The sequence below is a fragment of the Eucyclogobius newberryi genome, unplaced genomic scaffold, assembly GCF_026437365.1.
Source record: "Eucyclogobius newberryi isolate DKJ021-1_F unplaced genomic scaffold, fEucNew1.0.hap1 SCAF_15, whole genome shotgun sequence".
NCBI classification, from domain to species: Eukaryota; Metazoa; Chordata; class Actinopteri; order Gobiiformes; family Gobiidae; genus Eucyclogobius; species Eucyclogobius newberryi.
The window spans coordinates 25,035,952-25,324,309 of NW_027315779.1; the positions used below are offsets into that span (position 1 = coordinate 25,035,952).

General features: G+C 40.5%; 3 protein-coding genes and 1 long non-coding RNA gene across 7 annotated transcripts; 3 read left to right on the forward strand and 1 right to left on the reverse strand.

Moving 5' to 3' along the window:
- The first annotated feature begins 76,419 nt into the window (after positions 1-76,419).
- On the forward strand, positions 76,420-79,312 carry msantd2 (Myb/SANT DNA binding domain containing 2). Its single transcript, XM_072446895.1, has 4 exons — positions 76,420-76,871; positions 77,667-77,922; positions 78,018-78,081; positions 78,293-79,312. The coding sequence occupies exons 1-4, from the start codon at positions 76,437-76,439 to the stop codon at positions 79,164-79,166; spliced, it is 1,629 nt and encodes a 542-aa protein (XP_072302996.1). The 5' UTR covers positions 76,420-76,436; the 3' UTR covers positions 79,167-79,312.
- Positions 79,313-86,494: 7,182 nt separating this feature from the next.
- Positions 86,495-165,775, forward strand: esama (endothelial cell adhesion molecule a). Its single transcript, XM_072446896.1, has 7 exons — positions 86,495-86,570; positions 154,189-154,346; positions 158,786-158,987; positions 159,486-159,641; positions 160,864-160,986; positions 161,070-161,202; positions 162,611-165,775. The coding sequence occupies exons 1-7, from the start codon at positions 86,504-86,506 to the stop codon at positions 163,140-163,142; spliced, it is 1,371 nt and encodes a 456-aa protein (XP_072302997.1). The 5' UTR covers positions 86,495-86,503; the 3' UTR covers positions 163,143-165,775.
- Positions 165,776-168,388: 2,613 nt separating this feature from the next.
- Positions 168,389-169,513, forward strand: LOC140361182 (uncharacterized). 2 transcript variants are annotated; one of them, XR_011926956.1, is made up of 3 exons: positions 168,395-168,622; positions 169,179-169,274; positions 169,419-169,513. It is a non-coding gene; the product is annotated as an uncharacterized lncRNA (long non-coding RNA). The 2 variants fall into 2 exon arrangements; XR_011926957.1 differs by lacking the exon at positions 169,179-169,274 and having other exon boundaries at positions 168,389-168,622.
- A 2-nt stretch (positions 169,514-169,515) lies between these two features.
- Positions 169,516-195,846, reverse strand: fez1 (fasciculation and elongation protein zeta 1 (zygin I)). 3 transcript variants are annotated; one of them, XM_072446897.1, is made up of 11 exons: positions 195,665-195,846; positions 190,071-190,412; positions 184,606-184,693; positions 178,738-178,824; positions 177,613-177,769; positions 174,852-175,162; positions 171,154-171,234; positions 170,838-170,913; positions 170,677-170,742; positions 170,390-170,460; positions 169,516-169,785 (listed from the first exon to the last, which is right to left on the reverse strand). In XM_072446897.1, the coding sequence occupies exons 2-10, from the start codon at positions 190,379-190,381 to the stop codon at positions 170,405-170,407; spliced, it is 1,233 nt and encodes a 410-aa protein (XP_072302998.1). In that variant the 5' UTR covers positions 190,382-190,412; positions 195,665-195,846; the 3' UTR covers positions 169,516-169,785; positions 170,390-170,404. The 3 variants fall into 3 exon arrangements, with proteins under 3 accessions (XP_072302998.1, XP_072302999.1, XP_072303000.1); XM_072446898.1 differs by lacking the exon at positions 195,665-195,846 and adding an exon at positions 195,502-195,516; XM_072446899.1 differs by lacking the exon at positions 170,390-170,460.
- Positions 195,847-288,358: the final 92,512 nt, after the last annotated feature.

A 288,358-nucleotide genomic window follows, 5' to 3' on the forward strand; every position in this document is an offset into this window, starting at 1 on the left:
CAAACAAGCTAAAAGTTACAACTTCACCTGCTGCAAGAAACATAACAACTACATAAAAACACTTGGTATGTGTCACGTGCCTGATGCTGCTGGAGCTGCTCTTTGGTCCTGACATTTACTTTCATGAGCTGCACCCTCAGAATGTAAAGCTCTGTGGAGGAGGAGGAGGAGGAGGAGGAGAGGAGGAGAGGAGGAGGAGGAGGAGAGGAGGAGGAGGAGAGGAGGAGAGGAGAGGAGGAGGAGGAGGAGGAGGAGAGGAGGAGGAAGAGGAGAGGGGGAGAGAAGGAGGAAGAGGAGGGGGAGGAGAGGAGGAGGAGAGGGGGAGAGGAGGAGGAGAGGAGGAGGAGGAGATGAGGAGGAGGAGAGGAGGAGAGGAGGAGAGGAGGAGGAGGAGGAGGAGAGGAGGAGGAGGAGGAGGAGAGGAGGAGGAGGAGAGGAGGAGGAGAGGAGGAGAGGAGGAGGAGGAGGAGAGGAGGAGGAAGAGGAGAGGGGGAGAGGAGGAGGAAGAGGAGGAGGAGGAGAGGAGGAGGAAGAGGAGAGGAGGAGGAGGAGAGGAGGAGGAGAGGAGGAGGAGGGGAGGAGGAGGAGGAGAGGAGGAGGAGGAGGAGAGGAGGAGGAGGAGAGGAGGAGGAGGAGAGGAGGAGGAGGAGAGGAGGAGGAGGAGGAGGAGGAGAGGAGGAGGAGAGGAGGAGAGGAGGAGAGGAGAGGAGGAGGAGGAGGAGGAGAGGAGGAGGAAGAGGAGAGGGGGAGAGGAGGAGGAGGAGAGGAGGAGGAGGAGAGGAGGAGGAGGAGGAGAGGAGGAGGAGGAGGAGGAGGAGGAGAGGAGGAGGAGAGGAGGAGAGGAGGAGAGGAGAGGAGGAGGAGGAGGAGGAGAGGAGGAGGAAGAGGAGAGGGGGAGAGGAGGAGGAAGAGGAGGGGGAGGAGAGAAGGAGGAGAGGGGGAGAGGAGGAGAGGAGGAGGAGAGGAGGAGGAAGAGGAGGAGAGGAGGAGGAGGAGGAGAGGAGGAGGAGGAGGAGGAGGAGGAGGGGAGGAGAGGAGGAGGAGGAGAGGAGGAGGAGAGGGAGAGGAGGAGGAGAGGAGGAGGAAGAGGAGAGGGGGAGAGGAGGAGGAAGAGGAGGGGGGGAGAGGAGGAGGAGAGGGGGAGAGGAGGAGAGGAGGAGGAGGAGGAGGAGAGGAGGAGAGGGGGGGAAGAGGAGAGGAGGAGGAGGAGGAGGAGAGGAGGAGAGGAGGAGGAGAGGAGGAGGAAGAGGAGAGGGGGAGGGGGAGAGGAGGAGAGGGGGAGAGGAGAAGAGGGGGAGAGGAGGAGGAGGAGAGGCGGAGGAGAGGGGGAGGAGAAGGAGGAGGAGGAAGAGGAGAGGGGGAGAGGAGGAGAGGAGGAGGTGGAGGAGGAGGAGAGGAGGAGGAGGAGAGGCGGGAGAGGGGGAGAGGAGGAGGAGAGAAGAGGAGAGGGAGAACGAAGGAGATGAGTGAGAAAGAAAGAGATTGAGAGAAAGACCAAGAGGAGAGAGAAGTGAGCGCGAAAGAAAGAAGAAAAAAAAAAGATTGAGAGACAGAGACACAAAGTGAAGAGGAGAGGAAGGGAATGAGAGAATGAAAGAGACGACAAGAGGAGGAGGAGGAGAAGAGAGGGAGAATGAAGGAGAGGAGTGAGAAAGAAAGAGATTGAGAGAGAGACCAATAGGAGAGAGGAGAAGTGAGCCAGAAAGAAAGAAAGAAAGTGCGGGATGGAGAGACAGAGACACAAAGAGAGAGCGAGGGAGAGTGAGAGTGAATGAGAGGAGTGAGAAACAAAGAAAGATCGAAAGAAAGAGTGAGAGAAAGACTGAGAGGAGAGAAGAGAAGTGGTTGAGAAAGAAAGAAAGAAAGAAAGAAAGCGCGAGATGGAGAGACAGACACACAAAGAGAAGGAGAGAGAGTAGGGAAAGAGGGAATGAAAGAGAGGAGGAGAGTGAGAGAAAGAGTGAGAAACAAATACAGATAGAAAGAAAGAGTGGGAGAAAGAGGGAAGGGGGCAAAGAGAAAGAGAGGTGCGGTTTGGAGTGAAGCCACAGTTCTCTCCCTCTGGCGCCCCCGTGTGGGCGGGACAGGTCTGTTCTGATGGAAACACTGACAAACCTTTGTTCCACACTGTATCCTGTGTTTTTGAGGTCATAAATATTAACACACGCTGCATATTAATAAATCAGAGCACAAAAAGCACTGATAATGGAGAACAAAGCCAGCTGTACTGAGCAACAATCAGAGCCACTTTATATTCATACATGCAACTGTGGATTTTTCATTTTTGAGAGTCTTTTTTATGTTTCCAAATTCATTTATATCCAAACCCAGCAGCAGGGGGCAGCGGCGAGCCAAATCCAGTCTTGCAAAGTGGAATTTCTCATTTTAACGGTTTCTCAATTTACGTTTCTTCAAAATCTAATCTAATACAAATCAAATCTAATGTGATCTAATGTCTGTGGTGGTATTGCTTTGCCTGGAATGTTGCACAGTTTTGCATTAAACGTATATATATATCTCCATGGTGACAAGCAGGTGACGCCACCAGGCCACGTCACAGCTCTTCATCCTCATCAGAGCTTAATTTTGGACATTTAGACACAGAACATTTCCCAGTGAGTCCACATAAAAGCACTGACCTCAAGTACCTCAGGTCGCACTGACCCCAAATGTGACATGGATCTGAATATTATTATATCTCTTTCATTTGTGGAACAGAATCAGAGTTGAATTTGATCTTTAACAGTTGCTTCAGACTGACGCAGATAACAAAGATCTGAGCTTCAAAGTAGGATGTCCAGATTATTAGCTTAATCCATAATCGTGATTATTTAAGTCACAATATAATCATCAAGACGGAAAAATTATAATTGTGACATTTTTAGAAGATTTGTTTTTAATTTTATTGAATTCATTTTATAAAAAAGTGACCATTTTTGAATTAAATTAAGTATTTCTTAGTTGTATAATGTGATGATTTTGTCCTAATGATTAAGTCCTTTCTGTTAACACTTTCCTCATGAAGCAGGTTTCCTCATGAAGCAGGTTTCCTCATGAAGCAGGTTTCCTCATGAAGCAGGTTTCCTCATGAAGCAGGTTTCCTCATGAAGCAGGTTTCCTCATGAAGCAGGTTTCCTCATGAAGCAGGTTTCCTCATGAAGCAGGTTTCCTCATGAAGCAGGTTTCCTCATGAAGCAGGTTTCCTCATGAAGCAGGTTTCCTCATGAAGCAGGTTTCCTCATGAAGCAGGTTTCCTCATGAAGCAGGTTTCCTCATAAAGCAGGTTTCCTCATAAAGCAGGTTTCCTCATGAAGCAGGTTTCCTCATAAAGCAGGTTTCCTCATAAAGCAGGTTTCCTCATGAAGCAGGTTTCCTCATGAAGCAGGTTTCCTCATGAAGCAGGTTTCCTCATGAAGCAGGTTTCCTCATGAAGCAGGTTTCCTCATGAAGCAGGTTTCCTCATGAAGCAGGTTTCCTCATGAAGCAGGTTTCCTCATGAAGCAGGTTTCCTCATGAAGCAGGTTTCCTCATGAAGCAGGTTTCCTCATGAAGCAGGTTTCCTCATGAAGCAGGTTTCTTCATGAAGCAGGTTTCCTCATAAAGCAGGTTTCCTCATAAAGCAGGTTTCCTCATGAAGCAGGTTTCCTCTTGAAGCAGGTTTCCTCATGAAGCAGGTTTCCTCATGAAGCAGGTTTCCTCATGAAGCAGGTTTCCTCATGAAGCAGGTTTCCTCATAAAGCAGGTTTCCTCATGAAGCAGGTTTCCTCTTGAAGCAGGTTTCCTCATAAAGCAGGTTTCCTCATGAAGCAGGTTTCCTCATGAAGCAGGTTTCCTCATGAAGCAGGTTTCCTCATGAAGCAGGTTTCCTCATGAAGCAGGTTTCCTCATGAAGCAGGTTTCCTCATGAAGCAGGTTTCCTCATGAAGCAGGTTTCCCCATAAAGCAGGTTTCCCCATGAAGCAGGTTTCCTCATGAAGCAGGTTTCCTCATAAAGCAGGTTTCCCCATGAAGCAGGTTTCCTCATGAAGCAGGTTTCCTCATGAAGCAGGTTTCCTCATGAAGCAGGTTTCCTCATGAAGCAGGTTTCCTCATAAAGCAGGTTTCCTCATGAAGCAGGTTTCCTCATGAAGCAGGTTTCCTCATGAAGCAGGTTTCCTCATAAAGCAGGTTTCCTCATGTAGCAGGTTTCCTCATAAAGCAGGTTTCCTCATGAAGCAGGTTTCCTCATGAAGCAGGTTTCCTCATGAAGCAGGTTTCCTCATAAAGCAGGTTTCCTCATGAAGCAGGTTTCCTCATAAAGCAGGTTTCCTCATGAAGCAGGTTTCCTCATGTAGCAGGTTTCCTCATAAAGCAGGTTTCCTCATACAGCAGGTTTCCTCATGAAGCAGGTTTCCTCATGAAGCAGGTTTCCTCATGAAGCAGGTTTCCTCATGAAGCAGGTTTCCTCATGAAGCAGGTTTCCTCATGAAGCAGGTTTCCTCATGAAGCAGGTTTCCTCATAAAGCAGGTTTCCTCATGAAGCAGGTTTCCTCATGAAGCAGGTTTCCTCATGAAGCAGGTTTCCTCATGAAGCAGGTTTCCTCATGAAGCAGGTTTCCTCATGAAGCAGGTTTCCTCATGAAGCAGGTTTCCTCATGAAGCAGGTTTCCTCATAAAGCAGGTTTCCTCATGAAGCAGGTTTCCTCTTGAAGCAGGTTTCCTCATGAAGCAGGTTTCCTCATGAAGCAGGTTTCCTCATGAAGCAGGTTTCCTCATGAAGCAGGTTTCCTCATAAAGCAGGTTTCCTCATGAAGCAGGTTTCCTCTTGAAGCAGGTTTCCTCATAAAGCAGGTTTCCTCATAAAGCAGGTTTCCTCATGAAGCAGGTTTCCTCATGAAGCAGGTTTCCTCATGAAGCAGGTTTCCCCATAAAGCAGGTTTCCCCATGAAGCAGGTTTCCTCATGAAGCAGGTTTCCTCATAAAGCAGGTTTCCCCATGAAGCAGGTTTCCTCATGAAGCAGGTTTCCTCATGAAGCAGGTTTCCTCATGAAGCAGGTTTCCTCATGAAGCAGGTTTCCTCATAAAGCAGGTTTCCTCATGAAGCAGGTTTCCTCATGAAGCAGGTTTCCTCATGAAGCAGGTTTCCTCATAAAGCAGGTTTCCTCATGTAGCAGGTTTCCTCATGAAGCAGGTTTCCTCATGAAGCAGGTTTCCTCATGAAGCAGGTTTCCTCATAAAGCAGGTTTCCTCATGAAGCAGGTTTCCTCTTGAAGCAGGTTTCCTCATAAAGCAGGTTTCCTCATGAAGCAGGTTTCCTCATGAAGCAGGTTTCCTCATGAAGCAGGTTTCCTCATGAAGCAGGTTTCCTCATGAAGCAGGTTTCCTCATGTAGCAGGTTTCCTCATAAAGCAGGTTTCCTCATGAAGCAGGTTTCCTCATGAAGCAGGTTTCCTCATGAAGCAGGTTTCCTCATGAAGCAGGTTTCCTCATGAAGCAGGTTTCCTCATGAAGCAGGTTTCCTCATGAAGCAGGTTTCCTCATAAAGCAGGTTTCCTCATACAGCAGGTTTCCTCATGAAGCAGGTTTCCTCATAAAGCAGGTTTCCTCATAAAGCAGGTTTCCTCATACAGCAGGTTTCCTCATGAAGCAGGTTTCCTCATGAAGCAGGTTTCCTCATGAAGCAGGTTTCCTCATGAAGCAGGTTTCCTCATACAGCAGGTTTCCTCATGAAGCAGGTTTCCTCATAAAGCAGGTTTCCTCATGAAGCAGGTTTCCTCATGAAGCAGGTTTCCTCATGAAGCAGGTTTCCTCATGAAGCAGGTTTCCTCATGAAGCAGGTTTCCTCATGAAGCAGGTTTCCTCATAAAGCAGGTTTCCTCATACAGCAGGTTTCCTCATGAAGCAGGTTTCCTCATAAAGCAGGTTTCCTCATGAAGCAGGTTTCCTCATGTAGCAGGTTTCCTCATAAAGCAGGTTTCCTCATACAGCAGGTTTCCTCATAAAGCAGGTTTCCTCATGAAGCAGGTTTCCTCATGAAGCAGGTTTCCTCATGAAGCAGGTTTCCTCATAAAGCAGGTTTCCTCATGAAGCAGGTTTCCTCATAAAGCAGGTTTCCTCATGAAGCAGGTTTCCTCATGTAGCAGGTTTCCTCATAAAGCAGGTTTCCTCATACAGCAGGTTTCCTCATGAAGCAGGTTTCCTCATGAAGCAGGTTTCCCCATGAAGCAGGTTTCCTCATGAAGCAGGTTTCCTCATGAAGCAGGTTTCCTCATGAAGCAGGTTTCCTCATAAAGCAGGTTTCCTCATGAAGCAGGTTTCCTCATGTAGCAGGTTTCCTCATAAAGCAGGTTTCCTCATACAGCAGGTTTCCTCATGAAGCAGGTTTCCTCATAAAGCAGGTTTCCTCATACAGCAGGTTTCCTCATGAAGCAGGTTTCCTCATAAAGCAGGTTTCCTCATAAAGCAGGTTTCCTCATACAGCAGGTTTCCTCATGAAGCAGGTTTCCTCATGAAGCAGGTTTCCTCATGAAGCAGGTTTCCTCATGAAGCAGGTTTCCTCATGAAGCAGGTTTCCTCATGAAGCAGGTTTCCTCATGAAGCAGGTTTCCTCATGAAGCAGGTTTCCTCATAAAGCAGGTTTCCTCATACAGCAGGTTTCCTCATGAAGCAGGTTTCCTCATAAAGCAGGTTTCCTCATAAAGCAGGTTTCCTCATACAGCAGGTTTCCTCATGAAGCAGGTTTCCTCATGAAGCAGGTTTCCTCATGAAGCAGGTTTCCTCATGAAGCAGGTTTCCTCATACAGCAGGTTTCCTCATGAAGCAGGTTTCCTCATGAAGCAGGTTTCCTCATGAAGCAGGTTTCCTCATGAAGCAGGTTTCCTCATGAAGCAGGTTTCCTCATGAAGCAGGTTTCCTCATGAAGCAGGTTTCCTCATGAAGCAGGTTTCCTCATAAAGCAGGTTTCCTCATACAGCAGGTTTCCTCATGAAGCAGGTTTCCTCATAAAGCAGGTTTCCTCATAAAGCAGGTTTCCTCATACAGCAGGTTTCCTCATGAAGCAGGTTTCCTCATGAAGCAGGTTTCCTCATGAAGCAGGTTTCCTCATGAAGCAGGTTTCCTCATACAGCAGGTTTCCTCATAAAGCAGGTTTCCTCATGAAGCAGGTTTCCTCATAAAGCAGGTTTCCTCATAAAGCAGGTTTCCTCATAAAGCAGGTTTCCTCATGAAGCAGGTTTCCTCATGAAGCAGGTTTCCTCATGAAGCAGGTTTCCTCATAAAGCAGGTTTCCTCATAAAGCAGGTTTCCTCATGAAGCAGGTTTCCTCATAAAGCAGGTTTCCTCATAAAGCAGGTTTCCTCATACAGCAGGTTTCCTCATGAAGCAGGTTTCCTCATAAAGCAGGTTTCCTCATACAGCAGGTTTCCTCATGAAGCAGGTTTCCTCATGAAGCAGGTTTCCTCATAAAGCAGGTTTCCTCATAAAGCAGGTTTCCTCATACAGCAGGTTTCCTCATAAAGCAGGTTTCCTCATGAAGCAGGTTTCCTCATAAAGCAGGTCACATATTGAGGAGCAGTAATGTGTGAAGAAAACTCAAAAAGGAAAGAGAATGTAGGATGTCACTGTTGTCTTGGTCATGACGTTAATAATTGTGAATAATTGTTCAATTTCAATGTTTATTCTCACAATAATCGTTACACTAACATTTGAAATGGTGACATTCACACTCTAGAGATGAAATGCTTCATTTTGTCATTGAAAAATCCAGAAATGTTATAGAATAAACACAAAAAACACAACAGCAGTGAAAAGCACAATTAAAGTGAAGTTAGTATTTTGGGAAAGAAGCTGTGCCAAAGTATAAAATATCATCCTATTTGAGGTGTGTATTTTTAAACATGTTCTGACAAATGAGGCTCGCTCACAGCATCTCATGGCTGTAGTTACAGTACAGTTCAGTATGTGAGTACTGCTGTTAGTACTGCTGTTCTGTAGTACTTCCACACGGGGGCAGTATACATGGCATGCTCTGAAAAGTTTAGGATCTGATGATGAGCGTGTACTCATAAATATATATATTACATTTGACAAACTTTTACACTGCTTCACTCTTCATAATAATTATAAATAATAATAAAATTAGGACTGGATAATTTTTTACAAATTTTGAAAAGCAATATATGGAAACAAAGAATATTCCAATAAAATATATAATATTTAAAGCACTTAATGCCACTGACACTACAACTTTAAAGCAGGATAATCACAGAAAACTATTAAAAAAAGAAAAAGAGAGAAAAGTGCTGTAATTAATAAATGGCACATTAGAATATTGAAAAAGGATATTGGAAATGATTAGACACTCAAATGTTAGACAAAAATGAAACATTAAAACAGGACAACAACACAACAACTGTGGAAAAAAAACACAAATAAAGAGCTGGACCAGGGAGAACATAAGGTAAGTAAAGGAATAAAAGAAGAAAAATCATATAACGTTCAGAATAATCATCCTATTTTTTATTTCCTTTTAATCTGTCTATTTTCAATTTGAGTCCAGAGGTTATTTTAAAGCAGGACAATTTTCTGATTTTGTGTTTCCTAAAAAAAGCATAATTCATTGGACACCTAAGCTGTACCGTATCTGACAGCTGTCCATCATAATCATGTGTCTGTGTTTATGATAAGAGGCTGACATCATCGCTCTGAGTCACACTGGGGCCTCCTCATGTCAGGCTTTTGTCTCCTGAAGGTGACACTGACCCCAGCGGTTACTAAAGGCCCGCTGATGATGTCATAGGGGGCTGTGATGTCACCGTGTCAAATCCTTATAAGGTCATCACATCCTGAGCTTATGGTGTCTGGACTCTGGAACAAAACCAGGGTTTAAAGGAGGGACAAAGAGGAGAAAAGATGCAGAAATATGTTGTGTTTGAACAAAATTAATACTGAAATGTCTTGAAATGGTCAAATAATTAGCTTTAAATTAAATAAATAAATGAATAAAATGTACTGAGAAATAAATGCAACAACACTTTTCAAACAACTACAGTTTAATATATTAATAATTGCAGCTTTACAGATGTGTGTTTTGGAATGATTTAAAATCAAATTATGTATTTTTTTGTTGGAAATCAATATCATGTATCATTATTTAAGTTTACATATCAAACAAAAGACAATTACTCATGTCAGCTACGGCTGCAAGATCTTTTAAATAACCATAAGTTGACGTAACACATCTTTGTTCGTGCTTTACTAAGGCAGAAATAAGTTTTATTATAAATTGTTACCAATATGTCAATGAAGTGGAAAATCAGGAATTGTTTATCATTATTTTTGACCTTTTGATGTAATAATGTCGCTGCCTTTCTATATTTGATATTGTATATTTGAGTCTGTATAGTCTGGGGTTTTGCCTGATTATTTAACACATTTGCTGAACATCAGATATTTGTCAAGTAAGATCTCAGGACATTCTTATTTTAAATTCTCATCAAAACAATATTGAGTTAGGGAGTAAAAGGCTCAGCCCTGCCTATGGAACACAATAAAATGATTGTGTTCCTTTAAATTAACCCAAAGCACTGGTTAGACTGGACCCACAGAACCAGGGCGCTTGCTTTGTTTTAATATTTGTATTTGCTTTGTGTATTTGTAGGTATTTGCTCATTTTATTGATTGTTTTATTGGATGTTTTATTTAAATTTGTTCGGGATATCATGTGTTTGTTTGTTTCATTTGTAGTTTGATTTGTTCTCATTTAGTTTCCCCACTATAAATAAATGACGAATAAAAAGTAATAATACAATTGTCCAGTTAATAATTACAATTACCAACATATGATTACAATGAGTTTAGTTATTCTGTTAGCTTCTAAAATTAAAACTATTGTTGTTTAAATATTTGTATAACTTGTAATATTTATTAAACTGTTTGTAAAAGTAACAAGGTACATGTATAAATCACAATTTTCACTTTTTATTTCTGAATTCAGAATTGAGGGCGTCAAACAGGGAAAAAGAACAAAAACAAAACAAGATTGAGAGTCTGTCCTAATTGGCTCGTTGCAGCTGCTCAAATGATCTCACCGTTTGACTCATTTCTCTGACTGATATTGATTTATTGCTCTGGATTCACAGCTTAAACCCAAAATACGATAAAAGTGACGCATCCGAGCATCTGTACTGAGCTCGCTAACCCACATTATGAACTGTGAAGTGGGCCAGCGCTGCCTCTGCAACAGTTCAACACACTGATCACAATAAATAAGTGATGAGGCTGACAAAACCACAGGGAGATGGAGCGATGAGCCTCCTGACGACACGGACACAACTCACGGCAGCAAAAGGCCAAAGGAGGCGCCAAAGGGACACAAAGGGACACAAAGGGACACAAAGGGACACAAAGGGACACAAAGGGACACAAAGGGACACAAAGGGACACAGTGACACTATAAGGAAAACACAGAGTTATCTAATGAAAGTATCTGTAAGTCATTTAACAAGCAACTACTACGTCTTAATCAGGATTTTCAGTAAGTGCATGTGCCAGTTATTTTAAGATAAGATAAGATAATCCTTTATTGTCCACACATGGGGAAATTGCATTGTTGCAACGCAGGTAGATACAGAGGAAAAGAACAGATAACTTATAGGAAGTTTAAAAAACACTCTCAATAGAAGAACTCTAATAAACAAAAACTCTTATAAACAAAAACTCCCATTTCCCAACAAGGGATGGAGGGGAAAAATAAAGAAAGAAAGATAAAAAATAGAATAAAAATGAAATATAAAGATAAAAATAAAATAAAATAAGAAAACAGCTAGCGTAAGACAAGATAATACTACTACAACTAATAATAATAATAATAATAATAATAATAATGGAAAAATAAACACTCTATTCTCATCAGTTATATGCACATGAATATGACACCATTGCGTGTGAGCACGACAGTAATTGCACATGAATATGACGGTATTGCACTTGGTTATTTTTATTTTATTCACATTATCAGAAAAGTTTGTTCAAATGAAGTTCAGTTAAAGGTGGGGCTAAAAACGAATTTGATGTACACAGAAATTGTTATTTGACACATTAAAATATATGAGAACAACATGTCGATTTCATGTTTAGAATGTGTTTCTTGCGTGAACATTGTGCCTGAGGTTTGGATGGAATTCTGAGGCTGCAGCAGAAAGTCCACACTAGTCCTTAAGTAGGGCACTGTTTAGGGGTCACGCCATTTTTAGTTCTGTCCGAATATCCAGCAAATGAAAAAGTACTGCAATAAAAATAACAAAGCATCTTGAAAAGTAGTGTCCAGCTCTGGCCACTGGCTGCGTGACGGAAGCACAATGGCCACCATGAAGGGACCTGTCGCCGTTGAAGACGTGAACGTCACTTTCGAGGACCAGCAAAAGGTCAATATAGACCACGAGGCAGCGGACAGTGACACGTCTTCAACTGGACACAACACGAGTGAGTGAAAACAGAAGAGAATCACAATTAGACATGGGTTTATTGCCATTGTCAGTGAACAGAATTCACAAACTGGGAACTTGCTTTGGAATCAAGATGCAACATACAACAATGAATAATAATAGTAGCAAAATATATCAAAAAGGGCATGCATACAATTTACAAATGAAATAAAATAGACTTGTTTTGAATATATACTATTTACAGTTGGTCAGAATAGTCAAATATAGCAGTGCAGTGAATGTTTACTGGTTAGAATAACTGGGGGGGGCTGTGACTTTCCTGAAGTCCACGATCATCTCCACTGTCTTCTGAGCGTTGAACTCCATGATGTTTCTCATGTTCATGAGCTGTTTAGACAAAGCACTGTTGGCCTGTGAAAATATACCACTCTTTAATAAAGCCTTACGCTGTAAAGTTGCCAGCGTTGGCCGCCACCCTTCAGACATCAAAACGTCTGTCTGTTGTTTAAAGGTGGTATCGACGTTTTTTTTCAGCAAATTTTTTATCATATTTCCTCGTGGCGTGGATAAATCATTTGTCCTGCCACGTATCAATCATAAAACGCACCTACCGCTCACCTGCAGCCGCGTCAGGCTCGTCCCCACGTTTCCGCGTGCCTAAGCGCATGGATCTATCATAATATAGTTCCCTCAGTGTACGGGGCAAAATGAAGATGGAGAAAGACAGTTCGAGCTGACGCAGAAGTGGACAGAAATCTACAGGAGACGAGCGATGCGATGCGCTCCGTCACGCTAATAAACAAACGCACGTGTGTGTTGTATCAGTCCGCACGGGGGAGTGCGCATGCGCACTTCAGCCTGCGTTCTCAAATCGCCGAAAAATCGTCCATACCGCCTTTAATATTCTGTCATATGTGCAATTACTGTGAAATTCATGTGCAATCTATGTGCTGTCGTGACACATTCATGTGCAATTACTGTCGTGATCACATGCAATGTTATTTATTTATTTATTTATTTATTTGTCTATGGGAGTTTTATTTATTTATAGGAGATCTTCTACTGAAAGTGTTTTTCAGACTTCCTATAAGTGATCTGTTCTTCTGTATCTACCTCTGTATCTACCTGCGTTGCACCAATGAAATTTCCCCATGTGGGACAATAAAGGAATATCTTATGAGATCCACGTTAAATCAAGCTTTTGTTCATTATTAGTATTATTTGTCCACAAATATGTGCACATCTGACAGATTTGTCCAATAATTATGACAGAGATATTTTTCTATCGAAGTTTTGCCGACTTTTTTACCCAGACGCCAGAGGAGAAAGTAGTGTCCGCTCCGTGATCTGTGTAGTCTACTAAGGAGTGCAGGACTATGTAGTGAATGAGGGGTTAGGAACTAGGAAGGACATTTGAGTCTTCCTAGTGTGATGTCATCAATATATTTCAGTCGTTTTGATTAAAGTGTAAAACTATCATTTACATTTACAAGAGGTATTATTCCACCAAATAAACTCTAAATTAGAAAATCATCAAGTGACGCCACAAAGCCAAATTACAAGTCAGGTCTGTGGAGAGACGACTCCACATACAGACATAATGTGAGTTTATCAAGGGTCTTTCCTTAGCAATGACACAAGATGCCAAAAAAAACATCAAACAAGATTCCATGTTTGATGTTTTTTTTCTTTATTTTGTTCTCTCAACATCTTGATTCTTCTGGTCAATATACGAAACAAACAAAAATGACAAGCATCCCATTGTTCATTGTTTTATGTTGCACCGTATCACCAAAGCAAGTTCCTTTGTTTGTGGATTATGTTCATTGGCAATAAACCTTTTCTGATTCTGACTCTGATTCATTAAAATTGATCATTGCATACGAGAATATATAATAGATAAGAGAAAATGATCAACTATTTCCTTATCATAACTGCATGTTCTATGGTTAACACAGTTTCTCATGGCTATCAAAACACGATTTCACTGAATGAAGAAGATGTTCAAACTTTGCCCACGTTTCCTGCTGCGTGATGACGGCTGTGAAACGGTTGTTCAGAGATGTTTGTCCAAGCTGGCTGAACACATGCTTCAGTTAGTTATGGACATGCGGAATTATTGTGGAGCTGAATTTTGCGCTTTATGGGATCACAGTGAAGTCTGTGCACAGAAGAAGGAGTTTGTCATGGAGACGTATCACGCTGCTGTAATAAGTGTGTCCGATGCCTACAGTGCGTGCATAACTTATGGGAGCGCTCATGAGCTGATGTGCTGACCTCGTACACTGGCTGTGATTAAAAAGGGCTTTATAGATAATAAGATGTACAAGTGCAGGAAAAAGCAGAGTGTTCTTCAAAGATTTGATTAAACTTGACAGATTTGTGAAGCAAATTAGCACTATAAAGCGATGATGACAAAAATATGGATTTGTTTTTATTCCTAAAAAACTATCATTGAGAAAATGTTTTGACGAATCCAATGGAAAGATCCTGTATCTAAATGTCTTAAATTAAGTTTGAGTGTTTGAAGGATTAAGAGTGTGTACAATTTTTCACAAAATGTTCAGGTTTATCTGGAAATAAAAAATAAAAACGCACTTTATTGCAAAAAACGTTTCTAATAGTGACTTCACCCAACCTCCACATCATTATTATGTTCATCAAATTAATATTGAAAGCCATTTTAATCTCTTTTGATCAGAATTTTAAAATAAATTGAAAAATATGATGAATTTGAAAAAAAGAAAATTGTTTGCTTTCTTGTTTGATTTTGTTTTTTTCGCTACACGACCAAGATTTGGTTTAGATTTCATAATATGATATGGTACAAATAAAGTACTATTACACCAGTTATATATCGTACCTTGGGCTCAAAGTAACAAAAGACAGAGACTATATAAAAGAAAAATGACGGATACTTCAATTACTGGCACCTTTGCATTCAATCGTCTCCATTATGGCTCAAGATGACCAGTGTCACGTTGCAGCTATTTTGGTGTCCCCTCTAATCACTGCAGACCGGGGCCTGATTGCATGTTCAGAGTGACATAAGTGCGTGTGGGGGCCGAGGTGTCAGGGGCCCCCGCTGTGGGCGAAACCGAGCCCCTGATTAGCGCTAATGAAGACCAACAGCAAGTCGGAGCAGCGAGCGCGTGGTTGTGGGCGTCTATTACAGCCGCCGCGATAAGCCGCTAACTCTAATGAAGCTAATTGCATGTGAAATGTGTGCAAACATATGAAATCACCCGGCCGGCCCACTTGTAGCACCGTGTTTTCTGTTCAGAGAGTACGAATTTTGCACATATCTTGTTTTAAATTATGATATACATGTCTGACCTTCAATCCAGCTTTTGGAACTTTAAATTATGTCTCCTACATTTAAAACTCGCTTCAAAACTCACATTTAAAACAGACTGGCTTTTGTTCTTGTGTTGTATCAAGAGCAAAGTGTTAATTATTTGAGTGTATTTACGTAAACATTGGTGTTTTCTTTGTATTTTATCATTCTTTTACATAGTACACTTTTTATCATTATTAAAATTGCTGATAATAATCTGTGAAACACTTAGTGAGATCTAGTCATTTACATAAACTGGTTATGTTTTGTTCCAAGAATTCGAATATTTTGTTTGTTTTATCATTTTAATATATTACAAGGAGTTTAAATGTGGCTCATTAAGTCAGTCGGACTAACGATTATAAAAAAATGACTTCAGAAAGAATACTATCATGTGGTTTAAAGATGCACTGTGTAACTTTTCTTTGGGGCGTCCGCCACCTTGTCACACTCTTGTCTTGATGGAGATTTCATTGCTTTGCCTAGAATCTTCCAGAGTTTGGCATTCAACGTATTTATCTCCAATTATTCAATTACAAATGTTTTAATTGTGAAAAATACCTTCTTAGCCTAAACCTACAGGGGTAAAAACACGGTTTAAGTCTAGTTTGCAATGACAAAGTGAATCCACAAGTCACCACACACAAAACATCTGCATCTACTTCAAATCAGATATTTCTATTGTCTTCATCTCAATTTTAGACTTTTGAATGTTTTGTCACATTTACATTTCAAGTGCCTCATTTGAAAGTCAGCTCCACATCTGACCTCCGACCTCTGCTGCGTCTAACCCTCTCTCTCCAACTGTAACCGCCGTCCACACTCTTTCCCAGTCATTATTGCCCCGAACCTTCCCAGTCGGTTTCCATGGTAACCCGGGCCGCCCAACCACGTATCGCCGCGCTCTCGACCCGTGTAGCTCTCAGCCGGGGAAATCAGCTTAATAAATAGCTTTATGGTAATCAGAGCGCCGAACGGCAAGTTGAGCTGCCAATCTTCATACAGTTATTAAAGTGTCTGCAAATGTCAGTCTGGCTGTGGTCACCCGGTGGTCCTCACCCGGTGGTCCTCACCCGCTCCCCCTTTACTCGCACGGGCTCTTCTGTTCCTGTGTCATGATCCTCACCCTTGGGTTACGTTCAGGTTACTTTCTACAACCAGCTGCGTGTATCAAGACTACAAAGATATGACACCAATAGTTTTGAACTGGATGTTGGAGTTTTCATAACTGTATCATTCAAATTCACTATATTGACTTATCATTCAATAACTGATGGATTGGACAATATGTTTTGGGTGTGAATATTTATCATGTGTATGTTTTCTTTGCCTTTGACAGTAAACTTCAAGTCAGCTGGATTTTTTGTAGCATATTCACATTTGAGTTGTAGAGGGTGAAATAATTAACATTTACAACTCGTTTATGATACAAAATGAGAGTTTCATTCAGCTTCATTCATTAAAAATTTAAGTTAATGAAAGTAGTTTTAATATTATTGTTCATTGTGATATTCTATTCAGGAATGTATCACACTACAAATGTAGTCTCAAGTTTGTCAAATAAAATAAAACTAGTGCATAAGAAATCTGCTATTAAATCTTAGTTAATAGACAACAGCTTAAAAGAGCCAGTTTTAAAGTGTTAAAGTGTCAAATCAGGACTTTTGCAAACATTTAAATTAGAACCACATATAATGCACTGTGTTTGAAAAAGTAATACAATACATTAAAACAATATCTACATTGCTATTCAATCAATAAAATGAATGCTTTGTTCAATAATGAGTGTTTGTAACTTGCATCTCTTCATCCCTTTCATTGATCGTGCATTAAATTAACCCATTCTTCATGTATAATGCATAGGTGTTAAAGGTATCTTATCTTTGCCGTCTCATTATTGATTAATAACATAACTTTATTATTTTTCTCTCATAGCACACTTCCATGGCCTTCATTTTTCATTCTTCATTCTTTCTGGGACAGGAGTTATTCTGTTTTATGATATTTGATCAGATTTATTAGATTTGGCAGCCTTGTTACTTGGAAGCCGTGGGTAATATAATGGAGCCTAGGATCCTGCTGACCCCCGAGTCCAAGGGAGACGCAGTGTTTTCAATTTTTTCAGATTTCAGTTTTTTCAGGGTGAAGAAAAGTGAAATTGGAACTGTGGTCGTTCTGTGCCAGATGTGAGAGGGCAAAGGTCATGCGGTTGCTGGATTTTTGCCGCATGTTTTGATGAGATTATAACGCTCTAGAATACAAGAGAAAAATGAACAATGCATGGGACTAGTCTTTGCCATCCCATAATCAAGCACAAACACAAAAACTGAAAAGATATCTATTTTAGCCAGTGGTATTGTGCATCTGCAATGGACATTATAATTACCATGATATTAGCTAAACTGTTTATATGCAAAGTGTACAAGAAAGCACAAAGTTATGGTTTTAGGAAGCTAACTTTGGCTAACAGAAATGAAATGAAGATCCAGGTGCTATCAAATCCACGACAACCGTTTCAAGATATCCAGTGGTGGAAGACTCACTTTTGTTTCTAAAAGTACAGATACAGGAGAAGGAAGTAGCCATTTTACAGTTCAAAAGTCAAAGTATTTCAGGCCGATTTTGAGAACTATTAAAGCGTGTGAAAGTATGAATCTGAAAAACAATTACAGAAATTGTTCAACAGAACCAACTGAATTTATTTCCTAATTTATTTGTTTTTATTTGCATATTTTCTCTTGTACTTAAACAAAACTATGGACATGCAAAAAATAAGCCCTCCCTCTCAAACGTAGTGAAGTCAAATTAAAAAAGATACACTGTAAAATGCACTCAAGTAAAGTAAAGCTATACCTAAAAATGTCCTTAAGTAGAATATTTTTGTAGTTTTCCACTAGTGATGTGTATTTCTTTACAAGCTTTAAGTTTAGCTGCCAGTGACTTGAATGAATGCTGCTGGGGTAATGTAGCTATCAGAAACCATTTGCTGGTTGCCAAAAGGTTGAAAATGAAAACATGCCATGTTATGAACAGCTTGTTATGTGCCTGTGACTATAATGAAACAGTGTTACATTTGATTTGAACCCTGGTGCACTCTGGGAAATAGAGTTGTTTGCCTCGTGGATCTTCCGCCGGTGTAATCTGTCTGCCTCAAATTGGACTCGTCATGGCTTCCGCTTCTTCAAGGAATTGTCTGTGCGCTCTCAATCCGCCGTGTTGCCCAAAAGTGCAGCTGCTCCCATCGCGCCTGATACTTTCTTAATCGATGTGTTCACTGACCCGTCGGATAAAACACACCTCATCCCAACTCGACTTGGGTAAAACGATCCCTTTATCTCTGTCTCATCCTTCAATAGCAACTTTTTGCCCTGGCTGCATGTTCACTAAGACTTTCTCAGCTGTTTTGAGCTTGTCTGGCAATCCATCATCTCGAATAGTCTGTGACAAACTCTCAAGCTATTTTTCAGCTCCGCCTAAAGCTTAAGTGGCTTTGCTGAGGTCAGAGAGGGCGCTTTCTCCTGACAGCGGACCAGGATCATCGAAAACCTGATTAGACCAATCAATGAGCAGCATCACAAGCCTATTTAGTTTTGACTCACTAAATGAACCTGTCTGTTACTCTGGAGACAACAAATAAACATGGCTGCGGGGAATCGATGCTGGTGAGAAAGTGGGATAAATCACTAGTAGCTGTTACAAAAAGTATATATCCTACACAACGCAACAAAGCCTGCTGGGCATGTAATCAAAGGATTTTAGGTACTTATATATTTACTTGCAAGGGTGTTTTTGTGTGTGTGTTTTCTGTTGTAGTTTGGAAAAAAGCAAGAATAGACTGAACTGAAACTATTGATCCACTACTACAGGATCAATACAGCATAATCCATTACACAAAAGACTTTGGCACTGTACACCATTTTCTGCCATTATAACATTTCATTTAATACTAAAAGCTTGTACACAATAACTGCACATCTGTTGGTCTGATTTCAATTGTAATGTACCTGGGTAATGCTTTAAAATAAGGTTTCTTAGTAAACTATTTATTAAGGCATTAATAAGCACTAGTAAGATAAGATAAGATAAGATAAGATAAGCCTTTATTTGTCCACACAATGGGGGTTTATAAATGTTACTAAGTCTTTAATCAAACCATGTGTGTTATTAAACCATGAATGAGAATGAATATGATGCTTGTTAAACTATTTTTAATAACCAAGTGATGAATAGTAGCAAATGCCATATAATTGCCTATAAACAAATACCTAGTGCTTATTAACACCTATAAATATGTTTCATCCTTTTTCCTATCAAAAATACCTGCAAAGGTTTAAATAAACTCAAACATGAATCAAACAGATTGCATAAATATTCACCATCTTAAATAGGACTGATTCTTTATATTGAATATTGTTTCACTTTTAAATCATTATTAAAATGACATATTTTTGCTCATATGGCGTTGTTTTTATGACTAAAATTGGAGTTTGATCACTCTTTGCCAGTCATCTTCCATGCTCTATAGAATGTGGCTTGGTTCGTTTCCAGACAAAAGGCCCCTGCACGGTGACTCCAGTCTGACTTACGAGGCCCATAACGAGGGGGCCTGATGTTTCGGGGGGGTTTGTGCCATGTTCTGACTCACCTGCCCCTGTTTACGGACGCATTACAAGCACAGAGAATGAGTAAGACCGGACCATCTGCTCCCCTTGTTGGCTCGCTCCGGCCCAATCCGTCCTGCTCAGGTGTGGGCCTGTTTATTCCAGTTCATATCACAACAATAGCGCCCGGCCCCCATCAATAAACCCCCACTTCAATCATACTGTACGTGCCACTGACCATCTGTCCCGAGCCGGCCCACACCGCACACTGGAGACCGCTTAACTCACCCTGGCAACGACCCGCACTGTAGATTAGTTTGTTTTAAAAGCTCATTAATTTTAAAGCCTTTGCAATCACCATTAACTAGAGTTCGCGTTAAATTAAATGGCCTTGTTTTCACATGTAATTAATGCAGCAGATTTACAGAACTTTAATTAGCATTTGTATAAACAGAAACGTCTTTGACGAACAGTGGATGGATTTCAGCTTTCGGCAGAAGGATGGATTAAAATGTCAAAATTTGAATATTTTGAAAAGGGAACTTGAAAACATATTTCAAAAATGTGTTTTGTTATGTGGAGACGGAAAGGGTAAAAAATATTCTACAAAATCTGGCAAAATGTTTTGAAGGGTAAAACAGAAATAGAGAGACGCTTTATCTTGTATTCTTATTCTTTATTTTATTATTTTTTAATATCAATCAATTGTATAATTATTTTTTATAGCATGGATTTTATGCACAATAAATGCACTTTTTGCTAAATTGCACAATAGCTTAGTCTTAATTGAAGAGTCAAACATGCCAAAAGTGAAATTTACAGCATGCAACTTTATTTCAGACATCATTTTTCAATAAATTGTATAAAGAAGGACAACAATCTGGTAAATGTAGTTTCTAATGTCCAAAATGTAGCTGTTTATTTGTGTTTTTATTGTTTTATTCTGTGTTTTGTGAAGCACTTTGTGACCTCTGTCTGTGAAAGGTGCTATATAAATAAAATTTACTTACTTACTTACTTACTTACTTTATTTAATAACCCAACAGTGAATACATTGTAGGACTGTGAATGTTTTGAAACTCAGCAACATTTTAACTCCATTGATTCGTTGTCGCATACTTCATAACTGGCTCATATATATTCAAGCTACAACCACTGAATAGTATTACAAAAATGCATACGTAAGCATTCACATATATCCAGCGCAACATAATAAATCACTATCGGCATGCAGCGTCACACTTATCCTCGCTGGATATTGAGACGTGCCCCAAATCCTCGCGCACAAATCATACTATGCATAAATCTTATCATTCTTTGATTTTTTTTTTTTTACAGTACAAGTACGGTAGTAGTCTTGATAAAACGTAGCATCTCATTTGCTTCAGTGATAGTCTGATTACCAGACCGGGATAAAAACATGGAGGATGAGGTGATGATCAAGTGGGCTTGCAAAATAATCAGGCTTCCTCCTTCAAATCATTTCCAAGAGCAAAAACTCTTCTGTTTTGTAGCTTTATGGAGAACAGGAGTTAAGCCCATATGATGACTGTTATGCTTATGCTATTCACAGTCATGCGTATCTACTTACTGCAGGGACGTCTGCAATTTTAGGACTCAAGATGTAATTGTCAGCCTTGGTGATGCAATGTCAAATAGGTTTTAAAATGTGTATTTTATTGTGGAAAAAAACAACCACATGGCAACACATTTGTCATACTTAAACAGCTGATTGACGTTTTTTCGCCTGTACGCATTTCGTAGATTGACTTTGACGCGTAGACGGAATGCCCTATGTTATGATTGTTCAGCCGCAATTGAAAGCTTGAATTGATTTATACTGTTTAACGACAGTCGTGCAACACTCCAGATGTTCTGTGAAATGTAATTGTCTGATGGCGATGGCGAAAGTCGAAGGAGAAAAGTGCGACGTAAACAGATTTTGAAGTTGGATTGTAATAATGACACAAGGCTTTCTACAAAACATGAGACTAGAAACATTTGAGCAATATAACACCATACTTGTGTGGGATTAAAAAAAATTAAGTTTTTCAATACATTTTCATTTCTTTTATTATTTCACTGCAAAACCTGAAATAAAGTTGTCCATAAATGCTAAAAACACATACCGTCTTTTCAGGAGTATAAGTCGCACCAGCCAAAAAATGCATAATAGAGAAGAAAAGTCTCACTGGAGTATGAAAAGTGTGAAAATAACAAATAATTTCACATATAAGTCGCTCCGTATAGTATATTAGTATAATATAAGTATAAGTCGCACCCTGGCCAAAACTAAAAAAAGGTGCGACTTATTTTAGCTTCAAATTGTCTTTGAAGCTAAAACTTTCAACCAAGGGCAGTTCAAGTTACCTTAAAAACTACTCAAATCATGATTAATATTTTAAATCAAGCCATTTGAAGTGTTTCTTTGTACAGCGTAGCACCTCGTGGCCCTCGGCACCTCAAACTAAAGATTGAACACGGGCAGACAACAGAGAGCACAGATCCCATAAGTGATGACACTGATTGGAATAACAAAGGCGCGGGGCAGCTGTGGCGAACAAAGGAAGCGTGTCCTGTGTGCGGCTCAATAAACCAAGCGGCCTCCTCCACAGTGAAGATGTTAGAGCGGAGTCACACGTGGGTTCAAGGGCCACAACCTCTCTGGGTGACCCCCGAGTCATCAGCACACTTAACCCCTCATCTGGGTTGACCTCCCGCTTGTACGCACGCTTCCTGGATGAACAGCGGCGGATGGAGGCTTAATATACTCCGGTGACAGTTGTTGAGAAAGGAAAGTGTAGATAATTTATGGTTGAATTGATTCAGTTGAAAGAAAAAGTAGGCGGCAAATTGTGCGTGTTTGCAGTGTGCGTTCAAGCAGAAACTATTCTATTGATCTGACGGATTTAAACGGCTGCGGTGTCATTAACGCATTAACAGACTGGCGTAAATGCGTAAACAAACACTGTCTTGAAGAATTTATTTAGATCCATGATGAAGTCAACACTAGTAAAAAGGATAACAACTAGCAAAAAAAAAGAATTAGCAACTAAACAGGCTAATAACTGCTAATAATCATGGATCAGTTGTTGGCAGCTTGTTAAAAAAATATTAAAATATCAGATGATGAATTTACGGTTAATAATGCACTGCTGAAAAGTGCCTGGCTAAAGTTGAACAGCACGTACAGATGACATTAGCTTCAAAGAAAACAAACGCCACTTGAACTAATATTGATTGCCCTACTTTTAGAAGTGCTCAATGTCTGTTTAATTGGCTGTTTTTGCTAGTTAGCATGTTTAGCGCTGCTTCTTTATCCAGGGTGAAGCTTTTTCTGGAAAACGAATGTGCTCGTTCTGTGAAGCAATGACTGACAAAGATAAGATAAGATAATAAGATAAGATAATCCTTTATTGTCCACACATGGGGAAATTCCATTGTTGCAACGCAGGTAGATACAGAGGAAAAGGACAGACAACATATAGGAAGTTTAAAAAACACTCTTAATAGAAGAACTCTTATAAACAAAAACTCTTATAAACAAAAACTCCTATAGACAAAACCTCTCATTTCTTAATAAGGAATGGAGGGGAAAAATAAATAAAGTTAAAAATAAATAAAGAAAAAGAAAAGAAAAACAGTTAGAGTAAGACAAGATAATACTAATAATAATGGTAAAATAAACACTCTATTTTCATCAGTTATATGCACAACATATGAACACATATGCACATTCATCAGTTATATGCACAAAGGAGTCTCTAGTGTCTATGTGTAGAGAATATATATTTTTCACATTTGAAAAATATAACAAAAGGGACCAGAGCAGCAGAGCGTTGAATGTTGAAAACCGGAATGGAGATGTCAGAAGATTTACAAAGCATAAAATAGGATAATGCAATTTTAACTTCCCCCAAATTCTTTTTATACACTGCCCAGGGCTCCATTACCATAATATGCTATCATTTCATTAACGCCAACAGCCGACAAAATGCCAATAAATTGAGCACACCATACAATAATGCCACGTTATCCCCCTTGATCCTTCATGTCATTCGTAAATGCATTACACTAATCCTTGTCTTCTGGTTACCTCTAAATCTAGTCTGGGATATTATGTTCAAACCTTAAGAAATCCTACCTATTATAGAGAGAGATGTCCAATCTTACATTAGCATATGCACAAGTCTGTACTGCTTACAAACTAGAGTCATCTGCCCTTCTCCTTGTCTGTCTCATGCCTGCATCCCCCTTGGTGGTCCTCTACGCCGCAGATGCCATCTCATTTCCATTCCCTGCTTGGTCATGTACATAATTCTGCATACTGTCTCAGGGGTAAGTAGCAACGGTAAAATGTCACAGCATTGAGTTGTAAATAGTAGTGATAAAGCCGCAAAATCAGTTTTGGAGAAAACTTGTATCAACTATCAGCCACTAATTACAAGGTAGCTATAACAGGAAAGGCCTCCAGTGTAAAAATCGAACCAATAATTAGAAGCCTGGTTCACTATTTGCCAAAAAGGGATCAGGCAAAAGATGAAAGAAAAATCATTGGTTAACAATTCAAGGTTTTTAGCTTTATACAATAAAATTATACACCATCACCAGAAGACCCTGTATAAAACATTTTCAATTCAATGTATTTTTGTAATGCCCAAAATCACAACAGGTGAAAAACAGATTAAACAAACAATTTTGAATGAAAGCCAGCAGGGAGCGGTGAACAACCTTCAATATGATGAAGCCATTCTGGCTTTTTTTGTCAGCCATTTGTTGGTATGTGTCACTCTGCAATATGCTCTGAAAGTCATACAGCCTATAATGAAAACAGCTGCATTAATAGAAATGGTGTTAATCTGCATAATTTTAATGATTGCAAACAACTTGGATTGCTGGCTGACAGAGTGGGACGTACTGTGAATGTGAGTGTGAGTTGCACTCCTCCAAATAGGTACTCGTGATCATACGCGATGGGCTTAGTTAGTACAGAGAGAAACTTTCCCTATGGTGACAATAAAGTATGCCCATTGCTTCCGAACACAGCCTTTCATACCCGGCTGAATATTGTAATAGACTAACTCTTTCCTCAAACCAACTAATTCCAAATCTCTCAAACGTCAGTCTTTGAATGTGGCCGCCCAATACTGCATCTGATTGGACATTTAAAGCTTAATTTGGACTCCACTCTTATCTATGCTGATGGCTCAACTGGATAGGTTCTCAAAAATTCACGGAGATGATGTGACAGTAATTGGGCACCTCGCTATGCCATTCACAAACCCGACTCGCAACACACAGCGACGAGGGTTTCTCTTGTTTTAATGGAAAAGATGGGAGGACAGATGGAGGGATAAGGTGAAGGACCATCGGAGAGGAATATGCATGAACTCCAAGCTGCTCATTAAGATTCCGTCGACTACACAAATGCACCACAGTCACTCCCTTTTATTTATTCAGCGTATGCAACAATGGTGTTTGTGCCAATACAGCCAGGTTGAATTGAAAATTGAAATGAGACAGATAGTGGGAGAGTGTGAATGCAGTGAGATCAGAATGGATGATGCGTGGCGGAGCACAGGTGTGAGGAGTGTGTGATGTCATCTTTGGGTGACCAATTTGAGTATAGGAGGACTTATTTTGCATTCATTTGTACACCTTTTGCTGTTGTATTTTGAGCTCGTGATAGGAATGTATTTGTGTCCACAGTATTTCAATTCCTAAGCGCATACTTCCACTAGCGTCTGTTCATTATTTTGACGTAATTGCTTCAGCGGTGAGGTGCAACAGGTCATGCTGCACTGTGACATCAATTGGCGAAAAAGACTGGTTCCTTATTATCTTGACTCTTTTGGTGGGAGGACATAAGTGACTTATTCACGGTTGCTCTCATCTCTCAAATTGTTGCAGCACAATGATTGCAATAAAGTGCTAAAGCAAAATGATTGGTCTTACGTGGTCAATCTTGTCACTCATTGTTTATTTTACACAATGTATGCTTTGCCAAAACATGAATTATAAATATGTTGTTCGGAAAAGAGTATTCGGAGGGACAAAAACTGCACCGTGAATGCAGCTCCTGCCATAATAACTCTGCAGTTTACCAGGGGAGGCATTTGTAGCCACGCTTCACTTTTACCGCTTCTATGATAATGGGCTGCTTTATTATTCTGCACCATGTTGTGCTCAAAGTTGACAGTTTTAGTGTCAGCTTATGTTTATTCACATTTCAAATGAAGTCCACAGAAAGGCGGCTCTTTAAGTTCCTCTTCCTTTTAGTAGTGTTGGAAAAAGAGTGTAGTTATGTAGGGTTGGGAAATTGAAGTGAACAGAATTCCCCTTTGCATGCAAACAAAAACTGTAACCATAACGTTTGGAACTAGTAGTACACAATTTAAACAGGAACATATGTTTGGTACTCGAGAACCTGAATAAAACTTGTAATGTCAACCAAACAAGTGTCCCACCTACCCAACAATGATTATTTGTTCTCTTAGCTCTCAACATAATATTACCTTGTGAAAACACCTGCACATGGCAATATTTAAACCTGGAGAGACTCAATATTAAAATTTACATTAAATAAAACCTGAAAGAAAAATGAACAGGTGTTGATGGGCTGGGGGAGGGCTGTGCGAGTGGTGATTGGCTGCTGTTGAGCCTCATAACAGCAGGGCGGTGAAGGTGGGCTGCACAGGTGCGACAGCAGAATAATAGTTTCCAGGCTGAAACTATGCTTTAGCTTCATGTCCAGTAGTATGTCCATCATGTTTTACTCTTAGATAAAAAATTACAGTGCACCCCCCGCACTGGCAGCTTTAATCCCATCAGTGATGCCTGAACACTAGATCATTCTCATTGGAGATCCTCCCATGCATTTTGGAACACTTTTGGACAGATGGCTTTCTTTGACACCGGCTCCAGGCTCTGGAATGATGTCTCCCACTTATGTCCATTTTAAAAAAGGCATCCATACTTTTTGGGGGCTGCAGGATATACTTGTAGTCATTGACTAACTTGAGCAGACAATGTGGTCGTCTTGCCCAAGGACATAATGTGCTGAGGTGAGGTTCAAACTGCTGACCCTCCATTTAACCCATTGTGTCACTGTCTGTGCAGTTTTTATACAGCTGTTAAAATTCATTATGAGCCAGTACATTCAGATCTACTGAATACCATGTGACTTGTAATTGGCAAACTGGTTGGAGGTCTTGACCTTCCTCCTATCAAAATAATGGCTTCATGTTGGCAGAATGCCATGCATCGGTGTGGGGGGTTCAAATCTGTAGCACATCCAGCATAGTGTTCGTGGCCAGACGCCGCTGTGCCCACCCCAGTCATCACACATTCCCTTTCTAGCCTACAACAAAGTCCCATCCGCAGCCTCACTGCCAGCTCTTCGCTAGCTAAAGGTCACTGCTAATGATGTGGCGTCCTGCTGCAGCTTTGACAGGAGGCACAGGGTCCAGAGGTGAGCCACTGTTTGTGTCTGTGACTTTGAATTAGTGTGCATTTGTCTGACTATATTTTACAGCGTGTGTCGAGAATGTGAACTGAGAATTACGGTGCTAGCTTGTGGCAGTAGCAGAGGTGGAGTCAAACTTAGGTGAGAGACAACTGGTGGTTTCCGATTCTGAGCCTGGCTGTCAGCATGAATTATGATTTGTTCCTCTAATGCTCTCTAGACATGTATTAATAATGTATTGGAGAGGTTCGGTGATGTGCGGTGAATAAATGTTGAATTTAGCAGTTGGAGGCAAACTATACTGCCTCAAAACTCTTAACAAAATCCACTATTAAACCTTGTTGCAAATGTTTTAAGGTTGTTTTATTACTTCTGGCAGGCAATGAAATTAACTTTAGTTGGTATGGGTCATTTAAAATAGTGTGCACCAACTATTACTCTAAAACAAAGTCTTAAATACAAGAATTACACTTAACTCATTTAGGAAAATTAAAAAAAAAAAAAAAACTTAAAATTTGATGTAAAACGTCAACTTGCGCAACATACAAGATCTATCCAAAATATTTTAATTTAAACTAAATCAGGAGTGTCAAACTCATTTTGGGCCGCGGGGCAAATTTCGACGCTCAGGCTGGGTCATGGGCAGAACATTACGTAAAAAATAAAACAATAAAGAATATACAAAATAAATAGCTTTATATATCCTGGTAATGGTTCTATGTGGACACTGATGCACACATCTGCAGCAGGTGAGTCCATATGCATGCATCAGCAGCAGGAACAAGAACATGGACTTTTGATATAATTTCTGATATGACATGTTAATATCACAAACATGTTTCTGCTCAAACTCAAAATGAGCTCACTATTTTCATAGTTTAAGCTGATCGTAGTGACAAATTATTCATGTAGTGACACAAATGAGTGCATTGTGTTTGTGTCCACAGTCACATTAGTGTGGACACAGTCACGTTCAGACTTTATTACACTCTGACCTGTGTTTTTACCTGTGGCTCCTGATCTGTCCAGGTTTGTAGAGGATGTTTTCCTCATAGAGCACTCATCACAGAAGATTTTTTTCTTGTTGTTAGCTCCACATTAGCGCCACTTTTAGCACAGCTCTAACATCCACAAAACCGTCTCCTTTCTTTCTCCCACATGTTTCCCAAAACCAAACGTCTCTTTCCCTGCTCAAACCTCTGCTCAAGTCTGTAAAGTGCACTTCTCAGCTTTCGGCACTTGCACCTGCAGCACACACAGCAGCCGCAGAGCAGCGCGAGTGGCGGCCGCTGCAAAATATTGTGGGACGTGAAGTTCTAGTGATAAAAACGCTATATATCTATCGGAAATTATTAAATATAAATTAGAAATGTACGACGGGCCGGATTAAAACAGCTGGGGGGCCAGATTTGGCCCGCGGGGCACCAGTTTAACACCTGTGATCTAAATCCAGAAATATATACTTGCCAACTAGTGAATAGAACCCACAACCTCCTTGCTGCAGGCATGAGCACCATCTTATATGAGATTAATCCAGTCCCAGCTATAAAATCCGGAACTATCGTCCCCCTCCTCTTTCCCCAGGACTCCAAAAAGTCTGTGAATATTTATGCAGAACATGCACTCAATCCAGAATCTTGCTTTTCATACTTTTGTTCTCCACCAGAGTTTAACCACCTCGGCTTTTAGCTCCCGTAACTCATCCATAAAGTCTATGCTGCTCCTCCTCAGCAAAGTGTGTGCCTCCGTCTCCTCCCGCCTTCATCTCAAGTAAATAGGCTTCTACTCTTTTAAATTGGGATGTTTTGTTTCCTGCTCTGACCTTATCTCTCAATGACATCATGTCACATTGCATTTCACATAACACAAGGGCCACCTGTTGTAAAGTTATGTCCTCCTCCCGTCTGTCCTATGCGGGCTCGGAGGGGTCCGGCTGTGTGAAGCAGAGTCTGTTTTTCGCTGAGGTTATAATCCTTCAGTTTTGTTTGTTTAGCTGCCGTACCATTACCTCTCTTGCCTTTTCCGTGTTTACTCATCTCCCTCAGCGTTTTGCCCCTAGGTTTGTGGGTAAAAAGAAGATTTTAAAGGCAAATAAAGGCAGCAGGGCGTAATAGTACGACTAGTCAGTCTGCTCCATACGTTGAAGTCTGTTTTTAAATCAGGTAGACCTACAGTGCCTTTAAATGAAATATGCTAATGGTACTTTTCATAGCTTTTGCACAAACTGTCTCTTCAAAACAAGTGAACATTACAATGTCTCACATTTTTCTCACACTTTTGACTCAATTCATCTTTTATTTTTCTCACAACTTTCTAGACATTTTGCCCAGGCGACTTTACCTTCAGAGTGACAGCACCATTAGCACCTGCCAGAGCATCTCTCTTAACAACGATCACACGTTGCCTGGTAAAGCAAGTTTAACCCTCTTCTCTGAGCTCCAGCACGATGGCTGCTTTACTTCCCTTATTTGAATTCACCATGATGTGCTTGGCTTTCGACACATCCACTGGATTTGCATTTTGAGATATTTAGCAATAATTAGCAGGGAGATATGCACATAGACACTGGGTATAATGACTTCTCTGGCTGATTTATGGCAAAAAGAGCAAAGGGGAGGCCCACTTGACCTGGAGAAGGGACAAATGACTGCATTAGCACCCATAAATTACATTCAAACAAAAAAAAAACATCTGCTTGGATGAGAAATTAAAGATGTATAAAATCATAGAGCACCACTCAACACAGATATGGAATGATCATTATGTTATATTATGGTCATTTCACTGGGTCGGCTTGGATTTAGAAATCATTTTTGGCAGAGTTATGCTCTGATATGCCAAATGCTTTTTGGATTTAATTATATTTTTAGTAAATGTAAAGCTCTTGTCCAGTCTCAAGCGTGACAGTCTTTGCTATAACAAGCAATCAGAGGGATTTTTTAGAAAAATTACTACAAAAATGAACTGTATTGTATTTACTTACAATCCGCTCAACGATGACAGATAATATTGAGAAGAGAAGAATGAGTGAATCTGACTTGCTCTTATGGATGTGAGAACAAGTGCATTTTCTGTCTTTGCATCTGCCTCTGGCGTGTTAGCTTTGCCATTAACTGCCCAATGTTCCGAGTGTACCCCTCGAGCCAAACAGAAAGAGGAATTGAATAACCCATTCCGTTGTAACATTACCATTGTGACATTAACATCAAAATTAAAAACCGTAGAGTTTTAATTTGTCAATTATCTGTCTCTCCAAAAATCTGCCAAATAACACAACCAATTCTACTCTCAAGGTAAATGAGTAGCGGGGATGTAAAAAACATTTGAGTATTCTTCCAGAGGAGTGACATGGCACATATTTGGAAAAGCAAGATTCCAAGTACTGATATTGAACCAAATTGTATGTACTTCTTATATTACTTATAACTCAAAAACAAAAGACAATCTTGTTTACTTATCTAATCAAGCCGATAGCTTTGCATTCGAATGTTGCTCCTGGCCCATCTGCCAGTTCAAATCACGCTAGAATCCGCATCATTCTCAGCTGCACAACTCTTTGTAGAAACTGTCGATAGATGCGATCGGGGAGGTGTGATAGCCAAGGAAGATCTACTCAGTGCACAAGAAATAGATAAACTTGCCAGTCCCCAGCAGTCCACTATGCCACAGTGTTTGAGTGAATTGTCCATTATTTCCAAAATTGGTTATCGGGCTGCATTGATTTTTCCATTGAGCCTCCTTGTGTGCTCCCTTTTCGACCAGTGCTTGCTGTCCTCCCACTGCCTTGCTATCGAGCTTCTCGCCTGGATAGCCACACTTTGACCATCGAGCCCCCCACTGATGAATCAGCACATGACAGCTCCACCAAATACATCTTTATTATGGATAAAAATATATGTCAATTCACATGACAACGGAGATTTACCATAGGCTTTTGGTTACGGAAACAAACCATCGATTGTGCGCTGTTTGGGAATACATATCAGCTTTAGGAGACTGTGTGTGACCAGATCTATATCCTAAAAGAGAAAGTGACTGCTCTGTGCTTAGAGGCAATAGATGACTGATTAGGACGACTATTAGCTTGGATCCCCAATTGCCTTCCACAAAGTTGATTTAAAGTAAAGATTGTGGGTTTGTCAGACGAATCTGCTGGAGCGATGACAACAGAATATGAAAGCAAATACGCAAGCGGCACGTCTGTCTATCAGTCGGGGCGCACATTCCTCACAATAGATTCATTGTTCCCTGTCGCCTTTACATTTACTTTCCCATCGCCCACTATAGATCTGAGATTCAGCCAGTATGCTCCATCTACACTCCATTAGTGTGTGAGATAGAGACACTATACAAACTTCATTGAAAGTACTGGCAGGAATAAGGCAGGGAGGGGGGCTTAGGGAACAAATCGGCCCTGTCCACTTCAAAGGCAACGCCTGCACCCCCCATCGGTGACAATACAAGCCAATTACCAGCGCACACTCCCACTGAACGCAGCATGCAGACATTGGAGAGCAAAAGCCCTCGGACCATGGATTGACCGGCGGTTGACTGACCCATGCTGAGGAAGCAGCTGGGTGCTTTACAACCGAAGCTAAAATGGAAAATGTGGAAGATACAGTACAAAACAGTTTGGGGAAATGAAAGTTTTCTTTCTAAATCTATTATTAATGAGACACTTGAATGGAAGAATATGCTGCTACGTCAAAGCCAGCAGCCTTAAGAAAAAAATATTGAAGGCATTTAACATGTTTGAAAAATACATCCAGTTTTCAAGATTTTGTACCATTATAAATTAATTAATTCAAACGTTTTTTTTTCTTTACGATGGACGAATCATCACATCTATAGCTTGCAGATTTGTTTCGTCTTTTATGTTGGTAACTTTTTCTTACAACAGCTATGGGTTTCAAAGGGATGAAAAATCAGTCCAGTTGCTATAGCAATTAACCATTCAAAACTAAATTATATATATATTTTGAATCGGAAGCTGAAAATCCATCAATAGAACCAAGAAATTGGAAAATATTATATTCTTAAGCCGAAAATCCTTGTACTGTTTGCAGGATATATGGTGAGATGTACAGTAAGTTAACATGTATAAATTCATGTGCCCATAAAGGACAAATAGTTTTAAGGTTTTTAGATATTGATTAATATTGGGCAAACTCATTGAGTCAGGATCATGTGCCTATAAACAAATTCTACAATCTAGTCAATTTGTGATTTTTTTTTTTTACAAACAAACAATAAACATGCAAACTAACTGAAAAGCTTCCTATAGAATCCATTACAACCGCCCATTTGTATGCTGTGACATGTGGACAAAACCAGCAGCTCATTACTGGACCTATCAAGATGATATGTGGTCGTATCACTGCCTTCTACGTGTGCGCAGACATGTACTTGAACACACCACGACTATACACGAAGCCTACAGCCTGCCATTAGAGACAAGCATGCGTGTAATGCTTCTCATTACACTGTCTTTATACCAAGCAAGGAATATATTACTCGAATTTTGAAAGTTATTAAGTTGCCAATCGAGTTTTTTTGCCCATTGCCTAAAGTTAAAGGCAGGGTCCTGACATAGAGTGTAAGAGAGTGAGTGGACTGTGTGATGCACGCATCAGAACAATACATTAGGTTATAGTGTCCCTCTGACAGAGTTGGCACACAAGGGTCCAATTGATTAACCTCATTCGTGTTCTAAATTCTGAAAAGATTCAGTGAACATCCAAAGCAAAGGCCTGCATGTAACTTAAATTTGAATAACTTATTTAATTCATAATAGTTTGATATAGAAAACGTTAGCTTGGTCACTTGGTCAATTACTTTATTATTAAGTTAAGGTTATTGAAATGCATTTTATCACATTATTCTAAAATAATTTGGATGCATTACAAGTTTGGAATTACTTTTAAATACGATTTAACTTGTACTTACAAGTTTTTCTAACTGTAGAAGATGAAATGGAGTTAACAAGACAAATTTCTGTCAGAAATAAATGTTGTTAAAAGCTTAAGTAGTTAATTATTTTGTTGACAGTTGAAAAAGTAATGCATTTTTCATCTCACAGCTTTCCCTGACTCCATAGATGCTTCCAATCAGCATCACCAAGCACTAAATCCTTGTCTTTGAAAGTAGAAGAAAACATTCTCATTCACCACTTTGCCAATGAATGAGACCCAAATGGAAAAATAAAATAGAATACAGGTATAGTCTTACTGTTGTTGAAGCTTGAGCTGAAGTTTCCCCATTCGAGTAGCGTGGCGTTAAAAGAAGGCAGTGATCCGTTGTAGTAAGGGTCAGAACCGTTGTTGGGATTCCTGATGGTGTCTGTGAATAAGTTCATCTGCAGAAGCGTCTTGAGTAGATAACGCAGCATCTTGGCCACGTAAAGGGACCAAAACTCTCCCTTGAAACTCTTTCCAAAAAGTCCAAATCTTCTTCAAATAGTGGAACAAAAATGTTCTCAAACCTAACCAAACTTGTCCAAAAATTCAAATCAGATATGGGTTGCAATCCTCTGGGGGGCTCCCTGCTGCGTGTCCTCCCCTTCTGTCCTCGTCTCCTGTTTTCTTTTGTTCTTGATCGCTCACATAACTTCACTCAGTGGGTTCAGATGGCACGCACGGTAGAACCACGCTGTCGCTGCTATGGAAAAATCCAGCGGTATGGTGATGCTTGGATTCTGTGCCTCCTCCCTCCTCTAGCTCCTCCTGTGCCCCTCCCTCCCCTCTTCCTGCTCTGCGATGGGGTCCCGGGGGTCCGTAGTAGAGGGAAAGAGAGAAAGTGAGCAGGTGCTGTGGGCAATAAATGTTTAATTATTGGATTAATAGTCATCCCTAGAGGCGTGGAATTCAGGTGATGTGTAAAGGAGCCTGAGAGGATTTAACTACGATTGTCACTACGGTTTAAGACTGACTGGACTTGATTCTAAGCAGGAGTCAACAGGGAAAGCAAACGGACGTTGATGGATTCCTATTTATTGATATGTTACAGTGGATTTGATTGTTTGTTGAGCTAATTACTGCTTTCATATTTGACATTTTAGTTTCAAGTCTTTCATCGCTCAGAGTTTTGTTTTTGCTCTTTGAAAATTCTGATTGAAATTTACGTATTGTTTGTGGTAAAGTTATGCATTTATGAAATTGTGGTTGAGGTTCTTCTTTAGCCTGTTATAGCTGAAGAGTTTGCATGTTCGTCCTCAGTCTGGATGGGTTTATTACACAAGCTCCACAGTCAATACTCTTAAAATAGTCCTGACCAAACCTAGCTCAAGAGCTGAAGCTTTGGGCCTCTGATCGCTGAACTGTGGTTGCACTGAAGGACGGATCAAATGCAGAGGATGAATTTTCCCAGACATTAAATAAAGTATATCTTATTCTTTACCAACTGCAGATGAGCCATGGATTCCCAAACACAAAGAAGACAATTTTAGCATGTAATAATATCGCAATGTATCTTGATAGCAAAAATAATAAACACATAATTTATCACTGATACAATAACTATGATATAAATAATGTGACTAAAGTGTTACATACAAATAAAGTGACTAAAGTGTTACATACAAATAATGTGACTAAAGTGTTACATACAAATAATGTGACTAAATTGTTACATACAAATAATGTACTAAAGTGTTACATACAAATAAAGTGACTAAAGTGTTACATACAAATAATGTACTAACGTGTTACATACAAATAATGTACTTAAGTGTTACATACAAATAATGTACTAAAGTGTTACATACAAATAATGTACTAACGTGTTACATACAAATAATGTACTTAAGTGTTACATACAAATAATGTACTTAAGTGTTACATACAAATAATGTACTAAAGTGTTACATACAAATAATGTGACTAAAGTGTTACATACAAATAATGTACTAACGTGTTACATACAAATAATGTACTTAAGTGTTACATACAAATAATGTGACTAAAGTGTTACATACAAATAATGTACTAACGTGTTACATACAAATAATGTACTTAAGTGTTACATACAAATAATGTACTAAAGTGTTACATACAAATAATGTGACTAAAGTGTTACATACAAATAATGTACTAACGTGTTACATACAAATAATGTACTTAAGTGTTACATACAAATAATGTGACTAAAGTGTTACATACAAATAATGTACTAACGTGTTACATACAAATAATGTACTTAAGTGTTACATACAAATAATGTACTAAAGTGTTACATACAAATAATGTGACTAAAGTGTTACATACAAATAATGTACTAACGTGTTACATACAAATAATGTACTTAAGTGTTACATACAAATAATGTACTAAAGTGTTACATACAAATAATGTGACTAAAGTGTTACATACAAATAATGTACTAACGTGTTACATACAAATAATGTGACTAAAGTGTTACATACAAATAAAGTGACTAAAGTGTTACATACAAATAATGTGACTAAAGTGTTACATACAAATAATGTGACTAAAGTGTTACATACAAATAACGTGACTAAAGTTTTACATACAAATAATGTGACTAAAGTGTTACATACAAATAACGTGACTAAAGTGTTACATACAAATAATGTGACTAAAGTGTTACATACAAATAAAGTGACTAAAGTGTTACATACAAATAAAGTGACTAAAGTGTTACATACAAATAATGTACTAAAGTGTTACATACAAATAATGTGACTAAAGTGTTACATACAAATAACGTGACTAAAGTGTTACATACAAATAATGTGACTAAAGTGTTACATACAAATAATGTACTAAAGTGTTACATACAAATAATGTGACTAAAGTGTTACATACAAATAACGTGACTAAAGTGTTACATACAAATAACGTGACTAAAGTGTTACATACAAATAACGTGACTAAAGTGTTACATACAAATAAAGTGACTAAAGTGTTACATACAAATAATGTACTAAATTGTTACATACAAATAATGTACTAAAGTGTTACATACAAATAATGTACTAAAGTGTTACACACAAATAAAGTGACTAAAGTGTTACATACAAATAAAGTGACTAAAGTGTTACATACAAATAATGTACTAAAGTGTTACATACAAATAAAGTGACTTAAGTGTTACATACAAATAATGTGACTAAAGTGTTACATACAAATAACGTGACTAAAGTGTTACATACAAATAACGTGACTAAAGTGTTACATACAAATAACGTGACTAAAGTGTTACATACAAATAAAGTGACTAAAGTGTTACATACAAATAATGTACTAAATTGTTACATACAAATAATGTACTAAAGTGTTACATACAAATAATGTACTAAAGTGTTACACACAAATAAAGTGACTAAAGTGTTACATACAAATAATGTACTAAAGTGTTACACACAAATAAAGTGACTAAAGTGTTACATACAAATAAAGTGACTAAAGTGTTACATACAAATAATGTACTAAAGTGTTACATACAAATAAAGTGACTTAAGTGTTACATACAAATAATGTGACTAACGTGTTACATACAAATAATGTGACTAAAGTGTTACATACAAATAATGTGACTAAAGTGTTACATACAAATAATGTGACTAAAGTGTTACATACAAATAACGTGACTAAAGTGTTACATACAAATAAAGTGACTAAAGTGTTACATACAAATAATGTGACTAACGTGTTACATACAAATAATGTGACTAAAGTGTTACATACAAATAATGTGACTAAAGTGTTACATACAAATAAAGTGACTAAAGTGTTACATACAAATAATGTGACTAAAGTGTTACATACAAATAATGTGACTAAAGTGTTGCATACAAATAATGTACTAAAGTGTTACATACAAATAATGTGACTAAAGTGTTACATACAAATAATGTGACTAAAGTGTCACATACAAATAATGTGACTAAAGTGTTACATACAAATAATGTACTAAAGTGTTACATACAAATAATGTGACTAAAGTGTTACATACAAATAATGTGACTAAAGTGTTACATACAAATAATGTGACTAAAGTGTTACATACAAATAATGTACTAAAGTGTTACATACAAATAATGTGACTAAAGTGTTACATACAAATAATGTACTAAAGTGTTACATACAAATAAAGTGACTAAAGTGTTACATACAAATAAAGTGACTAAAGTGTTACATACAAATAAAGTGACTAAAGTGTTACATACAAATAATGTGACTAAAGTGTTACATACAAATAATGTACTAAAGTGTTACATACAAATAATGTGACTAAAGTGTTACATACAAATAATGTGACTAAAGTGTTACATACAAATAATGTACTAAAGTGTTACATACAAATAAAGTGACTAAAGTGTTACATACAAATAAAGTGACTAAAGTGTTACATACAAATAAAGTGACTAAAGTGTCACATACAAATAATGTACTAACGTGTTACATACAAATAAAGTGACTAAAGTGTTACATACAAATAAAGTGACTAAAGTGTTACATACAAATAAAGTGACTAAAGTGTTACATACAAATAATGTACTAACGTGTTACATACAAATAATGTACTAAAGTGTTACATACAAATAATGTGACTAAAGTGTTACATACAAATAATGTACTAACGTGTTACATACAAATAATGTACTTAAGTGTTACATACAAATAATGTACTAAAGTGTTACATACAAATATGTGACTAAAGTGTTACATACAAATAATGTACTAAAGTGTTACATACAAATAATGTACTAACGTGTTACATACAAATAATGTACTTAAGTGTTACATACAAATAATGTACTTAAGTGTTACATACAAATAATGTACTAAAGTGTTACATACAAATAATGTGACTAAAGTGTTACATACAAATAATGTACTAACGTGTTACATACAAATAATGTACTTAAGTGTTACATACAAATAATGTACTAAAGTGTTACATACAAATAATGTACTAACGTGTTACATACAAATAATGTACTTAAGTGTTACATACAAATAATGTACTAAAGTGTTACATACAAATAATGTGACTAAAGTGTTACATACAAATAATGTACTAACGTGTTACATACAAATAATGTACTTAAGTGTTACATACAAATAATGTACTAAAGTGTTACATACAAATAATGTGACTAAAGTGTTACATACAAATAGTGTACTAACGTGTTACATACAAATAATGTACTTAAGTGTTACATACAAATAATGTACTAAAGTGTTACATACAAATAATGTGACTAAAGTGTTACATTCAAATGAAAACACTGACATTTTTAAATCGGTCACAGCCCATAAAGGCAGACTGTTTTTTAATAACCTTCAGATCAGCTGTATTGTGCCGGGTGGGCTCAGTTATTGTGCCCATTGTCCGCTTGCATAAATATGTGTGCCGGTGCATATGGCCGAACAGAATGTGCTCAGATGCCTTCAATCATGCCCAAGCATCTTATACTCGTCCCGCTCGCGCCACATATCATCAGCGACGCCCATGTGTTTGGGTAATGCTGTGGTCGCATGTGGCTTTGGGGTGTCCCGCTGACAGCCGCAGTGTGACTCCCATTAACTGTGCCCGTCCCCCATGTGGACCCTGTCCTCCTGCTCCATCATGGAGACAAAGGGAGCCATCGCCAAGACAAAGTTGCCGTGACGACCCCCAAACCGAGCACTATTCTTTAGGTCTTTTCCGGTCCCTCCTTGTTTGAAAGGTGTTCTATTCATGGGCGTTTGGTGCCAGTGACATACCGACATATAATGGTTTTATGGAAACTGAAGGCAATAAACTAAAATATTATTCTCAGGGATTAAAATGAGTAGTATCTGTTATTTGGACCAGCTTCTCCTTAAATGTGTTATTATTATTAACACATAACACACACATCCAACATTCAAAGGATGTAGGGTGTTTCGGGAACATTTAAGTATGAATATTTCTATTTTCTACACTGTTATGATGTTTATGTTGTAATTATAACCAATATTTCAGAACAGTGCTGCCCGATGGTCGAGTGGTTAGTGTGGCAGCACATATGCCAGGCTCCAGCCGGCCGTAGTGTTGAGTTTAAATCCCGGCTTTGACAATTTACCGCATGTCCTCCCTTCTCTCATCCCCATTTCATGCAGCTGTCCTGTCCAATTAAGCCAATGGGCCAAACATTCTTGAAAACATGAAATAAATAAATACTAGTGTGTTATTCGTAAGAAATGGTGCAGGGTGATGTGGCCTAGTTTCCTTAATGCTCTTCTCACTGAGTTAAACCACAGGCATTAATAAGCTTTGAAGTTTTTACAGCAGAGTCTGACGCCAGGCTCCAGCCTGTTTGCTTGTCTACAAAACTAGTTAATTTTCTTTTATAAACTTTGATGTTATTGAGGCAAGTCAACATGAATCATGCACAGCATATAGAAGAGAATTATAAAACTTCTATAAAAGATTCTATCAATCATTAATGATTAATGTGTTCATTTTATCTTTCCCTTTCCATGTGACTGATGAACCGCCTGCAACATGGCTTATGAGTCAATCTGTTCTAAATAAATAGGAATAAATGTATTTTTTCAACATGACACTAGCAGACAGACATAAAGAGGGACTTTGTTTAAAGGTTCAACATGTATCTTTTCTGGTGGAAGGAACGCTATCTGCTCCATGGAGATTTCTTCGTCTGCAACGTAATACAGTATGGCATTAAACTGATCTATTCATTGAGACAAGCAGGTGACACCACAGAACACAGTTTTGTTATTGAATAAATACAAGATCGAAGCGTTTAATGCCACACTGTGTAACACTACAGGTAAAGCAATAACATTTCCATGGAGAGATACTGTATACCAGTTTATTATAGAGATGATTAACTAAGCAACATTAAACCTATAAGAAACACAAGGAGTGTTTTTGATGATGTTATGGTAAAATGCTAAAAAAATGCTGCCTGTCTACTTGAACATGTAATCATCAGCGGAGGACTTTGTAGCTTACAGTGCTCATGAGCCTGTACTTAGTGAGATAGATGAGCACTGACAGCCAGGGAGAGGTGTGGGAGTCATCTTATCTCGTTCTACCACTTTCACAAGAACATAGTCCAAAGTGGCTCTGAAAAGGTGCCAAGATGTTACAAGCATGATAGACAAAGCGCCTCGTTCGAGATGACATGACTTACAGTGAACACTACTGAGGCACAAATGTAGGTTATCTATCCGCAATCCATCCCATTCCTCCTCTCCTCCTCTGCACCTCCACGGCCCGGACTGTGGAGGGGTGATTAACAGTCTCGACAACACTCTCCAAACTCGCCCCAATTCAAGTCAGGGTTCACCGCGTGGGAACAGCTGATGGGACTGTGAGGATCCAATCGACAGGCCGACCCACAAAACTCAACTGAAGAGAGTGGTTAGAGGAGTAAGTCATGTTGCTGAGGTACTTGTGGTCCATCAGCCTCCAGGTAATAGGTAAATTAATGCAATAAAAGTTGAAAAGTATAAAAAAGAATCCTGTTTGTTATCATGTTCAAGCTTGTTGTTTATGTAGGACAAATGTGATAAAAAAACATTATTGTTTAATCATGAAATGTATTCATATATACATTGTATGACTACAATTGGCCCAAATTGCACATGAGACGTATACATCTGAAAAAGGACAGAGCCAGGTTTAAATGTATTGTTAGTTTTGTTGAGTTATATTAGATTTGATATGAAAATTAAGCATACAGATGTAGCTCAGGTTTAGAATTAGACATCAAAATATACTTCTGTTTGATCAAAATCTTGTTATGTACAAGATGAGGTTTGGTTCATGTAGGTGCTACTCTTAGGGTGCCAACTTGTCCACGCCCGATCTCGTCTGATCTCGAATGCTAAGCAGGGATGGGCCTGGTTAGTACTTGGATGGGAGAGCGCTGGAATGGATGGTGGGTTAGGGTCGTCTGCCTCCAGTGTCCATGTATGCTGCGTGAGAACGCAGGATGACGTATGGAAATTACCTAAAATATGGTCCTCAAATTACTGTAACTAATGTTAGATAGCTTCTGCTGGAATCATTTTGATAATGTGGTAGTTGAATTGCTGGTATGGAGGATGTAATCACTTCTTAGGTTTACTATATTATGTTTTTTCTATATTTTTGTATGTTTCATATACAGTCTGACTTAGTTTTACCAAATACAACATTAATTCAGTCATGCGGTGGAGGAAGGCAACAAAGTACTGTATGTAAGAAGAATGTTTAGGTGTCTGTACTTTACTTAAGTAAATTTGAACAGTGGATACTTTTTACTTTTACTTCACTACATTTGAGAGCAGGTAACTATACTTTCTACTCCAGTATAATTTTGAACTGGACTGAAAAGTTAAAGTATTTTTTCTTATGGTTTTAGACCTGCTGAAATGGTAGAGAGTTTGTTTTTTAATACATCTAGGTTGCATTTTTAGGGTCTGAGGAAACATAATAAATGAACAGAAAAATTGCTTTGGATGACAAATAAAAAGGACAATTCTTTATCAAAATCACAATAACAAATTTAAAAGCCCTCAAAATCTGGGTACTTGAATTACTTTAACTTATTACTCTTAATTTTTTAAAGGTGTAAGATATTCCTTTATTGTCCCACATGGGGAAATTTCATACGTACTATAAATTTCATACGTACTATAATACTTTTACTTAAGTTACACTGTTCCTTCTGTATCTGTACTTTTACTTAACACAATGGAGTACTTCTTCCGCCACTGCAGTTATGTAATGCTTTCACACTAGCAGACATACATCGACTGGAACCAGTGGCTCAGCATTCCTCCCCAAACTCTTCGGTTGATGGTTCAGTCCCAATGTACAATGTTTGATTCTGTGTTCGTGTTCGAGGGAAGTGCTGAATGTGTAGAATGTGTTTTTATTACTATCACTAGGTTTAGCGTGTACTCATTGTTAGCAATCACACATTGAATATTTCTATTTCAGGCACCAAGCGCAATAAATCACTACCAAATCCAAAGTTTGAATGGGTGGTAGTGATGTTGTTCCAATTATTCCTGCAGCACTCACATGTTTTATTTGTGTCATAAACCATGTGTAATGAGGCAGAGAGTGAAGTGGCACTACAAAGACGCTCTCATAATTGCATGTTGCTCTCATAACTCCCCAGAACGATTCTCCCTGGCTCAATAATCCACCTTCCACGCACTTTGGATGAGTTGTGTTGTTGGTAATGCCAGATAGACACTAGAAATTTGGGTGGAATTATTCGAAAATGCAATAATTTAATAGAAAATGCAAATACTTCAAAAGATTGCCTAGATTTTTGTCACATACGCCTCATTCTGGAGGTCTCAATTCCTTAATTCCTTGCCAGGGGACTCTTTCATCATCTAAACGTTCCTCCAGTCCAGGGCTGCTACTAACGATTATTTGGTTGTCAACTAGTAAACGGTAAATGTCTAGATTAGTCAAACGATTATTTCTATTGTACATTGATACTTTGTAAATACATTTCTAACCATGTAAAGGCTTCTAGTGTAGATAATGATTACGATGATCAAAACACCAATACCGTATTTTCCGGACTATAAGTCTCACTGGACTATAAGTCGCACCAGCCAAAAAATGCATAATAGAGAAGAAAAAAACATATATAAGTTGCATTGGAGTATGAAATAAGGTTGCAAGTGTGAAAATAACAACTAATATCACATATAAGTCCCTCCGGAGTATAAGTATATGTATATTAGTATAAATATAAGTATAAGTCAAACCCCAGCCAAAACTATAAAAAAAAGGTGCAACTTATTGTCCGGAAAATATGGTACATTAAATTTGACACATTTAGTAAAATCATTGTTGCAGCTCCAGTCCATGCACCCTATTTCTAATGCACAATAAATTAGGACAGACTTATACAAGTTATTCATATTTGGACATTTGATTTCCTTATAGCTTAGACACCTAGGCCATATTCACCACAAACGGTGAAAGCATTCAAGAGAACACATGTGACAAACCATTACATGACGAAACAAAAAAACATTGATTTGAATTAATTCCCTGGCGTGAACACAGCCAGCTTTTGAAAAGGGGCTACCAGCATGGCGACCTTTTGTTTTGTTTTGCCCATACCTTTGTTCGGTGACATGGGGCCCTCCGCTGAGCATGGAACCAGATTTCATGCAAATCCATCAAACCCGGGATGAAAGCGGCTCACAGAGAGTTTGGCCTTTGATACAAATGGAAATGAAGCAATGGGGTCAAAACACTACCTTTGTCTCACCTTGACACTGGTTAGGAGTTCACACTAGCACTACAAACCCACACTCACCTCAGTCAAATTACACCTAGAATCAAAACAATACAATCAATGCTTCCTTGAGTAACATATTGTTGAAAGGTGTGTGCCAAGTTGCTTGTGCTTCTTCCCTTCCTTCAAACACAAACAATGGCTAATCCTCCACGTACTCCTGACACTGAATCTCAGCATCATGATTGGTGATGAAGGACGTGTCAATAGGAAAGGACAGATTTCTCTGTATAATTACTTAAAATATACTACCTCTAAAGCTATATTATGCTTTTTTCACTCTTAATGCGTCCTAAGTGTGGGACATTGGACTGTTTCTTTCTTTATTCCATTTTGTCTACTATTCTATAAAAGGGGACTCTCAAGCTGTTTGATATGCTGTACATAAAAATAAAGCAGTAACACACTTATTTCCTGTCAAATCAACCATTCTTTGAAGTTTGTACTCTAAACCCTCAAGTAAAAAATTTGCCTAAAATAAAATGAAAAATTAACAGGACAACGTTGTCCACATAGAATTATTACTAAGCTATATAAAGCTATTTATTTACTAAGTTTTTTATAGTTTTATTTTTGAGGTTATGTTCGGCCCGCAGCCCAAAATGAGTTGGACACCCCTGGTCAAAGGAAGGGGGACTTTGGGACATTTGTCTAAGGACACGGGATGCTGGGACATTGATGAATTCCTTTGAACATAGTTTATTCTGTTTTCACTGTCGTCCTTCGAGGCAACTGCTGTTGTGATTTTGGGCACAACAAAAATAAATGTAATTGAATTGAATTTTGTTCATTGGATTCTGGTCATTCAACTCCAACAAGTTGTGTTCCTTTAACTGACAAACAAGAACATGTCAAAGTGAACAGGTAAAAGTATTTAGTAGTAACACTAATACTCATTATCTCTGTTTATCTCTCCTCTGCCTCACATAAGTATCTCCGTGCATGTACCGGTAAGTGCGTGTGTGCGTGTGTGTGTGTGTGTGTGTGTGTATGCATGTGTGTGTGTGTGTATGCGTGCGTGCTCGTGTGCGTGTGTGCGTATGCATGTGTGTGTGTCCTCCCCCGTCCTCCTTTGCTCCATGGTCGAGAGAGAGAGCAACTCCAGCGACACACAACGACTTCAAATCAAATACTTGTTTTTACGACACAACGCGTGTCATTAAACGTGTTTAATACTTCACATGAGCCTTTTCCCATTTACTGTGAAAATGTGAAATGCATCTAAACTCTGTCATGGCAGGGTCAGGTGAATTTTAAGGGGGCATTTTACCGTGGTGGCCACACAACAACATTTAAGGCAGAAGAGAGACAGTCGTTACAACATTAAAGCTCATATGTCTCCTTTAAGAACAGCATGATGGGAATGCTTGTCATTGAACCAGGATGTTTTCATGGTGTATAATTTGTTTCTTGGACATGCTGATGTTGTAGGTCGGAAGCTCATTTTGAATTGATCTTACTTTTGGTCATTGACCATTTGTAGGCATTTTTTTACACTTTTTTTTTTACACAATATCTGCATAAAGTATAATTAACCAGTACTTCCCGTAAGCAATGTCTATGTGGTCTCCAGGTTAACTACTTTGCTTAAGGGCACTTGAGGCAGTAATTACTAACACTGAAAGGGACATTTGCTCATGTGCATTCATGGACATTTTTTATTTAATTTATAAATGTCTGCAAATGATCAAGTTCAAACTTTTAATTGGAAGGATTTCATTCCCAGATCAAAAGCAGGGATTCTTTTTTTTGAAACAGCATTGGTAATGTAGTGTCATATCTAAAGTGGAAGACTATTTTAGATTCATTATTAAGTTATTAGGACAAATGAAACAGGGTCCATGCATGTTTCATGAATCATGTGAAGCGCATGATTCATCACAACCATGGTGGCTGACCTGTCCATCGTCATGGGAACAAGTATCAGGTTGTGATGTTTCAGTCAAGGTTTTGCATTGAACTTTTCTTCTTAAAATGATCCATACAAACAAAGTCAAAGATTTGCTATAGTATGGTATTAAACCTATATATCTCCATGGAGACAAACAGGTGACGCCACCAGGTCAAGTTACAGGTTAGATCTATGGAGAGGCAAGCCTACTAACAGTAGATATTTTAGGTATTTAACGTAACATAGCAAAAACTCCACAGAGACATACAGGAACCAGAACCAGAAATGTTCCCTAGTGCACCTTTAAGTCAAATACATGTCTGGAAAACAGCACTATAAGGGCTAAAGGCTATGCTAGTTACCTTTCTTTGGCATTCAATCTGGCAGCTTGCCCCTTCCAGTTGGGATGGAAGACTTGGGACACATCCTGCTGTCGTACCCTCAGCTCAGAGCTCCCTGGGGGGCAGCAGAACGCCCCCAATGTGCCCCGCCCCGGACACAGATGTTCCACCCAGGTGTGATGTGATAATGTGGACCAATGCTGTGATGGCTGTCTCCCTCCGCAGGTGTTGGCATGGATCACGTCTCGCTGTTCAGAGCACATCAGGCTTGCAATGTGGTTCATCTGGGCTGGTGGACCTCAACGGGAGCAGGGGGCAAAAGCTGTCATTATGCTGACAGGACAAAAGACTGTGAGGGGAGATTTTGACATTGGCATTGGACTAGAGAGACATACATGGAATGAAAAATTAATTTATATTAAGGTTTCTCAAGTTTTTATGGGGTGATCATTAGTGTTATGATTATTGTGATAGCCAGGGGTGACATACTTAACCACTATTGCAATACAATTATTATTTAAAAAAAAATTAAAAATGTTTAGTAAAAATAGAGGTTTTGCAGATTACATCACAACATTTGCAATATTAGCAGTGAGCGTCAATGGTGAGTAATTACATTTTCCCTTGTAAATGCTCAAAACACATCAAAACTATGAAAAAGCTGCTACATTCTATTGACTATACTATACTGTAAAAGACTACAACTCTGCTAAATATTTTGTACCCAACAACTACAAAAAACCAGCAGGCTACGCACACATTTATCACTGATACACACGCTGGGATCATATACAGTTGAACTAATTTCTGAATCTGTATGTTGACGTTGAAGTGAATTGTTATGGGTCGAGTTGAAACGTCCTTTATCTCCCCCATGCCATTAGCTAATGCGCTAAGTTCCACTCTGTCAGTGCAACAACAGAGACATTTGTTTACCGTATGACGTAATTTGAGCAAAACAATAGCTTCACAGACAAAAAATAGGCAAAAAGCAATGTACTGTACTACTTTTTTGTAATGCAAATAATTTTAGTATAAGGTGTGTCTATCTCACCTAGCACACAATACTGCTCATATCCAGTGTACTTTTATACTTTTGTACAGATAGATTAGACATGGCGCTGAACTAGACCACTGGCAGGCATTTGGCAGTCTCCATCATTATAATGGGGGGTGGGGGGCTTTGCTGTCCATATGCCAAATTGGCTGGGGATTCTGTTCTGTACGTTTTGTCCGGCAGGCATACAGACACGCCCCCCCCCCCCCCCCTTCCCTCGTAAAATGTCCAGTGTTACCCAATGGGGTGCTGTGTCCAATCAAAACTTGCACAAACGGACTCTCCAGGAACCCAAAGCAGGAGCACGCCTTCCTGTTTCTCCCAATTGCCTCATCACTTCAAAAGCCCACTTCAAAGAGTCTGAGGTCAGTGTTTCAGTAAGGATCAGTGAGGATGCAGGCAGGAGGAGACTTTTTCCCTCAATAGAAGCAACCATTTTGCTTCCAGGATATTGGGTAAAATAATAGTCCAAATTATGATGTAAAATATGTCATCCGGTTTATATGTCAAGAGAATCAGGGTATAAGTCATTTGTAGTGTTTTTTCTTTCTGTTGAATGGAAAGGAAACACATTTTATTGATTATTATTTAGTTTTTTCTCTCTCTACTGTAAAGGTGTGTTATACTTACCCGTATAGTAATACCTTAGTTAGGTTAGCTGTTTCTGCAATAGAGCCTTAGTGTTTCTCATAGAAAACAAACTTTTATTAAGCCTCAATAATTAAACAAATGAGGAACACTAACTCACCATATCCAACTAACTAACTATGTGAAAAAAACACATATATTTAAGTTATTGTCAGGCAGATGACAAATCCCATTATTTAAGACAAATCCAAGCTTTCATAATATACTCGGATCAATAATGCAATTTATCAACGGGTATCATGGATTATAACTATATTTTATATATAATTATGTTACAATTATATATGCATTGGTCAAAAAAATTGATAAACGCTAGAATACTGCAAAGTAATTGGAAACTGTCTGTTCTTAAATTCTTTTAGTTCCATGTCAGACGTTATAACTGGGGGTGACGGGGCCAATGTGTTTTAACCAAAGGATTATCCCCGATCTCCAGAGGCCCCGAGTGACACAGGGGCCACTTAGGGAGGAAGTTAAACAAAGCTTTCCCATCTCCACCCCTCCTTTCACTGCAGCACCCTAAACCCTGTGCAAACTCCCCATAATTACACAACAAAGCCACAATTAGCCACAACCCATGGACATTAGCCGACAAATATGGAGCTGCCATTTATCCAGACAAATTTGCATCTCATGAATTCTTTTCCGACGACTTTTCATATCATTTTTATTCCAGTTCTGATTTTATTTTCAGATGTATGCAGATAAATGCAAAGTGCTGATTCAAATATGCATTGTTAAAAAGATCAACCCGGTTAAATCGAAGGTGCAGCAGCAGGCGCTGGTGTAAACTGCTTATTTTAGGGGATATTGCAGGTTAGGCTTCTCACACACAAAGTCTACACCATCCATTAACATTCGCACTCTTGACAAATGCTGTTTGCAAAAAAAACATGACTTTTCAACAGCAGAAAGAAATAGAAAAATCCATTCCCTCTCAAAGCCAAAGATGGTTCTATTGGACACAAACTAAACATTACAGCCCGGTCTACATTTGCATAGATTTGACCAGGAGTTCCACTATTGTTGGCTGACACTCTGTATGTGGCGATTTAAAAAAAAAGTAAAATTCACCTAGATTATGTTACTTTATGACAATCAGCAGACGTAGCCCACCCAAACACCAGGGTTCATTCCAATCAGGCTTGAGGAGTGAAAATATTGCCGGTAAAGAGGCACGCGCTGATATTGATTGGGAGAAAAGATGAGTTATTTGTCAAGGCAGGATTGTGAAGAAGTGGGTAACAAAGAAAAAAAAAAGAAACTTTGGGTCTTGATTGCATTCCCACTGCGAGGAGCAGCAGTGGACAGCAGGGCAGCACAGAGGCCACATGTGACGGGGGGAAATCAATAGAAGAGGCAGTTACAGCTTAATGAGAGGTTCACCTGAGAGAGATTACAGGCAGGAGTGGTCACATAGCATAAACATGTGCTGTGATCTGATGAAAGTTCTAGAGAAAAGTATCTAAATGAAAACAAACTGTATTTTATTTCATTTGCATTTAATGTATTCTTCCATGTTGTTCTTCGAATATCAGCTGAAGGACCAGACTGAGATTGCCTCTAGCAAACAAGTCCTAGGAACAAAAACTAAAACATACAGACATGTCATGATTACAAGAATATATTCACTACAAATGTGAAGAACACGCTCCTGGAATCAAATGGAAAGCTACTTCTTATAATGCAAGTTCTATATTTTGGCTGTCACAAAATCACAGATTGCTTTCATCATAGCACAACTCAAACTCTAAAGGGAACAACAACATAGGCAAAGGTGACGGATCAAGTTGTTTTAGATGTGACAAATCTGCTGTGAGTCAGTCAGAGGCTGTGACAGTGCCTTGCCTCCAACTGGCACTTTTTACTCAATAAAAGAAGTGGATCACTCAATGGAATACAATACAAGTGGGTCTGATTAGTGGAGTTACATTCAGTACTAGAAGTATTTTGGAGAGACATTGCATATTTAAGAGATGTATTAGTAATGAGAGCATGTAACCAATTATAATTCCAGTCAGTCTGCCTTCAGTTTTATGTCATTTCAGATTCAAGTTTGGATTACAAAAGTCATGAGTTTTTTTTTACCAGACTGTAAAAGAAAATCAAATTAAAAGCTTTGATATGTTGAAGAAATCATTTGACTTGGAGAAATAAGACTTTTAGGTATTTACAATTAAGAAGTTAGTATAATCAAGAAATAAAACAGAGCAATGATTATTATAACTTTATAATGACTGAAATTGTTATTGTGGCATATAAATTAGACATTTCAAGGAGAATAATATCTAAAGTATATAAATGACCTTGAAAGCCAGTCTACTAAATACATACAAAATTAAATGTAAAAAAGAGGGTCATTTTGTTTTGACGGACGAGGAGTGGGAAAAGTTTCACAATAAAGAACCACAAAATCTCATGTTTGGGAGGAATTCTGTTGGAAGAATGTGACCCGTTTTTTTATACCACCACATCAAAGTGTTCATTATTCACAGGGAGGGGCTGAATGTTGGAGAAATTGTGGTTTTCCAGGAGGCACATCATTATCATGTGTTCTGGGACTGTCCTGTTGCACAGAAATATTGGACGGAAATAAACAAATCATTGCAGACTGGTTTTGACACAAACTTCCACTCAATTTCAGAACAATGTATTTGGGTCTCAAAACCTCTGCCATGGACAATATGGATGGATACCTTTGGAACATACTTCTGGCAGCTGGGAAAAAGGCCATCACCAAAAAAGGGATGACACAAACTACACCGACAACTAAGGTCTGGACCGACCCATAACGGAAAATGAAAAAAAAAAATCACACACAGACTCAAGAATCTGAACTAGATGTGACTATTATTTTGGACCTTGTGTGCATTAACTTTGTTTTTCTTTGGATGTCTTTTTTTTCTTAAACCATTTTGTTTTTTTCCTCTGGTCCTGCCCTGTTTGTTTGTTCTGTGTTTTTTCAAATATGTTTGTATTAAATGTCCCTTTTCCTAACAGAGAGCCACATCTTTTGTTTTTCTAACTGAAAGAAGATCCACATGAGTAACAGTCACAAACCTGAGCCCAATAACCTAAACCAGCCTGTTAACTCAAGTTAAGCTGTCTCCAATCAGACTCCAGATGGGAATATCAACCATTGCATTCATTTTCTAGAGCTTGGCAGATAGGCCTGGTCATTTATCCAGGCTTTGGACTGGCGCAAAGAGTGGACTATAATTATACGTCTACATTTTAACTAAATGTATTAAACGTTTGTTTTGCCGAAACTAGAAGCTAGTAAACTAGCAGAACACGACTGTGATGACATATCACATTTTCTTTCTTTTTGTTACATAAGCTGTTAAACCAATTCAAGTTTTTTCACCTTCATCAGCCTCTGCTTAAAACTCAGAGTGATAGTGATGAAAATAGAATGTGTGGGAATAAACCACACATTGTGTTTTCATTCATAAACAACTACAACTACTACAACTACTACTCCTACATTAAGATCTAAGTTGAGATCATGAAAATAATTCAAATTGTACTTTTTATAAGAGCATCAGAACGTGACCATTAATTGAATGCCACAAATGCATAATACAGAAGATCATATTAAATCTTTTGAAAATGTATACGCCATCATTTTAATGGCCCAATGAGAAGTGCCTAAATTACTTCACCTTCGCAGCAATTTAGGATTGTGAACAGTTTTTCCAAATATTAATTGAACTACTAGACAGTTCAAAACAAACTAAAATTAGACATACATTCTCAATTCAGAATAATCCAACACAGTGAAAACGTGGAAAGAAAGAAGGACAGTGAAGTGTGTGGAAACATGTTAGGAAGGGTAAATGAAAGGGATGGACCGGTGGCACAACAGTGAAGCAGTTTTTGTTTGTAGTGCCTGTTGTTTAAAGATGAATGCATGTTTTTATGTTAATTTTGTTGGTGTGAACCTCACTGTTTTTGTTTGTTTTGTTCCGTTCATGTTTCATATATAAAAAAATGAATAAATAATTGATTTATTTAAAAAAAATCTCTATCCAGTGCGAGGAAATCCCTCTATACAGGGTTTAAGAGGCTGCATGCAACAGGTATCCCCTCTTACATACATGGGCTTCCTTCTCTCCCTCTAACAAAGCTGTGCCAAAATTAGGCTGGGGGGGGGAGGAGGGGGTTGCATGGAGAGAAAGGCAAAGCGTGGGTCCTCTTTTTGTTTTGACTGTGAATTATGGATTTTTTTTTTACCATCTGGCCTGGCAGGGTGGTAACGCTGCGAAATGATAGTTCTGACGGATGACTGAGGCCGGAGAGAGGCGTGTCCGGGATCACTGCGCTATTGTGTGGTGTGACGGCTGGCTTATTCACAGCTGGGGCAAACCAAATTGTTCTTTTATATTCTTTTATCGAAGCCAGAGGGGGCTGTGAGGGGAAAAATGATTAACAGACAAAACAACAAGATGGACCTATTACCAAGTTCTCCCTCTCAATCCAGCCCGCAACCATTTATTTTGATACACCAGCGGTTCTGTCATGCAAATGCAAAAGAGGCTTTGCTTGGTTAACTGTGCCACAACTGGGCAGTCAGTGGAAAATTGGTTAGGAAAACACAAGCAGGTGCAGAGAAACAGGGAATTGGCAAAAAGTCACTATTTTGTTTCATCAAAATCTAAAGCGAGCTAATTTAAACAAACATTATTCTTCAGTTGATGGAGTAAAATTCAGCACATTTTAGATTTCGGACATTTACCCAAGATACTGAGATAATATCTAATTTCAATCAGTCTGACTTGATTTTGATTTCATTCCAAAGGCCTATATTTGTCCATGGCCTTTTCATGTACATTGTCTGTCTACCGTATTTTCCGGACTATAAGGGGCACTGTAGTTTTTTGAGAACCCAGTGCGCCTTATTAATGATATCTCGCAGCAACTGCCAAAAGATTACGAAGAAAAGCTGGCCACTTTCCGCGCATACTGCATGAATTAAGTTCAACTTACTGACTTATCTGGCTGTTTTTTTTCCCACTTAATGCTGAAAATACCGTACTTTCACCTATCAAGACAAAAAACACAAAAAGTATTTTAACTGTGTACTGTCTACTCACAATCTCTGCACCACTTTATCCTCCTGTTTTCCTTCCATCTGGTGTCCATTTTGCAGGCCACCCCTGTACACCCTGGAGGGGGGTGTCAGCACCTCAGCAGCACAGACCTGAGACTCGCTCCGGACACCAGGCCCTCCCTCGCTGCTCTTGGCCTCTCTCTCCATAAACACAAGCAAATGGCGCTTTTCATTGCAATTAGGATGCAAAGATGTGGCTGTTTTCCAGACACCCCACTGGCCTCTCTCCGCATCTCACATCTTTCACGCTGTAGCCATTAGCACGTTAGCCCGCCGGCGTGTGCTAATTACTAACCTGGGAGGAAATGACAGCAGCTCTAATGGCAGTGGCGTCAAGGATCAGACAGTTTACAGTGACCCGGAGGTCCTCAAAGCAAACACTTCCTCACCTGGCTCTCAGGCTTCTAATAAGTAAACTTTAGAGCTGACAGGTGACCTATGTTTCAACGGGGGCACTTGGAAATGCTGCAATTAAATTAAATGGGCCCAATAAAATATACAATATATTTCATATCATATCAAGAATATTTATGAGGAAAAAAACTATGTTTATTTGAATCAAAACATGTATTATAGGATTTGATGCCAGAACCCCACAGAATTGACCAATAAGAAATTGTGTCAGTAAAAATATGATATGGTTATATGGTCATTTATATTACATTTATTGTAATTTATGGTTGGAAACATTAAATTTGATGAAATATTGTAAGACACACTACAACAAAATGAGATTTCACAAATCAATGTTTACATGGAAACTACAGTAACAAATTCAAGCTTTTTTTTTTAACTATTTAGAATTTAATGGAAAAGTTTGTAACACAGTGGTTATGTTGACACATTTATATCAGAAAGGCATCTCTAGTCTGAATATGATATTTATCCTGCCAGATTTAAATATATATTTTGTTTTCTTAAGATAACAATTTGTGTTGCCTGTCCTGCTGAGAATATAATGTGAACATTAGCATTCATGCAAATGATCCTAGAACATTCAGATTTGGACAGAGAAGTGAAGGGATCACTGCTGCAGATCTGACAGAATATTTGATTTTGGAAATTGAGTGGGAGGAAGGCCAAGTATAGCCAGCAGTGACTGTTGACTCAATGGCAATGTTGACATATTTAAAACTCGAAGAACACTTTGACATAGTTAGAACTTTCTTCTTACACTATGTTGAGTTTGAGTTTGAATGTATCTTTATTACATTACAAGTATATTTATTACTTGGCCCTCTGGTCGTCTTCACACCCCTTCATGGTCCCTTTGCATACTATTTAGCTTTTGAACAGAATGTAGAAGGGACTGGTAAGGCAACTAAATCATGCATATACGCAGGGTAATCCTCATGCTAGTTAAATGGGTCAAATGCAGAGGACACAAGCGTTTTATCAAGATAGAGTTATTTGACTTGAATGTTACTGAACAAGCTGCAAATACTAACATCATAACAGAATTCAAGTGACTTTAACAGCACTTCCAAAATACTAAACCATCCTAATGAAATAATCTGCCAGACAAACGCAACATAGGAAGTAAAATTGGACTATAATGTGTGCGTGCCATAATGAACTCAAGTACAAGGGTACATTAAGCAGACTATGTTTCAAGCAGTGGAGTTTTGACCTCTACACTGCAAAACAAAGAGAACGCACAGAATAATGTCCATTCCCCTCCCTCTTCACCCATTTGCACACCTCCCTGAATGTGTCTGGCACTGCACACGCATCTAATTAAGTCAGCAAGCATTTCATTCAGATCATTAGTCTTGTTAAGATTTGATGCTCGATCACGCTTCAGCCCTAACTCGATCGTGTCAAAGGGCAAGACGACGCAATGTTTTATCGTCTCTGTTGGGAAATGCATCCTCTGCATTTGACCCATCCTTCAATGCCACTAGATAAACCTGTCAGGAATGGGTGAGCATACTGCAGGGCGCATGTCCAGATTTTGAGTCGAGGATCTCTATTACGGGTCCAAGGCTAGAGGATAATAATACGTTTATGGTGGAAATCTGATTACCAAAGGGAAACGAGAGAACACGCAGAATGTCTCCAAGTGATCTAGTTATCAAACTTGAGACCCGAGAGGGCTATAACCACCACACCACTGTCACTACAGTCTTGACCAGTTCTTATGATTTGAATATTTTTTTTTTTATCACATTTCCAATCTTGTTCATTGTTCATTCTTTCGTTTCAGTATGCAAAGTGCAACTCTGGAACAGCAAGATGGCAAATATTACAGTCTATCCGTTCAATCTCAGCATGTCCTCCCCAAACAGAAAGACGTCTCTAACTGATTTCGAATAGTTCATCCACCAAGCCAGATTTAAATACAAATTTTGTTTTCTTAAGCTAATCAGAAAATTATTTGTATTGCCAGTCCCCTGCTGAGAATGTGGTTTGAACAGTATTAGCATTCATGCAAATGATCTTGGGAAATATCAAAGTTGGACAGACAAAAGAAAGGGCCATCCCAGAAGACAGGAAAGATTATTTGATTTTGGAAATTGGAGGGAAGAAGGCCAAATGCGAGCCTGACCAGCAATGGCAGACGTGGAATTTCTGAAGACTTCTTTCATTCACAGCAATTTCTTTTCAACCGCTCAATTGATTACAGAGATACAAAGAAGTGTTGGTTGAAATGTTTCTGTGTTAGTGTCATGATACTAACATTTCAAACTCCAGAATAGGCTTGATAATTGTCATTTGCTCAAAATCATTCTACAAATTTGTCCTGTTTATGTGATTGTTCCATTATCAATATTGAAGTGAGTATCTAGTTTCAATACTAGTTTAAGTATTGATTACTATATTTTCAATACTTTTGACAACCCGGGTCTACAGTATATGTTGGAAAAAAGTCCCACTTCAAATGAGATTTATGGGATCACACGTCTTTTAATATGTGAAAGACATATAGATGATTTAAGATGAGTAAAGACGTCAGAGTTTTCTTTAATGATCGTTCCTGTAGAAGAATTACTTAAAAGTTTCAATAAACAAGGACAATAAACTGACATGTTTATAATGGTCTCCATCGCCAACTAGTCTATTTAGTATCTCATGTATTTTAATGCACTGGTACCAACTTCATTACATTACACTTGACACATTTCTGTCCACCTCCTTTGTCTTGTCTCTTGTATGACATTGCTCTATTCTTTCATCAAGTCCTATGGAACTCTCATGTCTTTGTTTGGGACCCCATATGATGACTGGCCTGGGTCGTCCATCACCCCTGTCAGTAGCCCTCCAAAACCCCCTGTCCCATATGCAGCCCTCCATGCATATTCACAAGAACCCGTGTCCCCCCCCTAGGAGCATACCAAATTGCCCCGACCAGTGTATCTCTTTCCTCAGTCAATATGAAAATGGGCTAATAAAGAGGGGCAAGATTCCCTGCGGTAACGGCCCCCCAGAGGACAGACACTAATTAAAGGGCTGCCCCGGCCAATGAACAGTTATCACTCACAACACAGTTCATGTGTACATACAGAAGCGGTGCACGGCTACACAAAAATTCTAGACTCTTAAGGAAGTCTGGCATGTTCTGTGTCCTTTGCTTGGACCAGTAACATCAACTGACTAAGCTCAATTGGTTTGATAATGTTCATTATTTTCTAGCTATTTATTTACTTGTAAACATCTTGTACCTGGACAGTTAATCTAGATTTTCTAATAAGATTACCATGAACATGTGAAGGTTGTGTGTATAGAGCATAAACCTGCACTATTTGAAGAAGCAGAGACGTAATATTCAGAATTAAAATAGATTGAACTTCCTGACTTCTCAAAGACTTAAAACAAGCTCTTAATTATTCCGGAATTGGCAACTTACTGTGTACCAAGACAACACACGGAAATGTATTGCAATTTTACCCTGCAAAACAATACTCCTTATTGTCTGAAACAACCGATTAAAATTAAATGCTGCAATAGCAAATCATCTTTCCTATTTTGTGCTTGTGCCTTGGGGACTTTATTACAGCTCCTGCATTCATTATGTTAAGAATGAACCCACCCCTTCCATGCTTATAACCTTCTGCACATCTACACAGTCTGACACGCATTGAATTTCTTTATCCCTAAAGCTGTGACAAAATTAACTCATTTGTGAATGAAGTCCGTGCTGTCAAAGTCACTCCTGCACTGAAACACCTGAGTTTGAGAAAGGTGAACCCATCAAAGTGCGCTTGCTAATTCCTGCCAAGGACGAACCCGACCGCTCCTCGTTTCATCCGACTTTAATTAAAAGTCAAAACGGAAACTGCAAACTATACTTCGCCCTGTAACTCCTGTCTCCTCCTTCTCTTCTCTCATTTAATTGCGCATGTCGAGCTTTGTTCCCAGCTGCTCACAAATAACCATGTTAAATCAAGAGCCACGTCATTGAGGTTAGCTAATTACCGAGCTTGATGCCATCGTGTTTGCCAATATGAAGATTAGAAGTATGGAAGGACATATGCTTCTAAGCGCTCACCCCGAGACCTCAAACACGTCTTGCTGATCTAAAGTGGTTTCTGTGGACTATCAAGCACCCTCGACGAGCCTCCTGAATGCAATTACGGCTGGGGATTATGTACCTCATACTGCACTGGATCAACTCAAATTAGCCACAATGTGAGTTTGTGCCAGTACTGTGAGGTTTTCAAACTTTTTCATCTACTTGGGGTCTGACACAAAACTTACAGCGCAATAACCACTGGTAACTGGTATATATAGTTAGAAAACCTTAGCATTAGTATTCCATTTTCATTTATTTCTTGTATAAAGGATTTCAAAGCATGAAACCCCCCCTGGTTGGCAGAAGGGGCCACAAAAAGCAAGTTAAAATGAGGCTAAAACAATATTGACGGCTTTGAAGATGAGATCCATCTTAGACTAGGCAATTAGAGATCTTATTTTCTTTTGAACTGATTTTTTTGGCCAGTAGGATTTTTTGGTGAAAACAAAAAGCTTAAACGTTTGAACATCATATAGAATTTTTCATACTTGGCTTGTTTTACATCTCTAAGCAACATCATTGATACCTCAAACACATACTGCAGCTCAAGTAGATTATCAAGATTCTGGACGGGCCTCTGTATGTCATTACGCCCGGGGATTATGTTCCTTGCCCCTCGCCGGGATCAACTCAAATTGGCCACAGTGTGTGTCTGAGTGTACGATTTTTGTGCATGTGGAAGTAGGAGTGGTCCCTATGCCAGCTGATCCCCGCTCTAGGGCTCTGCTTTGAGGCCGTTTCATCAGGCGGACTTGGCATCGCGTCTAGTTTGGTTGAGCCAGACAAACGGCGCAGCGTACATCCCAAAAGCATCCGTATCCACAGTTAGTTTCCAGAGATGACGACGGGAACGTTTTGTGATGTTTACGAGCTGGGACTTCAAAAGGTTTCCGATGCAGCGGCGGAGGAAGTAAATAATGCATTATAATAAAGATGTGAGTCCTCTAGAGAAGTGCGTCCTTTTGTGCGCTGTTATAGGTTGGCTGTATGGACTGCATTTTAATAGAGCTCTGGGGAGGAGTGCTTTAGAATTGGCTTCAGATAACAGCAGGGAACAATCAGGACTAAAGTAAGACGTGGGTCCATGAGAACTCTGCCGTCTACAAAGCGTGATGTGAATGACGTGGATCAGAGGTCTCAGACTTTGAACAATGGGAAATAGAAAGTTGGAATGACAGAGTATTTTTGGAGTAATAGTTGATCTAAGTGTATGTGGTAGGATGCTATTGTGTTGTCACTAGGTCACTGGTGTTTTTTTCCCCTCCATAAAGTCGCATGCAACCAGAAACCTCTGAGTGGATTCTGAAGAGGCTATTATCTTACCCATAGTTACTGGTATAGACTTCAGAGTAGAGAAAACAAAGATGCACATTTGCAACAGAAAGTATCAAGTGTATTTTTGTTCAAACAGAACATATACTTAATCTGGGTGTCTGTTTCATCCATAGGTCGAACATGAACATATCTATCCTTTATTTAATACAGATATGCACTCAAACTATTTTTACAACATATTAGCAATCAAAGTTGGGTTAAATTCTCCATCTTAAACTGACAAATAGTACTATGTTGATGGTCATTATCATCAGGTCCATCCCTGCTTAGCTTCTGAGAGCTGATGAGATCGGGCCGTGACAAGTTGGTATACCCGTAATAACTCGACAAACATGAAAACATGAAGAAGTCATTGCTAATTGACGTCACATTTATTTGAATGCTTTACCAGCTGACACTAGTGAGAATTGACTTATGATTATGCAGCCATAGCTTAGTTGTAAATACAATTAGCAATTCGACCCAAAATGTCAACTTAATAGTACTAAAAATAAACAGAATAATGTATTACCATGTATACCACATACCCATATATATTAGGCCCATTTGCTTTTTGCTAAATATACTATCATGCCAAATACCTAATATCTATTAGATGCATTGTCAAAAAAAAATATGGTAACCTTAGAAGTTGCTCTTCTTTAAAAAGAATTTCTGACCTGATTTTGTTTTCAGGTCAGACTACTACTCTGTGGTATTCAGTCATGCCTATTCTCTCTCACACGGATCTGATTGCCTTTTACAGCCAACACTTAGCATGGAATTGAATTTTAATTAAACATGAGAAGTACTTTAGCCAGCTCACCTGGACCTCCCGAGGGATCGACGCTCTCGACCGTTGCTCTTTTGGCTCCTGCCTCTCAGAACGGTCACATGTGTGGGGGCATTAGCGCTCGGTGGTAATCAAAGGTAGTGGATAGAGGGGAGGACGGGGGGGCACAGAGGAGGAAGGGGGGATAGAGAGGCTCGGCTGGGTGCCTCATCAGCCTCCTCTGCACCCAGCACCTTTTAATTAGGCTCCCAGCAGGGTCCCGCGCGCGCACACAACCCACTCATCACTCACACACATGTGTAAACTGTCAAGCTCTCCGTTCTCTGTTTTATAATTGTAGAACACTAAAAAGGTTTGTATGTATGTCAAGAGTGAGCGAGTCATGTCACATGCCAGAAAATATTAGTCCCAAATCTGGATGAACATAACAAAGGAGTTGAACAGTTTTGTCTGTCACCCCTTCAAGAGCACATAATACCCCACCCAAATGTGAAATACTATGGCTAAGGTGTCTGAAAGTAGTTTAAAAAGCTTGACAAATATATACTAAAAGACATTTACACTGAAAATGATTTTGCAAAATATTTTATGTCCTCAATTGCAGTAAAGCATTGTTCAAATGTTGCAGAATCAAACAGGATTTAACCGGGTCTGACCAAGACACTGAACCTCATGGGGAAAGGTGTTCACATACCACAGACATGCAATTTCACTTGAAGACCCTTTGGGGTATTGGGGCCTTCGTGTATGATAAGGTTTCTATGAGTGACTTTTATTATTAGATTATGAAATGGTAAAGGCCAAAGGGGGGACATGACTTACAATACCAAAACCCCATAAAGTCATAACACATCATCTTTGCTCTGATCGAGTCGTAAACAGCCTTTAGATCAGATTAAATTACCTCAAAATCACAGACTCTTTTCTCCCTGGAGGAATATTTTTTATCACTGTTTTTATTCTATTATGATATTCTATTATGATAGCTCCAAGCACACGTTTTAGTATCTGCGCTCATTAGAATTATTGACTTGGGTCACATACAGCTCCAAACTGCAGCTCACCATCTGCCTGGGTGCGCCAAGACTGTGACATTTGGCCAACAACCTTTAACCTCACAGAAATCATGCCAGAGGAAGTTGGAACTAAGATATTATGCTTCTATTACCATATTTTGTCATTTTATTTTATGTTTTAATGAGACAGATATTATTCAAAATATTTTTGGGAGGTTATAATATTGTTTGGACATTATTAAAGCATATTATTAAAGAAGGAAGTGCTGTTATCAGACTCATTGTGCAATTTGATGATTTCAGTGTTGAATTTGATTTTGTTTTTTACATAACTAATAGTCAAAGACACACAGTAGCCGTGCAAAGCATTTAAAGGTGAAGGTGTTAGGTCTTTTTATCAGCACAAAAAGTCATATTCGAATAGTTGTATTGTATTTGTATTGATGTGCATATAACTGATGAGAATAGTGTTTATTTTTCCCTTTATTATTATTATTATTATTATTATAGTATTATCTTGTCTTACGCTAGCTGTTTTTTTATTTTATGTTATATTTTATTTTTATCTTTATTTATTTTCCCCCTCCATCCCTTGTTGTTTTATGTTATATTTTATTTTTATTTTTATCTTTATTTATTTTGTTGGGAAATGGGAGGTTTTGTCTATAGGAGTTTTTGTTTATAAGAGTTCTTTTATTCAGTGTTTTTTAAACTTCCTATAAGTGATCTGTTCTTTTCCTCTGTATCTACCTGCGTTGCAACAATGAAATTTCCCCATGTGTGGACAATAAAGGATTATCTTATTTAAGAAGAATAAACCATAGCACTGTCCCCCAATGTACCTGGAGTCATTTTCCTGAATGTTAACACACTCAATAGGTTTTTATAATATACAAGCGACCACAATGCAGCACAGTTTTACAAGCTTCACTTCATAAAGTCCTGAGCCTTCTGCTACTGCTGACATTACTGCGAATTATTTTCTGATGGAGAATGAAACTTGGTCTATAACACCTGAAGGTCACAATGGAACACTGTGGAACACTTTTATCCATTTAATTTAAGTCACATTAGAGTGGGATTTGCTCTGACTGCAGAGGATATTGGCACACATTTCAATTTACCTGCCTCCTTTAGCGCGAACTAGTCATTTCCATGGAGCCTCCTGGGGGAGTGTGGAGTTTAGCGCTCTAACGCCCAGGTAGGTTACATCATGTGCCCCCTGCCTATTCGCTCATCTGTGTAATTGAAATAGAGGGGTTCATATCTTCACTTACCCAGCCATAGGGTCTGTCTGAACTGGTGAGGTTGGAATTATGAGTAAACATCAGTTAACCAAAGCCATCTAGAATAGTAAATAATGCCCTTAAGATTAGGGCAGAATTTGAAAAAGTTAATTCTTCTTATTAAAGAGAACGTAATTCGCCTTGTGTATGAAATGTGCTCTACAAATAAACTTACCTTGCCATAACAATATCAAATCACACCTAAACAATAGTAGTAGCTTTATGCTGTCCTGCATAGTTTATTATTAAGTCGTAAGGCAAGATGATTTTGTATTGTTTTTAAAATGTTTAGATAGGATAGTGCAGCGCGAAATGGGGAGGGAGAGGGAAGGACATGCAGCAAATCATCAACTTGGATTCGACTTCATGGCGTTGGGGCCTGCACACGGAGCCTGGCATGCGTGCTTATCCACTCAGCCACAGAGCGACACCTTTTTGATATTTTAAATGATGTTTTAACTGTTATAATAGCATATGCAGGTTAGTTTACTTCGCTAAAACTTAAAACAAATCAAAATGTATGAAATCATGAAATATTGTTAAATTAAAGGCGCAATGGACGATTTTTCGGCGATTTGAGAACGCAGGCGGAACTGCGCATGCGCACTCCCCCGTGCGGACCGATACAACACACACGTGCATTTGTTTATTAGCGTGACGGAGCGCATCACATCGCTCGTCTCCCGTAGATTTCTGTCCACTTCTGCGTCAGCTCGAACTGTCTTTCTCCGTCTTCATTTTGCCCCGTACACTGAGGGAACTATATTATGATAGATCCATGCGCTTGGGCACGCGGAAACGTGGGGACGAGCCTGACGCAGCTGCAGGTGAGCGGTAGGTGCGTTTTATGATTGATACGTGGCAGGACAAATGATTTATCCACGCCACGAGGAAATATGATAAAAAATTTGCTGAAAAAAATCATCCATACCACCTTTAATGTTTCAATTGTCAGAGAATTGTGTTCCTTGTTCGTAAATTGCCCTTGTGTTTTGGGTGGAATATTGTGTATTGACCTAGACGGGGATTGCTTTGTAAAACTTTTCTTCCAAAACTGCAACATGACATAGTATAAAAGTATCATAAATATTTGCCACACGTACTACCCCCACCAAAGAAAGTAATAACCTTTCTCCTGACAAAACTTAAGCTGCCCAACAACTTAGGTGTACAAAGATACTGCTTGTAAATCATTACGTTGCAAAAACAAATATGGTTCAAAGTCAGCAAGGTCGCAATTGCCCAGAACTGCAGTCTTTTATTTCAGGTTGATCGAGTTTTCAATTAAAAACAAGGATATTATTGCAGTTTGTTGAGTTGACACAGCACTAATAAAAAGGTAGTAGAGATGGAATGAACAAATGCTTACATATGAAATCTGACTGTCTGGTTGAACCTAAGCATGCACAAATATCGCTGCCAGGCTAATTTCCATGGATGGCATTCAAAGTCAGCACTTCAACATGCAGATCGTAGCCCTGAAGCAGAAATGTCGGCACAAAATGTATCATAAGAAATACGTTCCCAGATGGAATTGTTGTTAAAGCAAAATTCTAGTCTTCTTTAAAATGTCTTTCTGATGTGATGGGCAAAGTAACCTCAGGTCAAATAATATATTACAGTGATTGAAAAATAGTTGAGAAACATTTAAAGCTGTATGTTCTGTTAGCTTTGTTGTGGCCATTTCGGGCCAAACAATATGAGAAAATAATTGCAAACATTCTGCCAAACTAACAACCAGGCAGCAAATGATATAAACTATTCACAACTTGCATAAATGTATTGCAAAACTAAGATTTGAATAAAAAGATGAAAGAATAAATTAAATCCATCCTCAAATTCATTTAGAGTGGTAATCATACTCAAACGTGGTTGTGTTGCTTTAGATAATGTGTGGCACAGGTGCCTCCTGCTGTTCTGCTGTAAATGTGTCTGTGATGACCTAATCACTAGGTCCTAGTGTAATTACCCAAATGAGGTCTTCATTAAAAGAACAATACAGTTTATGGATGTTTTATGGGGCCATGAAACTACCATACAGAATACAGCGTGTTTATCCCATTGAGTTGACCTTTTTGAGCGGTTGAAGCCGCAGCTATAAACTCCTGCTGCTTCTCTTGCTGGGGCAGAGCAATGATGTTCTTCTTTTGTACGCTCTTAAGAAGTCTCCTTTATATTTTCTAGACTGAAGCCACTTTAATGGTGCACTATTTAGCTTGTATGTTTGTCCGCCTCCTGCAAGTCTTGTGTTCAATGTTCCGCAGAATGGCATGCATCTTTTCTATCTTCCTTACATCATGTGTACTCCACAGATCTCACCTGTAACCTAGCCTGTCTCCATGGAGAAAGAGTAGTTTATTGTCCTATTGTGGAACATTCCAGGCAAAGCAAAATCATCTCCATTTTATATAACCACAGAATAAACAGAATAAAACAGGAATGGGGCCGGTAGAGGCATTCCTACATGAAGAGGATGAAGATTCAAACCCAAAAGATTGGCGTTGGATATTTTTGTTGCGTCCTTGGGCAAGACCCTTCACCATCCTTGTAAGTATGAGCCTGATTGTGTAATGGTCATAGAGATAAGTTTAGCGTAGAATGTCAGCCAAATCTCTGCTAACCCCAGGGCAATGTAAAGCAAGTATATAGAAAAAAACAAACAAAAGTATATAAAGCCAGTATTATTATCAATATTTCACAGTTTACAATATTTTACCACCGATGCCACCATTACTGTATCTGTGACACTTTTGTAGTTGTGTGGTTTTGCATAGGGCTGTCGATCAGATCATATCTATACAGGCGACCAAGTTGTTTTTAAACTTCTCAGAAAAAGATAATATATATATATTTTTTCTTCATAATAATTTTCCAACTCAATCAACTTTATATGACATATTAGCAGCAAGGCTTTCCTCTAGTTCTCAGTTGAAGTGATTGTCATACCCGTAAATGTGACTACAGTGTAAATCCGTATTAGTCAGAAGTAAAAGTGGGCGTGGCGGAATAAAGTAAATATAGTTAAAAAACCTCTATCTTCTTTTGAGGTAACTCCTGAAATGGATTTTGTGCTCCAGTGTATTGTAAGTGTGGCGGGCCGGGTCAAGCACAGAGGCTAATAGTGTATTGAGCTGTGGCCAGTCGGCACGGTCAGGGAAGGGGGAGCTCGGTGGACCAGCTGGGGGACACCTGAGCTCCGATGGGGGGGTCAGAATGTCCTCTCCACAGTCACTCATAACCCCACAGTCCTCCGCAGACACACACAACAGAGACAGTGATGGCCATTAGCCCAGCTTCATTCATTTCTGTCAGCGGCTTCCCTTTGTTGTTCTACTGAAGCTTGGCATTTGGGGAATTGCTCCAAACCAGCACCTCGTCCTGCTGACTCGAGCAATAACACCGACTAATTTGAGAATGTCCCAAAGTGATAAGATAACTGACACAATGTAATAAAATCAGGGAGGGAATGAATAACAGAAATCCACCCTTTTAAAGGAATGGAGACGTATTGTGCTTTTGAAAGACTTAGACGTGCTTGCCTGGTGCTCCAGTAGTTAAGGCAGCAGCGCATATGCCAGTCTCCAGGTGCAGCCGGCCGCGGTGTCGTGAGTACTTTATGTCCTCCGCTGTCTCTCATCCCCATTTCATGCTAAAAGCTGTCCTATCTAATAAAGCCTACGGGGCAAAAATCCTTAAAAATAATAATATAATAATAATAATTTAATAATTTGCATTATATAAAACTTTATATAAGATTTATGTATAGAATCCGCTGCTTGCCAGAGAACACAGATTAGATGTCTGACACCAATGCACTGCCGAAGCATTATGAAATGACAAATGGCTTGTTATGGTGCAAAAACGTTAATGTGTGAAATGAAAAAAATCTTAAAAATTCCATCTAAATTTTAAAAGACCTAAAATTGAGACTATATGAATGAACCAATGCGCTGTATTTTTTCTACGAACATAATGATTTATAGCGAGTCACTTTCTTACTTATTTTTGAGGAAGACAAAGAAAAGTTTAGTTTAACCACAAGCAATAACTACAAACCCTGTGGTTTTCCAAACTTGGCTCATAGTGTGGGCAGCCCATAAAGTTAGGTATTTGTGTGAAAAGGCAGAGCACAGTATTACTAACTGCAAGATTGTCAAAGGTCTGAATTCTTAAACTATACTTTAAGTGGGCTGCTTGAACGAATTATAACTATGCTGAATATTGCCATATTTAGATTTGGATTTGGAAAAGCACTAAATGAAGCCACTGTTCTACTAGGGTTCTGACATTAAACAGAAAGTCAGTAGTTTTACCAAACCTCTTCAATTTTATGTGTCCACATTTCTGAACACAAAGGTGTTCAAGGCATGTCAAGTAGATTCTCCTACATGTTCTCAAAAAAAAAAAAAAAAAAAAACGCCGTCCCGGGAGCCCCCATTGACTCCCCTGATGTCCAAACTGATCCGCCCCTCTTTTCTACAGGACCCCCCTCTCTGCATTTTGCTCTTTAACTTCCTCCAGCTGCTCCTTCCTTAACCCATCCCACCACACCCATCATCAAATCTCCCCCCTCAGCCACTGCGGGACCCAGGTGCCATCTCTAAACCAGACATAGGGGTAATTTGGACCAAGGCTTACCAACACACCCATCCCGCCTTATTACGGGAGGGGCTCTGGACATTAAGAACTGTCTCATTTGGTTGATGTGGAAGAGAAGAACATAACGAGAGGAGGTGTAATAAGCAAAAACATCTGATCTCAACCAGCTTCAAACAAAATGCCCAGGTGAGGGAGGGGGGGGCCCCTTGGGGGTCAGGGCCAAAGCCATAGCACGCCCCTTCAGCTCTGGTGGGACAAATGGGGAGTGGGGTGGGGGGGTCCAGTGAGGGAATCCAAGTTCAAGCATGTCGGTACAAGATGGAGCAATGTCAATAGATGCCTTAAGTGGGTGTTCAAGTTAAGTCAGCCATGCATTTTGAGTTCAGAACAGAAAACAATTGTGTATTCTCTAGACTAAATGCTATTATACACAGATAACTTATACTTCTTATAAGTTATCTGTCCTTTTCCTCTGTATCTACCTGCGTTATAACACTGAAATTTCCCCATGTGTGGACAATAAAGGAATATCTTATCTTATCTTATCTTATTATTAAAAAAGCTGCAAAAGGGGATGACTAAGTACAATTTTCCAAGGTGACGTGAGGTGTTTGATACTTTGCTCAATTTTATTCTTAAAATATTTTTATTTTAACAGTACAATTAAACGTTGCCACCAAACTGGTAACTGATATATATAGTTTATATATAGTGTACAGATCTGCAGTTAGGGTTTTAAAGAGGTTAGTACAATAAAGCATAACAAAGTAAGTATAAAAAATGACCATCTGGCATCTTTTCACTCTGCAGTTCACGCTTGTTTACGATTGATTGCAGGAATATGGTCTGAATATTTGTATTGGAATAACAAACAGCTATTTATTGAGAATAATGTGGTGCCAGGGGTTCCTGTGCAGGCCTTACAGGCAGATGACAAGTGGTTGAGTCATTTGGGGGATCTGGATTACAAAAGGTATTTTTCACCAGCTTGTAAAAGAAAATCACATGAAAAGCTTTGAAAAGTTGAAAGAATCCTTTCACTCATTGTTTTAATTATAATAACGGGTAGATAAATACTTATCTACCCATTATTATAATTAAAACAATGACCATGATAACTGAAATATGTATTACATCTTAAATCAGAACATTCAAAGGGGAATAATATCTAAATTAATTATATCGTATTAACAATTTAGGCAGCCACTCTGCCAATTATATTGAAAATAAATGAGAAGGAGAGGGTAATTTGATTTTGTATGACGAAGAATGGAAAAATATATGTACATCTCAATGAAAAACCACAAAATCACATGTTTGGAGGGAATTCTGTTGGAAAATGTGCCAAGGGGGTGTATATGATTTCACTCTGGAGAGACGCAGAGACCACGAGAAAGGACTGTTTAGCAAGCTTTATTACGCAAGTAATTTGGTGCTCAGAACCCGGCGGAAGACGATCATGGGCACTCCATGATCTATTTGTATTAGATGTCTCCCCCCGGAGCCTGGAGACTGGTGGTGGTAGATGTGAAGAGAAGGTAGAGGATGAGGGGAATGCAGAGGAGGAGCTGGGGAGGCGGTGGGTTGCAGTACGGTTTGAGCGGTCGAGCCATCTGCCTGAGGGCTTAAATGCGACCGCCTGGGCGCTGATTGGGAGCGGGGAGGAGTCACTTGAGAACGTTGATTGGGGATGAGGAGCAGGTGCCGGGGCCATGATGCAGACGCCCCCTGACCTTTCACCCTCCTTCTTGGCCGGGAAAAACTGCATAACCTCTTTGGGATAAGCGCAGAAACCTGGGAGAGTCCATGGTGAAGTGAGGGATCTGACTCTCACAGACGGACAGGCGGGCGCCCGCTTGAGTGCGATGATGGCGCTGGGGAGAGGGGTCATTCCATGGTGGCTGACGCCCGGACTGGGTGCGTTGGTTGAGCTGGGGAGCGGGTGGCCTTGACGTAGATGGGTGGAGTTAGGTCTTCCAGGCTGAATTTACGCAGGCTTCATGTGTGGTGTTATAGTGCCTTAAATGTGCCCAGCTCCAAACCCACCGCCCCACAATCCAAAAACCTGGGTTGTGACACTGTCATGCCTGCACCAGATTACTGTTGATCTATATTTGTTATATCTGTCCCTATCAAATAAATAATAAATACATACAATGACTGCTATGTTTAAGTTTAATTCAACCTGCCTCCAGAAAACTCACCCTTTCCATAATGTTGGCTCCATCAGCATTACTAGAATGTAAATTAACCAGCTGGCAAAATTACTAATTATAAAAAGATATTGGACAGCATTTTAAATTAGCGAGATTTCTCATCTCATTACCATCTCATGAATAGAAAAATAAGTGCATAATCACTTTACTGGTGAATCTTAAGTTTGCATAGTAGCTACAAAAAACAATAGATCATTTTGTAAACAATTAAAGTTCATTAGCTGCTGTTTTTGATTCCACTGGATGCCCTTCCAATCTTAGCCATCTAATTAACCAACTACTTACCATTTCAGTCAGAATTGAATTAAATTGGTAGCATGTGTTTTGGTTCTTTGAAAGGCAGTGGTATGAGTGCCCCAAAACAGTCAAAAACATTAGAGTAAGTAATAAGATTTGCCATTTGCAATTCATAAGCAAAAACATTTTAAAAAAGCAGGGAATTTGAGAAAAATACTTTCAATAATATAATAATTCAAGTATGGCTTGTAATCAGATTGTTTGGACAACCCAATATTTAGTTAATGGTCTTTCTATTTTAAATAACCTGGTAATGTTTGATATCTTATAGCACATAGAGTTCTGATCTGGACATCTCCAGAATCACTAAATCTAAAAGGTCAGAATGTTCTAAAAGTTCACTCTGCTCCAAGCTGCAGTAACTGATTTCAGATTTTTGTAGTGCTCTGCCTTGTTATTCCTGGAATGATTCGCCCATCTGCCCAAAAAGCCGTGAGCACTTTTGATCCTTTTCATGACCGATGTCATCAGAATGAGAAGGGCAGTGCGGCCTGGTCATTTCACAGCTCTGTGGTAATGATCCGGCGGCTGGGCTGACAGGTGAGGCAGGCGACAGAGGGATTGATGGAAGATGTGAAAAGCCATAAGTGAACATTTTCATGGAAGTAATGGCTTTGCTATTGTGGTATGTTACATTATATATTTCACTATGCTTTTAGCACTGTGCATTTCATACTGTTACCTGCATCCTAAATATCTAAAAAAGTAGGGTTTTGATCATTTCTATTGTGATGAAGGAATAGGAACCAAAACATAGTATATTGAGTTATAAAGTTTAAAAAGTTACATATTAGATATTTTATGGTCTTGATCAAAATTTTTTCCTGAAAAATCTATCTATGCATAAAGGTCATATAGTATTATACAATATACTTTGGGATACTTCTAGGGCATTGAAATGTATATTATTGACCTGTATTTTACCAGGGGAGTCTATGCCCCAGAGGTGAGGAGCTTATTGTACATGTTTTTAGTGGAAGTACCTGTAAAAACGTACACAGACACAGGAAGGACATGCAAACCCAGGAGTCGACCTTGTGAAGCGAGCGCTCTAGTTTAAAATCTGAAATAAAGTCATTTCAGATCAAATATATAGATGTTGCTGTTGATTATATACATGAATGCTCTTGTAGTTATTTTTTTTTTAAATTGCGCCAAACAAATAAAATAAGGACGTACATACACACAAAGACAAAATATATATAGAATAAGAATAATAAATATAAATCAAAAAATTAAAATCACCCTTCCTGTAGCCACTCAATTATTTCTCAACTAGACCAACTCAGAGTCACTTACTTTGAGTCTTACTATCATGAAGTTCATAAAGGGTAATAGGATTTGGTCAAACATTTTTGGTTTGTCTTTCAAAATGAAGCAAATACTCTCCATGTGAATTATCCATAATTTGAGAGATTCCTCCTTTTTCTAAAATGTCAGTTTTATTATTTTTATTTATTTACTTTGCCATTAAGCATATGTTATTAGTTGTTGTTCAGATGGATTCAATTCTGGATCTGGCTCCTCTCATATAAAAGTGACATAAATAATGAAATGTGTGCAGGCTTAACAATGTTTGACATGTATATGGAAATGTATGCCGGAGATTGTATTATACACGCTCAACTGTGAAGTGGTTTCAAATTTCAGCAATGGCAGGATCCGAACCGTCTGAGAGTTGATTGGCTTTAAAAACATGATTTACATTGGGCTGAAAGAACGTATTTTGGGCACATAAGTGGGAAACTTATATGTATGAAGGATTACCTAACTCCATCTGAGGACACAGGCCCGCTGCATGCTATAGTGTTATAGATTCTGTGTAAAAAAAAAGCTAAAAAGCTAAAGTCTACACATCTTTTGCTATCTATTTAATAATCAGCAGATTACATTTCAGTTTTGGGTCAATTTCTCCTTTTTAACGTGTTAATATCTGCTTGCAGCCTATACAAAAAGTGCTATCATAATATCATTTTTTCCAGTATATTGATAATTGATAATTAGATGAAGGATGTGAAAACTCTTCTATTATCACTGATGGCTCATTCTCACATATGTAATAGATTTGCTATCCTTTTATCATATCACATTAACTTTTTAGCACAGTGTAGTGCATATGTAATGCTAAAACATTTTTTTTTTTTTGTGAATGGTTGGAATTGAATTGATATTTCAGTTTGTCATATTTTTCAGCAGCAGAGGAAATTGTGATTAGCACCACTCAATTGATCAATCAATATTATTGGAACACAAGCCATTAGCACTGGTGCTTACTTTCAGAGGGAATTAAATTTCATCACATTTTAAAACATGCCCAACTAAATAACAGCTGTATTAAAAATAGCCAATTTAAAAGCTTCAGCCATTAATAAACAATTGCTCAATAATGCATACATTCACTAGAAATGCTATGTATCGCTAATGCTATCATGATGGGTGCTGTGATGTCCCATCTTCCACCAGTACGGTTGTGTCCAAGAGAAAGACACTTGACCCTTCCATTGTCTTGGTAAAAAAGTGTATGAATTTTTAAGCTCTTGAAAGAATGAATAGTGGTAGAAGAGAGGTCTAAAGGAGGTAGAATTTCACATGGCATTTAACTTCCTTTTACAGGCAACTTTGGAGTAATTTGGACTATTTCATGGATATATTTCAGTTTGTTAATTGCTTTAGCAACTAGATTTACTAGATTTTTCATCACTCTTAACTCCATGAACAGGTTTCAGTAAGAATGTGATATTTGAAAAACATTTAGCCATATTTAGCCAACATTATTTAGCCAACATTATTTAGCCATATTTAGCCAACATTTATCCAACATTTAGCCATATTTAGCCAACATTTAGCCATATTTAGCCAACATTTAGCCATATTTAGCCAACATTATTTAGCCAACATTTAGCCACATTTAGCCATTTTTAGCCACATTTAGCCATAGTTAGCCACATTTAGCCATATTTATCCAACATTTAGCCATATTTAGTCAACATTATTTAGCCAACATTTAGCCATATTTAGCCAACATTATTTAGCCAACATTTAGCCATATTTAGCCAACATTTAGCCATATTTAGCCAAATTTAGCCATTTATAGCCACATTTAGCCAATATTTAGCCAACATTTAGCCATATTTATACAACACAGAACAAACCAAAGTGCTGTACAGACAACAATAAATATGGAAGACAACTTATGTGTGCTCAGTCAATCTTGTGAGGACCGAAACACCATCAAATCAGAGTCGACGCTTTGCATTTTCGCTCCATAATCGCGGTGTCACTTTGGCGTGGTCCTAAATGAAAACACTTGAGGGCACGGCTGCCGCTGTCATTAATACTGATGTGCCGGGGGAACAGATGTGGCCCAATCAAAGATGAGCGCAAAATAAAAGAATAAATCAATCACTCAACTGAAATTAATCTCTTGGCTTTGGGCACAACAAAGCTCTGAAAGGGGCTCTTTAGTGCCGGAGTCAATAATAGAAATGGTTGGCAAAAAAAATCTTCAGAAACAATGCAGTGATGGAGAAAATTACTTTGCATAATTTAAAACTTGAACATGAAAAACAAACCTTACAATACGCTTTTAAGTGAATAATTGACAATGGTGCCAAACTCGATGAATTCACAGTGCGGCTTCATGCAAATCCTCATTTCAATGAAGCGTTGTTGTGATAGAAATTAACTCACAATTTGCTCAAACGAGTAGGTGACCCCTTGGGGCTGGAGTTAGCATTTTTGATCCAGTTTTGCTCTTGTAATGAGGGGCCAAATGCTCAACATAGACAGCGAAATTGTAGCAACATCTAGGGAGGGGCAGACGAGACTAGGTCCGTCGGTAAAGATACAAAGCGCCACACATCAAGTGGAGGCGTCGACGAGAAAGTCATTGTAAAAGAAACATACGCTCAGCACAGACGTGTGCAGTTTGCAGAAAGCGCGCAGATATGGGAACAAATCAATCTAAAAGTGATGTGTCCATCCCGGAGACGCCGGTCATGCTGCAATGTCAAATAAATATGGGAAGGAGTGTCTGGAACGCTTGCCAATGTGGTCCGATACATTTGATTTTTTTTTTTTTTTTTTTTAAATTTCGTTAATTTTATTGTATTTCTGTTTCTGTAATTTCTTTGTGATTTTAATGCATTTTTCCTGCTGTGTGAAGCACTTTGAATTGCCTTGTGTATGAAATGTGCTCTACAAATAAACTTGCCTTGCCTTGCCATTTGGATTGAGGCAGACTGACAAACCTGTTCCGATAATATAAATCATAGCCATAATTAATGACTAATAAACCACCACTCTAACGTTAATAAACTGATAACCTCCTTGCTGTCCTCGGCCCATGTGCGAATAAGTCCCACCTCATTACGTTTAAGTTATGTCCGCGCATGAATCCAGAATCCATGTCCGCCTCCTGATAGTACATAGATTAACACAGATCCGCGGCATTTTGTTCAGACGATCTTAGAAGAATATTAAACACAAATGAGACAGCAGCAGACTTGACTCAGTGTCTTTCGGGGGGGCAGTGTAGAATCCCAGCACAATTTTCACAAAGCATTTTAACAATTATTTTTTTCATGTGCGCAAAGGATGCTTAAAAGTCATGGTTTTGATCCTGAAAATATGATGCAATTGATAAATTTGCAGGTGATTGCGTGATGTGATAAAAAAAAGAACTTAAAAAAAAAACTACATACACAAAGGAATAATGAACAGGCTTTGTAAATAAGTTTAGAGGACACTTCTTGGACAATCTGTACGACACAATCAGCAATATGAATGTAGAAAAATACATTTATGTCATATGTTTTGATTATGGATATGACAATACCACTTCAATACTTCAATTCAATACTTGTCTCAATACACAGGTCACGATTTCCTAATAATTTCAATTTTGTTGGTCAAAAAACCTTTTTCTGTTAATTTGCTAAATAAAATAAAACGTTTCAATAAATTACAATTTGACTTCATGTAGTCTATACGTAATTTGGTTGGTTGTTTGGTTTAATGATTAGACTATTGCACTGAATGTTTTATTATCTCATATGGAGCATGTGTGTTTGTGATAAATGGTACATACAATCACCCTCAGACTTTTCTATTTTGTGCATATTTTGCCCAGCAGCAGCAGCACCTCCTCTCTGCTGCTGATAACAACACACACACAGTTCTGCTCTCTACTATTCTACAACTTATACCTAGTAAATGTGTCTAAACTGGTTGATAGATTAAGCTTTAAAACAGATTGTGATTTTTCACCAGTTACGATGTGCGTGAATTACAAGCGCCTTTAATTACTGACAGGTAAAGAAATCCTAGAGTCTTTAAAAGTTCATATTTTAGTCATTCCTGGGTCAATTTATGAGAAATAAAAAGTAACAGAAAGATAAACCCACCTCTGTTGGAATATAGTGCAGTAAGTCTGTTGTTTATGGAGGAACACATGAGAATCAAACTCAACATCCAATCGAACCACCAGGATCAACCAATCTGTACTATTCATCTATTCAGAATTTCTTTTTGTTCTTATGTTTGGACAAGGCAGACTTATTTAGTCGTTGCATATTTTAAGATATCAAAAAATGACCACAATGGATACTAAACGTCACAAAGAGGTTGAGTTACAGAGAACAAGTATTATTGACATAATTTTGTTGTCAATGGTTGACTGGATGTCACATCTCAGCCTCTTTATGACAGCAGGTATTGGGGCTCATCCCTTTCTTCTCAACAATGGACTTGATGACCCATGGACAGCCTCAGTGTTGACGTGAAAAGGTCAGACTGTCCCGGCTTTCTTGTCTGTAACCTTTATCAACCAACCTGTGCATTAGCAGATAGACAAATTAGATAGAAACCATGGCCAAAAGCACGCTCCGGCTCCTCAGGCCAAGTCAGAGCCCTATTGACCCAGCTGACCACAGCCCACTGCACAGATGGTAGAGATGCTACGGTCCCAGAAGAAAACCAATCAAACACTGTCAAGAAAAATTAAGAACTGAGCAATGACACTATCCATCAATCCAGCCGACAAGTGACCAATTACACCGTCAACAGTCAATAAAAGGTCTGGCCCAAATCCTGCAGTGGCAGTGAAGGATAAAATACATTTTCCCTTGTATAGCCAAAAGGCAGATTGGACTCAAGTAGAGTATGTTACTTATATTACAAATATGGTTAGACATGTCATCATATGATTAGACAGCATAATGAAGAAATGTAAGTGATGCAACTTTCAAATTAACTGTTCCAAAATGCAAGGCTTACTATGGTGGGCAGTGTTGGGTTGCAATTTACAACATTCTAGAATAATTTAAGATGAAAGAAGAGGGCCTAACGATTCACAATTTAGAAGAAATAACCAAACTGAACATATAATCCGAATGAATCTTCTAATTTCCTGTTTTTTTATCTAGTATGCGTGAGAATGCCAGTGAGCATTAAGGTGTGACCTGGCGTGCCATTAAAAAGTTCCCTGAGCAAACTTCTGTATCCCAAACAACAATTGAAAATCCAAACACAGTTACACACTGATTGGATTCACTACATAATATTTGGTGCTGTGGCATTTCTTCAACTTAAAAAAGTGTGCTGTCAATTAAAAAGGTTTAAAAAAGCATAGCATAATTATTTGATAAATATTGCGTCCACAAATGTAATGACGCAGACACTATGTTCTGCTGTTTTTTATTATTATATTTTCCATATCAAAACTTCGGCGCGTTTCAACTCCTTAACACTTTAACCAATTTCAACAAGTTATACCTTATTAGGATCGCTTTCACTGTCTCATTATTGCTATTACTTTTGACATTTGAACAACTTGTACTTTTTGCAGTATTTACAAAAGTATCAGTACTTTTTCCCATTGAAATGAATGGGGCATTGAACACAATTCAATTTTTCAACAAATATTCACCCGTACTCTTACACACATGTAGTACTTTTACACACATGCAGTACTTTTACACAAATGCAGTACTTTTACACAAATTCAGCAATTTTACACAACTAAACTACTTTACACAACTTCACACTTCAACACTCTTCAACACATGTAGTACTCTTCCACAGCATCGCTCTATGATAAACAGGAAGTCAGCCATGTAGAATCAAAGTTTTTGGTCCGATCGAGCTCAAAACAACACCTTTTGCATCTAAAGAAATGTAATATTCAACAGAATGTTGATATTCTTTACAGTCTCCGCGTAACACGCCCTCAAAAAGTCACGCCTATTGGAATGGATCTACTAATGCGTTTTTATGGTGTGATTGGAAATAAATAAATAAATATACAAACTACGCAATCACCAACGGTGAATACCTGAGCTTCGTTTGGTATGCCGCAAAACACAGCAGAAAACATACATGGGTGGGAAGGGGGTCGTGCGGGAAGGTGAGAGCCATCATTGCCGCTAGCGCAGCTTTAATGTAATTTGTTGTCAATTAAATCTGACTTTTTATCTTAAGTAGTACCACCAGTACTACTTACACACATGTAGTACTCTTACACACATGTTGTACTTTTACGCAAGAACGCAGACACTCTTATCTAGAATTTATTTTATGACCTAAAGTTCTTTCAACTGATAACTTTTCAAACAATGTCCAATTTTTGTTTCATGTTGAAAGGCTCAATAATTATAGGCCTTTATATATGTCCTATCTCATAAAACATCACTCAAAATGCTAAATATCCACATTTTGACGTAAAAGCAAACTATGCCATAGAATCAATCTCACCACAACCTTCTGGAACGTTGTGATGACATCATTACAAGCAAATATCCTTCTGATGTGTGAGGATATTTCCCCATTCAAAATGTATATTTTGATTCAAATTTTGTTTTTGCTAAAACAAGAAAACAAGAGAGGACTGTTTTTCTTTTTTCATTCTCCAAATCCTTCATCCAAGAATAGTTTGAGCTGGAGTGTAGGTCAGAAGTCTATGGAGGAATTTGCCTTTCAACGATTAAAATGTATCTATTTTCTCCTGGTTTATGATGACTGCATTTAATTCAGCCAGATCATCTTTTATGTAAATAGTGGAACTTGTTACTTACCGTTACAACTCAGCAAAATATTAAGCAATTTTGCTAAATAATATGTACATTACGCTACAATAAATCAATAATTAAGATGGCATAACTAAGCAGAGGAAATCCAGTCCGTGTTTCCCCCCCGCCCGTCCCTCAGCCACAGCGTCATCATGTGTGTCTCTCCTCCCTTAGCAACCGGAGCAAGATGGCGGCGTCCAGTAACGCGGAGCATTCTCCAGAGAAAACGGCGCCCCTAAAGACACCCAAAACAGAGATGCCATCACCTGAGTCAGAGGACCTAAGTGACGGTAACTTGTACCAGTCCAACCCCTCCACGCCTAACCGCTTCTCGCCTCTGAACGTGGGCTCGTCATGCAGCGCGGGGCGGATGGCGGCCTCATCCTCCGCCAACAGCTTCACCGCCTGCCGAGGGATGTCCTGGACACCGTCCGAGACGAACGCCCTGATCGCGGTGTGGGGTAACGAGAGGCTGGCCGAGGCGAGGATGCAGCAGCTGGAGGTGGCGGGCACTGTCTTCTCCGGGAAAGCCCCGGGTCCAGCCATGTACGAAAGAGTGTCCAGGGCTCTGGCCGACCTGGGCTACGAGAGGACCCCCTCACAGTGCCGCGAGCGCATGAAGGTGAGGGGATTGTTAAGAGTTTGCTCTCCGTGTACTGCCCAGCTGTCACACAACTGACACCTTTGTACAATAACACGTGCAGCCCTGCGGTCACAGCTAACTACAAAACATAGAGGCTACATTAGCCCTTGATTATCAACCAGTGTGTGCTGGGGGGACACTAGTGTGGCCTGAGGTTTTGACAGCTGAGGTTTTGACAGGTGTGCCTTAAAAACATGTCCAATTTGGATTCACACATAGATTTAATATAACAAATGTACCGTTTTGAATTGTCCTGTTCCTGAACATACCTCTATACAACACTAGAAAGCACAACAATGACCATAGACAACTTTAAAGAACTAGATCGTGGCACAGACATTATTCGCCACATTATATACATCTTTTTACAAAAATAATCTGATTTGGTAATGTTTTAGTTTGTCGTGTGTGGTGGTAACAACCAAAACTGTGTGCTGTGACCCAACAAATGTTTAAAAAACTACTCCTACAGGTGTGACTGATGCAGGCCTTGTTATGTCTGAACTGTAGCCATTGTAGGCTTTACACAGGCTAATTCTGTGCCAAATGTGTTATTTTATTTCACGTGAAACAAGAAAACACAACTTTAAGAATGACTTGCTTGTACACATTGGATGCAGTGATATTAACAATACATGCAGGAATTGGAATTATGAAGAAAAAAAGTTGAAATTTGGTTATACATTATGCACAATTACAAACATTACCTCTACATATTAGAATGTAAATGTGACGAACAAATTGTGACACGTTTGTTTCCATTTGCTCTCCCAGACCTTGCGGCGCTGCTACAGCCGGGTGAAGGAGCATGGCATTGGGAAGAGGAAGAGCAGCTACACCCTGGAGCAGCTGGAGAAAGTGTTTGGACAGGGGGGCTGGGACGCTCAGAGCTGTGCCCCGGTGCTCATCAACAGCAGCGGCCTGTACCAGGAGATGGAGTCTGACAGCAGCACATTGGAGGACTTCTCTCAGGAGGACTGGTGCAACCATGTACTGGACTCCGCTTTCCAGGAGGGAGACATGGAGACAGGTCCTTGCTGGCATTATCACTCTGTTGCAAGTTTTAATGGACATAAATGGGGTAAGGTAAACCAAATGACTTTCTTTTGTTTGTTTTTCAATTAGAGGATATCCCGGTGCCTAAAAACCGATTGGTCCAGCTTCAGTCAGTGTTGTCAGAGCAAACACAGTGAGTATTAAGTTTACTGGTTTTGAATGAGTGTGAAGGTTGGCCAAATTAGCACATCTCTTGACTTCTGTATTTATTTATTTATATTATAAAAATGTGTAAGGCCAATGACTGAATATTTATGCTCTAAATTCAAGTTATTGTTTGAATAACATTGAATAATATTGTTTGCTTCCCAATGATATTAATGTATCGTATATGTGCTCCTCAGAAAAAGGGAGACTATGCAGACTGTGATGCGTATCCTGGAGGCTGTGCCGCTAAAATGGGAGCTTTTCCACACTTGGACTGAGTTCTCACGGCTGCACTTGTCCAACAAACTGGCCATCTTTGGTGTGGGCTACAACACGCGTTGGAAGGAGGACGTGCGTTACCACTACGCTGAGATCAGCTCTCAGGTGCCTCTGGGCAAGAGGCTGCGGGAGTACTTCAACCCAGAGAAGCCGGAGGGACGTGTCATTATGACCAAGGTCCAGAAGATGAACTGGAAGAATGTGTACTACAAGTTCTTAGACATTACAATCAGTGAGGCGCGCTGCCTGGAGCTGCACATGGAGGTGGACTGGGTCCCCATTTCCCTGTCCAGGGCAGCCGGCTGTGGTAAGGGCTCCTCCCACTACCTCCTGCCGGGGGACATCCCAAAGACTTACGGCCTCTATGCTATCGGCTATGAACTCATGCCAGCCTCTAATGACAGTGCTCACACCTCACAGGCTGAGCCCAACTTACCTCGGTCAGAAAACGGAGCGCATGAAAAGAATGACAGGACGTGGGCCAATGTCACTTACTGCTACCTGGGCATCGCTGAGGAACGCACCCTTCAGCAGAGTCTGTTTCAGCACTTTCAGGGCTCTGGCAGGCATACGGCCCACGGGGAGCCAGCTGCTGTCACACGCTTTCTGCAGGAGAACTGTAGCGCTGGATTGAGTCTGAACAATGGAGGGAGCGACAGCCCTCTTCAACAGTATGCCATTTACATCAAGTTTGTGGAGGTGGAGCTGGACTTTCTGTCTGCAGGCTCTCTGCTGGAGTGCATGGAGACTGCTGTGGGTTATCCCTTAGAATTCAACAAGGAGCCACTGTAACTGACATTGCCATTTAGGGTAAACGCCGTGAGCGCCGTGCCGCCAACTTGGTTTGACACAACTTCAAAGGAGGGCCTGCAAAAATCATGTATTTGCAACAATTTGTCTTTCCTTGATTCTGTTCAACTCAAAAGCCTACGTACAACTGCACAAACAAATCTGTAGATGAACAACATTCTAAAATACTAAAAGATGCACTTAAGATTGGGCTTTGAAAGGCCTGATAACTTGGAGTGATTGTCAAGGTGACTACTGCAACAGGCATCTGTCTACCTCAGTAGGATGTAGCAAACAAGGCTGCAGGGGGACCATTATGTGTATTTATAAAACACTGCCTTCACTTTAATTGTTTAGGTATGGACCTGAGGCAAAAGAATAATGCTTTGTTATGTTTTGCTTTAATTTGCACATGCAACTGGGCCACTAGAGATGATCTGATTAAAAATATACCGGTATATAGCTGAAATCGGTTGGGGTTGCGTCTGATAAATGTTTTAAGTGTTATACGTTTGACAATTTTTTTTTTTTTTTTTAATTAAATGAGGAATTCTCACAAATTATAAAAATGTATTAGAACAAAACCTTTTTGATTCTGCACAGTATTTTTAGAATTTTGCTACTACTGTGGCTGTAACATTTTTAGTGCCATACTCGGAGCCCTCTTTGACTTGAATACGCTTAGCAGTGGATGTGTGATATCTGGATCAGCTGCTGCAGCCATCCATCTTCTTGACCGGTAAATCGAGAGCTTTGCCTTTCGACTCAGCTCCCTCTTTACCACAACGGTCCGATGCAGCGACTGCATCACTGCAGCCGCTGCACCGATCCGCCTGTCAATCTCACGTTCCATCCTTCCCTCACTCGTGAACAAGACCCCGAGATACTTGAACTCCTCCACTTGGGGCAAGGACACCCCACCCACCTGGAGAGGGCAAGACACCTTTTTCTGGTTGAGAACCATGGCCTCTGATTTGGAGGTGCTGATTCTCATCCCAGCCGCTTCACACTCTGCGGCAAACCGTCCCAGTGCATGTTGCAGGTCCGGGTTTGATGGAGCCATCAGGACAACATCGTCTGCAAACAGCAGAGATGAGATCCTGTGGTCCCCAAACCGGACACCCTCCGACCCCTGACTGCGCCTAGAAATTCTGTCCATAAAAAACTATGACCAGAACCGGTGACAAAGGGCAGCCCTGGCGGAGTCCAACATGCACTGGGAACAGTGCCGGCAATGAACACAGCTCCTGCTCCGGTCATATAGGGACCGGACAGCCCTGAGCAAAGGGCCCCGGACCCCTTACTCCCGGAGCACCCCCCAAAGGACACCCCGAGGGACACGGTTGAAAGCCTTCTCCAGATCCACTGGTGGAATGGTTGGGCAAACTCCCATGAACCCTCGAGCACCCGATGGAGAGTCTAGAGCTGGTCCAGTGTTCCACGACCCGGACGAAAACCACTCTGCTCCTCCTGAATCCGTGGTTCGACTATCGGTCGGATTCTCCTTTCCAGTCCCTGGAATAGACCTTACCGGGGAGGTGTGATCCCTCTGTAGTTGGAACACACCCTCCGGTCCCCCTTTTTGAACAGAGGGACCACCTCGGTCTGCCAGTTCAGAGGTTCTGTCCCCGACCGCCACATGTTGCAGAGACGTGTCAGCCAAGACAGTCCTACAACATCCTTTAGGTACTTTAGGGGTTTGCTGACAACCTCAGAGACTTCAGCTTGGGTGATGGACAAGTCAGTCTCCGAGTCCTCAGTCTCTGCTTCCTCTTTGGAAGACGTGACAGTGGGATTAAGGAGGTCCTCAAAGTATTCCTTCCACCGTCCGACGACATCCCCAGTCCAGGTCAGCAGGTCTCCACCTGCACCGTAAACAGTGTTGGTGAAGCACTGCTTCCCCCTCCTGAGGCCGTTCTATGCTGCTGGATATGTTTTTAGTATTGACATTAGTTTTCAGGCCCATGCCATATTTAAACGTTTTGATCAAACATCTAGTCTGAATATTACTGTATGTGTAAACTGCTGCGGTCAAATCACTATTGTATAAAACAATCTTTTATGACGAGATTCCTGAGGTTTTGTGCAATGTGCCAGGGAAGTATGTAGAAGTTGGATGAAGGAAAACTGAATGATACTGTATATGAAATCTGTTATATATCTAATATATATAAATACATTTGTTGTTCTTGAGCATTCCAGCTTTCTGCAAAATAGCTGTTTTTTCTCCAATTATAAAGTATAATATATTTTCTATACTTTGGTTGACACCAAGTCTGTATGTGGTTGTTTTGAGGTCACTGTCTTGTATGTTTACATGTTTAAAATGAATAAACAGGACACTCACTGTCATGCAGTGACAATGGTAATTGTGAAATATTTTTGTCATCACAAAAGTTTCTGCTTTCTGTTACATTTAGTTAAATAAGCGCAAGGTGTTTTACAGTTCTGACCTCACTATTGTAGATGTGCTAGTTATATCAGTTGACCAATAAATAAAAGGTATTGACTTGTTAATGGTAGGTATTGTATTTATTTATTATTATTTTTTGCCACATTAGTTCAATAAATTTCATAAGAAATAATTTTAAGATGCTCTTCAGATGAGCACATCTCATGTTCATCTTCCATAAACTGCCAAGTGACATGTTGTACTTCAGCCTTTCACCAGTAGATGGAACTATTTGGCAAGTTCAGAATGACATACATCACTAGTTGGGATGTGGCTGTTTCCTTTTGGTACAAAGTGTATTTTTGATTTGGTTCAACATTTATATTATTTATTCATTATTATTTAATCATTATGTATGGGACATCAGTGACTAATAGTCAACAAATGCCAAATATATGATAATTAATTAAAGTATGATGCTGTCAACAAATGCATTGCCAGATTTCAAACTGAACAGACAGGTTAAATCTATAGAAAATGGGGCAGTGTTATAATACCACCACATGCCTATCTATACAGATTTATGTGTCAACTATGGCATGTACAAATAATCTGATAATCTGATCAAAAAACAATACATTCTCACATTCTTGACATACTCCCAATCCTCCCACTAATACACACATATTATATATATATATATATATATGTATATATATACACACACACACATATATACATATATATATATATATATATATATATATATATATATATACACACATATATATGCATATATATATGTGTATATGTAAAAAAAAATATATATATATATGTACTTTGTGTTCACTGGACCCTTGTGTTCCCTTGCAATATATCACAATGAAACCGCATTGTAATTCTGCTTTTATGGTCAAATACACGTAGTAATATCTTCACTTTTGTAACTCCAGGGCTCCTTTGTTGATTTGAATACATGCCTTTCCAATAAATGCATACATGGTTAAGCACCACAAGTGTATCATTCTTATGTTTACTGCTTCTTTGTTTAATGTTCCTTCTGTTTGCACTCAATTCTTTGCTCACAGCATATAGTAAATGGACTCTTACCTGCCCCTGGGGTTGTTGGGTCTGCTTACTGTTGGCTTTTTGAGTGTCAAATAATGGCTGTGCATTGCCCCCCTCAGTTTATCACCCCCACATCGCATAAAAACAAGTGCGTGTTGACAGCTTCTTCTGAAAGCTGTATGATTTCAGCTCGAGGGCCAGATGCAATTACCCAACAAAACAGCCCAACAAAATCTGAGCCCCGCAAGGACTGGATTTAAAGAACACTAGAGTGGTCAAAGTAAACCTTACTATGACCATATGATAGCACAATCTTTTGAAAGTTATATGGTTTTAAAAGAAACAAAAATGCGACAGAATTAAAGTCAAGTAGTACTCTAGAGAGAAGTCTACTGCGTCATTTTGGAATTTAAATGACTATGTAAGCGACACAATATTAAAGGTGCACATGTTCTGATAGAGCGTCTGCTCGTCTCCATGAACATTCTTTTGCCAGAGATGTTCCACAGTATGGCATTAAACTTATCTATTATGTCTTGTGTTTGTTGGATAACTGGTCCATCAAGTGTTTTTCATCTGCTTTTGTTTTATACATTTAATTGTAGAAACAGCCTCAGTTGTTGTCATCTGGACATTGTTTTTAGAAAAATGAGGCATTTCGACTCTCATCCAAGAGTCATTCTCAATCTGCAGATCTAGCTGAGTAAGCCCTGCCCACCGGGCGGAGCTTCTTGATAATGGCATGTCCTGTCAGTCTATTTGTTTGTATTATTTTTAAGTTTCACATTAAACTAATCTTCTTTGTTCCCATAACAGCCCTGTAATGTGTCATAGAAATCCCATTGTTAGCTGGATGCAGCTCCCTCATCATTGATGAGCACCTGATTAGCATCTTAATGGCTTGAGCTGATGACGCCCCATGGCTTCAAAATACTGCTGTATAGTCTGGATAAATTGAACATTACACTTTTGGTGGTGGTATTCTCTTTTTGAACAAAAATGGCCTCCTTAACTCCTTTTTCAAACCATCTTTTCTCCTTCTTAGACTCTTCACCTCACTGTCTTCAGACGTGTGGTTAGAGGCTTTAAGATGAAGAAGCACGGCGCTCTGGGGTCTTCTGTGCTGATAAAGCCTCTTGTGCAGTGGCTGTTTAGTCTCACCTGTAACGCTCTTTACAACTTTCTTCACTGCATTAGATACAGTATAATACACTGTAACAGAGCAATGTAACAGTGCAGCTAACAATAGGACTTCTAGGACATATTACAGGGCTGTTTGGGTAACAAAGAAGATTATTCAATTACTAAAAAAACAATACTAACAAACGGACAAACAGGACAGGTTATTATCAAGAGGCTCCGCCCGGTGGACTAGAGCCGCAGACTGAGAATGACTTTTGGATGAGAGTCTAAATGCTTTTATTTGAATAAAACACATCTGGACGAATGAGGGACAACACTGACTTAATTATACATTTTACTTTTAAATGTTTTAATTTGTTCGCATTTTAACTGGGTTTTGTGCTCCGGACTTGCTTGACAATAAGATTAAAATCTAAATGATGTAAAAACAAAACAAAGGAAAAAAAAACAAAACAAGCTGGTCAATACCATGCCAAGTTATAGGTCAGATCTGTGGAGAGGCGTCCCAGCTCACATAATTAAGTTGGTTGAACATGGAAAATTGCCTGCTGTGTGTTGTCTGCATCGAATTATAGAGTTTTAGTGTGTTGTTAGCATGCTAATGTCTGCTAGCTGTGTTGTGACTGTAAACTCTGCTCAGGCCTCTGAAAGTTGTGAAAAACATATATAAACTCATCATGGTGAATCATTAGGATGCTCAGAATGCGTTAGAAAAGTGATGAATAAATTTAGACGTCTGCAAATTGTTTAGAATGAACTAGTTCTGTTTTTTCACATTTTTAAAACTGTAAAAATCTGATACAAAACAAATTAAGACAATTGCAGAAGTAAATGGAGCTCCTCCTCATTCCAGTCCGAACATGGCCGCCGGTGCTGTCGGTTTTCATGTGAACGTCTACTCTAGATTTCAATGCTATTTCTCTGTATTGGACCCCTGCTTCATTGAATCTAATCACAGCAATAACCCGCGTTCACCTTATATAATTGAGCAGTCTTCGTGCATTAGCCTCACCCATGTTGCTAAGGGAACTGGGCAAACTCAGCAAATGAAATAAAGGGGTCTGAGCACCTCGCGGAGCACGGGTCAGTCTAGATTTTGTACAGAAAGGGGGGTCGGAGCGCACCTTGGGAATCCACGTCAAGCTGAGTCCAGTCTGTTTTTGTGTGCTTTTATGTGCCCACCGCGTCACACATGAGAGAACATAAAGCAGAGATTTTATGCTGGGGAAAAGAGGAGAGAGGAGGCATGGAGATTGTCCTCATGTGGGTTTTTGAAATAGGCTTACATTGAAGAAGCTATACACAGCTGAGGGAAGTTGGCAAGTCGACATATTACACTGTATTTTTAATTAAGAGAAAGAAAAGTACTTTGAAGAGGCAAGATATGATACACGACAAGATACAAATGTGTAGCTGTTGTTATAGGACGTGGATATTATATATAATGTGTATGTAATAATACAAGTATTCATTCATATAGCTAAATACATGTTAAAGGTGATGAGTGAGGTTGTGCAAACTATTTGGGTACTTCAAGCATATTTCGGTTTTGCTTTTTTATTTTTTTAAACTATCAATTTTGATGCTATACTGTGCTCTTTATTATATCATTACATTATGTTAGTCCTAGAACATAGCCATTTGGGATTTTCACTGCACTTTTAACGCTGCAGCCCATATGACAAGACACAGTGCTGTGGGTTTATTGATAGTCACATGTAATGTACTGGAGATATTTAAATATAAATGTCTTTTGGACAAAACTGTCATTATGGAATGAGCAATCCTACTTTTTGGAGCTTACTCTTTTGGTCATTTTGTGTGGTATTTTTTGATCCATCACGTCTGGATAGCCACTGACCTATCATTTCAATGTCTTCTTTTACTCATTGCAGGTTTACATTAAATCAGTCTACTTTCAGACAAGTTATATGTGTAAATGTGTTTTTTATGTATTTGTTCATTGTAGTGAATGTTTTATTGGCGTTTTATCTGGATATCCTGTGTTTGTTGTGTATTATGTGTTGCGTTTTAACAAGTTACCCATAAAATAGAGAACGTTTCTCATTGGATAAATTAAAAAAAAAGAAAGTTACAAATGCACCTGCTTATACTACTACAAAATAACAGGTGTAATAGAGCAAAGCTACACACTACACGCAAGAAAAACGGAAAACGATGTTACCAAAATAAAAGCAGCTCAAAATAAAGCCCGTCCGTAAATGCGCCGTGTGCGTTAAAACGGGATTTACACTGAAAGAACTTACCGGATACAGAAATCCTCCCGTGACGTGCTCTTGACGCTGCTCGCCGTGCCTCTGGAGCGCGTCTCTCTCTCCTCTCGCCTCATGTCCCTTCGCCTTCCTCCGAGTTCTGCCTCTGAAAAGGGGACAGGATGACAAGTTACGGAGTTGTCGGCGACTCGCTGCGCTCTCGATAAGGACCAAACCGTCTTCTGTTCTTTCTCTCAACTGCAGCGGACAACGTTCTGTTCATTCCACTTTACCTGAGTACAAGAAGAAGAAGAGGAGGGGGGCAAAGTGAGCGGAGCGGCGCATTCCTGGACGTGGACGGCTTCCATTATTTTCCTCACCTGAAGTGTCCCTTGACTTTGCTTCGCCGGGTAAAGAAGGCACTTGAAGGACTTCCAGACTTCAAAAGCGGTGCCCCGGGCGAAGAAGGGCCCCTGTACAGAGCCGGGAGACGGGCATTGAGGCGTGAAGAAGTGGCATCCACCATGGAAGTCTACATTACTTGTACAAAACTTACTTTGGTCGTGTTGGTCGTCTGCGCTGGGCTCCCAGGTCAGTGGCTCTGTTGCATGGCGGGAATCTGGGATGAGCTCGTGCGCTTTTCACGTGCGCAGGCGGGACGTTTATTTAGCATTTATGCGTTAATGCTAGGCTAATTAGTAGCGTCAGGTGTCATGTCATTTAATACTTTAAATTACCTTTTTTCCTTTTTAAATGAAGCAAAACTTTATGTTATTATTTTTTTTACAAATGTGCGAGTTAAAAGTACGTAAAAAGGGAACAAGCGGTAGAAAATGGATGGATGGATGGATTTTTTTGAAATGACTTTATCAATTTTTTGTTTTTATTTTTCATTTATTGTAATATATTTCCCCCATAACGTCTATTTTAGATTGTGGCGATTTATTCATATGTTTCAGCTTCCTTCTTGTATCCATTTTGAAGACTTTTTTTTCTAATTACAAAGACATAATGTTTTGTTCTATATGGTTAATCACTATGGCAACGGTCCTAATTTCTCATAATTCTTAAACTCATGGATAAAGTGGAAAGCAGTCTGACAGTACATAAATCAGACAGGATAAAGTGGCTTAAAATGTAGTCTTTTTGTAATTATGGGTCCATTTTTGGAGTTATAAAAGTCTTCTGCACACTGTGAGTGAATGAAGAAGTGGATTTAAGCACCTGTTTGTTTTTCACAGGATTTGAAACAAGTGTGTTACACATGATTATGTCTTTCAGAGGAGAATAATCCTTTTAGAGCTGCAGCTACATTGCTAGAGAGAGTGAGCGTTGAGCCGGTGTATTAAACTCCTACTTTGACTGGTTTGTACTGTACACGCAGCCTACTTTTGCCACTGCCATCGCTTTTGATTTAGAAATGGGGGCATGGTACAGCAGAACTTTGCTTTTGACATGTTGTGAATTATTTATTTGGGTAAACAGATGTATAAAACAGATGTATTTGGAGTGGGAGAGGTTTTTAAATACTCTTCTTGATAAAGACTTTAGAGTTTTGAGGAACAATTTAGATATCTTTGAGCGTTAAATTGTTTTGTCTATAAGCTTATCGCTAAAAGTCAAAGATCGATTTGTTTATTATATTATTATTCATAAAGAAAAAACGTAACGTGTAAAATCGAGATTGATCAATGTGAGGAAAACATTTATATTAATTAATCTTTCGTACCTCTTCTTTTAATAAACAAAACTAGCAATGGCGTGAATACTAACGTCCTTATTGCATGGTTAACCTTTCAGCAAGTTGTTTAATACATTTCCAAAGGCTTCAAACCTCACAAGAACATACTAAAGTAAGACTTATCCATTTAAGGCAGACATTCTTTATTCAGGTGACTGCTTTTTTTTACCTGGAGCGGGTGGAGCTCTATGTTCTGCCCGTACTGTGTGTGTGCTCTTCTGCGCTGTTGCCAAAACAATCACTTGCGCTGACACTGGCAATCTCACAGCGACTTGTTTCACCCAGGGAGGAGCATTTAGCTGGATAATGCTACTTCCACCTCCCAGTCCACAACACCAGCGTTTAGACGAGGGTCCCTGAAGGCGTGTCAGAGTAGAAGCTGATATTTAACTTGAGCGTAACATGAAGTGGCGGCTGTCATGCTGATCACACCTTTTACTCACATTCAAATGTTACTCAATGGCAGCGGACATTTAGTTACACCCCCTTAGTTTTCTAAATGATCTCAAATGAGGTCATGTTCAGAACTGACTTGGCTCTTTCTACTGATCCGGGTCCGTTTGGTCGTCGAACATTTTGAAACATTTTGATTTGAATTTGTTTGCATTATTAAGGGTACGTTTAACCTTCTTAAAACACACTGTCTACCTCAGACACAAAATATGTTATTATTTTATAATATTGGACCTGAGAAGCCTTTTTGATGGGACACTTGAACTAAAGATGTATTATTCACCTTATTCCGCCCCGCCTACTTTTGCCTCTTTTTGCCACAGATCTTTCTCATATATAACGAGAAGATTGATTTGTATAAAATGTCCAATGTTCGCGTGACCCACAAGTCAACCCTGGGCGGCCTGAAAATGGCTTTTTAGTTTGTGTGGAACTTATTGTCTGTCAAGGATTGTGTTGGTGCTCAGGCTAACTTCCGTAGTACGTTGAATATTGTTATCAAACTAAGTACTTTTTTTTTTGCATTAGAATTATTGTATTTAAAGTCTGAATAAAATGGTAAAATAACGTTTTTCAAAAGTATGTTTTGCTCTTTAAGAATTACAAATTCACTTATATTATCTGATTTAGAACTCAACAAACATTATCAGTTCTTCCTCCCATCAAAATCTGAGGACTCAAAATGCTTTTACAATGTTGCAATTGTTTTTACTGGACCATTAGCCATTCTGCTTTCCATTCAGTGTAGCACTTTGCACTGCCCTTTGAAATGTACTTGTACTTTACTTCTGTTTTGCCCTTGTATGGCTAACCTTTAGAGGTCCAGTGATTCAAACAATAGGACAGCACAAACAACAGTAGCTGCCCTTGACCCCGGTGAGCTGCCGTCAGTCAGTCAGCAGGTGTGTCCTGGAAACACAAGATGCAAAGGGAAGCGTTTGTGAATAGCGGCTCGCAGCAGCAGGAAGTAACGCAGCTCCTTAACTCCCAACTGGACCTGCTCATAAGGGCAGGAAGTGAGTTGGGGCAAGCAAGATAACGCTCCGGATGATGAGTCAGTCTGAAATCACACTTTGGTCTTAAGACTGAACAATTATGTCATTTTGAGAGTTTTGATACCATTTAATATATATATATATTTTTTTTTAAATCATGAGGGTTTGCGGTTAATGGAATGTTAACTGAATCAAGATGTAAAATAGTCTATGATCAGCTTGGCATTTATTAAACATGACACAAAATAACAGTACGTTCGTTATACATTTCGAATAAAGCTCAAGATCATTTAAAACTGTCCAGGAAAGGTCAATTGTTTTAATTGTTTTGTATTGATACTTGTTTGAGTATCGATAAGTATCTTTGAGTCTTTTTTTTCCATCTGTTTAGAAAATAAAAACAGGTCTAACAGATAGAGAGTAACAGCAGCCTGTCTGATCTGTAGATCGACCTGACTCATTATTGCCATTTCGATTCATTTTTGATCAATCATTTATCCCGGTTTGCTTCAGTGTGTGTCAGTTTTGTCAGGTTATGCAGGCTAAAACCTCAGCAGAGGAACACTTTGAGCAGGTCAAGTAGTTGAGACCGATTAAAAGATTCACAAGGTTTTGAATAACATTGGCAGTTACATCAAAGTGATCTTTCATCCGCGCAGCATATTGAAGGTGTGATTACTTAACATGGGCATTTTAAACTATTACAACTTTACCAGAAATGTAGGGATTGAGCTTAGACAACAAATCAATCGAAAACAAGGACTAATTCAGCTGAACCTTACATTAAAACTCTGATAGAAACGCTTATTTCTGCTTAAACCTTTAGCCTATTCCCACATATTTCTTCAGTCTAATTATTGCTTTTGTGTTTTATCTTTGTACTTGTGTGTGAGGTACTGATACTTCTATGGGTGAACTTAACCGTCTCTTAGCAAAGAACAATCCTATTAAGATTGTCTCTGTAAAGTCGTGTTTGGATCAGCTAATGTGATTACATTTGTAATTGGCGACACCTAATTATGGAGTACATTTTAATTACTACGTGAAACCCAAGTGTCATTTTGGCAGAGCTGACTTTTTATCTGTCCGTTCATGTCCCATTAATGTCACAAGTTTGATTTTTTTTTCAACCGTTATGGTATTGTATTAGTCACTCGGTATAAAATAAAAATCAAGACTTCATTGTGTCGTAATTAATCGTGATGTTTCTGCTTCACAATAATTGTAACAGTAAAATGCACCAATCTCTCCATTTGTCTTCAGCTTTGACTTTATGATACTAATATTTGTGCATAGTTGCATGTGTATTAGTTTTGTGAAAAACTATCCTAAATGACATACTACATGGGAGAAGTCAAGGTCAGTCGTGTCTGTTATAAGTAAAGTGAAATTATATTCTGAATATTCCAGCTCATCCATCCCAGATTCACACGCGGAGCACACATTTCCATCAGGCATGGAGCGCAGAGTGCAGCGGTTTGGGGCCACTTGGCTGTGACTCCGGGTCCTCACTCATTGACATGCAGAGCGGTCTATTTTTAATATTCCCCCTGTCCAATAAACTGCCCACAACCTCGCCGCGCTCCATTTCCAGTGCTGCAGACAGTATAAGGTGAATACTACCATATGTGACGTGAATGTATTTCCTCGGCGTCTCTTATCGAGGGTCAGTTGTTCCAAGGCGACGGCGCATAGGGCCCCAGGTTCTTATCTCCACACTGACCATCGCTCTTCTATTCCCGGACACGCCATCTGGCCAAAGAGCGTCTTCATTTGTTTTCCAGGTGGGTCCCCACAATGGACTTTACTTATTTAACAAGGTCAACCCACGCAAGCTTCAAAGGGCTCCACTGGGATTGCAAAGAGGAAATATGCACTTCCACTACTGATTTTCCTCCTCTAACAACTGGAATTTCATCAGAGCCCCGTTCTGCATGAATATTTTGAGTCATAACTGAACTATCTAACACTTTATGGCGAAGAATAGGCTCCCATTAAACCGGTGTTCGACATGTCTGCACATAGGCACGGATGACAATGTGACAACACTGGTTTATTTCCGGTTCCTCTCCCTATTGTTACCGTGACAACACTTAATCCTGAAATATATTGCGCATCTCCTGTGGGTGCCTAGAAGAGCCATAGAATGCGGTTTGTCAAACTCGCTGCTATAGACTTATCTGTAATTGCCCATTTCTTACAATAATGCCAAAGGGAGGTTCGGTACAGCCCTATTCCGATTGGAGCCGGGATTATGGTCATTCGAATCCTCCGTTGTCCACGGCAATTGGTGTGATTTTGATTTGGAGAAAGGAGATTGAGGGATTTATGGCTACATACATAATGACAGAGAAATACAACCATGTACTTTTGTTGTTGTTTTTTTTCCGTTTTTGTTTGCCGTCCAATCATCAGTGCACTCTCTGGTGTAATCCTATGTGTAACACCCGCGGGTGCTTTGTGCGTGGACCAGGAGAAGCAGTAACAGATTAACCTTTAGAGAGATGGGCAGAGGGAGATGTCATTGTCGTGGGTTTGAAAAGGCGTCATCATTGTGCCGGGTACGTTTCCTCTGCGCCACATGCACGCATATGTTCCAGTCCAAATGATGTGCAATTGGGAATGGACATGTCTTTACAGAAAGGGTGATTTCTTAATGTGATTTTTTTTTTTTTAAATTGCATCAAAAAAATCATCTCTGTTGTAAAAGTGGGCTTCTTTTGGTCTAAAACACATTTGTGCACCACTCGACGCCTCATTTTGTGATTGAATGAATTGTGAATGACTGAATGACAGTATTTCCCGTGTGCCTTTGTTTGCACTTTACTTAACACTGACCATTGTTTTCAACTATAACCCACAGAATGTGACTTTGCTCAATAAATCAATAGAACACACGTTTTTCCCGTTTTTACGTTAATTGTAATTCTCTGGTGTTACTGCGTGACCTCTTCTAAGATGTTACCCAGAAACATCCATCCATCCATTTTCTACCGCTTGTTCCCTTTCGGGGTCGCGGGTGACTGGAGCCTATCCCAGTGACTTCGGGCCTTAGGCGGGGTACACCCTGGACAGTGGCCAACTCGTCGCAGGGTCAACACTGAACCCAGAAACAGTGAGTTTTAAAACATTACTAACAACGTTTTATTAGAAAAATAGTCAAACCCAGCGCTCGACCCTCACCAGTTACCCTTTTTAATATCTCAATCATAAATCTAAAATAGTGCTATTACACCAGGGTCATGTAAACAGCCTCATCCAATTATATTACCTTAATTAAAGCCACACTCCTCGGATTAACACTGTGATTAACGAAGGTGGAGCGCGGAGGGTTTAGCTGGAATTCTAAAATCCCTCTGACCTTCCGAAGTCCACGGTCTGACAAGTTGAAACTCTTGCCCCACATTCGCAATTTAGCAGCACCTTACTATTTTAGGCTCGTCTTTTAGGTGTCACAGCTGGATTAATGGGTGTGCGTTGCTTGTCTAAACTCGCAATTAGGGATGTTCGACGTGATTGATTTTGAAAGTAATCAGGATTATAGAGAGCATAACAAATCATAAGAATTTCAGATGCAAAATAGACCATTTAAAAGTCAGTAAAAAGTGAATGTGATTTCAATGGAGAATTTGGGATTAACTTCCACAATATTACAAAATATGAGAAACCCAAGGTAGTGAAAACCACTCGGATACACGTGATATCAGAGCCTGGTTTAAACACTTTGGTTTTTACTATATTTATTTATTTGATATGCAATTATGACAAACAGTCAGCATTTTTTATTTAAAAAGTACATATTTTATATTAGTTTTACTTACAGAAATATTAAGACCACACATATAAAAATGAAAAATATTTTTTTAATTTATCTACAGATATATTACATACATTTAAGTTCAAATACAATTTTGAAGCAAGAAAATAGTATATTTCCATATTTTGAAATAGAAAAGCAAATTAATGGATATTTCTACCCTGGAAAATCAATTGTTTTATTTTTATAGTTAATATCCTTTAGTTATTAACTATAAAAGTCAGTAAATATTTAGTTAGTTAAGTGTATAATGTTTTATTCAGCTCTATTGACAGATGACATAGCTTTGTAAAGGGTCTATAGGGTTCCAAGATTGCGATCATTGTGAAATTTCAATTTGAATGGTTGTTATTACCAATATCCTCAAATCAAAGCTCTCTGGATTATTGTCACTAAGCATTAAAACTCTTATACCTCCACAAATGTAGGCTGTAATTCAGTTTGTTTTAGCACCTTCAGTGTGGACGTGTGTTCAGAGGAGCTAGCTGTCCCTTTTCTGGACTATCTACGTTGTCCCGTATCAACTCATGAGGCAAAAGGAAGAAGGACGTCTTTTTGGGGTCATGAGAAAGCCACTGGTCGACATTCCCAACCCTCTGCTTCTGCCTGGGGACGCTCTTAAAGGGACAGGCACGTCGAATGTCGCAACTTTCTCCTCCACAAGGTCCTCCACTCGCTGTTATCGTTGCCTTTAAAAAGAAGCGACGCAACACTTTACTTTTTTATGTGTTGACATTTATGAGCGACTGAAGAGCGGTAAACTTGTGATCCTTAATCTCATGTGGACAGTTAAACATGCTGTGTGTGTTGTGGAAGTTATTGTCCACATAAACATTATTCCAATCCCAGATGAGGTTTGCCCTGGGTTTGACTGATGTTTCTTCTTGCCATTGACACAAGAACACATAAATAAATAAATGAAAGAAACATTGAATGGTTGAAAACATTTCTACAGTCTAAGAACAACGCTGTAGAATATGGATACATTAAATGAATGATGCAACAGCAGATTCTAATTTGGGGGTAATATGATGCTACGTTGGCCAGGCTTTGACAAATCGTCTGTTAATGACTGTTTATAGTCAGGAGGCATATTTCTGCAGCTCAGAAGGCCAATCCTGGCTGAGTATCCTCAATCCTTTCTCTGCACAACTGCTGATGTGAATAAAACCGTCACTGTCTTTCCTGTTCAGCACATTCTAGCTAGCTTCATTGCCATACTTCCAACTTATTTGAGATGATTCACTATGAAATGATCTTTTTTCCCAGTACGGCGGACAGATGTTGCGCGCAGACGTCAACAACAACCGCAGCCTTACACTATGACCTGTCCTCTAAAAAAAAGTGAATAAACCGGCAGACAGAAGGGAATTGAGGGCAATGGCTTAGACAAGATAGGCTGTATTAAATTATTCTTACTTAGGTGGGGGTTGGGGGGATGACTTACGACTTCAGGGACATTGACATAATCCCGCCGTTCCCCCTCAAGTGGCCTGTTGTCGCACAGATAATGCGATGTTGCAACAGACTGGACCTGTGCACTTCGGAGGCCAAGACAAAGTTAAGACTTATTGCTCTTCTTATAATGGGTGGGGTGTATTTTCCAGAACTTGATTTGTGATAATGCGGTCAGGCGTGGAGACATCATAATGCCGTAAAAGTGAATTTATATCTGACACTTCGCTGACCACAATTTGTCACCAGAACGTTCCGCGTGGTTATTTATAGCCGGGGGGTGCTTGTTGGGGCTATTTGGAATGACATTGAGTGCGGCCAGGGATACATTTGTAGTATTTCATAAAACATACAGCATAAGCGTGGCATGTGGTGTGAATGGATATTAGAATATTCAAACATACACGCAAATGCACTTCATATTCGTAGGTATAAGTACTCTCTAATGGCTCAAATTGAATGAAATGAATAGTTTTGTTTGTGGTATAGGTCGAAATCACTAGGCTTGGTTCATGCTTTTGACTTATCATGTCATACCTGGGACTAAACTTGGACTGTAACCCCGGAACATAACCAGGAAAAGACCAGAACAAAAACTAGAAGAGGGCTAAACCAAGTCTACATCCAGATTGAAATTGAGGCAAAACCAGAACCAAACCATGAAACGCAGTCTTTCTCTTTCAACAGTGGAAACGGAGAACCTCTGTGCCGAACCATGCTGGACCAGACTCCATTTTACGGGTCTTTGTTATGTTATGTTTCCAAAGTTAAGGTTTATGTTATCGTCCACACTTCATCCTTCAATGCTACACGATGGCGATGGGTGACCACGGAGCAGCACCCGGGAACCGTTCTCCAGCTCACGATCCTGGTTCCTCATTCAAAGTTGGTTTAGCTGGTGAATTAGCCTATTGCACACGTTTTAGTCAGAGAAACCACCATTCACACTTCTCTTCTGTTAACTTAAGTGTCATTGCAGACAGCAAGGCGGCACATGAAAGCCAGACGGGGTAATTGTGTGCGGGACAGCGACAGTGGCAGGCAGCTCGGTGGAGAAAGTCATTATTGTGGCACTATTAAGCTGTAGCCTTTGGGGCATCAGAGCAGTGTTGGTGTCAGTGGAGCAGAACGAGTGAAGACTCCGGAGCCAGCAGGAGGCTCACAGCGATCGTGACACCAGCGTCTCCGCCCGCTCTGACACTCAACTGACACTCACTCATTCTGCCTTGATGTGCGGCCAGCGATCTCAAGGGCAAAGAGGGAATATTTAGACGAGTTAGATGTACAAAGGAGAAGATTTTTGGGCAAGTTTGACAGAAGTTTCATTTTGCGGCTAGATAATTAGACTGGAACTGGATTAAGACTGGAAAGGCAATAGGTTGCATTGATTATAGTTGGAAGTAGGGTTGTCATTTTGTTGATACTGAAAGAAGCATGAATAGAATGACAGAAGAAGAAGAATGATCTTGAGCTGTGTCAGATCACATGGTAATAAAGTACAAACTATTGTCTTAAAGTACCCTGTTGGCAACATTATTTTGGTCCTGTCTTTGTGACATTTTCTTTTCTCCAATAGCATGTTTTACAATTGGCATCTTCCTCTGATTGTAAGTTTGAAGTATGTCTCTGCACGTGAGCGCTGAAATGACATTACTGTTGTTAAAGTAACATTATTTTAAAGTACCATCGCCTTATTCCACAACTATTGCTCAGCAAATTCTATTTTTGTGAATCGAAGGTGGAGCAGAGGTGCATTAGCTGGAGCTTCAGTAATGATCAAGCGCTCTACAGTGAAACTTAGTGTCACGGATTAGTGAGATTTGCTCTGAGGTGGCCCACTTACTCTGGGAAGGCCAGGGGCCGATCAAGAAGAAGTCAAATACATGTCTATTTTTAACAGGCAATTAATGTACAACTGAACATTAGGTTAATAATGTTTTAGGGTGACTCAAAGTATCATCCATTCAGAGCAAAATTCAAATCATCTAAAAACAAATTGAGTTGGTCGGAAAGTTATAGACAATACATTGTGAATGAGATGAGATATTGTATTGTATTGTAACTGTGTTAAGTGGTAATTAAATGGTACTCACTTACTTTCTAATTACTTGGACATCCAGATAGTGGTCTCCCCTATATCAATTCAAATCCTGAATTTAACTTTCCAAACATTGTGGATGCAAATTTTCTTTTTGAATTTTTTTTGTTTGTGGTTTCTAAATATTCCTTTCTAAAGCCTTTTATAGACAGTGCATTCCAATTCACACAGACCTCAGCCTGCTCAGTTGCAGAGTACACAGTCAAGTCCACTTTTTGCATAGTTCCAAAGCCCTTGTGCTGAGTGCGAGTACTGTAGGTCGGCTGTTCTTCCAGAGGACGAGCGGGGCTATGGTGTCTGATGCTGCATGTAAATGACTCTCTCCAGGTTTTCCTTAGACTATGGACACGTCATGGAAATATCAAGGTTTTATTTGCCACAACTGCAAAGAACTCCAGTCATTTCTATGTCAGCCATTAGAGTTTTAACCGCCGAGCTGATACGTCTCCTTCCCCCTCTCCCATCACATTAGCGCAGACTTAATTGTCACGTATGTTCTGCACACAGCGGGAGACGAGACAGCATCTAGAGACGACCCATGTGTGCTGTTTCTAGAGGACTGAATATGCCTCTGCTTTTTCTGTATTCCAAGATCATTTCGTAGCCTATTTTAGCAAGCCAACCACATTATGTATTCATTCTGTAGAAAACCACACCTGCCCGAGCTTATCAACCTGAACATTCCATCCATAGTGGTGGCTTCAGCACCTTCTTAGCTTACCCACCTTGCGTGATCGGAGGGCTGGATTCAACTCAAAAGTCCAGGTTTTATAAATCCACTCCCCCCGTGGGTCTTTAAAGCCGTGTGTCCAGCGGCATGGAAAACTCACCGCTCTATCGATCTCTTTATTCCTCTCAGTCTGTGATGTTCCAGGGGGCATGATCCCCCTGCTCATCGCTGGCCCCTGTTCTGTTTCCACCTGCACCACACTTCATTTCATTAATAGCTTTTTGTTCTGGACTCTTAATAGATTAAACGGGCTCTTCAGCATGTGGTCTTGATTCGTTTTCCCTCGACTTTAATCGCGGTTATTGCTTTAACATGAAACAAGACGTGCTTTGCTTCACTCTATTTGGGACATCTTTGGAGGAATCGTCATTATATAAATTGACAAAAGCCCTATTTATTAAGTATTCCAAATCACTGTTTAACTGAAAACTTTAGAGATCAGACAACAGTGAACAATGGTGGAAAAACATAAAGTGCTAGAATAATCCAAATAGTTCCATCAAAGGTCTACTCTTGAACTGAGTGACTGTAACTAACGTCCGGGCACTCCTAGAATGCTTTTGTGACATACTTAAAAGCCCCTAAAATGCCATTTTCACTTCCTTCCTTCCTTCCTTCCACCTCCTTTTATCAGCGTTATCACTGAAATAACAAACCCAGCTCCTCCCCCGAATATCTTCATCATCTGGTCATCCATCCTCCTCCCTGTGCTCCCCTTCATCCCATATCTCCCGGGGCTCAGAGCTCCAGCATCTCATCAGCGTCAGTGTCAGTGTCTGCGAGGTTAGAGCGAAGGGCTTTGTCTGTCGGAATGGGCACAAGGTGTGTGTTTTTTCTCTGTGCATATGTCCTCCAGCGAATATATTTCTCAGCATGACTCGATGTATCTTGTGTTCCTGAACAGATAATCTATGCTGGAGAAAAAAAAAATCCATGGGTAATTTTTCCTGTTTACCCTCTAGATATGGCTTGATCACAGATGTTTTTTTCCATGCTTGTCAGGGTTTTGAAACAATGTTGTTGGTTGAATCCTGTTGTGTCCATCATACAAGTTTCATACCATTTCAATTCAATACGTGTCATTTATTGAGAAGGTTAGGTTCTTGCCGGTTTTGTTTCAGCTGGATTGTCTGTTAGAAAGATCACCTAGTCAATTAGTCAGATTCCAATCAAATGGACCAGAATGGACAGCAATTGGCCTTGGAGAAAATGATTAGTATTGATTGGGAATTCAGGTCTCTGTCTGCATCCAGGGATCTTTAAGGATTCTTTGCCCAAACCTGACCTTGAAATTGGCCATGCAATCAATGTGGAATTAGTATATTGCAGAATATTTAATGCAGGTATATAAACACCAAGACCTCATGGGCTTTGTAACACCAAAGCAATGGAAGAAGAACTTTTAAGGACTACGACAAAGTCTGAGGAATAAAGTCTGGCTGTAATGCAACACTCGGATGCCAACCGCCATAAAACACCAACAACAACAACAACAACAACAACAACCAAAATGTTTCTTACCTAAATCTTGACCGACTGGCTACTCAAATACCCCAGCTTGGTGCTCCTGACCAGCTCTTCCGGGGAAAGCCCACTTTTCCTGACCGGTTCTCCGGTGGCATTTAAAAAAGAAGGTTGTAGATTGAATTGTAATCTGATTCCTGACAATGAGCTATTTGTATTATATGCAATGTTCTTCTATTGTCTAAAGTGTACATGTTTTATTGCCGGTGTCAGTAAAACAAAGGTTCTTGCTTCGGTGATACCTCTTGAAAATGATCAGACTTTTTTTACTCCATTTTATTGACCATATTCAGGCAGTTTTGCTCAGCCCGTCATCTCCCCTCCAGTCAGTTTACTTTGTTTACTTGAGACTTTCAAATGATTCCTACCTCCTGGCTGGGTGCTGTATATAATTGCGTGCTCTTATCTGTTATTCTGTCACACACAACGAGACTGGAGAGCGAGCGGCTTGATGTCATTATCAGCGATAATGGCTGTGGGGAACAGTCACCTCGGGCCTCCTCCCTGGGCCTTACACCATTGCACCACATGTAATTACGATTTATTGAAAATATCTCCCACATTGTCAGCTCTCCACCACTCTCTTTTGCCCAATTCACTCCATTACCCAGAGGAGATTGGGCAGATAATGCAGCACTAATGTGGTCTTTACACTACACACATGTAGAACTCTGCTGCACTGTTATAATAAGAGTTTCAGGTCAAAGGAGTCTTCACCATCAGTACATTAAGTGTTCACAACAAGAAAAATGTGTCTTACTCCTTTTCACCATCTACTACATTAAAAAAATACTAATAAGCTTGTTTATGTATCTAAATGAAGTCTAAATCGCTTGTAATGTCAATGTACATTTGGTTAACTCACTCGCCAACCACTCACTGATAACATTTCACACTCTAGTCATATTTAAGGTTTTCATCACATGTATCCAATGTTATATACATGGTTTGATTGAAGGTCTTGGAACCATACTGTATGACCAATGCCTTTATATGAATTTAAAGATGTTGTTTTCTATCTGTAAAAAGGCTATGAAGAGAAATAATGGAACTAGACCTAGATTATTCCATTGGCACAACCGGTGTCATAATTCTGTCCATATTTCTGTCCCTTACAATGCCTTACACGCCGGTCCAGCTGTCCCCATGTACAACCATTGTTCCCTCTAAAAGTCACCAAGGATCTGCGAGGCGGTCAAAGGTCCAGCTCAGCTTCCTGACGTCAGCTCTATTTTCTGTCTCCTCCATTAAGAACAATGGCGCAAATGTTCTTTGTATGTCCAGGAAGACTTTGACTGAACGCTATGCTAAATGCTAGCCTGTTTCCAAATGTCACGCCCGCCTTTGCAGTGCCCCTCGCTGTCATAAATACGTATTAGTCGTCCTTGAAACTCCATGTATCTCTATATACTGGCGAACTAGCCCAAGAAGCTCTGTGAAAGCCTCCATAATCTCCACCACACATGTGTTTGAAGAGGTGGAAGTCTCTCCCAAGCGCATGCTAAACAGGGTCTTTCCGGATTAAGACCGATGGCTGTTTAGCTTATTGCTGACTCCAGTTTCTTGAAGTGGCAATTTAGCAATGCTCACCGCTGATCCACAAAGCGACCGGGTTGTTTTGTTGTGGAATAAGACAGCTTGGGCTAAATTGCGCCAGAATTTAATGCATTTTTAAACAAAAGGCTGATAAAAAGCCTTGGAGTATCATTGATGTTTTGGAAGCGGTCATTAGTGACTGGCCATTACATTTGCAGATTTCCTAAGGCCAGCCATCCGTGAGAGGCCATTAACCCAACACATTAAGAGTAATTAGGCAAAGTGTGACACCCATTGGATTGTCTATGTGTCTCTGTGCCTAGTAGGACTAGTACATTAGGTCAATTGACTTGTGTGTGCTCTTTTTGTAATCCCTATTGTAAAAGAACTCAATTTATATTAATCCCTAGGGCACAAAAAGTTTGGCGAGATGAATGGCTGTAAAAAAATTACAACAATCTGGCTGCTGCCATTTTCAGGTACAGTATAAGAATATGACTCACCGAACAGATGACATAGCTACCAGCAAGTCCTTTTAATGTGCTTATTAAAACATCACATTTTAAGCTTTGCACCTTATTTATTTGTTCCTACCGATCTGTTGAAATACACTTATTTAATCCCAAACAACATGGTAATTACTTTGAATCTAAAATGTGTTTGTTCAAATTCAAAACACTTTAATTTCTTCCAAAAAACGCTCAGCATACGACACACAATTAGATAAAGATAATACTGACATTATAGTCCAAACCCTATAGAGATATTTATATTTCATCTTACTGCCTCTAGTATGTCTGAGTCATAGGTTGAGTTAAAGTGAAAGTGTATTCTTCTAAAATGGAAGAGACATTTGTGGCTACACAGTGCCATGAGGGATCCCGTCAGTTGGTGAATGTAAAGCATGCAACTGTAAACATGTGGGCCTTATTAAATAACTTCATCTCAATGTCACCTGGAATGAAAATCCTCATTTGAACGCTGCATGGTTTCATCTTGTTTGCCTCCTCCTCAAATACGCTTCCATTTCTCCAACAGTCGCCCGGCTAACTCCCTCAACGGGACCGCTTTAATCACAGATCCATACATCTCTACTTCTGCTATCTCGCATGTTCCATCTCATTTTACCACACATCCTCCGGGAACGGCCTCCTCCGATCTGTAATCGCTCTCTCGAGTTTCCTCCCCCAGTCACGCTCCTCCTTCCTCCGCTTTCATCCACTAAACAACTTTACCCATTCCATTTAATAAAAGTGTCGGCGGGCGCTAGTCAGGGGGGGTTGTGTCTCATCTCGCCTGCTGACACCCACCTGTCAGCCAGGAGAACGTCATGCTGGAAAGACCCAAGAGAAACGATCACAACTTGCCTTAAACACCCCAAAGTTGTCGTTCATCCGTCTTTCACCTCCTCCCGGTGTTAAAAATAGAAGTCACCTGTCAACCACTTTTCTATGTTTCCCAATTTTTACCCCGGCTTTTCATAATTTCGCAGCCTCATCGCTTCACTTGGTCATTGCAAGGGATTTGTTGGAGTAATGCATGGTTCATTGTTAACTATATTTCCAGTTTGCTTGGTGTCATAAGAGTGTGCTAAACTGTTTTCATGATAGAAATAGTGTTGTGTTTGATTCACAAAATAGTTAGTTATTGTAAGGCACTACAGTCTTTGTATTAGTTATAGATATTATAAGACATCTGGGAGGATGACTATTTTATTAAGTGCAGGAATTTCTGCTTAACTTTTGAATTTGAAATGTATAGTTATCACAATCATCATCTTGGCTTGATAGAAAGAAAGCATTTTGTTTTCTTAGCTTAGGCTTTAGCTGGTCTTTTCAAATGTAATCAAGAGACATGTAACTTTTCTGTGTCTATGGGGATGTTATTTGCTTTTGCATCTATCAGTCAATTAATATAACTTTATTTGTCTCAGAGGGACAATTCAGGCACATTGAGCAATTCAATGACAATGATAATAGAATAAAATAGCTCAACAAAGGTCTCATTGCAGCTTGATAAGACGACTATTCGGGTATAAGCAGGCTGCGAAATAGACGGGGGCCCGGGGCCCGCAAGCAGTTGAATCTCCGGCGGGCCCGCGGTTTGAAATAGGAGGGGGCCCGCCGTGCCCCTCCTCGAAAAAAATCAAGATTTAACTAGTAATTTGGCCATATTCGGGGCATTTTCATCGCTTAAGTTTTGTTTTGACAGACGTGCCCACTTCGCACGTCTTCTCGCTTCTCATTGGCCGAGCGGTCTCCGTGATGTAATATCGATGAAAGCGGGCACCTGATTTGCCACTGCGTTCGTGTTGCATTCATGTGTCCTCGGAAATGGCCGGTCTAATTTTCGGGGCAATGTATATATGATTAGTTTATTTTGTAGGACTTGATTTCATATATTCCACAAGATCTCCTTGTGTCAAATGCTGTAAACAGTATTTATTTTGTATATAAGAAACATTATTATATTGAATTAAACAGTTTTAAAGATCATGATCTCTGGTTTATATGATTCAGTATTTGTGCTCTTAATATCAAATAACAGATAAAACTACTTTAAATTGTTTTACATGCTAATAACCAGGTTTAAAACAACACATTTATCTTGTTCTCATGACGCCGCGATGCCGCGCGCGCGCGCCCCCCAGGCCCCTAACTTTGAAAATCTATTTCTCAGCCTGTTAAGGCCAGGAGATCCACTGTCAAGGCTGTGTGAGGAGAGTAACAGCCCTCAGGACCAAAGTGTCTCTGCTCTCCTCACTCTTCCTCCACTGTTGGTGATGGCACAGGCTGGTTGCCTGGAAAACCCAGTCTGATAGCTCTGTATTTTTTTATACTGATCAGTATCAGTCACTGTGCTTATCTCTGTGAGTTCAGATGGGTGTGATACACAGGTGGATTGGCCTATCAGGGACATGCATGGTCAGGAAAAAGACCAAAAATATATAAAGGACAGAAAAACATAGAAGATTTCTGCAGATTCAATGAGCGAAGCACAAAACATGTTTATCTGAGGTGAGAAATGTTATATTTGATTCTAAATGATCGATGAACTTTCACACACGTGAAAGCAATAAACGTATCTGATGGAACAGGTCTGCATGGTACGGTCTGAGTTTGACTCAAGGTGCGATGGAGGCCAGTGGGTCAGACTCAGGTAGCAAAACGTTACATAAAGCAACATTTAAGATGAAAATTACAACAGTTACAAGGGATGTCATGATTATTAGGTTAATCAATAATCATGATCATTCAAGTCACAATATAATCGTACGAACCAAAAAATAATAATCGTGACAGAATCAAAATTAAGTTATTTTAGTTCAATCTCTGGTCAAATTTTACAACATTTCGTAAAGCCGGTCACAAACTTAATAATAATAATAATAATAACTTGCAATAACATGACCACGGAATGAAAGAAGATTTCACAGTTGTTTGGTCACAGTCTAAATAATCTTTAAATTATGATGTTTTTTCTCACAATAATTATAACACTAAAATTTGATATTGTGACATCCCTAGCCGTCACTTGACAGAAGTTTCTTGAAACAGTTATGGGACACCATCAACGTCAAGAATCAAGAATCATTATTTTGTACCTTCTTTTGTGGCAGCCCTGTCTTCTGTTGTCTCATTATTGGTCTCTTCCTCTCCGCACAGCAATTGCTCATTTTTAGCTCATTATTCAGGTTAAGCTGCGTTAGACAAGTGCAGGACAGAACCTCCCGCGGATGTAATTATTTTTCCAAAAGAAGACATTTTAAAAAGGAAAAATCTTGCTTCTAAATTTAGTATAACTAGGTGTATAAACTGATCCTCGTTTACAGGTTAATTACCCGTTGTAAAATCTTATCATTAGAGTGAGAATCAACGTTTTAGCTGGTAATTTTCTGTCCCCTATTAAGTAATACGTACCATCACATTTTGGCACTGGATCAACTTTTCATGAGCAAAGAGTGACTGTGATGAAGCACAAACAGAAAAGGATCAGGAGAACTTAGCTGGTGGATTAGCAATTGTCTTTGGGTTGTAACGGAACACATGAATTACTTCATGTTCTATTACCTCATTTTATTTGATTGCACATATGTGATGGGAAGTCATTTCTACTACAGACACTTCAGGTATAGAGAGAAAAGTGCCAGGATCAGTCTTTATGTCGTGGTGAAAGCTTTAAATTGTAGTTTGCGCTCTTAACGTTAGAAAATTAGGTGTGCATGTGCTACCAAGTAAAAAGGTTCATTTTGAGTGTAGATGACCCCTTTGTTCAAACACTGCCAAAATCAAAGTGGGTAAGGCCTTAGTTATTTTATTACTTGGTTTACGGATCCGCCGCACTTAGATAATTGATTTCTACAATATAAATAAAATAAATTATTATACCTTTTTTTTTTTTTTTTACTAAGTACCGCAGAAAACGCAAAATAGCATTAAATTAAATGTAAAAAGTGGTATTAAGTCAAAAGATAAGAGCACGTGAAGCAATTTCTCGCCAAACTCTCGAGTCCTTTATTTTGGAAAGCATTGTTGTGACGGAGCGGGTCTGTCCCTGCGCGCGGCCCCAGCGAGAGTGCGCGTGCCCGTCTCTCTGTCTGCTGTGCGCCTTTATATCGCGAATACACATTTTAAACCCGTTTATCACATTTTCTTGAGTGCGTTTTGCCGTGACTGGGTGGGTGGGGGAGGGTGCACACTTAAGCGTCAGTTCTGTCTGTCTAAAACGCGCGCCGCGTCCCGCAAACCCGGAAGAAAACATCTTTTGAAATTGAAATATATTTATATTTCGTCCGCATGTGCAATATATTTCATTTAAAGATCCGTAAACCAAGTAATAAAATAACTGCGGCCTAAAGAAGGTCAGTTACTTTGAGCAGACTGATGCCTGATTAGACCTATGTCCTTCAAGAAACTTTTGTGTTTGTGTTTCCTCATCAAAGTTAGCTTAGAGTTATACAATCAATTACCAGTACAAGCGACATGTGTGATAAGACAGACGATCTGCTCGGCCCCGCTCACAACTTCAGTGCTTGGATACACTTAGAGGGAATTTTAATCATTGATTGTTATCAATAATGAGCAGCTCATTTATCTTCCCTCCGCCTGACAAATAGCTTATGTAAATGGACACCAGATTTCCATCCGTACTTGTTTTGGGCCGTTGCGATTGCTGTAGCTCTTTATTGTAAGACAATATTAAACCGCAACAGGTAGATCAGTGACATGGTTTGATGAGTGGGAAATATGTGTATTAATGTATTCATATTTTTTTAGTTGCTGCTTTTGCAAAATGTCAATTAACTTGGAAGAAGCTGGTGAAAAGGGTGAATTGATCAGTATTGGGAGACATGGAAAGACAAAATGTTCCAGTATCATCGCTCCATTTATATATGCAATCCACAATTTAGAACTTTTACAACCTCTACTTTAGTGTTGTCATGATACTAACATTTCAAACGTGATTCGATTCTGATACTAAGGAATATGCTCAATTCTCGATACAAATTTTGATATCACAATGAATACAACGTTTTTTGGGGGGGTTTTTTCAGTCAAAGTTTTAGACAATGGGCTGACATTTTAAAAAACAAATACTAGTTATTTCTTTATTAAATGTGGTTGTGTACTAAAGTTCTGATAAATCTCAAGATCATTCTAGAACTGGTCAGGAAAGGATTTTTAAAACTTTTGCAAACCCAAATACTTTCACAATGCACCTAAATTATTTTCTTATATTTAGACTGGCATTTTAAAAGAGAGTTGTATTATTTATAATGGTCATAGCTCATTTTTGACAGGCCTCTGGGTTTCCAGTACACCGTCTAGCCACACATAATCAGGTGACTAAGAGTGAGAGGAGTGACACTAAGTGGACCATGACTGATGCTCCATAGTACACTAGTCTGAATGACCAAGGTTGTGCACAATGTGACGCCTCGCTCTCCTGTCACTGAATCATAAAAATGAGAAAATTACTACTTTGTAATGGAAAAAGATGGAGATGAAAGAGATTGTGGCACTATGCATTTGAACAAACTGTGTAAATGTACAAAATGCACTCATAAAATAACAAATTAAATGAAAAATGAAAAAATGTTTTTCACTTCTCTTCAAAATATGTATTGTATTCTAGGGCTGTAACAATGCATCGGACATGTTATTCACAATAACAATGATTAAAAGACAAAGATAATTATGGCTGTTTTTTGTCATTAAATGACACAAAAATGTTATTAGAAGAAAATCAAATTATTTATTTTAAGAATCATATATGAATCGTGAATTGAACATAATCATTAGATTCCTGAATCGTTACTCTGCTATTGTATTCTGAACAAAAGGGATAAATGTTTTCTACATTCAATGTTTCTTGTAAAGCTAATAGTAATTACTTCACCCTGACAAATGTGAATTCAACTGCTACTATTTTCATTTCTGATAATTTTATAACAGGATTTTTATTGCATATCTTACTAGAAAATAAGCATGTATCGTACTTTTCAGACTTTAAGCCTCTACTTGTTTCCGGTGCGGTTCATTTATAGATTTTTACTGGCTAACGGGCCACCAGGGGGCACTCCAGCAGGAATTGCAAGCATTTGACACACTGTAGAGGAAGATGTCAGTGGACAGTGGTCACTGTATTTCAGACTACAAAATACTGTGTTTTATTAAAATCAAACTCATATTCACAGAGAACTGAGTCTAATGAGGAAGTGAATCTAGAACGCAAAGACCCACGTGGAGTGTGGACATGTGATATACGATGGTCTGCAGTTTAGAACCTGCCACATTGAAATGAGACTTTCTTGGCCCGACCTGACCCCTGCATCACTACTGTGGACCATAATCCTATGTAAATATCTCATGTTACAATGTAACACTCACTAAGCACAAGATCAGGAGCAGATGAACCAGATCTGAAGACACAGACACAGGTAAATCAGCTCACACAGAGTCATCAAGGACAGAGGGGACAGAAGGGGCAGCGTGATGTGTTCTTTGTATGTTAAACTTCAAAATGCTGTGTGTTTTATTACAGTCCAACTCATAATGACTGAGAAATTAGTCTAATTAGTCCCGTGGTGCAGCCCCGGTTCAAAAGACAACCGGCGCGTATAAATATCTCATGTAACAACGTGGGCATCTGCGGCTCATTGACAGGTACAATATGTATATACAATATCATGTTTCTTTGTAAATTGTTATCCAGGTGTGGTGTATGGTAGAAAAGGTTTCATGGGTAATTACCTGGACAATGTTTTTGGTTGCCATCCAAAAGTAATTTTCAGTCGAAATGTCTCAAAAATATTGTCCAGATATTTTGAGACCTTTTCTGCCAATGACTCATTTTTCATTATGTATTAAGTTGTGGACTTACTACAACATATCACTTTTCATTCTGAACATCATCAACAAACACCAGCATGTTTAACTCTGCAGTTTTTGTTTAATATAGTTCAAAGTTGTCACGTTTAATCCAGAACCACTGTGTGTATGATGGGATTTCAGAAAGACTAGATTACTCATCACATGTCTACTTATTTTATGCTTCTTTAGTAGTATATTTTAAGATGTTATCTCTAAAACTTTTGGAAAGCTATACACTTGCACAATCTACGTCAGACCACAACGTTAAAGAACACTGTTTAAGTCAAGTCAGGAGGTTGAGACGAGGCCATGGACCAGGGGAGAGGAGCAGAGCGTGGCGGTGATGGAGGAGATGAAGAGAGCGGCAGATAGGACCAGATACCGAGCTGCAGATTTGACTGTTTAATCGAGTCTGTGCGGATTAGAAGCGGATTATGCTGGAATTATGACATAGCGGCAAATTAGCCCGGTAGCTTTAATCTGAGAGGTGGACCGAGCCAAAGCTCTTGACCAGACAGTGGTGTACGTGAAGGCGAGGGACACGTTTGTAATGAGGCCCTTAATGTGGATACAATAACACCGATACATGCACTTAATCTTGTATTTAACAGTAGTTTTATGAGAGGTATTGCTATACGTTATTAAAAAGAATAATTTGAGGAAAAGGATTTAGATGAAAAAAACATGTGCAGGCTCAAGTTATGCTCAATTTGAAGACTTAAAAATAAGATTAGCACCACAGCTGCTCACTAAAAGTACTTCATTAGTTCCGCTGTGGATTATGTTTGATTATATTAAGCCTCATTTATTATCAACATAGTAACAAAACCTAGCGCTATGGTAAAGAATTAAGTCAGATAAACAGTATGAATGGTAGTTTCTTAAAGGGGCTTGATTTTTTAATGTAATAAAGTCAAATCTGCTGTTAGGATCAAAATGAGACTGCCGGGTGCTGTCCGCATCGATATTATAAAGCATTTTATTCACGAGAACGAGGAAGTGCGCTGTGCAAACTCTGCTCTGTTCTCTGAGAATTGTGAAAAGCGTGTCTAAACCCATTGCAGTGAATATTTAGGATGTTTGGAATGTGTTAGGAAAGTGAGAAAATAGTTTAAAATGTTTTGTGTAAAATATCTGTTTTTCACTTTTTTACCCAATTCAAATACAGCGCCTTGAAACAAATGTAAGAAAAAGCAACCATTATTTTGTGCTTTCTTGTCATACAATTTTAAAACTGGCATCAGTAAATGTGTAGCTTCCATTAATATCCTGATACCAAACGTTCATTCTCTACTTTTTAGTGCTTAGCTTTGGGCTTATTGACATATTCCATTTACGGTTCATGCTAATGACTTTAACAGACTTCAAGGGACATTTAGTCACTTATAATGTTCTCATATTCACTAGACTGTCAAAAGATGTTAGATCAATGTCAATGGAAAACTCCTTTAGGAACTGAGTGTGGCCAACCACTTCCCAATGATGTAAAAAGTGATCTCATAGTTTGCAATTGGTAATAAGAATAAATAAATAATTGTCATCAAGTTAAATCATGCGCAACAGAATTAACCTCCAGCTAGTTACTCCTGAAGAAGTTCAATCTGGAGAAGAAGTAGGACTGCAGTTGCCCATTATTTTTGACAATTTGCCACATTATGCCATATTATATTATTGTAACATTGTTCCCTCATTAAAAACATACCTGGAGTTGCTTTTTACATCATTTATGCTAGTTTAATAAATGCTATTTAGAAATCCCCTCTGAGCATCAATAACACTCCTTTCTGATTTATTTCAATGTGTGATGTCATATTCTGTCAATGTAAATCCATAATAAGCTAGACCCTCCATATGCTAGACTGAGCATTTCTGCATGGCTACATAAGCTTGTCAGAGGCAAGCTAGCATTTTTTTCTATATAATAAATCCTCTCTGCTACCTGTAGGTGGAGTTCAAAGGTCAGTTCCTAGCATGGGAAAAGCCAGAATAACACGAAGATGTTGCTTTTGTTTTATTGTGTTAAATATTAAATGCCAAAATAAAGGTTAATAACAATACAAATAGTGAATCATATTTGTCCTTTAAAGAAAGTTTAATATGCAGAGACAGAGATCAAACCTCCCATATGTCAGGGGCAATAGTACATCCACCTACATCATAGTAAGTAAGTAAATAAAAAAAAGTGGAATACTTTGACAACAAGTGGCACATAAACACTAGAAAGACTCGCAGTATTAGCTTGCTATAGTGTTTTAAGCTAAAGTGAACAGTTCCAGGTCTGTGAGCAGCAGAGATGTAACCTGATCAGAGCAGGTAGGTCAGCCAAACACTCCAGTGAGTCTACTGCACAGTGGAATCTACAGTGACATCCACATGCCCACATGTCCCACCTCACCGTGCTCCACCGTGAAAAAAAAAATACAAAGTCTGCCATCTCCCAGGTTTACCGTGAAAACACACAAATTGGCTGCCAGTCACTTCCCATCCGACTTCCTCCTCTAGGGGTTGTGGAAAAAGCCATTGCATTTATTTATTTGATTATTTTTTTAGACAAATACTAAAATACTAAAAATATTTAAATTTGTAAGACCACTGACGTATTAATAGTGTACTTCACTATATAATTGAGTTACTTTTTCACACCTCCATGCAAAATTATTACTATTATCATTATTTTGCCTAGAATGTTCCACAGCATACCATGGAATTAGCTATCTTGCTCATTCTTGCATTTATTTAATTGCAAGCGTTTAATCTAAAGAAAACATATTATTTCTGTGTTCGCCTCATCTTAGATCTGATCTGTAACTTGGCCTGGTGGCGTCAGCTGTAAAAGGAAAAGCAGGAAAAGCAATAACATTTCCAAAGAGCAAGCAGGTGATAAAAAGTTACCCAGTGCACCTTTAATTGCTGGAGTAATACTATGATGTTTTACACATAAGACCCCATGTAGACGGAATATTTTGTTCTCTGCACACTTTGCAATCTGTTCAATTTGTTCATTCAAATGTCTATGTTTGATACAGTTTGGAGAATTATTCAGCCCTATTATTCATGAACGGGGAGTCTAGTCAAGGCCACACATCTGATTGATGACTTATTAATGCGAGTACATGTGAGACAACTTGGGGGAAGGGTTTTGCAGTGTAGACGTTTCTTATGTAAGATAATTCCAGTTTACAGTAGCACCTTGAAGGGATTCTGTTTTTAAAGATTTTTCTTTTTCTTCCCCAGTTGTCCCCACTTCCCTCAAGTCCACTGTGGCTAACTCCTGTCCACTTGAATCACAACTTATGCTCGTGAAGCCACCTGCCCCGGTGCTCAGCGGGACTAACAAGAGGCAGACAGTGGCCCATATTTGCACTCGCCATGCCAAAGATATTTCTCTGTGTTTTCTCTGCTGTTTGTTTGTTCACTTACTGCTGTGGACAAGAGCAGTTCAGACCTCATCAGCTTCTTCTGCTGCTTGGAGCCAGCTTTATCATTACCACTTCACCATTGATTATTGCACACAAATAATTTTTCTTAAATAGAAAGCAATAGGGCTGGCAAATACGTATTTTTTCTATGTGGCTCCTGATGGCGATATTTAGACGATATTATGGCAGAATGTTCTAATATAAAACAAAATGTGAGTGGGTTTTAAAATGAAACACAAACATTTAGAAAGATCCCGTCATTATCCATTATTTGGAAGATTACACGGCAAGTTTCTATTCTCCATGTCTATTCTAACCCATTTTATCAGGTCTTTTTTTAGTTAAATCTTCATTATTTATGATTATACTTAAAATCCCTATTTTGTATATCTCCAAAATAGCACAAATATACACAAAATAGAAAAGACATTGTTTACAGTTACAGCAAATTTTCAACATAATCTATTTCATGACTGTGAGTGGTATGTGGGTGCATAAATAAAAATAAATGTACTTTAATGGTCACTTTACCAAAACAAGAGGATAGTACTAGCAGCAACAATATAAGTAACATTATCTGAAACCCCTTCTGGCTTGTCTCTTTCATGGCTTCTTACAAATAGACTTAGACACTGCTGCCCGCTGTAATTCTTTGTATATTTTAGCAGATTGTGACCAACAGGCAGAAACACAAACAGGAAGTGAGTGAACCAACCTAATTCAAAGCACATTCTTCTCTTATAGAACTGGATCCTATTGTTTCGCTTGCCCTCCGCCTTGCCTCCTATTACCGATCTGTTTGTTTGCACAACACAATCATTTCTGTGCACCTTTGGGACCTCCAGCCATATCAAGTTCAAACAACTGACTTCTGAGACAAGCTAATGTTATCACTATCGCCCTATCATGCAATTTCAAGAACCTCTCCCAATTGGGACAATTACTAGTTCGGAGAGAAGACGCCTAAAACAAGACTTTAAGGACTTCAAATGCCAAGGGACTTTGTCATGTTGTAAAGGTACACTTTGGGAGAGTGCCGAGAGTTCAGTCAAGGGAGAGCGCCTTGCATTATACATGTCAGTTGTTATTTTCGCCACATGGCCGCTGTCATTGTAGTTTTTGCACCGTCAGCAAAAATCGGACCGCGGAAAGACCGACGCCGATACGACGCACAAAAATGGAATCCGAGGACCATCCATTAACCTTAAACTAGAGTAACGTAGCGAGTTTGTGTTGTCGTCAGAGATTTGAAGCATGGACAGGTTGTTGTGACACAGTCTAGCCACTCAGGAGACGCGTGGAGCCGGAGAAAGTGGCCAAAGCGATGGGAGTCCATGCATTATTTCACATCGCGAGTGACAAGCCGGTGCACACAGCCACAAATGTCAACAGACGCTGGCGTGTCATTGAGCGCTCGCTTGCTTGCTAACACCGGGATGCGCAGTGTGTGTGTGTGTGTGTGTGTGTGTGTTTGTGTGTGTGTTTGTGTGAAATCCTGAAGCTACATATCATAGCAAATATCCCAGATTAGGCCAGGATGGATTCGGTGAGGTTGTTCTCGGAGGCATTTTTGGTGAATGAGGAAGAAAATGGTTGTGATCAAAACTAACAAAGTGTAGCTAGTAAAAATACAAGACAAGCTGATACATAATGTTTTCTTTTCATTCGTTTTTCCGAGTGTAACAGTTCAATATCCTAATTTTTCAACCTCGCAAGACGTCAAGATAGAAATAGACACATGATTAAATGAGTTGTTTGTTGAACAGATTAACTGGATTTTGCCACCCCGCGCTTTTATGTGTTGGACCGGACAGAAAAGAGAAACATTCGTCAAATGAACTGGGGTAGACAGTATGGGTGACGTGTGGACTTTCAGTGAGATTTGAACCGATTACCATGTGGTTGAGGGTGGCACTTGTCCAACCTAGTCACTATCAGCCTGCTTGACCATTTAGGGCTGCACGAAATGGCCAAAATGTCTCTAGTGCAATATTGACTGACGCAATAATCAATATCGCAAGAAATTAGATGTATATTGCAACAACGCTAAATTCTCCATGTGACAAAAATTTAAATCATGAATTAAAATGGCCTTTTTTTAGATTTTTGAGTAAAAAAGTTGAAATAAGAGCGTTTAATTCATGATTTCTCAGTTAGATTTTAACACATTGAATTAATAAATTAAGGCATGAACTTCAGAGAGTATAGGCAATAATATCTTTTCACAATTGTAACCCAGGTGACAAATACCTGCCTTCCTCTCCATATTGCACATGTGCTCATACAGTATTATCCCTGTCTGTAACTAAATATAGTCATTGAATATCAGTCATTTTTCATGGTCCTGGCTGCATGTCCACAAGACCATAGCTTCTTAAATCCTGCTCATTTTCCATTTGCTGAAGCAGTCTTCACTAGCACATTATCTGAACATTGCCTAATTGACCTTTGTAGTGGGTGCCAGTTCTTTTCACAAGTTCTTCCCTCGACTCCGATGAGGAAAAGATGGCTCATTAGCTCGCACTCGAATTTGCTCTGTAATTGAAGATGAAATGGCGATGGTGGCTGAGGTAAACAGTTATTTTAACACTCCATTGATCCCATTTAACACATGGTCGCCACTGATAGACTCTCTCATCTTTAAAGCTTGACCTGTGTTATCTGTAACTACATTTTAATGACTTATAAATCAGAACACTGACCCTGCTGGATTTTGTCAGCCTGCGTTTGATTACATTTAGAATATGAGAGAAATATATTACAAGGAACAAATCATTAGATTTGGAGGAATACTTCATTAATTTCCAGTGTACATTTTGTCAGTTTATGTTTCTTTTTATGCTATATTGATATATTTAAAGGCGGTATGGAAGATTTTTCGGCGATTTGAGAACGCAGGCGGAAGTGCGCATGCGCCCTCCCCCGTGTGGACTGATACAACACACACGTGCGTTTGTTTATTAGCGCAACGGAGCGCATCACATCTCTCGTCTCCCGTAGATTTCTGTCCACTTCTGCGTCAGCTCGAACTGTCTTTCTCCGTCTTCATTTTGCCCCGTACACTGAGGGAACTATATTATGATAGATCCATGCGCTTAGGCACGCGGAAACGTGGGCACGAGCCTGACGCGGCTGCAGGTGAGCGGTAGGTGCGTTTTATGATTGATACGTGGCAGGACAAATGATTTATCCACGCCACGAGGAAATATGATAAAAAATTTGCTGAAAAAAATCGTCCATTCCACCTTTAAGTCAAAACTGGATATGTATTGTATCATTCAGTTTTGGGAGTAGTTTTGTATGGTTAACAGTTGACATATCTCCCTTTCCAGCTCACAGTGCTTGGTTTCATGGTGTAACATTATTAGAGGTTAATTCGCTTCAGCCTCACAGCCACAAGGTCCTGGGTTCGAATCCTGGGCGGTGTGGAGTTTGCACATTCTCCCTGTGTCTGTTTTCCCTGCCACTAAAATCACGCACATTATGCTTCCCTTAATCTCTGTGTCTAACAAATCACATTGTATGATTTTTAAATAATTTATTTGTATGTTATTGCGGCAAAGTATTTAAAAATTTCAGAACCTCCATCATTTCTTATTTTCCTCACTGAACCTTCAACTGACTCCTTGGCCATTTCAGCTCTCAAAGTGTCTTTACTTGTGTATGAAACCCAGGTGAGAAACGCGGATCTCCCGTTTGCGCGCTCCTCGCACTTTCTCTTTCGGCTCATTACGTCATCACGCTGTTGCGCCGTGCGTCAGCCGGTCACGTGGCGCTGCGCCGCCAATCGTCGGCATATAAACAGGAAATGAGTTGCGGCTCGGGAAATGCCGGTCGGGGAATTTACAATATTTATTATATTGTAAATGGTTCACTTTGATAATTTACAATATTTAACACCGATATTGATGATTGAAACTAGTTTATTGATTTATGATGTGCACATGATTATTTATTTGGTCCTGTTATTGCACAGGCCAGATTGGATGGCGAGCTAGGAAAGAGTCAAACAGATCCAGACTGATCCAGACTGATCCAAACTGATCCAAACTGATCCAGACTGCCTAAAGCTTCACAAGCCCGGACTCCACAAGGACTCCACCTGCTCTGGTCGGGCCGGTAGGAGGCTCCTGTAGCCACCCTTTTAGAACTTTCCAAAGAACATTGTACTGTTGCTTAATGAACAATTTGAAACCACACTGCACTTTACAATTCAGCGTGACACACGCTGAGGACACTTTGTGAACTGTCCTACGTGGATGATTTTTGAGATTGAACTTTACGATGTACATATCTTCTTCTATCCCTATCTTGTAAATAGTAAAGAATGGCCATTCTTGTATATTATTATGTTTATATGTCAATTCAATATATGGTACCTGCACACGTAATTATTGTCTCCTACTCACTCTGTTCCGAGAGCCGCATCTAGCACTTCTGATCTAGCCCAATAACAACACATTGTTACCTGTATTTATCCACTTGTAAACTTGTGACACACATGCTACATGTAGTTTTGTTTGCCCGGAAATCAGGGCTGAAACATTATTACTTCCCATTATTACTTATATTTATTATTAAGGAATAAAACGTGAAATACAGCATGCTTCTATTGCAAACCGAAAAAGTGTTTGTCTTTGTTTTTGCTTCTAGTTCAACAAAATAACATCTTCTTTATTGATCTTCCAAGTTCTCCACAATCATTTCCTTTTTCTCTCTTTTGAGTTACTGTGACTATAGTTTGCAGATAAGGACACAGAGAAATTGAAGGGGAGCAACAAGAGATAAAAAACTCTCAAATCACATCAACGGTAGGAAGACGGGTGTTGTCTATTTAGATGTCTTGGATGCGTGTCGCCCTTACTTATATGTGCGTGTTTGTGCGTTCCACCGACTTCCTCAGACCCTACTTCCTGTGGCCTGCCTCCGACAGATAAGGCCCGCAGTACATTCCTCCTTCCTGTCGCTGCACTCCTCTCTATCCCACTCCAATTCCAGCACGCCTCGATCAATCTTCCCGATAACCGGACTAAATAAATATGTTGTTTTATTTCTGCGCATCTCAATACAGAGGAACCGGTCTCGTTTGTGAAAAATAACGGTCATAGTGGAGTAAACAAGCATTCAGGAGACTAGAGTACCAGGCCTTTTTGTGGTTATTGAAAGTACATTTTCTTCAAAACGTTACTCAAGTAAATCAATCTGAGTACTACACGTCGCTAGTAAGTAATGATAATAATACAGTGACACAAAATTCCACTTCACCAGGCGTAAATTGACTTGCTAAAATAGTCCTTTGTACCACACCCTTCCTTCCTGCAACTAGATTCCTGCCTATGTCACTATTATACATGCAGTGGGGGACTGAATTCATGGGAGCAGCGTGTGACTTTTCTGTCTCCAGTTTCGACTCGCTCTAGTACAGGAGGCGCACAGGTGCCCGGTTACAGGAGTCACAGCCTTTTGTCCATTGTCCCAAAGGATGGTGGGTAGTAGATCAGGCAGCAACGCTTACAAAAGCCCGATTTAGAAAGCTTGCCTCGTCTCGTACCTGGAAAAGTAACAGTGTCGAAAGCCCAGGTTTTAGAAGTGGATCAAACGCAAGCGACTTCTGAGCAACAGTGTAACTAACGGTGATCCAGATACCCCCGGTAACTCTGGAGAACAATGCAGTGAGGCTGATTCAAAACGGCTGTCTAATGCTGCTTTTCTCCGCTTGGTCTTGTGTAATTGAAAGGCCCTGTTCCCTATTTTGAACGCTAAGCGAGGAACATGTTTTAGTTTAAACTGTTAACAACTTTTCACACAATTCAGATTTTGAACCATGATAGAAAAACAACTGTGTAGGATAGTCACAGATTGTTGTTTCCACATTTCGACTGATGCTTCTAGAGTAAACCGCATGGTGTAAAAAGGTATTTACTTGAACAAGAAGGGAAAAGGTCAGGTACTTTTTAACAACAAAACCACGGTGAAACAAATATTGTCATGATACAAAATGTAAGCTTGTAGTAGAAAAAGTGTTTTAGTCAGTTTTCACCAGGTAGACATCTGGACAATGTCATTAATGGAAGAAAGTCGTCATGTCTGCAATTTTAAAACATTGTACAGATGACTACCTCTTAAACTTTTTTCTACAATGGATCACTGCCTGATGAATGAGGAATTACACTGACTAAAGCTTATAGTTTTCTTGTTATGTTTTTTTTTTTTTTGAATAAATGTTCAATATGGTATATTTTCAAAACCACAAAACAACTATTCCCTTTAGTACTGACAAGCACCACAAGTTCAACGGCTTTGATGACCAACAATTCCACTTACACAGGCTTTATAGGCCTGTGGGTCCCAAACACTGAGCACAAACCCCAAGAACTTTACTGCTTTATTCATGAAGTGATAGTCATTCAATCAAAATACAAGCGTAGTAGTTAAGCAGAAGTGAAGTCACCCTCCACCCAAGTTTATGCAATAAAATACATTTGCATCCCTTCCCATGTGTTCATTGTTCCAGCTTTGTATGGTTTATATTTGGCTTCTCTGTGTGCTAACATACTGACCAGGGCGTGACCAGGGAACTTTTTTTTTTCATACCATTTGCTTGGTCGTCACCGCTGGGTCCAGGTCAGAGCAGAGCGTCTGCCTGTGCTGACAGAGGAGATCACATCAGTGCAGTTCTGGCATTAGCTCTGGGCTCACCTGTGGGCCTCTGAAAGAACTGGATAAGGCTAAAGGCAGCTTATACACATGCATCTACCAGACGTCCAAAAAACACCATTTTACTTCATGACAAATCACATAACAGACAAATATCGCATCATCATCTCCACCAAATAGGATTATTTTCCAGATGCGAGGTTTTAGAGCGGAAATTACAGTATCGCTGGCGTGAGTCCAGGTTTTTAGGATTTTCAACAATCAAATTAATGTTTTTTTAATTCAGTTTTTTCCCCTATTGCAACTAGCCATTTGTGTAGTGGACAATATGGAAGACGTATTTTAATCATAATACTGCTACTTTCTGGACAACATTGTATGCTTACCAACTGTGCCAGTATTGCCCTATTTGACTTAGCCAAAATATCAACTATAAAACCCTATAATGGTCTTTAGAAATGTGAGTACCTGTGTGTCCTTTCAGTGAATGTGCAGAGGCGAGTGAAAACCACTATTAACAAGCTGTTTAAAGCCGACTGAGCCATAAACACCTTGTTTTGTGTCTAAGTGAGACTGGCAGTGGCTTTATATTAGGCTCCGAGGCTGTTTGTTCACTTTCTCCATTGTCACTCATCTCATTGCGTCTATTGTCTTTTCATTTGGGCTCATTCAGAAGGACCTCTCGGTGACAGCTTGACAGATTAATTGCAGATGCGGATTGACTTTGGTTTGTGTGCTGTTGGTCTTCACTGTGGCAGCGCCGCCTTTTATCGATTTCCGATTGGAATCATGTTTACTGTCAGTCATTTTTATTTATAGTTGCTGTTCTGGCTGACTGCAGCAGGTTGTTCAGTACTATAGTGGCTTTGATTCATTTGATGGAAAAACGTATAAAAACACGGGATTTACTCATTTCAACACCTATGTTTCTGCTACAATTATAATACTTGGACTTGTGGGTTCCAAGTACAGTCAATTTCATGTGTCAGGACTGTTTTTTTTCCATCATTTTCCAACGTTGACTCCATCGTCTGGAATAAAAGGGATTTGCCTCACAAATACCAGCAAAACAGCAACATTTTAGGAATAGCTTAACTAGCGACATCGCCGTTCCGTAACCTTTTCGTAGCTTAAGTCTGAACATATTTTCCAAATTCAGAGATATGTTCGCAAAGGCCTGTGCATGTTCCTTTACATTTGTGCGTCCCCGTCCGTCTGCTGCCTCCCTGACTCCACCCTGCTCCAGATGTGCTCGTCTCTAAAGGGAGCGCACCTTTAGCACTGCCTTTGAACACTGATAGGATTAGCAATGTCGAGGCTTAGCACGCGACACCATCTCCCCCAATCAAGCACAGATGAGAGGAGCGCACTCATCAACACTTCTGTCCACGCACTTTCATGTCGCAATCATACACGCACCAAAATATGCTGCTTCCCCACACTTAAGCTCACTGTCAGGGGTAATCATGTTTGCACCTACGCCCAGACAGGATCCTGATTAAAAGCAAGCCTTACATTTAGGGGAAACTGTTTAATTATTATGGGCAATGCTGTGAGTGGAATGATTGACTGGTGCTACAGTAAAAGAGATATGATTTAATACAAGTTCTAGACTTAGGTTGACTTGTCAGCTACCAGATAAAATGACCCCATTGGCCACAAACTACATTGCATTGGTTTTGGCTTTAATATGGTCAAGATATACTGTACATCTTTCCTAAATCATCCTTCAACTTAGCTTGGGAAACTTGTCAGGAGCTATATGGCAGTTCTAACCAGTAGTGCAATTTTTAGGATGATGGAAAACCCTTCCAAGGCACTAACTCCACAGTGATAGACCCAACTTGGTCAGAAATCAAACCCCCTTGTTGTCTAGTTCTGTAAATAAAGTACACGTCTATTTCTTTGACATAGATTGGTAGTGATACTAAAACTGCTACCACCATAACATGAACCAGTATCAATCCTGGAAAAGAAAATCACTTTAGACATGTTTTGGAATGGTTTGGATCTGTAGTGTGAGACCACATGGTAACATCAAAGAAACTAATATTTAGGGCTACAGTTATTATGCAGAATAAGACAGGATACTATGTTTATTGTGAAAGAAATTATGGCAGCATTTGTAATTTGCTAGTTGTGTTCATTCTAATTTAAATTTGTTTGCGTTTAATCCCGCTACGCTTCTGTCATTATTAGTGTCTTAGTATCACATTTTAGTATCGTGCCAACAATGCTACGTATTAGTAACTTATCTATAATTAGATTTACAATGCTGTTGGTGGTTGAACATACTAGAGCCATACAAACACTGTATTAATGGGAATGCATATTTGTGTTTCCATGTGACTGCTCTCCGAAAACATAAGATCTGTGTTTGAATATGGAACATGGAAACTCCTGAGTCATGACCTCTGCAAGCTGAGGTCAGGTTTATTTTGGAAAATACAGTCAGTCCGTTTGTCTCCAGTGAATAGACATCACTGTTTGCAATGATGACAAAGATGATGTCATGTTTTTATTTGGATAAGTGTTGGTTGTGGAACTTGGAATAAAGTTTGATATTTATTGAAAATAATAATCTTGAAGTTGCTATTATATAATAACAATGACAACACTTGACATTTAAAAGTAGATTTAATGAGAATAGTCATTAAAGATTCATAAAAGTCTCCCATTCCAGTGAGATGTCCACTTAGAGCTAAGATTTCCAACTTTGAGTGTTAATTATCAAGGCCTTATTAGCTGCCGTCACAGTGACCGTGGGGCACTGACATGTAATTTGTGGCACCAAGCTTAAAGGCCACTGGGTAGAATGTAAGAGAATCCACCAAACTTCATAAAGTCACATTCAAGAAGAAATGCTAGTGTTTGGATCATAATATAATCTTCTTCCTTATCTGTCTATGCGCTGCCGATGTGTTTGCAGCTACAAGCAATTGAAAGTCCTAGCAAAACACGCAAAATGCAATGATAATAAACACATTACAACTGCCAAAATGATTTTTTGAGCTTTTAGCCACGTTTTATTTAGTTTATTTATTCTCTTATCTAAAAAAAAGAGTGTTTTTTATTATCAGTGCGGTATCAAAATGGGTATTGAGTGTCAAGGATTTTCCTTAAGATCAAAATCAAGTTTGAACTGGTTTTAGCAAGACATTAAGGTGCAAAAATCATACCCTGAAATTACGGTAATTGAGGACTGTTAAAGGTGCCTTGAATATTCCACAAGATGGTAAAATGTATCAATATTTTGCTTATTTTTTATTTTATTTTTTTAAATTACATTTTTTTAAAGCTTGGTTTGGTGGACTTACATGCTCGTCTAAATGGAGATCGCAACGTGTCATTAATCTAATCCACTTGACGTTTTGGCTCACAATGATTACAACTTCTCTGTCAAAGGAAGCACAGTGCATTCACATCCAGTTCGTGACGTAGCATGGCTAACTGAGCACAATCGGGACAAATGTATTCTTTGGCAGATATTCATATCAATGCGGCCGTGTGTGACTGGTCGTCGGCAGAGGCTGGCAGATAATTACATTGTCATGAGCAACAACAGCAATTAACCGTAAATATAGCCTCTCTCCGGGGTGCATCTATTACGGCATTCGCCTAACCCTGACCATAACCCCTCCCCCACCCTAATCATGCCATATAATTGCATGCCAACGATGCTATTATTACAATATACTATACTTTTCCTAACAGCCACACCTCACAACTTCACCTTACAACACGATTCACTACAGCGCGACCCCGTGTTATTGTCTGATGATTTGTGGCACGAGATAAATACGTGGTAACATTATTCAACGGGGAAAAAAACAGTAGCACGCTGGGAATAGACTGATAGCGGTTTGATTTAGTGCAAGCATAGCGGGTTTAGCTTGGCACGGGGAGGAATACATTTTGGCACGCTCATGAATTATTGCCGCAATGTTCCAAGCAAGGCGGAACGTATTGTGAGCAGAATCGTGGTGCAAAAGTGTAGCCGGTGTTACGTGTCAGGTCAAGTTTGTCCGCACCAATTGGACTCATTCGCCGTGATTAAAGGTTTTTCTACTACTTCGAGCTGTCAGTCTCAAGGCCATAGCAGCATTAATATGCAAATGGTACTTTTATCCTTTTCTTTACCCTCTTAGACTTGCTAAAGCTTTTATGGAAGCTGGCAAGATGTCCATTGAGAAACACGACGAGTGGTCAGTGAAGCAGAGAGATTTTTTTTCCTTTAAAATAACCGGTTAAATGAGTTCTTTTGTAGGTGTAGTGTAGAAGGACATCTTCATGAACTGTGTAATACTTGGGTTTACATGTAAAAATAATTGAAAATGGCATAAATTAGAAAGGTTTGACAGGCGTGGTGGAGGGCATGCTGGCGGCTTTTCTTCATGAGATTATTGCTTTGCCTGGATTGTTAAACAGTGTAAATGTATCTTGTGTTTATTCAATTACAAGGGTTTTTGTTTCTGACAGAATACTTTGAAAAACGTGCATTCTTACTGTGAGCAGGGTCACCTCTCCACAGATCTGACCTTTTATGCCTTTTTGTTTCATTGTCACATTAGCAAAAATCATGTTTCATGAAAACTGCATATATTTTAAATGCATTTTCTGTTTAGTGTCAAGAAGAAATTATATGAAACTGGTAGCGATCAACCAATGTTTTTTCATGGCTGATAACCTATAGTCCGGAATAGCCCAAGAAACTCTGCCGATATGTTTTGGTTTGATTATATTTCCCAAATTATACAATTTCAAATGACTACAAACATCATATTCCAAATACCAAATACCACAAATGAGAATGGAAAGTACTGCAGTGTTGTTTCATTTTGTGCATTCCACTCTTTGTACTTAAGTGTTCGAATAAAGCTTTATGTGTATTCTTTAGGCAGCTGGTTGGTCAAAACCAAATATCAGCCTCTGCCAAACAAATTACAAATATCGTACCAATGTATCAGCCATATTTAATTGCTTATTATTAGAGTAATTATGGTAGATAGGATAAGATAAAATTAAATCTGCACGATAGTCCTCCGTATAAACATGCTCTGGACTACTACTCTACTTTTCTTTTCTTTTTTTGTCATTGGTAGCCTATATTATGATGGGTGAATTACAAAAACACGACTTTATTATCCATGTCAACATGCAGATTTCAGAACCAAGCCTCATAGACCACACTGTCCCAATATTAACCAATTTGGAACTCAAAATATTTCTCAACAAGAGTCAGACTTTATGGAAACAACCCCTTCTGTTCAGGCTAAGTTAATTTGGGATTTTTACTGTCAGTGGACATAATTATCATTGACCAAACTGCACTGTATATTGAACCATTGCCAGCTCTATCTTTGGACCAGAGTCACTCTTCTTGGCCCTTTTCCTGTGAATCTTGCGGTGAGCTAAGTGGTATTTTCCATAAACAATCCCTTCTATTGCTTCTGACAGATTTAGCTCTTATCAGAAAATGGATATGTCGTTCTGGAAAAACAACCCATCCACAAGTGTCCCCTTCTATGTTTTGAATACTCCAGTGACAATATGGAAAAAATCCCCTTGAGATCAAATGTATTTATTAGCAGACTTGTGAAAATAATCAAGCGTTTTCTCCTCTTTGTATGGACGGATATTGGTGGCCAAATAATCGACTCCTCGTGGGACACCGAAATTTGCTTGTCACATCCCTCCATTGAGAACTCTTTTGTCTTTGAATGGTTAACCTCTTTTCTCTTGCTTGGGATTGGTCTATAATGTGACTGACATCTTTGAGAATGTGGCAGGATGTGGGTAAAATGATGGGTTTAAAAAAAGATCTGACGTTGGACATGTAAATATTGGGAGACAAGACCCAGACGTTTCCTCCTCTAATGACTATTTTAGGATCCTTGACTGAACTGTACCAACAGGAAGAAAGTATTTAAATCCCCTCACATTTTTTCATATTTCATTTTATCCCATGAACTCACTGCATGTGAGTCTATACTAAATCGAACTCCATTTGCACTCAAAGTAATCTTCTTTAGTTAGAGATTTAGCTTTGCGTACGTGTACAGTGAAGCAGTATCACTTAAATGTTATGGCGCCAAGAGGGAAAGCCCAAATCTTACCAAATACAGATAAATAAATGTAGAATTCAAAGGGATTGTCTTCTTTAAGCTGTTCTGTCAGAATAAAAACTTTTTTATGATTATGCAATGTAGGCTTATAGTAGTTAACATTACTAGTGTCATCAGTTTGCCTTTGCCATTACAGAAGTCTGACTATGACTGACTTGGTGCTAAAATCAGACGATGTATGGGATGTTTGTTTTTACATAAACTGGTATAGTTCCCCCTGTATTTGGCACCATTTTTTCTCCCTAATCTCTCCCAGTCTTTGTGTCCCCATGTGTCATACATTGTAGGTAGTTGTATGCCATGCTTTACAGTGGTATAGTTTATTAGGTACACCAGTTGTATTTTGACCTAGCGCTTACATTTTTGTGTTGTATTTTTTAGAGATGCACCGATTCCAAAATTCTTGGCCGATACCGATTTCTATTTTTTAAGGAGGTTGGACCTGCCAAAACCGATTTTTCCGATACCGATTTTCTATCTAGCCACTGATTTTCCCACAAACTACCCAGTATTATATATATGACACACGTTTAGAATATAAAATGTCATTTATTTTGTGGAAAAATAGAAAAATAAATTACTATATATAAAAATAATATATATATACAGAACGATATACTAACTAATATGGCCTGGAGAAGAGTGGGGGACACAGAGGAAAAAGGAGTCCATTTCTCCTGCAGAAGATGCAGCTCATTCATCTCATCTTCATGTTCCAGTGGTTCCAGATTGAAATCAAATGAACTATTTTCATACAGTAATTTATACATTTGTAATTTTACACATTCTTTTGAATGAGCTGGAACCCTCTGCAGGAGAGGAAGCAGGTGGAACATGAGGAGGGTCAGTCCCAGAGCGCTGCCAGGACCTCCCTCTCAAAGCTGGAGGACTCTGGCTCCAGGACCTCTTCCTCGTGGTTCTACAAAAAAACCACACATTGCAATTTTTAGATGACACAGGCTAACAAACAAATTGTAATCCAACCAAATGCTTTTACACGCCTGTGGGTGCAGCAGAAGGGCTAGCATCCCCTGAAGGAGAAGGAGCAGCAGGAGCAGGAGCAACAGGGGCAGGGGCAGGGGCAGAACGAAGAAAATAAAACTTGTACATATACGGGCCGCACCTACCCAATGTGCCCACGTTGTAACGTGAGATATTTACACAAATAAACGTGGTAGTGATGCGTCTTTTGAACCGGGGTTCTTGCGCTGCACTGCGGGATTAATTAGACTAATTTCTCAGTGAATATGAGTTGGACTGTAATAAAACACACAACATCACGCTGTCCCCTCTTTGATGACTCTGTTTGAGCTGATTTACTTATGTCTGTGTCTTCACATCTGGTTCATCTGCTCCTGAGCTCATACTTATTGATTGATGTTATGTTTTAACATGAGATATTTACACAGAATAATGGTCCATGGTAGTGATGCACATGTTGTCTTTTGACTCGTGCGGCAGTTCGGGCCAAGAAAGTCTCATTTCAATGCAGCAGGTTCTAAACTGCAGACCACGTACATCACATGTCCGCGCTCTGTGTGTTCAGCCACGTCTAGATTCACTTCCTCATTAAACTTATTTCACCATGAAAATGAGTTTTAAAAGCTTAAAATATAGAGAACATTACGTGTCCCTTGGACAGTGGTTCCACTGACGTCTTCTTCTACAGAGTGTCAAACGCTTGCGTTTCCTGCCAGATTGCCCCCTGGTGGCCGTTTGCCAGTAAAATAAATCTATAAATCAGATGCACCGTTCTAATGACCACAGGGTTGAAAGAGTGAGAAAAAACTAGCGGCTTAAAGTCCCAAAAGTACGGTACACACATTTTATTAATCAGAATGAAATCCTAAAGTGAATGTTGCAACCTCTACTTATGACCTCTACCAACATTTTCTACTGCTAGCTTGTAAATTTATATTTCAGGATTTTGTCATGTATTAGTTCATCTGGAGATTTAAAAAAAAAACACACACACACACACAAAAAAGCGTTTGTGTGCATGTGTGAACAGCATATTTGTAAAAAGTCGTGGTTCTTAACATTGCTGCACAAATGGATGCAAGAAAACAACAATTATTATTCAGGTGGACAAACTATCTTAAATGCCAATGCTGATTACATTCGAATCATGAACCCAAACTTTCCTTTGTGTCAGGCTGGCGGGTCAAATTAGCACGTTAAATTGTTCGACATCTTCAATTAGCCTGGCTACACGGCTCCATACCGGCCTTCTCCTTCTGCTACACCTCTCAAACCTTATCAGTCTCCATGTCACACCAAGATGAATGCTTCTCCCAGCGCAGAGCCCTTATCTCTGATTCTGAGCACCGTCCTCTCCTCCACATCCTCAGCGCGTTCAAGGGTGTGTAAAAAAAAAGAAAGAAATGAAATGAAAAGACAAAACACAAACCCAAGTATGGAGAAAGACGTTTTCAACAATAAATTTGCAGCAATAATGAAGCACATGTCAAAAGTCTTGATGGCTCTGGATATGTTTTATTTTAAAATGTTTCTGCTGATGTTGATTAGGATTCATACCCTAAGCTGGTTGACAAAGGCCAATAGATACCACAATAAGAAGGTCACAGGTTTGATTTCAGAAGGTCTGTGGCCAGTTCTAATTATATAATTGTATTTCTTTATTTGCACCATCATTAAAACATTTACACATTACATTGAAATCCATCCATCCATCCATCCATCTTCTGCCGCTTTATCCGGGGCCGGGTCGCGGGGGCAGCAGTCTGAGCAGGGACTCCCAGACTTCCTTCTCCCCAGACACTTCCTCTAACTCCTCCGGGGGGATCCCGAGGCGTTCCCAGGCCAGCCGAGAGACATAGTCTCTCCAGCGTGTCCTGGGTCTTCCCCGGGGCCTCTTCCCGATGGGACATGCCTGAAACACCTCCCGAGGGAGGCGCCCAGGAGGCATCCGGAACAGATGCCCGAGCCACCTCAGCTGGCTCCTCTCGACGTGGAGGAGCAGCGGCTCTACTCCGAGCTCCCTCCGTGTGGCCGAGCTCCTCACCTTATCTCTAAGGGAGCGCCTGGCCACACGGCGGAGGAAACTCATTTCGACCGCTTGTATCCGCGATCTTGTTCTTTCGGTCACTACCCAAAGCTCATGACCATAGGTGAGGGTAGGAACGTAGACCGACCGGTAAATCGAGAGCTTTGCCTTTCGGCTCAGCTCCCTCTTCACCACAACGGTCCGATGCAGCGACTGCATCACTGCAGCCGCTGCACCGATCCGCCTGTCGATCTCACGCTCCATCCTTCCCTCACTCGTGAACAAGACCCCGAGATACTTAAACTCCTCCACTTGGGGCAAGGACACCCCACCCACCTCGAGAGGGCAAGCCACCTTTTTCCGGTCGAGAACCATGGCCTCGGATTTGGAGGTGCTGATTTTCATCCCAGCCGCTTCACACTCGGCTGCAAACCGTCCCAGTGCATGTTGCAGGTCCGGGTTTGATGGAGCCATCAGGACAACATCGTCTGCAAACAGCAGAGATGAGACCCTGTGGTCCCCAAACCAGACACCCTCCGACCCCTGACTGCGCCTAGAAATTCTGTCCATAAAAATTATGAACAGAACCGGTGACAAAGGGCAGCCCTGGCGGAGTCCAACATGCACTGGGAACAGGTCTGACTTACTGCCGGCAATGCGAACACAGCTCCTGCTCCGGTCATACAGGGACCGGACAGCCCTGAGCAAAGGGCCCCGGACCCCGTACTCCCGAAGCACCCCCCAAAGGACACCCCGAGGGACACGGTCGAAAGCCTTCTCCAGATCCACAAAGCACATGTAGACTGGTTGGGCAAACTCCCATGAACCCTCGAGCACCCGATGGAGGGTATAGAGCTGGTCCAGTGTTCCACGACCGGGACGAAAACCACTCTGCTCCTCCTGAATCCGAGGTTCGACTATCGGTCGGATTCTCCTCTCCAGTACCTTGGAATAGACCTTACCTGGGAGGCTGAGGAGTGTGATCCCTCTGTAGTTGGAACACACCCTCCGGTCCCCCTTCTTGAACAGAGGGACCACCACCCCGGTCTGCCAGTCCAGAGGCACGGTCCCCGAACGCCACGCGATGTTGCAGAGACGTGTCAACCAAGACAGTCCTACAACATCCAGATACTTTAGGTACTCAGGGCGGATCTCATCCACCCCCGGAGCCCTGCCACCGAGGAGTTTGCGAACAACCTCAGTGACTTCAGCTTGGGTGATGGATGAGCCAGCCTCCGAGTCCCCGGTCTCTACTTCCTCTTCGGAAGACGTGACTGAGGGATTAAGGAGATCCTCAAAGTATTCCTTCCACCGTCCGACGACATCCCCAGTCGAGGTCAGCAGGCCTCCACCCGCACCGTAAACGGTGTTGGTGAGACACTGCTTCCCCCTCCTGAGGCGCCGGACGGTTTGCCAGAATTTCTTTGGTGCCGACCGATAGTCCTCCTCCATGGCCTCCCCGAACTCCTCCCAGGCCCGGGTTTTTGCCTCTGCGACAGCACGAGCCGCGGCTCGCTTGGCCTGCCGATACCCCTCGATGACCTCCGGAGACCTACAAGCCAGAGTGGCCTGATAGGCCTCCTTCTTCAGTCTGACGGCATCCCTTACTTCCGGTGTCCACCACCGGGTTCGGGGGTTGCCGCCACGACAGGCACCGGAGACCTTGCGACCACAGCTCCGCGCAGCCGCATCAACAATGGAGGCGGAGAACATGGTCCACTCGGACTCAATGTCCCCAGCCTCCCCCGGGACATGGGAGAAGCTCTCCCGGAGGTGCGAGTTGAATACCCTACTGACAGAGGGCTCCACTAGACGTTCCCAACAGACCCTCACAATGCGCTTGGGTCTGCCAAGTCTGTCCGGCTTCCTCCTCCGCCAGCGGATCCAACTCACCACCAGGTGGTGATCGGTTGACAACTCTGCCCCTCTCTTCACCCGAGTGTCCAAGACACGCGGCCGGAGGTCTGATGACACGACAACAAAGTCGATCATTGACCTCCGGCCTAGGGTGTCCTGGTGCCATGTGCACTGATGAACACCCTTGTGCTTGAACATGGTGTTCGTTATGGACAATCCGTGGCTAGCACAGAAGTCCAATAACTGAACACCGCTCGGGTTCAGATCGGGGAAGCCGTTCTTCCCGATCACCCCTCTCCAGGTGTCACTGTCATTGCCCACGTGGGCGTTGAAGTCCCCCAGTAGAACAACGGAGTCCCCGGTCGGTGCACTGTCCAGTACCCCTCCCAAGGACTCCAAGAAGGCCGGGTACTCTGCACTGCTGTTCGGCCCATAGGCCGCCACAACAGTGAGAGACCTGTCCCCCACCCGAAGGCGGAGGGACGCGACCCTCTCGTTCACCGGGGTAAACTCCAACACGTGGCGGCTGAGCTGAGGGGCTATCAGCAAGCCCACACCAGCCCGTCGCCTCTCCCCGCGGGCAACACCAGAGAAGTTGAGCGTCCAGCCCCTCTCGAGGAGATGGGTTCCAGAGCCCAAACTGTGCGTGGAGGTGAGGCCGACTATATCTAGTCGGTATCGCTCAACCTCCCGCACAAGCTCAGGCTCTTTCCCCCCCAGCGAGGTGACATTCCATGTCCCCAGAGTTAGTCTCTGTGTCTGGAGATCTGGTCGCCGAGGCCCCTGCCGTCGACTGCCGCCCAGATCTCTCTGCACCGGCCCCTTATGGATCCTCCTGCGGGTGGTGGGCCCACGGGAGGGCGGCCCCACGTCGCTCTTTCGGGCTGTGCCCGGCCGGGCCCCGTGGGGTAAGACCCGGCCACCAGGCGCTCGCCATGGAGCACCCATCCCAGGCCTGGCTCCAGGATGGGGCCCCGGTGACGCCGATCCGGGCGACGTAAACTGCCTTGTTCGTGTTGTCATCATAAGAGGCTTCTGAACCGATCTTTGTCTGACCCGTCACCTAGGACCTGTTTGCCTTGGGAGACCCTACCAGGGGCATGAAGCCCCCGACAACATAGCTCCCGGGATCATTCGGGCACTCAAACCCCTCCACCACGTTAAGGTGTCGGATCAAGGAGAGGTTACATTGAAATAAGAGACAGTTTTCAAAGGATTTTAACTCTTTAAAAAAAAAAAAAAAAAACTTAGTGAAACCAGCTCACGCAACCTGTTTAGATTGTCTTTACTTTTCAAGTTGCAGGAAAGAAACAGAAGACCAGCATAATTAGTTAGTTTGTTTATATATTTGAGACAGGGACAGTGCACAATATACATTTACGTTATCAGGAGAAATGCATTGTTTCCACCACCCTGAACAGGCTGATGTTATGAAGTCCAACTGAAGGAAGGAGCCTATTGTACATGTTTTTAGTGGTAGGGGAAACCTACATGGACATAGGGAGAACATGCAAACCCCACACAGAAAGACCCCATTGGAAATCGATCACATCTTCTTGCTGTGAGGCCAGAGCGCCAACCATTGCGCTACCGTGTCCGATGCTTGGTCTGACACACCTTGGCAAGTAAAATATATTTTTGTTCATCCATCCATTTTTTACCGCTTGTTCCCTTTTGGGGTCGCGGGTGACTGGAGCCTATCCCAGTGACTTCGGGCCTTAGGCGGGGTACATCCTATTTTTGTTCATAGCTTTATAAAAAATATGCCCCCATCCTGAGCCAACTCTAACCAATCTATCATCAATCTATTATCATCATCGTCGTCATTGTGATCATCATTATCATCACTCTTCTAGATTTTTTTTTTAAATCTGACATTGTGAGAAGGCAACATGGATGAAGTGTCTTGCTCAAGGATACAAACCTTGTAGTGTGGAAATGAATCAACCCAACGGCTCTGGATTCTGCAAAGACCTGACTTGACCTCCTTCTGCCAACAAAGTGCTACCCCGCTCCAAATGCAATAAGCCGTAGATTAGCTTGGTTATTCCCCGCCAGTCGGTTTATTTAAATGGAAAGGTGTGAGAAGTGGTGATGGTCGCTTTTTATTTCCGGTCATTTCCAGAAGTGTGCCATCCCTCGTGCTTTCACTTAAGCTCCTGTCAGCGTGCGTCCATGCCAGCACATCTCTTTAATGGCTTCCAGTGAACCCTCAGTGCAGGAGACAGCACATGGCCGTACGTCTAGCTTGACACCATCAAGTTTCTCTTTTGATTAAACCAGAAGCTATTTCCTAGATTAATGTCCATACATTTACCCCCTTACCTTATTTTTTGGGTCAAATATATGGTTGGCCATCTTGATGTATTCAAGTAGAAGAGGTGAGGATTTTGTGGCTTGTATTCAAATGGGAACGATTGTTTCACTCAACGTCAAATTGATCTGTGCAGCTCGGACTCACTGTGAGGAAAATTCGATCCATTCCATCCATTATGTTGTCATATTTTTGATATTTGTCATCTTTACCTGGAGTATACAGACTCTAAAACACATACACTTTTAGAACAAAGACATTGGCATTATTCAGAATCATAATCATAAAACTTTTAGTGCCATTGTCATTGAACACACTTCGCAAACACAGGAACTTGTTTCGACGTTAAGGTGCAACATAAAACATAGCAACGTCTATAGAATCAAATATGACTTTCCTGAAGTCCACGATCGTCTCCACTGTCTTCTGGGCGTTGAGCGTCAGACTGTTACCACTGCACCAGGACACCAGCCGGTCCACCTCCCTCCTTTAAATCAAAATATTAAAATAAATATAAATAAATAAAAAAGAATCAGATTTTCTACAATAATACACTTTACTATTCTATATTTCAGCGGTTGATAATGTATTGGAAAATTAGAATTAAACATTTAACTCATCAACTAATCGGAAATATAATTGCTGACTTGTCGACTTCTAAAATAATTGTTAGTTGCTGCCCAAGGAAACATCATAATGAATAACAATGATATGAATATTTGAAATTCTTATGAATGTATTTCTAAAATTCTTACAGTTATAACATTTTCCATGATGTCCAACAGAATATTAAAAGTCAATGCCTATCTACAGCATGGATATTACTTCCCCTGCTTGTTTGTCACATCCCAGACTGCTGCAAATTCTGTAAATAAATTGTGGAAAGGAGAAGTCACGCTTATGTGATTTACAAAGTGACATCCATTAACCGAGGGGGGCGGGAGGTGCAGGTCAGACCAAGGAAACAAATCCATCACCGATCGGTCCAGATGGCCATTGTGGAGAAGTTACCTCTCACTGTGTAGCGCCAGTTTTGAGGAAAAGAGTACAACATGACCTCTGTGGAGTAAGACGGGCAGATGACTAAAGGTGTCAGTGCTGGTTGCAGCACTGACACTAGTTGTAATCGTAGTACTAGGAGTTGTGCGAGTATTGGAAAATAGTGGTTGTAGAGTGGAAGGTTGGTGGTTCAATTTCAAATACATCAAGTTCATGCTGTAATTGTGTCCTCTGGTATGACTGTGGCGTGTGATTGGCAGTGGTTGGAGAGGTTGTCATCCTGTCTGTCCTTGGAAGTGACCTTCAAGTGTAGGCAGTGACTGACCTATGACCCAGTATAGCGCAAACAGTGCAACATACGTTTTTAACCCATTGCTATAATTGGCAGTAGGTTGTGGTGATTTTAGTTGAGGAAAACCAATAGAGCAATTTGTCACATTTCCATGGGAGGGATCCGAAAGGGGCTGTGACAGTTACTGGCTCGCTTTAGGCTCCCGGAGCGCTTTAGTGCAAGATCATTGGACAAGAGAGAAGGCAGACTCACAACATAAAATGATCATTCACCAAACTCAGACTTGATACGGTGCATCTAAAATGATCCAAACCCAGCGCTTTTGATAAAGAGATGCAGAGAAGTGAAATACATTCTGAAAAGAAGCGCCATAAACATGGAACTGCTTAATATCCTTTTGTGCACTGCTGAGATTTGCCTTATGAAGAAAAAGTATTATTCAAATATGATTGTTTTATTTTATTTATTAAGAAAACATCTGTTATGTCTTGGTGATGTCCACTGCTCATGTAGAGGACCCCTGTGAGCCACGACCGCTGCATGGAAACACATTCTGCATTCAACACCCCAAAGTGAAACGATATGAGAGACGAGGGCCAGTCGAAACGTGGCTAATGATGCCCAGATACAGCTGCACTAGTCAGGTTGTAGCATTAGTAAACCTTAGCACTAGAATTAGTATTAAAGGTAATAGACAGGTATAACAAGGAGGTCAATATAAAGGGTTTTGTTTGTTGTTGTGGCTGTTGTTGCTGTAGTTATGGTGTCTCTACTTTTACTATTCTCTAATGTAGAACCCTCTTTTCTTTGGTGCAAGGCTATTGGTCAGTGTGGCGGCATTCAAACTCAGCCTGTTTAAAGTCCGTTAGTGCCGCGATATGGGTCAATTCCTGTCCGACCCCCACTACTGGATTCCTCTTTAGTGCTCGGCAGAAGACAAACAGCCCGATCCTGGAATACCGCTCCTCCACTGCGCTATCAGGCACACCAGCTTTTTCCTCCCAGCCGTTATCCACACAATGCAAAGGAAGTGCTTGTGTACAGTATCAGCAAAGAAAAAATAAAAAGGATTTTTTTTTTACCACTGGCGCTGTGATTCTCAAACCTCCTTTGGAAATGTTTGACTATTTAAGTACAATCTTAAGTGTTTCTACTTAATCATGTCAGAACAGAACTAAAACAGAACTAAACAAGTCCCTTCTCTCACTCTGATAGAACATTTCTTTCAAAATTCATACGCAATGTTATTCAGCCTTTTTTCTTCTCAAATAGTTGTTTATGCAGTGTATGCAGTTAAAGGCTATTTCTCTCATTAGCATAAAAACACTACTCGGGCAAAAGGTCTTTAACTTGTTCTTGAACTAAACATGACCAAGTAAAACAGGACTAAGGACACAAACAACCTAGAATGTAATACTGTCACTGTTTTAGGACATCTCTGAAACATCTCCTTTCTACCCATCTCCCCCCAGGCTCTACTTCTGTACGCTTTCTTTTTCAGATTGGAATTGGAGTGTCATTGTTACGTGTCACCTTGTCGGATTGATAGCATCACATGGGCGCTGTTGGGTTTTTATCAGTGTTTAATAAGCGCTGCGAGCTGCTTCCATTGACGTAAGATCGGGTAGAAAGAGCTCTCCAGCCGGTTCCCAGGACGTTTTGATCTGATGGAAGCCGGCTCCAATTAACCAAAGCCGCTCTGCTCACAGCTATCACAGACCTGCATTATAGACGGGGAATGAGAACAGAGATATGGTATTCATCTGCCATGAGAAGTGAATGGGATCTGGGTTGTTCTTGGGATTGCAGTATGGGTAGTGGTTGCAGTAGCACAGTTTTAACTGGAGTTCTACTGTGATGGACAAAGACTTTGTGCAATTACATCTGAAAAGACCTATTAATAGACAAGCCAATGCGCCTAAATATGTAGTTCAATGTCTGTCTTATTGGTATGTCCACCAGACTCTACACGTCAAATGGGACAATTCTGTGTCTGAACCCTTTCAGATCAGTCACGGGGTGAGACAAAGGAGCTTGTTTTCTACGATTGTGTTAATTTTTTTCATAGACAACCTCTCCAAACAGCTGAACAGGTATAGAAGTGGGTGCATAGTGCTGCCTGGTGGTCAAGTATTAAGGCACAGCACATGTATGCCAGTGTCATGAGTTTGAATCCCGACTACGACAATTTACTGTCTAAAAAGCCTACGGGCCAAAAATCTTGAAAAAAAAACTAAACAAAAGAACTGGGTGCATAGCTGGAGTACCGTGGTCAGTCACTTGATGTACGCTGATGACCTAGTGGTCTTAAGTTCTAGATCAGCTGGTCTCCAGCAGCTGCTTAATGTGTGTTCTGTGTTTGGAGAACACGTTGATGTAAAATACAATTAAGCAAAGAGTGTCATCATGGTATGTCGAACTAAGGAGGACAGAAAGCAGGGGTGCCCAAAGTGGGGCCTGCAGGCCAAACCTGGCTATCCAGGGGGTCTGCGCAGAATCTATTTTATTACATTTTGAACTGAAAAGACCAGTATAGTTGTAGGGAGACCACTTCAAGTCCATTCCATAGAAATAAGTTAATAAAAGACGATTTAATCATAATCTCTTTGCAAACAAACTTTTAAAATGCTACACAAACGGTTCTGTTTGCAGTGGAAGTGGCTTTGTTTAGATCATACTGCACCTCGCTATACACTGCACTATTAAAAAAAAAATCTTATTTTGTTTGAAAACCCAGATGGACCAGCGCCATTTGTGTTTGTCTGTTTTTTACTATGGACCATGAGTCTATATATCTATTGAGTGGAGGTAAGCTTTCAATTTGTATTAAAACAAAATACCATACTGTGTGTGGAAGAACAATAAGCAGATAGGAGTGCTCTTCTAATTAACTCAACCTTCTTTGTTCTCCTTAAAGGCCTTGCTGCCATCACCAACTTGCTTTGCTACCACCGATAATGAGACATGCTTTTCATCATGAAAAACATATATGAACCATAGTAATGCAACTCCCCACTAATGAGAATCGAATGCAATTTTGACCACACTGAAGGTAAGATGGTTTCCGTTATAATGATGTTTACCTGTTAAAGCCAACAGCCAACCATATTTTTAATTGTGAGGCACTAAATAACTAACAAAAAATCTCGTCTTACATTTCTATCTCAATATCTAGCCTTGTGGTGCTTGATTGACAACAGTACTTGTGTAATGAGAGCCTTTCGGTCTGAACAACTGTGAAAGTCTGACAGTAAATATTGTAGTTGGCACTAATTAAGAGTAATCCATTTTCCAGAGGGGATTATTGTCAAAGCATATCGCATCAGGAAGCATCTCATGGAGCTGAATCCTGATTGGATGACTACCAGAAAACAAACAATACATTCATGTCAAGAGTAAACCTTTAAATCCGTTGAAATGGTCACAATAGCAAAACTACATCAACTAAACACAGGCCTTCTGATGGATTGTCACATTTTTGTTATCTTTCTGTAATTGGAGTAGCCAAACAAAAATAGAGTTTATGTTTCAGCCCTGTCTGTGTGTAGCCTGTATTCTTTTGACAAACAGCTAGGTAGAAGTATCATCTCGCATGACATTCTGTGTTTAAAGTACATGATTCCGTCTGCCCACTCGAGCTGTAAATGTCCAGCGGATGACAAGATGATGCAGAAACATGTCTGAATATCAAGGTTGAAAATAGCAACAATCCTTCATGGCCCATCTCTTGGACTAATGGAGCTAAAGACATTGTGCAATTTTCTAGTTTGACTATTGGTTGCTTCTGGCATTTTATCGAAAGAAAGAAAAAGGCATTTCTATAGTGAGAGGCAATCGCTCACTCATTATCTAATATATAGGCAAGGTAGGGGGTAGTATCTTGCCCAAGGACACAATCTGACAATATGAACCACCGACGAGGCATCAAATCGAATATGTTGTGCAAATGTGCATGGATGAAGCAGAACACAAAGCAATGGTTTGTTACATTTTATATAGGAAACAATGTAGTAACATGTTACTCGTTGTGCAAGATCGTTTTGTGCTGTTCAGTTGCATCTTGTGAAGCAATAGTCCCAGAAAGCAGTGCTTCTCGTGGACCCTGTCTCGTGTCTCATTTAATGGGAAAAAACTTGCTCCAAAGTCGGAACTTGGTTGTTTTTTTAACTGAAACGAATTGACAGCACATCTTTTTTTTTAAACTCCATGCATATCACTGACAATTAGAACTGATATTTATATATTTTTTGATTAGAATATGGTCAATGGCACAGCAGTAAGAATGCATTTTTCTAATAAGAATGGATTTCTCACAACAAACACCTGGAATGCAATAAATGCCAAATAGGTGTATTATAGTGTAGAACATTCTTGGCAAAACATAAATATCCCCATGGCGACCATCAGCTAGCGGACCAGAGAAGTTACAAAGTGAAGTTATCATAGCGGACATACAGTACACATCACATATCTTTGCTGACCCTCCTCACCCTCTCTCGGTGCTCCACATCTCTTTTCTCCCAATTAAGCTCCTTCCCCACACCTCCACCTCCTCTCCTCCATGTGTCTCCTTCACTTGATGTGCGACGGGTGGGATCGGGTGCGCATTCTGCTGCTCCGTTGCTTTAATTACCCTGGCAGAGGCGCGCTTATCAGATGACGAGCCTTGCCTGGGTCCCTCGCCCTCAGCCCGAGATACCGGTTGTGGGGCTGTGTAGGAGGGAGTGTGGGCTGGAACAGTGAGAAGCACCAGTGACAGTGAGATTTATTATTGTGCTTTGATGGCCTCTGAGCTACTTCGGAGAGGACGTTCATGAGCAGAGTTCAGATTTATCTTGAGGTTAAACTCAGCCAGGACATTTAGAAGTCTTGGTGCATCATACATAACACTTTGTTTAAAGACTTTTGTTGTAAGACAATTGATCAGTTATTTGCTAGGCTACAATGGCATACTACATTCATTCTCTTTAATAACAGCTTTCTAGACGCCAGCTGCTTAACAACTTTGTGCATTATTCATTCAGTCCACACTCGGTGGTGGTAAGCTACTGCCCTGGGGCTGACTGATGGAAGTGAGGCTGCCCCGATGCTCATACTGCCCCGATGCTTGGACTGCCCCGGTGCACGGACTGTGCCCCAGTGCACGACTGATGCACGGACTGCCCCGATGCGATGCACGGACTGCCCCGATGCGATGCACGAACTGCCCCGATGCACGAACTGCCCCGATGCGATGCACGGACTCCCCCGGTGCACGGAGTGATGCACGGACTGCCCCAATGCACGGACTGCCCCGATGCGATGCACGGACTGCCCCGGTGCACGAACTGCCCCGATGCACGAACTGCCCCGATGCGATGCACGGACTCCCCCGGTGCACGGAGTGATGCACGGACTGCCCCAATGCACGGACTGCCCCGATGCGATGCACGGACTGCCCCGGTGCACGAACTGCCCCGATGCACGAACTGCCCCGATGCGATGCACGGACTCCCCCGGTGCACGGAGTGATGCACGGACTGCCCCAATGCACGGACTGCCCCGATGCGATGCACGGACTGCCCCGGTGCACGGACTGCCCCGATGCACGGACTGCCCCGAAGCTCGGACTGATGCACGAACTGCCCCGATGCGATGCACGGACTGCCCCGATGCACGGAGTGATGCACGGACTGCCCCAATGCACGGACCGTCCCGATGCGATGCACGGACTGCCCCAATGCACGGACTGCCCCGATGCGATGCACGGACTGCCCCGGTGCACAGAGTGATGCACGGACTGCCCCGATGCGATGCACGGACTGCCCCGGTGCACAGAGTGATGCACGGACTGCCCCGATGCGATGCACGGACTGCCCCGATGCGATGCACGGACTGCCCCCGGTGCACAGAGTGATGCACGGACTGCCCCAATGCACGGACTGCCCCGATGCACAGACTGCCCTAGTCTTGGCTGCCTTGTGGTTGCACTCAGCGCTTCAGTGAAAACTTTTGGGTGACTTGTTGGATTTGATGTGAGAAGCTTGTAGACCCTCTTTGCTGTTGTGGGACTGGTACAAAGCCGTTTCTCTGAAATGTCTTTACTCCAAAAATCAAGGTATTTTGCCCAGGGAACATTTCTTAAATCACAATAATTTGTGTGACATCATAAGGCCCTTTTCTCTATTTTGCACCCTTTTAACTATATGTACCGTATTTTGCGCACAAAAAGGCGCACCGGATTATTAAGCGCACCATCAGCTATCTGTGTACCATGTGTACTGGTCCATACATAAAGCGCACCGGACGATAAAGCGCATAAGATAAACAAAACAGACGGATAAGTCAGAGTCAGTTGAGCTTTATGAAACGCGTTCAACTCATTCAGATCAACATTGTTCAACATCAAAACACACTCTGCTATCGCTAACAGACACGTTAGCATATCCAAATCAATTCTCAGTCAAGATCACTTGTAAACACGTAAAATACAAACACAGAACACACTCTGCTACCGCTAAAAGACACGTTAGCATATTCACAACAACTCCCAGCCTCGTTCAGTTGCAACACGTAAAATACATCACAATACACTCACTTTTTCAGTTCATTCCTCGTCATCAAATCCTTCAAATGCGCCGACGTACATCCCGCATAGCTATGACCAGACGTCCCGATTTACCTGGGACAGCCCCTATTGTTTACGTCCCGTGTCCCGGTTTAATGTCTGCTAGGGCGCATAATGGTAAAAGCAGCCAAAGCGCCGATAGTGCTCCGTGCTAAAATCTCTTTGGTCATGTGATCCCGCATCTCGGACCCACGCGGCAGTTCAGTGATGATTCCGGCCTTTTGATTCCCACAGTTGACTGATAATTTAGCCCGTAAGCACATTTCTAATAATATAAGAGCCATCTTGGGACAAGTTTCTTGGGGTCCTTCATTTACCGATAGGTGTCTGCGTTGTGCCTGACTGAAAATGTTGTTTACGTTTTGACAAAGTGTTGCGTGTGCCGCGTGCAGGTAGACTACTATTCCCAGAATGCTTTGCAAATATGTTGTTGGGACTTCCGGTTCCAGAGTACTGTAAATATAGTCTTCTTTATACACCATGTACCACACAAAATATCTTCACGGTCAGTAAGCACAACCAGAAATAAACCATATATTAAGCGCACCGGACTATTAAGCGCACGGACGGCTTTTGAGGACGTTAAAGACTTTTACGTGCGCTTTATAGTGCGGAAAATACGGTATATACATTTGGTGTCATCATAATAATTTCTGTTAGACGCATGTGTGCTTTCAGTGACTGGAATAGTTTAGGTTTCATTCACCGTTACCCTATCTGCCATATTTATCATCAGTATATATATTGTCCCAGCAACATGGTCTGTTCTGTCCTCTCACTTTTCCTTTATTTATTATTCTCATCAAAATGCTTTTGTTCACGCAATAATGAAACTGCTAGCATTTCACTTCACAAAAGAAACTCTTGGATATTGATGACCAAATTTCACCTACACCCCAAAGTGTTCCATTAAATGTGTTATTTTGTCTAACAATACTTTGTCATGTACAGCATTATCGACCCTCTTTTTAACATCTACAAATGGTCTTGTAGTTGATTTCACATGCTGTACTTGTTGTGTGGTTGCCCATCAAATATTTATGTACTGTAGTTTATGCATACATTGACACAAAAGGGTGAAAGGCCAGGCATTTTCCACATGTTTTCACCAAGCGGGAGGTGTGTCCGTTTTAATAATTCAATGTTATGTGTTATTGTAAATGTTTAACTAATGCACAGGACAAAAATGGCTTGCAAATGGGAACAAAAGAATGGAGTAGCCTGGAATATTTTCTGAAGTTCTGTATTCAAAAAAGTCAACAAAGAGGACACATTGCTGAAGCCATAGCACATTTATAGATAACCAGGGCTGTTAATATTGACAAAAGTGATTGTGTCTATTGGTTGAAAAGGTCACTCAAGGGTATAACGCTCTCAATAGTTATATATTTAACCATAATGTGTGACAACTAACCACTGAAGGCTGGTTTATAGTCGAGCAACAGATTAAAATTGCTTGAAAACACATATTTGGCACAGAAGATTAGTTAAATTCACAAATTAACTTTTCACTTTTGTAAAAGATTTTTTAAAAATCATCTGGTATATACTATCATTTGTTTCCTAATTTTTCCATATTTTACTCTAAATTATTCATCATTCATAATTAGTCTGTGATAAATAAAACATGGGAACACAGAGACTGGGGAAGCTTATAAATATATCAGTGCCAAAAACCTACAAAATATTCTATATCAATATCGGGCCGATATCAATTTTGGAACCCAACCTTAATTATTATTAAAAAAAAGATAAGTAATTTATGTCTGGATTCTGTTCTTTGCCTTTGTATTAAGACTCTGTCAGACACTTGTTTGTTTTCAGGCCATATCTAGTTGCTTTTAATTTAATGAGTAGTTAATGAGGATTTACCATGAAGTATAGATAACATTTAATATTGTCAGCAGTGTAGGTGGCAATATGGAAACATAATTAGTCTTGTTTACAATGCTTTAGTTCCTGAAGATTGACTAACATAAAAGGAATATCTTCATTTTAGTATTTTGGTTGCACAGATTACGGGAAAGAGACAAGCTAACCTATTATTTGTAGGTTATTTTATCTGTAGTTCTTTGCCAAATTAGGCCAAAAGATAATAATTGTGTGTTTCCGGTAACCCGACCAACCTGAATTTCAAAATATAAAAAACACGACCTTAAACATTTTATTGCATATTTACTGGCGGTACATTTCTAGAATGTCAAATTGTCCGAGCGAATCCAAAAGCTGCGGGAAAAAAATCATCTGTGGGGATCGTAAGATATGAAAATCGCATCCATGTTTGCAGATGCAACCTGCACAGATGCTCATATTTGGTCAGCGTGCAGACTGGCTGCCATGGCCGTGGCGACAGGCACGCCCGGGGTAGCAGCGGTGAAGATATTTTGCGTGACGGTCGAAAAGTGCTCACACGTAGTGACATTAAGAAAAATAGTGCGACGCCCACATTGGCGCCTGTCACAGGTTCGTTCTTCACTTTCAAAGTTCCAACTACTGCTGGAAATGCCTATTAGCAAGTGATCCATTTGTTCAACGAGACTCCAAAGTACGGCTGGTCACTTACAAGCAATGGTGCTTTGGAAAACTTTTTGGGACGAGTGGATCTACAGCTCATGGAACACGCGCGCCGGGCAACAGCGTGGACCAGGCGCGGGGGCACCGCAACATAGTGGTAATTACTAAACTTTTTTAAAAAGTTGTCTGCTAATGGCTCTTTTTCCTGTGGTTGGACTAGTATATATGTAGACAACTATTTTATTAAATATCTGCATACCAATAAGGCCACTTCAATGCGAAGCGCTCACTTCTGAGAAAAGAAAACTGTTTTAAAATATTAAAAGAAATATATTAAAATATACAAATATATATCATACTTTTTTCAATATTTATTTTATTTGGCCTACTACTACTACCAAAGCAAGTATAATGCTCTCCACCGAGACAGTGACATAACCTACGTTCACTTGATCGCTTTCCATTTTAGTTGAACCAGCCAACCATGGCACAACCCGACCTCCAGATTCATCTATATTGCAGTGACACACAATTGAAATATGATCCGTGTGTGCAGCATGCGTTCATCATGTCATCTCCTCCTTTCATACAACAGCACTCAGTTTTATCACTCTGCGGCAGAGGCCTGTCCCGTGGGGTATATCCAGAGTTTATCTGGATGTAAAGCCTGGCATCAGCACCCCGCCCGGGCCCCGGAGAACACCCTCCTGTGGGACAAGAGTGTTCTGATGGGCACGATACGGCTATCTGTCTCTCAGCCTGCCTTTAATCACTCCACGGCTGCTGTCGCTGTCCGACTGGCGACAACTATAAATCAACTATAAATCAATCCATGCACTACATACTGTGCAGAGGTTGTGTGAGAATGTTGCCTAACAAGGGAAATCACAACTTAATCAACATAATTAGAGTGATTATAAGAGCCACTATGGAATACAATACACTGAAAAAATTAAATTGTGATCTCATTCCTGTGACAATATGTATTTTTTACTTTAAATTGACATATTGTTTCACAAATGTTCTCCTGAATGCAGTACTATGCTCAAACAAATCACTTTTTTTGCACCCACACCTCCTACTGTTCAGCCTTGTGATTTTTTTTACAATTATTGTTGTTTGATTCCATATAATAGCAATAATTCTAAACGCTTTCTTTTACGCTATTAATTAAATATAGTCAATTGTCAATGAACAGAATTCACAAACATATAGAGCTGGGTTTCGATTCAAATTTCAAGAATCGATTCGATTCCGATTTTTACGTTTCAAAATCGTTTTTTTCTGATTTCTCAGATCCCAGCAGATTCGCTCCGATTTCGATCTGATTTCCGATTCGATTCGATTTCGATTCGATCCGGGGGTTAATGTTATTAAAAATGAAAAATGTATTTGAACCGTTTCCTTAACTTCATGACTGTGTAGAGAAGCAACATATTAAAACTAGTATTATATCAATATTAAACAGCAAATCTTACAAGTATTGGTAGTTACTGATGGCTGAAAGACTGATGAAAAGGTTAAGGGTCAATCTACCTTCAAGAAAGATAATCCAGGAGTCCTGAATTATCTTTCTTGAAGGTAGATTGAAGTTCACTGAGGGAAATGTAGAAAAAAAAAATATATATATATATATATATATATATATATATATTATTTTTTTATTTTTTTAAATCGATCTTTGGACGTACGAATCGATAATCGGTCATTAATATGCAAATCGATTAAAAATCGGAAAATCGATTATTTCAACCCAGCTCTACAAACATAGGAACTTGTCATGGTGATTCGGTGCAACATAAAACAATGATAAAACAACCTATATAAGTCAAAAAGAAAAACAATTAACATCTGCTATAGGATAAAAAATAAAAATAGGGTATAATATAAGAAATAAAAAATTAAAATAGGCTTACTACGTACACACATTTACAGTTGAATTTGCATATGTAGTGCAGAAAGTGAACAGTGCAGTGAGTGATTAAAATTATGGTTAAACAATGGGGTGAAACAAGTACTATTTTCCAGTTAATAGGCAAGTGTTTAACCCACAACTATACACCCAGTCATGGCCATTGTTTGAGTCCTTCCATGGTTACTACACACACCTGAGCATCTAGTTTTCTTTGGCAATTAACAGTAAAGTTTAGGAGGAAGCGGCTGACCCTCTCCACCCAGAGCTTGAAAGAGTCCAGTGAAGACCATGTATTTCAAAGCCTGGAACAGGATCTGTAAACAGCCCCCAACCAAGTGTTTCCTGTCATTTGGAGCGATGCACAAGCAAAGTTCTACTGATTAGTGAGAAATCCGGATGTGGGCGGCTTTGAGAAGTGGTAGATAGTAACACTCATTCTTCAAGAGGCATTTGGAACAAAATTGATTATGTATTGCATAGCAGGTTATTCTCAGCCATAGTTCAAACAACATATAGTAACAAATATAGAAGACAGTAAAGCAGGATAGGAGATAAGACACAGTTTTACAACTCATTAACAGTAATCAATGTTTAAAATGTATTGTGAACACAGCATAGAGAGGGTAAATAACTCCATAATTGAATATACAAATAAACTAAATAATACATTTCACCTAAATAAAGATATACAGTATTATGTGTATGTGAAGGTGCAGTTTGTCACTTTTCTGATGGAGGGTGAAGAAATTAAGATGGTTCTTATTATTCTTTCTTTTTAAAGATATGGTTTGAATACTTGGTCATTTGTATCCCTAAAGGCAGAAGAGAAAGTTTTATTTGTCACTGAACATGCGGTGCAATATGAACAGTAGAAATCATTTCAAAGGTAGGAGGTCCTTTAGGTGCTACCAGGACACATCTTCATGTCTAGTATTTTCTACATGTAGTACCATATGAGTACCTTTTATTTACATGTTTTGCTCTTCCTTTAGTAATTTTTTAGTTGAAACTACTGTGGCAATGGTGCAATCCTATAAGAGCTGGTTTAGCTCTGAATTAGCCCTGAAATAGTCATCTTAGTCACGATTAAGATGTGGTGGTACCCATAAAAAAATATTTTCTTTGGTGGTAATTGGTTGGAGATGACTACTTTTGAAACTTTGTTCTACTATGCACCGTCCCTGGACAAATGAGGAATTACTAGTGAAATATAAATACATTATAAAGTAGGTTGTTTGTTGTTACCCTGGTTATTAAATAGACATTTACCTTCTGCATGATAAGAGATATAGATATTGCTAAAGATGTGCATTGCTTTGAACTTGAACTTTTAGGAAGTACATTGATATATCAGGATCAAAAGTAGCATGGGGGGTTAGAGACTGATCGCATCCTGCTTTCTGCTGTCCTTGGGCAAGACACTTTACCCACATTGTCCATTCTTGTTACACTAAGATTGAGTCAGGCAGGGCAGTTGGTGCAAAAGCTGGTATGAATGTCATGGCTCCTGAGACTGAAATGGAGTGCTAAATGGACAAATGAACAAGGCCTGGGGGACGTCATTTATAACAGCCATGCCTCAGCCCTAATTTGGACAGAAAAAGTCCATCTTCTCTGGTGGCAGCTCCTATAAAATCACTGTGCGGCCTTTGCCATGATCGACTCTTCATATTCTCTGGTGACTGATGGCAGCGTGTGAACAGAATGAAGGGAGTAGATGAGGTCTGGAGAGGTCTCACTGAAGCTAATGGGGAATTTGACTAAGTCCACCTTAACAAGGGGTTTCATGCTTAGCCACACTATATTCCATTCGTCTTTGTGGATTTTAACTGGAATCCAATTATGCTAATCTGGATTTGAGACAGAAGAGCCAATACAGGCATTTTTGGGCAAATACTATCACCAGAATACTGATTAAAATGTTCAAGTTTAAAGGAGTGGGTTCGTAGCCTGCTTAAAAAACCTGCTGATAGAAGACACATCCACGTGTTTTTACTTCTCAGTTTATGTTTAGGCTCGTGCTCAGCTCCTTCTCCAGAATTCCAGTCACTGAGCTCCAGAGGCTGGTGCAGGTGTAGTGAGCATTCAGATCAGAGAGTGGACGCAGACGTTTAAACACACTGAATTTAGACGTTGAAACTGGCAACTGAGATTCATTCTGCTGTCTGATTGGACAATCGTCATCAAATCAAATCAAATCAATTTATTTTTGTAAGGCCCAAAATCACAACAACAGTTGCCTCTGAGGGCCACAGGGAGAAATGATACACTGTATATAACAATTTGATCTGACCCTGTTAACGTTGGGTCTGGGAACACTAATAGGACATGTTTTACACATCTTTGACATGTTTGAAATTTGAAATTGTTCCACATATACTAGATTAAAGGTCTGAGAGTGAGCTAGTTCAATATAGGTTAGCATATGTCACATGGAATCTATTTTGGGAAGGAGAACTGTCTGAAATACTAAATCCTTTTTGTTTTTTTGTAATGTTTTAAGTCTTTTTAATCTCAAATATTATTGACTCTTTCTGCGTTCTGCCACAGTTGCCAAGGGCAGACTAACGGAACCATGGCGGGCGACCAATTTTTGCCTATGAATTGAAAAATGTGAAAATTGCACTTTACATTTCCCTTTACAATGAATTACTTGCACTTTTTTGAATAGCCATAGTGTTTTTTGTTTCCTTTGCATGATTCTCAAACTGATGTATTCAACATTGTCCCAACTTTTCCAAAATGAGTTTAGTACATGAACCAACGTGACAGTCTCCTGCACGTCGACAGGACGAGTGGGTGATTACCAGATTGGGAACTCTCTTCCCACTCATTCATCTGATTCAGCTGCACTTTTGTTGGAATCAGCGTATTTCTGACAGCGAATCTTCTTACGGCACAATACATTTATTTTCTTTCCTTCCGAGTGATGGGTTGAATCACATGGGCTTGTTCGGATTAAATCACGAGGAGCATTTCATCCAGACTAATGAGCCACAGAAGATTTAGGCTCACTTTCACAAATGAAACGCTGGCATGGGGTCCCACTGGGAAGTGTGCGGACTCAAAACGGCCACCTCAGGACAAAAATCTCTCTCTTATTGTTTGTCACTGTTTCTCTAAGAAGCTCAATTATTTATTATCAGCCTTTCAAAATCAGCATGGCGACACTGTAAAACGAATTAGTCCACTTAACTATTAAACTAGCTATAAAGGAGTTAGGAATGTCTTGCTTACGTGTAACATTATTTATATTTGCTTTGTTCTAACAGATTTTTGATTCCACACGTCAATTCATCACATCCATATATTATGACTTAAATCACATCAATATCATTCATCTTAAAGCATATTTAAGACGTCTAAAATAAAGGCTAAGCAGGCAGGTTTTCTTTATAATAAAACTCCATAGAGAAGCTAGTCTGCACAGGATATTATGTGTTCAATCCCTGCAGATTTTTTAAAATTTAAGTCAACATGATTGAGTCGAATGACTAGTTCTACAGTGCATCCCTTCATCTTTGATCTTTTTTCCCACAATTCCATAGTTCAACCTAATTTCCCCCCTTTTTTCTGAGCACAAGGACACAGTGAGCAGCCTCCAGCTTACGTTGAATCATTGCATGTGCTCCAGAATGACTCACTATGGTTGTGTTTAAGCCTCTTTCCGTCATCTCTACACGTGCTCTGATCCACGCGTCCCAACGCCAATCCATCTGCAGCAGCACCAGCGCCCGCCACAGCTCGGGATCCCACCGCCCGCCACAGCTCGGGATCCCACCGCCCGCCACAGCTCGGGATCCCACCGCCACCGCCATCCAAACCGTCTTAGCCTCACGATGGGTGGACCCACTCTGTGTGTACATGGTCTGTGCCTTTTCCAGTGCCTTTGGGGTCAGCAGGAATGTAGGAGGGTCACGTGGCAATCTATGGCCGAATAGATTGCCACTGAAAAGATCATTTTGTAAAATAAATCACTGTTGTTGTTGTTTTGTTTTTATACAAGTAACGTTTTTACAATTAGTTTTAGTTTTTACAAGTAACTTTGAGAACTACTTTTGTATTTATTTACTTATGTAACTTGGGAAAATTACAATAAAAAAGGTGCACAATGTAAAGGCCCATACAGACTGCGGCGTCCGAAGTGTCCATTTACATTCAAAGTCTATGTAAACGCACGTCAAGCACCTCCTGCGTTTCCCGCGGCGCGATATCTTCGTTTTTGCGGCGCGATTGGTGCGTTTTCATACGCTCTCGACGCTTTGAGCGTGCGTATGAGGCGACCGAGGCGGCCAAAGCGGCCGGCGTGACGTGTTCAGATTTGTTCAGCTTTCTGCGACAGATGCGCCGCAGCAGCCAATCAGAGATGACGTGCTGCGCACAACCCGGAAAAAGACCCAAAACAAACCCCGCAAGATAAAAAAAATCCTTAAAACGCAGCTCTTGGAGCAAATAATGATATTGACTAAACTCTGCCCAGCTCTGAAGTATATGCGGGTCCCAGGCGGGCCCTAGGGCGCAACGCCTCCGCTTTTGGACTTTGTAAAGTTAATAAACCAAAGCCATGGTCCACCATTAAACTCCATTTACACCACGAGAAAAGCAACACAGCACAACTCATCCACTGCGCATGTGCGCAGGACGACCAGGACGCACATCTGCTCCTGAGTGTATTTTACGGACATGAGTCCGGGGCATCGAGAACGCGCGTCTGGTGCGTTTGTCTTTCAAATGTACACGCGCTCAAATTCTGCGATTCGGCCGCCGCGGTGTGTACGAGCCATAAGACCTTTCTCCATGGTGATGGTATTGCTTTGCCTGGAATTTTCCATAGTATGAATGGGCGGATATACATTTTTTAGGCAATACCAATAAGCAATATTTGCTGATACTGATATTGACATTTTCAAATCCATAGCAAGTCCCACAAATCTGTATAATGTATACATGTTTTCTTATTGTAAATTGAATGAACCAAAATACAACAAAACCAGAACTTGGACTTTTATTTTTTTATCAAAATTTTTAAATAGATACAAATAAAAAAAAGAAACAGGAAAATTAAGGCACAGCAAGTCCAACAGTCAAGTCCCATTTAGTCCTACATTTGCTTTTTAACATTTCCACCCTGCCGTACACTTTAGAATAAGGATTAATGGAAAGACGGACAACCTACAGATTCTCTATTCAGTGTCACATAAATCACATTTCTGCAGAGACCATGAAATGAAGACACCTACACGTGAACATCTATTTTTGTTCACCAGGGATGGAAAGATGAGAACCACTGGCTGGCCTTTATTACTTTCCGCTTCCTGACTAACAAACTTGTTCAGAGTTGGCAGCAGTGGCAGGTGATGGTCATAATGAGGTTGGATGGTATTCTAAACTCATAGCAAGAAGGTTTGGGGTTCTATTCCCGGAGTGTGGGGTTGTTTTCTATAGTTTTCATGTTGGTCGGCAATAAACCAAATTTCCGAATGTGATTGTTGTGTTTTTTTTGTAACATGTAATTGTCTTTAACTCATTTAAGCCACAACATTATGAACATTTTAAAACAGTTTACCACTTCAATCCTGGACAACCGTCAGAAACAGTAAAAACAACAATGATATATTTATTTTTGTGATTTTTTTTCAAAAGGGAGACATACATTTATACTTTCACTTAATGGAATCAAGTATGTGAACGCTAATGCATCACGTAGCACTTTGTTTGCTAAATAATACATCACCAGGCAGCAGACACGCTCAGACGTGGATGCAGTAGGAAGTAAATGAACTGTTCTGCAGAAGTGAGAGTTAAACTGACATTCTCACCCCGGAGACAGTGTATTTTAGATTAGACTACATTTATATTATTTTGTCTGAATTCAACACTTTTAAAGAGAAAAATCCAACTTTGAGGGAAGTTGATGATCTTGATTGTACTTTGTGTGAAATAAACATACAAGAAGTATTAAAATAAGATAAGATAAGCCCTTATTTGTCCATACAATGGGGAAATTCCAGTATTGCAACACAAAGTAGGTACAGAAGTAAAAACATAGAAAGCTCTTACAATTACAGTTTGATACTGTTATCGATCGACTCACACATTATTTCCATTTTTTTTTTATTTGTATTTATTTTGTTCAGTTTTTTCTCTCATTTGTGACTTGTTGAAAATAACGCATTAAAACCATTTAATTAACTAATCGTTTAGTAAGAATGATTCAGGCTTAATAACTACCGTACTTAATTTACCCTGACCCGATTCATAATCAATCTGAATCATTTTAAAGAGACTATATTGACCTTGTTGTTCAGTATGATTTAAGCCTTTGTTCATTTGTTCATTTCATTAATAATTGTTTCTTTAATTAGTACAATTGGTCTGTTTTAGTCTATAAAGCCTTTGAATACCAGAGGATTTTTGGTCCATTTTAAGCCCGTTTTCACCTCTTCACGACCTCAGGGAGGCGTGGTCCTCGTAAGCGATTATTTGCGGTGAATTTCCTCATGTCCGTGGGGTCAATGCGACTCCGATGGTTCCGATGTGCTACGCGAGGACCTTTACGACAGCCAATCAGAGCAGCCGGACAGCGCCAGGCTCCGTTTCCAAGTGATAGCGCCAACACAGAGTTTGCGCAAACACTTTTTTATTTCATCACAGCCAAAATTGAGTTAGTGTACCCAGCTCGTGAGGCCTTTACACGCACGATTTAGTCCACATGGTTTTATTGTTTAGTTTTAGTTACGTAAAGGCAGCTGACGCTCGCCTCCTCGTGCATTCGTCTTCCTTACACCTCGATCCATCTCTTCTGCTTGTTGAAAATCAAGTGTGTGGTGTCGCTGTCCTTCACATGACCCTAAGACAAATGTCCTTATGTTTGAAGACGCACGTTATTTGACACGTCTTAAATGCTCCAGTGTGCTGCCGGCTTTAATGAAAGGTTTTCTCGGCCTCGGCTTCGTATCTACAGCGCTGCAATAACGCCTTTCTCCAACTTCCAATCTAATGTTCCACTGCTCACTTGTCACTGTAGAGTTGTGACTTTGATTGACAGATGTCTTCATTCCTCTGGCTGCTCACTGACCCAGGCACGACCCGCTCCTTGTACACGCACCGCCGTCATCTTTGGCATTTAGACCGTGTACATTGTTATTTCATTAGGCTAGAACATTATCAAAGCGCTGGTATTTTATGTTTCTGTTCTGGAAGTAAAAGTCTCATTCATTTTCTCCAAAGACTTATATTATGTATATTTCTGAAACTATTAAGGCTGCAACAAACAATTATTTCCAGAATCAATTATTCCAGTCAGTAATTATGATTTGATATATCAATTATTTGTTTATATTGCAAAGGGCTAGTGAATGACATTTTTACCAAATTTTACCAAAACTGAGCTAAACAAAGTCGCTTTAGATCATCTCTATTGAGTTTATGTCCATTAAAGAGGTTTTTCACGCAAAACACTCATTTTGGTGTCATTTTTGCTTTGTCTGAATCACAAAACCTGGAATCTGTGAATGTATAGTTCAGAAAACGATTATTTGGATGATAAATTAGATAAGTTAATAAGTTTGAAACACATTTAGACACATTTTTGGTTTTAAATGTTTTTGGACCAAATATTTGTGCGTCATGGACATTGGCTCGCTCATTGTGCCTGACCAGCCAAGACCACACGCTCAGAAAATACATTACATTACAAGACATTTTGGTCTGGAATCATATCCAGCCGCTACGATTTCCAAAGGGCGTGATTGACAGGTGGATTAACCAATCAAGAGAAACGCATGGTCCGGCCGTGTCTGAACAAACTTACAAGGAAAAGATCTAATGAAAATAACACGTTGACAGAGAAACGCCAATAACTGCTGAGATGCACTAAACTCTGTAAATCAGAGGTAAATTAAGTGATGTGTTTTGTACCGAATGTTCTGAAAGTATTTGAGAGGAGACGACTTCCGCATTTGAGAGGCACATGACACAAATTGCTTGGTTGGACCGGTCCATGCTTAGGAATTGTTAGTTTGACGCCCTCTTGAAGGTAGGAGGAACTGGTCAGGCAATAGCTCATTAGCCTTTAAACTCTATTAATATTGTAATTTGTGGCAGGCAAGAACCCAAATGTACGACACAGGAAACAGTTCAGGTTTAGGGTATTTATTACCAGCAGAGATGAAAACAAGGTTGTAACGCGTGGCAGACAAGTCCAAAAGAAGGCAGGTCAAAACAGGAACAGGCAGGATAAGACTCAGGATAACTGGTTGCTGGGAGCTACGGTAGCACACAAGACAATCTGGCAAGGAACAGGGGGAAATGGACCGGTCCATATACTGAGGTGGAGCCGGCCTGGATGTGATGAGTAATTAGTGGAGAGCAGGAGAGAGTGGCAGACTCTGCTCTCTGATTGGTTGGAGTGGCACTGAAGGGGATTGACCAATGGAGAAACAAGTAAAGCCTGGCTGAAGTTGTGACAAAACATATGCAAAATGTACTTCCTGTTGCTCAGCAGAATTGTCTTACTTGCCCATTGTATGTTCCCACAGCCCTGTTCTGTCACATTGAAAATACATTTTTGAAAGTAAATCCATAATTTAAGGTACTAGCAAGGCCCTGAACTTAATCATTACTGTACAAAAAGGCTATAACAAGAACATAATCCTTGGAAACCTAAAGCTAATCTTCTGTTTGTACCAAGATCCTAGTTTTGAGATTTGAAAATGTGCCTGATAAAATACATAAACTTCACTTCCTTCGGTCGTACTGCATCTTGCTCGCGATGTCTCCAAAACGCCATAAGCGACAATTTGAATCCGGCTAACTTTCACATCCAAGGTTTAGCCGCATGACTTGACTTTACATTTACAACTTCCGACTTTGGTGAGAGCCGTGTATAAATCTGACCACGCTTTCCCCTCCGGACACTACATCCCAGCTTTGAAAAAGAAAAAGAAAAAAAACGTTGAACTTACATCTCATTGCATCACACTTTGGCGTTTGAAGACTTAGCGACACTATGTTGACTACGCTAATTAGCCAAACTGTCCTTGCTATGACTGTTGTTATGCATGCAAAGTCAGCGCGCCTCAAAAAATAACTGCTTTTTCTTAGCGAGCTGTCGTCTCCGGGGCTAGCGTGGCGGTAGGTGACTCGCATGTAAAAGAAGAACGCTATTAGCTAGATTTCAATCATTTTCGCCGCTTTAAGGTGCACGTCAATCAGGCTCGCAGGCGCACACATGAAGCCACTCCGCGATGCTATTAAAATTTTAAACGCTCACCTGCTGCCACGCGCTTCCGCTGTGCGTGCGCCTTGTGTGACAATAACAGTCGACACTTTAATTGCGAGATAGTTATAATTTCATCTATAACAGACATCAAGGAGGGAGGAGATGGAAGGAGGACAGCAAGGATGGAGGGATAAGTGGAGGATATATTAAAGAGTAGTGCCCCACTGAGCCTGTGTCACCTTGCCCCTGTAGCTAACATTATTAATTCATACTTTTTTGCCTTTTAGCGTCTAACTTAAATTCAGTCGTTACAGCATGGCAGGACAAGGCATGGGTAGAGGTCATTCATTGGTCAAACTCGAGCAGTTGTGGATAAAGAATTCTAATTAAGAAACATACAGTCACCAGGCTATAAAGTACAGGGATTTAGCACTCTGCTGCCTCCCGCTGGTTGTATAGGTATACTACACTAGGACTCCTAACGTAATAGCCACACGTATATTCTAGTCCAACTATCTACTCTTTATGGCTTTATATATATATATATATATATATATATATATATATATATATATATATATATATATATATATATATATATATATATATATATATATATATATATATATATATATATATATATATATGTATGTATGTATGTATGTATGTATGTATGTATTTAAAAAATACAATCAATAATTGGGATTATTCAGTTCACAATATAATCATAAGAACCAAATAATAATAATCGTGACAATTTAAAAGCAAAATTGAGTATTTTTGTTCAATATACAGCCCAATATATAGACCTAAATGTAAATAACTTATTTTATCTGGCTGTTTTTGTCCAATTTAACTTTATCTTGTCTTTCAAAGTACATTTGTGTAAAGCCGGTCACAAACTTGAAGAATAGTCACATGTCAAACCATGGGAATAAAAGAAAATGTAATATTGTTTATGAACAATGATAGGGCAACCACAATCTGCTTTATTAATAGGAAATATTGTATTAAGTAGAAGTAGGCTGGATGTGCTGGATAAGTTATTTGTAGAGCACATTTTGTAGACAAAGTAATTCAAAGTGCTTTAAAGAACAAGAAAATATAATTACAATAATTAAAAAGTTGCAGAACTATTTTGAGCCTGGATTTGAATATACCGGTAACATTCATAACATTATCTGCCTATTTGTTTTATCATGTTTTTAAATGAATTGTTGTATCTATGAATGGGCTCATGTTGTTATGCGCTCGACCGCTCCTGTAATGACCTCCTGTATTGCTCACGTCATCAGTCGACAACAAAATCCTGCCTAATTCCATCAGTGAACCTTTAGAAGTGGAATACTCTGCCCACATGTACATAATACTCTCTGACATCTACATTATAACATCTTAGCGCATCTGAAAGTCTCAAGAGCTTTGAGATATTTAACTTCATGTGAATGGATTCCTTGTTTTCTTTGGTTGGTACGACAACATTTTGCATTTCATTTTGCATGTTTTTGATGCTTTCATGTGTAATTCTGATGTGTTGTTGCTTCTTGTGTGTGTGCAGGACTATGGGCTCAGATTGTGATGCCCCAGACCAGCATGGACGTGATAAAAGGGCAGAAGGTGGTGCTGCTGGCGACATACAGGAGCCCCCCAGGCAGTGACCCCACCACTAATACCATCCTGTGGAACTTTGTCTCCGATAGCATTAGCACACAGCTGGTAAGGACACAGGACACTTTCTGAACAGGCTTTTCAGGTCATACCATTTTGAATGAGATCTAATGGTGTTGATTGATTTGATTTGAGGGATCTAGGTGTAGAAAGTTATTGTTTCAAGCATTTGTCCTGCATCAAGTCTCCTGATCAAATGGTCATATCAAATAACATTTATTTGATGAATCATTTGCTGGGACAACTTGATGCTGACTCTCTTGTTGATAGTCAGATGTACTTTCACATGTCCCTCACACTCTTTTTGTGAGTGGGACCAATTACAAGATTAATATTATTGCAAAAAACATTAGCTCTTTGATTACCACAAAGTATGACAAAGACTTGAAAGGACTTGAGTCTTGGGTCTTGACTCTGACATGAGACCAAAGACTAGAGACCCATCTATGTGGGAGTAGTGTCAGATTTATGGTTTAGACATCGCATATAAACAACACAATATGTCATTTTTAGCAGCTTATTTAAAAAAAAAAAAAAAAAACATCATAAAAACAAACCAAAAAATGCAAGAAACATGTCAACTTATATGTACAATATACTAAAATGACTCTTAAAACACAAGTACTCAGTCTTCTTTGGAGATTATGCTCTTCTTTCCAAATTAATCCAACCCTCCTCAGTTTTGCCAAACTCTAAATTCTATGCTTCTTTAAACATGTGGATTAAAGCACGCCGTCTCCAAAAACAAGTATAAGAATGCATGTCTGGCTGCATTTTGACTTGACTAGATTGTTACTGAACGGATGGACTTTAGGAGAAGAATCACAATGTAAAACACGAGTTGGAGTTGGGAGGCCCAGCTGATTAAATAGGTTTGCAGTAGTCTGGCTTGTTCTGTCACCGTGTGGAGCCACAGACATGAATGCAGAGAACAAGACTTTGGTGCTTCAAAGTGGCCTTGTGTGTGCCAGATCTGCCACACAGCTGAGGTAAAGCTCTGTAACACTACACAGGAGCTCCTACTCATGATGAAATGTGAGCTTTTTGCCAGCAAATCTTTTTTTCAAGATCAAACCGACCTGGGGAATAGTTTGGGTTTTAAAAATACTTTCAAACACCTCGGCACAAAGGTTGAATTTGCTGGCTAATATATTTACCCATAGTTTCGGTAAATGTGATATTTTTTACTTCCAACATGAAAAAAAAGGTAACTTGTATCTTATTTTCATCTGGATGCATTATTCTAAAAACGGTATTCTCAAACAATACACACTTTGTATTTTCTCTGGTTCCGCCCACTCCGCACTTTCTTTTCTTTCTTTATTTTTTTTAATTTATTTATTTATTTTTTCTCCTTCTTTCTCTTTTTTCATTTTTGACAATGTTACTGGACTGTATCTTTATTTACACACAAGTATTGATTAGTCTGTGTTTATTCTTTCAATTAAAAAAATAAAAAACAGGTAACAATGAGCATTAAACTGTGAATAAATAATACTCAGGAACAAACTGCAGATTTAAATGCCACAAAAAACTGATTAATGGTGTGTGGGTCCTTGTTTTTAGTTGTTCTGTGGTTCCTTCTTATCCTATGGACCAATTTTCAAATAGATGTGCAAAGTCTCATGCTCTTTTCCCTTGGGAGGATGATCTAATGTATATGAACATTAGATACATGTTTTGTTCAAATAACTGTAGTTTTCTTTACTCTCTATAATCATAATTGTATGAAACATAGAACAATAATATAGTCTTTAATGTAAAGTGCATTTGACACATTAGAAGTGTCAGTAAAACAAAAGGAATATGATTATATTTAAGATTTGACCAAACATTTTGCCCGTTTTTCCTTAATTTGGCAATTGTTGGTGATGTTTATAATGTCACTTCCTGGTTTGACATGGCCAGCAAATATGACATAGGTAGAGGTAATTCCACAACTGTTACTAAGCAACCAGAATGTACACAAAGGCCAAAGTCCATTTAAAAAACATGTTTGTTGTGTTAAGTGATTGTTTAAACTGTCAGAAATGTGCCAAATTGTCTGTGTATTTTTGATAGAACGGTGCTTTTTGATGACGTAGTGTAGGTGGAAATGTTCTGTTGTAGAACTCAGCACCACTTCACACTTCAACTATTTACCACAGGGACTTTCTCACCAATCAACGTCATAATTAGAAAAAAATATATGGGCTTTAAGCATGTGGAAATTCTGAAAACTTCATCCTGTTACTTAATATCTTGTTTCAATATTAGTGTGGTATTGAAATGCATCTTGGTGTCTTTTATTAATTTTTTACAACGTTACTAAATGTACAGATATTTCCGTGTTAACATCATGTGCATCGTGACACTTTTAAACAGCATTAAGTCCATTTAAAATGCTGCGTTCTGAACTTAGTAACCTGCAGACTGTTGCATTATGGCTGAATCTACTGGAATACAAAGGCCACGTATTCATAGAACAAGTGTATTCTGATAATAATGGCGTTATGAACATGAAATTCAAATCCATTCTGTTATTCTACTTATTCAAGACATCATTTTAGTACTTAGTAGAACTTTAAAGCTCAGTATTAAGGGATATTCATGTTACAGGACACAGGAGTTTTGAGATGGGTATTGTACTGTGGACCCTCTATCAAGATACATGTATTGTATCATGAGGTACTTATACTAGGAGGTCCTAATAATGCAGTAATACAGTCTGGGACAAAAAAATCTCATCTATAATCCTTCAATTTAGTTTGAAACATGACCACAACTCCATCTTTAAGTTTTGCAGCTTTATTTAACTTCTGCCCATGTAAGTGATTTGTTCAACCTATTTACAGTTTATGTTTATTTGCGACTGATTATACAAATTTTATAATCAGTCGCAAATAAACATAAACTGCACGGGCTTATTTTTGTCAGTAAAGTACAGCCAGTGTTCGGTGTTACTCTGTCGTGCAAATGCCGGGGAAACGCTTGACATTTATTATTTTCGGGGAAATACATGTAGGGATTAAAGTCCTTCTGATTCTTCTGACCCAAGCTGATCCTACTGTACAATCCAGTCCACACACACGCACTGCACCTTTCCAAACCTAGAACAGCGCTGTGTTTTAAACAACTTTATTAGATCATTTCAAAAGTATTGTGGTTATCCTCAATAGGTGAAATCAGCAGAGGGCAGCAGAGTGTAATCCTGTTGGGAATGTGATACTTTGCATGGGTTTGCGCAAATGTGGACCAAAAAAAAATCATCATTATCATTATTTGTGTCATAATTGAGAGCATCATTGTTTGAAATAGAGGTGAAAATTTAAATAGAGAATAGAACATTGAGTGTGCTGTTAAAACTGTTGAAAATGCCCCCAAAAAGACACAGAAACATCTAGTTTCATCTCCAAAACAAGGGTATAAAGTGTTTTTTCTGCACTTTTGTGGTTAGTTATGTTAGTGATGGTCCCGTCATGTTTTCTGGAATACTTGAACCTCAACCAAGACTTTTACAGACACAGTTTAACCAATTCCCAATGCATTGTTAAAATATCATCTGAAAAATGTTTTTGTCAATATTACCCACCCCTCATTTGGAAAAAAAAACATTTAGACAGCATAAAATAAATTATAATTTAATAGTGATATTGTGTAATGTATATTTAAGCCACTTTGAATTAGATGAGTGACTTTACACCAGGTTTTTAGATACAAAATCAGCACTAGTATAATTCAAAAGAGTTTTATATAATTTTCATTATTACAATTATTGGGAGCAGTTATTTTTCTAATAATTAAATGTGATTTATTGTACAGTTCTATTTTCAAGTGAAAAATAGAAAAAAAACTACCTAAGAAGTATACTGTATTATCTAATAAAGTAGAAGGGTTTATTGGTCAAAGCTTTTTAGAGTAGAAGGGGACAAGTACAACAAAGCATTTGCAGCTCACTGTGTTCACACTTGCACAAACAACACAAACAAAAGACTTAAATCCGACCAAAGCAAGTCATCATCCAAACTAAACTAAAATGGGCCCAAACCGAGACCCAAATAAGGAGTGAACTCAAAGCCAAAGGGTCTGCAGTACAGATTAAAGCATAACTTAAACATACACAAATGAAACAGAACAGCAACTTGCAATTGTTTTTTTCAATTAATCGAGTACATGTTCAGATTGTGAAAGGTCTCTAATTATTTGACTTGAGGACATCCTGGTGGAATACATTTACCAACAAAACAGGTTCATCATCAAAAACTCAAAAATCTACATGTATTTCTGTCATTTTTTGTGTAATCACTGCTTTGTCTGAGTCATGAATCCTGTTTTTAAGTCTGCACATAGAGCAGATCATGATGATGTGTTGTGATGAATCAATTAACTTGTATTCTAGTCACGTTTTTGATGAATAAACAACTTGATAACGTGGTAGAAGGCTCATAAAACATTAGCATCACACCTCCCCTTTAATATTTGTCCTATTTTCTGTACTTTCTGTGTAGATCATCTCCTACACGAAAGACTCGGTGAATGTGGGCAGCTCTCAGTTCAAAGACAGAGTGGGCTTCACAGACCCAAACCCCGCCTCAAACATCTCGCTTTACATCAACAACACTCAGGAGTCGGACTCGGGGCGATACCTCTGCCAGGTCATCATCCCCAACAGTCCGGGCCTCACTGCGGAGCTCAGCCTGGACGTGAAAGGTACACAGTTCTTTCAGATTCTAGATTATTATGGTGATGTGTTAGAACTGAACTGTAACTGTAACAGGGATCATGTATTTTTGGGCTGTCTTAATGTTCATTTTCAAGACTAAACCCACTTTAAAACCATTTATCTGGTACATAAAACACCTGCAATGGAAGCAATGGATGGATACTTTTGGCAGCAGGAAAAATGTATCACAATAAACTGGATGACACAGTATGAATGTTGTGTGATCGTACCTGCTACAGCTGTTTAGTTTTCCTCTCTGTGACTTGTTTTTGTGTGTTTCTTGTTTTGTAAAAATAATATGTATTGAATATATTATGTTTTTCATGAACAAAAGCTCATTTACAAATGTTGCACTTGTCTACTCAATACCAAATATTTTCTTTTTGTGTGTTGTATGACGTTAATTGCTAGTACTGATGGATTTTGTAATGCCATTTGAAACACGGTTCTATAGCACTGATCATCAATTGTATCCGTTCCCTCAGTCCCTCCTGCTGTGCCCAAGTGTTCTCAGTCCGGTAAGCCCGTGGCTAAGGGGAATGTGACGCTGAGTTGTACGTCCAGTGCTGGGAAGCCCATCCCAGTGTACAAGTGGAAGAAAACCAGCCCCAGCTCTGAAGTCTTCTTCTCTCCTATGCTCGGTCAGTAGCAAAGTAATGAATATAATATACATATATGTATACAGTATATATACACTCCTGTATACTGTATGGTCATGATTGACTGAAGTGACATGTTCTTTGCATTTTCAGCATGATATATTTTGAATTACTTGTACTATTATTGGCCTTTAAACATGCTCTCTGTCAGGGGTATGGTGAGTCAGTCCCTGACATGCTAATGCAGCTCGAATGAACGCAGTTTGAATCTGAAAATGATTTTATTAGGGCTAGTTACAGTATAGTTATTATAAGTAGTACTAAAATATAATATTGTGTACAAAAACACTGAGGGAAAAAAACTCTCAAGTATCCATCTGTTTCAGACAAATCTGTTGTCATAGTAATGAACAATACAAATTTAATGGTAACTCGATTTAATTCATGTTTTAGCATTATAGACAAATTATAATGTGCAAGTTTTGATAAAGAAAAACAAAATAATTATATTACGCTGCTCCGTCGGACTAATTAGACTAATTTCTCAGTGAATATGAGTTGGATTGTAATAAAACACAGCATTTTGAAGTTTAACAAACAGAGAACACATCTGGGCTGTCCCTTCTGTCCCCTCTGGCCTTCATGACTGTGTGAGCTGATTTACCTGTGTCTGTGTCTTCACATCTGGTTCATCTGCTCCTGATCTTGTGCTTAGTGAGTGAGTGTTACGTTGTAACATGAGATATTTAAACAAACATATGTTCCATGGTGGTGATGCACATGTTGTCTTTTGACTCATGGGGCAGATCTGGCCAAGAAAGTCTCATTTCAATGCGGCAGGTTCTAAACTGCAGTCCGCCGTGTATCGCACATGCTCCACATGTGTCTTTGTATTCAGAAGCGTCCAGATTCACTTTCTCATCAGACTAACTTCTATTTCTAAGTAGAAATTGGTTAAATTTCTCTCTGAATATGAGTCTGACACACAGCGTTTTGAAGCTTAAACTATAGAAAACACAACGTGTCCCTTGGACAGTGCTTCCACTGACGTCTTCTTCTACAGCGTGTCAAACACCTACTCTTCCTGCTAGAGTGCCCGCATTGGCCCTGTGCCACTAAAAATCTATAAATTAGACGCACAGTTGTAATGACTGCAGCTTTTAAAGCGTGGGGAAAAAGTAGTGGCTTAAAGTCCGAAAGGTACGGTAAATGTGGCAGTAAAAAGCACTCACTCCTTCCTGATTGGTGCGTTATTGTTGTCCAGACGAGAAGACGGGCTCGTTGAAGCTGGCCAACCTGAGCTCCAGCATGTCCGGCAAGTACGTCTGCACAGCCAGCAACGCAGCGGGCTCCGAAAGCTGCTTCATCAACCTGGAGGTCATCTCATGTAAGCACTACAAAAGCACAGTACTCTAAAACTACATCCGCACAATAAAACACATTTAATCAATTACAAACATGTTTAATCAGCAACCAACGCGGGGATGATTGCGGGCGCCGTGGTGGGCTCCGTGGTGGGCTTCCTGTTCCTGCTGCTTCTGTGTATCCTGTATCTGCTCAAGAGAAGGCGGGACAATGAAGACGACATGGCCAATGAGATCAAGTGAGATGAGAAACTGTTTTTGAGTTTTTTGTAATATGCTGTAAACTAGTCCTACACAAACACGCGAAAATGTGCGTTGACTCATTATTTTATTGGGGTTATAAGTATTTGGGAGTAAATGGGGGGTTTATTCTACCATTTTTTACATGTGAATACCTCGTGTACTGGTACTTCACTGTACAAAGTTATTTTTGCCTTAATTGCTTCTGGTCTTGTAAGTGCAGTTTAGATCATATATTTGGAATGATCATAGATTTACTTGCACAGGGCGTGTCTTTAGTCGACTAAGGATGTGTTAAGTCAACTACAGCCCTAAATAGTACACTAATAGTACACTAATAGTACCCTGTTTGAGCTGATGGTACTCAAGAAGCAGAATATTGTCTACGGTAGCATTCTGTGTGAACAATTTGACAATCATTGGTATAGTGTAGCTAATACAACAAACTTAACAGGAATAGTCACTTGTATCAATCTAGATACAACTCCGTTCCAAACCGATACTCTAACAAATCTATAACACGAAAGAAATGATCCCCAATCGGGTGTTTTCAGTTGAGAGGAGGAGGTCGTGGGGGCAGGTCTGCGTCTCCAGTCTCCACAAGAAGAGCACTCTGATTCGCTCCAGGCTCCATTCACAAAATCGCCTTGCCACTCGTATTTAGCTCAAATTTAAATCAAACAGCTCTCAGCAAGTACCGTATATCTGAGACTATGATGCGCTGCAGTTAGTGTACCTTTATTTTAACATAAATCCAGCCAGTTTGGTCCATGTCAGTGATCCCAGGCGCTCACGATGCGTTCAGGACTATAGCTTTGGGATAATTAAGCTGTTAAACCATCAATTTGTTCATATAGTTTGTTTACTAAGTTTTAAAACCACTTGCATCAGCTGCTGTTTTACATAGGTATTGCGTTGTTGGTACATACCGTATTTTCTGGACTATAAGTCGCTCCGGAGTAAAAGTCGCACCAGCCAAAAAATGCATAACAGAGAAGAAAAAAACATATTTAAGTTGCACTGGAGTATGAAATGCGGTTGCAAGTGTGAAAATAACAAATAATATCAAAGTCGCTCCGGAGTATAAGTATTAATATAAGTATAAATATAAGTATAAGTCGCACCCCTGCCAAAACTATGAAAAAAACTGACTTATAGTCCGGAAAATGCGGTATTTGCAGTGGGAAAGAGCACAGAGGAAGCGCCAGGACACGTGAGGAGACATGGAGAGACAAGTCGTCACCCTGACTCAGTGACGGGAGTGGGGAGGTCAAAGTGGAGGGAAAGCGTCTTACATAGATCGTTGGCCGATACCGATACCAGTCCTGGACTCCCTCCTCCTGACTTCACTCATGAACATGGGACTGTGTATCATTCTGAAGCCGTGTGTTTTCTCTCCGTCTGCAGAGAGGACGCCCAGGCCCCCAAACGCGTCTCCTGGGCCAAGAGCAACATGGGCTCCGACATCATCTCCAAAAACGGCACGTTGTCCTCCATCGCCTCCAGCCCGCGGCACAAGGAGCCGTCCCAGCACCCGCACCACCATCAACACTACGACAACCACCACCACAACAACCACCACACACACCAACAGCTACACCAGTACCCGCAGAGAGCCCCCTCGGACACCGCCTCCATCGTCACGGCCACGGGCAGCATGGCGGGCTACCGAGCCTCCCGGCAGCACAGCTCCTCCACCCCCACGCCCTCCCACTACGGCTACAACAACACCAGCACGCTCCCCATCGCGCAGGCCTCCGAAGCTCAGCCAGAACGCTACGGCCACCTGCCCCAGGCCCAGGCGCTGTCCCAGAGCTATAGCCGGGCGCCGTCTCCCCCGCCGCTCCCCACCTCCGCGGTCACCCACGCCAGTATCGCGCGCATGGGAGGGGTGCCCATCATGGTCCCGGCGCAGAACCAGGCCGGGTCTCTCGTCTAACACAGGAGCCACGATATTACGCTATTAGCGAAATGAACAGCGACATTTCATATACTATTCACCGAACTTTCTTAATTGTGTGCCAAGAAGCTCCATCTGGCGTTCGGACTGCTGTAGGTAGGACTCTATATGCACTGTAAAGGTGTGCTATAGTTCGCTTTCATACGTTTGTCACATGCGCTTTTTTCTATCCGTAATGTTTTTTAGTCGTTTTTACTTATCAGGTGAGAAAAAACATTTAAACAGGCCTTCTGTGGTTGGGCCTGTGTCTACAAGGGTGCAAAAGTCTGCAAAAGGATGCAAAAGGGTCCAAAAGTGTCCAAAAGGGTCCTAAAGGGTGCAAAAGTTGGCAAAGGGGTCCAAAAGGGTGCATTCCAACAGCATTTAAGGGTTCCCTCTTGTTATTTGGTCCTAAATTGAGCCCATTTTAGTCCTGATGTCGACTTGGTTTAGTCCTGAATCTAGTGCAGCTTAATTTCTGGATTTAGTCCTTGTTTAGTCCCAGTTTTGAGATGGTGAATGTACAAGTGTGAACGCCCTCATAGAATAATGATGAGGAGTATTGTCTTTACACCCCTTTGAACCCCGGGTCCCCCTCAGTCAGTTTGGCCTGGACCTGGGCCTCTGTGGTGCAAAAGAAATGACTTTCTACACTATTTAAAACGACTAAACTAATACATGTGAACTAACGTATAGATGTTTTTGTATATTTGATAACGGACAATACAGATTTCATTTCAACTTTTTAAAATGGACTAAACCCAAATTATTCGGTAGCACTTCAACTGCATTATTTACAGCATTAATAAAACATGAAGAAATACTTAATTGATAATGATTCAAGCTTAGTAACTACTTAATTAAGGGGTTAAGCCGAGGAGTAAGGGTAATAGGGTAGTAACTAAGCCATTACTAAGCGTGCGTCATTCTTATTCATTATGAATAATTAGGCTATTTAAGATGTAGTTCATTACCAATTATTCTAACCATTAGTTATTGAGATTACTAATATTTAATACTTATTTTTTTCAGTTGAAAATACATTTTAAATCACATATTTTAAGTCACAAAGCCTGGAAAGAATTGCAAAGATGCATTTTATGTTTTTATACTGCCCTCTTGTGGCTAAAGTAAAGATTGTCTGTATATTTCTATTTATGGATAAATCATTCAACTATATAAAGCCTATTGAATTCATTTATGGAATATACTAAAATTGCATCTTATTATTTAGTTATTGTGACATTTTGTTACTACAACTTTAAATCCAGTATTGACTTAAAAGGGACCAACCTAAAGAGTTTCATTTATTACAAAAACAAAAACATTGTACAAAACAATAGCTTAAGCTTCCATTCATATCAACAAGCTTATTCATATCGCAAATGTCCTCTTAAAGTTGTTTTTGATTATTACTTTAATGCAAACAGTTGCAACACGATGTGTATATATGATTTGTATTTGGTTTGAAAGGCCGTGTTCTACAGCTAATGTGCTCGTGTTCTAAATGATGTTTGTTTGTTACGCACTGGAACCAAAGATGTGTTCAATGCTTTAGTCACAAGATTTCTGTTCTGTCTGACACAAAGATAAGATTATTCACTGCCATTATCGCACTCTTAGACTGTTACAATTTAACATGAACAAATATTTTCAAAAATCAAGGTGCCTATTGTTCATCTTCAAATTACTGGTCAATAGTTGTGTCTTGTGTTTTTACTTCTCAGTAAGTTCACTTGTCTCTGTTTGGTCAAGATTTGCCAACATATTGTAGTTTTGAAGACGCAGGGGAATAAATAATATAATATATTATATTATAATATATCATGTTACCAGTGGGACTTATTGTATGGACAAAACATGAAGAGTTTCATTGCAATTAATACAGATGCTGTATTTACATCTTCTACTGGTTTTGTCAATTAAAAATTACGTTGATTGGAATAATATTTTCATTGGAATAAAATACATTTTGCTTTTGAAGACATTGCTGTACACAAAGTAAACCTTTGATTAGTTTTTATCTGTTTTTGCAAACGAACTCTTTCATATTTTATCCAAACATTGAACATATTGTCAAAAACTGAAACTTTACTTTCGTTATATTTGTATTGTAGGGATGCAGCAACCTTAAATATGTCAGTCGACTTATAATATATAAGCTAATTACAAGACCAATTGATTTTCATATTAAATGTGGGGCAGTCGACCTCTTTCAGATGTCAAATTTCTAAGAAGATTTTGTACAAAGAAAACTGCCTCTTTCTGTCTGGAGATTGTGCTGCTCTGTCTTTACACTGGGTCATGTCTGCTGAGGGTCGTTGTAAAGGTCGTAAAGGTCGTGAGGTATGTCATGTTGAATATATATATCCACATTGTCAGCTCTTTGATACATGCTGATTATACATAGGTGTACAATAAGGATTTCTAATGTATTTAACAAGCCTTTATTTTTATACATCAGGAGAATAGCACAAAAACCTATACAAAAAAAAGATCAGCCATGATGGATTGTATACTCCTGTGTATTCTGATTATGTGTACAAAATGGCAGAAAAACCCACTGTACCATCCATATTTATGTTTATGGTCAAATGCTTTGTATAATATTTTCAATAAAAGAGTAAATTTAAGTGGTTCTATTTCTTTGTAAAAAAAAGAAAAGAAAAAAAGCTGTTCAGGGCAAAGTGAGGAGAATGGGGTCTGCCACTCTGCCCCATCTGCACCATCTGCATCATCTGCACCATCTGCATCATCTGCACCATCTGCATCATCTGCACCATCTGCATCATCTGCACTATCTGCACCATCTGCATCATCTGCACTATCTGCACCATCTGCATCATCTGCACCATCTGCATCATCTGCACTATCTGCATCATCTGCATCATCTGCATCATCTGCATCATCTGCATCATCTGCACCATCTGCATCATCTGCACTATCTGCACCATCTGCATCATCTGCACTATCTGCACCATCTGCATCATCTGCACTATCTGCACCATCTGCATCATCTGCACCATCTGCACCATCTGCCCCCTGACCACCTTCAATCACTCGCACACTGTGGCACTTTTAAACTTGCTCTGTTTCTGATTGTTCATTTGATTCAAAGCAAGAAGAATCTGAGAAGAGAATATGACTTGTGCATTCGCTTTCTTTCCACTTTGATCCCATGTGCTTTTTGTGTTAAATGTGAAACACAAGCGCAGTGGTACGAGTCAGCTCCGCGCAGAAGTGCTGAAGTGAAGCACCAGTTCTGCTGCAGTCAGGAGACTGCCCTGCTCTGTCTGCGCAGCAGACCTGCTCTGTCTGGTCCTGACCTGCTCTGTCTGCGCAGCAGACCTGCTCTGTCTGGTCCTGACCTGCTCTGTCTGCGCAGCAGACCTGCTGTCTGTGCAGCTGACCTGCTCTGTCAGGTCCTGACCTCCTCTGTCTGTGCAGCGTCATAGCTTCATACAAAAACCAAAGAAGTTCACAGTGTGAGTGACACTAAAAATGTAATTTAGACAATTTAAAGTCTCTTTTCTGCTGTTATTTCAGGTCAATCTGCTCATCATTACCTTAGAATATTTGTTTTTCTTTTTAAGACTTTGTTTTATCTACTGAGAGATTATCTGATACATCTTGCCATTTCATCTCAAATTCGACCTACAAATGATACAATATTAAGGTATTATAACACTTGTTAGAGTTGCAATGAGACCGTAGGCTCGTTAGTGGTCAGCAGCGCCTCGTCTGGATGATCGGCGAGAGTTGAAGTGTCCAATGAGAGACTCAGCAGACTCGTGCAGACCAAGAGGGTTAAACTGGAAAGTGCAAAGTGGATCGACACAGATCTGCACACTCGAGCGCGCCCGGTGTAATGCTTCATTTGTCCAGCAGAGGCCATGGTACAAAAGGTTTCAACGGCTGAACCTGAACAATGTTTTTGAAATCGACACTTCCATCAGAAATTACAAATATTAATTTCCATCTCAATAAGGATATTTCAGTTTGAGTGACGTAATTGTGGGTGTGGCAGTTACATTCCGTATCCACTAGAGGGCGTTTTGAAATTCAATTCATGGGAAAAAATCTGCACATTTTAGGGTATTACGTTTATTAGAATTTGCGTTTAGCGATGTAACATTCACCTACATGGCACAAAAGAAATCATAAATATGCTAATATGCAAATATGTACGCCGTAATTCAAAAGAGCTCATCTCATCTGGGAACGTCTGTCATATTACAGCTTATAGTGGAGCAAACTGCAGCTTTCGAGCAAATTAATCTGATTAAAAGATAACAATTCATTTACAACACAGTGTTACAAAATAAATTATACAAAAGTGAACATTCAAAAAACAATTTAAAAGACATAATTTCAAAATGCACTCACTGCACTCGGTCATTCTCGTTCACGTGGAGCTACAGTACTAGATTTTAGTGCATGGCTTTTGTATTCGAATGACCTGTGTTTATATCTGTAACATAACGTGTCGTGGTTCTCAACAGTAGAATTAGACTTTTTAAGTTGCAAGTAAAATATGCATTAATTTTCCCAATAGACTCAGATAATTCATCAAATTAAACGTTGCGCAATGGAAGTCAAGCTGTTAGCAATGACGGCTAACAATTTAAACGTAACTCAAATCGGGTTCAAATCGGGTAAAGCTAAAACATTATTTGTAGATGTTTACGTCTTACAGTATGTTTATATGTTGCGTTCATGTGGTCCTCTGGAACTCAGGAACATGTTTTTATGAGTTAAAGAATGCACATGGCTCACACAAGTAGGAAAAACATCTTGTGAAGGCGAGTCAGAAGCTGCTGCCTGACCTCAACCCCCGACATGTTCATTCATCCGAGACGTTTGAGCTCTTTGACAAACGTTACTACATGTAGGCGTTTACGGTCAGTCGTCCAAAGATAAGCAACATATTTGTGCGAAAAGACCCAACATTGTTAAAATAAAACAACAAAACGTACTGGTTAGCTCTGATAAATGCTTTTAAAGAGCAGAATAACTGGTAACATAAAAATCCTGACTTCCTGAGATAAAAGCACATGAAGTCAAACAAGTCGGAACCTCAACACGTCAACTCAGAATCCCGATTGATTTCCCAAGGACCACATGTACGCAGTAATAGTTACGTCTTATCCCATAATACATTACCTCCCGTCAAGCTTTTAAAATTGTAATATTTACAATTTTAAAAAAGTCTATGATAATACAAATTTACTTAAATAACCACAAGTCCCACTGTTGAGCTCCATTGGAAGTATGCACGACCTAGTGATATGATCTTGCCTTGGCAACATATAAAGAATATAAACAAAAGGTATTAAAATACACAAGAGCAGTGTTAATCCCTGTATTATGTCAGTATGGTGATAGCTATGTTAGTGAGTCCAGGACAAGGGGGTCCACACTCCCCACTTGTTTTTGAGTGCGAAGTTGTCGGCCATGTTGGTAAGGGTCTGAAATGGGAGGTGTGTGCAAAAGGAGGCGGCTATGTTGGTAAGGGCCCGAGAAATGAGAGGCGTGTGTACGAGGAGGCGGCCATGTTGGTGAGGGTCTGAAATGGGAGGTACGTGCAAAAGGAAGCGGCCATGTTGGTAAGGGCCTGAAATGAGAAGTGCGTGCAAAAGGAGGCGGCCATGTTGGTAAGGGCCTGAAATGAGAGGTGCGGGCATGTTGGTGAGGGCCTGAAATGAGAGGTGTGTGCAAAAGGAAGCGGCCATGTTGGTAAGGGCCTGAAATGAGAGGTGCGGGCATGTTGGTGAGGGCCTGAAATGAGAGGTGTGTGCAAAAGGAAGCGGCCATGTTGGTAAGGGCCTGAAATGAGAGGTGCGGGCATGTTGGTGAGGGCCTGAGGTGAGAGGTGTGTGCAAAAGGAAGCGGCCATGTTGGTAAGGGCCTGAAATGAGAGGTGCTTGCAAAAGGAGGCGGCCATGTTGGTAAGGGCCTGAAATGAGAGGTGCGGCCATGTTGGTAAGGGCCTGAAATGAGAGGTGCGGGCATGTTGGTGAGGGCCTGAAATGAGAGGTGTGTGCAAAAGGAAGCGGCCATGTTGGTGAGGGCCTGAGGTGAGAGGTGTGTGCAAAAGGAAGCGGCCATGTTGGTAAGGGCCTGAGATGAGAGGTGTATGCAAAAGGAAGCGGCCATGTTGGTAAGGGCCTGCGATGAGAGGTGTGTGCAAAAGGAGGTGGCCATGTTGGTAAGGGCCTGAGGTGAGAGGTGTGTGCAAAAGGAGGTGGCCATGTTGGTAAGGGCCTGAGGTGAGAGGTGTGTGCAAAAGGAGGCGGCCATGTTGGTGAGGGCCTGAGGTGAGAGGTGTGTGCAAAAGGAGGCGGCCATGTTGGTGAGGGCCTGAGGTGAGAGGTGTGTGCAAAAGGAAGCTGCCATGTTGGTGAGGGCCTGAAATGAGAGGTGTGTGCAAAAGGAGGCGGCCATGTTGGTGAGGGCCTGAGAGAGGGTGAGCTCAGCGAAAAGGCAGTAGTCAGGAGGTGGAGAGATGATCATGTAGAAGATGAGCGGTGAGGATCCATGGTTGTGTGGAGATGGGAGACAGAGGTATGCTCATGCAGCTTGGGCCGGAGACCAGCAGGGGGCAGACTCGGGCCTGGCTGTGCACTTTAGGTTGGACACAACACTAGAGAGAAAAAGGACGTATTTAAGATCAATTATTGCACAATACAAACCAAATGGTGCAAGCATTTATAGTTGGGTTTCATGTGAGAATACTAGGGCTGCAACTAAGGTTTATTTTAATAGTCAATTGGTCAAACAATTATTTCTGTTGTATATTGAGACATTTTAAATACATTATCACCCAAATACTTATGGTGACTGAAGGTTTAGGTCGACTTCATACGTATTGTGATCACTATGGCTGCAACGATTAATTGACTAATTGTGCAATTATTCGTTGCAGCCCTTTGAAACAGCCTTGTACTGTTGAATTCAAATTGGGATTGGAGAGACTATTATACTAATCATTTTAGAAGCCCATAATAATAATAATAATGTAATCATATAAATAAATGTATTATGCCACCTCTTTCATCTATATCAGTGTTTTCCAACCTCTTTTAGGCCGAGTACAACTAAAGCTTTGGCTCATACTCCGTGGGCCCCCTACTGGTGTAATAGAGATTACCGTATTCAAATATACATTCGTTTACTTATATGTTATTAATCGTTTGAATATTTTTTTCTTGTTATACAAGTATGCAAACACATTACATTGTACCTACTTTTTAAATCTGAATTCACTCCGAGCACCCCCTGGTAAGTGCTCGCGTACTCCTGGTTGGGAAACACTGATCTATATTTTCCAAAAGACATTGTTGCTTTCAATCTCCAGTCATGTTTTAGGTTTAGTATCATAAAATACAAAAACTCCACTGGCAGACTATTTAGTTTACTTGCTTTCAATTACCACACAACGACGAAAAGAAGTTGACATAATATATTCATATAATCACATTTTTCATCTGAATCATAAAAGTGAAATATAAATTCAAGACAAAATGGGCCTTACCTTTTAATATGTAGTCAGTTAGCAGAGTAGGCACCTTGTCACTGTCCTCTTTGATGGCAAAAAGAACTGCAAAAACAGTCAACAAAAAACCTCTGTATAAAATATCATCTACAAATATCCACGTGTACACAGTATTTCACTGCAGTATTTCATTGCCTTACTTTTCGTGAGCATCTGAAGGTCGTCTACAGATGGCGGAGTGGCTTTTTTCTCAAATGGAATTACTGTGTTGATATACTGACGAACAAAAATGTACAAATTGTTAACCACATTGAAGTATCCATTGCTTTCGCCAGTACCAATGAATACAGTCACAGTCAGCGTATCATGTTACACGCACGAGCACAATGAGCGCGTCGGGCGGCATTGATCTAGCGAGGCCTTGTCAGAGCATTAGTCCAGGTGACGTGAACACGAGTACAAAAGTATTTCATATCCGTGCATTATCACAGAGGCAGGTTTGACTCGAGCGCTGACCTGTTTGTCGTTCCCTGTGCTTCCGAATGTTTGTCTGATGCCGGTCTGCAGGATGTTGGACAGTCCCTCCATACTGAACCTCTGCAAGCAAAAAAAACAACACAAAACAAGGTATTGAATCAACTACCTGACTTGCCTGACCCGCCAGCCCCGCCCACATTCTGTTTGAATGCGTGAGGGTCTGGAATCGGAGTCAGAGCCAATGAAATCGTCGGTAATCCAGTTACCGAGCAATCCCAGTCAGAGGTTTTAACGAGTCACACTGAGATACGGAAGTAGTTCTTCACCCCCGTTCCAAAACATTCAAGATGGCGGACCCGGCTCGTGACCCGACTCGTGACCCGGCTCGTGACCCGGCTCGTGACCCGGCTCGTGAAAGCTTGTGACCCGGCTCGTGACCCGGCTCGTGACCCGGCTCGTGACCCGGCTCGTGACCCGGCTCGTGAAAGCTTGTGACCCGGCTCGTGACCCGGCTCGTGACCCGGCTCGTGACCGAGTGTTTACTTCTGCTCTCACTTCGGTTTGAACAATCAGGAAAGTCCGCTCTACTCGCCGTGATGAACGTGCGTTAGATGCGGTTATGCGAAGGGCGTCATCGCGATTCAGGAGACATTTTCTGCGTTCGGGGACGGATAACGCGGAACACGCCTTGTTGACATGGGCGACGTAATATCCGGTTAAGCGTGTCGCGTTTTTTGCGTCACTTCTGGGTTTATGTGATTGATTCTGTCTCTGCTCTAAACTCCGCCCTAGAAATTGAAATGCAGCGGTCGAGCCCCAGACCCACACACAGTTTTGAGAAGTAGTCTGCCAAAACGTGTTGGGAATGGCTGGTCAGGCTACTACCTGACAGTAACAATTTTTTTTTTTTAAACGTACAACAATCCCCACAAATATGTCTTTTAGTTCAGCTACAGCCTCATTTTGTCACGTGATGTTTCCCGTGCCAGTCTTGAATGTTGGCATACGAGCTTCTTTCCACAATATCAAGAGGAGCCAGTCCCACATTTAAAAAAAAAACTTTCAGTGAAAAGACAATAAACATCCTAATATAATGGGTATTAAATTGAGAGGGGGAAAAAACTAAACAAAAAGAACATGTTGGATCCAGGAAGTCAAAAATAGCAAAACTAATATTTAAGTAACATTTAAACAAACATACCACTTCTATACCTTCATTTTGTGATTGCTTTGCCTTTTTTTGGACTTTAAAATGAGGTGGAACTTTATATAAATTGTAACGGCAGAGGATCGATCTCTGTCAGGCGTTAACGCAACTCTTTATTGAGTCACTTTAAAGGGGAAATATTGTGTTATCAATCAAAAGTGCTTCACAATAAAAAAAATCAAGGCAACACACATGTAAAACTAAGTAAAAACAAACTGTACAATATGTATAACGTGTCACTACATTACAGAGTGTGAAAAGCCAGTCTGAATAAATACCTTCTAAGCCTAGATATAAAAAGGCTAAAGTCTCTGATGGTGGTGCATGTCGGGGGCAGTTTGTTCCAGAGTTTGTCCAAAATTATAGAGCTTTGAAATCAAAAAGTGCAATTTTAAAATCAAGTCTAAAAGAAACGGGAAGCCAAAGGAGAGCAAAAAGAGCCGGGGCGATGTGCTGACGTCTGGGTGTGTTGGTTAATGGGAGACATCCACATAAAGTACATCGCAATAGTCTATTCTTGAGCTGGTGAAAGCATGAATAATCCTCTCAAGGTCTGTGCGATTTAAAAAAAGCTTGATTTACAGTCAACCGACTGTAAATCATTATCATGGATGACAAGTTATCGACATTAGACAGCACAGAATCAACAAATAAAATGTACTTTTCTGAGCTTTTAACCATGGTGTATCTTTAACTTGCTGAGAGTTGTACTTTGATTGATTTGTGCATGTTTCAGCCTGCTTCTCTGTGTATATCCTGTATGTAGGTTTAAGAATGTCACTTAACCTCTTTTATAACAATAAAGACAAATGAATGTAAATCTGCTGCTTGTTACAGTGAAATGTTACAACGGGCTTATCAGTTCTGTGGTTTTGAACATGAAGTCAATGGACCCGTTTCTATTATCAAGCCTTTTTAGATCACTATTTTGGTTTACAATGAACTAATTACAAAAGAATAATTTACGTATGTGATATTCTAATATGAAATACTGTATTTTCCGAGTATAAGTCGCACCAGCCACAAAATGCATAATAGAGAAGAAAAAAAACATATGTAAGTCGCACTGGAGTATACGAAATGCAACGCAATTTAAAATCATAAGAGATTAGAGAACATGGTGAACAGGTGTACGTATGCTAACGCTAACACCTTCAGCTACATGACGTATGCTAACGCTAACACCTTCAGCTACATGACGTATGCTAACGCTAACACCTTCAGCTACATGAGACACAGACAGAACTGTGGTAAGTGTCTGGTATGTTAACGTAACATTATAACAGTTATTCAGATAACTATAGCATAAAGAACATGCTAACAAGTTTACCAAAGCATCAGTTTTACCCCAAATCACTAAATCCACTGAATTCTTCTTCAATGGAGTATAAGTTGCACTAGGAAAATTATGAAAAAAGGAAAATACGGTACTCAATCCTCATCATTTTCCTATAAAAACAATGAAAATGTACTGTCCCTTTAACCTGTGGACACGCCTGCTCATGTACAATACTTTAGACTCAATAACATGTACATTTGCAGCGTGAGCGTGTAGTCTGGACATAATGGACATTCCTCAGTGCGTGTCTGTGTTCCTGCGTCTGATAGGTCACTGCACTTTAGCGCTCTTCCTGGAACTGACAGCGCTGCACAGGCTAATGGAGAGCGGCTCCATTATGTTAAGAGGCACTCTCTGACAATGCACTCGCACGTTAAGTTTAAACAAGATCAACGCTGTATTCAGGTGGATTCGTTAAATATGCTAACACGACAAAATATGTGGGGAAAAGCCAAAGAGTCAGATCTGTGGAGAGGCAAATGTGCTCACAGTATTTTTTAGCAACATAATTGAATAAATCCAAGAAAGATAAGTTAGAGGCCACACTGCGGAGCATTCCAGGCAAAGTAATAACATCTCCATGGATACAGCAGGCTGTTAGTGTACCTTTTGTCATGTAGTAAAGTCAAATCTGTTTGCCCCAGTAAAGATATATTGTAAAAGCAGCTTTTAGGGTGAAAATGAGACAGTTATGTGCTGTCTGCATCTAATTATAGATCGTTTTATTCTCCGTAAAGCAGGAAACACGCTGTTAGAATAGTAATGTTTGTTAGCTTTACAGTAAACCCTGCTCTGGCCTCTGAAAGTCGTGGAAAGCACTTGTTCACTCATTGTGGTGAATAATTAGAATGCATTAGGTAAGTGAGCGATACATAAAAACTGGTTAAAGTTTTCAAGACAGTAATCTTTTCAAGGGATATTTCAAGTAGAGGATGCCAACAATCTGGAGCAGTGGCTGATCCTCAAACTGTTAAGCAGTTACAGCCCCGGTAACATTTTGATGTATATGTTATTTTTGTAGGTTATGTCATCAGTTTAGTGCTGGATCCTTTCTGATTTGGTCCTGGAATACCGTTTTTGCTGTGCTTTTGTTCAAGTATGTTAAGAGATGCTAAAATGAGGCGATTTAAAGGTATACTTAGGGGGAGTAGACGCCATGCTAGGTCAGATACCCCAGAGTGAACCCTGTACCTTGGCTGGCATGGTGCCCGTCTTCTCCGCTCTGCCGCTGGAGCTGGTGTTGCTCGCCGTGTTCAGGGTGGCGCTCCCCTGCAGACTCAGAGCCTTGTCCCTGCGCCGGCGCTTGCTGCTGTCCCGCTGCTCCTTCTGCCTGTTCTGCACCTCCATCAGGACCGTGATGAACGTGTTCTTCACCTCCTTCTCGAACTCCAGCTCCTCGCGCCGGGCCAGCTGTCGCACCAGCTCCTCCGAGTAGTCGCGGATGGCCGTCTCGATGCGCTCCAGCAGCTCCGTCAGGGTGGAGTTGGGCATCAAGCTCAGGCCTGGAACGGAGGATAACGTCTGACTTTAGTGATTGTTTTTCAGTGCTGGCACATGTTTTGTTTGATTCAGGCACTGCACACGGCTGTCGGGCACCTCAACCATGGTATTTTGGTTGTATATGTGAAAATAACATCTGGAAATACAGGTATCTACGACAGCAACAGAGGCGCATAGTGTAAATTGTTAGAAGATCGTGCACATGCTGAAAATGATCTCATGATATTGTTTTTTTCCACATTTGGTGGGGGAAATAAAATGATGAGTTAGTCCTTTTGAGAAGCTGTAGTTCAAAAAATCTGTAGAGTAAGTATAAAAAAAATCCTGTCCAGCTAAAGTGGCCGGCTGCAATAGGAAGTATATTCTGCATTACAAATCTGCCTAATCAGCTGACTCGGGCAAACCTATGGAGGGTGTAGGTGTCCCATGCAGAGTGGTTAAGGCAGCAGCACACATGCCAGGCTTCATGTGCAGCCGTTCTTTGTATTGTGAGCTCGAATCCCGGCTCTGACCGTTTACTGCATGTTCTCCCTTCTCTCTCATCTCTATTTCATGCTGATATGTCCTGTTTAATAAAGCCTATGGGCAACAAAAATCCTTCTTTAAAAAAAAAAGAAGAAAAGAAAGGGTTTACCTGTAAATACTTTGTTTAAATGCCATTTTCAAGATGGAATTATCAATTGCAGAGTACACAGAGCAGAGGAATATCATGTGTTAGCTATTTAGTTATTTTATAGTAGCTTGTTGCAGGAGCATGGCAAAGAATGTGCTGTGCTCCTGTGTTTCAACCAAAAAAAAAACATTTTGAATGTTTTTGGTCTATTTGGCCTTTGTATTACAAAATCCAATTTTCTCTTTGAGTTACACAGTGAGGACATTTTCTGTAAGGAGCTTAACAGTCTCACCCACTTTGAAGCTTTCAGACGTACTGTAAATTTCCCATAGAAAAAAACTGTTTTTAAGACACAACTGAGGCTATCCAGCAAATATGTGGGGACCAATGTCTGTGAACATGCATAATATTGGCTTTGTAATAGAATGTATTATATTTCTTTTCAATCCTTTACAGTCCTGTTGGAGCAGCAATGATACAGAATGTGACCTATAACTTAACTCTGCACACTCTGTGACCCATTGTCTGCCTCGATCTGAACTGATATAATGAAATACCGGACTTGCTGAGATGGCGGTTTACTGCTCTCCGCTTGTCCTTGAGCTCCCATCCTGATATCCATTTGAAAAGCCACATGCTAACAGGCCTTTGTCAGGTCTTCTATAAATAGGGACAGTAACACAAAGGTCCCTTTAGGGGTGGCCCCACCTTTGGGAGATGTGATGCCCAATGACAGGCCTTAAGGCCGGGCATTCATCTACCACCATCTCCTCAGTCATTATACTTTGTATTGACCATTTTACTGAAGCTAATAATGGATAAAAGATATTGGTTAAGGAAAGCTGTAGTTTATTGGAACTTTTGACTGAAGGTCAGAAGATGGGAAGCAATAATATAACCCATGGGTAAATACGCGGGAAAAGGGGGGATGTGTATCAAAAACATTGGCCATCAAATCACGAGGGAAGATTATTTTTTAACAAGCTTAAAAGCTCATTTAGGTTTGAATGTATATTATAATTATGTTCCCTTTAGGTCCAGTGCTTATCCCCCAGAGTTCCAAGAATTAACCAATAACAGAAGTACAGGACCGTTTGTGTCAAAATAACAAGACATGAACTGGCCCCTATGTGCTGACCCCTACAGGCCGCAGTGTCATGAGTTTGATTCCCAACTCCGACAAATTACTGCATGTCCTCCCTTCTCTCTATCCCCCATTTCACTCTGTACTTTGCTGACAATGAAGCCCTAGGGCCCTCCTATATATATACCTAACAAATCATTTGCTGATTTGACTGACATTTGTGGGGTTGATTAAGGTTTTTTCCCACATAAAAGAGGGCGGCCCTCTTGCCCTGAACACAGCACCTTTGGAGCCTTTAAACGGCCGCTTTATGAGTGTTTAACACAGGTGTTCTCGGAGCAGCTCCTCCCTCGCTCTGATAAAGCGTCCGACCTACTTTCACTCTCATAGTCCTCAGTTAGAGCAAGAGCTTGGATCATGAATACTTGGGGCGCTGCAGAGATGATCATATCTGCGCCTGACGAGGCAAACTGCATCACCTTGTATCAGCGAGACCCTTCTGCGTCTGCACAGGCCTTTGTGTGATGCTCACGTGTGCCACAGCTGACAGAAGCACTCCATGCAGCTCTTTCCAGGCCGTACAGGCTCCGCTGAGGGCGTACGCCACTGAACTGACGTTTCATTATTTGTTTAGATTGTAGTAGATTTTACCCACATCAGTTATTCCCTGTTTAGAAATGCTTTTGGAATCGTTCTGTTGTCATCCTCCAGGTTGTACTTGGACCACTGCACCTCACTAAATACAGGACACGTACCCTCACAAGAGCAGTTGTTGTTGGAGGCGTGGGACAGCTCACGGATCTCCTCCAGCAGAGACGGGTCAGTCCTGGATGAAGACTCCTCGTCCTCCTCCTCCTCCGTCTCTCCTGGGTCTGGGGAGTTCTCCATCATCTCCTCGATCTCCTCGATGACCTTCAACAACAGCAGGAAGAGGTTTAGAGGAAGAGGCAGCAGACTTAATGCATGACACAGGCCCATACGTGGTGTTTATTTATGAATATGGAGCATGGGCATTGGGCAAGCTGCTAGGATTATAGGAGATCAAATTGTTCTCAAGTTTTTATATAATTTTTATGAAGTTCTATAAACCTTCTGGGTTGTTCTGGGATATTGAGGTTAAAAATTCCATTAAAAATTGTTTCGATTGTTTATTTTCACTGAGTAAAAAAAGTGATTATATATTAATACACAAAAGAATATTAGGGATGGTCACCAAAAACTCTTAAGGGGCTAAACATGTTGTGACCTCCACATGAAATATTCCAGCAAAAGCAGCAAAGCACAAGGAAACTGACTGATACATCCACCTAATAAATCAAAGATACACATCACGTTGAAATAGAGTTGCTGTATGGAAAAGCGCAAATGTTCAAAAGTAGACATTTGAAAGAGTTTTTAAACGGATGTTGTGAAAGATATACACATAAGTACACACACCTTCATAAGCATGCATATGTTAGCATAGCATAAATACATTATTGACTTAATGGATCACATGGCACAAGAATAATGTAAGAATAATTTGATTTATAATGCAAATACAGCAATGTTTGCCCAAAATATACAGTACATTATATTAAAAATCAGAAGACTCATTCCAAAGTATTTTCCCCACATGTGTATGACAACAAATACTTAGACTTTAATTCAATAATCATTTCCTTTTGGTGTTTTTGACCAATTCAATCTCAAATGAACTCACAATCACAGGTTTCTATGTGAGTAAAGGCTTTGAAAGACAGATTGTCCCATGAACAAAATATTATATAAATCAATGTTTTTATGTCCCTCGTTATCCTTTATTCTTTATTCTAACCCCCCTAAACGTCTCACATAGGGACCCTTAAAACTAGAGATCGGCCCCTTCACCCGACACTCACCTGATCAGCTGACATCAGAGGCTCCTCGCTCAGGCAGTTGGCGTTGTCATTCTTCTCATTCATCTCCTCTTCTTCCTTTTCATGGATCTAAACACAGAGGAAATGCAGTTTATGAGAACATTTGCTGCGTTGACAGAAATCCCCCTGATCACAGCACAAACCACAGCGCCACCACAAGAGACTTCACACCCAGGTACGTTCAGCCACGCTCGTCCTTCTACTTTTAGTTCAACACATGTTTATTTACAATATTTAACCCCTGATTATTTGATGTGACATATTTATCAGAACTAAAAACCTTTGGTCAGTGCCATAATTGTAACAGCAGAGTATTTAACCATGTTTAAATTGAATAGAAATACAACATATTACTTATCTTTACATTACATTACATATTAAACGGGTCCATTGACTAAAAGGCCACGCCCCCCTCATAGTAGCGTTTTACTGTAACATTGTGACATTGTGACCGCTCAAGTCTTATTACTGCAAGAGTCAATCAGGAAGCTAATGATAAAGGAACACCGTCTGAACATGGTTAAAAGCACAGAAGTTGATTTTACATATTGCATCATGTTTAACAAAATGAATAATGTTGTAAAATGTCTCAAAGGATGGATCTACTTTAAAGCATAAACTACAGACATGTTTTCTAGAAGCCACTTTACAGAGACTAAATATAGATTTCAGAGAACAATGCTTTTGTTCTGGTTGTGTTCTGGCCCAGACCCGGTCCAGACTCGGTCCAGGCCCTGTCCAGACCCGGTCCAGACCCTGTCCAGACTCGGTCCAGGCCCTGTCCAGACCCGGTCCAGACCCTGTCCAGACTCGGTCCAGGCCCTGTCCAGACCCGGTCCAGACCCTGTCCAGACTCGGTCCAGGCCCTGTCCAGACCCGGTCCGGGCCCTGTCCAGACCCGGTCCGGGCCCTGTACAGGCCCTGTCCAGACCCTGTCCAGACCCGGTCCAGACCCGGTCCAGACCCTGTCCAGACCCGGTCCAGACCCGGTCCAGACCCTGTCCAGACTCGGTCCAGGCCCTGTCCAGACCCGGTCCAGACCCTGTCCAGACCCGGTCCAGACCCTGTCCAGACTCAGTCCTGACCCTGTCCAGACCCGGTCCAGACCCGGTCCAGACTCGGTCCAGGCCCTGTCCAGACCAGGTCCAGGCCCGGTCCAGATTCGGTCCAGGCCCTGTCCAGACCAGGTCCAGAATCGGTCCAGGCCCTGTCCAGACCCGGTCCAGACCCTGTCCAGACTCGGTCCAGGCCCTGTCCAGACCCTGTCCAGACTCGGTCCAGGCCCTGTCCAGACCCGGTCCAGACCCTGTCCAGACCCGGTCCAGACCCTGTCCAGACTCAGTCCTGACCCTGTCCAGACCCGGTCCAGACCCGGTCCAGACTCGGTCCAGGCCCTGTCCAGACCAGGTCCAGACCAGGTCCAGACTCGGTCCAGGCCCTGTCCAGACCCGGTCCAGACCCTGTCCAGACTCGGTCCAGGCCCTGTCCAGACCCGGTCCAGGCCCTGTCCAGACCAGGTCCAGACCCGGTCCAGACTCGGTCCAGGCCCTGTCCAGACCAGGTCCAGACTCGGTCCGGGCCCTGTCCAGACCCGGTCCAGACTCGGTCCAGGCCCTGTCCAGACCCGGTCCAGACCCTGTCCAGACTCGGTCCTGACCCTGTCCAGACCCGGTCCAGACCCTGTCCAGACCCGGTCCAGACCCTGTCCAGACTCGGTCCAGGCCCTGTCCAGACCCGGTCCAGGCCCTGTCCAGACCAGGTCCAGACCCGGTCCAGACTCGGTCCAGGCCCTGTCCAGACCAGGTCCAGACTCGGTCCGGGCCCTGTCCAGACCCGGTCCAGACTCGGTCCAGGCCCTGTCCAGACCCGGTCCAGACCCTGTCCAGACTCGGTCCAGGCCCTGTCCAGACCCGGTCCGGGCCCTGTCCAGACCCGGTCCGGGCCCTGTACAGGCCCTGTCCAGACCCTGTCCAGACCCGGTCCAGACCCGGTCCAGACCCTGTCCAGACTCGGTCCAGGCCCTGTCCAGACCCGGTCCAGACCCTGTCCAGACCCGGTCCAGACCCTGTCCAGACTCAGTCCTGACCCTGTCCAGACCCGGTCCAGACCCTGTCCGGACTCGGTCCTGACCCGGTCCAGACCCTGTCCAGACCCGGTCCAGGCCCTGTCCAGGCCCTGTCTAGGCCCTGTCCAGACCCGGTCCAGACCCTGTCCAGACTCGGTCCTGACCCGGTCCAGGCCCTGTCCAGGCCCTGTCCAGGCCCTGTCCAGACCCTGTCCAGACTCGGTCCTGACCCGGTCCAGACCCGGTCCAGACTCTGTCCAGACCCTGTCCACAGACCCGATCCAGACCCGATCCAGACCCTGTCCAGACCCTGTCCAGACCCGGTCCAGGCCCTGTACAGGCCCTGTCCAGACCCTGTCCAGACCCGGTCCAGGCCCTGTACAGGCCCTGTCCAGGCCCTGTCCAGACCCTATCCAGACTCGGTCCTGACCCGGTCCAGACCCTGTCCAGACCCGGTCCAGGCCCTGTCCAGACCCGGTCCGGGCCCTGTACAGGCCCTGTCCAGACCCTGTCCAGACCCGGTCTAGACCCGGTCCAGACCCTGTCCAGACCCGGTCCAGACCCTGTCCAGACTCGGTCCTGACCCTGTCCAGACCCGGTCCAGACCCTGTCCAGACTCGGTCCTGACCCGGTCCTGACCCGGTCCAGACCCGGTCCAGGCCCTGTCCAGGCCCTGTCCAGGCCCTGTCCAGACCCGGTCCAGACCCTGTCCAGACTCGGTCCTGACCCGGTCCAGGCCCTGTCCAGGCCCTGTCCAGACCCTGTCCAGACTCGGTCCTGACCCGGTCCAGACCCGGTCCAGACTCTGTCCAGACCCTGTCCACAGACCCGATCCAGACCCGATCCAGACCCTGTCCAGACCCTGTCCAGACCCGGTCCAGGCCCTGTACAGGCCCGGTCCAGACCCTGTCCAGACCCGGTCCAGGCCCTGTACAGGTCCTGTCCAGACCCGGTCCAGACCCGGTCCAGACCCGGTACAGACCCTGTCCAGACCCTGTCCAGACCCGGTCCAGGCCCTGTACAGGCCCTGTCCAGATCCAGTCCAGACCCGGTCCAGACCCGGTCCAGACCCGGTCCAGGCCCTGTACAGGCCCTGTCCAGATCCAGTCCAGACCCGGTCCAGACCCAGTCCAGGTCCTGTCTAGACCCGGTCCAGGCCCTGTACAGGCCCTGTCCAGACCCTGTCCAGATCCAGTCCAGACCCGGTCCAGACCCGGTCCAGGCCCTGTCCAGACCCGGTCCAGGCCCTGTCCAGACCCGGTCCAGGCCCTGTCCAGACCCTGTCCAGATCCAGTCCAGACCCGGTCCAGACCCGGTCCAGGCCCTGTCCAGACCCGGTCCAGGCCCTGTCCAGACCCGGTCCAGGCCCTGTCTAGACCCTGTCCAGGCTGTAAAATGCACACTGTCCGAGCATTTCAGACAATCAATTAGAGGCCAGAAACCTCGGCTCTGTCAGGGCTGGTCAGGGGTGGTCAGGGGTGGTCAAGCATGTCCTAAGTGTCAGCGAAAGCCAAGGGAAGAGGAGGAGGAGGGATGGGGCAGTGCGCTCACCCAAAACTGGAACACTGCAGCGGATTCATTCAAGCAGAACAAAAGAAGTTTGTGCACTGGCAATAATGACTGGCTTTTCTTTTGAACTGTGGTTTAAATGATTACAAAACCTAAACAATGTGTGCACTTCATATCATATAGACAAAAGGTTTATATGCCTGCAAGTTTAATAACGAAAAGCTTATGTAAATGAAGAGGCGGGGCTTATCCATTCTGCAGTTTTGAACAGGAAGTCAATGAAGCTGTTTCTATTATTAAGCTGTTTTAGATCAATATTGAGATTTACAATGAACAAAATGTGAAATGATGATCTACTTATGTTCTTATCTCTTTTTTTTCTTCAAATCTTTAGTCTTGGGTCAAACCCCTGCTTGTCCCAGTGTTACTGCTTCGCCCGGAATGTTCCACACTTAGGCATTAAACTGATTTTGCATTTATTCAATCACAGATATAATCACATGTATCTTTACTATAAGCTAGCTCGCCTTTTCTCTGATCTGATCTGACCTGTAACTTGGCTTAGTCTCATGTTCATGTCACACTCCAGGTAAAGCTGTAACATCTCCATGAAGGGAAATAAGATGCTGTATCAGAAAAGTTACAAAGTGTAGGTGGTTTTTGTTTCATTTATTCAACAGTTCAGTGCAATATAGTCAAGTACTACTCCAGTTGTACCACATAACTACTCTAAAATGACAGCACCATGGGCCCAAAACCCAAAATCAAATACATCTGTTTCTAAAATCTGTCATTCTTGGATCACATGGTACAATCTGGAAAGTAACAAAGTACACAAGTAAATGTACTTTAGTCTTTAGGTATCTGTACTTTTGCCTTTAGGTATCTGTACTTTGTCTTTAAGTATCTGTACTTTGTCTTTAAGTATCTGTACTTTGCCTTTAGGTAGCTGTACTTTGCCTTTATATATCTGTACTTTGCCTTTAGGTATCTGTACTTTGTCTTTAAGTATCTGTACTTTGTCTTTAAGTATCTGTACTTTGCCTTTAGGTATCTGTACTTTGTCTTTAAGTATCTGTACTTTGTCTTTAAGTATCTGTACTTTGCCTTTAGGTATCTGTACTTTGTCTTTAAGTATCTGTACTTTGCCTTTAAGTATCTGTACTTTGCCTTTAGGTATCTGTACTTTGTCTTTATATATCTGTACTTTGCCTTTAGGTATCTGTACTTTGTCTTTAAGTATCTGTACTTTGCCTTTAAGTATCTGTACTTTGCCTTTAGGTATCTGTACTTTGTCTTTAAGTATCTGTACTTTGCCTTTAGGTATCTGTACTTTGTCTTTAAGTATCTGTACTTTGTCTTTAAGTATCTGTACTTTGCCTTTAAGTATCTGTACTTTGTCTTTAAGTATCTGTACTTTGCCTTTAGGTATCTGTACTTTGTCTTTAAGTATCTGTACTTTGTCTTTAAGTATCTGTACTTTGCCTTTAGGTATCTGTACTTTGTCTTTAAGTATCTGTACTTTGTCTTTAAGTATCTGTACTTTGCCTTTAGGTATCTGTACTTTGTCTTTAAGTATCTGTACTTTGCCTTTAAGTATCTGTACTTTGCCTTTAGGTATCTGTACTTTGTCTTTAAGTATCTGTACTTTGTCTTTAAGTATCTGTACTTTGTCTTTAAGTATCTGTACTTTGCCTTTAGGTATCTGTACTTTGCCTTTAGGTATCTGTACTTTGCCTTTAGGTATATGTACTTTGCCTTTAGGTATCTGTACTTTGCCTTTAGGTATCTGTACTTTGTCTTTAAGTATCTGTACTTTGCCTTTAGGTATCTGTACTTTGCCTTTAGGTATCTGTACTTTGTCTTTAAGTATCTGTACTTTGCCTTTAAGTATCTGTACTTCGTCTTTAAGTATCTGTAATCTTTAGAGTGGGTAACTGTTTGTTTTCTTTCATTACATTTGAGGGCAGGTATGTATATTTTTTGCTGCAGTATTTAAAAGTACATTTCAGAAGGTCTGAGGCGTTACTTTGAGCATGTTCATGACGACCCACTGCCTCATGGTTTTCAAATCAAGCCCCATCTTTGGGCAAACCATTATACATACATATAATTCACTACAAAGAGTGAGAAACGGATTGGAATTGCTACTATTGACCAAAGATCTGCACAATTACTATCGCTTCAATCTTAGCCCATCCTGTGATATCACAACGGGCAGCAGACATTTAGTATCTGGACATTTTGAAAGAAGCGTGGGGGGCAGGACGACTTACCTCCTGATCGGAAAGGTTCCCGTTGAGACCCTCCTTGTCCGGTCCGTCCCAGGCAGCGATGTAGTTGTCCGTCAGAGCATCCCACACGCTGTAGCCGACACAAACACGCACATGTTAGATCCAGGTATGACCGGGGACACAAAACCACTGATGAAGTATTAATAGGCCCAGCTCTAAAGCCTATTTAAAGCCACGCTGCAGCCGACCGTTACATAAGAGGATTAGGCCACCGTTTGCTCTGTGATTGGGCGACGCCTCATTCCGGCGACCTGTAAGAACGTGGTCAAGATGACAAAGAACAATTTGAAGATGGTTAAATATAGCCAAATATGCACAAATTGTAGTAAGAATGAATATAATTAATACTTTAAATTATTTGTTTAATGATATGGGGGAATATGTGAGTTTGTGGAAAAGATCTGAAATATTTCTGTTATATTTTACATGTTCTATGTTATAAAGTCAAAAAACCTACGTGCATCCAATCAATTAAAAAACCCTAGTAAAAAATAAAACATTAAAAACTGTTCAAACTAAACTGTACAAGTAAGTAAATAATTGAAAAACAACCCAAAAAGTATTAAAAGTAGTGCATATAAAAAAATAGCAAAAAGAAGAATATAAAACAAAAAGAAAACCCTAGTAAAAAACAAAAAGAAAACACACTTTTTAAAATAAATCATTGAAAAACAACCAAGAAATTACCCCAAAAGTGCATTCATTATTTTAAAAAACTAGCAAAAAAATTATAATAATTAAACTATAGTGAAAAAAAATGCAAAAAGAACACACACATTTTAAATAAACAAATAAGTAATATAAAGGAAATTAAAAAAAAGAAACAAACACCCACCAGCCCCAAATTCCCCCCCAAAAAACGAAACAACAAACCGCGTCCGACTCAACATTGGCCCTAAAGTGGAGGTACAGAGAATCCGCTCACATCATAGCACCGGGAAGTGTCTGGGTAAGTGTCCTGCAGAGAAGTGTCTCACAGGGGTCTTTGTCTGAGGCTTGTGTTGTGCCCCTGCTCCTCGTGGCACTGCCTCCTGCCACACACAGAGGCCCATTCAGAGCAAAGGTTACCTCAGAGGACATGCGCTCTGAATGTCCCACAGAACAGGACATGCGCTCTGAATGTCCCACAGAACAGGACATGCGCTCTGAATGTCCCACAGAACAGGACATGCGCTCTGAATGTCCCACAGAACAGGACATGCGCTCTGAATGTCCCACAGAACAGGACATGCGCTCTGAATGTCCCACAGAACAGGACATGCGCTCTGAATGTCCCACAGAACAGGACATGCGCTCTGAATGTCCCACAGAACAGGACATGCGCTCTGAATGTCCCACAGAACAGGACATGCGCTCTGAATGTCCCACAGAACAGGACAATAAGTGGCTTTGCTTTTCTGAACTTGTAGTGACGGTGTTGCTTTTAAATGGAAGTTAGATATTCCCAATTTTCATCCAACATCCAAGGCCAACAATCTCAGCAGGACACGTCAGACCTGAAGCTTTTGTACTACTGATCCCTTAAACCAGGCGTGTCCAAACTAGGGCCCGGGGGCCAAATGCGGCCCTCAGACCATTTTTTTTTGGCCCTCCAGCTCCCTGCTAAGTTGGCCAAAACAACAAAAAGTAGTACTTTTTACTGTAATATTGGGAAAATTCAGGCACATTGACGTTATACCAACCTAATATTAATGTTACAAGTCTAATTAAAGGTGTGGAGGCTCATCGCAACTACGTCAAATGCAAAATTTCGAGTTATTCACTGTGTCATTCAACAAATTCGACATTGTCAGGTTGTTTGTGGCCCTCTGCCCCGTTTAAGTTTCAAAATGCTGCCCTTGGTGAAAAAAGTTTGGCCTTAAACAGAATGAACACATAAAGATGAGACTCAGTGGTACTCACAGTGTTCTCTACATGCAGCTTTTCACATTGGATAATTGTGAAACATTATATTTAAACATAATGCGTTTTATCCTAAATCTAATACAGTATACAAGACAATTTATAATGTAGGAGACAAAAACAAGACAGGACACAGATTACCACAAGACATTACCACATTCACGCTCTCTTGGGGCTCTTAATCTTAATCAGATATGCATGGATTATAAATGTCTCCACAATATAATGGGATCCTACCGTTATTGTATATTACTGGGCATCATAGTCCTCCACACATAATGACATTGTTTTTGATTATTTTTATCTACCAACATAGTTCAATCTAAAAGTAAGAAATATTGAATTCATCTCATCTTTGCAATGTACTTTTTTATAAACAAGAGAAGAAGAAAATGTCAGCGCTCATCCAACAACATCATCAAACTGTAGGAACATTTTCTGAAAATATCTCACTGCAATTGACATTTTAACAGTTTTCTTCTGTTCAAGCTGCACATTTTGTCCAGGAGCATTAAGATTTGAGAGAAGACTGAAATCTGAACTGCCACAGCAAACTAATAAAATAATTCTTACCCTGTGCATTTCAGATTATGTTGGTCGAGGTCTAAACTACAGGGTTTATACATAATGAGAGAGGATCACTTGTTCTTTGCAGAGAACCTAAATATTGCATCATATTGTGATTTTGATCTTGCAGCCCTGAATCTGACCGTCACCAGGGTAACTCACTATGTTTACGAGAAACAGAGACCAAGCAGAGGGCCCAAGCAGGTGGTCAATACAGTGAATTATTCCAAAAAGTTGCATTTGTCTAAAAGTGAAATCACCTTTATTCAGTGTCAAAACCTTAATATTTGGTCAGTCTTACACCGAAATGTAGTTATTGAGCATATCATTGTAGAAGAGTCAAAAGTACTTAGGCTTCCAGGTGAAATTGGCCCACATTATCCTGAGAGAGTAAAAAAAAATGGTTTGAGGGCCGTATTTGAGGTATTTAGTCGTATTTGGTTAGTTTGGACACCCCTGATATACAGCCTTATGCTAGGTGCCCCTGAACGTATCACATCTATTCATCTTTATTACCTGCATGTGGAACAATCGTCATGTTAACGTTGTGACTGTGTTGCCAAGACAGAACTGTAAAATGTGTAGAAACCTCAGGAAATGAAAAGTACTATGACAAGTATTGCACAGCTGCAGCTGACAGTCTCTATGTAACCGTGTGTGTGTGTGTGCGTGTGTGTGCGTGCGTGCGTGTGTGTGTGAACTCATCATGTTGGAGCTTCACATCCTCATGTCACACTGGCTCCTCTCGCTGTCTCTAATCGGACAAACTCAGAGGATTAAGCTCAAAGCGTGGCAGTGGGGCTGTTTTTCACCGAACGGAAGATTTGGCTGTAATTTCTGCAGGGATTTTCTCGTTTTAGGCTAAATCTGGATAACCTTGAAGCATGTTGTTCTATGTAACTGTCAGAGTTTGTGCTTAAAGGTTTCGTCATATTTAAACAACCTATGATTATGATAGAATCGAATAAAATCCCATGATATAAAGGTGCAAATGTAACTGTTTGAGTCAAAGATGTACATTGTATTGCGTGTTGTGTAACTATCAATAAACATATAATGATTTAGTAATGATAAGAATCAGTCTGGTAAAAAAAAAGGCTTGACTTTAAAAACATAGAAAAGCAGCATCAGATCTTGTTGAGCAAATTAGGGCAAGAATAAAAAAATAAATGAATGAAATGAATATATAAATACATTCTTTTGTAGCCTCTATTTTGCAAAGGAATCAACACTGAATTACACGACCAAATCACAATTGTAGGAATAAAGCATGGCTAAATTTTACTTATCAATGTGATGGTTAAATATGTATTTTTGCCTGTTTCTGTTTAAAATAACAGCCCTAAAACAGAATTTCACTTCCTATTTTGTGCCATTGAAAACACAATTTGACAATTTGCACTTAACAGATGCACTTTTCTGACAGTTTAAACAATCTTTCAACATAATAAAGCTGTTATATCAGATTATTGTTTGTGAAATCATAGCTGTCGTGTAAGTTATATGGGTTTTGGCTCTTGTTTTCAGTATGGTTGCTAGGTAACAGTTGTGGAATTACCTCTGCCTGTGTCATATTTGATGCTCATGTTTAACCAGGAAGTACAATTATAAACTTGACAAAAATGGTCAAACATGGGACAAATAGGCAGAATGTTTGGTAGAATCTGAAATATAATTGTGATCACTATGTTTTAGTGAAATGTGTAGTCTAATCTAACATTTCACCCAGGGATTGTCATTTTTCTCCACTTGACAATGATTTGTCTTATTTAACAAACAAAAATACAAAATCTGACATTGTATTTTCACAGCTCTATCGCTAAAATTACTTGCTTCTACTTTAAAGACATTGTAGCTACCCAATTTTTACCATCAAAACAAGTTCATTTTAAACAGTGAGTCTAGAAGCACTTTTCATAAATCTCAGGTTCAAAGCAGACTTTTGCCGTAATGCCATTTCTAACAATAACACGCCTGCTGGCAGAGCACAAACATCATGTTCTAGTTCCAATAGAAAGGCTTTATATTTACAGACCGCACACAGAGCTGCTTTTACACTATAGCTTTGGGAAGAACAAATGTAACTGCAAGCACAGCTCCTCTAATCCAGGACTAAAACTCGATGCAGGGCGCCATAGCATCAGTTATGTGCATGTTTATTGCATGTGAATCACAGCTTGTCAACACCCACAGTCCCACGTTCTAATTTTCCATCCAAGTCACTTTCCAAGCATCTGAATCTCATAATGTCCTCATCAACACTTCCGCCCAACACCTACAAGCAGACTATTTATAGCCTTTGTCACATCCACGCTGTTTCTGGCTCCCAGCGGGAACAAATGGCGGTCAGCTGACGTTTGAGTGGCACAGAGTGGAGCCAAGATAAGTGAAGCGAAGGGAGATGGTGTTGAATAATGCAGAGGGGGAAGAGGAAGAGGAGAGGGAGGGGGAGCACGGGCGGAGCCACTGAGCCACTGTTTGTATACATTGTTGTGGTGTTTCCACATTTGGCACTCAAGCTATAGTTTTATGAATGGAATAAAAATGACCTTGCAATGACGAGTGGGCAGTGGGGTTAAAGTGTCTGAGGGAAACAACGACACAATGAGTGAGGATGAGGCTTCTCTACATTTCAGTGGAGCCCAAAGTGGGGCCTGCGGGCCAAACTTGGCCCTTCAGGAGGTCTAATTTTTCCCGCAAAGGGGTGGGTAGTACATGTTTTGAAAAAAGACTGAGAATACATTCATAAAAAAATATTTGTTTTGCGAAATAACTTTAAAATTGTAACACAAAAGTAGGTTTAGCCGCTAAGCACGGTAATATGTATGTAAAAGTGATCGGCTTAATCACAACAGCAGTTTCCTCGATGGGCTCTAACCACTGAGCCACTATCACCTCCAAAACCAATAGAAGATTTGAGATATTGTTGACGTTGTGTAACTGTTTCAGCCTCATGACCCCCCATAACAGCGACTCACTCCTCGTCCTGCAGCTGCTGCTCGTCCTCCTGGCTGTGGCTGTGGTTGCGGATGGGGGCCAGGCCCTCCGTCTTGGTGTTGTAGTTGTGGAAACACACGTTGAGCTTCTCGTCAAACTCGTTGACCAGGTCCTCCATGGACTTGAAGCTCATCATCTCGGAGAAGTTGTCCAGCTCGGAGAAGTCCTCGCGGCTGATGGGCACCAGGGCCACGGTGGAGGAGGTGGAGTATGTGGAATGTTCTGGAGAGTCCATTCGGCACGGGCGCAGGTCTTCGAACTCCTCATCCAGGCAAACGAGCGGGGCTTCCATGGCGACCCCTGGCAAGGAGCACAGCTGGCACCTGGAAGGAAGAGAGCACAGTTTCAATGGTTTTACCAAATATCAAGATATGGTGATACAGTATCGATATCACAAGCTGCTGAGTTGATACTAAAGCGCCACGAGTGTTTCTTAATTAGAGAAAGGATAATTACGCCATTTGTCATACAACAGGAAATACCAGTTTAAATGATTCCAAATGAACATTTAAAGGTGCACTAAGTAACTGTCTGGTCGTTTTTCAAAATAAGAAAAGATAATCCTTTATTGTCCACACATGGGGAAATTTCGTTGTTACAATGCAGTAGATAAAAAGGAAAAGGACAGATAACTTATAGGAAGTTAAAAAAAAAAACACTCTTAATAAAAGAACTCTTATAAACAAAACAAAAAATTTGTATTAACAAAACTCCTCTCATATCGTAATAGGGAATGGAGGGGGGATAGATAAATAAAAATAAAAATGAAAAATAAATAAAATAATAATGATAAAATAATAATAATGATAAAAATGAAATAAAATAAAATAAAAAATAAAATAAAGCTAAAATAATAAACAATTTCATTAGGCCAGTCAGACATTAATTCCTACAGCTTCCCCCTTTCAAGACATTTTCTGGCCAATTGTGTGTATTTTAAGCACAACAGAGTCACAATAGAGCCTCAGCAAAGCTAATAGACCTGGCCTTAACCCACAAAAGAAATTTGCTCTGTAGATGTTGAAATACAGCAGGCAGCATTAGCATCGCTGTAGCATTTCGCCCGCAGCGCTCAATAACATTCTTATATAAATGCAAAATTGGACCACTTTATTGTACCAACTGCCAGCACAAAGATTTCTAGTACATAGTCTAAAGGTTGCATTGGCTCTTTTAGTTTTTGAAGAGCGATAGAGCAGCTCCTCTATATTAAAATGAATGGCTTGCTTCCCCCACAGAGGTCTTCCGGCCTTAGTGGGCGTTCCCTTGGATGCTGACTGTATCTATGCAAAAAAGAATGTTCCATCAACTCGGCTTCTGTTGCTTCATTTAAGGAAAGTCTGACCCAAAAATGTCAAATCACTATGGTCTGTTTTTGGAGCAATTACACACACACACATTATGACAGAACCGCACATATCCTTATTAACATAGCTAACGGCAATCCTATAAAATCATCAAAATATAGTCTTGTAAATTGTGATTGTAAATTGGCTTCTGGCTTTTAATGGGTCATGTTTTTATTTATTTATTTTTTGCTTGTCCCAATTAAAACCACACCTTATCCTATTATCCTAATGTCGTTATCAAGAGACAAAGCCGAGACAGGTTTATGAGCCAGAAGGGGCCCGAGTCCCAGTGGGAACTCAACCATTTGGTGAGTCTTCTGGAACCCTCCGCTAATGAATACTGGGAATACTCTCAATACTCTGGTAAGTGCAATGTGTGTCAGAATATTAACCTTGATTTGCCTAGTCTTACGTTGTTTGTGAATGATTTGCGTTACAATAGTCTACTTAACCTCTGTTGTTGTTAAGGCTTTAAATACATTTTTATTTGTATATTTGTTTTCTGTTGTGTATGAATGGTGCAATACAAATACATCTTGCTTGTTTCAATATAAACTGTATTTTCCTATATACAGCAAATGTATCTGCCAGTATGTATTTAGTTGTTTTAATTTTAAATAAAACACACACAATTTTCACAATTTATTCCATTTGTTGTGCTCATTAACTATTTCCAGGGACAAAGACACCTCAGGATTTTGGCATCTGTTTTCGTCTCTCCAAATGTGCAATTATTTGAGACTCTTGCCAGGCGAGGTGAGCTTTGAAGTATGGTGCCCAAAGCCAATTAGCATGTTAGCTAATGAGCAGGCAGACATATTCAGACAGGCACACACACTTACCACAGTCACTTTTGAATTAAATAGTACTTCTCAGAGCATTTTTCTTACTTACAAAAGCTTTATTTGTTGACTTTATTCAATTATTTGAGCATTCCATTTCAATTATACAGTTCTTGTGCGCACATAAACCCCTACAAAATGCATGTTATTAAATATTTGTCCTTACTTTGGACCACTTTATACTTTTACTTGATTGATATTATTGTAAGATAAGACTTCTATTACATATTGGACAAGATGGACAAAAATGATCAAAATTCCTTCCCTAAACAAATGTCTTATTATTCCATTCCCAAAGGTGGTTCATGGTTCATTTATTGCAAGTGAACATCTTTAGAAATGTTTTGATAGTATTGAGCTAAAACTATTATTAATTTTTTTAGCCGCAATCAAACTGGTGCTTTAAACTCATGAACAGGCAAATCCGTCCTCAGTTGACCCATCCTTCAATGCCATTAACTGACCAGATGTAACTTCCGGTTTACCACCATCTAAATAATATTCATGGGCAAAAAGAAGATGCCAAAAGGTCACACGCCCTTAGCTTTGATCACAGCACACATTCACTGCAGCGTTGTTTCAATAAACCTCTGCGATATTAAAATATTCATTTCATTCCGGTGTTATTTTTAACCATGATCGTGTATTGATGATGTGAGAGAGTGACCACTGCTCAAAACCTTCTCCAGCTCGTCCCAAACACCAATAGATAAGTTTCTGCTTCTCCTCAGATGTTTTCTCTGCTCGATGCCAATGATTTGACCCGTCACAAACACACTGACATCTTCTCCATGACCACGGGAGTCGTCTTTCCGCATGGTTGTAAATACCATGTTGCAGCTGAAATATCATCACCCATACAGCTCTTTGATTTGTTGAATCCAAGTGGCTATCCAGACCTGAAAATAGCATGAGGACTGACTCGTTTTTCTTGCATTATAATCCAGTAAATCCAGTCTATTTCCCTTCTGTTTGCTTTGCCTTATCCATTTAAAAGCAGCTTGTGCAGGGCCCTTCCTTCTCACACACTCTGCACTGTGTGGAGATTGTTTTCCAGCTCTCCTCCATCACATCTCTTGAGTTCTGTAGCTGTGGTGGATGCATTATAGTCAGTCAATATAGAACCAATTATTTCCCTTCTGATGAAAGACTTGAGTGCAGCTGACGGAACTTACTATTAGAAGTGTGGCTCGTTCAAACTTCTTATGCACTTTCTTACTATAATGCAAAAGGACATCAATCCAAAATTTAGATTATAAGGCTCTGAGTAAAAATAAATAAAAATGCATTAGATATCAATATCAAAAATATCAAATATATTTTTTGTGTGTACTTGTAAAAAAAAAAAAAAAAGGAGGCAAAAAAGAATAAATATGGCAAGAATATTTGTGTTTTTATACTACTTTTTAATTATTTTTTTGGTGAGTTTAGAACCAGCAATTAGGTGGTAGGAGGGCAAATACTCACTGTGCAACTGATGCAACTCAACACACCCAGACTTGAACCCAAACGATACAGCTGATTAACATAGTATTTTGAAACATCTAGAATTCATTCTTTTGGTTTGAGGTTCAAACCAGCCGCCAACTTGTCAGTGGGCAGACATTGCACCACCGTCACCCCAACAGGCCCAGTTATGCCATGTTGCAGAAACCATAGTAACGCAAATCATATGCAGTTTAAAGCCCATTATATTCAGACAGCATAGGAAGCATCAGCAATATTCAGAGGAGGATTGAACCAGTGACTGTCCAGTTAGTGGATAAAAAATATGCCTACTGATGGTTTGAAAAAGCAATACAGCCAAGTAATCTTACTGCTGGACATCTAGAATTTGTTTGACTAATGGACTTTTGCAATTAAGACTTAATCAATGGGGAAAATTGTGTTCTTGCAAAAAGGCACAAGGGCAAATTTGTGCTATTGAAACAGGCTTTTTGATTCGACCTTGAGAGTGTAGACTCAGGTGGGGCTGAGGCAGTTATAGAGATCAATGTAATAGTCACTCAGTCATTTGTATCTAGAGGCACTTAGATGAATCCTATTACAACCTTTTAGTCAGGTGACCATAAATGTTAAGGCTCCATTATGATAGCAAAAAAAAAGATCTGACCAAAATTGCGATTGCTATTAGATTTCAATAGTTTGATTCTTTTTAAAGTTCATGTTATAACCACCAGAAGTGTTAATAATTGAGAGAAGAGTCAAATCTGAACTGTCACACACTAATACAAGAATCACATGCATTGTATGGGTTAGTTTGTGAGGTCTAAACTGCAGAACAAACAGGTTTTATACATTATAAAACAGGATATTTGTTGTTTGCAATGGACTTAAATCGTTAATTTTTTTTGCTGATTGCGGCCATTCAAATAGCGACTTTGATTGCCATATATCTTGCATCCTAGATTATGTGCATTTTGTAAATTTGCTTATTTCATGTTGATGAATATATACATTAAATTGTTTTACATGGTCAAAAATGGACATTCAAAATGAAACCTGGAGTTGAACATTTCAGTTTCATATTAGAATTTTGTCTAAGGCCATTGTTGATTATTGTATCTGGCAACTATTGGATGCCTGTTTATGAGAGAAATATCATGGCAATTTTTAAAATAAAACAATATTTAACATAGGGTAAATTAGTACTGATTATTCCAATCGCCTAATTGTGACAGTCAACTATAAAAATAATCATATTTTGATAACGTTATCTCTAAAATACATACAAAACAAAATTAAATAATAGTAATAGTAATAACACACTTTATTCATAAATATTCTCCATCTGGTAGTCTTCAGTCACCCTATTTCAACCTTTATTTGGTTAATAATGTAATAATGAATTTAACATTCAATAGAAATACATGTTTGACTAGCACTAGCCAAATAATTGGATAAATGAAATAATTGCTGACTAGTCGTCCACTAGAATAATCAGTAGTTGCATCTTTACTGTATATAATCCAAAACCAATACATATATATGTCAAATTTAGAATAAATCATCCCTTCTCTTGTAATAAGTGAACCATTTTGGATCACAGGCTAAAATAACATGGTTGACATCAGTGAATTGTTAAAACATGAATAGAATCGATAGCAAGGGCCAAGAAAACGCTCGTAATAGACAATGCAATACAAACAGCATATTTGGATTTTTCCCCATCAGACCCCGGCTTGTCATTGGCTGAAATAATAACAAAATGCTGGACCTACCTAATTTATTCAACTATTTCAAACAAAAGAGGCAATAGATGCAAGTGCTTGTCATGAGGTGAGAACAGCAGTGGGTGGGGGAGGAGCGGAGATGCTTGGAAGGAGATGAAGAAACCATGGTTACAGCAGAGCAAGGATGAGAAATGCAAAACCCAAACGTTACCTTCACGAGACGATTCTGACTTCTTCAACCCTTGCTACGTCTATTCATTCCCGGTGAAGATTTGTCCAGAAGAAAGATGGCAGCCTTGTTGTGTATCGCTGTATCCCATAAATGAATACAGCCAAGCCTAATGTCCTCACGCAGCCTTTTTTTTTTTGCTTTCCGATCAATAGGCAGTCTCTCTCTCTCCAAGCATGCGCACTATACCAAGCCTCTGACGCCATCGCTGCTCTGTCCTCCCTCCCTTCTCCTCTGCTCTCTCTCCATCTCTGCCTTCGTCCCTCCTCCTCACGCCCCTCCCAGCATGCATTCATTCTGGGCGATGTCCAAGTGAGAAGAGAAGGGAGGGGAGGAGGGAGTGGGGGATAGTTTAAGGGCCAATGGCAGGTTGGACAACTCATTCGACTAAAATGCAGTTATATTTAAGATTTACAAAAATGTTTACACATTTAGCAATTTTTTTCAAGAGTCTAGGTTTGCTGCTCTTGGCTATGGAGCTCTGTCACATGTGATGCCAAAAAACGATATATTTGTTTTATTTCAATGTATTAATTTGCAACAGTTACATGGTTAAGTTGGGTAAGGTTTGGAAGACGGTCAATAATAATCAACTACTAAACCAAACAATGTTCTCTACTCAACATGAGGCTCCCCATCAGCTGCAGACAGACCTATATACATTGTGCTGGAGCTTGTGTGGCTATGGATACCGACTCAGGAATGGGGGCCACGATCAGTCACCTCCTCTACATGGATGACACCAAGCTGCATACTAAGAGCGAGCAAGACATCGACTCACTGATCCACACAACCAAGCTCTATAGCACTGACATTGGGACGTCATTCGGGCTTGAGAAGTGTGGTCGGATGGTGACAAAGAGAGGGTAGTACACACAGAAGGGTCTCACTCCCAGAAGGAACAATAGCAGACACTGAGGAGGGCTACATGTACCTTGGAATACCACAGGCCAATGGCAACCTCGAAGAGGTAACAAGGAAAGTGAAAACAGCCAAATACCTATAACGAGTAAGGCAAGTCCCAAGAAGCCAGCTAAATGGCAAGATCAAGTCCCGGGCAATACACAGCTACGTCCTGCCAGGGATCAGGGCGTAGCTGTAGGAATCAGTTGGCCAAAGGATGAGAACCACAAATGTAAAGACACGAAAGCTCCTGACCATGAATGAAGGGTTCCACCCTAAATTCAGCACCCTGAGACTGTACACTAGCCGTATGGAAGGAGGCCGGGGACTAGTGAACGTGAGAGCCACTATCCAGGACGAAACGTCCAAGATCCATAAGTACATCAAGGACAAGGCTCCTACAGATGAGTGAATGTCTCAGACACTGGGGAACAGAGGATGATGAGGTGCTGGAGGGACCATCATGGGAGGACAAGCCCCTACATGGGATGTACCATCGGAACATAACTGAAGGGGCTGATATCACGAAATCCAATGGCTAGAGCAGGCCGAACTGAAGGACGACACAGAGGCCCTGATCATGGCAGCACAGGAGCAGGCCCTGAACACCAGAGCAAAAGAGGCCCAGATCTACCACACCAGACAAGACCCAAGGTGTAGGCTGTGCAAAGGTGTAGGCTGTGCAAAGGGGCCCTGAGACAATCCCACACATAACTGCAGGGTGCAAGATAGTGGCAGGGACGACATACATGGAGCGCCATAACCAGGTGGCTGGCATAGTGTACAGAAACATCTGTGCAGAGTATGGACTGGAGAACCCAAGGACAAAGTGGAAAACACCTCCAAAGGTGGTGGAGAACGACCGAGCCAAGGTCCTGTGGCACCACCAGATACAGAATGATAATGGCAAACCAACCAGACATTGTGGTGGTGGATAAACAACAGAGGAAAGCCATTCTGGTTGACGTGGCGATACCAAGTGATGGCAACATCAGGAAAAAGGAACTCGAGAAACTGGAGAAATACCAAGGCCTCAGAGAGGAGCTGGAGAAGGCCTGGAAGGTGAAGGCAAAAGTGGTGCCAGTGGTCATCGGAGCACTCGGGACAGTGACCCATCCCCAAACTGGAGGAGTGGCTACAACAGATCCTTGGAAAAACATCAGACATTTCAGTCCAGAAAAGCAGTGTGGGGACAGCAAAGATACTGTGCAGAACCTCCCAGGCCTCTGGAGGCGGACCTGAGCTTAGAAAAGGGTAGGAGACCACCTGCAGAGGGTGAGAAGTGAAATGTTTTTAAATTGCCAAAACTCTTGTTGCCAGTGTTTGCCTCATGGAGATAGATTGTGGTGTTGAGAAGAATGACCTAGTACCTTGCACCTAGTATTTCCTCATAACATCAAAAGGGGAAAGCAAGCTAGATATCAAGTTAATTTATTTTACATGCAGACTTTATTAGCCCGGTTTTTGTTTTTTGCATTGACCCATTCTCCAACCAGGTCCTCTGAAGTCGGTGCCAAACAGTGCAGTGCCAAGGGTCTGTGTCCAAAAAGACTTTAACGTTAGCCAAGAGTTCTGTTCACTCAGCCAATGCACCATCAATGGGGAAAGATTGACAGAAACAAGGAAACGGACTTCATTTAACTCAATCACCAGACAAAGTGGTAAAATAAAGAACCATAGTAAGTACTTCATTTGATGGTTACAAATATATGAGACCAGAAATAAAGCACATATTTATATTTTAACACAACATATTCAGCTGGAAATGTATTACAAATATTTAGCTATTGATGGGTTTTATTTTATTGTTTACCGGTACATTTTTATCATTTTCAAATGTAAAAAAGTTTTCCAAATGTTGCATACTTTGAAGCTGAAACCCATTTATAACATTTTGGGGCTTTTTCACCACTCAAAACATATATGGCAATGGTCCTATTTTATTTTAAGTCATTACACCATGTCAATACCAGTCCCAAATTGGATTCTAGTGCCAAGAGTTGTGAACGGTCTTCAATGTTAATGTGATCAAATTGAAACCCATTCAGAAACCAAAATAAACAGAAATGATTAACATACTTAATGTCAGAATATTTAAAAAAATAAAAAGTGTTATAAATCTACGGGGAAATGATTTGGTATAAAACCTTGGTCATAAGCCAACCAGTTTCATATTTTAACGTCTTTGTTTAGTTTGTATGTTTTCAGCTCCTTCCATGTTGTAAGCACATGTTTTACACAGGGATTCTTAATTTCCTCCAAATGACTCAACCGTTTGTCATCAGCCAGTAATACAAAACATTCATTTCAATATTTTTTCATTGAGCTTCATATTCGGTGTCACACACGACAACAACACTCTGATCTGAGCTGAAATAAAGTCATGTTTCAAACCAGGTAAACCTCAGCCGCCTTTTTCTTTTGATAATTGTAGAGTTTTAAATTAGATTCAAAGTTTCTTGTCTTGCCATTGAGATGTTAAGATTGTTTTATTCCACTCATCAAGCCGATTGGGGATGGAAATTGGAAGAGTCTGGAATTGATAAAGAACTCATCATCTTCAATACTTCAATACTTTGACTTAAGACTTAAGCATAGTGTACTTTTCTCTAAGATTTTTGACACACCTAAATATTTAAGGGATTCCGCTTGCCATTTAAATGGGTAGTTCTCTCTAAAGGTCAAAGGGTGATGCCAGTAAGAGAGGATTTAATGTTTTTGTACATTTGATTTGTATCCTGACATTGGACCAATTCCATGAAGGAAATGCATCACATTGGCAGATAAAATATAAAGAACACACATTTATATTTTAAAAACAAACTCAAGATGTGAAGATAAGTTTGTTATCTTAAGTTCGGGAGCAGGACCACGCCCCTTCCACACTATTCAAGCATCCTGATGACATACACCTGTGTTCATGACGTCGTGCCCCTCCCTCCCACTCTCTTTTTAATTGTTCTAATTGTTCTAATTTATCTCTTAGATGGGAGTATCGAGGCCCAGGAGCCGACAGCCCTCATCGCCAGAAGCCCCAAAACGGCATCCATTTCTGTACAATTGTGTTGTTCATGTTTATCGTGGTTTAAAATTCAAGATTTGTTCGAATTCAAGATTACATGAACTTTTTTATGAGAAAAGCTCATGTTTTTTCCACAAGAAAAGCTCATATAGTTTTCATTATATGGCGGTGTCGTGAGCCCTCTGGTGGACTGCAAAGGTATCACAAATGTTTATTTATATTAAAGTATGGGTTTAATTTTCTTGTTTTTCTATTGGTTTCAGAACGATCAAAAATGAGGAATTTTGCCAAATCAAGTCATAATTTAAAACAAAACATTATATTTTTGGAAAGGGTAAAAGTCCTCATATGTTGCATAACACAGGACACCGAAGCCCATGATTAGACAACATTTTGAGGACCGTAAACCATTCAAAATGCATAATATTTCGTTTGAAACATTCATTAAACTCATGGATGTTTAGCTGTCTTTTATAGTGATTAAAATCCATTCAGAAATGAAAAAGGACTAAAGGAATGATAAGATACATATTTAATATCAGAGTGAAGACTTTCATGGAGTCTAGAGCCCTCCAGTGCTGCCTTTCCTTGAACATCGGGTTGTGCTGCCCGGTGGTGGAGTGTTTAAGTCCATGTGCAGCTGACCGCAGCGTCGTGAGTTCAAACACCAGCTCTGACAATTGTACTCCCTTCTCTGTCCTTCTCAATCCCGTCTAAAAAAGCCTTTGGTTAAAAAAAGATTAAACTAAAATACAAATAAAAAAGCTAGGCAGAAATTAGTGGAACAACATACATTTTTCTTTTCTAATTAAAAAAAACGCAATCGTGAAGAAGATATTAGTTTGGATTATTATGAAGGATCTGAAATACGCGTGGCATGGCAGTGTCCGTGACATTTATGTACAGCTCAACCTTAGCTACAGACCCAGTGCTATAAAAGATTGGGCAAGGCTGCTCCTATATTTCACCCTGACCCTGATGTCGTTTAGAGGCTAACGCAAACACTATTTATATCATCCATTAAACATTGAACCGGATCAGAGCCTGTGACTGGAATAGCCATGCATTAATAATTGGCATATATTGTTTGAAGATGGCCCTCATCAACTTTAAGTCCCGTTCTAGCGACCCTAAACGACGTGACGGGGCTGTTGGGGTGAGGAAGTTGAAGGATAAATTGAATAGCTCGATGGGTGAGCATTTCTAATCCAAACAATAATCCAGAAAATGGCCAGATATATCGTTCTGAAGTCCAGTGAGATGCCAGTGTCAAAAATAAATTGTGGCGCTTTATAAATCTCCTCCTAGCATAACGGCCTAAGCCATTTTTTGGCCAAATTGAGTTTTTTGTAGCGTTGGTGTCTTTGCTTTCATCTTCATCTTTCGTCAGGATGATCTTTAAAGCCAAAAAAACATAAACAGCCTAAATCTTCTAGAATTGACAGTTTGTGCGCCATAGAAACACATTATAGTCTCAGTAAAAAATGTGTATTTTCTGTCTAAGCGTAAAATATAATTTTATCTTCAAATTGTTTATGAAAGTTAATTCAGATTACTTCTGTGGTTTAAACATAGATTATTTGATTTTTATTTCTCTGATTTGGATTATGACTTTATTTTACTCTTTTGAATCAAAATTCAATGCAAAGGAAGAGGAAACCAACCTAAGAATGTCATTTATGTTATGACTTTCACAGTACTGTAAATTGTGGGAATAGATTTCCCTATATGTCATTGAAACGCTTTTATAATCAATCTATAAACATCAAAATTAAAAATCATGTATGTGAATCATTTTTAGTTAAAACATCACTAAAATAAAATTTAAAGCCTCAAATTGAAAAATAAATGTTTGGTAATGTACTAAAAAGGGGAAAAGCATATTGTCCCCCACGCCCCGTCCAACTCCACGTAGTAATTGCTTTCTTAACCTCCTGCTTCGAACATTGCCGGTTTAAATTACCCTACATCCAGTTGTTACTGGCTGGCATTAATTTTCATTCTAAAAAACACAATCCCTCCGCCCAAAGCCTGTTTTCCAACCCGTCCATCAAATTACTTCTCAAAGGCTTCGCTAAGCATTCTCCCGCTTCACCTGATAAGCGCCGCCCAATTACCCTCCCCATCCTCCACCGAATCCTCACAGCGTTACATTCTGCCCCCTTAACACCCTATGTCAGGCTTCTCCTCTGCAGCGCTTTTCTGTTGGCTTTCTACGGCTTCCTTAGAATTGGGGAATTCACCTCTCGCTCCTCCAAGTTCGACCCATCTTCGGATCTGGCTTTCTCCAATCTCAGTTTTCATTCAGATCACTTCAATCTAAAGCTTAAAAATTCCAAAGGCAAAGGCCCGTGCAATATCTTCATAGCTCGCACTTACTACTCATTTTGCCCATTTCCGAGCCATGGCCAAATTCGCAATATCAAGGTCACAACACGGCCCGCTGCATTCCCCGTTGTTCCTAACCCCCGAAGGTCATTCCATGACTGCACCCTGGTTTCATAAACATCTCAGAGCAATCCTGGTCCTCTGCAATCTACCCCCCTCGCTCTATTCTGGGCACTCGTTCAGAATAGGAGCCGCTACCTCTGCAGCCACCCAGGGCATTCCTTCAGCAGCCCTCCAGCAGCTCGGGCGATGGTCCTCTTCAGCCTATGCCTCATACATTCGACCCGAGCTGCCGTCAATTTTGGCGGCGCAACGCTCCTTGCACTCACGAAATGTAAGTTCTCTTCTCAACAAATACTGGTGGTGGTTACTGTCTCCCCTCTATTCATCTCCCGCCTTCCCGGCCACGCAATCCGCCCACACCACGTTCTGCTCACGACCCGCATCCTTCCAGCCGTCCGTCCAGGGTCAGGTCCAGGGCCAGGTCAGGGTCAGGCCTAGGGCCAAGTCAGGGTCCGGCAGGCCCAGGGTCAGATCAAGGGTCAGATCCGACACGGCACCCCTCTGTCCGCTTCCCGTCTGTGGCCCATGTCCCACAGGCACCCCGCTGTCCGCCTCCCGTCCGTGGCCCATGTCCCACAGGCACCCCTCTGTCCGCCTCCCGTCCGTGGCCCATGTCCCACAGGCACCCCTCTGTCCGCCTCCCGTCCGTGGCCCATGTCCCACAGGCACCCCTCTGTCCGCCTCCCGTCCGTGGCCCATGTCCCACAGGCACCCCTCTGTCCGCCTCCCGTCCGTGGCCCATGTCCCACAGGCACCCCTCTGTCCGCCTCCCGTCCGTGGCCCATGTCCCACAGGCACCCCTCTGTCCGCCTCCCGTCCGTGGCCCATGTCCCACAGGCACCCCTCTGTCCGCCTCCCGTCCGTGGCCCATGTCCCACAGGCACCCCTCTGTCCGCCTCCCGTCCGTGGCCCATGTCTCACAGGCACCCCTCTGTCCGCCTCCCGTCCGTGGCAATGTCCAGCAGGCACCCCTCTGTCCGCCTCCCGTCCGTGGCCCATGTCCCACAGGCACCCCTCTGTCCGCCTCCCGTCCGTGGCAATGTCCAGCAGGCACCCCTCTGTCCGTCTCCCGTCCGTGGCCCATGTCCCACAGGCACCCTTCTGTCCGCCTCAGTCCGTGGCAATGTCCAGCAGGCACCCCTCTGTCCGCCTCCCGTCCATGACCCACAACTCACTGTACCCCTCTGACCGCCTCTCGACTCAACCCCGTCTCACAGTTACCCCAGTTCTCTCTCCCTCCGGCGAGCCAGGTCCCCTCACCGTTCCTCCCCGAAGTAACGTCCCCATTCCTGAGTTTAGCAATAACCATGGCGTATGGCGGCTCAGACCCCGGACTTTTGGGGGAAGGTATCTAATTCAATCAGATCATGGAGTGCCCATGATCGCTACGCCTTCAACCGGGGTCTGAGCGCCAAATAAACTGTGCAATAAAGTTCGCTAAAACATATTTTCTGCTTTTGTGTCTGAGTCTCTCCAGGGTGAAATTATTCTCTCCACATGTCAAGACAGTTTCTCTCGGTTTACACACGATATTGATATGGAGAGGTTTATATCTATCCAACGTACAGTTTGGACTCTGTATTCTTTGCCAAAAGTCAATAACTCAAACTTCTTCTCCCAGAGGTGAGCTGCCGTTTTCTGACCCTGCTTCCAAACAAACAAAGTAGGTGAGACAAACCAATAATCTTCCCTGATCTCTTGGTCAAATTTAGAATGTATTATCCTTGTAATGTAATGGAAGTCCAACCTATGATTCTGATGCAATATATGCACCCTACAAACAAAATATTCCTTTTATATTGTAACACAAAAACTACAATTCTTGATTTTAAGGGTGAAAAGATCATTATGCATAGTATGCAAAAATAGGCCTGTTTTTTTAGCAGCATCGGTCCAATCACAGCAGAACAGAGCTGATCTCAGAAAAGAGGGGTGGAAAGCCCATAAATGTCACAGATAATATGTTCATACATATTTGTTTAACATAAAGAGCTGATTGCAAATCTGTAACCTCCATTGATTGGAACATAACCCTGGCTTGGTTTGGATTGAGATTGAGACATTTTATGGTTTTGTATGATACTTATAATCTACTATACATGTGGATCATAATTTTATGCTTTGGACATTTTAAATCTCAATATTGATCTAATACTACTTTATAACAGATACAATTTTGCTGACTTCCAGCTTAAATCAGTGAGACAGCGTATCCTGGGTCTTCCCCGGTGGCACGTGCTCAGAACATCTGCCCAGGGAGGCGCCCAGGAAACTCATTCCTGAAACTCATTTTTGTATCCGTGTTCTTGTCCTTTTGGTCATTATCCAAAGCTCATGACCATAGGTGAGGGTAGGAACATTGACAGACCAGTAAATTGAGAGCTTTGCCTTTCGACTCAGCTACTTCTTCACCACAACAGTCCAATGCAGCAACCACATCACTGCAGCCGCTGCACAATCTCACGCTCCATCCTTCCCTCACTCGTGAACAAGACCCCGAGATACTTGAACTCCTCCAGTTTGGGCAAGGACTCCCCTAAACCACCTTTTTACAGTCAAAAACCATGGCCTTGGATTTTGGGCTGTTGATTTTCATACCAGCCACTTCACACACGGGTACAAACCGTCCCAGGGCATGTTACAGGTCCTGATGTGATAAAGCATCATCTACAATGCACTGGGAACAGGTCCGACTTGCTGCAACACAGGTCCTGCTCTAGTCACACAGGGACCGGACAGGCCTCACAGGTCGCTATCAGGGACAGTCTTCTCGAGAAGGTTGGGCAAACTCCCATGAACCCTCAAGCCCAGATTGACGGTGTAGAGCTGGTAGAGGGTTCTACACTACTCTAATCTGAGGTTCAACTATCGATCTGATTCTCCTCTGCAGCACCTTATCATATACTGTGATCCCTCTGTTGAACCACAGCCTCTGGTCTTCTTAAACAGAGACCTATTTTGGACATTTCACAAAATTACATTTGGACAAATTTGAAAGACTATGGACTAAACTATGGATTTTCTTTTCTTTCTCTCGTTGGATGGTTTTGATTTTTGTCTGCTGTTCTCTCTCTGGTCCTGTTTTGTTTTATTTTGATCTATTTTTATATTGTATATACTGTATATTTGTAATAGAATAAGAAAGTACTTATCAGCTTTTGTTTAAGTTTAAAACTTACCTCATCTGACTAACATTTAATGTAATTAATATCAAAGAGTTTGGTGTCTACATAGTGTGTAGATGCACAGACTCGTTGCAGCTCTAATGTCTCTGATGTCTCTGGTGTAGATCGACAGCTCCTGGTGTAAATTTCCGGTTACAGTTCAGAGACTTCACTTATAAAGCTTGCTTGCACTGCATAGGCTGCCCTCTGCGCCATATGTGATATTTATAAAACCTCCACTAGGCGCAGGAGGAGTTAGCTTTTCTCTGCCAAAGTGAGACCTTCCTGTCTGGAGACGTGGGTAAAGATGACGTTTGTGGAGAGGAGCAGAAGTGAAAAGACTGAATAGAAAGTGTTTAATGCAGGAAATTATCAGCAAATACATATACAATATTTTCCTTCATATTTCTGCATATTCGCAGATGTTGGCCTGAATACGGAGAAGGGCTGTTTATTCCACTCATTAGTCTCAACAACACATTTGAGGCTGTCAAGGCGCGTGCATTTTCACAGTCTTTCTCAGAAGTCCTTCTGCGCTATGTTGTCTCGCTCCAACAGTTCACTATGAACTTTGTTTCATTTTTAATTATCGGCTAATCAGACACTGTGGCCAATCAATGTCCACAGTCTGCCATGCTGTCTTGTCAAATGAACACTCATTTTCCATTTGTTCTAATGAGAACCCCACAGTGCTGGGATGGTGTACCTGGTGCCTGTTTGACGGGCTGAATGTGGGGAAACAAGGGGACTATTTAGGCTTGGGTCAGAATGACTCGAGACAAAGACCTGGCTCTCCGGTCCTCCTACTTTCTGTTCAAATGCAGGAGCGTGTGGCAAAATGTATTATGCATATTGACAAAAAACTCATTGGTATCAGTGTGGCAAGCAAGTGTTTTAATATTGTTTCGATTAAATTAAGAAAAAACAACAACGCCACTGGAGATTAATCCAGAAAAATAATTCAACTAAATGGACACACAGGTAAGTTTATTGAACGAGGCAGTGCTGACAGGGATAAGTTACATAATTTATTTAACGTTCGCAGAGGTTTAACTAGTCGTTTCACAGTCTTTTGTCATCTTCATTCACTTTACATCAAGTCCATATGTGACTGGCCACAGTAAAAAACTGCCACAAGTCGCCCCGACCAAACTGAGATAAAGCCAAAATAAGATTATTTATGTGTGATTTTTGTTTTTTTGCAGAATGTGCAAGTGTAAGTTATCAATGAGCCCCTGTGTGCTTCAGATAACACTATTGGTTGTCTTAATACAATAACGTATACATTAAGCTGTTTAAAATGGGCAGTTTTCGGGTCTTTTTCCAGCGCTCCTCGGGGGCGTCACCTATTTCTAGCCAGCCATTGTTGTTATTTTTCGGCCAATCAACTGCTAGCCACATGGCTACTTAAAACACCTTCATACTCCGTGGTGTTGAAGATGGAGTACACATGTACGGAGTACAAAAAGACAAAAAGACAAAAAAGATCCACAAAAAGAAAGTGCCTGGCATAAGTACTCACAAGATCCCTGCATGCATACATGCTAAAATTATATGCACATCAAAAACTAGCTCAGTAGGTGTTGTTTGTTCCTGTGTTAGCCGTGGGCTGAGTTGGAAGCTAAGCTAGGCTAGCGCCGTTATCGGCTTATTTTTCGGTGTTGTTCTGTACAAATGATATAATTATGTAGTATTTCTTAACCCGTGGGTTGTGTGGGTCGTGCTTTATGTCTGTTTTATGGTGCTTTGCGGAGCTCGGAGCTTTGCCGTTTGTTTCCGTGGCTAAATCGGCTTTTGTTTAGCCGGTTTAGTGTTGTTGTTTAGTTTTCGTGAAATCAAAAGTTGGCTAATCCCCCCCTGAATCAAAAGTAAATATTTAAATTCAACTTCTGGATGGTACAGATGTGATTTGTTAAACGTGAAAATAAATTTCACATTCTTGGATTAATACATTTTGATTATGCACTGAATCACCTGTGAATTCTGTTTATCGACAAATGGCAATAAATCCTATTCTGATTCAGATTTTTTGATCCTATTCAGGGCCTTTTGTAATCCAAGTATTTCCATTTTAATATAGTAACTTCTAATTCTGATTCAAGTCCAGTTCAGGTCCTAATGAAAATAACACTACAATCAATAACAACACAGCTGTAGGGGGAGGTGGTGTCAGTGTGACAGGGGGGAGGGCTTATTTCAATGAGATGCAAATGAGCCCCCCTGTGACTCTGGGCTCACTCAGGTGAAAAACTTTGAGCCCCGTTTTCTCAGTGAATGGGTTTTGAGAGTTGTATACATTGAAATGATCACATGACCTGCATGCCAGAGGTCCGACAGGATTTGACTTCGTCTTTGTGATTACATGAAAACAGAAATCACATTTTAGGAGTAGAATTGGTTTTTTGGTTTAAGACTTGCTCAAAGTGAGTGGTTAGTTAAATTCATGTCACTCTTCTTGGCACTGGCAGCTCACATATTTACTGCTGTTTTAACAATGCCAGGTCCAAAATACTTTCCATTCTGACATTTAATGAGTCTGTTTTTATGTAGATTCATATCAAATTGTTAGAGTATTATTAACCAGCAGGGTTATTTAATCTAATGTCAACTATAACAATGATTCTGGTTAATCTGTTGAACACACATTCGAATAAAATGTAATGAATATAGGCCTATTATTTTTGACCCTCAACCAGAATGTTATGTTGTCATGGCTGATGTGTTGATTTGTTGTTGCAGTCCCTTCCTTTCTCGCACCTTCTGGGCTCATCTTCACTTCCACTGCTGCTGAAGGACAAGCTGGGCCGGGCCAGAGCATTTTAAAAACTGCCTCTTGATGGACATGAAATTATAAAATAATAACCCTTTCTAATCCAATGGATGTATGTGTTGCACTAAACAAGACTGCAGCACAACAAAGGGAGTAGGGTAAAACCTTATGACTGATATTATCAATGTTGATGAATATTTTACATTTATTAATTTACAGGAACACTGCAAATATCACCAAGGAAACGTCTGTGCTCTGGCTGTGAAGACGAAGGATCTGTCCAAGTGAAGTGTCTCTGCTGCTGTGACCTTAACATGTGCACCATTCAGTGTCCCCCAGACCAAACAACACAATGTTAAAAATGCCACTATTTAGAAGGACTGAGCTTGGAAGTCGTTACTTCTACATGTATGAGACAAGTTGTATTTGTTATAGAGTCATTTTTGTTTAGGTTAGGTTTAGGTTTGTGACTGCCATTATACTTACTTTAATAAATACTGTGATAAGATAAGATGTGCCTTTATTGTCCACATGTTACCCTACAGTGGTAGTACTACAGTGGTAGTACTGCTAGTAATGGCCATAACAATCAATGGTTAGGGTATCTAAATCTAGGTTCAATGAGGAGTTTGGTCGTATGAAGATAAATGAGTTAAATAACAGGTAGATTCCACCCCAAAGGAAGCACACAACAACAAGATTGTAACGTTAAAGAAGAATTTGTATTTGTGGTACAAATTATATTTTAAACAAACATTCAATTTTATACATTCAACAACATCTGGCCAAAATACCTGAGATCTCAGATAAAAAAAACAAAAAAACAAATTGGTTCAGTCCAAAATTAAACTTCCCTTGAGTGCACTCAACAAAAATTGTCCTACTGCCCCTTTAAACCTCAGCGTCCATGTAAATGGCGTCCAGTGGAACCGTTGCAGGGCTGTTAGGTGAGGAGGTGGACCAAGGAACCAGGGCAACAGCAGGTATCCAGTGTCAGTGGAATCAGGTCCAAGAGAATCCTCTATAAAAAAAAAAAACAGTAGGTCTTTTAGGTCTGTTTGTACATTTTATCAGTATTTACATTTAATGACACTTGTAGACTTCAATACCAAAAAACAAAAGTGCAATAATAATAATGTTCCATTTAACATACTTTGTACAAAATAACAAAAATATTCCTCCTTTAAGGTGCAAAGACTTGGATCATTAGCTTCAAATACATATCATTTCGTATACAAAAGACACAATACAGTGACACGTTTTGCATTTGACACTGCACCTACGGACAAAAGTACTAAGAGAGTAATTTTCACATTTATAACAATAAATGTGAAAATTAAAAATCATTGACTCTTTAGTGAGCTAATGCAACAGAAAATTGTGATCATGACTCACAGAGATAATCACGTTCAAAACGTTAATTTCTAAGTTCCAGAGTGGTTCAAACACTCACAGGACCTTAAATATACAATTACAATCGTCTTAGTAAGTCTCTGGATCTATTTTACATCATAAAATCAACTTTTATTACATTTTTACCTCTCGTTTTTTCAGCTCAGCTTAGCAAAATGGCTGCGGGAAGAGAGAGAAAACACGAAGAAGAACATTCTAGAGCGCTTTTCTGCACTGCCGCTTAGTGGCGAAAATATGAATTGCACTTAAAATCATCTTTTCAAGTGTTGACGTCAGATTAAAGGTTAGGGGCTTATTAAGGCAAAATTAACTCCCTGTACAACTGTAAATTTGTGTACATATCAAGCCTATTCTAAACTTTATTTGTTTTGTATCTGATAGCTTATTGTTGTGACCTATTTATTGTTCATTGTTTTATTGTTTTATGTTGCATCGAATCACCAAGACAAGTTCCAATGTTTGTGAATTTTGTTCATTGACAATGGCGATATACCTTTTTCTGATTCTGGAGTGTGTACTTGTGTACTTGTGTACTTGTGAGGGTGTCGTCATTGGGGCAGTAAATGGGCATCTGTGGCTAACTGGGCTAAAGTGGGCCACCCTCACCAACTGTGCCCACCTCTGTCTGGGACGTCCACTCCTGTCTCACCTTTGTGATTATTGTGCAGTATTTTAAGTATTTAAAGCACGGGGTTCCCCAACTATTCAACTTTCCCAAAATAACCCTGAAATTAAATAGATGTCAATAATGTAATTTAATTTGGCTTTAGTTGTAATGAAGCCTGCGTAAATTCAGCCTGGAAGACCTAACTCCACCCATCTACGTCAAGGCCACCATGGAAGGACCCCTCTCCCCAGCGCCATCATCGCACTCAAGCGGGCGCCCGCCTGTCCGTCTGTGAGAGTCAGATCCCTCACTTCACCATGGACTCTCCCAGGTTTCTGCGCTTATCCCAAAGAGGTTATGCCGTTTTTCCCGGCCAAGAAGTAGGGTGAAAGGTCAGGGGGCGTCTGTACCATGGCCCTCGCACCTGCTCCTCATCCCCAATCAACGCTCTCAAGTGACTCCTCCCCGCTCCCAATCAGCGCCCAGGCGGTCGCATTTAAGCCCTCAGGCAGATGGCTCGGCCGCTCAAACCGTACTGCAACCCACCGCCTCCCCAGCTCCTCCTCTGCATTCCCCTCATCCTCTACCTTCTCTTCACATCTACCACCACCAGTCTCCAGGCTCCGGGGGGAGACATCTAATACAAATAGATCATGGAGTGCCCATGATCGCAACGTCTTCCGCCGGGTTCTGAGCGCCAAATTACTTGCGTAATAAAGCTTGCTAAACAGTCCATTCTCGTGGTCTCTGTCTCTCCAGAGTGAAATGTATTTATTTTAGTATTTTATTGTTTTCGGACCCAATTTCACAGAAACTGAAAACACCTCGCGACCCCCACTTTGGGAACCACAACCCTTTATTTAGGATTTAACAAAAACATAATTATTTTTCCACGTTTCACAATTTTGTTAAAGTTTATAACGTTACTTCTGGACATGAACACACAGCTGTTACCTAGCAACCACACTGTAAACAAGGGTCAAAACCATATAAATGACACAACAGTTATGATTTGACTAAAAAACGTAAAAACCCTTTTGTTTTGTTGGTGGTTGAAACTGTCAGAATAACGTCAGTCGTGCGCAAGCCCCTGGAAGCCAAGATGGCCGCCATTAAAACCTATGGAGCTGCTCATTGGCGCATGGTTCCAAAAAAGTTTTTTAGTTCCGCATTACTTCCTGAATACTGTCTCATTTACGCCCACTTTTGTGACGTCATCGCCGTAAGGCTTTGGCGTCAGGAGCGCGCACGTCACAGCAGCGTGAAAGACTGACAACAGTCAACACGGACTTTTGGAATAATTCGGCTTGTAATGGTCTGTTTACGTAACGTATAATGATGGATTGTTATATCCATCTATAAATATACATGTATCATGTTGTAAAGCTCTGATATTTAAGAGAATTATAAAGAAGTGTTAAGATAAAAAGTCTGGTTTAATGACAATTTAGAGGTGGAATAACGTCCTCATCATTTTCTGTAGTTTTTGGTTTGGGTATTAATTTTGTTATTAACTTTTCAGTTATTAATTTACATAATACAATTTGGCCAATATGCATTTTTTTTAATCAGATGAGAAGAAATATAAAATATAATCATCGATTCTGTTACATAATTGAGTTAAGCAGTATTTAATTATATTCAGTTTCCTTTTGTATCATGTCAATCTTTAATAAATACAAAACACATTTGTTTATTAATGTATTTAATAAGAATAATGAACATGAATGAACTTGTTCAATAAATGCAAATCTGATTATAACTACAAATGATAAATTGATTTTAGCCAGTTTTAAAGCTCCAATGAGTTTTAAAGCTACAATGTGGGAGTCCCTTATTAAGGAGTTTGAGTTTGTACTGTTCATTATTATTATCATCATTAATAGAATCAGAAAATGTATTGCCATTGTCAAAGAACAGAATTCACAAACAGTGGAACTTGCTTTGGTGATTCAGTGCAACATAAAAATATTAACAATGATAAAACAACCTGTATAAGTCAAATGGAACAAACTGAATAAGATAAAATATTCCTTTATTGTTCATACATGAGGAAATTTTGTTGTTGCAACACAATAGATACAGAGGAAAAGGACAGAAAACTTATAGGAAGTTTAAAAAACACTCTTAATAGATTGATCTTAATAGAAGAACTCTTCTAAACAAAAACTCCTATAGACAGAACCTCTCATACCTTAATAAGGAATGGAGGGGGAAAATAAAGATAAAGATAAAATAAAAAACAGCGTAAGACAAAATAATACTACTAATAATGGTAAAATAAACACTCTTTTTACATCAGTTATATGCACATGAATGTGACATTATTGCGTTAAATACTGAATATCTCAGTATTTAACAAGACTTTGTTTCCATGGCTACGCAGTCTTCTGTACTTCAGTAACTGCACCGTTCAGCTCCATCGTATGACAAACAGAACATGTCACAGCTTTAGATTATACAAGTCATATAACACACACTTCATATGTTTTAGATTATAGAAGTCATAGAACATACACTTCATATGTTTTAGATTATACAAGTCATATAACATACACTTCATATGTTTTAGATTATACAAGTCATATAACATACACTTCACATGTTTAGATTATACAAGTCATAGAACATACACTTCATATGTTTTAGATTATAGAAGTCATAGAACATACACTTCATATGTTTTAGATTATACAAGTCATATAACATACACTTCATATGTTTAGATTATACAAGTCATATAACATACACTTCATATGTTTTAGATTATACAAGTCATAGAACATACACTTCATATGTTTTAGATTATAGAAGTCATAGAACATACACTTCATATGTTTTAGATTATACAAGTCATATAACACACACTTCATATGTTTTAGATTATAGAAGTCATAGAACATACACTTCATATGTTTTAGATTATACAAGTCATATAACATACACTTCATATGTTTTAGATTATACAAGTCATATAACATACACTTCACATGTTTAGATTATACAAGTCATAGAACATACACTTCATATGTTTTAGATTATAGAAGTCATAGAACATACACTTCATATGTTTTAGATTATACAAGTCATATAACATACACTTCATATGTTTAGATTATACAAGTCATATAACATACACTTCATATGTTTTAGATTATACAAGTCATAGAACATACACTTCATATGTTTTAGATTATAGAAGTCATAGAACATACACTTCATATGTTTTAGATTATACATGTCATATAACATACACTTCATATGTTTTAGATTATACAAGTCATATAACATACACTTCACATGTTTTAGATTATAGAAGTCATATAACATACACTTCATATGTTTTAGATTATACAAGTCATATAACATACACTTCATATGTTTTAGATTATAGAAGTCATAGAACATACACTTCATATGTTTAGATTATACAAGTCATATAACATACACTTCATATGTTTTAGATTATAGAAGTCATAGAACATACACTTCATATGTTTTAGATTATACAAGTCATATAACATACACTTCATATGTTTTAGATTATAGAAGTCATATAACATACACTTCATATGTTTTAGATTATACAAGTCATATAACATACACTTCATATGTTTTAGATTATAGAAGTCATAGAACATACACTTCATATGTTTTAGATTATACAAGTCATAGAACATACACTTCATATGTTTTAGATTATAGAAGTCATAGAACATACACTTCATATGTTTTAGATTATACAAGTCATATAACATACACTTCATATGTTTTAGATTTATACAAGTCATATAACATACACTTCATATGTTTTAGATTATACAAGTCATATAACATACACTTCATATGTTTTAGATTATACAAGTCATATAACATACACTTCATATGTTTTAGATTATACAAGTCATATAACATACACTTCACATGTTTTAGATTATACAAGTCATATAACATACACTTCATATGTTTTAGATTATACAAGTCATATAACATACACTTCACATGTTTTAGATTATACAAGTCATATAACATACACTTCATATGTTTTAGATTATAGAAGTCATATAACATACACTTCACATGTTTTAGATTATACAAGTCATATAACATACACTTCATATGTTTTAGATTATAGAAGTCATATAACATACACTTCATATGTTTTAGATTATACAAGTCATAGAACATACACTTCATATGTATTAGATTATACAAGTCATATAACATACACTTCATATGTTTTAGATTTATACAAGTCATAGAACATACACTTCATATGTTTTAGATTTATACAAGTCATATAACATACACTTCATATGTTTTAGATTTATACAAGTCATATAACATACACTTCATATGTTTTAGATTATACAAGTCATATAACATACACTTCATATGTTTTAGATTATACAAGTCATATAACATACACTTCATATGTTTTAGATTATACAAGTCATATAACATACACTTCATATGTTTTAGATTTATACAAGTCATAGAACATACACTTCATATGTATTAGATTTATACAAGTCATATAACATACACTTCATATGTTTTAGATTATACAAGTCATATAACATACACTTCATATGTTTGTCCTGAAGCTGCTTCACAGACACATGTGACACAGCAGTGTCTCTTTTGAAGAACAATTATCATTTAGTTTTTTTTGGTCATAACAAAACAGACATTTTATAAATTCAAAGTACTGATTTGAGGCACAAGTTATTATCAAAATACCTTTTGCTTTGGAGTCGTCAGGAGTTTACTTGAGACCACACTGTGTCTGCAGTGATTAGGTCTGTAGTGACCTGTAGTGACCTGCAGTGCTCTGGACAGCACAGACAGACTAAACTCACTGGTCAGCACTCTGAAGATGAGAAAGATACTCATTAGAACATTGATATATTATGCATATTTAACGGAGTTGAATGGAATATGTTATTGACAGATTTACATTTCACTCTGTAACACAAAAGTTCCTCTTTTTTAGTTTAAACCTTAGAAGTTAGAACATAACTGACATGTTTGCTAAATCTCTACATATTCCATGGAAGTAAATCCATGACATTCCTGTAGAAAACAAGCGTGTGCTTTGTTGTTTAAACACAGCACACTTCATTATTAAATGGGTAATAAAACCTCAAATGTAGTCTCAGCCCCTGTAAGTACAGGAGTAAGGTCACTTTTACATACGTTTACATTTATATGTGTAAGATATGACCCATTTCAGCAGGTTATAATTGAATTATTGGTAGTTTTATTATAGCACATAATACAAACATCACTTTACTTCCCTTCTTTCTCTAGTTTTCCTTGATCTGTGCTTAACCTTTTGTCTCTTAGAACATTTAGTAGGAGAAATAATTAGTTATTTATTTGCAGAAGCACGAGCCATCGTGACGTGTTGTTGCGTCTTTGTGTAGCTAAACTTTAGCTTACGTTAGCTTGTGTTAACTCGTGTTAGCTCGTTAACTTGTGTTAACTGTGTAATTGTTGTTTTACACTTCATATGGAACGATGTGTGAAACGTGAGGAATGACATACAAACACAACTTACGTGTATCGTGGTCTCGTCTTGTCACTTTCTTCTGCTTGTGTTTAGTTTCCGTCACATGTTCTTCTGAGGCTCGTTCATGAGGGTCACGTGAGCGCTCGGTGCGCGTACACCGTTCACCGGAAGGTTAAAAATGTATTTTTTAAGTATTTTAGAAACAGTTAAAGAGTGAAATTCCTTCTATTTTATTTTTAGACTAAAAACAATTTAGCATGTTTGGTAATTTTAGAGGCCGAACTCCTGAAAAGGTCCGACCAAAAGGCTGCATTCTGCGAAGTGGCCACTACTCAATTTGGAGCCAGAGGCAGAGGGGGCGTACCCTATCCAGATATTATAATAGATCCATGGTCGTGCGTCTGCGACTGTCGCTCACTGATGACATCACAGAGGGATTCTGCTTTACAACTCAGTGCAGGTTTTGTACTTTTATTTTCCCATTCGTCTTCGCAAACTGTAAAACCGTGATCACCATTTCGCACAGATTCAGTTCCACCGAAACAAAGTTGTCATTAGAAAAACACCAGACCCAAACACACTTTAAAATCTGAAAACAAACAAACAAATAACGAAGGCAGAGCTGAATTAAGTTTTCGATGTTTTTATTAAATTGATTATAAAACAGATGAAACAAACACACAATAACTTGATGGCAAACCACGATGTTAGAATGTCCTCTCACTCCCACAGCGTACGACGACACCTCAGGAGCGATAGAGCCTTAAGCCCTTCCACTACCTCCACCACCTCCTCTTCTTCCTGCTCTTTTTCTCCATCAGCTTTTGGACTTTGTGTGATAAAATGTAAATATATGATTATATTTCTGTGATGTATTTTATCTGCATAATAGTGATATGACTATATTTGTATATTATCTGCATCATTAGTCTAAGAGAAAAACGGCATGTGTGACAAACTGCATTTGTTTGTGAAGGTGTCGTAAAGATGAGCCAAAGAATGTTTGCCCCAGGGAGGGGGTAACACCCCAGGGGAGTTTGGGTAATGTTTACCCAAGGCTTTATCTCTACGGAAAATACCAACTGTTGTAAAAGACAAGTGCCTTGATGTGAAGCTGACCAATAAGAAATGTGACCCGCCTATTCCATAATATATAATAAAACCAACCTGCATGAGAAAAAACGTTGTGAGACCAGGAGGGTCGCCGGGCTGCTTACAACAGCCTTGGTGGCCCGGCCCGGCGGTTTCTCCCATGCGTGCTACACAAACGTCTGATGTTTCTGTGTCGTTTCCTATTCTAAGTTGAATTGTGTTCTCTGTGTGTTAAGGAATAGCATTGGTGTATGTCTAATTCCATGACACTTTGGCTCGCTCGCCTTTCAGCTTCTTCTCCAGCTCCTGAGCGTTGTTCTGTGCCTCAGAAACCATCTGCTTCTGAACGCTGAGGGAGTCTTCAAGGGCGTAGAGCTCTTTCTGGAGGGCCCGTTTTTCTTCCTCTGCATTTCGAAGCTTGGTGGTGGTGGAGGTCATAAGTATATCTCTCCCTGCAGCTTTCTCAAGGGCCTCGTGAAACCGAATGTTCAGGGCCATGTTCTCCTCCTCGTATGTTTCCATTGTCCTTGTCACGTATTCCAAAGGAGTCTCGTGCTCTTCTTTTCTTCTGCTTTGAGACACCTTCTTGATGTTTTGAAGACAAAGGTCTAGAGTCCTTCCCTCTTCTTCTAACATGTCTATGATCTTGCTCCTTTCATCCCAAGCAATCTGCTCTTCAGCGGTTCGGATGGCCAAATCCAACTCTTCAGTCAAAGGCTCGTGTTCGCATTGGTTGACTTCAGAGAGATTGTCTACCAGATCCTCCATGTTCTTCACATTCTCCTCTTTTATGTCTGCCACTTGTTTGTTGATATCTTTCTCGAAATCTTGATTGATCTTTAAAAGCTCTCCAATGTAATCATCAATCTTTTGTTGTCCCTCTTGTATATGTTTAGGGAAGATATATTTCTCCTCATCCTGTTTCTCTTTGCCAAACTTGTTCAGCTTGTTCTTGTCCTTCTTGTTCAGCTCTTTCTTTTAAGTCCTGCTTCTCCAGCTGCACTTCCTGAAGAACGGAGGTTGCGTTGGTCAAAAGTGTCTCGTGGCTTTGAACCTTCTCCGTGGTGTTTCGAAGCCAAACGTTTAGAGCATTTTTCTCCTCCAACATCTGCATCTGCTCCACCTTCGCCTGATGGTTGTGGACGGTGGCCTTCTCCTGTACCTCGTCTCCCTGAGAATTAACCTTGATCCATGAAAGTTGATGCAGGTCTTTGTTTCGGTGGATCTGCTCTTGGTACTCTCTCAGGACGTCTTGGTACTGCTGTATCTTCTGAACCGGAGGCTTCTCTTTCATCCATGCAGGAGCAGGTGTTTGGGCGGTGGTCCCTGCTGCTCGAGTCTTCATAGTGGTCCTGGTATGTTTTCTTTTCTCCATGTTAGTTGAAGGATCTCAAAGTGTTTGTCTCTCCAAAGGTTTGCGTGTAGTGTAGATTGTTTAGTCTCTCTCTAAACAATCTAGTCCCTCTCAAAGCGTATGGCCCTTATATACCCTGGCTTTGTGATGTCATAAAGCTTCTGGGCGGGCCTTGTGATGTCATAAAGCCTATGGGCTGGCTATGTGATGTCTTAAAGAAAGTGTAACCATGGAAATAGAGCATCGGGCAACGTAGCACTATATTGTAGTACTTCTAGTAATCCTAGGACTATGTTGAAGTACTATGTTGTAGTAGTACTACTACATTTTAGTACTTTGTAGTACTTTTTTAAATCTAGTAATTGTAAGTTTCCAGGGTTTTTTCAGCTTTTCTTTCAGGTTAATTGTTTTGTAGATATGTTTCTGTAATTTTAGAGTTCCAATAGTTCTAGTTCTTTTAGCCTAAGCAGTATTTTGTAGTATAAGCAGTATTTCAGATATTGTAGTACCAAATTGTAGTAATATGTTGCAGTACTACATTGGAATACTTTTTTTTTTACTTAATAATTGTGAGTTTCCGGGTGGTGGTTTTTTTAGGTTTTCTTTCTCAGGTTTGTTGTTTTGTAGATTTATTTTTGTACTTTTAGAATTTTAGTAATCCTAGTACTTGCAGTGTATTCAGTACTTTTAGTACGATATTGTAAGTTGTAGTACAACATTGTAGTACTAGTACTATATAGTAGTATATTTTTTTACGTTCAAAATTCTAGTAATCCTAGTACCAAGTCCAAAAGTAGTCTAGATCAGAGACCCTGGTCTCAGGACACAAGTAATGCAGTAGAAGTACACCAAGTACTACCTTCAAAATAAAAGCATTGTAAAACAATGAATTTGGGTTTTACACAATAAAAGCACAGAAAAACAACAGTTTGGAGATTTTTACAATTAAAGCTTTGTAAAACAATGCTTTGGGTATTTTCACAATAAAAGCACTGTAGAACTATGTTTCTGGGATTTTCACAATAAAAGCGCTGTACATCTAGTTTTTGGGGATTTTTACAATAAAGGCACTGTAAATCACAGTTTTGAGGATTTTCACAATAAAAGCACTGCAAAACTATGTTTGGGGATTTTCAAAATAAAAGCACAGAAACTCGACAGTGGGGATTTTTACAATTAAGGCACTGTAAAGCAACATTTTGTGGATTTTCACAATAAAAGCGCTTCAAAACAATGTTTGGGGGAATTTTCACAATAAAAGCACTGTACTTGTGAGCTTGTGGTTTGTATTTCCAATTTCTTTGACTTTTTTAGAGTTTTTTATTATGCCTGTGTTCTCTTTACAGTTAAACAGTATTTCTAAAAATGTTTCGGTACTTTTTTGCAGTGTTTGTACTTTTTCTAGTAGTACTATGCTGTAGTACATTTTTGTCCTTATAGAATTCTTGTAATCCTAGGACTTGCAGTCAATTCAGTATTTTCATTGGGAGTGTCTATAGAGCCGCGGCGCGCGGCCGAAACTGCCATGTTATTTTGTGCCGCGGCGGGTTAAGGTTAGGGTTAGGGTTAGGGTTAGGGTTAAGGTTAGGGTCAGGGTTAAGGTTAGGGTTAGGGTCAGGGTCAGGGTTAAGGTTAGGGTTAAGGTTAGGGTTAAGGTTAGGGTCAGGGTTAAGGTTAGGGTTAAGGTTAGGGTCAGGGTTAAGGTTAGGGTTAAGGTTAGGGTCAGGGTTAAGGTTAGGGTTAAGGTTAGGGTTAAGGTTAGGGTCAGGGTTAAGGTTAGGGTCAGGGTCAGGGTTAAGGTTAGGGTTAAGGTTAGGGTTAAGGTTAGGGTCAGGGTTAAGGTTAGGGTTAAGGTTAGGGTCAGGGTTAAGGTTAGGGTTAAGGTTAGGGTCAGGGTTAAGGTTAGGGTTAAGGTTAGGGTCAGGGTTAAGGTTAGGGTTAGCCATGAGGCAATATGGCAGTGCCGCGGTTCCTGAAACTGCTGGGCCATTTGACCGCGCCACGGCTCTGCAGCCACGGCCATTTTCATTACTATGTTGCAGTACTACTTTGTAATATTACATTGTAATACTTTTTCGTACTTTAACAATTCTAGTAATATGTTCACAATATGTAAATGTTCCAAATATAAAGGCAAAAGAAAACAAAGATGGTACACAGAAAACAGAAACTAGATACAGTGATTAAAAAGGGCCAGTGCCGTTGAATCTCCACAGCCGAAGACGCACCATGTTAGGCCCACGACGAGCCACTACGTTCCTGCCCGACCCGCCCGGTACCAGCTACACCGAGGACTCCAGCTGGGGACATCACAACCTTGCAGCCGGCTGCACGGAGAACCCCGGCACCGCCAGCCGGACCACACTGGAAATGAGGCACAATGGAGGGTGGTGACATGCGGCTCGCCCTGCATTGCAACGGCTCTAAAATACATGATTGCCAATTTTAAGGTACCAATAATGTATAGATTTGCGAGACATTGAAAAATACATTTACCTGGCCCTTATGAGACAACCCTCGCAAAAAAATGGAAGGCAGAAGTGGCAGACATGGAACGCAATAGCTACAAGGACGTTTTTATAGTACAGATGTGCGCCATGTGCCGGCGTGATGGGCACACTGCTACATCAGTGTTGGATTGATACTACGGCAAATATTGCACTATTACTTCTTGAAAAACGCCCTTTTCATGCGGTATTCATCAGGAGCAATTTTTAAAAACGTGATAAAACGTTATAATAACAGCAGTACATTATAATAGGCAGTTTATTGATTGTCCCAGACAGTTATTTCTGTGTGATGATGCGACATGTGAGACAAGGAAATAACCCACACAGGGACTTTAAAGTAACCTGCGTGTACATCTATTATTTGTTTAAATTTTTTGGCCTGAAGGTTTTATTAGACAGGACAGTGTAGTGTGAAGTGGGATTGAGAATCCAGCTCCGACAACTTGCAAAAACCTCTGCTTCAAGAGTCTTATTTGCTTTTTGAGCAGCGTGGAATCTGTCTCTACTGACCAATCAGGGCAAGCCACTCCTTTCTTTGGACTCTTGACTAGATTTACTGTGCAGTACATTTCCAACCAAAAGGATCTGACTAGTGCAGTGAGAAAAGTAAAGCTAAGCAACATGGACTAATGTTGTTTCACACAATGTCTTTGCAACAGCTGCTGTTCCTCCCTCTGGTTCAGAGAAAGGATTCATATGAACACAATTCTGTTTAGATTTACTATGTTTTTTTATGTTTTAGAAGAACATAAAGAGGGAGAGAAACAATGAGATGAGTAACAGAGACACACAAATGCACAGGCTCGGGAGACGCAGAAGTGATAACAGCAGCAAACATTGTGTCATAAAAAAGGTTTCTGTAATTCTGTAAAACCTCTGCTGTTTGAGATGAAAAACAAATGTGAGTGTTCATTTATTGCCATTGACACAATACTTCATAGTTTTTTGCTTTAGGTTTTGAAGAATATAACGAGGGCGAGAAAAACAAGTCTAATTAAATGATTCATATTAACACAATACTTCATCATAAATTCACTTTGTTTATGCGATTTCTTTTCTTTTTTATTCCTGCCGAAAGAGAACACCAAGAGGAGGAGAAATAACATTGAAAGTTACACAAAGGATATACTTTACAGATATAACACATGTTTATTATTTATACTAAAGTGATTTTTTCTGCATTTTTCATTCAGTGACATTGAAGTTTGGAGAGCAGATATAAGAGGAGGCTTATATCGATGTTCTTATGTGAAATACACATTAGTCATCAAATAATGGATTGTATCATTTGTCCTTCCTCCAAGTACAGTGTATATTTGTGTATTTTATGGGGATGGAAATGGGAAAAAAGCAAAGAAAAACTCGATTCCAAAGCATTCCAACACTATAGTGTGACCCAGCAGCTCTTTTTTTCTTGTTTAAAAAGCTTGTTAGGCTAATGCATCTCTATGGGCATTTTGCTTCCATTTCACATGGTTGATTTAGCTATTTAGCTAGCGATTTAGCTAACGTTTTTTATTGCGTATTTATGGAAAGCCCCTGGAAAATAAACATAAATGACTCTCACACAAAGGCGAGTGCATGAGAACAATGAAATGGCAACAAATGGAATACAACAGAAACGTTTTGAAATTGTACAATAATGTGAGAATATCACACATAATAAAACTACCTTGAGATTGATACATCTATTCTTATAAATATCTCAGCATCAAGACATTGCTGTTTGTGAATGTATTTTATTTTCCTGGGCGGTCTCTGCTTATAAATTCATAGTTCAGGCTCATCCTTTGTGTACAAAACAAGCCTCATAAACCAAGAAGTGACAGGAAAGCCAGCATCAGCACCATGGACAGCAAATCTGTCCGTCTGGTTGTCCCTTCTATATAATTCTATCAGATTCAAAAACTAAAACAGCCTAAATGTATTTTCACTGTTCTCCAGTTGGATGGAGCAGTGCATGTGTTCTTGTATCTCACCACTAGATGTCACTCCAATGCAGCGCGTGTCACATTTGATGCAGCAGAATAGATGGAGCAAAACCCCAGGATTAACAGGTATTTGGAACATGATTGAAGAGCGCTCACTTCCAAACACAATTATCAAACATGTGATTACAGTTATAACAGTTTCTCTGTCTCATTCACACTTCATTCAGACACTAAAGCGACAGCTCCGAGTAGTGCAATTCTCAAACTGTCTTCACACTGACACTACTAGAGAGATAATAAAGACATGCATGCTAATTATGTTAATAACTTCCATTAAAAAGAAGTACATAAATAACTGACTCTTAATAACAATATCCTTGCCATGTGAAAAATATGGATATTGATATTTTATGTTTTACAATTTATAGAAAACATAATTTTACAGTAATTTTTACAAATAATAATGTATTTATTTAATTCATAACATACAAAAGACATCCATAACGTACAGTTAAACACAAAAAAATGAATGAAAATACAATATATTATTGCATTTTCATCATACATTCATCATTTCAAACAGATATCGGCCCTATTAACCGCAATAACCTAATTTTCTTTTAAAAATGTACTTAATTTAAACACAAAAAAAAACACAAACCACCACAAAACCACATCCGGCTGGGTTGTGGATTCATTACTTTCTTGAAACGAAAAGTAAATTTGCTAACAGATTTGTCACAAAGTTGTTGTTTTTTTTAAAAACTTTGTGACAGTTGAGAAGATTTACTCAGGAAAGGATGGAATTATATTTTCATTGCGCAAAAAATAAATGTATTTTTTCGAAAACACACTAACTTGTAAGCCTTCACCTTTTTACATTTAAAAAAAAAAATGGCACATAAAATATTATTAAACCTGAAATTGGATGAATTCTGACTACTTCTACCATAAATTACCCAGAAACATAATAAATAAACACAAGCGATTAATCCATGAGAAACCTTTGGCATTTAACCCTCTTTAACCTGAAAACGCACATATTTTTTACATTTTCATCCTAAAACAACGGCGTCTGTCTTACACCCAGCCCTCTGCTAAAAGCGATTACTTAAGATGTCTAATTTCCTGAGTGATGGCGTTCATTCCGGGTTTTGCCTGTGTCCAAACGCTTGGCAGCCGCATCCATTTCCCAGACTGATTGGGATTCCGCCTTGGCCTCTGGCATTTGGAGATAACAATATTTTTCAAACCCAGGTGTGCAATATCATACATCAAGAGCCACCGCCAACCTCATTTGCCTTTCAAGCCTCCTTCATGCAACAAGTCACCCCAAAACAGAATTATTATCCCCTGGAGTTGCTTATTGGCAGTATACCGTCTGCCGTCGCTGAGGAAAGGGGATTTGGATGGACTAAATGTGCCAGAGTTAAAAGAGAAGGCAAATGTGTCTGTTTTGGCTTGGTATGCAAATATATTGACAGTTGCAGTGAAAATCAGTCAAATCAGATAAATTTGATCAGATTTTTGCTGTGCACAAATAAATTTGGATCATCAAAAACAAGTTGTGACGGAGCAATTTGATTTGTAGAATGATTGTTGTATTTGAAAGAGAAATTACAACTACATTTAAAATAACGCTTTTGATCTTTAACATTTTCTCTTTCCCTTTTGTCCTTGTCACATGAGTTTAACTTATTTTTGCACAATTTTCCTCGTTGAGACCTGCACATGTGAAGAACCAAAAAGGAATCAGATTAATCCGATGTTACTGTTTGCTGAGACTGATATTGGAATATAATTGGATATATTCTGCTATATTCATATTACTGCAATATCTGACTATATTTCTTGACACAATAATGTCAGTTATACTAAAACAATTTTTCATGCTTTAATGTAATAGACAGCATTTTTATGAATAGAAACTTCACAGTGACAAAACCAAGACAAAATAAAGGCTGATTTAATTAAAACAATGTGCCTTTTCCCACGTGTTTCCTTTTAAAAACAGTACATTTCTGTCAGATAAATATATTTAATTTGTTGCAAAATAGATTTACTGCATTATCCAATATTGCAGTATCGATAATATTGCCGTATATTGTGCATAAATCATTCATAACACACCTTTACATTTTCTATGAATTATTAAAACAGGAGTCGTGCCAGATGTAGAGTATTTTGTCGGATTAAGCAGGGGAAAAAAAAAATATTGCATTTTGATGGTTCTGCACACCAGGGGGAGCTTAGAAGTGAATCGCTCAATAACATGAAGGTCAATAGCTGTATTCCTGCAGAAAAAGTAACAAAAACTACGCACAAGATCTTCCAACGTGGGTCTAAAGACGTGGGATTTTAAGACATTTGCTCATTTCCTTTGAACATTGTGTAATCTGCTTTTCCCCGTCGCTCTTCGAGGAAAAATCTGTTGTGATTTCCGCCGCTATTGAATTATAACTTTCCTTGCTAAGCTCAGTCAATGTTTAATGTTTCATTGTAGTTTCGGGTCTGTAAAAAAATCCATTGTACAATTCTCCATTCATACCACGGGAGATGAGACGGAGAAGGGAAAGGAGTAGATAACGTTTCAAAATCAAAGCGGTAAAAAACATGTGTGATAAAACTCTGATCCTCCATTCAAAATTCTCCTTCTTAGTCCGGGATATAAAGAAGAGCTACGGTTGATCTTAAACGTGCTGTCAAAAGTGAAAATGGCTGCACAGTATGCCGGCCTCCTCTTTCACGGTCTCAAGTATTTCATTTCCAAAGCATTAATCTCACAGGATTTAGTTGAGTGGCCTATTTATGTGCTTTATGATTACATCCACTTCATAATGGCAGGCCTCAGATGAAATATACCAGATGAAATCAGCTTTATAAATCTGTAGACTTTGGGAAAATTAATGATGAGAGGGAGAGACATAGACATGGGTAATGAATGGGCCGATAGATCTTTGTGTCGCCTGAACTGGCAGAGGGACTATGTAGAAGTGTGTGCAGTGGAGACGTCCATTCAGTTTGTTTATGTCATTATACCAGCTTTTCTTTGTCACGGAACAATAAGGAATAATCGACGCTGAAGTCATCTCAAGTCAACAGAAAAGCACTGTCTGCGTGGAAAGACAAACTATTTCCTGATTTCTTGGAAGAGAAATGATCATGCTCATTGTTTAACAGTGGGATTATGTTTTAGGTGTTCAGGAATAAATGATAGTTTGAAAATGAATTATGGCAGAGCTGACCCTGGGTTGGCCCCTCCTAAACCTGCTCATGCTGAACAGTAGATACAATCAGCGTTGCTTCATGGTGGGGCGTCGTCTGGCGTGGGTGAAAGTGAACAGGAAATGCAAAATGTTTCCCCTTTGTATATATAAGTGTGTGTTTTTAAGCCTAACCCTAATAACCCTAGGGGCGGTGTCTAGGTCCACAGGTCAGGATTGTGGTATCTAAGGTTCATTCACCACTGGAGCTGCGGCTTCTGGAAAAGTAACTCTCACATTTAACTTGTATAAAGCAACGGACAGACAACAGGTGAACTAAAACATAAACTTGCCCCAGCAGAGTTGCTCTTAGCTGCAGCTGTAGCCTGAAATATAGGTTTTTATTTCTGTTTCGAATTGGCCTGAGCATAGGCTATTTCAAAGAGGAACACTTTAAGCCTGGTCTTAAATGAAGAGACTGAGACATCAGAGCTTGGTAGCTAAACGCTCTACCTCCTACTGTGCTTTTAGAGACTCTTGGAACCACTACAAGTCCAGCATTTTTAGAGCAAAGTGTTCTGTTTGGATGATATGGTACTATAGCATCTTGGAGGCCATGTCAGGTATGGCTCTATACTACGTCATGAGGAGGATTTTTAATTTGATTCTGAACTCAGAGAGCCAGTGAAGAGTCTGTGGTCGACTATATCTACAAAGGGCACATCCAAGTGTTTCTCTTTCTAAGTTTATGTTCATCATGGCTCATGCTCAGCTCCTTCTCCTCCAGAGTCAGTGAGCTTCAGAGGCTGGTGCAGGTGCTGGGCTTTAGGTAGTGAGCATTCAGATCAGAGGACGCAGATGTTTAAACACACTGGATTTTAGACATTGAAACTGGCAACCCAAATAAGAGACTCACGTGAGATACATTCTGCTTTCTGATTGGACAGTCGTCTTTAGACCCAAAACATCAAATTATAACATGAACAACTTATCCATCACGTCCAAGTTCACCTCATACCTGGAAAATGATACAATTTGTACATACTGTTCATTTAAAAGTGCACTTTATACATTTATACTGCCTGGATTTGCCTGGAATGTTCCACAGCTCGACATTAAACTTATCTACGTTGCAAAGACATTGTTATTGCTGAAAAATACCTTGAAAAGCAAAAGTGGGTTGTAACATTCTGTGGAACATGTTAGATAATAAACTGAACAAGTCATTTACTTTTTGCCACAACATTTATACACTAAACAGTTATTAAACATTAATAATCGGCATGTGTATGAGTTTGAGTTGACGGTCTCCAGTCGTTTAGTCCAATAATAGTTCGATGGTGTTTTGGTCAATACAAATTTGCAGTGGTAGACAAATCATGGGAGAGCAGCAGGAAATAGAGGGCACGGAGTAAAGGCCCTCGCACACCACGCCACGACACGGTTGAAACAACTCTCGGAGCGCTTCAAACACAATTTTTATCTGCAGATTACTGACAAAGCGAGACACAGAGCAAGGCTGTGCGAGGAGAAGAAATACAGCGGTCTCAGCAGGTGATAGTGAGTTTAGCGAGAGATGAGAGTTGTCTGTGAAGAGAAAAGCAGGAGAGGACTCTGCTGCAGTTCTCGTGCCTCTCCTCCTGGTTCACAGCTCCTTCTGAGGCTCATCGCATCCCAATTAAACAAGCTGAAAGTTCCAAGTACTTTGTGTGCTTTCGTGGACTCGTGAGTGCCGTTTGATTTGTGTACTTGGTCGGATCATTGAGATACTAAAACATTTTGCGAGCCATTGTCCCCTTTAGTCAACTAATCGATCGGCAGGACACGCCTTTAGTCAACCAAGAATTTCTCCAGATTACGCCACTATATCACCGCCGCCTGGCCAGCAATACTTGTTTACCCCGTCTGAGTTTTTCCATTCCACAAGGTAACATCTTTGCACCGATTCAAATTGCAAAAACAACAATATCCTATCAATATCATGCACTCAGAAGGCCTACGGCTCTAGATTTCCATTAACCGTCTGCAGCCGTCTGCCACTAACCTCCTCCCATCCCGACTCTACACTCTGCACTCACCGCCAAACAAATGTGCGTGCCAAGACCTCTAGCAGGCAATTCTTTTCAACAAAACCACTCTAGATCTGTCGCCTGACTCCCCGCTGCCTCCCGCGACCTCTTCCAATCCAACAGTCACCCGTAATTAAACGCTTTACGCACTTTCTTTCCTTGCCAACTAACATTTCCCGGCATTGTCTCAAGCTTCTTCTCAATCAGTTCTCTGGTGTCAAACGAGTGTTATTGTGGAAGCATGGATACAAATTTGGAATCGACGATAAAATAAAATACAATAAAAAAAAAAAAGTGACATCCAATAATTACTACTATCAAGTTAATTGGCTGTGTTTAAATAATTGGATTGACATAAATGCGGTGGTAAGAGCAGATCATTAGTTGGCATAATCTGCCCGTTAGCTAGCTTGCTGAGAGGGCGCAGAGAAAAAAGTGGCTCGCGCAACCGTTCATTAGATCCATTGAGGTTTGATGGTGCACAGTCGGAGAGATGATGTTTTTATTCATGCCGGCTGCAAAATAATTGTACTAATAAGATGGCACAGAAGGAGGTCGCGATATCAAAGAGGCAAAGGGAAAACTAGCGCGAAAGTCACTCCAGGACGTGGACCAGTGCACGTTTGATGAGATGTACGAACACAGTGAGCAATCACGCAAAATCCATTTATTCGTGTGTTTGGATTTGTTAAAATTTAAAGTCAGGAGTGTTCGGAGGGAAAAGCTTCATTTTGGGAAAAAGTTCATGGGAAATGCTGGGATGGATAATAAATGCCATGTGTACTCTGATGGGAAAATGTCATTTCATTAGGTTGTTGTGATGGTAAGTAATAAGTTACACAAGATGTTCGATTATTTCAAGAGCTTTGATTGTTCTGTGCCCTGGTCAGTTGACACTGGCTGGGTGAAGGACAGAGAGCCCTGTCATAAAGATACTGTCAATGTGTGTTGAGGATTGGGAAGGTGCCTTTGTGAGCGGTCTGATAACCCACGACTCCAGGGATGAAACAAAGGCCTCTAATAATCATTACTTTCTGACATCATGTTCTGACTGTTGTGCCTTTTTAAGTTGGAGTTTGTGGGATTCATTCAGTTAGACCAGGGAGGGAAAGAAGAATCTATCAGGGAAAGCATTTTGGCTTGTGCACGGCTAAAATAAATACCCATTTGAACAAGACAACTTGGTTCTATTCTGCCTTATTTCTCTGGCACCGTTTATAGTATTTTTTCCGCAACAGTACCCTACGTGTACGACGCAAGTCAAGTCTAAGGGCCAACCCAAATAAAAAATTGCGGGACACTACGAGAATAAACTCATAACATTTCAACATAATAATTTTATGAGCATAAAGTCGAAGCCAGAAAAAAGCTTGTAATTTAACAAAAATAAACTCATAATTTCATAATGAGAATAAAGTCGTAGTTTAGGGGCAGGGGTCAATTTTCTGATTCAAAGTGATGTGAGGAATTCACTTTGGCAACCATGGCTAGGACGCTAAAGAATAGGCTTGGATGAGTAAACGGCTTAGAACTAGATAAAAGCCTGCACTAGATGTTAAAGTGTTTCCTGGCCTTTAAAACGACCTCTTATGTGTGTGTTGATTACAAGACAAGACACTGCCGTTTAGCAGCATCTTTCCTGTTACGCATCATTCACACACTGTTGGATAAACACATTACTTTCTCCATGGCCGTAGTGCACCACCAATGCACCGATTCTAACCTTTTTGGATGGATCATGTTTGGATCATGTTTGGCACAGCCAAAAAGCGATGTTATTCACACGCCATCATCCATACAACTCATTCCACCTCTTACAGCCGAGTGACACAACTACAGCCTAAAACACCCATGTAGCCCAGGCTGCTAACTACAATACTATAGCTAATAAAGACATAAAGTGCTTACACATGGCCATGGCATGAGCGCAGCTCCAACAACACCGGAGAACGTATCCTAACTGTGAGGCACTGGCTGCACAGTGCGCACGGCTCCACAAGAAGGACATGGGTACTGCACGGGGGAAATGATTGTTTGTGATGTCTAAAAGGCCTGCATTATAAAGGTCAACAGCTATTGTGGGCTTTTGTAGTAACTTTTAACTCATCCAAGTCAAGCGCCATTTGCGTCCTGGCGGTGGTGCTGAAAGTGGATTTCTCACGTCACTTTGAATTGGAAAATTGACACTGGCCCCTCAGCTATGACTTTATTCTCATAAATGTATGACTATATTCTCGTTAAATTATGAGGTCATTCTAGTTAAATTAAGAGTTTATTCTCGTAAATGTAGGACTTTTTCTGGCTTCGACTTTAATCTCATAAAATTATTACTTTAATGTTGAAATGTTATGAGTTTATTCTCGTAGTGTCCCGCAATAAGGGGTTGGCCCTTATATACCGTTGTAGATGTGTACATTTGAACATGTAAATAATTCCGCTCGACACATTGTGCCGGTGTCCAAGTACAGCCGCAGAGCAGGTGCCTGGGGAGAGGGTTAGAACACACACTGGTCAGATTGTCAGGCCACTGCAAAGTCCAGGAAGTGCCTGGCGCACCTGATCAAGCACAAGTTTTAACACTAAAGCTTTGGTAGTTTTGTCTGGGACAATTAGTTTAGCAAAAGCTAAATCTAGGGAGGGGCAGACGAGACTGGGTCCTTCGTTAAAGATACAAAAGCGCCACACATAAGGTGGAGGCGTCAACGAGAGAGTCGTTGTAAAAGATAAATACGCTCAGCACAGACGTGTGCAGAGGCAGATAGTGCGCTAACGTATAGGGACAGTCAAACATGGGAAAGAATCAATCTAAAAGCGATGTGCCCATCCCGGAGACACCTGTCACGCTGCAATGTCAAATAAATATGAGAAAGAGTGTCTGGAGTGTTTGCCAGTCTAATAGATTTGGTTTTCCTTACCACAAACAAAATGTATGATTCATGTCAGCAAAATTGTTAAATTGAATGAATAGAAATGAAATGAAATGAAATGAAGGTTTTGTGATTTCCTTTTGTGTGAAGCACTTTGGATTGCCTTGTGTACAAATCGTACAAATAAACTTGCCTTGCTACGTACAGGGTTCTTTGCGGACCGCAAGATCATCAAAACAAGCTCCCATGTTTGTGAATTCTGTTCATTAGCAATGGCAATAAACCCTTTCTGATTCTGAAGATTGATCAAAAATGGCTTAATGTGATAAACGAGTCTATTGACTTTCTGCCTCTTCACTGCAGCAAGCAGTGATTCCTAATCGTTTGTGTTCCAAATGATGTGTTTTTTCAAATAGTAATTAATAAACAAACAAACAAACCTGGGAGCATGTGGTCAGTGAAATAAGTTGTTACAGTAGTAGCAGAAGTATCAGCAGCAGTAGTAGTAGTAGAGGGAGTCTAAGTAATTACAGGTCTAGAATTTACAAAATTGTGTATTAATAAGCATTTACTAACTAGGACCTTGACCAGAGCCTTTATAATGAGTAGGGCTGGGTATCATGGCCAATTTCCTAAATCGATTCGATTTCGATTCATCGTCCTGAATCGATTTATCACGATTCGATTCAATTCTATTCAATCTGCTCTTAAATAATGAAAATGGCTCAACTGTGTTGAAAAATACAAATGTACAATGTATTATTTTTTTCTTTTCACCATAAACAACAGGTTTAAAGTGCAAACATGTAAATTGGACAGTTTAAACGTCAGCTGTAAACAAAACTGTCTCAGGTCTCAAAAGTGCAATTTTGTGTACTTGAACTACAACACTCCATCACTGCAAATTGCATTAAGGCATTGTTTCTTGATGTGCAAAAATAATAATAACAATGGTAAAAAAACTGAAAGTAAACTTAAACTGTCTAAAGTCCTTTTATTGTGACCTTGTTCTCACTTGGTAAATGTGAGATTCTTGTGCAGAAAAAGGAGCTCATCAACATGATCAGGGGTTAGGCAGCTCCTTTTGGCAGTGACAATATCACCCGCAGTTAAAAACACCCTCTCCGACTCAATACTGGTCCCTGGGACACAAAGGTATTGCTTAGCTAGGCGAGCCAACAGTGGATACTCCCTTTCATTTGACCTCCACCAGGTCAGAGGACTTTCATTCAGCCCAGCAGGTGTTTCCGCCCTGTATCTTCCGATTTCAGCTTCAGCCCTCTTTGCTGGAGTTTTCTGTCTGTTTTCCTTTACTGTTGGTGAATAGACTGCCCCAAGGAGAGACTCCAAGGTGCTGGGTTTCTTGGACCTCTTGGGCGAAGTGGGTTCCCCGTCTCCTCAGCTCCTTCATCATTACCATCAGTATTTTGCTGTTGAATAAGACAGAAAAAAACAAAAACAGAAATAAATGATTTGATTGAAAATAATTTATACACTCTTTTAAATTATATAATAGTCCTCATAATCCAATAGAGTATATTTTAATTATCAATAAAAATCATTCCTATTAAATTTAACAGTTTAGAAATGAACAAAATAAATACTTACATCAGGTGCAGCCGTGGCAGCCTCAGTCTGCTAAAGAGCGAGATGACACCTTCTCCAGACTTCAGACAGGGATGGTAGGGCCTTAAAGCGAGGATCCAGTGCTGATGCTCCATACAAGGTGTCCTTCTGCGCATCATATCTCAAAGACATTTCACAAATTATTACTAACCCTAACCCATACCATGTCGTCAAGTTATTCTTCACAGCAGTCTTCAAGTCCCTCACCACGGTGGAGTCTTCGAGGCTGGGGGTCAAGGCCTCCTGCAGCAGGGCGAGAAGTGGGGCGATGATGGACAGAGTTGGTTGCTTGTCCTCTGACATTGCCAGTGTAGCTTCTTTCATTGGTTTCAAGACCTGCACCAAATCTTCGGCAATCGTTACGTCCTCCTCTTTTAAGGTGCACAGATCTTTTTCATTCCTGCGCACGTCTTGTGAAAGGAGAGTGGCAGAGATAGGAGGCTGTTGCTCTAAAAAGCGCTCCAGCATGTCCAGTGCACTGTTCCACCTGGTCACAACGTCAATTGTTAGCTTGTGGCAGTTGAAGTAGCTTCTGTTTTTCTTTTAGTGTGTGGTTTGCCGTTGTACTCAGGTGAAAGAACGTTGCTATACGCCTCACTCGAGCAAGCAGCGGGGCACGAACCATTTGCAGCGTTGTCCGTCACGACTGCTGGGTCTTTGCTGGTCAGCTCCCACTCCTGTATGGCCCCCGTCAACATATTAGCTATATTATTAGCGATGTGGCTCTTGAGAACCTCGGTGTTCTGAAGCACATGAGACATAAGGCACCACTCGTTGTCAATGTATGAATGTCAGGTACGACTGCGTTGACCGTGATGTCCAGGTGTCACAAGTTATGCCGACTTTCTCTGCGGACTGCATTTTCGTTAGGATGGCGTCTTTCACACGTGTACATCATGGGGATAACCGTTTCAGTCAGATGTTTACGTTTCACCATAACGTAGTGTGGTTCTTGCACATAAACAAGCCGCTTGAAGCCTTCGTTTTCCACTACCGAGTACGGGCGTAAAACTTTGCTGACAAAAGTTGCGATGGCCTCTGTTATCTTTATGGCCCGTGGAGAATCGGCGGGTCATGTTAGTGATTCCCTCAGTTTCATTTGTTTTGCCCCGGACGGCTTGTTGTCGGAAGCTAACGTTAGCATAGTGTGATTCCTGGTCAAGTGGTTTCTGAGGTTTGCAGTATTTCTACAATAACTGACCTTCGCTTCGCAGATTTTGCAAACCACTTTGGTTTTATCCGTCTCTTTGTCCTTTGTTTTTTTAAATGCGAAATGGTTTCAGACGTCAGACTTGAATTGGGACGGCTTGCTGAGCTGAGTTTTACCTGCATCGGCCATCGTGCACGCTTGACGTGTGCACGTAAACGCAGCACTACTGCACCTGCACCTCGCAAATGACAGGGAACTAATGTTTAAGCCCCCCTGCGCACATGTGGGCGCGGCGTAGAGGGGGCTTCTCACAAGACTACTGGGGTTAACTTCACGGGGAAAAATTTATCTCATGCCATATTCAAATTTGAATTAAATCGACCCAAAATCAATCAAATCGATTTTTTTACCCACCCCTAATAATGAGTTGAACAATCAAAAGGCTAAATTAGTAATAATAAATTAAAATAACTTGGATAAAATTGGTTGAAATAGAGAGAGATGTGTTCTTCGGTGGGTAAAAGGCCCCAGTTTTCAGTGTTCAAACTCAGTCTGTTATGTTGTGTTGAGGCAAAGGGGAGAGCTAAGAACTGATGATGAAATGCTAACTGTGTTCTGATGAATATGTTCTATTCATAATTAAGTAGAATGTGCGCATAATGCTCTTGAAGGTCTGTATATAACAGTTACCATTATAGCCCCTATCTTACGAACAGCGATAGTCGAAGAGCAGAAAGGGTTTTAAGGCATATGATCTGTGAACACCCGTGTCGAGGCGCACACACAGGCTTCGGTGTGCATCTACAAAATGCATTAATTGATCAACAATTTGTATAAAAGGACAATCTTACTGCAACAAATATATTTACCCTGAGCCTTGCTTCCACTAACACGTTCGTAAGATACAGGCCGATACATTCTCTGTCTTTATCATCAGTTTGTGCATGGACAATGGCTCCTAAATTCCAGCTCATCTTGTTGTGTCGGAGCAGAAGCTCTATTCTAAGCTATCCCCATTGTCCAAACTTACCCTACCTGACAGAAAGGCCCAACCACCCTGAAGAAGGAACATATTGTATTTTGGAAGCTGTCCTGTCAGTTATGACCCACAACATATGGATCGTTGGAAAAAAATCCATATCTGGACATGGTTAATTCAACTGTAACCTCTTACGGGAATAAGTGGAGGGAAATATAATCAATGCTTATTTAAAATCCAATCCAGTCCTTACCATGGTGAGGACAAGAAACTAATATGTTTGTAAAAGTCATACTCATATAATTGTATTGTGAAATTCCCCAATTGTCACTGCAGAAATGAATTTACCGTGCCCAAAAGTTCAAGAACTCTTGCAGCCCAGTGTGTATCTTTGGCTCTCTCAAATTCCCTTTGCGCCTCTGATCCATACTTAATGCATATTATTGATTTGAATGCAGCTTTATATAGTGCAGAGTATAGCCAGACATAAGTGTCAGCCCCACAAGGGTAAAACAATTGAATGGAATAAACCCACAAACGCAATACTTATTAAATGTGTAGGAAGTTATTACAGTATGGTTTTGGGTTCAAATATGATGTCCCACTAATTAATACTTATTGGAATGAATAGTTATTGCACATAATACTGAAGATGTGTAATAAAGATGAGTCATCTTCAGTTTTTACAGAGTGCAGTCTTGTGTGTAAACTTGATTGGCGTGTGAATCTTGAGTGTGTCAGCGGAAAACTAGCATCCAACCCAGCCTCCAAATCCACACTGGAGTTCCAACCGTGGCTGTTGGAATTATAACAAGGCTCAGGAAACCCAGATCCAAACCAGGATTTAAACTATTAATTGGAAAAGTAATAAAATCCATACATTTTCATTTGATCAAACCTTTACTAAACATTGATCCAAGTTCAGCGGTGCATACTTCAGCTGGACTCTCTGCAGATCTGAGCCAGGATCTGCTTTGCACAAAACGTTTTTTAGCTGGCGACACATACAAAGTGAAAGTGTTTTGTCAAGACAGTTTGGAGGATAACAAGTGAGCATGTCAATACAAAATGTTCATAATTCACCATTAACATTTTCTTGGGAATTGATTACATTTGCCGTACATCACGTTCACAAACGTATGGTGGTTATTAAGTTTGTGGTGGGAAATCCTTATTACATTTGTGGGAAATTATAACATCGGTGGTGTTTATTGCATTCCATTTGCTTCATTTTGGATCGATGATTACGTTTACGGCGCTAACAAGACTTCCATTTTCTCTGCTACGGACTCCCTGGTCCTCTTTGCAACACATTTTCGACATGTCCAAACAAACTTCCAAGCGCCGTCCTCTTCTGCGAACACTACACGTCATAGGCCGTGCCCTCATCGTTCTCGTTTGCACTCTTCCAACCACAAAGCGATCTAACCTCCGCGCAGATGCCTCGCCAACCGCCGACTTCATCTCGTCTTATATACAGATAAGAATGAGCAATTACACTTGTGCGAACGCGGAGCTGGATCGTCATTAGAAAAGCGAATGGGCGATGATGACGATGGGGTAAATTGTTGGAGAGTTAATACGCAGAGTGGCACGGAAGAGCTTTGCAAGAATTGGGCCAACTACTGTACAGTCTTTACTACCAAATTGAAACGCTTGTTCCGGATCTCTCATGTGCTCCTACTCATTTCATTAGGCAAACAAAGCACTTGCGTTTGAATGGTGTGATCAGAAAGAAAAGTGGAGGAATACGCTGAAGAAAATCCACCCCGTTTTCATTTTAATGTGACAATCATGTTTGCTAATGGTTGGATTGTGTTACTGTGATCAAACCTGGAAGTATTCTAAGAGTTTGGAGTATTTTTTTAAGAAAGCCTGACGACAGACAATGACTAACACCAAAAATACTACGTGTGGACAAACCTCACTTTCCAATATCGAAAGCGTCATTACCTAATTGTTTTTCTTGGGTCAATTTAGTTTCTCGACCCATAAAGTGTATCGTTAAAAGTACTTTGTTACAAGATCAGACTACTGTTTGCATTTACTTATAGAATATGTTATCAATTGCAAACCCTGATAGAAAGAGCCAAGTGCATCTCTGTAGAGCTCATTCATCGAACGTCACAAAACCAAGTGATCGCATACGTTGCCGCCCCCTTGTCATACGTTACCGCCCCCTTGTCATACGTTGCCGCCCCCTTGTCATACGTTGCCGCCCCCTTGTCATAGTTACCGCCCCCTTATCATAGTTACCGCCCCCTTGTCCGTCACTGGTTGCGTTCCTTTGCACTGATAGAGCGTGGAAAGTGATCTCAAACGTAAATTATGGAGGCCCCAGTGCTTTCAGAGTCCACAAACTCCTTGGATGAGCTACACAGAGGTCGATATTTAGAAAAGCTGCAATCAATCAACTCAGATCCATATGTTATGCCCAAATCACCGACTCTTCCAGATATCTCCAAGCCCACTGGTCCGATGGTTCACAAGTCGCGCTCTTATTTCCGGGTTTCTCGGTATCCATAGAACTTCTCTCTGTTTATCTTCCCGGTAGCTGCACTCAACTGCCACATAAACCTTCACCATTTTGATTATAGTAAAGCGTGCAACATCATTAATGACGTTTTGGGCCTCTGAACCGTGTTTCATCGTAAATCGAAGCAGACAGACTGTGGTATAGAATGGGCTTGTACAGGGGGACACGCACTGAGGACGGCCAACATGGCCAAAAGGGCCTGGGGGAGCCTGGAGGAGCGTGGGGGGGGCGTGGGGGGGCGGTCGTGTGACGTCACGTGAATGACCTCTATAGGACGCTGTGGGTTGAGAGCTGATTGGCTGTGCAATGGTGGTCCACCCAGCTTCACTTTGTCTATTCATTTTCAAAAGTCATGCATGTGAGTACTTGCCACGTGCCAAAGGTCGAGGTGGGCAATATATCGAGATTTAGATAATATTGAGAATGTTGTTGGGGAGAAGGAAGTCTGGGAGTCCCTGCTCAGACTGCTGCCCCCGCGACCCGGCCCCGGATAAAGCGGCAGAAGATGGATGGATGGATGGATGTTTTGAATATTATGCACAATTTGAACATCGAGTATATCGTTTATAGTGAAACAACTGCTGAAAAAGCTGATTAAAAAGAAAAAAACGCCATTTTGTAAACTTTTAGGTGACATGTGTGCACTTTTGTTTTAAATTTGACAGACATTTCACATTTGTCGGAGAATTAGACACATTTATGCCAGACTGACACAATATCGTTATCATTATCGACATAATACCTATCATTATGAGGATACACCAAAAAACAAACATTGAGATATTCATTTTTGTCAATATCGCCTCCCTAGCTGTAAAGTTTAACCGCTCGATATCAAAACATACTTCCTTCTTTCACGGTTTGAAAATCAGGAACCACAGCTTTGAAAGATTATCGCCGCAAGAATCATTATTCTTTTTAAGACATACAATGTGAAATACCAATAAAAAAAGTGTTCCAACATAATTCGAAAAGCACAATACATTTCAAAAGTTTTCGTACTTCTGTAGCTGCACTTATTCTGTTCAGCATATCAAAATGTAAGAAGCAAAAGTATAAAACAGTCCACCTCTTTATTAACAGATAACCTCCTGCCTACATGATGTGGGCTGTTTTATCCACATTGTTTTGTACGTAACCAGTGTATTTCTAAATGCAAACTCCAACATCTAACATACGATATATTACTATTTCCTCCGTTCATCCTTCACGCATCCTTCCCACCTTCTAACTCCAGGCTACCGTCTTTACCCATCTGTCTGCGGCTCTGGATGTACGGCCCTCCTCCGCAATTCCCTTCCCCGCCTTCGGAGCCCCATGGCCAGCCTGCCAGCCCGCCCTCTCCCCCCTCTGCTTCTGTCTGCGCTCATTAGAAAGTGTCCTGGAGCAGCTGGCACATATTGAGTTTATGTCCACATCTCTCAGCGGAATTCCAAGCCCACCTCCTCCTCCGTTTCCCGCTTTTCCGTAAGATATGTGTCTGCGCTGACCGGAAATCTACAGAACGGAGGAGATTAACAGCGACACCCAAGACTGAGGACTCCTCCAATCAGTGGTTGCCGAAGTTTAATTGAGGGTAGTGCTGCCTAAAGTTGTTGAGAGCAATTCGGAGTGATAACAAGCTATATATTTTAGGTTTTAATGAGGTGGAGGCCATAGAATATCTGCAAGAGGGAAAACTCAAAATAACTCAAATGATTTCGGAATATGATGATTTTATCAGTTAAGATTCGGCCAGTTAAGAAAGGTGCATTGTGGGGGTTTGAACTAGTCTTGGTAGTTCCTGTAGTGTTATATAGAATGTTTGCCATCTAAAATAAATCATGAAATATAATTGAAAATGTTTTTGAAAAGTGAAGATGTCTGAACACAAAAGGAGTTTCTTATTTTCTCATTTCTGCAACTATTTGTGACAGTGGCTGATATGGTATGTTGTATAACCAATAGTTGGTGGTGCTGCTCTGCTGGCCAGTTCATCCTGCCGTTGAGCAAGACACTTGGCCCCTTCCAGTGAGCATGTTGGAAAGGCTGTTCGCGGAATGGTATAACCGCATCTCCGTCAGTCAGTCCTATAGTAACTACAGAGGTATAAATGGAATTATGTCTACTCCAATCTAATATTCTGCTTATTAACCAGTCACTAACGACTTCCTGGCTGCATTTACAGAGCAGGTGAAGCTATGGAAACTTTGACAATGAAACTTTTTAACCTAGATTCATGTTGGAGTCGGCATGATTCAAATCCGTCTGATTTAAAGATGGTTCATTTTGTATTTCAGAGCCATTAAATGCATTTAGAATGAAGAACCCTAACGTCATTTGACTTGTTTGACAAGGCTGTACGGCCTCACTGTCAAGAAATGAGGAGAAATGATTTTAAAGTTTGACAAATGGTCTTAAGAATAATGAACTAACGGCAGCTCTGTGGATTAGACTCAATGGAATGTTATTAAGGTGGAATGGACGTTGGTCAGAAACGTAAGATAAATGAATTAAACTGTATGATTGATAAAAACAGTTTCTCCCACCAATGGACCTGAAGAGGGGGGCAATGGACCTGAAGAGAAGGGGGGCAATGGACCTGAAGAGGGGGGCAATGGACCTGAAGCGAAGGGGGGCAATGGACCTGAAGAGGGGGGGCAAAAGACCTGAAGAGAAGGGGGGCAATGGACCTGAAGAGGGGGGCAATGGACCTGAAGAGAAGGGGGGCAATGGACCTGAAGAGGGGGGGCAAAAGACCTGAAGAGAAGGGGGGCAATGGACCTGAAGAGGGGGGCAATTGACCTGAAGAGAAGGGGGGCAATGGACCTGAAGAGGGGGGGCAAAAGACCTGAAGAGGGGGGCAATGGACCTGAAGAGAAGGGGGGCAATGGACCTGAAGAGGGGGGCAATGGACCTGAAGCGAAGGGGGGCAATGGACCTGAAGAGGGGGGGCAAAAGACCTGAAGAGAAGGGGGGCAATGGACCTGAAGAGGGGGGCAATGGACCTGAAGAGAAGGGGGGCAATGGACCTGAAGAGGGGGGGCAAAAGACCTGAAGAGAAGGGGGGCAATGGACCTGAAGAGGGGGGCAATTGACCTGAAGAGAAGGGGGGCAATGGACCTGAAGAGGGGGGGCAAAAGACCTGAAGAGGGGGGCAATGGACCTGAAGAGGGGGGGCAAAAGACCTGAAGAGAAGGGGGGCAATGGACCTGAAGAGGGGGGGCAATGGACCTGAAGGGGGGGCAATGGACCTGAAGAGGGGGGGCAAAAGACCTGAAGAGAAGGGGGGCAAAAGACCTGAAGAGAAGGGGGGCAATGGACCTGAAGAGGGGGGGCAATGGACCTGTAGAGAAGGGGGGCAATGGACCTGAAGAGAAGGGGGGCAATGGACCTGAAGAGGGGGGGCAATGGACCTGAAGAGGGGGGGGCAATGGACCTGAAGAGAAGGGGGGCCATGGACCTGAAGAGGGGGGGCAAAGGACCTGAAGAGGGGGGGCAATGGACCTGTAGAGAAGGGGGGCAATGGACCTGAAGAGAAGGGGGGCAATGGACCTGAAGAGGGGGGGCAATGGACCTGAAGAGGGGGGGGGGCAATGGACCTGAAGAGAAGGGGGGCCATGGACCTGAATTGGGGGGGCAATGGATCTGAGGAGGGGGGGGGGCAATGGACCTGAAGAGAAGGGGGGCAATGGACCTGAAGAGGGGGGGCAATGGACCTGAAGAGAAGGGGGGCAAAGGACCTGAAGAGGGGGGGCAATGGACCTGAAGAGGGGGGCAATGGACCTGAAGAGAAGGGGGGCAATGGACCTGAAGAGGGGGGGCAATGGACCTGAAGAGGGGGGCAAAGGACCTGAAGAGAAGGGGGGCTATGGATCTGAAGAGGGGGTTAATGAACCTGAAGAGGGGGGGGCAATGGATCTGAAGAGGGGGTTAATGAACCTGAAGAGGGGGGGGGCAATGGATCTGAAGAGAAGGGGGGCAATGGATCTGAAGAGGGGGGGCAATGGATCATGAAGAGGGGGGGCAAAGGACCTGAAGAGGGGGGGGGGCAATGGACCTGAAGAGAAGGGGGGCAATGGACCTGAAGAGGGGGGGGCAATGGACCTGAAGGGGGGGACAATGGACCTGAAGAGGGGGGGCAATGGACCTGAAGAGGGGGGGCAATGGACCTGAAGAGGGGGGGCAATGGACCTGAAGGGGGGACAATGGACCTGAAGAGGGGGGGCAATGGACCTGAAGGGGGGGACAATGGACCTGAAGAGGGGGGGCAATGGACCTGAAGAGGGGGACAATGGACCTGAAGAGGGGGACAATGGACCTGAAGAGGGGGGGCAATGGACCTGAAGAGGGGGACAATGGACCTGAAGAGGGGGGGCAGTAACTCGACAATGGAAATCCTTCACATTTTCTATGGGAAATAAACAGTTCATTGCCAACGACATTGTCCAACATGCAGTGACTCTCTGGCTCTTGTTCTTTTACATGAGATAAAAGTGTGATGGAGTTTGGCAGAAACCCGACAGAGCTCATCCTTAAGGCCACACACCTACAATGAAGTATTTAGCAAGCTCAAATCTTTTCTTTTTTTTGACAGATGATTCAAGGATGAAAATCAAATTGAATAGAAAATATTTAAGAAAAACATATTTTCAAGAAAAAGGTATTACATTTTTTTATGTATTGTATTTTTTCCAACGCTTATTGCCGATCAAAACAGAACAATATGTAGTATCATTACTATACAAAACAATAGATTCTTCTTTTGTACTTAAGTGTTTTGTTCAGTTAAGAATTAAGACCTCTTTGTTACTAAATTATAATCAACAGTTTTTAAACGTTTAACTGCAACACTTTTACTGAGGGCAGAACAATCATGATTTATATTTATTGAGCAATATTTATTTCCGATACCATTTACTGTAGTAGCATTATCATTATTATTATTCCATTTGTGTTCTGGATTTATTCCAATTCAGGCTTGACTTGTCTGATGTGTGGTAACGTGACTATGGTGGACTTGTTAGTGTCGGGTGTGTTCAGTGTGTTCAGTGTCTTCAGTGTCTTCAGTGTGTTCCGTGTGTTCAGTGTCTTCGGTGTGTTCAGTGTCTTCAGTGTGTTTCGTGTCTTCAGTGTGTTCCGTGTGTTCAGTGTCTTCGGTGTGTTCAGTGTCTTCAGTGTGTTTCGTGTCTTCAGTGTGTTTCGTGTCTTCAGTGTGTTTCGTGTCTTCAGTGTGTTTCGTGTCTTCCGTGTCTTCAGTGTGTTCAATGTCTTCAGTGTGTTCCGTGTCTTCAGTGTGTTTCGTGTCTTCAGTGTGTTTCGTGTCTTCAGTGTGTTTCGTGTCTTCAGTGTGTTTCGTGTCTTCAGTGTGTTTCGTGTCTTCAGTGTGTTCCGTGTCTTCAGTGTGTTCAGTGTCTTCAGTGTGTTCCGTGTCTTCAGTGTGTTTCGTGTCTTCAGTGTGTTTCGTGTCTTCAGTGTGTTTCGTGTCTTCAGTGTGTTTCGTGTCTTCAGTGTGTTTCGTGTCTTCAGTGTGTTTCGTGTCTTCAGTGTGTTTCGTGTCTTCAGTGTGCTCAGTGTCTTCCGTGTCTTCAGTGTGTTCCGTGTGTTCCGTGTCTTCAGTGTGTTCCGTGTCTTCAGTGTGTTCAATGTCTTCAGTGTGTTTCGTGTCTTCAGTGTGTTCCGTGTCTTCAGTGTGTTTCGTGTCTTCAGTGTGTTTCGTGTCTTCAGTGTGTTTCGTGTCTTCAGTGTGTTTCGTGTCTTCAGTGTGTTTCGTGTCTTCAGTGTGTTTCGTGTCTTCAGTGTGTTTCGTGTCTTCAGTGTGTTTCGTGTCTTCAGTGTGTTTCGTGTCTTCAGTGTGTTTCGTGTCTTCAGTGTGCTCAGTGTCTTCCGTGTCTTCAGTGTGTTCCGTGTGTTCCGTGTCTTCAGTGTGTTCCGTGTCTTCAGTGTGTTCCGTGTCTTCAGTGTGTTCAATGTCTTCAGTGTGTTTCGTGTCTTCAGTGTGTTCCGTGTCTTCAGTGTGTTTCGTGTCTTCAGTGTGTTTCGTGTCTTCAGTGTGTTCCGTGTCTTCAGTGTGTTTCGTGTCTTCAGTGTGTTCCGTGTCTTCAGTGTGTTCCGTGTCTTCAGTGTGTTCCGTGTCTTCAGTGTGTTCAATGTCTTCAGTGTGTTTCGTGTCTTCAGTGTGTTCCGTGTCTTCAGTGTGTTTCGTGTCTTCAGTGTGTTTCGTGTCTTCAGTGTGTTTCGTGTCTTCAGTGTGTTTCGTGTCTTCAGTGTGTTTCGTGTCTTCAGTGTGTTTCGTGTCTTCAGTGTGTTTCGTGTCTTCAGTGTGTTTCGTGTCTTCAGTGTGTTTCGTGTCTTCAGTGTGTTTCGTGTCTTCAGTGTGTTTCGTGTCTTCAGTGTGTTTCGTGTCTTCAGTGTGTTTCGTGTCTTCAGTGTGTTACGTGTCTTCAGTGTGTTACGTGTCTTCAGTGTGTTTCGTGTCTTCAGTGTGTTCCGTGTCTTCAGTGTGTTCCGTGTCTTCAGTGTGTTTCGTGTCTTCAGTGTGTTTCGTGTCTTCAGTGTGTTTCGTGTCTTCAGTGTGTTTCGTGTCTTCAGTGTGTTTCGTGTCTTCAGTGTGTTACGTGTCTTCAGTGTGTTACGTGTCTTCAGTGTGTTTCGTGTCTTCAGTGTGCTCAGTGTGCTCAGTGTCTTCAGTGTGTTCAGTGTCTTCAAATTACTGGTTTCGTTTTCTCAGAAGCTAAGCACAGTATTTGGATGGGAAAGCACATTGGGGCGGCAGGTGCAGACTGTTGTTGTGCCCTTATGCAAGACACTTCACCCGCATTTCCTCATTATGAATGAGTGCGTGCTGGTGGTAGGAGGGGCTAACAGTGCAGATTGGCAGCCTCGCTTCCTTCAGTCGGCCCCAGGGCAGCTATGGCTACAGTAGCAATGTGAAGTGAGTGTCCAAAAAAATCACAATATGAACAAAACGCATTATTATTTTATTATTGTTATATTGAGAATACAATTAACCGCTTTGCTATGAGGACTACTACTACTACTACTACTACTACTACTACTACTACTACTACTACTACTACTACTACTACAAAAAATATTAGAATAAACTTTATTGTCTCACATTAATGACAAAACAAATTGACATTTCCAATCCAACAGCAAAAATCAATGTAAACCACATGTGGAAAAGACAAATTTGCACTAGTTTTATGATAATTACTTTATGATTTTGTCCTGTATGTTGCCATCAGTGTTCAATGTTCTCTCAATGAGGCACAATCAAGTCATCTGTTTTATTTCCTTTGTAAAATGAAATGTTGCAGAAGATAATTGAAAGTTTCTCTCCTGCAGTAGCTCTACTAAATCCACAATGCAATCTGAAATCTTTCTTTGTTAAATGTCGTGGTGTTTACGCGACATGTCTTGCCTTGAGCTAATGTTATCATATTTTCTGTTGTTGTATTATGCTATTTTCTGAATCAGTCTGCAATTCTTCAATAATAACCCGCATTGTTTCATTGTATTCCGCTGAAAATTGTTTATTAACGTCTCATGTAAATTGATGCAGTTTTGTAAATTATGAATGAGACTATACTATTAAACCTTGAATATTTCAGAATCAAAACAAAAAGGTTATGCGTGTCAGGTTGTAGTGTGTGTTTAAATACAAACGTTGGGAAAAGCTGTATTTGTTTCAGGACATCAAACAGAATAGAATATAAGTTTACTTGGGCCTTCCATGACTTGTTCTGCAAAGTTCCTGCGGCTCTTATTGCACAGATGAAAGCAGATTGCGTGGCTTTATTTTCTGATCTCAATATTCATAAGTGGGGAGCAGGAGGTGGCGACGCGTTCTGAAGTCTGACCTTTAAGGTGTTAACAAGTGTACTGGTGGTGTGCACGCCTGCTTGAGTTTAAAACCAGACCAATACGTTTAGTTATGAATGTTCTAAGAACTGCATTGGAGATTCATAATTCGTTTCATACATTAATTATATACACACATATATATACATTAATTATTTGTTGTGTTTTTACTTGTGTACCTGCCCCAGGGACTGCGGAAGGATACTAGCTTTACATTAAATCTGGAGCAAAGCATCATAGATCGATACATTTAATTTCATTTGTTTGAAACATTCCCCTCCTGACCGACACCTTAACGTGGTGGAGGGGGTTGAGTGCCAGAATGATCCCAGGAGCCATGTTGTCGGGGGCTTTAAGCCCCTGGTCGGGTCTCCCAAGGCAAACAGGTCCAAGGTGACGGGTCAGACAACGAGCGGTTCAGAAGCCCTTTATGACAAGTAAAAGATCAAGGCCAGTTATGTCGCCCAGATTGGCGTCACGGGGGGCCCCATCCTGGAGCCAGGCCCCTGGAGTGGGTGCTCGATGGCGAGCGCCTGGTGGCCGGGTCTTTCCCCACAGGGGGCCCACCACCCGCAGGAGGATCCATAAGGGGCCGTTGCAGAGAGATCTGGATGGCAGTCGACGGCAGGGGCCTCGGCGACCAGATCTCCGGACATATAAGCTAACTCTGGGGACATGGAATGTCACCTCGCTGGGGGCAAAGAGCCTGAGCTTGTGCGGGAGGTTGAGCGATACGACAGGATATAGTCGGCCTCACCTCCACGCACAGTTTGGGCTCTGGAATCCATCTGATGAGAGAAGGAAGGACATGCAGTAAACTAACCGGGATTCAAGTCTGGCATATGTGCTGCCTTAACCACTCTACCACTGGGCAGCACTCATCTACAGGCATTTTATTGGAATATGTGTCCATGGAGATGGTTAAGTGTAATGCCACACTGCGCAACATTCCAAGCAAAACTACAAGTCCATTCACCAGACAGGTGCATTTTAATAAAAGTTGAATAAACGTATATGCATTTGGAGGCATTTTGACAAATTCCTATTTATTAGATCATTATTAATAATTATTATTTCAGCACATTTTAAATCAGACTTTGTGTGTGGAAAAGGCTGTCACTTCTAATATTGCAAGAATTGCGAGAGGTTCTGTACAAAGAGCAGAATTCACTCTAAGTACAATATTTCTTTATTCAACACCGTTAAGATTATCTCAGGTGATGTTCCGAAGGTCAAAAGATTCTTTTTCATACAAATTGGATTTGTTTTTAAAGTTAGACTTAACAAACTTTCAAATGATCTTGTTTTGCGGCTTTATTTGATGTGTGAATAAATTACACATTTGCAAGTCAGACTGATCTTGAATAACATTCACAAAGACATGAAGATATAAAGTCGTTCATTTGCCATTTTGAAAACCATGCAAGACATTTGAAAGTAGCATACCATTTTGAAATACCATACATTTGATTCAAATTAGAACTAAAGCCTTCAAGGAAACTGTGAAACAAAATTCACAGCAACACATGTTTTAATAAATAAATCGATGGATTGGTCTGATGGTAGAATTAATGAAAAAAAAAAGAAAACTATCATTTTTTCCATTTGGATTGTGCTAGTCTGGTCTGATTAAAGTGTTTAAACAGTTCATTTCTATTCAGAATATTCAAATTATTCTTTCCATTATCCTTGGACAAAAATCTGATGAAAGACCTCAAAAAATGCAATCAGAAACTTCCAATCCAAAATTCTGTCAGATGAGACTCTTTAGCAGATTGTTCAAGATTGTTACATACAATTTTAGTGTAACAATCTCTAATTCTAGGGTACAACGTTCCTTTTGGTTTCCCATAATTCATATGATGGAAGCTTTGGTCCTCATTGATTAGAATATCATGGTTCATACTGTATGTTAGACGCCCTCTGCTGGCGACTGTGAACCTTGTTGAAAAGAAAAAATAGCAACACACCCCAATACATACATGATACAACATACATACATGCTTTTTGTTTGAGGGACACACATGGAAAGAGTCATGAAGATGTATGGACTTAACATAACACAGAAGCACGTTGCATCTTTATATTCCTTTTTTTGTGTGGAGTTGAGCTTAAAAGGCACAAAGTGATTATTTTACAATACATTATGGAAGGCCTCTCCTTGAACCGACACCTTAACGTGGTGGAGTTTGAGTGCCCGAATGATCCCGGGAGCTATGTTGTCGGGGGCTTCATGCCCCTGGTAGGGTCTCCCAAGGCAAACAGGTCCTAGGTGACGGGTCAGACAAAGATCGGTTCAGAAGCCCCCTATGATGACAACACGAACAAGGCAGTTTACGTCGCCCGGGCCTGGGATGGGTGCTCCTTGGCGAGCGCCTGGTGGCCGGGTCTTACCCCACGGGGCCCGGCCGGGCACAGCCCGAAAGAGCGACGTGGGGCCGCCCTCCCATGGGCCCACCACCCGCAGGAGGATCCATAAGGGGCCGGTGCAGAGAGATCTGGGCGGCAGTCGACGGCAGGGGCCTCGGCGACCAGATCTCCAGACACAGAGACTAACTCTGGGGACATGGAATGTCACCTCGCTGGGGGGGAAAGAGCCTGAGCTTGTGCCGGAGGTTGAGCAATACCGACTAGATATAGTCGGCCTCACCTCCACGCAGTTTGGGCTCTGGAACCCATCTCCTCGAGAGGGGCTGGACGCTCCACTTCTCTGGTGTTGCCCGCAGGGAGAGGCGGCGGGCTGGTGTGGGCTTGCTTATAGCCCCTCAGCTCAGCCGCCACGTGTTGGAGTTTACCCCGGTGAACGAGAGGGTCGCGTCCCTCCGCCTTCGGGTGGGGGACAGGTCTCTCACTGTTGTGGCGGCCTACGGGCCGAACAGCAGTGCAGAGTACCCGGCCTTCTTGGAGTCCTTGGGAGGGGTACTGGACAGTGCACCGACCGGGGACTCCGTTGTTCTACTGGGGGACTTCAACGCCCACGTGGGCAATGACAGTGACACCTGGAGAGGGGTGATCGGGAAGAACGGCTTCCCCGATCTGAACCCGAGCGGTGTTCAGTTATTGGACTTCTGTGCTAGCCACGGATTGTCCATAACGAACACCATGTTCAAGCACAAGGGTGTCCATCAGTGCACATGGCACCAGGACACCCTAGGCCGGAGGTCAATGATCGACTTTGATGTCGTGTCATCAGACCTCCGGCCGCGTGTCTTGGACACTCGGGTGAAGAGAGGGGCAGAGTTGTCAACCGATCACCACCTGGTGGTGAGTTGGATCCGCTGGCGGAGGAGGAAGCCGGACAGACTTGGCAGACCCAAGCGCATTGTGAGGGTCTGTTGGGAACGTCTAGTGGAGCCCTCTGTCAGTAGGGCATTCAACTCGCACCTCCGGGAGAGCTTCTCCCATGTCCCGGGGGAGGTTGGGGACATTGAGTTCGAGTGGACCATGTTCTCCGCCTCCATTGTTGATGTGGCTGCTCGGAGTTGAGGTCGCAAGGTCTCCGGTGCCTGTCGTGGCGGCAACCCCCGAACCCAGTGGTGGACACCGGAAGTAAGGGATGCTGTCAGACTGAAGAAGGAGGCCTATCAGGCCACTCTGGCTTGTAGGTCTCCGGAGGTCATCGACGGGTATCGGCAGGCCAAGCGAGCCGCGGCTCGTGCTGTCGCAGAGGCAAAAACGCGGCCTGGGAGGAGTTCGGGGAGGCCATGGAGGAGGACTATCGGTCGGCACCAAAGAAATTCTGGCAAACCGTCCGGCGCCTCAGGAGGGGGAAGCAGTGTCTCACCAACACCGTTTACGGTGCGGGTGGAGGCCTGCTGACCTCGACTGGGGATGTCGTCGGACGGTGGAAGGAATACTTTGAGGATCTCTGTAATCCCTCAGTCACGTCTTCCGTAGAGGAAGTAGAGACCGGGGACTCGGAGGCTGGCTCATCCATCACACAAGCTGAAGTCACTGAGGTTGTTCGCAAACTCCTCGGTGGCAGGGCTCCGGGGGTGGATGAGATCCGCCCTGAGTACCTAAAGTATCTGGATGTTGTAGGACTGTCTTGGTTGACACGTCTCTGCAACATCGCGTGGCGGTCGGGGACCGTGCCTCTGGACTGGCAGACCGGGGTGGTGGTCCCTCTGTTCAAGAAGGGGGACCGGAGGGTGTGTTCCAACTACAGAGGGATCACACTCCTCAGCCTCCCGGGTAAGGTCTATTCCAGGGTCCTGGAGAGGAGAATCCGACCGATAGTCGAACCTCGGATTCAGGAGGAGCAGAGTGGTTTTCGTCCCGGTCGTGGAACACTGGACCAGCTCTATACCCTCCATCGGGTGCTCGAGGGTTCATGGGAGTTTGCCCAACCAGTCCACATGTGCTTTGTGGATAGAAGGCTTTCGACGTGTCCCTCGGGGTGTCCTTTGGGGGGTGCTCCGGGAGTACGGGGTCCGGGGCCCTTTGCTCAGGGCTGTCCGGTCCCTGTATGACCAGAGCAGGAGCTGTGTTCGCATTGCCGGCAGTAAGTCAGACCTGTTCCCAGTGCATGTTGGACTCCGCCAGGGCTGCCCTTTGTCACCGGTTCTGTTTCATAATTTTTATGGACAGAATTTCTAGGCGCAGTCAGGGGTCGGAGGGTGTCCGGTTTGGGGACCACAGGATCTCATCTCTGCTGTTTGCAGACGATGTTGTCCTGATGGCTCCATCAAACCCGGACCTGCAACATGCACTGGGACGGTTTGCAGCCGAGTGTGAAGCGGCTGGGATGAGAATCAGCACCTCCAAATCTGAGGCCATGGTTCTCGACCGGAAAAAGGCGGCTTGCCCTCTCCAGGTGGGTGGGGTGTCCTTGCCCCAAGTGGAGGAGTTCAAGTATCTCGGGGTCTTGTTCACGAGTGAGGGAAGGATGGAGCGTGAGATCGACAGGCGGATCGGTGCAGCGTCTGCAGTGATGCGGACGCTGCATGGGACCGTTGTGGTGAAGAAGGAGCTGAGCCAAAAGGCAAAGCTCTCTATTTGCCGGTCAGTCTACGTTCCTACCCTCACCTATGGTCATGAGCTTTGGGTAGTGACCGAAAGAACAAGATCGCGGATACAAGCGGTCGGAATGAGTTTCCTCCGCCTGGTGGCTGGGCGCTCCCTTAGAGATAGGGTGAGGAGCTCGGCCACACGGGGGGAGCTCGGAGTAGAGCCGCTGCTCCTCCACGTCGAGAGGAGCCAGCTGAGGTGGCTCGGGCATCTGTTCCGGATGCCTCCTGGGCGCCTCCCTCGGGAGGTGTTTCAGGCATGTCCCACCGGGAAGAGGCCCCGGGGAAGACCCAGGACACGCTGGAGAGACTATGTCTCTCGGCTGGGCTGGGAACGCCTCGGGATCCCCCCGGAGGAGTTAGAGGAAGTGTCTGGGGAGAAGGAAGTCTGGGAGTCCCTGCTCAGACTGCTGCCCCCGCGACCCGGCCCCGGATAAAGCGGCAGAAGATGGATGGATGGATGGACATTATGGAAGGAGTGTCCAAACTGTTTTCACCACCAACTGATTCATGGCAGGGCACTCTACCGCCACACCAGGCTGTACAAGCCCCAGGCACCCTTCCAAACTGTAGGGCATTACTTAAGGATCACGCGTGGTATGGGTGGATCCCTCATTATCATACAGGGAAATACAACACTGGCCCCTCACAGTGAAAAATATATCCTCTGGAGTTCACAAGTAGAATATATTTTCAGATTCTGTTAATGATTTAGTTGGCAGACAGCATGTTACGGTTAGATCAACGCTGACAACATGTGAGAAACGTCTTCTATGGTGTAAATACAGGTCAGGTCTCACTTCCCCTTGTGCATGTTTCCTCTGCAGCTCGTCTCCACTGGCCTGCTCAGCCCATCGTCCTGTCTGAGACCGCTCGCTGTTCTTTTCCGCTGCCTAATTCTGCCCTCGCCAGACCTCTCTATCAGGCTTGTCAGGCTTCTCTCCCTTCTTTCCCTTCTCCCCCGTCTGCAGTGCTGTGAATCTAACTGTGATGTGGGACTGGCACACTTTCAACAATACAGGTACAAGAGCTGGGTTTCGGATGCGATATTCTATGGTGCATAATTCTGTATAATAAATGTATGATAATAATGATGATATAATATGTAATAAATATTGTAGAGGCTAGTTTGCCCTGCCAAAACAGCCACTACAGGTTGAAAGTGTAAAGAGGTTTTAAGCACGCGTGGGTTCCAAAGCATCATAAAATAGTCCAGTGAAATGGTAAGAATGGATTTCTTTGGCTCACCTTTGCCACAATAACACATGGACCTCCATTAGACACGGTCAAAAGTCATATGCCTCTGCACCTTCCAACACCTGGTGCCAATTTCCTGCCCTCTTTATACCTGGGGTTTCCACACCCAACAACTACCCAACAGTGCCCCATAGGGGCTGGAGGTGCACATATGAAGGGCAGTCAAAATGGCTCCTACAAATATGTTTCTGAAATGAAATGTAAATAATCAGGTCACAATTACAGACTCTTATAGACATTTGGTGTAGAAATGAGAATGGCTATCATATTTGTTTTTTCTATTATTTAAAATTAGCAGCTTTCTTTAGACACGTCAACTCATATACACACATTTGACAGAATATTAAGTCAAATTTTAGGAGAAATTGACTGAGTAACAGATCAAAAATAGAACAGAGATCTTCATCCGATGCTTGTGTGTATTTGAAAAATGATTTCCCAAATGCATAAGGCACAGTCTGTTGTGACACATCTTCGGCCTTCGACACATCCTTAAATGCCACTTTGTCACAATTTGTTTTAAGTTAAGACGCTACAGTCAGTTTGCTCTCTGAACAAATAAACTTTCACCTGGAAACAATGAAAACAGCCCAATCTACACCTAAACATGTTTTACTATATCATTTACTATACACTACTTGCATCCATAGATGTTTATGGGACATTATAACTTCAAAAGCTGTTTCACCACTTAACTAAGCCACAAACTACAACAAATTAGGCAAAAGTATAATTTTTTATCCGTGGCTGGTTGAGTCAGTGCAGAGTCACAGGAGAGAGAGGGAGTTTGTCCAAAGTGGCTGGAGGACTTTAGCGGCTGTGAACTGGATCAAAGCATCAATGACCTCCATTGACCGATAATGTTGAAATCATAATATGAAACAAACAAAACTAAATTACTATTTTAACATTTTGTTTTTGTGTCATTTTATCTGACATACTACAAGGTTTCCAAACCCCCTCTGAATTTTTTTTGTATTGGATATGTCAACCAAATGAAACAAAAGATGTAAACCTGGCTCCATCAATTTTTTTTTTTTACATTTTGATTGAAAATATGTACAAAACCTATTTATATATAGAAATACTAGGCTACATAAACTACACAAAAAGTTTCAAAATGTCTGTTCACGTGCAGTGTCTTGCCTTAAATCAGTGAAAGAAACTAAAGCACAACATCAACAACATCAGCACTTCACAGTTAAACCTTCATGTTTCGATCCAATTTAAATACATTTTGGCGTATGTTTTCTGCTACTGCATAAGCACAGTCGCCTTCATCAGCCTCACATTAGTCTGATAATGAGAGTGGATCTTAGAGAGTTTCTTTGAGAGATCATTTGGAGGCTTTTATTGGCGTGGAGGATCACTACACGGTCCATAACAAGTGTGAGGCTGCACCACGTCTCCATCGTGTCTGGAGGACTTGCAGTGAGAACAATAGAATGACACTTGCGTACGTCTCTCACAATTGTCGCCATGGTGACCGGACATGTTCAGAGGCTACTACATATGCAGTGGATAATGAGGATGTTTTTGTCTCGAGAAAGATTTGTCTCAGTGTTGGCAAGACGAGTTGGCCATTGTGAATCTAACAATGCAGTGACCTATTATTGGTGCATCATGTTTAGCATAGGGGGAAGACTGATCGTTTTTATTCATTTATTTATATTTTTTTGGCAGTGAAAGTCATTAGGAAATCAATTTAAACTCAAATATACGCCATTATAAAAACATGTACATTTGTGATTTTTTTCAATGTTTTATTCTTAATTAAAATGCTTGGTTGAGCATGTTTGAGGGTTTTACAATAAAAAAAACATAATTTTTCGAGATGGACTTTGTGTTTTCTGTGTGTGTTTAGGTCCAGTATGTTGAAATAGTATGTCAAAGTGAAAAACTAACTAACTGATCATGTAGGTGAGGTTGTGCTGAAAAACAAGATACCCAACATTGGTCTGGTAAACATTTCTTTATGTAGTATATCTGGGCAAAATTGAAGGTACCCAAAAATGGCCAAAAAAGCTCCGGACCCCGAAGGGTTAAAAGGCATATCCCAGATTTTGGGTCAGGGTTATGGCTACAATGACTGAAAAACATGGGATATCATAGAGTCTCATTGTTTTTGCTGTTGTTTGTTTCAACTTCCTGTTTATTGGTTAAGTTTCCAGGAGTTTTTCCCCATTCAAAATATATTTATTGGAGCGTAGATGTTTTTGTGTTAATCAAGATGTTAATCATTCTTAAAAATGTCACCAAATCCAAAACAATTTTTAGGGACAAAGTTTGAAGTCTAAATTTACAAGTTAAATGTTGCGTGTTCTTTCTTGGGTAAAAATTGCCAAGAGTGACAGAGCAGAGCTGATCATTGCAGTTCAATATAAGGCGAGACACCATGGAGAAAACTCTTTTTTTTGTTTTTGAGTCTGAACTTTCACTTAAACATTGAACATATACATATATTTTGATTTGTTAACATGAACCACCCTCTATCCGTCCGTCATGTGCAAATGGAAGCGTCACATCTACAGTCACAATACGCTTTAAACTTATCACGAGTTATTAAGTCCCACAAAGGGGAGGAGCCTATTGTACATGTTGTTTTTAGTCTACATAGTTTTTAGTGTAGCACAGGAGAAAACGTATACACCTTATTTCCTGTGAGCGCTGGTTTATCTGCTTCTCTTTTATTACCTGATTTTCAAACTTTCCGTTTCATTGAATCAACAATTTTGTAAAGCCCTGCGGGATGACTGCTGTTGTGATTTTGGGCTCTACAAAAATAGATTGAATTTAAATGTGAGTACTGCTGTATTCTCATCACTCTGAAACCCATGGATATTGAGTAAAAGCTGATTTCCCAATAGAAATTAAAGTCAGGCACAGGCTCCAGAGTCAAATGTGATGGCGCCTGGGCGACCTGCAGGTGGCGCCCTTGTGTTGTGCCCGTCAGGGTTAGGCCAGGTAAATGTCCATGTGGAGTTTTGCTTGTTTTTTACCTTCTTGCATATGGAAATAAAACTACATCTAAAGACATCTTAAGGACTTATCTCAAGAACTTTAGTAGTCATTGACGCTACGCCTGTTTGTACAAGGTGAAACCACTACCCTTTGTTGCTTAATGAACTGTTGAAAGAATATTCAATAAAAAACTTTCAAAAAACGTCTAGCAAAATCTATGACTTAATAGAGCATTTGATTCCTCACTTTTTCGCTCAAAGAAAAACACACACTTAAGTGGTTGTCAGACACGTTTCTAAACCCTGGCATTTACGTTTATTGTGGTGAAGGGGATGTTAGTGATGACATTACTATGGTTACGAACTCAAAGTTCACCAATTAGCAGGCTGCGCTGAGCTGTGGATGTAGCCTTCTATGTGGATCACAGAGCGTTCACAATGAGGCAACAATGAGTTTAGCGTCTCTTTTGTACGTTGTTTAATAGTCAATGTTTGAGACGAGTGCTATAGGGAGATTATTTGAAAAGCCTTGGACGAGCTCAGAGAAATCCTTTTGTTACACATCCATGTTATAAATGTTGACAATGTTCTATCGATCACTAATGTACAAGATCTGCGTAACTACGGTTAAACTAATGAACCAAAACGGATTGGAGCAAGAAACAATAATGGCAGATTGTTTTTGCTAAATGTTCTTATAACAAAAATTACTAATATATCAAAGACTTATTTTTTTTTTTTCATGTTGAAATGAACAAAACCTTTGTTATACCTTTGACCTTTGATATAGAGCGATAGATTTAGATTTTTTCACGCTGTCAACGTATCAGAATTGTATGTACTTTTGAAAAGAGTTAAATAGATCATTTTTATTTATTTATTTACAAAACATTGTAAGCAGTTCATAAAATGTACTTTTTCTGATAAGTTTTGTAAAAGGAAACGCCCAGGAAGCTTCTTAACTTATATAAAGGGACTCAAACATAGTAATAAAGTAAATTCATCAGGTGTAATTTACAAAATACAGTTTCAATACGACCCGTGCTCTAAACTACAACTAAACTAAATATTTAATTATTTCATTGAATGTTAAAAACTAACATTAGGAAGTAGCGCTGAGGAATCCCTCAGTCTACGTCTCTTCAACACTCAAAATTCCAGCGAAAATGTAAAGGCCATTTATGTCCAAGTCTAACCAGGAAGTGAAGCTATAACTTGGGAAAACTGGTACAATTTGTAGCAATATTCCAAATCCAAACCAAAATAAATAAAACGCATTGCATCGTCTTCTGATAAAAAGTTACATTTGTTCACCAAATTCACCCAAAATGTGGATCTGCTTTAAATGCCGAGCGTAAACAGAGTCAAACTACTGGCCTAAGAAAACACCGTAAGTGGAATAAGTTCAGCTTCCAATGCGTCAATACCAATATGGATATGCTCTTTCATCTATGATAGCAACTCCGAGATAAAATGATCGTAACACCGCAGTAAAGAAAAAAAAGAAGCTTGCCAACGCCTCCACAGCACACGGGCAGCGAGTATGTTGTTCTAATCAAATCATCAATGTGTTGCCTTCACTGAACCTGCGGCTCCATGTCTTTCATGTTTCATTCCTCTCACACTGTCAGATTTCAGGCTTATGTTTTTCATCGGTGTAACATTCAAGTGCGATTGCAACCATTGACCCTCCGCAAATGCGTTAACCCGACGTCTCAGAAGGACATCAAATATTCAATGTTTGGAGCGGTCTTGCACGTTGTGCCGCGCTGCAAGTTGAACTGTTGACATGAAAGTGCTCCAATAACTGCGACGCGTTAAAGTCTAGCCTTAATGTGAGCCAGTGTGTGACCAATGGCCTTAATCACACCGCTTTGGATGTCGCCCCGAGCACAGCGAGATACAAAACATAAAGGCCGTAAAAGTTATAGCCCGAGTCAAATGTGAAAAGAAGGGACTAGCCCCGAGGCAGACAGTGCAGGTTAATAGGATTTTGTTGTGGGCTTTACCAAACTGCAAGAACAAAAATGTATAATGACTTTTATCATGGCATGGAATATATTAAGATAAGATATGCCTTTATTGTCCACACATGGGGAAATTTTGGTGTTACAACGCAGTAGATATAGAGGGAAAGGACAGAAAACTCTTATTAACAAAACTCCTCTCATATCTTAATAGGGAATGGAGGAAAAATAAATAAATAAATAAAATAAAATAAAATAAAAAATAAATAAATAAAATAAAATAAAATAATAATGAAATAAAATAAAATAAAGTAAAGTAAAAATAGCTAGCATAAGACTAAATAATACTAATACTAATGGTCAGTAAACATTTACATCAGTTGTATGCACATGAATATGGCCTTAATTGCTTGTGAGTATGACAGTAATTGCACATGAATATGACAGTATTGCACATGGTTAAGTCGTGTTGGTCGTGCACGTGTTCAGGGCTAGCAGTGTTTGTTATACAGTCTGACATATACAGTACATTTTATGAACAAAAGTACTGCACAGACACTGAAAAAACAGGTATAATAAGTGCTCGATTTGATCTTACTAGTTCTAAAACAAGTCAAATGAAAGTGTGGCAGTATGGCCTGCGGGCAGACCATGCCACTTCCTATTGGCTAATCATTAGGGCCGTTGGCCAATAAAATGTTGTTCCGTTTTGTCATTCATCCTCTGACCTACGCACTTCCTGGGTCTGGGTGTTGCTCCACGTACCTCCGCTCTCCAGTGCCGTGGCCTGTCACCTGGCGCCGCTTTGTTAACGCTCCGATGTGATCTCTGCTGACTCGGGATTGTTGTGGTCTCGCTGTCATAGCCCCACAACGCGTGGTCCCGGGCAGCTAACGTGATGTAACCTAAACTCTCTGGAGCGGCGGTGTGCGCTGGAGCCGTTGCCTTGCCTAGCCCTGCCCTCTGTTGATATGGATGTCTGTGCCCTGTGTTGTCCAGATCCACTGGACTCTTAAAAGACTATACATCCACGCATAAAGAACTGATACGAACTGTGTTGTTACCTAAGCCTGTGTTAAAGTATTTATTAAATTAATAGCCTGTTAAATAAATTACATGTGAAACTGGAATCTGCCTCTGTATAATCAAGAACGAATCTGTGTGTCCTTTTAGTTAGTTTTCCGGGTGTAAGCCCGGTGGCGTTGTTGGTTTTATTTTCTTTATTTTTATTTAATTTAAATTAGTTTAAAACATTTATAGTACCACCAGAATGCCACATTTTGGCGTTGTTGGCAGGATCTTTGATTTTAAAAATACAGAGGCAAGGTTTCCAGTGTATATTGTTGGTGGTCCTATCCCAGTGAGCTAAATACCCTGACTAGAGTGTTTGTACATGTGTTGGTCTAAACCTGCATTGATCGTCAGTGTTCTGTTTTTCTTTTGTTTTCAATGTGTACATTTGCATGCATTTTCATGTTTGGTTTGGTTTTTTTGCTTTAGTTTAATGTACATTTTGTTTTCAATAGCCAAAACATGTTGGTCATTTGACATGGTTGCTTTATCTGACACTTGTGGAATACTTGAGCTAAGGTTTATAGTATAGCTGTGGAGCTCAAAATTGGTAACCTGTGTAATTTTATTTGTGTCGTGTTTAAGGGCAAGGCAACGGAGGAGTGGTCGTGGATTGTGGGAGTGTGTGGGTCACAGCAGCTTTGTCCAAGCGGCAAGTGCTGTGCCTGGCGGCCTCCAGTGGGTGGCTCGTACCCCCCAGCAGTGGTATGTGAGATGAGATGAAGGATGCCTCGCTTACGGTCGGCGACAAGCCAGCTACTGTTACAGTTTTGTCAGAGGGGAAGAGCCTGAGCACAGCTTTAGCAAGTATGGGGCAAAGTAAATTTTTTTGGGTGTGTAACGTTCAACCACTGGGGGTCTTAAGGACACTTCATCTAGCTCCAGGAGTGAGTAGAGGATGAAGAGGCGGCTAGGAAGCTGTACCAGTTGGGGTGGATGTCTTTGTGAAGTGTTTAGGGCTGAGCAACCGTTGCCTTAAGGGAGGTAGCTCACTGCGCCCAAATGTCACCCAGGTCTGTGTGATCTGATTGAACCGGCCATGTCATTTCAGGTGCTGGCTGAGTAAAGTTGCCGTCAAGGCCCCTCATCTGTGTTGAGAGTGTAAGATGAGGTAGCTGTAGCTTACAGCTTAGGCGGTTGGAGAATCCGACTTGCGTCATTTTAAAGGGTTTTAACCTTGCAGAGGTGTATTTGACAACCCTGTTCCCGTTCGGTGAGTTTAATGGTTATAGTTGATCTATGTGTACGAATTTGTGTGTGTGTGAGGCCTAAATATCGTCGGGACGCCGATTAAATGTTGGGGGGATAGATGTGGCAGTATGGCCTGCGGGCAGACCATGCCACTTCCTATTGGCTAATCATTAGGGCCGTTGGCCAATAAAATGTTGTTCCGTTTTGTCATTCATCCTCTGACCTACGCACTTCCTGGGTCTGGGTGTTGCTCCACGTACCTCCGCTCTCCAGTGCCGTGGCCTGTCACCTGGCGCCGCTTTGTTAACGCTCCGATGTGATCTCTGCTGACTCGGGATTGTTGTGGTCTCGCTGTCATAGCCCCACAACGCGTGGTCCCGGGCAGCTAACGTGATGTAACCTAAACTCTCTGGAGCGGCGGTGTGCGCTGGAGCCGTTGCCTTGCCTAGCCCTGCCCTCTGTTGATATGGATGTCTGTGCCCTGTGTTGTCCAGATCCACTGGACTCTTAAAAGACTATACATCCACGCATAAAGAACTGATACGAACTGTGTTGTTACCTAAGCCTGTGTTAAAGTATTTATTAAATTAATAGCCTGTTAAATAAATTACATGTGAAACTGGAATCTGCCTCTGTATAATCAAGAACGAATCTGTGTGTCCTTTTAGTTAGTTTTCCGGGTGTAAGCCCGGTGGCGTTGTTGGTTTTATTTTCTTTATTTTTATTTAATTTAAATTAGTTTAAAACATTTATAGTACCACCAGAATGCCACAAAAGCAAAATCATACAGCCATAAAATAACAATCTGTTAAGCACAGCTGCATTCTAAAAAGTTTGGCTTTGTTGCAGGGAAAAAAAATGCTAATAAATGATTAACATAATGGACTCGAATAAATCTTCTTACAACTGAAACATGGCTTGTAAGTGACTGAAACTGCACTTAATATGTATTACCTTTTTAAGTGATTTTCAGTTGTCAGTGCTTACTTTGATGAAATTCTTTACAGGTTAAAAGTCTGTGTAAAGTCACAGAAAAGCCGTTCAACAGCCTCGATATCTGGACTGCTCGGTGACATCTTTCACCCAACAATTGTAAACGTTTTTTTTGCGTTTATAAAAAGTAGAAAGAGTAAACACTTGTTGATTCCCGTAGAAACAATAAGTCGACGACCTGCTGCAATTCAAACGTTATTATTGACATGTGACCAATAAATAACTGAAATAAATGAAAAAATCGGAGGACCACACGACCCTCTTAGAATACAAGTGGCTCTTCAGACATGGCCCTGTACGTCCTGGTTTTATGTCTTGTTTCTGGCACTTGGAACTCTGAACAAGGTCTGGGATGTAATGTCCACTTAGAACTTTAAATAAGACCTTTTGTGCTTTTGTCATATAGTCATAATCTACGAGAACCGTGAACCATTATGCTGTATTTTGCACTGTTTAAATTGCCTCGATAGTCTTAAACTTCTTTTGGGTTGAACATGATGGTACAGTTTTGCGCGAGCTCCTTTAGGGTACGTTACCCTTTGGAGAGATGCCGTTAATGAGCAGAAATCTAAGCTGCAAAAGCCTACGTTTGTCACCAGGAAGTAAAGACCAGTATGTGTGTGTCTGTGTGGAAACTGGAGAGCGGTGCTACGGTTACTGACGGAGCAACGATGTCTTGTCCGTAGGAGATTACTCAAATGTGCATGAATTACTCTACACAACCTTGAGTGGATTAATGATAAAGGGAAAAACTAATAATAATATGATTAAAAGGTTTTTGTGTAAAAAAGTCTCCTTTACAGAAAAACAGTAACTTTGGAACAATGACTTGGGCCTCGAAACTCCTGCCATGGACACAATGAATGGATACTTTTGGAATATACTTTTAGCAGCAGAAAAAAGGCCATCACAATAAAAAGTATGACACAAACATTATCAACGATCAAGGACTGGACAGACATAGTAACAAACGTCAAACAAATGGACTTAATTTGGAAATGGACACATTTCAGAGACTAGTTAGGACCATTATTTGAATTTAGATATGCCATAATTTTGTTTTTTAATGTTTATTTTAATTTTATTTTGGCTCTCTGGTCAGTTTCTGTTGTGTTCTGTGATTTTTGTTTGTTCTGTTTCTGATTTGAAAACATTTGAAAACTGAAAGAAATAAAAAGTCCATTACAGCAGTGTAACCTTTGATTTATTTGGCAATTGTTTTATTTGTTAAATGCATTTGGGTCTTTTGTATATTAACTTTAGGTTTCATTTAGATTTTTTTGGTACTTTTTATTTCATTCAAAATTCAGATTATTATTTTTGGGTGCAATACACTTACTTTCCTTGCTTCAAAATATTGGTTCCTATTTGAATTGAACGCTTTTGATCAGCGCACAAAGAGCGGGAGACAGTTGAATAAGGATGCAGCTGAATGTTGTCCTGCCGTCTGGGTTTATTTTAGCAAAGAAGAGGAAACACATCTAAATCTAAGTGTAATCCGCCATATCCACAGCCTCAAGAGACTGGTGAGATCAAGATTTAAGGGTTATACGAGATGAGATAAAAGCGTGCATGACTTGTTCAAAGATTCAAAAGATAAAGGTTTGACTTTGGACGAAAAAGCTTAAAAGTATTTGACAACTACGTTCACATGTTTGTCAAATACGGTTTCATTTGGTGTTTGAGTGAGCCCAGGTTCATGTGGGAGTCAGTGCTACCACACAATATGACCTGAGTTTAGCCCTTATTTAGACTTAAAAAGTTGTGTGCAAACTTTGACATTCAAAGCAGGGTTTTAAAAAATAACCAAAACTGCATCTGGGACGTTTGAAAAATGTTGCTTGATTTTGTTCACACATATGCAGAGGTGATTTGGGATACTTATTTAGCATTTAAGTAAACTAGATCTGACTAAAAATGTGTGTAATAATTATAATAATTGCATTTAAACTTTAATAAATCAGGCTTGAAATTAGAATAGCACCTCCTTAAATCACAGTTTTAAATTAACATATATCTTAAAGCCTTTTCTTTATTTTAAAACATACCAAAAATATACAAAAAAAAGGGAACTTGTAATTCATGTGTCACAACGTTGGTTTTGGTACAGTTTGCACAATATAACTGTACATTTTAGTAAAATTACAACGATATTTCAAAATGTTGATAAAGAAAGTAAATTATATTTCATGTATGTATGTGTATATGTATGTATGTATATATATATATATATATATATAAATAAATAAATAACACAAATATAGAACACAAATAAATGCAATGCCAACAGTGGATACAAACAGTAAACAGAGATACTTGACACGCCCCCTCGCACTTTCATGCTTGGAGCCTGATAAATAGTTCTTACTGTAAAATTGCTTTTCAGTTGTTGCAGATTTTGACATGTGACATTGTGAACACTACCGCCCCTTATACAGGCGTCTAACTTTATTACTGCCCAAGCACAAATAAGAGCACTTCCACTATCTTTAATTGAACTAGTAAACAAACAACCCAACATACTTTTTCACAACACCACGTATGAGTTTTTTCAGTGTAACACAACAGGAAATACTTCGGCAAAGATGTTCAAAGTCGTTTAAAGAGTCTGAATAATAGGACCTTTAAAACATCCCGTCTCAGCTCTGAAGAGTTGGTCCACCACCTCTTTTTGCTTGTGTACAGCAGCTCCTGCTAATCAATATTCCTGGTGGTGCAAAGACACAGCTGGAGAGGGCCCATGTGCTCGGGGACACACATTTCTGATCACTGACGATTGTTCACATCTTGTTTGTCACGTCTTCTAACCACAGCAAATCTTGTTTTTTTTTACCCTTGTACATTTTTTTTATATTTTAACGCTTCCTTCAGTGTGAACATCTGGCTGTCTATTGTTTTGCTGTGTCCATTTCAAAGGCTGTTTGTTTCAGGGAAACTTGTCACATTATTTAATCATCAGCACTTCACTGCAAAAAGATCCCTCACGGTTTCTGCTCGCTTGGCTCTACACGAAGTCTGCGGATGTTTTGCCCAAAAGCCGTTCTCTTCTTTTATGTCCAGCGTTGGCATTTGTGCATGTACTTTCCCTGGACTCCCTCCTCGTTATATCCAATGCAGCGGTGTGTGTGAACGGGTGCTGGCTTGCATAAACAACCCCAGTGTAGGGAAAAGTCAGCTTGTTTATGTGCTGCTGATGATGTTTACGTTGAATGACTGGCGTTAGCGATGGGATTCTGGCAAAACACAGTTATGCAAATACCAGTAACAGCAATTACAATATGATTCAAATATTTATTCTGTCCCTTCCTCGTTCTTCACACCAACCAGCCCGCGCTGTTGTACTCACTCATTTACGTATTGAAATGAGGCCTAATATTTTAAAGTCTAAATGAAACAGTCTGCTTTTTAACATTGCTTATGTCTATGTTACTCATCTAATTTATTAAGGTAATATTCAATTGTGATGGTACAATACACCGCTAAATTATCATTACTTTTGTGTGTTGGATTGCACATTTATCATGGAGCACTTGAATTAGGGTGCACGTCCATGAAAGGGGCTGTACCTGGACGGTGTGTGGAGTTAAAAGTAGGTCAGCCACGCCTACTCATTGTGTTGAGTGTGGCCCAGGTGTGTTCTGGGTGTTGTGCCCCTGCGTGCCTCAAATGTGTGTATTCTGAACCGTGGACTTATTAAAAGTTGCAAAACGGAATGTATCGTCGTATCATTTCGAGGGTGCAACATCTATCGTATTAGTAAATGTATGTATGTTTCATTGATTTTAAAGTATTTGTTGTATTTTCTGTAAATGTGTAAATTGAATTTTCATTTCTATGTAAAGCACTTTGAGTTGTGCTTGAAAAGTGCTCTACAAATAAACTTGACTTGACCTTTTGACAATGACTATTAAGTGACCGGGAAAAGCTTCTCAAATTTGGTTCTGTAGTACATTTTTATTGACATGAGCAACAGGCCACAGCGCCCCGGCCCCCAGTCCCAGAAGCCGATACAACAGTGCAATGTGCAGCCAGGAGAACAACACAACCTCTGCAGCAACGGGACGAGCCATCACCTCACTCTCTGTTCCATTCCCTCCAACAATGGCACGACATATAAAGGGGATTTTCATGACCAGCAAAAGATGATCTCCAGTTAAGCCAAATTCAGTTTTGTTGATATCAGTCGTTGTAAGGTTCCCTGGTCTGTAACAGATCAGATTATCGCAGCTTTGACTGTCATCGCTCCGGAGACCATTTTTGTTCTCTTTACAACGATAAGTTTAATGTGTTCTTGTACATGTAACAAATACACATGAATGATATAATAACCCTTTGCATGGCGTCGGCTGACTTTTCCTCCACAACGGCACCTTCTCCCCACAGACATTAACGTGGAAGATAATGTGTGCTACGAGTTGCAACGCGTGTGACTTACAAGCACCTTTATTTATGACACCAAAAGTGAAAAAATATATTCAAGTCAACCCGAGTGCTTTGATTTTATTTTGCTTTGAAGTTGTTATTTATTTTACGTTTTTTTTTTTTTAAGTTTTACGTAAATGAGGTAAAGCTATACCTTTGGCCGTCATAATTACTGATCTTAGTGTTGGGTTTCTTTAGGTTAATTTTATAAAAGAGGAAAAATGCTAAAATGATGTACGCTCAGAACTTGACCAATGTTTCCAGAAGATGCTTTTAAAATGCCTTCACAAGATGGAGTCCACTTTGCTCTTCTTAGCACAGTACTTTTCCTGAATAAACCATGATTAGAAGCGTATACTGCACACCTAAATGCATGAGCCTGTATTCTTAGACTCTGTAAATTGTGTAAATTGATGTTTCTTTCTTTCGACGTGGATGATGTAGATGGAGAGAACTGTCAGTTGCGCTTGGCGGTGAACTGGTAGAACAAAGCTGTGCTGATGTGCTGCTGTTTGCTCAAGCAGGTAATTACGGAGCCTATATCCAGACGTAGCATTAGATTTTTCTCTTATGGGCTCAAGTTCTGTTTATAGACGCTCAGAGAGGAGATAAGGGCATGTAAAGAAAGCTGATGTTTAGTTTTAACTGTTAAGCAAATGTATTTAGGTGAATCAAACCAGTGTATGGCAGGGTCCCTGACAAAGCCTCAAATAGTCTTGAATTTGATCATTTAAGTTCTTAAATTGTCTTAAATTGGACAAAAACTGGGGTTTAGGTCTCAAATTGTATTTCTTTAGACCTTGCATCTAAATAAAAGGTTACATATTAGGTTTTTTTGTATTGTTATTAGCCTTTAAACATGCTCTTGAGAACCTTTTAGTTTAGCATTAAAAATAAAAATCATGTGGATCACTGCTGTTTCCCCTGGGACTAACTGATATTTGGCCCCAACTACTAGCAGCAGAGGAAACTACCCACAGTTTAAGCAGGCCTCTCACTTCTGGTCTGAGAACACAGTTGTACTGATCGTGATTAGACGGGAGAAATTCACAGAACAAGCCTTGCTTCAAGATTTAGATAGAACAAACTTTATTAATCCTGGAGGAAATTTCAAAGTGGCCAGCTGCTTACATACAAACAACACTCAGCCTTAAATAAATAAATCACTAAAAACACAATACCGGTAAATACAGTTCCCCAGAAAACGTATGGCTGTAAGTTGAAGCGTACAGAGAGGTGCGGTACTGATTTATTTGGTGATCGTTGCTATGAATTTACTGTATAATGGCCTAACTTGTCTTCTTTAACAGACTCATTTAATAATACAAACAATTTCTCCATGCTGAAAGCGAAGGCTCAAGACTCAATGTAAAAAAAGAGCTGATTATAGAGTAGGTACGACTGATCTGCGAAGAGTACGGTAAACTAACCACAATCTCTAATTATTGGTAGCTGCTTTATTACAACTTCCCTAAAAGCTTCAATATCCAATCTATGCAGAAGATTTTGCTTTAACATCAGCCTGAAAGCAGTCCTGGATGTCACTGAATATTTATGACAAAGTGAAGCTTTTAATTATCTCCTCATATGAACTGATGCCTGAGGTAAGAGCAGCCGCCGAGGGCAAGGTGTAAGATAGAATACAGGTCCACCACGACTATTTCATCCACGCACCGCCATGATGAAGAGAATAATTGTCTAATAAATGTCTGCTAAAACTAAGCCAACTTAGGGATTTCTCTACTATATTCTGAAGTGTTGCAAAGAGGCAGCTTTTTTTAATGTGAACCATCATATTTTAAAAGTAAAGTTTGTGATGTAAAGTTGTATTTATGTTTCTTATGTTCATGCAACAATGTTTTTCTCCTCCATATAGATTATTTTGCCACTAGATCTACAATTTCAAAGCATAAACATGTCCTTTGAGTTTTTGTTCAACTCTGGAACACTGATTCTGGCCCCACCACTTACTTCATAGTGCCATTCCACCATATGAGGCCATGAGCAGATGGCAGCGGAGATAAAGGACCAACAGGAGCAGGGTAATAACCCAACAACTGCTCCTCAGACGTTTGGCTTCAAATGCACTTTTACAATATTCAAAATGGTGTAGAATGTAGTGCATTGTAGTCATTATATGCAGGATAGAGTGTAGATGTGTTGACTTGATAAATTAGAGCCTACAGAAAGAAACATGCTATTTTATGTTCATCAGGAATCAATAATAAAAGAAGAGGAATTAACAATGTCATTGATATTGACAAGATTTGACCAATTTCCCATCCCATATGTGTATGACCCTGGAAGGAACAAAACGTTTCTGGACTTGGTTTTGGAGTTGCTTCCCAGCTTAAGTCTTAAATGAGATGAGGTAAAAAGTATTTCAGATAACTTTTTAATCTCTTCTTGCCATGTATTTCCAGTAAAAAGATAGAAATCAAGTTAATTAGTCAGTTTGTATGCATGTGGCTTGCATAAAAAGAATACAGAATGTATACTTTTTACTGTTAATAAGGAGGGAGAAGTATATTGTTAAAGGTCACTGATTACAGTTGTGACAGGATCTGTTTAAATCAGGATTTTCAGCTATAGGGACAAACTTTGAAAATATAAGATAGCACAGAAAATTGCTGCTAGAACAATATTCACAACCGAGCAGTGTGCAGTTTGTGAGCCGATAGCATCACTGTGCACCACTGCATTTAGCAAAGCAGACCAAAGGAGGTGCACTACAAAAGAGGTCAGCTTTGCTTTGCAGTACCTGACCTCAACCGTGCAGCGCTCGGATGCAGCTCGCTGAAGTTATTGAAGGAATGCATCTTGTTGGAGCATCAAGCTTGTGTTCTAGGGCGTAAAACCAGCAACAATGTTCACAAAGAAGATGCTATGCAGGTAAGCAGGATCTGCACATTGTAATGAAACTGTTGCATTGGACGCTATGTTAAGGCTAAATGCTATTATCCTCACATGCTGATGCACGGCCGGCAGCACTGTTCATATAGCTGGACTAGGCAGATGCTCGAGGTCTACAGCGTGGCTGGTCGGGAGTGTCATGCAGTTTCTGGTAGGTCCCACCATATAATACAGTGTTTTACTGTACCCCAGATGTACTGGTTTGGCAGGGGGGGTCTGGTTGTATACATGCACATGGTCGACGATACGCTCACGGTGCTATAGGGGAGCAATATGAGCCTATAGGTTTATAGTTGTTAATAATATTAATTGTATTGTTATTTTTTAATTTCCATGTTATTTAAATGTCTATAAAAATCCTTGATGTTAGGGGTCTGGGCTTTTGTTAGTACTTACAGTTATTTTATTTCATAATTTTATATTCAAACCTTTTTGCACAGCTTATCTTCTGAAATACCCTTTTATTATCTTGCAATAAATTGCACTATTCATACACTTTCATACACTGCTTGACATTAAGCCATGCGCAACTCAATTAATCTGTGAAAGAAATTATGCTAAAAGCTTTATCTAAACTGTTAGGTCTCATTTTGTCGACTATAATTTGGCAGTATTAAGATCTATTTTAATACCATCCACTTGTTCTAGTTGCACTTTGTCCTGAGCTGGGACAGTTTCTGCATCTGTCCCATGGACCACTCTGTTGTGTTGTTGTCCTGCCTGTGAAAGCATGTCGTTGCCACGCAGACGCAAAACACGGACCGGATCAGTGAGAGTCTGGATTAGGCAGGTGAATGTGGGCTGGATTTTTAGGAAAATGGAGTCGCTGAATGGAATTGGTAAAGACACTTTACCGATCAGTGATATTTTGATTGGCGGCGTGATACTTTGTAAATGTAATGTCTGTAAATTGTGTACATGTGCAGTATTGTTTATGGTACCTACAACATTGTCAACTCCCCTTTTATATCTGCTCTAATTAATGTGCAATTAAAGCCACTTAATACAAGCAGCTTAAAGCAACTACTAGATAACAACATAAATTAATCATAATTTTTTCAAATCTATTCCCTCTGTCAATCAATTGTACTTAGCTGTGTGCCTTATGTTATTGTTCTATTTATTTAAATTCCGGGACCAACCCCAGGTGGCGTTGTTGGTCTTTTTTATTTAATTTAGTATTTTATTTCCAGTTAATACAACACCCGCTCCGACTGAACCGCATCCCTCCCTCAAATGATTGGTCCATCCTTGGTCTGGCACCGCTGAGTGATGGGACTTTGATTATCTAAAGCAAGCGCCGAACAATATCTAAACCAATAATAAGTGAGGGTCACCGGCCCGAGTGCGGCGTGATACCTCAGAGCCAAACAATGTGGCGGAGTGATAGACGGTGACAGGTGGCAACGCTTCGGACTTCAATCATCATCACAAAATGGCGTAAAGGTTAGCACTGTTCACGGAGGGGGTTGTTGTGAATGTCATCCCAATGCCCCGGTAACACCAGGAGCGGGACAGAGACAGACACAACTGGGGAATTGTTTTTGTTGTTTTATTTGATGGAACATATATAATAAATTAAAAAGAGTATCTTGGCAGCACTGTACAACCACAACATTTTGAAACAAAAAAGCAAATAGGCCTAAAATCACTAAGACTGATCCATACTACTAAATAATTGTGGATCATGAAATATTTTCAGCAATAGTTATAGAACAGTGAGGTAAGCCTCCATAGCTTTCCTTGTGGTGAAAAAGAAAAGTGTGTGTGGAAGATTACAGCTCCCCAAAGACTGTGCTGTCGATTTTAAAGCGGATTTCTAGAATTTTTCAGGATCTTTATTGTCCACAGTTCACAAGTGCTGGTTATAAAGAATGCTTAAACCCGATGCTGTGCCCACTATTTTTCCACACAAAGAGCTTCAACGCCCCCAAATTACGATCGAAAACTGCTCCAAGAACCATGAAAATAGGTGCTGGCCACTTACCTGAACACACCGACCCACTTATGACCCAACAGACAGTGACGCCGCAATGGAAGAGATGAACACAGCCACAGCGTGACCTAGCACAACATCTGTAAGTGTGCAGTGTTCTCCTAAAATGACTGATGCTTCAATGTTCCTTCCTAGGCTCTCTTTAAAGAGTTGTGCTCTCAACAGGTGAAAAATTAAGGCCTCTCAACCGTGTCAACAACTACAGGTGGCAGTCTCAGCCTTGTCAGAGTGGAACTAAAGGTACCTGTAACCTGCTCTTATCTGCATCTCTTTTTTACCAGTGGCATCCACAGCTAAATGTGTGTTAATCAATTAATGAAGACATATGTGCATATCATTGAAGAAGAAGCAGCAGAGTGCAGTGCTAGCTACTATGAAATCCCAAGAAGTGGTGCTCTGTGGAGAAGACACTCTGTTAAACTGCACTGGTTTGTGCTCTGGACACACTTAGTGATGACTTCAAGTGGTTGACTTCAAGAGTGTGAATGTTTTCTATGTCCCGAAAAGGTTTCAAGGATGCTTTCTAAACTATTGAATAGAACGTGGTAAATGTCTCAGCCTTTCCACTGACAGACATCCTCACATGTTAAAGAGATGATAAGGAATGTGGATATTGATCAAATTATTGTCATGCATTTATATCATATTTCTGTGTCCTATTTATCATGAGTCACGATGATCTTATTGCGTATGGGTCACAATGAACTTTCTGATTATCTTAAAGACTGGTATAAACGATCTTAAAGCTGACGTCCTGCCATCGTCATGCCATTTTATCAGACCCAAGCAACAGTGATATAAAACACAGCTAAATCTTGTGGAAAGTCGGATCTCGGCTGCAAGACGACCAACATGCTACTGTTTTGCCTGTTTTTCCCTGTTTTGATCAAATAAAGACCTTGAGAACGATCCTCGCCTCTCGCAGTCTGTTATAGACTAAACTTCGACAGGAACAATTCTGAAAAAGCCCATGAATCTGACCCATGACATGTAGAAAAACGAGTGTCCAAAAACTGACTGCTGAGGCCAAGAGGAATATGTGTGACGAGCTAACTGCGTAGATTCTATCATCAACGACATAAGGGTTGTGTGAGTGAGTGCACAGATCTGCGGAGGAGATACTGTGCTTCTGACGGAGCTGTTGGTGTCGGTGATACACCAACAGACGTGACTGGTCAAGGAACAGACACTATCACCATTGTGGCCGTGAACCTCTTGATGAAGCAAGCCAGAGAAGCAAGCGGTGGTTGAAGCAATGGTCAGAAACCCACAATGCACTAACAAAGGTTGTGATGGACAAGCGGCTCTTGAAAGACCTGGAAAATCTCCACACAACACTAAATGTAGTTTTGCATTTTAAAACTATCTATCTAGTGTTGTTGTGTGGACAAAACATGAATGTATATTGTATGAACATATTGGGTTAGGACGCCAATATACACATAAACAAACAAAAAATACATTCATATCCCACATTCAAATATTTATTCATACAACTGCCTTCCTACAATTGCCTTTCCCCCTTAAGCTGCTTTGCTGAGATATCCCCAGACTGCTCTTTTCCCTGCCGCGCCAATATTAAAAAATCTCTCACCAAGCTTTTCCCATTGTGCCTAGCTTCAAGTAGAATCTTAGCGAGTAGCATGTGGAGTTTCTGAAAAGCAGTCATGCAAAATAAAACATGAAAAATAGGACTAGGCAGGAAAGAGATTGGCTAAAAAAAGGAAGAAAAAAATATCTATTTTATTTGAGGCTCCATTCTCCCCTCTCATCTTTCAAGGCGCTAGGCTAATTCCTCCGCTAAGCTGCACCTACCCCCAGGAGCAAGTGAAGCATTCAATATGCACTCAATCCATTAGGAAGTGAACGGGCTGCATTAGCGCCGCTGCACAGAGGAGATTCAATTTCCATGGAGCTGAGGAGAAAAAAGGGAGAGGGACAAAAGACTCCTGGAGAATATAATAACAAATGCCCCTTGAAATTAATAATTAAGCAGAGGCTGAGGACGGCGGCGCAAAAGTCAATACAATGAATAAGAGTAATATCATGGTTGTGGGGGAAATGCATGACTTTTTTCTTGTTGAAATATTAGGAGACGTTGTCTGCTCTTCAAATATTTAGAGCTTCTGTGTTGTAGCTGGGCACTGGGGGTAAATATATACAATTTTAATCAAAATGAAATAAATTTGTGGTTTGCAACAATGGCAGCTACTTTTTTCTCCAGGCGATAGTTTACAATAGTACGACTCTTCTGTGTGTTCGGATACGCTTGACCACAACACTTTCTCATTGTATTGTTTACCTATATAAGCTCTGTCTGGTTTTGATCCTCAGAGGTTTTATTTCCTCTGGCACATTCTTGCTAATAGCAGATGTGAAGGATTTGTTTTACTGTGCAATTCAATTCAACCAACAATATGCTTTAGACAAAACAATAAACTTGAACCTTTATTCTAATCAACCAGATGATAACTGCATGTTTTGTAATATCTGCACGTCAACAACTGATCTGGTTGGGTCTTGAAAGCTAAGCAGGGTTAGACCTGGTTAGTATTTGGATGAGAGACAACTGGGAAAACCTGGTGCCACAGTGCTTGGTCTCCCTTGTTGTTTGTTTTGTATGTGGAACCATTGGTCCAATATATTAGACGAACGGAAACAATTGATGGTGTCTCAGTTGATGGAAGAACAATTGCTTGCTATGCATATGATGTCCTACTATATTTGACAAAACCAGACATTTCCATATGCATTTCCTTAATGATATTGGTCCAATGTCTGCAAACAAACTGAATGTACAAAAAAAAACTGAAATTCTCTCTTACTGGCTACCCTCTCTGTCCTTTAGAAAAAATATAAATGTTTTGCCCTGATTTCTATGTCTATTCCAGACAGTCCCAATTTCCACCCCAAAGCGGCTGTTTGATGCGTGGAATAAGTCAATCTTAAGATTTGTATGGCCTGGCAAGAAACCTCAAATACAATTTAAAGATCTACAACTATCAAAAGAAAAAGGAGGTTGTCTGAGAAATCACTTTATTTCAACTCAAATCAGAACGTCGCGATACTGGGGTGATCCAGAATATGAAGCTTAATGGTAAAATAATTAGACAAAAGCTGTGCTGGGGATTCATGTACAGGCCTTACTGGCAGTAAAACAGCTGAGTCATTTGGAGGTAGTGGGTATAATCTGTGGTTGCAACATGGAAGGAGCTTACCTTAACATACAAACTAAACAAAGATGTTAAAATCTTAAACTGGTTGGCTTATGACCAAGATTTTATACCAAATAGTACAAGGTCTGGATTACTAAAGGAATCAAAGATTAATCACATAAAGCTTTGATATGTTGAAATAATCATTTGCCTTGGAGAAACAGGACTTGTATAGGTATTTACAAATAAAGAGTTATTATAACCAAAAAATTAAACCATTCTAACCCTCTGACTCAAAGTTTTATCAAGGCTTATAAAGGGGGAAAGGGGAATCTAAATTGCATCATTGCTTTGCTAATCTGGACAGCTACACTGCTAAATATCTTCAAAACATAGAGAAAAGAGAAAGTAGCCTTGCTTTGACTGATGAGTGGGAAAATGTGTGTATATCTCTGTGGAGGACCACAAAATCACATGATTGGAGGGAATTTTGCTGGAAAAGTGCCCATTATTCACAAGGTCGATTGTTTTGGGACTGTCCTGCTCAGAAACATCGGATTGAAATTAACAATGCACTGCAGACTATTTTTGACATTGCCACCCTTCTCAATTTTAGAACTATGTACTTGGGCCTCAAAACTTTTGCCATGGAAACAATTAATTGATACCTTTGAAACTTACTATTGGCGGCAGGAAAAAAGGCCATTACAAAGAAATGACTGACACAAACCTCGCCAACGATCAAGGACAGGGTTGACATAGTAATAGACTATTAAGTCACTGGACATTGGTCATTAAGTCACTGGTCATTAAGTCAGTAGACTTAATTAAGTCAGTGGACTTAATGACTACAGGCCTGTGGCGCAGGTCTGTAGACGACGCCATCAACCTGGCCCTCCACTTCATCTTGCAGCATATGGACTCCCCGGGAACCTACGCCAGGATCCTGTTTGTGGACTTCAGCTCTGCATTCATCACCATCCTCCTGCTCTGCTCCAGGACAAGCTCTCCCAGCTCAACATGCCTGACTCCACCTGCCGGATCTGACTTCCTGACGGATCGGAGGCAGTGCGTGCGGCTGTGGAAGGATGTCTCAGACACTCGGACTACCAGCGCAGGTTCTCCACAGGGATGTCTACTTTCTCCTATGCTCTTCTCAGTTCTTGCTCTTTGGACTATTTGAGCCACTCCCCTCAGGCAGGAGGCTACAGTCCATCCGGACCAGGACTTCCCGCCACAATAACAGTTTCTTTCCCTTTGCCGTTGGACTCATGAACACTTCTAAACACCTGCAACTTTAACTATAATTTAATTAATCACTCACTGCACTTTTCACTGCACTACATCTGTAAATTGATCTGTACATTATTAAATTTACTTTTTTTCTTCATCATTGTATGTTGCACCGAGCCACTAAAGCAAGTTCCTATGTTTGCGAATTTTGTTCATTGACAATATTAATAAACCTGTTGACATCAGACTATTATAATTACATTCGGAATTAATTTAGAAATGGACCAATTCGACAGACTTTGGACCAAACTTAATTGTGCCATGATTGTGTTTTAGTTGATGTCCATTTGTTTTTGTATTTTAATTTTAAATATTGCTCTCTGGAAAAAAGAAAAGCAACAGCAATATGATAAATCAACTAGTTTTCATCCACCCATATTCTAATTCCATTTTTCACTCTGAACATAAGTTCCAATGATTTTAATCCATAAATAGCCTTCCAATAGTTAGTCATATTTCTGATAACCTTGCTGTTTACCAGACACATAATCAACATTTTCAATTAACTCAAAAGTTATTCAAATACGTGAAATACTAGTGCAAAGCTATCAGTGTAGAAAGCCAAAAATACAATAACCTTTTCTGTAGTGGATGCCGTAAAAAAACAGGCAAAACTTGGTTTAAAAAAAAAAAAAAAGCACAACATCCCAGTGTGCTTGCCCGCTGCTGAGAAGTGGCTTTGTTTGTCCCCTCTGAACTCCCGACTTATTTTGAAGAAATAATAACACACCACACAGCAAGCACGAACGGATTGTTTTGGGTGAAAAATACATAAAAAGTATGAAATAAAAAAGTGTGAGCAACGGCATGGGTTCTTAGGTTGGCACATAAAAGCCGAGGAACAATGCTTGCCCAATCCTAATACAAAAGCATGTAGATTGGCCGAAGCTGCTCTGGGCTCCCGGCAGCGCAATCTGGCAATTTCTCCGAAGAAAAAGTCCACACTGGCCAAGCAACAGCGTGCGTGGACAACAATAGAAACCATACAAACCCCACCTGAAGTGAGAGATGAGAGAAAAAGAAAGCACCTGGCTGGATGCATTGGAAAAGATGCTGGCATGACAACACACGCAATTAAATGGAGCAATGGAAAAACAGAAATACAGGGGGGGGGAGTAGCATAGCCTCCCTAGACCAAGCTTTGTGCCCACCATTAACCACCACAGGAGGTAGAGAGAAAGCACATGCAAGGCCACGATGTAGGGAACTGTCGATGTTAATAAGACCAACAGATCGTTTCCAATCTGGAGGATTTGTTTGCCTTGGGACAAAAAAAAAATGGCTCATATGCTGAATTTCACAAGCGTGTTTGTACAAAAATAATAAAGGTATGCACATGCAAGAGGGTGGTGTGCCCAGGGAACATGACGCAACATAGTCTAAAGCAGGTTTGATAAGATTTTCAGGTCAGAGAAGGTATTAGGCTGAAGTTTGTTAGATTTAGATTTTTTTTATTGAAAGGGACAGTGCATATTAAGGGACACACAATGTAATTATGCCAGGATTATCCAATTGGCAGCAACTACAGTGAAAGATACAGGATTATATTGATATCTTACTCCATGCAACTACTACCCTAATGTATTGGGCAACGTAATGTCATCTTCAGGCTACCTTTTCCGCTCCCCGGTAATGGAGTGGTAAAGGCTGCAGCATATGCCAGGCTCCATGTACAGCCGGACACAATGTTGTGGGTTCAAACTCCTACACACTCCTGCATGACCTACACAATAAAATAAAGCTAATATTTTCATCTTCTTAACTATACTTCTTAATCTCACCTCTTGTAATACTCTTTTACTTGTTCATATACAAATCCCCTATTTGACCATTTTATTCCCATTCTATAATCACTGTTAATTTGAGAGCTACTCGTCCCAAGTAATTTCCCTTGTGGCTAAAGCATGTTTGACAAAGTCTAATAACAAAGTTGCTGGCACTCTTCCCTCACAGCTAGTTCAATTCTGCTTTGGCATTGTCTGAGTCCCCTTCCACATCAACTGAACTAATTTACAATTGGCTAATCATCCAATCAGCTCCTAAGGTCACTCAGGTGGTGATGGTGGTAAGGAACTTTTAGGGATTGACTAACGTGAGTGATGTTGTTCCCTCTTTTACCCACTAGCAAAACATTTTTTTATGAATGGTATTGGTGTAGTTAATGGTTGTAATCATTGACTGAGGTTCAGTAGCTCGACCATGCCTCAACTACTGCTCCTGCAACAACTCTTTAACCACACCTCTTACTACCCAGAAGCCCTATTTATACAAGCATATCCCAGCATCTCTGGTTGTCTCTGCTCTCTCAACAGAGAGACAATCAGTCAGCGGATCACGGGCCGTTTTCAATTAGATTCTGACCTGTTTCCTGTCTGAACTTTCCAGTCAGTAGTATCTTCCTTTTACAGATCTACAAATATATACTAATACAAATTTTAGTTCCCCAAGGTTCTGCGAGTAGTGATGGCCAAATGAAGCCCCATGAACCATTTGAGGCTTTGAGCCAATTTTATCAATACTCGAGTCGATACCTCCCAAGGCGTTTCATTTGCCCCACTACGCCATCTTGTGGTAAGTGATACAGGTTCATAAACAAAATAAAATCATTTTTATAGAGAGAGACACATGCACAATTTTTTGTGCACATACAGTTTGTAACATTTAGCATTATTGACACCTTAACATCAATGAGACCAGAGTGGGGTTGGATCTCACATACTTCCACACATCAGGCAACCGCTCAACACATTAAACACAGATATAGTCTCATTTCAGATTGAACTTTATTTTTTAGGTCCAACATGAACCAACATCCTACATGATGGAACTCTGTTGCTTCAACACAGCGGGGTCGAGTTGAATCACTTTCAAAACCCCTTCAGCCAAACAGCAATTCACAAAACACTGATGATGTCACTTGCTGGAAACTATACAAGCGACATGCTAAGCTATTTCACCAGTAAGCTATTTCTCTCCGCTGTGCACACAGACATGAGCCGTAGCATCCAAATGCCATCATCTCCTCTGCACATGGATCTCGACCCCCAGGGCATCTACACACCGACCTTTACTACGATGAGACCCATACTCTCTCCTCCTGTATTGCGACGCCTCCTTGCTCTCCGCATCCTCGAAGGACCTCCCCCTTAGCCGCTACAATGATAAATCCAATCCGTTGCCGCACTTCCTGGTTCCCTATCCAGAATAGCGCAGCTGATAACGTCACCATTGCGTCAAGAACTCTCTTCTCTAACACAGCCTGACCTCTCAGCTCAGTATAACCTCCTGTGCCTGCTCCTTCTTTCTCATCTCATAATTTCTCACATTCCTGGCTCTGCAGAGCACTCCACCTCAACCCACATGCATCCCTTCATTCCTACTACTTCTCTTCCTCCTTTTTCAACCATCTCCAGTTTGATGGTCTCCAGAGCTCTGCCCTCCATCACCAGCACTTCTACACCTACAGCTATAACCACTACATCTGAAATCTAATTTCACTTAAAGTAACTGTAGTTCTGAGTACATATGTAGCCCTCTACAGGCTTCACTATTAGCACAGACGGGATAGAACAGGGTTTCCAAACAACAGGGCCTCAAATCCCTTCTTATGTTCTATCACTTAGTAAGGGAGATTTTGTTACGCTTGTAACATGTTGTTATTGTTTACAGATGATATGATAAGATGGGTTCCTGATAAAGATGGTCTGGTGCCTCTGTATTGTGCCAGTCATGCCTCAGGACATGGCTCGGGGGTCAAGTCACCTCTGAATGAGATAGAACAACCATCAAGATCCAAAAATTCGAGGTATCTCATTTAAAGCTGATTTGATTGTGATGATTTGCATACATGTCAGTTTGTGTCAATGTCTTTAAAAGGATGTGTATTGTCATTGTTCTGGAGGATGAGGGACAGATCCATTTGTTAGGGACAGTGGTTATTTACCTTTTGAGAAAGACAAACTCGGTTCAACTCTTTATTTCTTGGTAATCCTTTGCAGAAATTCCACAACACGCAGCATCTAGTAGTAGTAGTAGTAGCTCTAGACTCTAGTCTACTCTCCTCTAAGAGTCTAGAGAACTACAAGAAGGCAATCATTCGACAACGCTGCTCTAGAAGATCAGTAAGGGAGATTCCGAATCTCATAGTTCTCTAGACTATCAATTTGTACTCACACTCAGGTCACCACGATTGGCCAACTCCTACTCGCGGGAGTGTCTGCAGAGCTGCGGCCGAAACTGCCATGTTATTTTTGTACCGGCCGCGCGCCGTGGCTCCTGAAACTGCGCCGCTATTTGACCGCGTTTTAGCGCCGTTTTAGACCGCGCCGGGTTAAGGTTAGGATTAGGGTTAGGGTCAAGGTTAAGGTTAAAGGTGGAATTTTTTTCAGCAAATTTTTTATCATATTTCCTCGTGGCCACGTATCAATCATAAAACGCACCTACCGCTCACCTGCAGCCGCGTGCGGTTCGTCCCCACGTTTCCGCATGCCTAAGCGCATGGATCTATCATAATATAGTTCCCTCAGTGTACGGGACAAAATGAAGACGGAGAAAGACAGTTCGAGCTGACGCAGAAGTTGACCGAAATCTACGGGAGACGAGAGATGCGATGCGCTCCATTGTGCTAATAAACAAACGCACGTGTGTGTTGTATCAGTCCGCACGGGGGAGTGGCATGCGCACTTCCACCTGCGTTCTCAAATCGCCGAAAAATTGTCCATTGCGCCTTTAAGGTTAGAGTTAGCCATGACGCTATAAGAGAAGTCCCGCGGTTCCTGAAACTGCGCGGCCATTTGACCGCGGCTCTGCAGCCACGGCTTTCCCGAAAACAGACGCTCAACACCAAACTTTGACAACGGTGCCATTCCTCTTCTTCAATCTTCAGCAACCATCTTCAGTCAGACCACCATCTCATCTATCTTTCATCCCACTTATTCTCAGTCTCATTCAGCTCGGTTTTCCCATAAAGTTTTGATCTGTCGCTCATTGCAAAGTCATTATTATCTGCAATTTATCCACTCATCTCTCCATGTAAGGAATCTGTTCTCCTCAATCTATGTCTCTACTCTGGAGCAAAGCGACTCCAACTCTACGATTCCACTATGTAATCCACACTGTTTTAATGATCGCTTCGCCGAACCTTATCCTCAGATCACTCTCGCACCTTATTCAAACCCATGATTTCACCCAAGGATGCATTCTCTTCAACTTCACCTATTTGACATGAGACTGTATTATCGCAGAGTCAACTATCCCTGATCTCTGTACTTTCCAAATTCATCGCCTAAATGCTTTCAAACCTCTACTCAACTCCACTGGTAATGACCTACTTCTCCTCCAATAATAGGCAGACGGCTTCTAGATTCCATTCAGCTACTCTTCAGAGAGTCCTTGACTATTAAGTATATCTTCTACTACTCTGTTCACATCTCAAGGGCCTCATTTTCTCCCAGGCATTTTACACTGAGATCCAGATCGCTCATTTTTGGGGGTTTTGAATCGGCTGGATTGATCACCTGAGACGGAGCCATCATCCTGAGTCTCAATCTATCATCGTCATCATCATCGTTATCATCATCGTCATCATCATCGTCATCATCATCGTCATCATAGCATTTTTATGACGTGGTTCTTGCTAGTGAATTTGCATTGATGTTCCTTCTATACACACAATGCAGTTTCAGTCTAAATTACAGGTTCTTCTGTTTTTCTAATTACTTTATCCGTGGTAAATGTTTATCATAGTTATACATTTCTGATGTTGCAGCTGATGAAGAAATTTAGAAAAATAAAACTTTTTACATGCATCAATATGCAATTTTTTTTTTTAGTTTGAACGATCTTTCAACAAAAAAAGGTGTTATCAGGTAATATTTATTATACAAACTGTTCTAATTTATATGTATTTTGGGCCTTGTTTACAATAATGGTTGCTAGGTTAAAGTTGTGGCATTACCTCTACCTATGTCATAATTGCTGCCCATGTCCAAACAGAAAGTAACATTATTACCTTTAGAAAAAATGTCAAACTGTGGACAAATATTCACTCCATTTTATTTCTATTTATTTGTTCATCGATTTTTGCAAATTTTAAAATACATATAACAAACTCAATGAAACATAAAAAGACCAGAGAGCGAACAGGAGAAAAAACTCAAACCCAGTAGATGTACCACAAAGCTACAACCACTATTGCTATTAATAATTCTACTACTATTACTTTAAATACTACTACTACTACTACTACTGTTAGTACTGCAATTACTACTACCACTATTACTATTACTAATACTACTACAACAACAACAACAATAACGATTACTAGTATTACTATAATTACAATTTAATTATTGGCAACAATAAAAAAGATTTACTGATACAAATATCCTGTCCTATTTCTTTCGTCGACGTGAAGGCCCTCTTGTGGCGCCGTCGGCCTTCTCAGATAAAATAAGAATAAGTTGTCTTGAAGTCTCCGCGGCGGTGCGTGTAATCCATGGCTGGATATGTCCGCTGTGAGTGTCACTCTCACAGAGGACAGACTCTACTCCAGCCTGGTAATGGCTCGGCTTGACAGACACAGGGCGTCAGCAACTGAAATCCAAAATAAGTATCATGGCATAGCAATTTGTCATTCTCTGCCGTGTATCATGTCACACCGGGAGACAAGTGATTTGGTGAGTAGAACAGCCAGCGTATCCGTGACAGCAGACCAGAACCAAGCCTTTATTTTGTGCACTTTTTTTCCCTGACTAGTTTGACAATGTCTATTATATGCTCCTTAATGCCATGTCTGACAATGTGAAAAGGCTGTCAGTAATCTCGTCTAGCCCCCAAAAATGTGGGATGGCCTGGGTGTTGCTAAAGAGTGTCTGGAAATTTGCTATGTTTCTGTATTGTCAATATTCTGAAGGATGCAAATAATGATGCACATTACAAGTTGTGAAGATATTATGTTGTATTGGTGGATAGTGCAAATCTAGAGCTGAAAGTGGAAATTATGAGCTTTTTGATAATCTAAACTTAAAAGGTGCTGCATCTGTTTTTTACTGTCTTAAATACGTGAAAAACAGCACTAGTTTTAGACTCTTTATAGTGATCTACCTGTATCGCTCACTTAATGCCTTCATAGCATACTAATTGTTCCCCGCAATTACTTTATAAGTACTTTTCGTTTTGCCATCGTGATAAAGCCAACAACAACTAGCAAGAATAAAACACAGATGCAGAAAATGCAAGAGCAACTTCACAATATATCTGTACTGGGGCCAAATAGATTTTACTTTGCATCAAATAAAAATAAATAAAAGCCTTTCATTAATGTTCTTAAAAACATATGTTCCATTCTTGTAAATAAGTATGATTAATTTCCCTCTATATAGTATAAGTTAAAGCAGCACTATGACAAAATCTGATTATTAAGTATTTTTATCGTATTGAAAGAATCATGTTGGTGTACCCATGCTTCACTCAACAGAAAAAAATACTAAAGTGCAGTATAGTCTATATTTTGAACCTGAATGTTCCAAACTGGCCATTTACTGTGTTCGAGTGCTGTCCCTGACATTTGGAAACCTGCAAACTAAATGCAGATGCTGTTGTGATTCCTTTAGAAATTGTTTGCTACCTGTTTTCTCTGATCTCATACTTAAAAAAAAGAAAGAAGACAGCTTTGTACCCTTAATCACGTTGACTCCAGCTGATAAATTGGAGAAGACAGACTTCTTGCAATGCAATGATATTCGTGCAACAGATGTTGTTTTTGCTTTTAAATGCTATGCCTAATTTAATGGCTTTATTTTTGTATTATTCAAATTAAAGATGCCTTTATTTTTTACTGCATTTCTATGCTCGACAAGCCTTTCCAAGCAGGATTGTAATCTGCGTCTCTAGTCATAGCTGCCCTGGGGTTCAATCATTGACTCTCATATACTATACAAGTCACATTCATGTAGACAAGGTGGATGCTGTGTCTTGTCCAAGGACACAAGGACAGTATCAGAGACAGCTCAAGAACCCCTGACCTTAGTCTTGATGCCGCAGTACTGAGTCATTACCGGCCCATCTCTAATCTGCCATTTTGGGGCAAAGTCCTTGAAAAGGTTGTTTACCAACAGCTCACAGATTTCCTCTTAATAAACAACTCATTTGATGTTTTTCAGTCAGGTTTTAGACCTCATCACAGCACTGAGACTGCTCTTGTCAAGGTGACAAATGACATCCGCCTGAACACTGACACGGGCAAAGCCTCAGTCTTAATTCTGTTAGATCTGAGTGCTGCTTTTGACACTGTCGATCATGGGATCCTCTTACAGAGACTAGAGGACTGGGTGGGCATCACTGGCACTGCCCTAAACTGGTTAAGGTCCTATCTGGAAGACAGGAAGTACTTTGTTGAAATTGGTAATTGTGTTTCAGACCACATGACCCTGACCTGTGGAGTGCCCCGAGGGTCAATTCTGGGACCCCTTCTGTTCAACCTCTACATGCTGTCGTTAGGTCAGTTGATGTCAGCGAAAATGTGTCCTATCACAATGATGCAGACGACACTCAGATCTATGTTTCACTGTCGGCAGGTGAATATGGACCAGTAGATTCACTCTGTCACTGCATCCAACAGATCAGTGTGTGGATGCAAAACAACTTTCTCCAGCTGAACTCAGACAAGACTGAAATCATCGTTTTTGGCCCACAGAAACAAAGAGAAAGTGTTAGCGGTCACCTCCAGAGTCTCGCTCTAAAACCTACAAACTAAGTTATCTAAGTAAATCTGGGGGTAATAATGGACTCAGACTTGAACTTTAACAGCCACATCAAATCAATAACATCAGCAGCTTTTTACCATCTTAAAACAGTACCAAAATCAAAAATATAGTGTCTAAACCAGACTTGGAGAGACTTATTCATGCGTTTGTCTCCAGTAGATTAGACTACTGTAACGGCCTACTCACTGGTCTCTCCAAACGAGCTGTAAAACAGCTGCAGTACATCCAGAACGCTGCTGCTCGGGTCCTGACCAGAACCAGGAAGTATGATCACATTAGTCCTGTTCTCAGGTCTCTGCACTGGCTCCCTGTGGCTCAGAGAATAGACTTTAAAGCAGCTCTGCTTGTGTACAAGTCTCTCCATGACCTAGCACCAAAGTACATCTTGGATATGTTAGTGCCATATGAACCATCTCGGACTCTGAGGACCTCAGGGACCGGCCTCCTGCTGGTGCCCAGAGTCAGGACAAAACATGGGGAATCTGCGTTTCAGTTTCATGCAGCTAAAATCTTCCTGAAGATGTGAGACAGGCTTCTACTCTGGCAATGTTCAAATCCAAGCTAAATACAGTTTTGTTTAGCTTTGCATATGACTGATGATTTTTCTCTTTCTCTTCTCTTTTATTTCTTAAGCTGTTTTGAGATTTCTGTCATGTCTTTGTGATTTTACTTAAACTATTTGACGGATAGCCTAAATATAGCACCTTTAAATTTCTATAAATTAAAAGGTCTTTCTTTAGAGAAATTATTTTACAATTCTAAAACTACTATTTAGACACAGTTACAATTGAACATGTAAATAATTCCACTCTGTGTCCAAGCACAGCCGCATAGCAGGTGCCTGGGGAGAGGGCTGGAACACACACTGGTCAGATTATCAGCACTAAGGCCACTGCAAAGGAAGGGCCTGGCGCACAGATCAAGAGCCAGTTTTAAAACTAAAGCTTTGGTCGAGTTTTGTCTTGGACAATTAGTTTAGCGAAAGCTAAATCTTAGGAGGGGCAGACGAGACTGGGTCCATTGTTAAAGATACAAAAGCGCCACACACAAGGTGGAGGCGTCGACGAGAGAGTCGTCGTAAAAGATACATACATATGCTCAGCACAGACGTGTGGCGATGATTTACAATACAATTGGAAAGGAAGGCGTAGTTTTTCTACTTCAAACATTATTCTCACTTGTACTTGTTTCCGTTTGAGCCCAGGTTAGTTCCCAGTTTTCTTCTGATGTGGACTTTATTTGGTTCTGGTTCAGCCTTGGCTTTGTCAGTTAGGACATTTGAAATGCTTAGCCTAAGGTGACTCAAAGCAGGTTCAAAAGCCATTTAAAGTGACAAGAATGCATAATGACGTCCTCTTTAGGTCATTGGGATCTTTTAATGAAAATGGTACCAAATCGTTATTGAAATTATAATATGCTCATTTGCTCATGTCGCCAGTTTAGCCAAACACAACTAAATCCAACCTTTGTTTAAGCTGTAGGTGCCTTGTCAGCTAAACATGAACAGCTTGTTTTTGCATTGATTGCGCTCTAAGGGTATAAATCTTTCTGGGCTAAAGAGAGTTTTTTAGCTGGGGCTGACTCATGACAGGTTTAAGCTAACAACACCCTATCCAGATATTTGAAAAGATCCATGGTTCTAACCACCCCCAGCAGCTAAACCACAAATCACTTCCGCCTCTCCATTTCCCCCTCTTCATCACCCTTTATTTCCAAGCCCGGAGGGGAGAATTTTTTTATTGCATTGCTGATGTTTACCTGCCAAAGTCTGTGCTAAAGTTTAACCAATCAATATCTACTTTCCCAATTCTGAACCTCATCTCTGACAAAGCTTTCCCAGTACAATACAAAAAATAAATAAACAAATAAATGAGAAATAGCACTAAAACTAATCTACCGACCTTCAATGCTCCACATAGGCCCGTATATTGACCAGACCTGCCTCCACCTCACATCCACACAACATCTAATCAAGACAAAGCGAGTTTCTAAAGGCGCTCGCTAATCTTCTTCCGGAACCTTGACTACGACCTGACATCGCTGCAGCTCCGGAGCCTCCCGAGAGACCCTGTGTCACGATCCATCCCGAAAGTGTGTCACCGAGGGGGCACCGAGAGCGCCGACGGGCGGGGGGGTGATTTGTGTATGGATAAAAATGGTCGCAGCCTGCTCCGACGCCCCCAAAAGTATACGGCGCCCCATGGTCTTCGCGCATGTCCTCCTTCTTGGCATTGATTTATTCACGCTCATGCACAAAAGCCCCAGGCACGCAGTCCGGAAAGCAGGACACAAACACTCGGCTCTGCTCTCTTTATCCCAGCTCTCGAACCCTGGAGAAATTTGGACCCTGGTGGCCACCGTAGAGCCAGGATGAGCCGGATACGCAGCAAGGCCTTTGTGTCCCACTCTTTTGAAAACACCACACGGAGGAATTCAGGGGAAGAATGAGGATTTACAGGGAACATATGTATTCCATTCTTCTTTGCGGCGCATTGAGTGTGGTTTGTGTCCGATTACCAAAAACACAAGGCAATAAATTCTAACAATGAGAATGTTTTCAGGACAAATACCGCTTTGTTTAAAAGATTTGCTATGCTGAAATGATCCCGGGGTGAAACAATGGAAGGTTAGAATAAGAATGTATTATTTATTGTGAGGAAAAAATATTGCACAAAAGGTGATTGATAGTTTAACCTTGCAAGGATATATATTTCCAGTGTTAAATGTAAAATACTTATCTCAATCACATTAAGCTGGTCATGTAGATGAAGAGGAATGGTCTTATCTGATCTAAACACATTAAAAGAAAAAAAAATCTGGATTTCAATGTTTTTTTTTTTACAAATTATATTAAAAACAGTAAGATATTTGCTTTTTTCACTCTCAAACGGAGCTTTTTGTACAGTTACTAGTTTCTCCACTATCCTCACAGTCAGCCTTCTCTCAAAGTCTATGTAATTTTAACCCGGCCAAATAAGATTACCCGTGGCTCCGGAGTGGCTTTAGCTGCAGGAAATATGGGGCCCACAGAAGTGTAATTTTCGACAGGGCAGTGAGAGGAGAGAAGAAGGATCAAATCACGGCACAAGTGTCCTTGAAAGTGGCAGCCACAAGGTGCTCTGTGCGGTGCCACCATTCATCACCGCTACAGTGTAATTCACACAACAGCCTCCCCTAATGCCTGAAGAATGGCTCCTTCACGTTTACTATATCCCCTTAATGCAGCCCAGGCCCAACCATCAAAAGTTTAGGCCGACAGAAGCGCCGGAACTCAAACTTAGAGAGATGAAGACGTATCAACGAGACTTTGGTAGAAAAAAAGGATTATGTGTTGGGAGGTTGTCAAATATACATCAAATATTTAAACACACTTGAAGAAGATATAAAAGTTGCATTATAACTTTTCCGATGGACAAAAAATGAAGCACATCCTCATATGAATGCGTCATTTTTATTTTTAGCTAGCCTTTAGCTCAGATGACAGTTTTACAAGCTATATGTCATCAAAAATAAAACACCAACAGCATTTAAACTTTGTCCAGATTTCAACCTTTGAAGCTTTTTCTACGATGGATCACTCCTGGATGAATCTGTTCCAAAAGAGATTAACCTAAACCATAATCTAAGAAATATGCCCTCATCGTAACCATAACCAAACAACACAACAACCCTTCAAATGTAGGAACATACCTTTTGGTAATTGTAGGGATGTCTAGATTAATCACTTAAATGATAATCATTATTGTTATTCTGGTCAAAACATTAAATGTACCAAATAGAATGTACTGAGAAAATGTTAGAAGTCTAAATCTATGAATCATAAATTACATGTAAAAGACTTTTTTAAATGTCAGTTTATCAATCTGAAAGTTTGATTTCATGAAACTGGTCACGTAGACACTGAATTTCACCCATTTAGTTGAAGTAAATGTAGTAGAATAAAATATTTAAAACCAAAATATTCCTTATTTTTTCCTCATTTTGGCCATGTCACACGTCACAAGTATCAGTATCAAGAAAAATACATATCTGATACTGCTAGACAAATATTCATATGAATGAGCGTATGTTTATTATAAGTCGGTGTATTAATTTGAGACATTTAAGGTTCATTTCATCATCGGTCAATTGGTCAAAGTACTTGTTATGGTAAACTGTGATATTGCCCGTCACTAAAAGGTGGGACAAAGCAGGCTGAACCACAATAGTTCAGAAACATGACAGAAGTACAAAAAACGTCTGAGCGCTCGCCTGCCTGCGTACTTCACAGCTGTAATGTAATCTAATGAGCAGATGCATCGGGATTTATAGCCCATCTTCTCAACACTTCAGGCTCCCATAGACTTCATAGATTCAGTGCGCACTGTCCCATTACACACAAAGGGCAACAGGAACAAAATGATGTAATAAGACTCTGTTTAACAATATTAAAACATATACTATATAGACAAACATTCATTTTTACACAAAATATGAAACTAAAATAAAGATTTTTATGTCATTTTTATCTGGATCAAATTAGGGACCAGCTGGCACTGTTTAGAACAAACTCACATCTCACCTCAGGTTAACAGAAGGTGTGCTTTGCTCATTGATTCTGCAGAAATCTGCAATGTCTTTTTTTTTTAGCATTCTTTTTTTTACCTTGTAATCAGCCATGTTTGTTTTGATACACACGGAAATGCGTTTTACTGATTGGCTAATCCACCTGCCAATCACACCCATCTGAACTCAAACCTAGTATTGAACTATACAGTAACACAGCGTTTAGTGCTCTTGCCTCACTGCAAGAAGGTCCTGGGATCAATCCAGATCCCGCACGGGGCCTCTCCGTGTGGATTTAGCGTGTTCTACGAAGGATTCTTCTGCTCTGGTTTCCCCCTAGAAACATGTAGGGCCTACAATAGTATGTGGTGTAATAACCATTACCCTAAAATTGTATATTGCAAACATATGGCTTTATGTTCTCAATTGCCTAGAGTGGCACCAACTTCAAATTCTAATTCCCAACACACTTACAATGTAGATTAAAAATATATCACTGGAGGTAAAATATTACAATTCTTTTTCCTGAACAAATTGCCACTCCACCTTTTGCCGTCTTTAAATAATGTATTCTACTTCCCAGATTTTCGTAGATAATGACTTCTAGTTTTGCCTAAATTTGCACTGGCCTCAAAGAACTTAGTAAATATATCCGAGTCGGCCACACAGGGGAAGGTCTGACCCGTTCAGCTTATTTCAGTATAGGGAGCCTTTATTAGCTCCTGCCAGTGGCTAAGTATACGATAAGTGAAAAATAGTGCACCAGGAGAAGGGAATTAGCACATAAATCCCTCTGTCGCTGCCTTCCATAGGCTTTATCCATGCACACGACTCTCCCCACCTCCCCAACTTCACCCGCAAATGCCCGGGGCCCCGTCCACCTCCAATGTAGACTGTGCATGCCAAAGAGGAGAGAGGGGGAGAGAGAGAGAGAAAGAGAGAAAAAGAAGCTATGCCGAGGGTGATATCCAGGATTACATGCTGTTTGCACCTGCATAGCTGTCCCCATTGGAGCGCTGATGATTGGGGAGGACAGTGGAGGCTCATGGCACCAGTATCACCAGGCAACAACACCAGACTGCGATATGAGACACTGCTGTTTGTTTTTCTGACCAGATGACCCCTCACATGCAGACTGCTGATGAATACACAATAAAGTCAGATTTTTATCAACGCTAATGTGTTTTCAGTCTTATCAGTCTTAGAGTGCTTTTAGATACTACGAGCTACATATGTTTTGTCCTTCACACTTCAGATGTGGTGTGAAAGGCTGAAAGAAACATGTCTGCTAATCTATATACTCATGGTATGTATAATCATTGAGACGGGTCTAGTATTAGAACTCTATTAGACTATTGGAATCATGGGTCTCCACTGTTGGCGATTTCTTTTAACAGGGCCGGTTTGACTATTATGCAAAACTGACTGATTTTTGAGCTTTCAATCATGTTTCCTCATCAAAAACATACCTGGAGTTGTATTTAGCTTCATTACAACTTTTTTAATGAACCTGTTTAGAAAATCCTCTCCCCTCCGAGCCTCAGAAAACACTCCGTTCCATATTTCCCCAGATTTGTGATGTCATAGGTCGAGCGTCCCTGTTTTCAGCTGTGTTAGCATGTCTAGCTTCTGTTGATCTTTTCTTTATAATTCCCTCTGCTACCAGTAGATGGAGTTATAACACAAATTCTGATGAAGGAACACCATAATAATAGAAAGCAATGTGTAGCTAAGTAAATACATTATTTTAAGTAATAAAACATGAGATGTCAAAGCAAACGCACAAATGTAAAGAGCATGTCAATGACAATACACATAATGCATAATAAGTGTCCTTTAATGGTATGAATTAATCCGAGAATCATTCAAAGTGGTATTTTTATTGCTGAAAAGTACCTTGAAAAACCTAATTCTTACCATGGGCATGCCTCTCCACAGATCTGACCAGTAACTTGACTGGTTGCGTGACCTGCTTGTCTCCGGATTGATAAAAGAAATACACAATGGCACTGAAATCAAAATGCTTTTTCTTTTTTCCCCCCCAAATGCTCTTTTCAATTTTCATCTCCTCCTCATTTATGGCAGATTTCTGTACATACACAGATCTGTCCATTTCAAGCGTGGTAACCATC

Excerpts from the sequence above, each read along its gene's own strand:
- msantd2 (XM_072446895.1), top strand. The coding sequence starts at position 76,437 with ATGGCGGCGTCCAGTAACGCGGAGCATTCTCCAGAGAAAACGGCGCCC. Across the intron at positions 76,872-77,666 it reads AGTGCCGCGAGCGCATGAAG|ACCTTGCGGCGCTGCTACAG; the intron begins GTGAGGGGATTG and ends TTGCTCTCCCAG. Across the intron at positions 77,923-78,017 it reads GGAGGGAGACATGGAGACAG|AGGATATCCCGGTGCCTAAA; the intron begins GTCCTTGCTGGC and ends TTTTTCAATTAG.
- esama (XM_072446896.1), top strand. The coding sequence starts at position 86,504 with ATGGAAGTCTACATTACTTGTACAAAACTTACTTTGGTCGTGTTGGTC. Across the intron at positions 154,347-158,785 it reads ATAGCATTAGCACACAGCTG|ATCATCTCCTACACGAAAGA; the intron begins GTAAGGACACAG and ends CTTTCTGTGTAG. Across the intron at positions 159,642-160,863 it reads CTTCTTCTCTCCTATGCTCG|ACGAGAAGACGGGCTCGTTG; the intron begins GTCAGTAGCAAA and ends ATTGTTGTCCAG.
- fez1 (XM_072446897.1), bottom strand. The coding sequence starts at position 190,381 with ATGGAAGCCCCGCTCGTTTGCCTGGATGAGGAGTTCGAAGACCTGCGC. Across the intron at positions 175,163-177,612 it reads CAACAACTGCTCTTGTGAGG|GCCTGAGCTTGATGCCCAAC; the intron begins GTACGTGTCCTG and ends CCTCCGTTCCAG. Across the intron at positions 170,743-170,837 it reads CCTTCAGATGCTCACGAAAA|TTCTTTTTGCCATCAAAGAG; the intron begins GTAAGGCAATGA and ends CTGTTTTTGCAG.